This window comes from Salvelinus namaycush, chromosome 20 (genome assembly GCF_016432855.1).
Source record: "Salvelinus namaycush isolate Seneca chromosome 20, SaNama_1.0, whole genome shotgun sequence".
Taxonomy (NCBI): Eukaryota; Metazoa; Chordata; class Actinopteri; order Salmoniformes; family Salmonidae; genus Salvelinus; species Salvelinus namaycush.
The window spans coordinates 2,270,414-2,558,771 of record NC_052326.1 but is presented as its reverse complement, the minus strand read 5'-3'; the positions used below and the strand labels follow the sequence as shown (position 1 = coordinate 2,558,771).

Genomic DNA, 288,358 nt, shown 5'->3' with positions numbered 1-288,358 from the left:
CCACGTTTGAAAAGTGGCAAACGACTCCACCTTGTGGTTGGTTTTGTAGCAAAGTGTACTGTGTTGTTTACCCTCCACGTGCCACTGACACACTGTCAGTAGCCTAACGCGTTACAAAGATCACGTTGAACTGTTACAGTAGCAGCCACTTAAACGTTTCAAATACATTTCAAATGAATGATAAAATACGACTTTGAATTGTATATAGGTAAGTTTGTTTAAGACCGAGTAGCTTAGTTAGTTAGCTAACTACGTTTAATTCAATATACTGTTATAAATTAGCTAACTTAGCTAGCTAACGGCAGGCCGATTTAATGTCTGGCCAGATAAGATGTTAGCCTGTAGCTTTCTACAGTACTGAAGATAGCGATGTAGGCTGTTAACATGCATTAATAATTTACAGTCATTGAACTCAAATATTTAAAAGAAAATGAAATTACCTTATGAACTCGTCTCATTAGAAATCATCATGGCAAACTTGTGTGATGTGAACAGCTCCACGCACTTTAGCGTGGCATCATCATCAGCGTCTCGTCAGCAACACTAAAAATGTACTTCCGGGTCAAGGAATTTCGAAAACGTTCTAAATTAAAGTCCCCCACGTAAATGTAAAAACGTAATATATATATAAATAACCTGTATTTATTCGTGATATATGAAAGGTAATTGTCTAAACAATTACAATTATTCATATTATGTTCATATTCCATTGACAACCACAATGTGAATCACATAATTGGCTTGTAGAGCAAAAAATATTCTGGATGCTGCAGTAAAAGTACTGTAGGGAATACTCAGTAGGGTCTGTAGAATGTATATATATTGTGTCATTTCATGGGGGACTTAAGTCTATATGCCCAGCAGCAGCACTTTCTACTCCACCCACTCCATTGGTCCCAAGGGAAAATAAACTACAGGCCTATAAATTAAATATTGGCTTATAGAGAGAAAACTATTCTAGGTGCCGAAGTAAAATGTATGTATGCCAATGTATGTGCTGACCCACATCCCCTGTTTCTCTGCTGGGTGCGCAATATCAATTGGGCCTATATTTAGTGTGGTCTCAATCAAATGAGTGATGTGTGATGTGTGGTTGATCCGCCTAGCCATCTTAAGATGAATGCACTAACTAAGTCCCTCTGGATAAGAACATCTGCTAAATGACTCAAATATATGGCTGTGCTGTGTACTGTGGCACTTCAGGAGGCGAGTCAAAGGCTTCCGGAAATCATTATTGATTTGTCCCAAAAAATCTATATACTGTATCTGTGGAGGGACTGGTAAAGGGTGAACCTAGTGCAATAGTAGGATTTGACTGTACTGATAGTGACACTGTTGTCTGTGGTGATTGTTAGCTGTGGAGTTGACCATAGTGATAAATGCATCGATCAAAATAATTTGACACAGATGATAAATGAAAATAATGCTGTTGAACCACCAAATCTGAAACATACATTGTATGGCGGTGGCATGGATATTGGGGAAGATCAAAATGGAAAGAAATTATAATAAATGTTTGGATTACCATGCTATTTCAATGGCAATACATTCCGTTATGTAGCATAATGAAACGTTTTAGTTCCTATTTTGGGAGGAAGTTGCAAAAACTTTGCAATGGTCAATTGGAAAACCCATTGTCACTATATGTGGGACAAGAATAGAGGTAACATTTATACATATTCTATTGCTAGTGACAACAAGGTGAAATTAAGCAAAATGGTACAAACAGAGAATGTAAATGAGGCTCAGGTACAAAACCTATTGCCTGTGGAGTTTAAATGAGTGTGTGTCAACTTCTCAGAGAAGACCCTCAGACTGCCAACTTAATATGCAAAATGTACACACTTGAGGTTAAAGAACCTGCTTCTGATCTTCATCCTGATGTAGCCATGAGTTCAGATGATGGAGTGTCAGTGGTGCAGCCCAATCAAATCTCAGACACCCAAGATATTGGGAATGAATAGTACCACTTAAAGACAGAAAGTTGTGGTAGAGGTCTATCAGATGAGGAAATCGTAAGCTCTATGACAACTGAATCAGATGAGATGCATGTAACTGGAGAAGTTGACATTGAAATAAGCGAGGATACACAGTTATGAAAATAAATCTTATTTTACAATGACAGCCTACTGGGGAACAGGGGGTTCACTACCTCATTCAGGTAGAACGACATATTTTTACTTTGTCGGCACAGGGATTCGATCCAGCAATCTTTTGGTTACTGACCCAATGCTCTAACCACTAGGCTACTTGCCGCCACAATGGCATGCAAGACTATGTTTTACATGAGTTATTGATACGGAAATCACTTGAAAGAAGTTAAGACTTGAAGCTTGAATGATAGAGCAGACTGATGAAATGAAGCTATATGCTTGATAATGAAATATATTTAAATATAAATGTGTTATCTATTTCACATAGTGGTGGGGGCCAATATCAATCATTTGATATGATATGAGCAAGGCATATCATGATATTGGTTTATTCCTCCTGTTAACCTACACTATTCTGTAAAAAAGCATGCATGACTATCCCTGCATGCACAAAGCCCTCTCACAGACCTTCTTACAGGTAAAAAAAACAAAAAAAAAAAAACATCTGTTTAGCAAACTTATGTGCCTGCTGATGGGCCATCAATTGTGGATGGGCTTCAATTGTATTTATACGGGTTAGGTAGGTTTATACTGTACATACCGAAATACACCTGGCCCAATGGGCAATCCGCAAGCAGATGTCTGGACTTCACAGAAAATTGATAATTCACACAGTTCCAATGTATTTTCTACGAACCGATATACAGTAATATCAAATAAAAAAATGCAACTGATATCGATGTCCGTCACTAATTTAATGGGGGGGTTGCACAACTGAACGCATTCAATAGAAATGTGTCTTTCTCATTTAACAAACCCCAATGAATCAGAGAGGTGCGGGGGGCTGCCTTAATCAACATCACGTCATCAGTGCCCGGGGAGCAGTTGTGGTTGGGGGTTAACTGTCTTGCTCAAGAGCAGAACGACAGAGTTTTACCTGTCGTCCTCGTTGACTCCAAGATTCGATTCAGCAACCTTCCGGTTACTGGTCCAACGCTCCTACCAGCCAGGCTACCTGCCACCCTCTAGGTTTATTAGATACGGGATTGCATCAAATTAATGTATCATAAAGTGTGTTCGACCATTCATTTTTTTAAAGAAATATTTTATGAAATGGGGGACTGAAATAAATGAATGTATCCTAGGGTGTTTGCACATGCATTTTAACTGATACATTTTTCAAAAAATTGGTGACTGTAGTGACTGTGCAGGGTTGATATTATTTACGTTTAAATTGTAAATAAATACGATTTTTGTTTTGACTAGAAAGTTTGCCTTCTATGTTTGTTTTTTGAGTGTTGATAGTTTAGTGTGTATACAGTCATTGTCTTCAGTACCATGGATAGCACCTGGTCATTTGAAGTTAGCCAATACGTAATTTATAGGCCTATAGTTTATTGCATTGGGTCCTTTATTAAGGTGTTTTGTTGCGCTGCCATGGGCGAGCTTCTAGAGTCCTCCCAGACAGCTCTTGGAGCTTGCTCATGCGCAGAGTAATTTACGACCCTGTGGCGCCAGGGCAGATCTGATAAGGTCTCAGCCTGGCAGATTCTCTCTCACACAAGAATGGAGCGAGAGGGTGCCATAAATCTTGACCCTTTGTCAATACAAGTAATTAGTTTATCACTCTCTCCAAGAGGTGAATGTTTAAGTTTGTTTACATTGATGCTGTGCTTATAGACATGTTGTAAGTGTAATGCCATTTGTAATTTATTCATATACATTTACAGTACCAGTCAAAAGTTTGGACACACCTACTCATTCAAGGGTTTTCTTTATTTGTACTATATTCTAGAATAATAGTGAAGACATGAAAACTATGAAATAACACATGGAATTATATAGTAACCAAAAAAGTGTTAAACAAATCAACATATATTTTATATTTGAGATGCTTCGAAGTAGCCACTCTTTGCCTTGATGACAGCTTTGCAAACTCTTGACATTCTCTCAACAAGCTTCATGAGGTTTTCACCTGGAATGCATTTCAAATAACAGGTGTGCCTTGTTAAAATATAATTTGTGGAATTTCTTGCAGCACAAATAAATGCTTCGCAGAGTTCAAGTAACAGACACATCTCAACATCAACTGTTCAGAGAAGACTGCGTGAATCAGGCCTTCATGGTCGAATTGCTGCAAAGAAACCACTACTAAAGGACACCAATTAGAAGAAGAGACTTGCTTGGGCCACGGAACACGTGCAATGGACATTAGACCGGTGGAAATCTGTCCTTTGGTCTAATGAGTCCAAATGTGAGATTTATGGTTCCAACCACCGTGTTTGTGTGAGACGCAGAGTAGGTGAACGGATTATCTCTGCAATGTGTGGTTCCCACCGTGAGGCATGGAGGAGGAGGTGTGATGGTGCGGGGGTGCTTTGCTGGTGGCACTGTCAGTGATTTATTTAGAATTCAAGGCACACTTAACCAGCATGGCTACCGCAGAATTCTGCAGCGATACACCATCCCATCTGGTTTGCGCTTAGTGGGACTATCATTTGTTTTTCAACAGGACAATGACCCAACACATCCCCTTGCTGTAAGGGCTATTTGACCAAGAATGAGAGCGATGGAGTGCTGCATCCGATGACCTGGCCTCCACAATCACCCGACCTCAACCCAATTGAGATGGTTTGGGATGAGTTGGACCGCAGAGTGAAGAAAACCAGCCAACAAGTGCTCGGCATATGTGGGAACTCCTTCAAGACTGTTGGAAAAGCATTCCTCATGAAGCTGGTTGAGAGAATGCCAAGAGTGTGCAAAGCTGTCATCAAGGCATGGGGTGGCTACTTTGAAGAAGCTAAAATCTATTTTATTTTGTTTAACACTTTTTTGGTTACTACATGATTCCATGTGTTATTTCATAGTTTTGATGTCTTCACTATTATTCTACAATGTAGAACATAGTAAAAATGAAGAAAAAGTAGTATTCACAACCTCACTTTCACATCGGCAGACCCAACTGAGTATTCACAACCTCACACGGCACATAGAATAGTTTTTTCTCTATAAGCCAATATGTAATTTATAGGCCTACAGTGTATTGCATTGGGACCAATGGAATGGTTGGATTAGGCAATCATCTAAGAAATAACACCATAAAGACTATAGTAGTGCCTCATCTATAGGGTCTGTAGAATAGTATGTTCTTTACATTCATTTACTTAAAAGCTCCAACCATTTATCCTCCACCTTATAATATGATTTATCTTATATAACATAGTAATTCTCCTTAGTTGAGATTTTTTTGGTAACATTATTTGAACATTATGCACTATGCAAAGCGGCAAAATGATTTATTTCGTATCATACGCATAGCGTTTTACCAGACTTTAATTTTGAAGATCAAATCAGAAAACCGGAAGTCTTAATGTTGCTGCCTGGACACAAATGTTTGCTGCCATGACGCTGATCTTAGCGTGTCCATGTTATACCGTAATATGTGAAATATAATAACACTAGGGAAATATATTGTATTTCTTCTCACTAGTGACACCTGTTGAATCGGAGAGCATTTTAAAGAACCTGGGAACAATAGCGCACAACTGCAGCCCGAAATTCGGGGCCAATGTACCAATCGAAGTATAATAGTACCAGTAGAAGTATAAAGAGGGGTTCCTGAAGATGCAGGAATCCCCACATGCGGGAACTGCCCAAATTGCAGGTCACAACTGCACCCTTCTTGCTGGGAATCCAGATGTGACCCGTTAATTATATAAGCCTACCTCAGTGGCGATACTGTCCCGCTGTTAGTTGTTATAGTGGAGTGATCTTCCATCCTCAATGATGAAGATTGCACAACCTGGCTGGGCTAGCTAGCTACAGGCATAGATAGCTCGACTTCTCTTACTTGGATATAAACTGCAACACGCACTCAATGGAGATGTGGAAGACGCACAATAACAGGTTTAACTGTATGAATTCACGGTTTATTATCTCACTTGGGTAGATAGGCACACTCTAGCTCATAACACAACGGGAGGCGCTTGACCGTCATGTTAAAGCCATATGAGTGTTATATCCAGTGATATTTAGTAGAAAATGGTCTAAGACAGATATTTATAGAGCATCTTCACAGTTGACTGGAAGTAACACCAGTGGTGAATTTAGCATGTAAATCTTGCTGGGGCAAAAAATATATATATTTTAGATGCATTTAATCAACGCGTCTACACAAAACAATACATTAGTTGCACTATAACGGTGACAACCGGTTCCCACAAACTGTTAGGGCCTACATAAAGCTGTCCCAACAGCAGAATCCCAACAGCAGTCCCAACACCTTACCACCGCTACACCTGGCTTTCAGCGGAGCCTTGTCTGGCAGCGAAACAGTTCATTCAGCCTCATTTACTGCCTTTTTAAAAAACATAGCTGATATGGCTGACTTGCTTAAGCGCATGCGGTTTAAACTGACAATTGAGATGTACAAATTATGGCATAAGGGGACGACGAGCGGTTAAGAGGCAATCCGTAATTTATATTAAGACATTAATGACGGATGTGCTCAATATAACTATTTGTTCAGCACTTTTGAAATGTACAGTCACAGAATTCAGAACATGGGCCGTTGCTTGGTCCTTTGGTGGTGGGTAGTTCTGTCGCCAACGTCGTAGAGAGGAGACCAAGGCACAGCGTGATTAATATACATCTTCCCTTTAATAAATAAGAAGACTGAACAAACTATACAAAATAACCGTGACCGCTAAATGACACGAGTGCAGACATGCAACATCACATAGACAATAACCCACCAACCAAACTGGAAAATGGCAACCTAAATAGGATCCCCAATCAGAGACAACGATAAACAGCTGCCTCTGATTGGGAACCAATCTAGGCCACCATAGACCTACATATGCCTAGACTACACACACACACCTAGACATACAAAAACCCTAGACAATACAAAACAATCATATCCACCCTCGTCACACCCTGACCTGACCAAAATAATACAGAAAACATAGAATACTAAGGTCAGGGCGTGACAGCAGCATACAATACATTTTTTGACTCACCTTGTTGTGCTGCGCTCACTTGAACAGGAATGTGGCGCGGCGGTCCTTTTGTGTACACATTTTGTCATCAAACTTTGTCATCAAAGTCTGGCGTTCTCTGGATTTATGGTGCTTTCAAAACAACTGTAGCTTTCAAGACAATTTCCAACTTGTTGTGTAATGTTTATATCCAATGCCCGATGAGCACCGATACGTTTAATCTATAATTTCTCTTCATATGACAAGGATTTGCCAGTAGATTGTCAACTTGATTCATGATGATGACTTATAGCTCGCTAGCTAAGATTTTGAAAGTATGATACTGACATGATCAGTCCAATCAAAGCTACGGTAGATATAACGTGATTTGACGTCATTTTATCTGTGGCCAATGACCTTGAGCCTTCTTGGATGGGCACTTCTAATGTAACTCTACGGCAGCACTCAAGGGGCTTGAATTGTCAAGTTCTCCCAAAAGATTTTGCGGTGACGTAGTGTCCCCATGAGTGATAGAACACCTAGCCAATCACGGCAAAACTAGAGAAAATTACCAACTCCTACACTCCGTATTTTCCACTGGCTGCCCCACCACCACAGAAAGCACTGAGCTAGGCTGAAAGACCTGCATTTTGGAGCTGCCTTACTCAAGAAAGCAAAAAAGAGACCATGTTGGTATGCAGCACAATTTTTTGCTAAACCGGTGGGGCTCAAAACAGGTTGGGTTCTGCCCTACCTGCCCTGAATGACGGGTCGCCACTGAGTAGCACTGTAATTACAGTAACCAAACTCTCTACAGTGCCTTCAGAAAGTATTCATACCCCTTGACTTATTCCACATTTTGTTGTGTTACAGCCTGAATTCAAAATTGATTACATTGATTGTTTTCTCACCCATCTACACACAATACCCCATAATGACAAAGTGAAAACATGTTTTCACAAATGTATTGAAAATTAAATACAGAAATCTCATTTACATATATTCACAGCCTTGAGTCAACACCTTTGGCAGGGATTACAGCTGTGAGTCTTTCCGGGTAAGTCTCTAAGAGCTTTGCACACCTGGATTGTACAATATGTCCACATTATTCTTTAAAACATTCTTCAATGTTTTAACGTTGGTTGTTGATCATTGCTAGACAGCCATGTTCAAGTCTTGCCATAGATTTTCAAGCCGATTTAAGTCAAAACTGTACGTTCAATGTCGCCTTGGTAAGCAACTCCAGTGTATATTTGGCATACCTATAACACGATTCAGCCACTTCCATGCTTGAAAATATGAAGAGTGGTATTCAGTGATGTGTTGTGTTGGATTTGCCCGAAACATAACGCTTTGTATTCATGACCTGACCTGTTGCACCCTCTACAACCACTGTGATTATTATTATCTGACCCTGCTGGTCATCTATGGACGTTTGAACATCTTGGCCATGTTCTGTTATAATCTCCACCCGGCACAGCCAGAAGAGGACTGGCCTCCCCTGGTTCCTCTCTAGGTTTCTTCCTAGGTTCTGGCCTTTCTAGGGAGTTTTTCCTAGCCACCGTACTTCTACATCTGCATTGCTTGTTTCAGGCTGTGTTTCTGTACAGCACTTTGTGACATCGGCTGATGTAAAAAGGGCTTTTTTAATACATTTGATTGAAATTTGATCGATGACTGTAATGGCTTCCGTCGGTAGAAGGAGAGGAGGACCAAAGCGCAGCGTGGTATGTATCCATATTTATTAGAATACTTTTTCAATAATAAACAAAACAATAAACAGACGAAAACCCAACGAAGCTACAGTCCCGAACTAGAGAACACAAAAACAGATGAACGCAAGAACAGGAACAGTCACCCACAAACCAACAGTGAAAACAGGCTACCTTAATATGGTTCCCAATCAGAGACAACGTAAAACACCTGCCTCTGATTGAGAACCATATCAGGCCAATAAGACAAACCTAAACAAAGAAACACATAACATAGACTACACCCACCCAGCTCACGTCCTGACCAACTAAACAAAGACTAAACAAAGGAAATAAGGTCAGGAACGTGACAATGACATGAGTTAATTTCTATGCCACGTTTTTTTGTAGTTTTACTTTAGTGCCTTATTGCAAACAGGATGCATGTTTTGGAATATTTATATTCTGTACAGGCTTCCTTCTTTTCACTCTGTCATTTAGGTTAGTATTGTGAAGTAACGACAATGTCGTTGATCCATCCTCAATTTTCTCCTATCACAGCCATTAAACTCTGAAAGGGTTTTAAAGTCACCATTGGTCTCATGGTGAAATACCTGAGCGGTTTCCTTCTTTTCCGGCAACTGAGTTAGTAAGGACGCCTGTATCTTTGTAGTGACTGGGTGTGATACACCATATAAAGTGTAATTAATAACTTCACCATGCTCAACAGGATATTCAATGGCTGCTTTTAAAAAAATTTACCCATCTACCAACAGGTGCCATTCTTTGCGAGGCATTGGAAAACCTCCTTGGTCTTTATGGTTGAATCCGTGTTTGAAATTCACTGCTCGACTCAGGGACCTTAGAGATACTTTTATGTGTGGAGTACAGAGATGAGTAGTCATTCAAAAATCATGTTAAACACTATTATTTCACACAGAGTGAGTCCATGCAACTTCTTATGTGACTTGTTAAGCAAATTTGTACTAATTGACAGTGTGAAAATAATGAAGCCTGTACAGAATAAAAAAAATATTCCAAAACATACATAATGTTTGCAACAAGGCATTCCAATGTTTCTGCAACTACCCCCCCCCCCCCCCCCCCCTTACAAGCAATGTTTGAAATATGTTCTAACCATTTGTGGTTTTGAGTCACTGAGATTTTAAATCACAGCTAGAACTGCAAAAAATGTGGCAAAGAAATTAACTTTATTGTAACGGCAGTCTACTTCGTCCTCCTCCTCAGACGAGGAGAGGCGAGAAGGATCAGAGGACCAATGTGCAGCGTGGTAATTTGACATAATGAATTTAATGGACAAAACAAAAACACTATACAAAATAACAAAAGAACATACCGTCACAGTCCTAGCTGGTGCAGAACACAAACAGAGACAGGAAACAACCACCCACAATCCCCAACACAAAACAAGCCACCTATATATGATTCTCAATCAGGGACAACGATTGACAGCTGTCTCTGATTGAGAACCATATCAGGCTGAACATAGAAACAGACGAACTAGACACACAACATAGAATTCCCACCCAGCTCACGTCCTGACCAACACTAAACAAGCAAAACACATAAGAACTCTGGTCAGGACGTTACAGTACCCCCCCCCCCCTGAGGTGCGGACTCCGAACGCACCCCTAAAACTCAAGGGGAGGGTCTGGGTGGGCATCTGTCCGCGGTGGCGGCTCCGGCGGTGGACGAGGACACCACTCCACCACTGTCTTTGTCCCCCTCCTTAGCGTCCTTTGAGTGGCGACCCTCGCCCACGACCTTGGCCTAAGAATCCTCCCCAAGGCCCCCACATGATTTAGGAGGTAGCTCAGGACAGAGAGGTAGCTCAGGACAGAGAGGTAGCTCAGGACAGAGAGGTAGCTCAGGACAGAGAGGTAGCTCAGGACAGAGGGGCAACTCCGGACAGAGAGGCAACTCCGGACAGAGAGGCAGCTCCGGACTGAATGGCAGCTCCGGACTGAATGGCAGCTCCGGACTGAATGGCAGCTCCGGACTGAGTGGCAGCTCCGGACTGAGTGGCAGCTCCGGACTGGGTGGCAGCTCCGGACTGGGTGGCAGCTCCGGACTGGGTGGCAGCTCCGGACTGGGTGGCAGCTCCGGACTGGGTGGCAGCTCATGACTGGGTGGCAGCTCATGACTGTAGGGCAGCTCATGACTGTAGGGCAGCTCATGACTGGAGGGCAGCTCATGACTGGAGGGCAGCTCATGACTGGAGGGCAGCTCATGACTGTAGGGCAGCTCCTGACTGGCTGGCGGCTCTGGCAGCTCCTGACTGTCTGGCGGCTCTGGCAGCTCCTGACTGGCTGGCGTCTCTGGCAGCTCCTGACTGGCTGGCGTCTCTGGCAGCTCCTGACTGGCTGGCGTCTCTGGCAGCTCCTGACTGGCTGGCGGCTCTGGCAGCTCCTGACTGGCTGGCGGCTCTGGCAGCTCCTGACTGGCTGGCGGCTCTGGCAGCTCCTGACTGGCTGGCGGCTCTGGCAGCTCCTGACTGGCTGGCGGCTCTGGCAGCTCCTGACTGACGGACGGCTCTAGCGGCTCCTGACTGACGGACGGCTCTAATGGCTCGTGGCAGACGGATGGCTCAGATGGCGCTGGGCAGACAGATGGCTCAGATGGCGCTGGGCAGACAGATGGCTCAGATGGCGCTAGGCAGACAGATGGCTCAGACGGCGCTGGGCAGACGGATGGCTCAGATGGCGCTGGGCAGACGGATGACTCAGACGGCACTGGGCAGACGGATGGCTCAGACGGCGCTGGGCAGACGGATGGCTCAGACGGCGCTGGGCAGACGGATGGCTCAGACGGCGCTGGGCAGACGGATGGCTCAGATGGTGCTGGGCAGGCAGGCAGTGCAGGCAGCTCAGACGGCGCTGGGCAGACGAGCAGTGCAGGCGGCGTTGAGCAGACGAGCAGTGCAGGCAGTTCAGGCGGCGCTGGGCAGGCAGGCAGCTCAGACGGCGCTGGACAGACAAGCAGTGCAGGCGGCGTTGAGCAGACGAGCAGTGCAGGCAGTTCAGACGGCGCTGGGCAGGCAGGCAGCTCAGACGGCGCTGGACAGACGAGCAGTGCAGGCGGCGTTGGGCAGACGGCCGACTCTGACCTGCTGAGGCGCACAGTAGGCCTGGTGCGTGGTGCCGGAACTGATGGTACCGGACTGGAGACACGCACCTCAAGGCTAGTGCGGGGAGCAGGAACAGGGCACACTGGACTCTCGATGCGCACTATAGGCCTGGTGCGTGGTACCGGCACTGGTGGTACCGGGCTGAGGGCACGCACCTCAGGGCGAGTGCGGGGAGAAGGAACAGTGCGTACAGGGCTCTGGAGACGCACAGGAGGCTTGGTGCGTGGTGCCGGAACTGGAGGTACTGGGCTGGAGACACGCACCACAGGGAGAGTACGTGGAGGAGGAACAGGGCTCTGGAGACGCACTGGAAGCCTGGTGCGTGGTGTAGGCACTGGTGGTACTGGGCTGGAGCGGGAAGGTAGCGCCGGATATACCGGACCGTGCAGGCGTACTGGCTCCTTTGAGCACTGAGCCTGCCCAACCTTACCTGGTTGCATGCTCCCCGTAGCCCGTCCAGTGCGGGGAGGTGGAATAACCCGCACTGGGCTGTGTTGGCGAACCGGGGACACCATGCGTAAGGCTGGTGCCATGTACACCGGCCCGAGGAGACGTACTGGAGGCCAGATATGTAGAGCCGGCTTCATGGCACTTGGCTTAATGCTCACTCTAGCCCGCCCAGTGCGGGGAGGTGGAATAACCCGCACCGGGCTATGCACCCGTACAGGAAACACCGTGCGCTCTTCCGCATAACACGGTGTCTGCCCGTACTCCCGCTCTCCACGGTAAGCATGGGAAGTGGGCGCAGGTTTCCTACCTACCTTCGCCACACTACCCTTTAGCCCCCCCCCCCCAAGAAATTTTTGGGGTTTCTTCACGGGCTTCCAGCCACGCTTCCGTGCTGCCTCCTCATACCACCGCTCCTGGGCTTTAGCTGCCTCCATCTCTTCCCGAGAGCGGCGATATTCTCCAACCTTAGCCCAGGGTCCTTCTCCGTTCAATATTTGCTCCCATGACCATTCCTCCTGGTACCGCTGCTGCTGTCGCTGCTGCCCGTTCTCACGCTGCTTGATCCGGGTTTGGTGGGTGGTTCTGTAACGGCAGTCTACTTCGTCCTCCTCCTCAGACGAGGAGAGGCGAGAAGGATCAGAGGACCAATGTGCAGCGTGGTAATTTGACATAATGAATTTAATGGACAAAACAAAAACACTATACAAAATAACAAAAGAACATACCGTCACAGTCCTAGCTGGTGCAGAACACAAACACAGAGACAGGAAACAACCACCCACAATCCCCAACACAAAACAAGCCACCTATATATGATTCTCAATCAGGGACAACGATTGACAGCTGTCTCTGATTGAGAACCATATCAGGCTGAACATAGAAACAGACGAACTAGACACACAACATAGAATTCCCACCCAGCTCACGTCCTGACCAACACTAAACAAGCAAAACACATAAGAACTCTGGTCAGGACGTTACAGTACCCCCCCCCCCCCTGAGGTGCGGACTCCGAACGCACCCCTAAAACTCAAGGGGAGGGTCTGGGTGGGCATCTGTCCGCGGTGGCGGCTCCGGCGGTGGACGAGGACACCACTCCACCACTGTCTTTGTCCCCCTCCTTAGCGTCCTTTGAGTGGCGACCCTCGCCCACGACCTTGGCCTAAGAATCCTCCCCAAGGCCCCCACATGATTTAGGAGGTAGCTCAGGACAGAGAGGTAGCTCAGGACAGAGAGGTAGCTCAGGACAGAGAGGTAGCTCAGGACAGAGGGGCAACTCCGGACAGAGAGGCAACTCCGGACAGAGAGGCAGCTCCGGACTGAATGGCAGCTCCGGACTGAATGGCAGCTCCGGACTGAATGGCAGCTCCGGACTGAATGGCAGCTCCGGACTGAGTGGCAGCTCCGGACTGGGTGGCAGCTCCGGACTGGGTGGCAGCTCCGGACTGGGTGGCAGCTCATGACTGTAGGGCAGCTCATGACTGTAGGGCAGCTCATGACTGGAGGGCAGCTCATGACTGGAGGGCAGCTCATGACTGGAGGGCAGCTCATGACTGGAGGGCAGCTCATGACTGGAGGGCAGCTCATGACTGTAGGGCAGCTCCTGACTGGCTGGCGGCTCTGGCAGCTCCTGACTGTCTGGCGGCTCTGGCAGCTCCTGACTGGCTGGCGTCTCTGGCAGCTCCTGACTGGCTGGCGTCTCTGGCAGCTCCTGACTGGCTGGCGTCTCTGGCAGCTCCTGACTGGCTGGCGTCTCTGGCAGCTCCTGACTGGCTGGCGTCTCTGGCAGCTCCTGACTGGCTGGCGGCTCTGGCAGCTCCTGACTGGCTGGCGGCTCTGGCAGCTCCTGACTGGCTGGCGGCTCTGGCAGCTCCTGACTGGCTGGCGGCTCTGGCAGCTCCTGACTGGCTGGCGGCTCTGGCAGCTCCTGACTGACGGACGGCTCTAGCGGCTCCTGACTGACGGACGGCTCTAATGGCTCGTGGCAGACGGATGGCTCAGATGGCGCTGGGCAGACAGATGGCTCAGATGGCGCTGGGCAGACAGATGGCTCAGATGGCGCTAGGCAGACAGATGGCTCAGACGGCGCTGGGCAGACAGATGGCTCAGATGGCGCTGGGCAGACGGATGACTCAGACGGCACTGGGCAGACGGATGGCTCAGACGGCGCTGGGCAGACGGATGGCTCAGACGGCGCTGGGCAGACGGATGGCTCAGACGGCGCTGGGCAGACGGATGGCTCAGATGGTGCTGGGCAGGCAGGCAGTGCAGGCAGCTCAGACGGCGCTGGGCAGACGAGCAGTGCAGGCGGCGTTGAGCAGACGAGCAGTGCAGGCAGTTCAGACGGCGCTGGGCAGGCAGGCAGCTCAGACGGCGCTGGACAGACGAGCAGTGCAGGCGGCGTTGAGCAGACGAGCAGTGCAGGCAGTTCAGACGGCGCTGGGCAGGCAGGCAGCTCAGACGGCGCTGGACAGACGAGCAGTGCAGGCGGCGTTGGGCAGACGGCCGACTCTGACCTGCTGAGGCGCACAGTAGGCCTGGTGCGTGGTGCCGGAACTGATGGTACCGGACTGGAGACACGCACCTCAAGGCTAGTGCGGGGAGCAGGAACAGGGCACACTGGACTCTCGATGCGCACTATAGGCCTGGTGCGTGGTACCGGCACTGGTGGTACCGGGCTGAGGGCACGCACCTCAGGGCGAGTGCGGGGAGAAGGAACAGTGCGTACAGGGCTCTGGAGACGCACAGGAGGCTTGGTGCGTGGTGCCGGAACTGGAGGTACTGGGCTGGAGACACGCACCACAGGGAGAGTACGTGGAGGAGGAACAGGGCTCTGGAGACGCACTGGAAGCCTGGTGCGTGGTGTAGGCACTGGTGGTACTGGGCTGGAGCGGGAAGGTAGCGCCGGATATACCGGACCGTGCAGGCGTACTGGCTCCCTTGAGCACTGAGCCTGCCCAACCTTACCTGGTTGCATGCTCCCCGTAGCCCGTCCAGTGCGGGGAGGTGGAATAACCCGCACTGGGCTGTGTTGGCGAACCGGGGACACCATGCGTAAGGCTGGTGCCATGTACACCGGCCCGAGGAGACGTACTGGAGGCCAGATATGTAGAGCCGGCTTCATGGCACTTGGCTTAATGCTCACTCTAGCCCGCCCAGTGCGGGGAGGTGGAATAACCCGCACCGGGCTATGCACCCGTACAGGAGACACCGTGCGCTCTTCCGCATAACACGGTGTCTGCCCGTACTCCCGCTCTCCACGGTAAGCATGGGAAGTGGGCGCAGGTTTCCTACCTACCTTCGCCACACTACCCTTTAGCCCCCCCCCCAAGAAATTTTTGTGGTTTCTTCACGGGCTTCCAGCCACGCTTCCGTGCTGCCTCCTCATACCACCGCTCCTGGGCTTTAGCTGCCTCCATCTCTTCCCGAGAGCGGCGATATTCTCCAACCTTAGCCCAGGGTCCTTCTCCGTTCAATATTTGCTCCCATGACCATTCCTCCTGGTACCGCTGCTGCTGTCGCTGCTGCCCGTTCTCACGCTGCTTGATCCGGGTTTGGTGGGTGGTTCTGTAACGGCAGTCTACTTCGTCCTCCTCCTCAGACGAGGAGAGGCGAGAAGGATCAGAGGACCAATGTGCAGCGTGGTAATTTGACATAATGAATTTAATGGACAAAACAAAAACACTATACAAAATAACAAAAGAACATACCGTCACAGTCCTAGCTGGTGCAGAACACAAACACAGAGACAGGAAACAACCACCCACAATCCCCAACACAAAACAAGCCACCTATATATGATTCTCAATCAGGGACAACGATTGACAGCTGTCTCTGATTGAGAACCATATCAGGCTGAACATAGAAACAGACGAACTAGACACACAACATAGAATTCCCACCCAGCTCACGTCCTGACCAACACTAAACAAGCAAAACACATAAGAACTCTGGTCAGGACGTTACATTTATGTCCTGAATAAAAAAGCACTTTGTTTGGGGCAAATCCAACACAACACATCACTGAGTACCACACTGTCACGCCCTGACCGTAGAGAGCTTTTTATGTCTCTATTTTGGTTTGGTCAGGGTGTGATTTGGGTGGGCATTCTATGTTAATTTTCTATGTTTTGTATTTCTTTGTGTTTGGCCGGGTGTGGTTCTCAATCAGAGGCAGCTGTCTATCGTTGTCTCTGATTGAGAACCATACTTAGGTAGCTTTTCCCCACCGATGCTTTGTGGGTAGTTATTTTTCTGTTTAGTGTTTTCTGCACCTGACAGGACTGTTTTGGTTTCGTTTATTCTCTTTGTTATTTTGTTCCAGTGTTCAGTTCAATAAAAGTCATGAACACTTGCTGCGCTTTGGTCCACTTCTTCATGCAACGATGACCGTTACACACACCTCATATTTTCAAGCATAGTGGTTGCTGCATCATGTTATAGGTATTCTTGTCATCTGCAAGGACTATGGAGTTATTTTTCAGGATAAAAAATAACGGAATAGAGCTAAGCACAGGATAAATCCTAGAGGAAAACCTGGTTCAGTCTGCTTTCCAACAGACACTGGGAGACAATTTCAATAACCTAAAACACAAGGCCAAATATACACTGGAGCTGAATTCTTTAAATAATATTGTTCAAATATTGTACAATCCAGGTGTGCAAAGCTCTTATAGACTTACCCAGAAAAACTCAAAGCTGTAATCTCTGCCAAATGTGATTCTAGCATGTATTGACTCAGGGGTGTGAATACTTATGTAAATTAGATATTTCTGTATTTCATTTTCAATTAATTAGCAAAAATGTCTAAAAACATGTTTTTACTTTGTCATTATGGGGTATTGTGTGTAGAAGGGTGAAAAGAAAGATCTATTTAATCCATTTGGAATTCTTTCTGACAGCACTGTACAAATAAACACTATATAAAGCCCTGACAGGGACTGACAAGGAACCCTAGTTGCTAGGGGAGGGGTTGGGAAGGGGTGGAAAACATGGTTTCCAGGTTGGGGTGCGTGTAACGGGTGTCGTCGTCGGATGAGGAGGAATCGGACCAAAGCGCAGCGTGGTGAGTGTTCATGACTTTTATTGAAACTGAACACTTAAAGAAAAATAACAAAGAGAATACACAAAACCAAAACAGTCCTGTCAGGTGAAGAACACAAAACAGAAAACAACTACCCACAAAACATAGGAGGGAAAACGCTACCTAAGTATGGTTCCCAATCAGAGACAACAATAGTCAGCTGTCCCTGATTGAGAACCATACCCGGCCAAAACAAAGAAATACAAAACATAGAAAAAGGAACATAGAATGCCCAACCAAATCACACCCTGACCAAACCAAAATAGAGACATAAAAAGCTCTCTAAGGTCAGGGCGTGACAGTGCGGGAGGTGGGTGGTTGTAGGGAAACATGTTGGAGGGTCTGGGTAGGGGGAATGGGATGGGATGTTTGTTTTTTCTCTCTCTTTTTTCCATCTTTAGATAATACATGTATTGTTACTTTTTTGCTCTGTGATGCGAGCTAACTATTCAATTATATGAATTTGTGTATTGTGTATGTAGCCCAACAAGAAAAAAAAATAATAATAAAGATTTGGTCACAAAAAATATATAAAGAACATTTGGAGTTTGTGGTCAATATCTTTTTATGTAAGTCATAGAATATATTGTTAGGGGTGTTAGTTAGCAACTGAGAGGGTGCAGCCAGATCTGGGCTTGAACCATCAACGGTGTGGTTATGTGGTAAGTACAATAATTATTATAGAAATTAGAATACTAGAATGGACCAGTGGAATGGATATGAAAGGTTTTATGACAGTATAAAAGGTCAGCCATTTTGGTCAGGGAGTTTGGTCAACCATTGTCAGCCAGTGCTGTGATAAGATATTGTGTAAAACAATGAATTTGAAGATTGCCTGCACAGTATATTTATTAGCTATCCAGCCAGTTTAAGTGTAATGATTCCCCTCAAAAATGTTTTGTCAACTGCCAATATGCAAACATTCCATACAAACAATGCAGTCAATCCACAGCCATACACTGGCTTAAATCAGTTGATGATAGGTCTTAGACAAGTTGCAAATGCAACAAGTAATGATAGTGTATCATATTAATAAACTCACAGCTTTCCAAGAAAACAAACATTGAGACATTTATGGTATGTTTACATATATTTTAGAGGCTATTTATACAGCCATTTTGTATAAACTTGTATAAACTGTATTTGTATATGACAATATTTTAATCTTAAAGTCATTATCCGGAACATTGGAGACTACTAAGTCTTTTTTAAACCTCCCACTTTGGGCTGGATGTGTCAATGTGTAGTTCATACAAGCATAATCTATGAGCAGAATTACTGTTTTACCTCAATTAGCCATTAAATCCCTAGTTTGAAAGCGACTGTTTTTCTGGAAGCTGTTTTCCGCCACGTGGGCCAGCTAGCAAGATGCACACACAGCAGAGCAAGAGAGAGAGTAATGACATGCTGCAGATATCAGCACATATGTAGTACTCAATTTTCGGGCACCACTTTTGGCTCGTGAGCCCTACTTTCAGGATTACTGGCTAAAAAGTATAGAAAAGTACCGGAGAATCTCTTTAAGACAGCCAGCACACTAAATCTGGCACTAGATTTACTGGTAATGACTGATAACATGTTTACATGACTTATTTTATACATTTTACACCATTATTTGCCATAAAACTTCAATTAAACTCAGACTCTCAAATAGCCTCCTGTCCCTTTTAATAGCCGGGCAACGGCACACATTTCAGCAAACAAATGCCTGTTTTAAATAAACGGCGGGTCTAAATTAATTGTTTGAGGTTACCATGAATTGTTTGAGGTTTAATGTTTGATTTGTTACATTAAATAATTCAGTAATGACTCAAAAAAATTATGGAAATCATCCATTTTTATTGCCAGAAAGAAACCGCTAGACATTGGCTGCTAACAGCTGAGAACTGCTAGCTAACTGGCAAGCACAAAAACAGTCAACAACTTCAGGAGTGAAGACCACTTAGTGGCGAAAGTAAGAACTGACAAAAATGCACAATCAAAGAGAATAATTATTCTGACAAGGAAAATATTTTTGTATATTTTTATAGAGGCATACTAAAGCAAAATAAACATGACACAGTGTGTAAATGATAGAACATTAGTGCAGGTAATTAAGAAATTGATAAAAATGCTGGAAGTGAATGCTGGAATTAAACAATTAACTGTGCAAATGGCCAAAGCTGTGTGGATTAATTAACAAAATAGATGCCTGGCTCAAGTAGAAGCCTGTCTCTAAAAGCGCCTGTTATGTTTAGTGATTTAACAAATAAACACCCAGGCTATTGATTGAAGTTTTATGCTAAGTCAGAACACAATACCCCAGACAGTTATATGACACTCATAAGCTTCTCTATCAAATAAATGTCTCTTTGGCTTCATTAAGTGGTCGGCTGTGTCATTACACTCCATGTTTATATCTAAACATTTCGAGATAATCTCAAAATGTTTAGATAGTAAGTCAAAATTTCGAGATACTAAGTAAACATTTTGAGATACTAACTCTAAATTTCGAGATACTAAGTAAACATTTTGAGATACCAACTCCACATTTTTTGATAGTAGAGTATGGACACTTATAGGATATGTTTCTTCATATCCAGGCTGTATCACAACAGGTCGTGATTGGGAGTACCATAGGGCGCCGCACAATTTGCCCAGCGTCATCCAGGTTTGGCCGGCGTAGGTCGTCATTGTAAAAAATAATTTGTTCTTAACTGACTTGCCTAGTTAAATAAAGGTTAAATAAATAAAAAAGAATTTGTAACATTGTATGGTAGCACCACAAGTCCAAGATGTGGTGGGGAGGGGGGTATTTCAATAAACAGTAATGGATACAGTGGCTTGCGAAAGTATTCACCCCCCTTCACATTTTTCCTATTTTGTTGCCTTACAACCTGGAATTAAAATTTATTTTTGGGGAGTTTGTATCATTTGCTTTACACAACATGCCTACCACTTTGAAGATGCATGAAACAAGAAATAGGACAAAAGAAACTGAAAACTTGAGCGTGCATAATTAGCGCCATCCATCATTCCTTCAATTCTGACCAGTTTTCCAGACCCTGCCGATGAAAAACATCCCCACAGCAAGATGCTGCCACCACCATGCTTCACTGTGGGGATGGTGTTCTCGGGGTGATGAGAGGTGTTGGGTTTGCGCCAGACATAGCGTTTTCCTTGATGGCCAAAAAGCTACATTTTTGTTTTATCTGACCCAGAGTACCTTCTTCCATATGTTTGGGGAGTCTCCCACATGCCTTTTGGTGAACACCGAACGTGTTTGCTTATTTTTTTTTTTTAAGCAATGGCTTCTTTCTGGCCACTCTTCCGTAAAGCCCAGCTCTGTGGAGTGTACAGCTTAGTGGTCCTATGGACAGATACTCCAATCTCCGCTGTGGAGCTTTGCAGCTCCTTCGGGGTTATCTTTGGTCTCTTTGTTGCCTCTCTGATTAATGCCCTCCTTGCCTGGTCTGTGATGTTTGGTGGGCGGCCCTCTCTTGGCAGGTTTGTTGTGGTGCCATATTCTTCAATTTTTTTAATAATGGATTTAATGGTGCTCTGTGGGATGTTAAAAGTTTCAGTTTTTTTTATAACCCAACCCTGATCTGTACTTCTCCACAACTTTGTCCCTGACCTGTGTGGAGAGCTCCTTGGTGCCGCTTGCTTGGTGGTGCCCCTTGCTTAGTGGTGTTGCAGACTCTGGGGCCTTTCAGAACGGGTGTATATATACTGAGATCATGTAACAGATCATGTGACACTTAGATTGCACACAGGTGGACCTTATTTAACTAATTATGTGACTTCTGAAGGTAATGGGTTGCACCAGATCATATTTAGGGGCTTCATAGCAAAGGGGGTGAATACATATGCACACACCACTTTTCCGTTTTGTATTTTTAAGATTTTCTTTTAAACAAGCTATTTTTTTTAATTTCACTTCACCAATTTGGACTATTTTGTGTATTTCCATTACATGAAATGCAAATAAAAATCGATTTAAATTACAAGTTGTAATGCAACAAAATAGGAAAATGCCAAGAGAGATGAATACTTTGGCAAGGCACTGTACATCGTCTCACATTTCATAGTTCCCTGCAATATGTGTTGTAAAGATGAAGGGGCATGGGGTCTTAGGGCCCAGAGTTTTTCCTGATCTGGTAGGCTAACCCAGTGGTTCTCAAACCTCTCCTCGTGGACCCCCAGCCTGTTCATGTATTTGATCTGTTCCAGGACTAGCACACCTGATTCAACTAGTCAGCTAACCCTTGCTTAGGTGATTCAGGTGAACTAGTTCAGGGCTAAAACACCATTTTGAAATGTCTGGGGTCCCCGAAGAGAGGTTTCAGAACCACAAGCTAACCTAACCAGGTAAAACTCCACACCCTAGTTGGAAGGTATGACATAGAAATAAATCAGATGTAAAATAGTTTGACGGTATATAGGCTATGATGGGACCAGATTATTTCTAATCAGATCATATGGTAAAAAAAGAGACAACTGTGATTGGACAATAGAATTAACAGGGCTGAGTTTGCTTTATGCAGGGTTGCATTGTGTAGGCCTTTGCATCTGTAATTAAAAAGTTACTCACACAGTATGCCATCAGCATTGTCTTGATTGATTATGTCCAGTCAAACAATTTGCATTGATAAGGTCTAGTTTGCCTCGCCACCCAAAGTTTGAATATTTGATTTCATTCACATTTTCTCTTAACACAAATATAAAGGCCTATTTAAGGCTATAAATACATAGCTTAGGCTGGCCAGAGGGGATCCGAGCACATAGACTTCTCCAGGCTAGATGCAGCTGTGGTTGTTATCAGTAGGCTACAGTTGATCAGACTTAATCACAGATTAATTGTGCACAAGTTGACTAACCTTGAGGCAAATCAGTCTAAACCACAGTACTTTGTCCTTCTTTTCAACACTTTGTGTCAAAAGTGTTGGTCAAATGCCAGCTCGCCACACGTTTGTCAGAGGCCCTGCTGCGCTGATCTCTGCAACACATATGCTACAAATTAAGAAACATATCCTATATGTACAGTACCAGTCAAAAGTTTGGACACACCTACTCATTAAACGTTTTCTTTATTTTTACTGTTTTCTACGTTGTAGAATAATAGTGAAGACATCAAAACTATGAAATAACACAAAAGTGTTTAACAAATAAAAATATCTTATATTTGAGATTCTTCAAAGTAGCCACCCTTTGCCTTGATGACAGCTTTGCGCACTCTTGGAATTCTCTCAACCAGTTTCACCTGGAATGTTTTTCCAATAGTTTTGAAGGAGTACCCACATATGCTGAGCACTTGTTAGCTGCTTTTCAATCTGCGGGCCAACTCATCCCAAACCATCTCAATTGGGTTGAGGTCGGGTGATTGTGGAGGCCAGGTCATCTGATGCAGCCCTTCATCACTCTCTTTCTTGGTCAAATAGCCCTTACACAGCCTGGGGGTGTGTTGGCTCAATGTCCTGATGAAAAACAAATGATTGTCCCATTAAGCGCAAACCAGATGGGATGGCATATTAGGACCATGCAGACACCTCCAAGCGGTCAGGTAGGCTGTTTGGAGTGTTCAGATGGCTGGATTTAGGACCACGTGAACACCACACAGTGGGCTGACAAGCTGTGTGAAGACAAAGCTTCTGGAAGTCTGGCTGGACCAGCATGGGAGAGTTGAACAAAGTTCAGTGTTGCATTCTTTCCCCAAGTTGTAAAAGCAAGCAGAGCAGAAACTGGCTATTCTTTAGTTGACTGATGTAGCTGGCGTAAACCTCTACTGATGTAAACCTCTACAGGATCAGTGTCCCGAAATCGGGACAGTTGCTGCTCAGTATGCGATATGTGACTAGAATGGCATTGTAAACAACAGCCAACTTTCCGGGACATAGACATTACTTATATCGTCAGAAAGCTTAAATGATTCTTAATCTAACTGCAGTGTCCAATTTACAGTAGCTATTACAGCGAAAAAATACCATGCTATTGTTTGAGGATAGTGCACAACAACAAAACACTTTTATCAAGGCAACTGGTTTTATACATTCAACTCTGACGGTAAATAAATGTGCTTACATTCAGTAATCTTGCTCTGATTTGTCATCCTAAGGGTCCCAGAGATAAAATGTAGCATAGTTTTGTTTGCTAAAATCCATTTTAATATCCAAGTTGTATACAGCGTTTTGCATGAATTCCGACTCTTTCAACTTGCAACAAAACTATTTATGAACTCTAATCTTCAAAACCTTGTTTAACGCGGTCAATTTCGTTTTTTGTGCAATCCTTAGACACTCTAGAAGGCAACCAAAATGTTTCATCCTTCTACATTACGTATTGGCTACACAGCACTTCAATTAGTCCATTAAGGTCAGCCATCATTACGCACCAATGAGATGAGCAGTGTTCACTTAATTGACATTGTCTTGGTCCAATGACCACCTATCGTTTTGAAACATAGCTAGCTAGATAGCCAATGAGCTGGGTTTTCCCACAGTATGTGAGCACCCTTTGTATGACAAACAACCGTCATGCTTTAGCTGTGCGCAAAAGTGTTCCTTTTCAAGGGGAAGCAAACAGGACGCACAGTAGTTTACATTACGCAGCAGTTTGTTCCTTTTTACATATTTCTTTTTACAAAACTGGATGAGATTATTGCAGAAATTGACAAGGAGAGTGACACAGGACGAATGGATGAGAACTCTGTGAGGGAACACAGTTTTGATTTCAACGCGGAATACATTTTTGGGGAAACAAAATATCCACTTTTAGATAAGTAAAATACGTTTTTGCTTCTCATGCGAAAGCAGATGTTTAAATGGTTGCATATTAATTTGAGATATTTCTTTGATTTCTATATATATATATATATATATATATATATATATATATATATATATATATATATATATATATATATATATTCCTGAGGAATACAATGTATTAGCATAGCCTATGTGTATGTTATGTTGGCTATGACATTTTTGAGTGTTTTATTGCCAATTGGTCCACATATTTAATTATAGTGATTGTGTTCCCCATACTCTATATAATATACAGTTGAAGTCGGAAGTTTACATACAACTTAGCCAAATACAGTTAAACTCAGTTTTTCACAATTCCTGACATTTAATCCTAGTAAAAATTCCCTGTCTTAGGTCAGTTAGGATCACCACTTTATTTTAAGAATGTGAAATGTCAGAATAATAATAGAGATTTATTTCAGCTTTTATTTCTTTCATCACATTCCCAGTGGGTCAGAAGTTTACATACACTCAGTTCGTATTTGGTAGCATTGCCTTTAAATTGTTTAACTTGGGTCAAACGTTTTGGGTAGCCTTCCACAAGCTTCCCACAATAAGTTGGGTGAATTTTGGCCCATTCCTCCTGACGGAGCTGATGTAACTGAGTCAGGTTTGTAGGCCTCCTTGCTCGCACACGCTTTTTCAGTTCTGCCCACAAATTTTCTATAGGATTGAGGTCAGGGCTTTGTGATGGCCACTCCAATACCTTGACTTTGTTGTCCTTAAGCCATTTTGCCACAACTTTGGAAGTATGCTTGGGGTCTCTGTCTATTTGGAAGACCCATTTGCGACCAAGCTTTAACTTTCTGACTAATGTCTTGAGATGTTGCTTCAAAATATCCACATAATTTTCCCTCCTCATGAAGCCATCTATTTTGTGAAGTGCACCAGTCCCTCCTGCAGCAAAGCACCCCCACAACATGATGCTGCCACCCCCGTGCTTCACGGTTGGGATGGTGATCTTTGGCTTGCAAGCCTCCCCCTTTTTTCCTCCAAACATAACGATGGTCATTATGGCCAAACAGTTCTATTTTTGTTTCATCAGACCAGAGGACATTTCTCCAAAAATGACAATTTTTGTCCCCTTGTGCAGTTGCAAACCGTAGTCTGGCTTTTTTATGCCATTTTTGGAGCAGTGGCTTCTTCCTTGCTGGGAGGCTGTTCGGGTTATGTCGATATAGGACTCGTTTTACTGTGTATATAGATACTTTTGTACCTGTTTCTTCCAGCATCTTCACAAGGTCCTTTGATGTTGTTCTGGGGTTGATTTGCACTTTTTGCACCAAAGTACGTTCATCTATAGGAGACAGAACGTGTCTCCTTCCTGAGTGGTATGACGGCTGCGTGATCCCAAGGTGTTTATACTTGCTTGCCATTGTTTGTACAGATGAACGTAGTATCTTCAGGCATTTGGAAATTACTCCCAAGGATGAACCAGACTTGTGGAGGTCTACATTTTTTTTTCTGAGGTCTTGGCTGATTTCTTTTGATTTTCCCATGATGTCAAGGAAAGAGGCACCGAGTTTGAAGGTAGCCCTTGAAATAAATCCACAGGTACACCTCCAACTGATTCAAATTGTCAGTTAGCCTATCAGAAGCTTCTAAATCCATGACATCATTTTCTGGAATTTTCCAAGCTGTTTAAAGGCCCCAGTCAACTTAGTGCATGTAAACTTCTGAACCACTGGAATTGTGATAGTGAAATAATCTGTCTGTGTAAACAATTGTTGGAAAAATTACTTGTGTCATGCACAAAGTAGATGTCGAAACCGACTACCCAAAATTATAGTTTGCTAACAAAAAATGTGTGGAGTGGTTGAGAAACGAGTTTTAATGACTCCAACCTAAGTGTATGTAAACTTCCGACTTCAACTGTATATGTTTATAGATATGTGTTGTGTATTTGATGTTTTGATGCAGGGCTCACCCCCTGCTAAAATTAAGGTTTAATAAAATAAGTAATAGTAAACTTGAGTTTTAACAGAATTCTTTTGTGATAGAAATGACTTCTGGGAGCCAACTCATTCAAATGTAGGAACTGGTTCCTCTAGTCCAGGGGTGTCAAACTCATTCCACGGAGGGCCTAGTGTCTGCAGGTTTTTGGTTTTTCCTTTCAATAAAGCCCTAGACAACCAGGTGTGGGGAGTTCCTAACTAATTAGTGATGTTAATTCATCAATCAAGTACAAGGGAGGAGCGAAAACCCGCAGACACTCGGCCCCCCGTGGAATGAGTTTGACACCTGTGCTCTAGTCTGATCCCTGCTGCTGTCTCTGGCTCCACACCCACCCCCGCCTGGCCATCTAGAGGTGTGAAGCGGAGGAGGGCCAGTGCACCAGCGGCAACTACCACTGAGGGACCGGACCGTTTACACACTGATCTAGAAGATGATGTGGAGCCACTTCCACCAACATTTCGAACTAAAAGGCAGCTAAGACCTCAGCTGGACATGACTGGAAAGTACAGCCCTCTTTATCTCTGTGTGTAAACTTACATTTTTTATTACCATAGCATTTTTTATATGTTCTCTATAGTTATGTACTTGAAAATGTATGGATCCTGGACTTCTTGACGGGCCACCCCCAGGTGGTGAGGGTAGGTAGCAACACATCTGCCACGCTGATCCTCAACACTGGAGCCCCCCAGGGGTGCGTGCTCAGTCCCCTCCTGTACTCCCTGTTCACCCACGACTGCATGGCCAGGCATGACTCCAACACTATCATTAAGTTTGCAGACGATACAACAGTGGTAGGCATGATCACCGACAATGACGAGACAGCCTACAGGGAGGAGGTCAGAGACCTGGGCGGGTGGTACCAGAATAACAACCTATCCCTCAACGTAACCAAGACTGGAGGAGATGATTATGGACTACAGGAAAAGGAGGACCGAGCACGCCCCCATTCTCATCGATGGGGCTGTAGTGGAGCAGGTTGAGAGCTTCAAGTTCCTTGGTGTCCACATCAACAACAAACTAGAATGGTCCAAACACACCAAGACAGTCGTGAAGAGGGCACGACAAAGCCTATTTCCCCTCAGGAAACTAAAAATATTTGACATGGGTCCTGAGATCCTCAAAAGGTTCTACAGCTGCAACATCGAGAGCGTCCTGACTGGTTGCATCACTGCCTGGTACGGCAATTGCTCGGCCTCCGACCGCAAGGCACTACAGAGGGTAGTGCGTACGGTCCAGTAGAACACTGGTCTTGGATGGCAGACATCTTAGCCCCTCTACATCGGACGGTGTCAGAGGAAGGCCCTAAAAATTGTCAAAGACCCCATCCACCCCAGTCATAGACTGTTCTCTCTACTACCGCATGGCAAGCGGTACCGGAGTGCCAAGTCTAGGACAAAAAGGCTTCTCCACAGTTTTTACCCCCAAGCCATAAGATTCCTGAACAGGTAATCAAATGACTACCCGGACTATTTGCATTGTGTGCCCCCCAACCCCTCTTTTACGCTGCTGCTACTCTCTGTTTATTATATGCATAGTCACTTTAACTATACATTCATGTACATACTACCTCAATTGGCTCGACCAACCAGTGCCCCTGCACATTGGCTAACCGGGCTATCTGCATTGTGTCCCGCCACCCACCACCCCCTCTTTTACGCTACTTCTACTCTCTGTTTATCATATATGCATAGTCACTTTAACCAGATCTACATGTACATAATACCTCAATCAGCCCGACTAACCGGTGCCTGTATGTAGCCTCGCTACTGTTATTTTTCTCTGTCTTTTTACTGTTTTATTTCTTTACCTACATATTGTTCACCTAACACATTTTTTGCACTGTTGGTTAGAGCCTGTAAGTTGGCATTTCACTGTAAGGTCTACACCTGTTCTATTCGGCGCACGTGACAAATAAACTTTGATTTGATTTTGACAGACTCAATGCTGTTGAGATCAGGGCGCTGTGGGGGCCATACCATCACTTCCAGGACTCCTTGTTCTTCTTTACACTGAAGATAGTTCTTCATGACTTTCGCTGTATGTTTGTGGTCGTTGTCATGCTGCAGAATACATTTGGATGCCATCAGATGCCTCCCTGATGGTATTGCATGATGGATAAGTAATCTGCCTGTACTTCTCAGCATTGAGGAGACTATTAATTCTGACCAAATCCCCAACTCCATTTGCAGAAATGCAGCCCCAAACTTGCAAGGAACCTCCACTATGCTTCACTGTTGCCTGCAGACACTCATTCTTGTACCGCTCTCTTGCACTTGGGCCTTCTGCTACAGCCAGATATTTCAAATTTTGACTCATTAGCCCAGAGCACCTGCTGCCATTTTTCTGCACCCCAGTTCCTGTGTTTTCTTGCATAGTTGAGTTGCTTGGCCTTGTTTTCACGTCGGAGGTATGTTTTTTTTTTACCGTAAGTCTTCCATGAAGGCCACTTCTGACCAGACTTATCCGGACATTAGATGAGTGTACCACTGTCCCACTGTTTTCTGCCAATTCTGAGCTTATGGCACTGCTGCACATCTTCTGATTGAGAAGGGAAGTAAGCATGATATGTCTTTCATCTGCTGCAGTAAGTTTCCTTGGCCAACCACTGCGTCTACAGTCCTCAACGTTCCCTGTTTCTTTGTGCTTCTTCAAAAGAGCTTGGACAGCACATCTGGAAACCCCTGTCTGCCTTGATATTTCTGCCTAGGAGAGACCTTGTTGATGCAGTATAACTACCTTGTGTTGTTGCTGTACTCAGTCTTGCCATGGTGTATGACTTTTGACAGTAAACTGTCTTCAGCAACCTCACCTTGTGAGCGGAGTTTGGCTGTTCCTCACCCAGTTTTTTATTCTTCCTATACAGCTGTTTCTGTCTCAGTTAATGATTGTGTTTCAACCTATATATTTAATCGATGATCATTAGCACCTGTTTGGTATAATTGTTTGATCATACACCTGACTATATGCCTACAAAATCCCTGACTTTGTGCAAGTGTACCTACAAGAATTGATGCTGTTTTGAAGGCAAAGGGTGGTCACACCAAAAATGGATTTGATTTAGATTTGTGTGTTCACTCACTTTGCATTTAGTTAATTGATAAATATAAACTATTAACATGTCTATTTTTGAAAGCATTCTTACTTTACAGCATTTTTTTCACACCTGCCTAAAACTTTTGCAAAGTACTTTACTCCACAAAAAAAACATCTATGAGAGATACTTGTTTAGCCAAGGTGAACAAGCACAGGGGGTATCAGTGGACACGTTTGTGAGCAGGCAAACAGTTGGCTGCTACATGTGATTATGGAGATTTAAAAGACGATTTCATAAGGGACCAAGTGATTGACAAGTGTCACTCAAATGTGTTGCGCAAGCGGATTCTGCGCAAGAGTGACCTCACGCTCACCGCTGTAATGGATATAGCAAGAGCAATGGAGGCTGTTGACCAGCAATCAGACAGAATGAAAAGACTGAATGTCAATGCAATTCAACATGGAAAACATGAACAAAAACAAAACAGACAAAATGGGAAAAAAATGAAACAAGATTTTCTTCATCCAACATGGGCAAGCCATCTAATGATGACCAAGCTGTCAAATGCTTCAGATGTGATCAGGAGGGCCATACTAGACGGGCATGTTCCATCACACAAGGTAAACAATGCAACAAATGTGGCAAAGATGAACGTTTCTCCAAAATGTGCAGGACAAAGACAAAACTCAATGTAAATCAAGTCACAAACACATCTGCTGTACCAAATGATGAAACAGACAATGACGATGATGAACATGTGTTCACACTTACCAGCAGTACTGATGACGCTGAAACACAGTTATTAATCAATGGCCAGCCAGTTAACATGTTCATTGACTCTAGGGCTAGCTGTAATATTGTGGGCACAGCAACATTCAATCGTTTGCACACCAAATGTAATGTGCAATTGAAACCAACATCCAAGAGAATTCACCCATACAGTTCAACATAACCATTAGCAGTTGAGGGCCTGTTCACTGCCAACATTACAGCAGTTGTTAGTTCTGAGTCAGTCACTGCAGACATTCTAGTCGTGAAAGATGCATAGTCATCTGTACTGGGAAAGAAATCAGCAGTTGCTCTTGGCATTTTGCAGAAAGGGCCAAAGGCACACAAACTCAGTCCAAGATGATAACACAAAGACATTCAAAGCTACACTGCAGGAGGAATACAAAGACTGTTTCACAGGGCTGGGAAAACTGAAAGACATCCAGTTAGGAGTTCATGTAGATGAGACTGTCACACCTGTTGCACAGCCAGTACGTTGAATACAATTCAGTGTCAGGAAGCTAGTTGAAGAGAAGACGAACAAGCTAGAGGACATGGATGTTATTGAGAAAGTGAACGAACCTACACCATGGCCGTCACCACTAGTTGTAGTACACAATAAAACCGGCGACATCAGACTATGTGTTGACATGCGAAGAGCAAATGAAGCTGTTGTGCGGGAGCGACACCCCATCCCCACCATCAACGAGATCCTGGAGAACAGGAGCCGGGATCTTCTCAAAACTGGACCTAAAGTGGGGGGATATCATCAGATCGAACTGAAACCCGAGTCTTGTTCCCTGACCACATTTGTGACACACACAGGTTTGTGGCGCTACAAGAGACTAATGTTCGGTGTCTCTGCTCCAGAGACATATCAGCACACCATCCGCCACCGCCAGGTCCTACAAGGTATCGAGGGGGTACACAACATCTCAGATGGTATCATTGTGTTTGGGAAGAACACACAAGAACACAACAAACAAAATATGCAAAATTCTTTAACAAAATGTCTGATATATTACATGACGTAACTGCTTTAATTTCCAATTAGACTGCTTTGGATTTCTTCCTGACCACAATGGCTGCCAATTTAATACCATTCTGAAACAATGAACATTTATGACATAGCATAGCCCCTCTAGTAATTTCAATGGTAAGTACATTATTACTGGTGTGCCATAAGGTCCAAACCATTTTGCAGTGGTATTTTGACCAATCACACTATGCAGACTACAGTCACAGTAGTCCCCTGGAATTGCACTGTCCCATGAAACACAGTGATGTGTGAACATCTGAACTGTTATTGATCTTCAGCACTGATATTTTAAGATATCACAAGATAGGTGTCTCATTACTGAAAAAAACATGGCATGCTCTCCACAAGCCCCTCATTAATTCACAAAAATATATGCTCTCCCAGATCAAAGCACAATACGTTTGTTTATCTGGTGTGGGTAGATTTTTCATCAATACAATTTTGAAAACCTAAATCCAGTTACTTGATGCATTGCGATGGATGAGTTCAATTTGAGACCTCAAACATCTCTTCTAGAGATTACGGTAAAAGAATATTAGACCCTCCTCCACTGAGTTCATGAATGTGCAAAGCTCCTCTTCGCTCTCTATCATCTGCAGCATAATGCAACAGAGCAGTAACGACAAAATGTAAACTCTAGGCGTTATTGCCAATTCACAGACATGAAAGAGGAATCTTGTGCTCCTCCAAATCATTAGAACAATTTCCCACGATGAGAATTCACTGCAAAGTGGTTGTGATCGCTGTCTGTTTAGGAGTCTTTCTACTTTTGTACTTTTTGGGGGGGAATGCTGCAGACGATCCGCCTTTGAAAGAAGTTGCGGAGGATTACTATTTTCCAACGTCCTCTGGGCTTGGACACATTGTTGCATCGAAGTTAACAAAAAAGCCTCTCGATGAACTTCACATTCTACAGAAACAACCACTCACGGACCGAAAAGAAGCGAAAGTAGTCAGAGGAGGCAATGCGATCGCAAAGCGGTAAGAAATTCTCGGACCATTGCTTGTTGATGTGATTTATTATTGGCTTTTTCTCCACGCCTAATTTTTTCCTTCAACCTTTTGGCACGCATTTAAAGACGTAAGATGTCTCAAAAGTCATGTGGTGATTTTCTGCACTTTTAATCTACCGATTGCATTACTATCTGCTTACCGATATGGTTTATTTTCTATTGTTCCTTTTGGAAGTTATGGAATGAGTCCACACGTATCCTTTCCCTCTTCATTCAGGAGACGTGCTCCCCCATCAAAAACATACATGGGCTCAAATCTCAATTCAAGGACGTTGCCAACAAGCAATGACTTTATCTGTCACGAGAGGACCAAACATGCAATTGTCATTCAAATCATATTTTTATTATCACATGTATTTCTCTTAATGACCGATCAATGTATTGATTGGATTTATTGCAGAGGTATTTGCACGTAATCTCTCACCTATTCGGTGAGTTGTGTGCATATTTGATCGCATGATGAGCTCAAATAATTGTTTGTACACCAGTTTAAGAAAAAGGCTCGAGTGTAAAAATAATTGGGTAGATTTGTGGGGTTTATCCCTTTTTAAGTCCTGTGGTTAACGGGTTTAAAGGTCACCTTGAGAGGTCTTCAATATGGAGTATAAATGAGTCCAAGGAGACCCACTGATTACACCGCTGGGGACTGACGAGCATATATTTACATATCTTATAGAATTACTTGCATCCAGGACCTATGCCTTCACTGCCTTCATTGGGCAGCAGGTAGCCTAGTGGTTAGAGCTGCAAGATCGAATCCCCGAGCTGACAAGGTAAAAATCTGTCATTCTGCCCCTGAACAAGACAGTTAACCCACTGTTCCTAGGCCGTCATTGAAAATAAGATTTGTTCTTGCCTAGTTAAATAAAGGTTAAAAAAATTATGTATTTGTCCCTTCAAAGTAAACAAGCCCTTCTAGATATATAATGAACAAAAATATAAACGCAACATGTTGGTCCCATGTTTCATCAGTTGAAATAAAGGATCCCAGAAATGTTCCATAAGTACAAAAAATGTATTTCTCTCAAATTTTGGGCACAAATTTGTTTAAATCCCTATTAGTGAGCATTTCTCCTTTGCCAAGATAATTCATCCACCTGACGGGTGTGACATCTGATGAAACAGCATGATAATTACACAGATGCTCCTTGTGCTGGGGACAATAAAAGGTCATTCTTAAATGTGCAGTTTTGTCACACAACGCCACAGATAAAGTTTTGAGGGCGTGTGCAATTAGCATGCTCACTGCAGGAATGTCCAGCAGAGCTGTTGCCAGAGTTTAATGTTAATTGATCTACCATAAGCCACCTCCAACGTCGTTTTAGAGCATCTGGCAGTACGTCCAACCGGCCTCACAACCGCAGACCACGTGTAACCACGCCAGCCCAAGACATCCACATCCGGCTTCTTCACCTGCGAGATTGTCTGAGATCAGCCACCTGGGCAGCTGATGAAACTGGGTTTGCACAACCAAAAATTTCTGCACAAACTCTCATTGAACTTAATTTGCGTCCTCGTCTTGACCTGACTGCAGTTTGGAGTTGTAACCTACTTCAGTGGGTGAATTCTCACCTCCGATGACCACTGGCACGCTGGAGAAGTGTGCTCTTCACAGATGAATCCCTGGTTTCATCTGTACCGGACAGATGGCAGACAGCATGTTTTACATCGAGAGCGGTTTGCTGACGTCAACGTTGTGAACAGAGTGCCCCATGGTTGCGTTGGGGTTATGGTATGGGCAGGCATAAGCTACGGACAACGAACACAATTGTATTTTATCGATGAGAATTTGAATGCATAGCGATAACGTGACGAGATCCTGAGGCATTTTGCCGTGCCGTTCATCCACCGCCATCACCTCATGTTTAAGCATGATAATGCACGTCCCCATGTCGCAAGGATCTGTACACAATTCCTGGAAGCTGAAAATGTCCCAGTTCTTCCATGGCCTGCATACTCACCAGACATGTCACCCATTGAGCATGTTTGGGATGCTCTGGATTGACATGTACGCAGCATGTTCCAGTTCCCGCCAATATCCAGCAACTAAGCACAGCATTAGAGGAGTGGGACAACATTCCACAGGCCACAATCAACAGCCTGATCAACTCTGTGAAGGAGATGTGTCGCGCTGCATGAGGTAAATAGTGACCACACAAGATACTGACTGGTTTTCTGATCCACTCCCCTACCTTATGCATCTGTTGGTCACAGATACCTTATCTCTATTCCCATTGAAATGTGAAATCCATAGATTAGGGCCCAATAAATGTATTTCAATTGACAGATTTTTCTTATGAACTGCAACTCAGTAAAATCTTTGAAATTGTTGCGTTTTATATTTTTGTTCAGTGTAGATGACCTCAACTACTGGTCAAAACAATATGTCATCCCATGCTCTCATCCCCTCTTTCCTGTGCCTTCCCGGATAATAACTAGGCAATGGTTTGTCGTCTTCCACCATTTCTGTCCAGGGGTTGAAACATTTTGTCTCCTATTATATTTTTCCTCTGTCAGGCTATGATAATATAATCCAGATTTGATAGTCTAAAGGCAATACTTTCTGTTGTAAAGCTTGCTTTCACCACACCAGCGTTTCCCAAACTCAGTGCATGTTTTGGTTTTTGCCTTAACACTACACAGCTGATTCAAATGATCAAAGCTTGATGATTAGTTCATTATTTTAAATCAGCTGCGTAGTGTTAGGGCAAAAACCAAAACGTGCACCCCTTGGGGTCCCGAGGACCGAGTTCGGTACATACTGCCCTGCACTGTCCAGTTTGATCAGTGAACTGGTTGGAAGCGTTTATAAAGCATTCAGACTGGACCATAGTGTCCTAGCAGTGACCACACCCACACGTGTGTGCTCTCTATTGATAAGAGAAATGGGGTGATGGAGGAAATTGACTAAAGCAGGTTTCACAAACCATAACATTGCAGTGACATTATGTAAAGCTAAATGTCATCATGGATGACTAAAGACTGCTCTCTCTGTCTGCAGGTCTTGAAACCTTCCTGCTTACCAAATCACCCTGGCAAGGTTTTAAGGGACATCTTATGTGGGCCTTATCAAAGGGAAAAAGCTCATTTTTTTGCAGGAGAATGAGCCAATGAAGGAGAGAAACAGGGAGAAAGTACCTCCTGGGAGACATGGGCAGAGGCTGGCGTTGAGTAACTTGGAAAATCTGTTTATCAGAATACACGTGGCAAGGGCTGATGATTCACTTAAAGAGAATGTAACTTTATTCAAATCCGTTATGCACGGGGAGGACTTTCATATTCAGAAAGGAAAGCAAGCACATTTTTGTTATTTTCTCCAAAACCTCTGAAATTCCCTTCTCGCAGTCTTCATCCAAGCAAGCCTTCAGCTCATTGTAGTAGTGGGGCGTGTCTGATTCTGAATAGTGTAAGTCATTTTTGATAGATTTGTTGAACAAGGTAAGCTGTATTGTCACTGCTTTTTTTTCAAGGTTTGAAAGATTGTTGCAATGCAAGCCCAAGGCCTCATAGGCACAGTACTCTCTGTTGTCAACAATTAGTTCAGTTTTTGTTGTATCCCCTCAGAGCTAGTCCGAGTCTGTCCAAATGTTTCCAGATCGGTGGAATATACAGTACCAGTCCAAAGTTTGGACACACCTACTCATTCCAGGGTTCTTCTTTATTTTGACTATTTTCTTCATTGTAGAATATTAGTGAAGATAGCAAAACTCTGAAATAACACATGGAATCATGTAGTAACCAAAAGTGTTTCTTCAAAGTAGCCACCCTTTGCTTTGATGACAGCTTTGCACACTATTGGCATTCTCTCAACCAGCTTCATGAGGTAGTCACCTGGAATGCATTTCAATTAACAGGGGTGCCTTGTTAATTTGTGGAATTTCTTTCCTTAATGCATTTGAGCCAATCAGTTGTTGTGAAAAGATTAGGGGTGGTATACGAAAGATGGCTCTATTTGGTAAAAGACCATGTCCATATTATGGCAAGAACAGCACAAATAAGTGAAACGACAGTCCATCATTACTTTAAGACATGAAGGTCAGTCAATCTAGAAAATGTCATGATCATTGACAGTTTCTTCAAGTATAGTTGCAAAAACCATCAAGCGCTATGATGAAACTGGCTCTCATGAGCACCACCACAGAAAAGGAAGACCCAGAGTTACCTCTGCTGCTGAGGATAAGTTATTTCAAGTTAACTGCAGCTCAGATTGCAGCCCAAATAAAATGCTTCAGAGTTCAAGTAACAGACACATCTCAACAACATCTGTTCAGAGGAGACTGCGTGAATCAGGCCTTCATGGTCGATTTGCTGCAAAGAAACCATTACTAAAGGACACCCATTAGAAGAAGAGACTTGCTTGGGCCAAGGAACACGAGCAATGGGCATTAGACTGGTGGAAATTTGTCCTTTGGTCTGAGGAGTCCAAATTTAAGGTTTTAGGTTCCAAACGCCATGTCTTTATGAGACGCAGAGTAGGTGAATGGATGATCTCTGCATGTGTGGTTCCTACCGTGAAACATGGAGGAGGATGTGTGATGGTGTGGGAGTGCTTTGCTGATGACAGTCAGTGATTTATTTCGAATTCAAGGCACACTTAGTCATGCTGGTTACCACAGCACTCTGCAGCGATACGCCATCCCACCTGGTTTGTGCTTAGTGGGACTTTGGACAATGACCCAAAACACACCTCCAGGCTGTGTAAGGGCTATTTGACCAAGAAAGAGAGTGGTGGAGTGCTGCATCAGAGGACCTGGCCTCCATAATCACCCGACCTCAACCCAATTGAGATGAGTTGGACCGCAGAGTGAAGGAAAATCAGCCAACAAGTGCTCAGTATGTGGGAACTCCTTCAAGACTGTTGTAAAAGCATTCCAGGTGCTGGTTGAGAGAATGCCAAGAGTGTGCAAAGCTGTCAAGGCAAAGGGTGGCTACTTTTTAAGAATCTAAAATATATAGTTTGATTTGTTTAACACTTCTTTTGGTTATTACATGATTCCATATGTGTTATTTCAAAGTTTTGATGTCTTCGCTATTATTCTACATTGTAATAAATAGAACAAATAAAATAAAACCCTTGAACTTTTGACTGGTACTGTCGTTCTAACACTCAGACTACCTCACATAAGCAGCATGTGCTTCTTAATGGGGCTTTGCTGAGTCTGTGTTCACAACATTAATTTTACTGGTCCAGGCCAGATATAAACTCAGCAAAAAAAGAAGCATACCTTTTTCAGGACCCTGTCTTTCAAAGATCATTTGTAAAAATCCAAATAACTTCACAGATCTTCATTGTAAAGGGTTTAAACACTGTTTCCCATGCTTGTTCAATGAACCATAAATAATTAATGAACACGCACCTGTGGAACGGTCGGTAAGACACTAACAGCTTACAGACGGTAGGCAATTAAGGTCACAATTATGAAAACTTAGGACACTAAAGAGGCCTTTCTACTGACTCTGAAAAACAGCCAAAGAAAGATGCCCAGGGTCCCTGCTCATCTGCGTGAACATGCCTTATGCCTCCTTGCAGCACGCCTGAGGACTCCAGATGTGGCCAGGGCAATAAATTGCAATGTCTGTACTGTGAGACGCCTAAGACAGGACGGACAGTTGATCGTCCTCTCAGTGGCAGACTACGTGTAACAACACCTGCACAGGATTGGTACTTCTGAACATCACACCTGTGGGACAGGTACAGGATGGCAACAACAACTGCCCAAGTTTTTCCTAGCCACAGTGCTTCTACACCTGCATTGGTTGCTGTTTGGGATTTTAGGCTGGGTTTATGAACAGCACTTTAATATATCAGCTGATGTAAAAAGGGCTATATAAATACATTTGATTTGAGTTACACCAGGAACACACAATCCCTCCATCAGTGCTCAGACTGTCCGCAATAGGCTGAGAGAGGCTGGACTAAGGGCTTGTAGGCCTGTTGTAAGGCAGGTCCTCACCAGACATCACCGGCAACAACGTCGCCTATGGGCACAAACCCACCGTCGCTGGACCAGACAGGACTGGCAAAAGGTGCTCTTTTTTATTTTACCTTTACTTAACTAGGCAAGTAAGTTAAGAACAAATTCTTATTTTCAATGACGGCCAAGGAACAGTGGGTTAACTGCCTTCAGGGGCAGAACGACAGATTTTTACCTTGTCAGCTCAGGGATTCGATCTTGCAACTTTTTGGTTACTAGTCCAACGCTCTAACCACACCTCTTCACTGACGAGTCGCAGTTTTGTCTCACCGTGGGTGATGGTCGGATTCGCGTTTATCGTCGAAGGAATGTGTTACACCGAGGCCTGTACTCTGGAGAGGGATCGATTTGGAGGTGGAGGGTCCGTCATGGTCTGGGACTGTGTGTCACAGCATCATCGGACTGAGCTTGCTTCATTGCAGGCAATCTCAACACTGTGCGTTACAGGGAAGACATCCTCCTCCCTCATGTGGTAGCCTTCCTGCAGGCTCATCCTGACATGACCCTCCAGCATGACAATGCCACCAGCCATACTGCTTGTTCTGTGAGGGATTTCCTGCAAGACAGGAATGTCAATGTTCTGCCATGGCCAGCAAAGAGTCCGGATCTCAATCCCATTGAGAACGTCTGGAACCTGTTGGATCGGAGGGTGAGGGCTAGGGGCATTCCCCCCAGAAACGTCCGGGAACTTGCAGGTGCCTTGGTGGAAGAGTGGGTTAACATCTCACAGCAAGAACTGGCAAATCTGGTGCAGTCCATGAGGAGGAGATGCACTGCAGTACTTAATGCAGCTGTTGGCCACACCAGATCCAGAGGTGGGACCAAGTCATTGTTTTACAAGTCACAAGTAAGTCGCAAGTCTGACTCATATCTCAAGTCAAGACCGACAAGTATCAAGTCAAGTTTCGAGTCCTAAACAAGTCATAATGTGCTCTTCACCAAATGTAATACCATTTCATATTTTTAACAAGAGTAATAGTTAGTATATTACATTTACGCAAATCATGAATGCTTTTAAAAATATCTATATATTTATTACTTTCCAAATAAACGTTATATTTCCATGGGTAGCCATGAGAAAGACCCCCCCAATAGTGATCGACTATCAAGGATCGCTATGGGGCGCAATCGGGCGATGTAGGCTTGTACACAATCGCCCAACCTTAACACACAGACACACACACACACTTTGTGTGTGGTTACAGTAGGCTAACGTATGTCAATAGTTTTAGGAACAGCAGTAACGTCAGGCAGGATTTAGGCTACCAACTGCCTAGTCAGTTGTAGCTCAATCTTGGGTGCAATGATGACGTTCCCGCACTGACTGACTGTGTGGAGGCTCATTTATTTAGCCTACATGCTACACTAGCCAAGTTATAAATTATATAGCTGTCGGCTATATTAGCCACGACTTACCGTTCTTTGTGCAGCTTCAAATGTCGAACAAAGTTGGAAATTGTTGCGCCTCAGTCTAATTTTCTTCCCGCATGTTTTGCAAGTTGCAATCTGTTTTTTTTTTATACAGCGTCGTCTTTATATCTGAAAATAATAATATTGGGTATCATCTTTCCAAGGGCTCCATCTGAATTCACCCGCCGACGTTCCTCTGCACTGCACTGCAACGCACAACTTTTTCTCAGCTGGCACAATTTGATTGGCTGCTGTCCGATTCAAACTCTAATCCGTTAAATGAAGAGTTGATGCGCTGCACACTTTTTTTTAATAGTGTAATTTTTAATATTTGGGCTTGGGGAGGGTATCAAGTCAGCTTGGGGAGGGTATCAAGTCAGGTCGAGTCAAAAGGCTCAAGTCCAAGTTAAGTCATTGGTGTTAAAGTCGAGTTGCAAGTCATCATATTTGTGACTCGAGTCCAAGTCATGTGACTCGAGTCCACACCTCTGCCAGATACTGACTGTTACTTTTGATTTTGACCCCCCCCCCTTTGTTCAGGGACACATTATTGAATTTCTGTTAGTCACATGTCTGTGGAACTTTTTCAGTTTGTGTCTTAGTTGATTCTTATGTTCATACAAATATTTACACATGTTAAGTTTGCTGAAAACAAACGCAGTTGACAGTGAGAGGACGTTTATTTTTTTGCTGAGTTTAGTATGCATCATAGAACAACACATTTTAGGGTTAGGTTGCAGGTTAAAAGAGAGAATTCCTCTCCCTCAGTTACATGCCCCCTACTAATATTGTACACAGTACATGCTCATAAATGAATTGTTCTTGAAAGAGCCATCAAAGCCTAGACTAGAGGACAGGTTTCTCTTGAGCCCTGCCATCAATCATAATCTGTGTTGCATGATTGTCCCTCAGCCATGCAGAAAACGAAGTGTCACGCTTGGAGACTGTCCTGCAACCCACCTTTCCAAAATCCTTTCACAACTGGTAGACAAAGGATGCTTTGTTCTAAAGGAGGATTTTTGTGGCCATGAGTTTGCATTCTTCCTTTGCTCATGCTAATGCCTACATTTACAGGTGTTATATAAAAAAAACACAGCCCAAGTGCAGCTCTGAGTATCTAGGTCTAGTTCTACATTGAGCTATAAACATATATATTTTTCAGACTGATATTCAACTCTGGCTGAATCCATTTGTATTTAATGGCAGTCTCTGCCGCTGTGCAGAGAGAATTTATAAAATCAGATATAAAAACTTGAGCATTAGAACAAAGCCCAGTGGATATATACAGACCTACAGTACAGGGGGAGGGACTTCTGCTTACTCTGAAGAGTCTTCAGGGATGTCTTAACGAAGGCCTTGAATATGGACGTGTTGGTTAGCTGTCTGTCAGTAGAAACAGTGTGATGACGTGCTGTCTGGAATGTATGTGTCTCAGGCATATCCTGTCATGTTCCTGCCGTGCCTCTTAACAAAGCTGTAGATGTGTTCTCATGGCGTTGCCGTTGATATGTCCTTGATGAAGTAGCAGCCTTGCTTTGGAGCGACATGGCTCTGGTGTTCGGATGTTATTTGATGAGGCTTCTGTTAACTGAGAGTCTTTAGTCTTGTTGCCCCTGTGTGTTCCCTTGTATCAGACAGAGGGGTGACATGGGACTGGGCAGGCTCTCATCGAAGCGTGCCCGAGCTGAAGAAGTCATGCACCTGGCCGTGGTGGCCTGCGGGAACCGCCTGGACGAGACGCTTACCATGGTCAAGTCGGCCCTCCTCTTCAGCATCAAGAGGATCAAGTTCCACATCTTTGCAGAGGACCCTTTGTCCTCTCAGTTTGAAAAGAAGGTAAGTACCCTCAGGCAGGTACTAGAGTGCATGATTTAGGCTTTAGGTACGGTATGTTTCTGGAAAAGGAACACACTAATTCTCAAAATATAGGCCTTATTGAATATTTTCAGAGACTCATGCTTCTCATGCATATCTTGGTTGCTGCTCAGTAATATATTACATTTACTGCCAGATCTGAGCTTGTTTAAAAAAAAAAAGTCAGCTTTTTGAACTCCCTCTTGCTTCAACATCTTACAGGCTTCAGACCCTTTTATCTCAAGGCCGATCATGTGACTCAGACATTTCTCACTGCATTACCCATGCAACATTTCAGTCATCTTTAGTTTGTTTATTCACGATCCAAGCTTTACAAAGTCAATGTGTTGGGCTACTGTGTAGCTGTAAATCTAAAGGTATACATACTGGTAAATGAAAACAGCATACATGCGTGAGGCTACATGCCCTTTGAGTGTGTATGGGGTATGGTCTGTGTAGCATGTGAACCTCCCCTTTATAATTGGCTTCATGCTAGCCAGGAAGTTGAGTTAGTTAAACCCTAAAATCAGTAGCATATGTGCAGGAGATGGAACATTCCATGTCTGGCCTGCCTGCGCTGGTCAAAAAGGAGGTAGAAGAGAAGGGGTGAAAAGGGGTTCTGGCCTCGATCTATGCACTTAGTCAACAGAAACCCGGCCAGCTCCGCCCACTGATCTTTGTTTTGGGGCCAAATGATTTAATAATGCTGATGAATATGGAGGGCTTCAGAATCTAACGGAGCAGAAATCGTAGGCCTCTGTGTGACAGTGTTTACTTTGAGGGGCTAACCCTCAGGCTTGGACAGAATGGGCTTCAAATCGGCTACCTCTTGTTTAGGTTAGTTTCACTGGGTTAGGCGTAGTTCTAGCAACAGCTGGCAGCATTATGGTCAATGTACAACACCACTGCACTTACTGTAAAGACATGACTTCATTGGTTTACTAAAACTTCCTTAGATGTGTACAGTGCCTTTGGAAAGTATTCAGACCCTTTGACTTTTTCCACATTTTGTTAGGTTACAGGCTTATTCTAAAAGTGATTTAAATAGTCCCCCCCCCCCTCCCCCCCTAATCAATCTAAACAGAATACCCCATAATGACAAAGCAAAAGCAGGTATAGACATTTTTGCTAATTTATCATTTTTATTATTACATTTCCATATGTATTCAGATGCTTTACTCAGTACTTTGTTGAAACACCTTTGGCAGCGATTACAGTCTCCAGACTTCTTGGGTATGACGCTACAAGCTTGGCACACCTGTATTTGGGGAGTTTCTCCCATTCTTCTCTGCAGTGAGCTTGTGGGTTTTACTGACTGATCAGAGGCTACCAAGTAGCCAATGGCGACTTTGAAGGAGCTTCAGGCCTTTATGGCAAAGACTGCCCAATGTGTGCATGTGACCACAAGTGCTCCACAAATCTGGCGTCTATGGGAGGGTGGCAAGAAAAAAAAACACTCCTCAAAAAAAGCCACATTAAGTCTTATGTAAGCTTAGCCAAAAAGCACATTGGAGATTGAGTCCAAGTGGCAAAAAGTGCTGTGGTCAGATGAGACCAAAATGGAACTTTTTGGCCTTAACGCAAAACGATATGTCCGGCGAAAACCCAATACATCTTTCCACCCAAAGAACACCATGCCTACAGTAAAGCACGGTGGTGGCAGCATCCTGTTGTGGGGGTGTTTCTCTTCAGCAGGGACTGGATCACTTGTCAGGATAGAAGGGAAAATGGAAAGTGCAAAATACCGACAGATTCTTGAGAACCTGCAGCCCTCTGCCAGGAAGTTTAAAATGGGAAGATGGTTCACGTTTCAACATGCCAATGACCCAAAGAACACTGCCAAAGCAACCGTACAGTGGCTGAAGGACAAGAAGGTGAATGTCCTTGAGTGGCCTAGTCAGAGCCCCGACCTAAATCCAGTTGAGAATCTGTGGAATGACTTGAGTGCAGTCCATGAGCGTCACCATGCAATTTGACTGATTTTAAACAATTCTGCAAGGAAGAATGGGCAAATATTGCACAGTCTAGGTGAGCAAAGTTCGAGACGTATTCAAAGAGACTCATGGCTATAATTCAAGCAAAAGGTGGTTCCACCAAGTATTAACTCAGGGGTGTTCACTTATCCAAATAGGGTATTTTACTGTTTTTAATTTTAATTTTCAGATTTTTTTTTCTCCCACTTGCATATTGTGGGTTACTGTAAGGCTGTAGGCAACAAAAGGTGAACATTTTGAAAGTGGGTGGTGACTTTCTATACCCACTGTAAATAAGGTATGTTTTTTATTTGTAATAAATTTGCTAAAATATCTGAACCTGTTTTCGCTTTGTCATTTATGGGGTATTGTGTGCAGATTGCTGAGGATTATGATAATTTTTTATCCATTTTAGAATAAGGCTGTAACATAACAATGTGGAAAAAGTCAAGAGGTCTGAATACTTTCTGAAGGCACTGTATGTAGACTTGAACTCTCAGGAGTGTATGGTGTCCGAATAAGGAATATTTCCATTTGCTCTTTCAGTGATCCCTCTCCCATACACCTTGACTCAACCTTTCGAGTTGCAGTTTTGTTACTTTGGATGTTAGATATGCGACGATAAAGGAGACACCTTGTGATGGCATCTTAAAATAGCTGTGCTGCCTTCCGGGTGGCGCAGTGGTCTAGGGCACTGCATCGCAGCGCTAGCTGTGCCACCAGAGTCTCTGGGTTCGCGCCCAGGCTCTGTCGCAGCCGGCCGCGACCGGGAGGTCCGTGGGGCGACGCACAATTGGCCTAGCGTCGTCCGGGTTAGGGAGGGTTTGGCCGGTAGGGATATCCTTGTCTCATCGCGCTCCAGCGACTCCCGCGGCGGGCCGGGCGCAGTGCGCGCTAACCAAGGGGGGCGGGTGCACGGTGTTTCCTCCGACACATTGGTGCGGCTGGCTTCCGGGTTGGAGGCGCGCTGTGTTAAGAAGCAGTGCGGCTTGGTTGGGTTGTGCTTCGGAGGACGCATGGCTTTCGACCTTCGTCTCTCCCGAGCCCGTACGGGAGTTGTAGCGATGAGACAAGATAGTAATTACTAGCGATTGGATACCATGAAAATTGGGGAGAAAGGGGGGTAAAAAAAAAACTGGCTGTGCTACCTCTAACAGATGATGGTGTCTAGTAACTTTGTAGTTTCTCTTTCAGCTGAGCCAGTGGGCCCGTGCTGTCTCCAACAAGTTCCAGTACAGTATCTACCCAATCACGTTCTCTGTGGGGAATGCAGAGGAATGGAAAAAGCTGTTCAAGCCCTGCGCTGCCCAGAGGCTGTTTCTCCCTGTAAGGCTGCAGCACATTTTCTCTCACCTCTCTGTGTACTATATCATATTTATCAAACATATACACTGATTTAAACTGATAGAGATATATATTAATCAGCAAATGTGTTTAGATAATTGTCCATGCCATCTGTTTCCTATTTCTGTTCCACTCTGGGCTGCATTCTGACCCCAATGCATTTTCTATTAGATAGATAGGTTTAGCTTAGTTTACGCAAGCATACGAGTGATATACCCAGAGAATAATAGTGTATCCTTTTATTATGGATTTTACTTGTTGTATTACATTTGTATATAATCAATTACCTTAGCATGGTAATATATATGGATTTATTCATACCCATTGACCTTTACTTAACAAACCAGCAATCCCCAGAGATTGAATTCAATGGACATGCATATGTCTTTTTTTTAATGGACTATCTTTGAATCAGTGTGCACACACACATTGCTTTCTCCTCGTACACATTGCATCACACTGTTGTAAAAAGTGGTAAGCAATCCATGACTGCCATTTGATTGATTGGCAGATGATTCTCCACAAACCATATACTTTGCAGGTGCCAAGTGATATTTGATTCTCATCAGGAACAGATTGCTTTGTGGTTGTTCTCTTCCCTCAAGCCATTGTAGGTTTTGAGATGGCACATACTGTATGCATAAAGGTCTGTCACTGGAATAGGAAAAAATTTGATATTCTGATTGTAACTTACACATGATTGTCGTGACAATAGGTGATCCTGAAGGACGTGGACTCTCTACTCTACGTGGATACAGATGTGCTGTTCCTCAGGCCCATGGATGATATGTGGAGTTTCCTCAAGGCCTTCAACACCACCCAGCTTGCTGCTATGGCCCCAGAGCATGAGATCCCCAAGATTGGCTGGTACAGCCGCTTCGCACGCCACCCCTTCTACGGGGTCACCGGGGTCAACTCTGGAGTCATGCTGATGAACCTCACAAGGATCCGAAGAACTTTGTTCAAAGTAAGGATCATCAATCAATCAACATTTTGGTCATATTCCCTGTCCCATGTCACTCACTACTGAGAATTTCTGCCCTGTTGTCCACCTCTGAGTTAAATCTCTAAGGAGAGTAGTTGTATCATTCAATCAAATGTCTGAAGCCAGCCAGCTTAAGATATGGCACTTATTGGCACTCCGTCTCAACAGTTGGAGTGCTCAATGTAGCGTAGGCCATGATTTAAGGCTCTGTGATTGTCACACTCACATTAGAGCAGTGCTTCAGCACACTCGAGCTCAACTTGGCATTTCCCTGCATCCAAGAAAGAGCATTACAAATTGTAACTTGGGGAATACTTGGCTAAAACTCTGTAAATTTGCTCCTTTCAAATTGGGCAATTCTGTAGTGTAAGATGTGTAGCTGCTACTTGGGTTGTGGAGTACACCAGTCCTTGTTCCTACTCCAGAACAGCATGATACCCAGTGGCCTGTCATGGGAGGACCTCCTCCACCCACTCTACCAGAAGTACAAGAACCACATCACTTGGGGTGACCAAGACCTCCTCAACATTATCTTCCACTACAACCCAGGTACACTCTACCACACCACAAATACGAAAATAAAATGGTATATCATTTCACCGCCATTCATGTTGACAGCAAGAGCTGTACTTAGGCTTGCATCAATTTACAATGTTTCCCCAAAACATGATTCCAAGGGTGGTTGCATAAATGTCATCTTGTATGGAATTCAATACAATTCCTTCAGGCAGGTGTCGTTATTGGTTTTCCTGCTCTAATACAACCACAAGAAAGAACTCTCCTGAATGAGGTCAATGCTGTGGAACTAAACAAGCCTGCGGCTGCAGCAGATTCAGTCACAAGTACTAAGTGTTCCAAGCCTTAAGTAGACTTGGCAGGAGCATTGTTTGCCTGACAACATGAATGGAACCTGCCTGCTAAACAAGCATATCCCTAGCAGCATCCCCAAATACATATATTTTTTTGAAGGGCCATGTGGAGGGAGCAGCCAGTCACTGTGAACGATCTGCATCCAACATGGAAAGACTTTAGTCTCTGGCATGTGTCTGATCCTTCTCCTTTTATGTCTGCCCGTAACCCGGTCTCAGAGCATTTAGTATTATTCTGTACGTAAATCCGAGACACTCCATTTAGTGTATGTTACATTTCATATGGTTCTATCAGACAGATGGTTACTTAAGGCAAAAACGAAAGTGGATGGGTGAGTTCGAATCTCATCACGGACAACTTTAGCATTTTAGCTAATTATCAACTACTTTTGAGCAACTTTGAAAATACTTAGCTAACCCTTCCCCTAACTTTAACCATTTTAGCTAACTCTTCACATAGGTTAAAGGGAAAGGGTTAAGGCTAACTCCTAAACTTAACCCTAACCCCTAAACCATCTAGCAACACAATGGTTGCGAGTTCAAATCTCATCACGGACAACTTTAGCATTTTGGCAACTAACTACTTTTTAGCTACTTTGCAACTACTTTGCTAACCCTAACTTTAACCCTAAACGTAACCTTAACCCCGCAGCTTAACTAACGTTGGCGAGCTAGTTAACGTTAGCCACCTAGCTAGAATTAGTAACATATCATATGTTTGGCAAATTCAACATATTGTACATTTAGCAAATCTTTTACATAATACGAAATGTAATTCGTAACATATCATATGAAATAGGTGATGGACATCCACAAAATAATACATACTATACATCATACGAAATGGAGTGTCTGGATTTACTTACAGAATAATACGAAATGCTCTGAGACTAGGTTGCTGCCCTTGTTTCTGGTTGAAGGGGATTCTCCATTGGTGTTTTTCCTCTCTTCCCAAGCCAAGATTTAATGCATTTTTAAAAGGACTAGAATCATTTTAGTTGTGAAGCAAGCCATTTGATAATTTACATGTTTTGGGATCAGCAAAACATGAGTTCTGAACGATTATCATTGTAGGTTGAAGTCATTCGTTTTTTCCCCTAAATGCTGTCTTTGGTACTAATCAGTTTTTTTCCCCCAATACTGGTGTCACAGTATACACTATGGTAAGCTTTGAGACATTGTGCAGAAATCTGACAGACATGTAATGGTGTGTTCCTGTGTTTGCAGAGTCTCTGTACACCTTCCCATGCCAGTGGAACTACAGGCCTGATCACTGCATGTATGGGAGCAACTGTAAAGGAGCGGAACAGGAAGGCGTGTCCATTCTCCACGGGAACCGAGGAGTGTATCATGATGACAAGCAGCCAGCCTTTAAAGTAGTGTATGATGCAATACATGAGGTAAGAACAATCTATTCATTTGAGTGGATTGTTTCACTAAAAATTGCACGTTTCTTTACTAGATTGCCGGTTCCATCCTTTGGGACAAAGGCAACAAAATATGAAGGGGGAGGATCTCAGAAAATTATCAATCTTGGTATTAAATCCTTCTGTCCTTTTCTCTCCTTGGAAATGCTGTGGAAATGTTAACGTAAGGAAATCCTTGTCTCACCGCAACATCAGCCCCCTCTGCTGTCCATAGATAAGCCTTTTATTAACCACACAATTTGATTCATATCCATCCCCTTCTACTGTACCTACAGTAAGCCAATGGCACAGTTGATTTATAAGAGGTTTGATAAGTTACCACTACTGGTGTCTAACCCTGAGGCCTGCAATGATTCTGTTTTACAGTACCCCTTTGAGGACAACTTGTTCCAGTCGCTGTTCTATCCCCTCCAGACCAAGTTTCTGGACACTGTCAACACCCTGTGTGGTCGGATTCCCCAGGTGTTTCTCAAACAGGTAGAGAAAACCATGAGGACCGTGTACGAGAAGAAAGTGGTCCGTCATGTGAAGCCTCCACCTAAATAACTACAGGAAACTGGATAGAGGAAGTTGTTTCTGACATCACTATGGGAATCTTTCTGTGGAAGATGTGCAATGTCAGGAGTCCCCAGACCAGACTGCCATATTATGACTGACTGAACTAGTATGGAAACTGATTGATGGAATCAGAATGCGTTGCACAGCACAGCGGATCACAAATGACATTCCATTTGATTGGAATGGTGGAATGGATCATGATGATCATGTAGGACAGGCATTCAGTGCTGGTCAATGATGCCGTGTGTGGGGTAAGCTTGCCTTATCACCCACTTAATTGTTTTTACAGAAACTGATTTACAGGTAAAAATGTGATTGGCTTCATAATTTGTTTAATACCTTTTTTAAGTACAATGCTTTCTTCAGGTCAGGATTAAGTCCTGGTGGAGAGAATTAAGTGGGAATTAAAAAATGGCAGAGATAATTTTGTTTCTCTTAAAATGTGCATGAAAGTGTCTGCCGTAACACCTTTATACCTGAGGCTTCTGGAAATGGTTTGAAATGTTCCTACTCTGCATGGAGGTCAGCGCCTAACTGATCCTTTTATGTCAAACAAAGCTAATGGGTCTTTGCTTAACCAGAGCTTTCTGTCAAAGACAAAATCACTTGCATATCTGTACATGTGGATGTGATTCAACTTGTCCAGTTCTCCAAATGCCAACGACAGTATTAAACACAGTATCATGAACATATCATACACTAGAAATTACCATTCATATTTTGTATAGATGTATAGGTAAAGGCCCTATTGCAGGGGTAGGCAACCCTGTTCCTGGAGTGCTGCAGGCACTTCATGTTTTTGCTTTAGCTGACCTGGAAGACAAGGTGTGTTGAATTTATGCAATCACTGAAGTGATCAATTAGGTCAGGTGTGGTGCCTTAGTTGGAACAAAAATCCTACAGTACTCCAGGAACAGGGTTGCCTGCCCTATTGCATTGCGGTAATAGTTTGACTTGTGCAAATAGAACAGGGCATGCATACCATTAGTCCTCTATTCAATTGTCAAAGCATTGCAAATCCCTATATGAAGAAGCAGTGTAGTTGTCACCGATCAAAACTACCAAAGTGCTAGTGCTTATAGTCGGACAGTATTTTCAAAACTATGTGCCATGTGTATTAATAAATGCTCTTAAAATGTTTATTTTGTTTGTGCAAGAAAAGGACAGTAAACTTAATGAAAGTGTCTTGCTATAAAGTCATACTATCAGTGAGTGATACAGTATGTGTACTCTGGGATTTATAATGTGACGTTCGTGTAGCCTACTCCATCGGTTGTCATGTGTGTTTACCGGTAATCATTTAAACTGGAAACTCAAGATGGTTGTATTTATACATGCTTATGTTTACTCTTTTTTCAGAATAAAGAAAATGCCAACAGTTCTGTGTCTATATTAGTGGAACATAAGATATGCACAGCCTTGCAGCTATAGATTCAAGACATTTTAAATATAACATGCAGGGGACACTCAGTGGTTTGTCAGATGCCCATCCTGAAGTACATAACGTGAAGAAAGCAAGGCAATGATTTTTAGAGGATAGGTATCTTTTATAGAAGAAACCCTTCAGCTTGAAGGTGCTGGCATGAATGTACAGTGCGTTCGGAAAGTATTCATACCCCTTGACTTTTTCCACATTTTGTTACATTACAGCCTTATTCTAAAATTGATTAAATTAATGTTTTCCCTCAATCTACACACAATACCTCATAATGACAAAGTTAAAAGTTATTTTTGCACTTTTTTTTTTTTTTTTTAAACATCTGATTTACTTAAGTATTCAGACCCTTTGCGATGAGACTCAATTGAGCTCATGTGCATCCTGTTTTCATTGATCATCCTTGATGTTTCTACAACTTGATTGGAGTCCACCTGTGGTATATTCAATTGATTTGACATTATTTGGAAAGGCACATCTACCTACAGTGCATTCGGAAAGTTTTCAGACCCCTTGACTTATTCCACATTTTGTTACGTTACAGCCTAATACCCCATAATGACAGCAAAAACATGCTTTTAGACATTTTTGCAAATGTATAAAAAATATGAAATCATATTTACATACGTATTCAGACCCTTTACTCAGTACTTTGTTGAAGCACCTTTGGCAGCTATTGATTAGAGCCTCGTGTTCTTGGGTATGACGCTACAAGCTTGGCACCTGTATTTGGGGAGTTTGTCCCATTCTTCTCTGCAGATCCTCACAAGCTCTGTCAGGTTGGATGGGGAGCGTTGGATGTTCGATTGGATTCAAGTCCGGGCTCTGGCAGGGACACAAGGACATTCAGAGACTTGTCCCGAAGCCACTCCTGCGTTGTCTTGGCTGTGTGCGTAGGGTTGTTTTCCTGTTGGAAGGTGCGAAGGACCTCTCTGTACTTTGTTCCGTTCATCTTTCCCTCGATCCTGACTAGTCTCCCAGTCCCTGCCGCTGAAGAACATCCCCACAGCATGATGCTGCCACCATGCTTTACCGTGGGGATGGTGCCAGGTTTCCTCTAGACGTGAAGCTTGGCATTCAGGCCAAAGAGTTCAATATTGGTTTCATCAGACCAGAGAATCTTGTTTCTCATAGTTGGAGTCCTTTAGGTGTCTTTTGGCAAACTCCAACCGGGCTGTCATGTACCTTTTACTGAGGAGTGGCTTCCGACTGGCCACTCTACCATAAAGGCCTGATTGGTGGAGTGCAGCAGAGATACTTGTCCTTCTGGAATGTAGAGACAAAGATTTGTATAACTAAACCAAGATAGACCACAACTTATCGTTTACAATGGGAACAAATGAGTCATAGTGGGCAGAGCCAAACACGGACTAGCGATATCCTATTGGCGCGTTCTAGTAAACATCTCCATATGTCTGTTAGGGAACGCCTAATCTAAAGTGCGCGTGTGCAGTAACTATATTCGTCTTTGCACTCTTAAACGGCGCGATTTTTAAAAACCTTTGCAAAGGGTAAAGTCTACAAAACTTAGTCCACTGTTCATAAAATATTCTAGTTTTGGGAACAGACGACTGTATTGAGATCAAATGTTTAATCGATGAGAAAATTTGCAGAATGTTGGCCAAAATCAATCTCGTTCCATCTTCTTCCACTGCCCGCCATATTTGGTAGTGAGTGGAAACGCCAACCGGATGCTTCACATTTATACTTCCAGTGAAATATCTGTCTCATTATTCTAGCTGTGGTAGAGAGGTCAATAACGGTATAATGCATTGAGCCTATTGAACTCGATCCGAAACAATATAATTGCCATGGAAACGCGTGGGGGAAAGGACCGTGGGTCGAGATCCTGGGTCGCCTCATTTCCCCCAGCAAAATTAGCCTACATTTAGGCTCTTGTTTATGTGTATTTCACACTATGTTGAGGTCAAAATCGGAGTATGACGCTTGTATGGATGTCAAGTCAACCCTGATGTCGTTAACAATCGACTGCATTACAGTTAAAAACAGTATTGACTAGCACCACCGATTTCTGTATGTCAGTTAATACGAACGGAAGTTAGCCTTTATCAGTCACTTCTTCTAAACCTGAAAATGGATCACTTGTATATGTTATACAGCCAAAAACAGTAAATCCAAATCGGACTTTAGTAACCACATTGTGAGCTATGTTATAATATAATCACAACAGATTTGAAGAATATTCACTTTGTTAGATGATATTTGTTGAATGTACCCCCATCTGGTCTGCGTTCCAATGATCCTTTACTTAATCTATTTTGCAACTTGTTGAACAGCAGCGTACTCCTTGTACTTTCTGCGTTCTGAATCTGATCCGCAATGACCTCACGAGCGCCATATTAAAACGCTTCTTCTTCCCCTTACATGTTATGGGGCAGCGCTATCCGGGATGCTTTGGACGTCCATACCCTAACCAAAAATGTGTATAACTAAACCTACATCTCATTGTTATATCTCTTTGTTAGAACCTTAATCCATACCCTAACCATAACCCTTACACACTAACCTTAAAACCTATCCTTACCATTTTACATTTCAACTTCAATGTGGGCTATGGACGTCCCAAGGATCCCAGGTAGAATGGACACACTACTTTTTTGTGTTGAACGCAGCCACCACTAGTCTGCCTCTTGCTCCAAGAGATTGACAGAGGACAACAACATGATGGAAATTGACTCACTCCAAGAGGCGTTTAAAGGTTTTTGGGTTTCTTATGAATAGCGTAATACTTAAAGAAAGTCAGACTTTTTGTTCGACTTTTTTCTATACTACAGTGGTTATATTGCCATAAGGTGTTGAATGTAGCTAACGTTAGCTAGCTATAAGCGTATGTTAGCTAGTCAGCTAATGCTAACATTCGGAAGAATAAGCAATGTTGCTAACTAACGTTAGCGTTTCCCCTTTAGCTTAAAGGTAGCTAGCTATCAATTCTCAAACCACCAGAGGTTTATATATTTATTTCTGGATTCAACAATTTAACTAGCTAGTTAGCCATGGTGCTGTTGACAACTCCATCGCACAGCTAACGTTAGCTTAGCTAGCTAACGTTAGCAAACTAATGAACTGATTAAGTTAGCTACCGGTAGTTAGCAATGATGTATACACCATTGGTAGTTAGCTACCATTTCCAGTTAGTTGGATTGTGAACTTTTCTATTGACTACGTTAGTTAGCTAACTAGCCAGTAAGACAATACTATGAAGGTAATTGTTGATGTTATGTAGCTAACTGGCAAGTTGTCCAGCGAGCTAGCTAACATGCTAGCTTGCAAGTTTGAGTTCACTTAACCTGGCCAATGCCAATGGCCACAATTAGCTAGCTCGCTGGGTAGGTCGCTATAAAGGTTTATGAGAACACAATTACATTTTCAGTTGGTGTCAGTGTTAGTTAGCAAGCTAGCTAAGTCGATCGGCTCCATTTGACATTTTCCTTTCTTGAGCTGGTGAGCTAAATGGCTGAACAAATCAAATGTATTTATATAGCCCTTTTTACATCAGCTGATATATCAAAGTGCTGTACAGAAACCCAGCCTAAAACCCCAAACAGCAAGCAATGCAGGTGTAGAAGCACGGTGGCTAGGAAAAACTCCCTAGAAAGGCCAAAACCTAGGAAGAAACCTAGAGAGCAACCAGGCTATTAGGGGTGGCCAGTCCTCTTCTGGCTGTGCCGGGTGGAGATTATAACAGAACATGACCAAGATGTTCATAAATGACCAGCATGGTCAAATAATAGTAATCACAGTGAACAGGTCAGGGTTCCATAGCCGCAGGTAGAACAGTTGAAACTGGAGCAGCAGCACGGCCAGGTGGACTGGGGACAACAAGGAGTCATCATGCCAGGTAGTCCTGAGGCATGGTCCTAGGGCTCAGGTCCTCTGAGAGAGAGAATGAGAGAGAGCATACTTAAATTCACACAGGACACCGGATAAGACAGGAGAAATACTCCAGATATAACAGACTGACCCTAGCCCCCCGACACAAACTACTGCAGCATAAATAGCATGAACACACTGACAGTGTTGTAGTCACAAGTCATCATTAACATTAGCTAGTTAACGTCAATGGCTTCATAAGCAAGCCAATCTATCCAAAGTTCCCTGCTCTGTTGTGTTGTGCTAACTGACTTGATATTACTGTTCTCTTTAGACTTTGACAACAAAGGGAAGAAAGAAGTGGCACCGCTGCTCGACCAGTTTCTGTGTCATGTTGCGAAGACTGGAGAAACCATGTAAGGAATGTTCATATTGTCAAGCTTGTAGCTACAGATATCATGCATATGAGAGGATGAAGCATGCTCAGTGGGATAACTTAAACATCACTGGTTGAAATTATGTAAAAGGCATAGTCCTAGATCATGCCTAGTCTTCTCTTCTGCATGTGCTGTATTACTTTTGCTAAGAGATCTGTGCTCTGTCTTTCCAGTGTTCAGTGGTCTCAGTTTAAAAGCTATTTCCTCTTCAAACTGGAGAAGGTGATGGACGACTTCAATGCCTCAGCACCCGATCAAAGGGGGGTAGCCAATCCCAATGTGGACTCCATTCCATTTGAGGACATGAAGGAGAGGATACTGAAGATTGTGAATGGATACAATGGGTAGGTACCAGTATAACCTTTTAGAATCAACTGTTTTCTTGCGATCATGTCATGCCATCTAAAGAGTTAACGTTGCTGACTTTGTGGTGGTTGTACAAGGGCGCCATCTACTGGAGAGGCTTTCTAGATGTCACACGTACTGTAGTGCTCAAATTTATTTTTTCTTTTATTTTTACCTTTATTTAACTAGGCAAGTCAGTTAAGAACAAATTCTTATTTACCGTACAATGACGTCCTAGGAACAGTGGGTTAACTACCTTGTTCAGGGGCAGAAAGACAGATTTGTACCTTGTCAGCTCGGTGATTCGATCTGGCAACCTTTCTGTTACTGGCCCAACGCGCTAACCCCTGGCCCGGCGCGCTAACCCCTGGCCCGGCGCTCTAACCCCTGGCCCGGCGCTCTAACCCCTGGCCCGGCGCTCTAACCCCTGGCCCGGCGCTCTAACCCCTGGCCCGGCGCTCTAACCCCTGGCCCGGCGCTCTAACCACTAGGCTACCTGCCGCCCCAATGGCAACCATATTGTAAACACGCATGTCATTATAGTTTATTTTATACCTATCTAATTTCACTTTTTTCTTGAGCTAGCCCTACCTCAGGTTTATTTGAGTAACCTCCTCACTTACTTCCCTCAGAATTCCGTTTACGATTCAGCGTTTGTGTGAGCTGCTTACAGAACCCAAGAGGAATTACACAGGGACAGAGAAATTCCTCAGAGGTGTTGAGAAGGTGAGTGGAGTGCCATGTCTGTTTAGGAGCAGTTGTGCAGTGTTATACTAGATTAGATGTGTGTAGTCTCTATATGTTGTATAGTATTTATATTTTGAAGTGTTTGTGTTGAAGGGTTTTTCTTCTTCCAGAATGTGATGGTGGTCAGCTGTGTGCATCCTACTTCAGAGTAAGTGTTGTTTTTGTCCTTATTGTTATACATTATATCAAGGAAACATTTTTACAAAGAGGTGATTCGTTGTATTTATACTGAACAAAAATATGAATGCAACATGCAACAATTTCAACGATTTTACTGAGTTACAGTTCATATAAGGAAATCAGTCAATTTAAATAAATTCATTAGTCCTTAATCTATGGATTTCACAACTGGAAGGGCCTGGGAGGGCATAGGAGGGCATAGGCCCACCCACCGGGGAGCTGGCCCAGCCAATCAGACTGAGTTTCCCCACACAAAATGGCTTTATTACGGACAGAAATACTCTTCGGTTTCATCAGCTGTCCGGGTGGCTGGTCTCAGATGATCCCGCAGGTGAAGAAGCCGGATGTGGAGGTCCTGGGCTGGCGTGGTTACACGTGGTCTGCGGTTGTGAGGCCAGTTGGAAGTACTGCCAAATTCTCGAAAATGACATTGGAGGCAGCTTATGGTAGAGAAATGAACGTTAAATTACCTGGCAACAGCTCTGGTGGATATCCTGAAGTCAGCATGCCAGTTGCATGCGCCCCCAATTTAAGACATCTGTGACATTGTGTTGTGTGACAAAACTGCACATTTTAGTGGCCTTTTATTTTACCCAGCACAAGGTGCACCTGTGTAATGATCATGCTTTTTAATACGCTTCTTGATATGCCACACCTTTTAGGTGGATGGATTATCTTGGCAAAGGAGAAATGCTCACTTACAGGGATGTAAACATTTGAGAGAAATAAGCTTTTTGTGTGTATGGAACATTTCTGGGATCTTTTATTTCAGCTCATGAAATGTGGGATCAACACTTTACATGTTGCGTTTATATTTTTGTTCAGTATAGGTTATATGAAGTAAAATATTTTTTGAATTACTTTGTTTCTCTCTGTCATGAAGGAAAAACGGATGCAGTGGTGTGAATAGAATGAATGGTGTCATGTTGCCTGGGAACGCATCTGCTTTTACGGAGAGGTAAAGCTCAAATGACAGGTTCCTATTTTCTCACCCTAGTTTCCTCAGTGATAATTGCCTAAAGGTAAACCACTCACATTTCTGACACTTTTCTTACACTACATTTCTTTCACTCTTCCTCTATTTTCTTGCAGGAAAGTGAATGGCCCAGGGACCCCCAGGCCGCTGAACAGACCAAAGCTCTCTCTAGCGACAAACGGCCTACCGGACAGTACAGAAAACAAAGACCCTACCACAGAGCAGGGACATGACAAACCCTCCAGGTACTTCAGTTGCTACCCAACAGACCGTGTGATACTCACTTCCTACTTTTTTCTTTTGATGAATTGAATGTGTGATGAATCTTCGCTCTCTCAGTGAGGTGTCGGCATCAGGTACCCAGGGGAGCTCTGTGAAGAACAAGCACCATGCCGACGAGGAAGAAGAGGATATGGAGGCTGAGCAACACGAGGTGAAGAGGCTCAAGTTCAGCAAAGAGGATGAGCAGGAGGGGGACACCCTCAGACACGGCCACAATGACAGTTTGTCGGAAGAGGCAGAGTCCATGGTCCAGGAGGAGGAGGACGAGAAGAGAAGTGAGGCTCCCAGTACTGCTGGGACTTGTGAAGACCAAGGTAGGACTGGTTTTTCACTCTTTATTTTCGCCCATCATGCCGACATGCATTGCTGGTACAATCCTTTGTGGATATTAGCACGTGTATGAGCAGAACCAGGAGTTGCCTGAATTGGCAGAATTCTGAGGTGTTCATCGCAGGTTCAGCTTATCTGCTTGCCAGATCTACATCAACCCTTATGCAGTTAACATTAGTAACTCTATTTTTGTGTCCTTGCCTGTCCCACAGAGCCATCGAGCACACAGTTGGAGCCATCAGCAGGGCCCGGGGAGGACGAGCAGGCAGAGAGGGAGGTTCCTTGTGGCTCCCAAGAGGAATGTAATGACATGGACCAGTCAGAACAGCAGGCCCCTGCTGGCGTCCTGGAGAGCTCTGAGACGCGGGACAGCGATGAGGGCAGTGACCCAGTCAGCAGCAGCAGTAGTGTCAGCAGCAGTTGCAGTGAGGAGAGTGGAGCCAGGGAAGAGAGAGCCTCTGCTCCCTCTAGCAGTACTTCTGAGCCACCTGCAGAGGGCGCCATGGAGAGCGGTAGCCTGGACACTGGGACCAGTGAGGAGCCCATGGAGCAGGACTAGGACCTCAGCATCCATCTGTTGACTATTTAGAACATCTGTCCTCAAGTCCAGCTTGAGTGTCACCGGTGAAGGGGATGCGCCATCCTGGTCCCCTAGATACTTTACGCCTTGTCTACATTTTGGGCACTCCTCAAAATGACCACCTGATGTGGGCATAAACATTTTTATTTTGAATCAAATATAAACTGGATTTTGTTTCTACATTATTTAGAGTTTTCATTTTAAGGCTTGTGGTCTCTAGAGGTCTTTGTTTCAGCCTTGATCAGTCTTTGGGGTTGCAGATGATGTTTGTTGTAGCTGTGCTGATAGGTCGGGGTGTTCGCTGGCTTTTTCCCCTCATCAGTTTAAGCATTTGTCAGGAAAAGTAAACCAGGCAGTTTTTTCCCTGTAGCCAGTTTCTCTCTGTGGATTATCACCTCTGCCACACCAGAGTCGAGACAAAGCTATCGCCGCTAATTAACTTCCTCATTATTTATGCTGTCAGTTACTCATTCCGGCGATGAACTAGCTATAATCATTTCTGTTTCTGACTGAAGCACAAGCCTTAGCATCCAGCTCATACCACTGTTTTTACTCGTGCCGCCATCTTGGTTGTTGAAAAAATTTATATTTCCTTGTTTGTTTCCCCCCCATCTATTTTCCTCGTGAGTTGGGAGTATTGAAATAGATTTTCCATATGTGTCCTTATTCTCCTTTTTAAATGCATCTATTTTCTTTGCGATGATACACTACCGACCCAGCTCAGAGTAATATAACATGCTACCTTTTACCTTAAAATGTAACATATCATTTTGGGTGCATTGAACCATCATTTATATGAACATTTCATCTGAATTACTTATTTTGGAAAATATGTTTTTTGACAGCCAGTTATTTCATTTCCAAAACCAGCTGTAAGTACAAAGATGACTTCTGCTTTGTATTGTGATGTCACCAAGTTGTTTGACTGACAGATATCCAGAGCATTTACTGGTTACCAGCTTTACACCTGTTTCTGCAGCTGTACTTTTTGATATGTAGAATTTTAAATTTCTGTAAAGTAGATTTTTGTAGATTGTGATACAGTATATGTTCACTGCCTTTGTGAAACCATATATAATTGTATAGTTTGTGTATGCTCTGAATGATTGGGCTTTCAATGCGGTATTCAGATAAAGCAATAAATGTAAAAAAAAAAAAAAAAAAAAATTGTGGTCATGTGTTCTTTCTTGAGGCCTTCCATCTATTCCACTGAGCTGCTCTTAAAGGCTTTCGCATGTTCACCTTCCTGATGATCAGATCACCTCTTATGTAATGACGTCTTAACATCTCTGCGGACTTATTCTAATAAATGTGTTGTTGAAGACGTGAGCTTCTTAAGCTGGGTTTGCTATTATGTGGTCAAATGCTCAGTTCAGGGCGATCAGTAATCAACTGATTACCCTGTCAGATTTCTATGTCATGTTTGAACATGTAGTTCTGGTTGTACTACGAGTCCATATTGAGCTTATATGAAATCCCGCTACGCCCTCCCACGAATCATCAAAACAGGCGACGAGTCAATACAGGATCGAATCCTACTACACCTATTCTGATGCAGGGCTTGCAAACATATTACAAAGGGAAACCCAGTGCCGCAAGCTTACCAGTCAAGATAAATGTCTTCTACGCTCGCTTCGAGGCCAGCAACACTGCACCATGAATGAGAGCACCAGCTGTTCCTGTGGTCACACTCTAGCCGATGTAAGACCTTTAAACATGTTAACATTAAGACAGATTACCAGGACACGAACTCAGAGCATGTGCTGACCAGCTGGTAGGTGTCTTCATTGACATTTTCAACCACTCCCTGACCCAATCTGTAATACCTACATGTTTCAAGCAGACCACCATAGTCTGCCCAAGAACGCCAAGGTATCCCGTCTACATGACTATTGCCCTGTAGCATTCACATCTGTAGCCATGAAATGCTTTGAAAGGCTGGTCATGGCTCACATAAACAGCATCATTCCAGACACCCTGGACCCACTCCAATTTGAATACCACCCCAATAGATCAAAAAATGTCTCAATCTCTTGCACTGCCCTTTCCCACCTGGACAAGAGGACAATCTATGTGAGAATGCTATTCATTGACAACAGCTCAGTGTTCAACACCGTAGTGCACTCCAAGCTCACCTCTTCAACTGGATCCTGGACTTTCTGATGGGGCGTCCCCAGCTGGTGAGGGTAGGCAACAAAACATGCACCACACTGACCCTCAAAACGGGGGCTCCCTCAGGTGCATGCTTAGTCCCCTCTGTACTCCCTGTTCACCCACGACTCCAACACCATCATTAAGTTTGCCAACAACACGACGTGGTAGGCCTGATCACCGACGACGATGAGACAGCCTTTAGGGAGAAGGTCAGAGACCTTGCAGTGTGGTGGAAGGACAACAACCTCTCCCTCAACGTCACCAACACAAATGAGCTGATCGTGGACTACAGGAAACGGAGGGCCGAGCAGGCCCCCATTCACATCAACAGAGCTGTACTGGAGCCGGTCAAGAGCTTCAAGTTCGTTGGTGTCCACATCACTAAGGATCTATCATGGTCCAAACACTCCAACACAGTCGTGAAGAAGGCATGTAAATGCCTCTTCCCATTCAGGAGGCTGAAAAGATTTGTCATGGTCCCTCAGATCCTCAAAAAGTTCTACAGCTGCACCATTGAGAGCACCTTAACTGGGTGCATCACCGCTTGGTATGGCAGCTGCTTGGCATCCAACCGCAAGGCACTACAGAGGGTAGTGCGTATGGAGCCGAGCTCCCTGACATCCAGGACCTCTATACCAGGCGGTGTCAGAGGAAGGCCCCAAAAAATGTCATAGACTCCAGTCACTTAAGTCATAGACTGTTCTCTCTGCTATTGCACGGCAAACGATACCGATGCACCAAGTCTGGAACAGACAGGCCCCTGAACCGCTTCTATCCCAAGCCATAAGACTGCTAAATAGTTAGTTAAATAACCAAATAGCTACCCGGACTATCTGCATTGACCCTTTTTGCACCAACATTTTTGACTCATCACATACACAGCTCCTACTGTTTATTATTTGTCACTTTATTCCTAGTTATATGTACATCGCTACCTCAATTACCTCGTACCCCTGCACATCGACTCCGTACCCTGTGTATTTAGCCAAGTTATCATTTGTCATTGTGTATTTATTATTACGTGTTTTACTTTTCTATTATTTATCTTATTTTCTTTCTCTCTGCAAGTAAGCATTTCACTGTTAGTCTACGCCTGTTGTTTATGAAACATTTGACAAATACTATTTTATTTGAATTGGCCTGAGCTCTTAAGATCTGAAGACTAATGTCTAGGCTTAGGCTCAAAGGGCTACTGCAGTCATACATAGACAACCTGATACTTGCTCAGTTACTGTACATGATTTATGCTTTAAATCCGCAGTCAGTCTTTGAGACCATGCACAAAATGGATGAGAATTGTTAGTAGGTTATATTTGTGATGGTTCACTGGTGCCTTGAGTTTGTAGACCTTGACCAAACAGTAATCCAATCTGAACATAGAAAAAAAGACATAGTCTTTCTCCCATGAGAATTAAAGTAAACCAGGGGATCATAGTCTGGGGTTGACAGAGCCTTTGTTAAAACCCTGAGGCCCTCGTTTTTATACTTTAATAATGACTGATTCTCGCATGTCGTGTTTTTACAAAGGGGCAGCAACGGTGTTTTTGTTGTTCGTCTTACAGCGTTCGATATGTCTGTCTCTTGGCTGCTGAAATTTACCCAAACTCTCTGAGGAAATAAAGAGTGGATTGTGTAAATCTGAGCAGCAGTGCTGTTCTGTGGGATGGGAAGCAGTGTTAAACTGTAGCCTTTGAAGAGGCATCTCCAGGGAAATAAATGCCAGGCCACCCGGGGAATAAAGAGGTTCTCGCAATCAAATGAGCTATCATTTGATACCTCTCCAGAAATTGTAGAGTTTATAATAGAGTGACACAACACTGGTGACTCATTTGGGCTTCTTCTTTTAAAAGTTTATTCTCTTTGTTCTAAAAGGAAGTTCATGCTCAGGATCTTGCACTGAAGCTGTTACTTGCAGTAGGCCTTCACCCCCGTCATTCGGGGGTACTATGCGAAACTTAATTAAGTGCTGTGTTTTCTGTCTCAGTTAGGTTTACACACGTATGTTGCTGAGGGAGCCTCTCATTATTTCTCAGCTGTGTTTGAAAGCCTATCTGTAATATCAAGTGAGTATTGTTTGATCCCAGGGGACCTGGCTTAATTTCTTGGGGATAGAAGAAGGCTAAAGTAGGTAAATATCCAGGCTGCCCATTGTCAGATCTGTATGTAGAGAAGCTTCATTATACCCCTGACCCTCTGCCTCTCATAACATCACAAAGGCAACACATGGCACCAAGCCCAACAGCAAGCATTTCTTTAGGCTTGCCAAATTCAAGAAGTGTCGTAAACATTTTTATCATGGTTTCCTAAGAGGAACCTTGCACATGGTTTGTTTTGCGTTTTATGCATTTATAATTTTCCTTGTAAATTGGAGTTGATTATTATTGGCACTTCTGTAGTCTAACTCAAACTGGGATGAAATGGAAATTGAGTAGCTCAATATTTGCTTTAATTAATTCATCACTAGCCAAGCGATGGTGCCAACTTTTACTCCTTTTCACTGGGCTCCAGCAAAACCCAAAGGAGTTCTGTGTGTCCTTTGAATCTGAAGCAAGCTTATGGTAGATGTGTGTGTGTGTGTGTGGGGGGGGGGTTATACAAATGTTTTAGATCTTTTTTTATGAATGCGACTCTAATGTAAGTGATCTTTGTTTTCCTATTTCCTGAAAATGAAAGAAAAAAGTTAGGCTCCCTCAAGGACATCAGATAACCTGCTTTAAGACCTCAATTCACATGAACAAAGCCTTACTGTAGCCTTGCTGTTCCAGTCTAGAACAGCCCTGCATAATATTTCACACTACAGTATCTATAGTTGAAGTCGGAAGTTTACATACACTTAGGTTGGAGCCATTAAAACTCATTTTTCAACCACTCCACAAATTTCTTGTTAACAAACTGTAGTTTTTGCAAGTTGGTTAGGACATCTACTTTGTGCGTGACACAAGTAATTTTTCCAACAATTGTTTACAGACAGATTATTTCACTTAGAATTCACTGTATCACAATTCCAGTGGGTCAGAAGTTTACATACACTAAGTTGACTGTGCCTTTAAACAGCTTGGAAAATTCCAGAAAATTATGTCATGGCTTTAGACGCTTCTGATCATTTGAGTCAATTGGAGGTGTACCTGTGGATGTATTTCAAGGCCTGCATTCAAGCTCAGTGCCTCTTTGCTTGACATCATGGGAAAATCTAAAGAAATCAGCCAAGACCTCAGAAAAAAATGGTAGACCTCCACAAGTCTGGTTCATCCTTGGCAGCAATTTCCAAACTCCTGAAGGTACCACGTTCATATGTACAAACAATAGTACGCAAGTATAAACACTATGGAACCACGCAGCCGTCATACCGCTCAGGAAGGAGACGCGTTCTGTCTCCTAGAGATTAACGTACTTTGGTGCGAAAAGTGCAAATCAATCCCAGAACAACAGCAAAGGACCTTGTGAAGATGCTGGAGGAAACAGGTACAAAGGTATCTATATCCACAGTAAAACGAGTCCTATATCGACATAACCTGAAAGGCCGCTCAGCAAGGAAAATGCCACTGCTCCAAAACTGCCATAAAAAAGCCAGACTACAGTTTGCAACTGCACATGGGAACAAAGATCGTACTTTTTGGAGAAATGTCCTCTGGTCTGATGAAACAAAAATGGCCATAATGGCCATAAAGACCATCGTTATGTTTGGAGGATAAAGGGGGAGGCTTGCAAGCCGAAGAACACCATCCCAACCGTGAAGCACGGGGGTGGCAGCATCATGTTGTGGGGGTGCTTTGCTGCAGGAGGGACTGGTGCACTTCACAAAATAGATGGCGTCATGAGGCAGGAAAATTATGTGGATGCATTGAAGCAACATATCAAGACATCAGTCAGGAAGTTAGAGCTTGGTCGCAAATGGGTCTTCCAAATGGACAATGACCCCAAGCATACTTCCAAAGTTGTGGCAAAATGGCTTAAGGACAAAAAAGTCAAGGTATTGGAGTGGCCATCACAAAGCCCTGACCTCAATCCTATAGAAAATGTATGGGCAGAACTGAAAAAGCATGTACGAGCAAGGAGGCCTACAAACCTGACTCAGGAACACCAGCTCTGTCAGGAGGAATGGGCAAAAATTCACCCAACTTACTGTGGGAAGCTTGTGGAAGGCTACCCGAAACGTTTGACCCAAGTTAAACAATTTAAAGGCAATGCTACCAAATACTAATTGAGTGTATGTAAACGTCTGACCCACTGGGAATGTGATGAAATAAATAAAAGCTGAAAAAATCAATCTCTCTACTATTATTCTGACATTTCACATTCTTAAAATAAAGTGGTGATCCTAACTGACCTAAGGCAGGGAATTTTTACGAGGATTAAATGTCAGGATTTGTGAAAAACTGAGTTTAAATGTATATAGCTAAGGTGTATGTAAACTTCTGACTTCAACTGTATGTCACAGTTTGTGATGTATTGGATACATTTTAAAAAGTCCCCAAATGTTCTAGAAGTCTCACAATGTCAGATCTGGATGTCTACTACAGTAGCCGACTTTCAAATGTCCTGACTCCTCTGTCCCATGACACCAAACCTTGATTTGAAGTACAGTAGAACTTTGACTTGCTCCAGTACATAACCAATCAAGACAATTGCTTTTGACTTCTTCTGACCGTTTAATTATGACGAGATCCTTGATCAGGAGCCATGCCTAATTTCCACATGGCTTCTAACAGATTACAGATCATGGTACAACAAGTGATGCTTATTGAAATGTATAGTGTAAGACAGTGTTCATAATCTTGAACCAAATGCCAGCTTATGGTATATAACCAGTATATTTATCTATTGGTTGCTTGTACAGTACCATGAATCCCAGATTTACCTTGGTTGGTGTCTTTATAATGTGTCTTTAAAATAAAGTCACTTTTTGACAGTTCCCTATATCCTATAATGTATTCTTTACACTTTAAGTTACATTATACTGTGCATTAGTCACGTCAAGCGCTGGGAGGGGATTATAAGTTCAGAGGCGGAGCACGGAGTTTGGACTTTAAAGGCAGCAGCATTGAGCAGCAGCAGTTCAAAGGCAGCAGCATTGAGCCATCGGTAGGATGTTCCCCTGGCGGGGTCAGGCATCCCGTTGCGCAATCTCTGTGTCGTCCAATAGAGAGTACTATTTTGTTTCCCAGGCAGATTTAACATGATTACCCTGGCCTGAAAGGAAGATGCAGACCCAGTACTGCCTGCAGCTGTTGATAGGAGCTGTGACACATTTCTCCCCACCATGTTGTCACACTCCCCCACATCATAGGGACCGCTCCACTTCCTGGGGCTGCTGGATCCAATGCAGTGAAGTCCTCCACATGAACTTGTGCTGAATGTGCATCACTTTAATTTCACGTAGGCAAAGGCTAGAACCTATAATAGAATGGTTTTGAATATGCTCTAGATGTTTGTGAATTGATCTGATCCATAGGTGACTTATTTGCTAGTAATTTATGTAAATTCTGTACACCATTGTACTTATTTGATTAGAAAGAGGATAGGATTACAACAACAAAAAATCCCAACAAGAAACAAACAAAAACAAATCTAGGTCTTTGTTAAAAGTGTCAATTTGTCTGGTATGGTTGTACATCCCAAAGGCCCAGGATACGCTTGTTATTTGTTGATCAATGTCAAGTTCCATTGTCTGGCATGCAGGGTCAAAGGTTCTACACTGCTCTGACAAATGGCAAGCATTACTAGTGGACGGTTGCCGGGTGCTGTCCACTGTAGACAGACAGAACGAGAGTAAGAAAATAGCTTGTTTTTCTCCCACTCCGCGGCTGGGATACTGCACCTGAATGCACAGGGACAACAGAGGAAGAAGCTCGAGACAAGTTCAACTTTACGACTTCACTAGAGCCGCCAAGTGGAGAGGAGACTAAAAAGGAACACTGTGTAATGTTCTAGAATATTTGGAGGAAAATGGACTGGAAGTCATCGTAGGCTGAGGCCCTGAGGTTTTGAGCCTGAGGTTTGGGTTGTGCTGCTTAATGCGTGGGTGTGAGTCCAAGCGGGCGCCATTCTCAGGTAACTGTTATTTGAACTGCCACTTACCTGTCAGACTGGCATCATCTGAGAGAGAAGTAGAACATGGAGTTTTTCCATCTCTGTTTACTCTGTTGAAAAGAGAGAAACCAGCAAAAGAGGGGGAAATGCTAAATGTATGTAAAAAGACACAGCTATAAAGGACTCTTGACTAAATGTCAGGAAAGCCTATATATCATTAGTCTATGTGACACCTGCTCCTTGCCATCTGCTCTCCCATATGGACAGACAGGTGAGAGAGCATATTGGAGCATCGCTCTTAAAGGCCCAGTGCAGTCAAAAATGTGATTTGCCTGTGTTTTATATAAAGTATGAGGTTGGATTTATACCGTGAAATTGGGAAAATTATGGCTTTTTTAGTGTAAGACTTGTTTGAAAAGACTGCCTAAAATTTCTGCCAGTTTTGGTGTGATGGAGGTTTTGCCTGCCTGGTGACAACACCAGGTGATAAATTAGTTAATAGACCAATAAGAAAGAGAGTTTCAAACCTGTTTTCCCCTCCCCACTCAGACCACTCCTAGACAGTCCTAGCTAAATTCTTGCTGGAGAAATTGCTATTTGCTTTTTGACCATTTTAATTATTGTTACCCAGAAATTATTATGATTTTGAGATAAAAAGGGCTGCATTGGACCTTTAAACCCCAGATTCCTGGCCTTCTTCTCTATAGTCATCACAGGAGGTTGGTAGCACCTTTAATTGGGAAGGATGGGCTCGTGGTAATGACTGGGGAGGAATGAGTGGAATGGTAACAAATACATCAAACACATAGTTTCCATATGTTTGATGTCATTCCATTCACTCCCTTCCAGGCATTATTATGAGCCGTCCTCCCCTCAGCAGCCTCCTGTGATAGTCATGTTACTACACCTGAATGCTTACAACGGTTTCAGAGCAATGCCTGCATTCTTGGTCTCTGCTTTTAGACACTCCAGGGTCATACAATTGGTTATTGTTTATCACTGGAATAATCAGGTTTGCATGACAAAAAAACCTCATGACCAACAAAAGCAATAAAATAATCACTATTTGTGCGATTAAAGATAAGCCTACGCACAGAGCCCCAGGGTTTTGTCTCAAAAGACTCCATATGAGTCTGGTGTGTGTGTTTGTGCGTGCACATGCAGGTGTCTGCATGTGCACTACTGTCTACTGTCCATTCATGTTCCAGGTCATCTTTTTTTCTATTATCTGTTCATCCCACCAATTCAACTTAAAACACCTGGTTCCTTGTTGTGGTTGATGCCTGGTGGTAGGAGGTGATGTTACAGAATCATGAAATTATAGTACTTCCTGCCCCAACCCCTGGCCCATTATAAGGCTACTGATGAGTGTAAAACACATAGGTACAGTGAACGATGCAAATTGAGACGTTAAAGTATCTCTCGTTGCTATTTGATTAAAGCCCCTAATAAACCGTTGCCAGGATTCACTTGAAAAGAAAGGTGTCCAAAAGGGGAGTCAGTTTTAACTTTACATAAACCGTGTTGCAGCTGTTTGCAAATTAGCACATTTCCTTGTTTAAAAAAAATAAACTATCTGTGAGTTTGTCTAATCGAAAATGTTTTTCAACACCAAAATCTTAGACCATTTTGAGCGGATATGAATTGCTAGTATTACCAGGGTCGCCACCAGGTTGTGGCCTGCTGCATAGGAATACTACAGTCTAATGAAGAGCACTAATCGTCTGCACATTGGTCCCTATCCGCATCTCCTCCAGGCACTCCAGCTAATGGCACTGAAGGGTTTTGTTTATTATACAGACGGTGCTTTTAGGGACCATTTTGTAAGAGGCGTGCTGCTCTTCGCATTGGGTTGTAAAAAGTGTAAATGGGAGACTAATTAAATAAAGGCCAAACTTGTCCCTGACACGGGTGGTAAGAGAGAGAGAGAGAGAGAGAGAGAGAGAGAGAGAGTGTGTGTGTGTGTGTGTGTGTGTGTGTGTGTGTGTGTGTGTGTGTGTGTGTGTGTGTGTGTGTGTGTGTGTGTGTGTGTGTGTGTGTGTATCCTGTTAGAATTAGCCTGGCTGGCCGTTAGAATTAGCCTTGGCTGAAGCCTGGCTGGCTGGTTGTTATAATTAGCTTGACTGTAGCCTGGCTGGCCATTAGAATTAGCTTGACTGTAGCCTGGCTGGCCGTTAGAATTAGCTTGGCTGTAGCCTGGCTGGCCGTTAGAATTAGCTTGGCTGTAGCCTGGCTGGCCGTTAGAATTAGCTTGGCTGTAGCCTGGCTGGCCGTTAGAATTAGCTTGGTTGTAGCCTGGCTGGCTGGTCGTTAGAATTAGCTTGGTTGTAGCCTGGCTGGCCATTAGAATTAGCTTGGCTGTAGCCTGGCTGGCCATTAGAATTAGCTTGGTTGTAGCCTGGCTGGCTGGCCGTTAGAATTAGCTTGGCTGTAGCCTGAATGGCTGGCCGTTAGAATTAGCTTGGCTGTAGCCTGGCTGGCTGGCCGTTAGAATTAGCTTGGCTGTAGCCTGGCTGGCTGGCCGGCCGTTAGAATTAGCTTGGCTGTAGCTTGGCTGGCCGTTAGAATTAGCTTGGCTGTAGCTTGGCTGGCCGTTAGAATTAGCTTGGCTGTAGCTTGGCTGGCCGTTAGAATTAGCTTGGCTGTAGCCTGGCTGGCTGGCCGGCCGTTAGAATTAGCTTGGCTGTAGCTTGGCTGGCCGTTAGAATTAGCTTGGCTGTAGCTTGGCTGGCCGTTAGAATTAGCTTGGCTGTAGCCTGGCTGTCTGGCCGGCCGTTAGAATTAGCTTGGCTGTAGCCTGGCTGGCCGTTAGAATTAGCTTGGCTGTAGCCTGGCCGGCCGTTAGAATTAGCTTGGCTGTAGCCTGGCTGGCCGTTAGAATTAGCTTGGCTGTAGCCTGGCTGGCTGGCCGTTGCATAACTATGAAGAGCACATTAGGCCACATAGACAAACGAGGCAGGGATGAGAGAATTCAAAAGGAAAGCATAATTTCAACAGGAGTGTATTCCCTCTTTGGTTCTAGAAGTCTGCCTGTAATATAATAGACTAGACACTCCACACTGTTACAGGGGTACTGTATGAAACATAACATAACTAAGTGAACAGATTGTACACCACACCGTTTCCTTTATTGAAGTGCCACAACGATTCATGAGTGCCATGATCATTTGGATTCAAGAACACAACATTACAAAGAAAAGTATTTCTGCTTTACATTTATTGAACATTTTTTTTTATCTTCAACAAAAAGGGTCAGATGACAATTAGGGGAAAGCAAAATTTAAATCTATTGAAGCTCCATCTGAGGAGATCTGTGGTGCTCTCCATCCTGATTGCTTCAGGAAATTCTGTAGTAAGAGGGAGAGTGGCCTCTTATGACCGAAAAAGAGCTTCTGGATATCAGAACAGCGATTACTCACCTCGATCTGGATGAATATTATTATGTATTGTAAATGTTTATCAGCACAGCATTATGACAGCATTTTCTAAACTGCAGAGGGGGTTCTTGCTATTATTTTGTAGGTTTCCTATACCATTATCTTCTGTAGAATGCATTTATTAAACCCCTCTTGTACAGTATATTCAAATCTAGATGTGCAGTACTTGAACAAGGATGGCTTCAAATTTACAGAAAGTAGTTAGGGGTGCGTCTAGTCACACAAAAAAAAAAAGGCATAGGTTAAGTCCTGAGATTACAGACTAGTACTAAAACACTTGAAGTAGGCAATCTATAGTTAAGTCAACAACAGATTACAGACTAATCTGTTCAAATAATGTTTTTAATTTAATGTAACCTTTATTTAACTAGGCAAGTCAGTTATTAAGAACAAATTTTGAATTAATAGTATTAGTAATTCAATTAGTTGAATTAGATAAAACTTGGTTGATAAAGTCCACAGAGCCATACTGTTTTAATTTGTAGTTGTACCCTAGGCCTTTACCACATAGAAAGTAGTTTGATAAACAAATATATCTTGTATACGCAGACTGACAAATGAAATGGAGTCTTTTAAGCTTGCCATTTAAGTTGTATTGATTGGACTGTTGCTTGTGAGAACATGCCACGGGTGGATGGAGATTATAGCTTCAAGTGCTCCAGAGTTCCAAGAAGAATGTGCACAATGAGCAGTGATAATTTACTGCGACAATAGACCTTGAGTCACATTTAGGGTTGCTGGAAGTATCCTAAATCAATGGCAGGAAATAACAATGTTTCTCCTGACTGCACACTTAGCACATCACACCCCGCAGTTATGGGGATCAGCATATTTTGAGACTGCCACCTATAATTACTGACAATACGTAATGGCAGATATATCACAACTGTGCAGCCGGGGCATTTAAGATAGTAGCTGGTTAAATGTTAAATCAATGACATCGAAATATACCATGGAATGAATGTGCCAAACACTGTGGATTTAGGAGTGTTTGCGCTGTTAAAGCTGTGTCTGAGGTCTCTCCCCCGTCTCTGTGTTCCTCTGGTCAGCCTTACCTCATCCCCAGGAGGAACATTAGGACTTCTAATAGTCCATAAACTAGCCTGGGCCAGACACGCAAACCTCCGAGTCCTCCGAGTTTAACAGTCAGAAATGGCAGTGACATATAAATGGTAGACCAGTATATAGGGCCATGAGCAGGTTCTGACACAGTTTGGGATGTAATGAAGGGCTAAGTATTTGTATGTGTTATGATTCACACTATACCCGTGTTAAACCATTTGAATATTTTCTTTTACTATTGAAAGCAGTGTTTGGGTGAAGTCTTGTCACACGCTGAGATTTTAATGATTTGCTCCTTCAAGTTGATCAGAGGAAATTCCTCGCGTTTCACTGCCCCCGGCAGGGATATTCTAAAGGAAACAAATTTGTCTCTATTTTCATGGGTATTTCCGTGTCTCTGAGGAATTTGAGGTTACTGACATGCCGCATTACGACCTGTCTCTCTGGACAAATATGTCCTTTGTAGCGTGGACATGGCAAGGAGCGCGAAATGATCAAGTATGAAGACAGGGAAACACCATCTAGTAGCGTATCACCTCATGGCTGAACTCTTGGATGAACCTTTAATCAATGGAAGGCTGGCTGTCTACCAGGCTCTGCAATGGTTGCAATAAATGTAATGAGATGTTTGCAACGGGCGGTGTAGAGTTGTTGAAAGAGTATACCATTCAAGGCCTTGTCATTGGGAAGTGCCAAAAGTGTCATTTTTGGGGAGGTGGATGTACCATTTGAAACATAAACATATGCTATAACTGCATTCCCCGCCACGATACCTTTTAAGCTATTTTCAAGCCATTTACTGTGGGCTTAATAGGCAGACTGTAGTCATGGTAAGCTAATCACGAGTAGTCATGGTAAGCTAATCAGTGTTGTTCCATAACAGCAATCCCTTTTATTTCCTTCTTTCTTCTCTCTTTCTCTCTCAAACACACCAACACGAACAAAAGCGAGCACGCACGCACGCACGCACGCACGCACGCACGCACGCACGCACGCACGCACGCACGCACGCACGCACGCACACACACACACACACACAGAGTCCTATTACAGCGTCCCTGTTAGTCTCTCTCTGGCTGGCTGTGAAGAGGCAGCTCAGCTTCTCAGGTCTCAGGGTAAGAAAAAGCAGAGGCAGTCTGATGACACCGCTCTGATGATATTGTCCTAGAAGATACTGCCAGGAGAGCCAGAGGAAACTACACTGGCCCTCTCACCTACCTGACAGTTCCGTCACAACACTGCCTCTCGCCAGGGGACTTGGATTGGCTCTGGGTCCTGGGCAGTGGACTTGGATTGGCTCTGGGTCTGAGCAGTGGACTTGGATTGGCTCTGGGTCTGGGCAATGGGCGGGGCTGGCCGGAGACGGCTCATTTGGGCTGCGTTTACACAGGCAGCCCAATTCTGATCTTGCTTCCACTAAATGGTCTTTCGACCAATGACATCAGATCTTTTCACATCAGATCTTTTTCAGATCTTATTTGATTGGTCAAAAGACTAACTAGTGAACAAAATATATAAAAATTGAGCTGCCTGTGTAAACGCAGCCTTGGTCTCGCTCTGTGTCCTGTCTGTGTGGGCTGTGGGAATATTTCTCGCTGCACACACTAGCTATATTGTTGATATAAGGTCATGATGACATTGTATAACTACACAATTAGTAGGCATAATGCTGCTTCATGAGCAGCGCATAAACGTCTCTCCTATCTTGGTGCGTGTGTGTGTGTTTGCTTGTTTGTTTGTTATGTTGTTTGTCAGTTGTGTTTGTTCATTTCATCAAATCACATTTCACTCTCAGGGATGATGTGGAGAGGGTATTTGAACATCAAATATTGTGAATGTTGTTGATGTTGTCAGACAAACATACCGACAGAGTGCAGATATCACAGCATTCGGCAGACTATTCTTTTGGGACAGATTCAGACTTCGGAAATGTACGCCTTTTCTATGCACGCCTTTCCTACACACTTTTCAGTAGTTTGTATTCAGACATACCTTATGCATGTGCGTAACGGGCTTTGCAGGCATGGTGTCTTTGTGCACGCTGAATGCATTAAATTCAACCACTGAAAAACCCTCCCAATTGCTGGCCAAAAGCTTTCCTCTTGGAGTTTTCATTCAATAGGGTTTTCAGTACATTTATCTACATTAGAATTGTCTCGACAGACTCACTAGAATATATGAAGAAAACGTCTCAGAATATTAGGCATCAATGAAAGAAAGCACACACACATTCGTAGTTTTCCGCATCAATTGGTAGATTTAAAAAATACATGCATACTATTTAAATACTTGCATATTATTTAGGGTTAGGAAAGTATTCATGATTAATACAAAAACAGGTTTGGAGAGACCTTTAGGCACTGTGGTTTGATTTATCCCGAGTTGCCATATTCAAATGTTCAATCCATGAAATATCGGAAGGTGAGAAAAGTGTACAATAGGGGTTGAACTGTAGTCCTATAAATACACTGTAATAATCCTCACTGTGATGACAATGGTCCAGTTGTAGTGAACCGTGTGCCAGGCTCCAGGTTTAAACTGCTACATATGGTCTGCGTTCCGTAATGGCTCAAATCAGCTACATGTTCCAAATGACTGCACAACTTGTAATACATTAGCCTGATATGATCTATTACTAGAAATCATAAATCACTTGGTAGGTTTGGCTCTATACTGTCATTTGCAGATGATTACAGAAGCCTATAGCTTGGGTCTCCACATTTCATCCTAAATTATAAGGCCAGCGTTTCATAAACTTCACTGTGGAAAAGGAGATATGTTGATATGCATCAGTTTGCTGCCATATGACTGGTTTCACCTTTGTCTCCAGCCATCATCAGGTAAAATAGTTCTAAAACAATTGTCATTTATATTTACAATCCCCTTATCCAAACCTCTTACTCATGATGAATAACAAATACGGTGGCTTTGATTAATCCTGAAAGTTGTCATATTCGAGTTCAACACACAAAATATTGGAAGGTGAAAGAAAGTGTACAATAGGGGTTGAACAATAATCCTATAAATGTACCTTAATCCTCACTAATCACGGAACTGTATCATAACGGTCCAGCAGTCGTGAACTGTGTGCCAGGCTCCAGGTTTGACCTGCTACGTGTGGTCCAGTGGTCTGAGTTCCATAATAATTCAAATAGGCTACAGGTCCCAAATGATTGCACAACGTTAGTCTAATATGATCCACTAATGCTAGCGACCCTCAGGAACAACGACACAGACGTGACAGAGGAGAGAAAGTTAAATGGAATGGAATGCTGAAAAAAAAAATACATGTGGTTATTACTGACGGTGGCTCCCGATAGTGGCTAATATTTAACATGATACAAATTGTCAAATAAAATGGAGAAAAGCCCAGAAATATAAACAAAACATTCTAAAGCACATACATCAACTCGGCAGGTTCAGCCCTACAGAAAAGGTTCCTTTTGGGTCTCCAAATTTCACCCATGCAAATTATGAGGGCACACAATTAAAATTCGTGAATAATGGCACAGCTACAGTGCCTTCGGGAAAGTATTCAAACCCCGTGACTTTTTCCACATTTTGTAACGTTACTGCTTATTCTAAAATTGATTAAATCTACACACAATACCCCATAATGACAAAGCAAAAACAGTTTTTTAGACATTTTTGGTAATTCAAAATAAAATTAAAATATTACATTTACATAAGTATTCAGACCCTTTACTCAGTACTTTGTTGAAGCACCTTTGGCACCGATTACAGCATCGAGTCTTCTTGGGTATGGCCCTTCTCCCATGATTGCTCAGTTTGGCCGGTCAGCCAGCTCTAGGAAGAGTCTTGGTGGTTACAAACTTCTTCCATTTAAGAATGATATAGGACACTGCGTTCTTGGGGGACCTTCAATGCTGCAGAAATGTTTTGGTACCCTTTCCAAGGACTGTGCCTCGACACAATCCTGTCTGAAGAGCTCTACAGACAATTCCTTTAACCTCATGGCTTGGTTTTTGCTCTGACATTCACTGTCAACGGTGGGACCTTATATAGACAGGTGTGTGCCTTTCCAAATCATGTCCAATCAATTGAATTTACTACAGGTGGACTCCAATCAAGTTGTAGAAAGATCTCAAGGATGATCAATGGAAACAGGATGCACCTGAGCTCAATTCCGAGTCTCATTGCAAAGGGTATGAATACTTATGTAAATAAGGTATTTCTGTTTACATTTTTTTATGAATTTGCAAAAAAACTAAGATTTTTTTCTTTTTTCGCTTTGTCATTCAATGGGTATTGTGTGTAGATTTAAAAAAATCGATTTTAGAATATGGCTGTAACGTAACAAAATGTGGAAAAAGTCAAGGGGTCTGAATACTTTCCGAAGGTACTGTATTTATAGCCTACTTCACTGTGGAATTGTATTTATTTAATTTAACCTTTATTTAACTAGGCAAGTCAGTTAAGAACTTATTCTTATTTACAATGACGGCCTACACCTGCCAAACCCGGACGACGCTGGGACAATTGTGCGCCGCCCTACGGGACTCCCAATCACGGCCGGTTGTGATTCAGCCTGGATTCAAACCAGGGTGTCTGTAGTGACGTTTCTAGCACTGAGATGCAGTGCCTTAGACCACTGTGCCACTCAGGAGTCCCAAGGAAAAGGGCCCGAATTACATGTCATGTTGATATGATTTTCAGTTTGCTTCCATATGGCTGGATTCTTATTTGTCTCCAGGGATCATCAGGAAAAATCATCTAAAACAATTGCTATGTGTATTTACAATCGACTTCTACAAACGGATTCCTCATTTACCTAGCTTTTATCAATAGATCATCAATTTATAAATTACGGCGCATGGAGAACGCTGTTATTTCTATCAAAAAGTTCCACCTGGAACTGGCAAATTTGCTTGACCTTATTCATGGTTTTCTCACGCCTAAAGGTGGTGGAATCATGAGGGAATTAAGGTCAGAATACGGCATATCTGTAGACACACCTCCGCCTCACCTTAATTTATTGAAGTTCCACCTCGAACAAATAGTGGGTAAATAGCATGCTATTATCATGCTTTAATTCAAAGGTCAGAATAAGCGTAGAGAAAATAAACAGGGAATTATGTTCCATTTACGCTCACTTAACTTGATCAGAATTCATCCTTCATTTTTTGAAAATTCTAATTTCCACAGAAATTTGACAAAGAAATCCAAGCCGAAGTCACATCAACTGTGAATATACACTGATTTGGTGCACACAGATGACACGGGTTAAGTTCTAATAGCTCAGACCATAGGAAGATTACATCTGTGGAATGACAGGCACTACCTCTGCTCTCCATGCTCTGCTGCTTTCATCCAGTTTTCCCGAGCCTGGACGAATGGACGAATTAGCTGTAGCCCAATAAATCCATTCAGCAGGCCCACCGAGAGCAGTCAGAGGTCCCAGAGTAGGGGTATGTTCTAAACTGATCCACCCCTGAAATCTCCAATGTGGGAATTGGGAAGTGCTGAAGTACCAGTCTTAGACCACTGAGTTATGGCTCTGTGGCAATAAACAAAGAGACCCCTGAACTTAACAAGTCCATGGTAAGTTCAAGGGTCAAATAGGTAGTAAGAGATTTATGTCCCCCTGCCATTTTTTCCAGTATTTTCAGAGCCCTTTTTCCCAGTATTTATCTGTTTATGCGCTTACGCGAAAGTGTCATTTATGACTGTAATTTAACATGCTAAGGATAAAAATAACAAATATGCTCGCAAATGTAATTTTAGTAATCTGTGGTTTAATTGAGCTGGAGCTACCAGAGGTTTACACAAAGAGCATAGGGAGCTTTGAATAACTCAGAATAGGCCACAGTTTTTTTTTGGGGGGGGGGGGGGTTGAGTGAAAGAACTTGGGAGGTTTAGAAGCAAACTTAATTTATTTTTTAATCCCAATCTCACAGTTCAAACCACAAAAGTCAGACAGTCTCTCCCTCCCTCTCTCTCTCTCCCCTCCCACATCCCCTCCTTGGCTATTTAGGGGAGAATCTCAATTGCATACTCCTCGCGTCCAGGTGAAGGTAAAACATAGCCTCCTGGACTAGCTGGCCCTCAGGTCACTCCTCATCCCTGTTGTGGAGGTGTAAAGGACCAGGGGCCATGTGCCTCAGCAGCTTTTTCAAGATGGTCTCACAAATTTTTGCCGACATTCACATAATGGTTGTTTTGGTGGTGTTGGAGGTGGAACTGCGTTAGAGTTGTCAAATCCACAAGCGGCTCCTTACGTTATACCTAAAGCTGCACGGAGTCGTTTTAAGACAAATCCCATACAGCCTTGTTTACAAGTTTGAGCACTGGAATGTGAGATGTAATCCACACCAATTATTTCCTTCAATTTGAGCGTCATTATTTCTCGTGCTGAACTTCGAATGTGAGTGGGACTGGTCTGGCTTCGTGACATCGATCAAGAGCAGCTGCTCACTGATTTGACAGCTCCAACGCAGTTACACTTCAAACACTGCCAAAACATCAGCTCTGCGGTTGTCGGCTATCGCTGGTTAACGTTTGATCTGATTGAATCTAGGCCCTAAATAATATGGTGCTCTTCATCATGTATTTCTTTTGCTTAAGCTCTACTCCATTACATGAGACACATCATAGATGAACGCTCTCTGGGCTACAACAATGAGTGATTGAAAACGTACATTTTGATATTGGCATGAAATGCCAGCATACAATAACTCATTGATATAATATGATGGACAGTGGACAGTGGTCTGTGCTGTTTGAGAATGAATTAGAGAACGTTTCAACAACCAACCACTCACTTATACATGGTTGAGGCTTGTACATATTTTTGATCTAATCTTGTGGATGTACAAGGCCCTTCATCATATTATATAAGGTCATTCATCTTGGTCATGTCTCCTGTCGCACCACCTCTTGTTTGTGATAAAGCGGAATACGGTTCAGGTTTTATTATTCATTTTATGTATGTGATGCATTCAGATATTGAATGTCCTCATCTATCCTCGTTGTATTGATTTGGTAAATTCATAGCAATGTTAAAAGAAACTACACATTAACAATCCCTGGGATAAAGCTCCCTATAATTTGAAGGTTCTTTCGAGTGGGGGCTTTAATTTTTGGCAGACATTGTCTAGGGACAAATAAACTCATGTCTGATTCACATGGAAATAGGATATGAAAAGTGTTAGAATTGAAAATATGCAGCACATGTACCTCTGCATCTCCCTACTGACTTGTACTCTTCAGTGTGCACAAGCCTTCTCGAATATTACTCAGGATTTGATATCATATACTGTAGCCAGGGTAAATGAAAGGGCTCTTGAAGGCATTGTAAATCCTTACCTGTCAACACCACTGACAGGCAGACAATTCCACTAATAACAGGGATTGTTTTCACTGTTTAGTAACACGTGATTAACTCAAGATCAAAATAGTCCAGCTGAATGTTCATCGATAATAAATATATAATGTCAAAGAAATTGAAATGGCAATACTGCTAAAGATTGTTCACTACCTATGTTTCTCCACTGATCAAAAATCTAAACACAACATGTAAAGTATTGGTCCCATGTTTCATGAGCAGAAATAAAAAATCCCCTCATTTTTCCATACACACAAAAAGCTTATTTCTCTCAAATTTTGTGCACAAATTTGATTATATCCTTATTGGTGAGCATTTCTCCTTTGCCAAGATAATCCATCCACCTGGCAGGTGTGACATATCAAGTAGCTGATTAAACAGCATGATCATTACACAGGTGCACCTTGTGCTGGTGACAATAAAAGGCCACTTTAAAATATGTGGTTTTGTCACACAACGGCACAAGTTGAGGGAGTGTGCAATTGGCATGCTGACTGCAGGAATGTCCACAAGAGCTGTTTCCAGAAAATTCCATGGTAATTTCTTTACCATAAGCTACCAATCCCTGTGCTAACCCCGAAGGCCATCACCAACTGCAAAATATGCAAATCGTCTAGCTCACACTGTTTCAGCAACAGAACTCAACTACGATAAAGATGGTGGAAAAAACAGCTCCTACCTACCATGAACATTATAATTAAATTGGAATTGACCAATTACATCTATATTTTAAGATTTTCCAATTCACTATTGTTTAGACTGTTAAGATAAGTCAAGTTTTTACTACTCAATAGAAAACCACATAACAAAACACACACATCATTTAATAGCCGTCCTTTTACATATTGAGGTCTCACCCAGTCAAATGCCCACCTGGGAAGGAATGAAATCCATATCCATAGCATTATTGCCAGACATTATTCATAGTCTTATATCCACCTGCAGTAAGTATAAAGTCAGACAGAAAAGGCCACCACACACTCCAGTATGTATTCCTCTGGTCCAGTCGCCGTTCACTAGTAAGACGTGTTCTTCTCAGCCTGAAGAATGTAAACAGCAGCAGCCTCAGCAGCAACACCATCCAGCTAGGCAATAGAGCGCCAGCCTTATCAGTTACACTGGTATTACACTGGAATGTCAGCCTTTCTCTGCGCTGCCATTTAAACCAATAAGAACCACTCTCCAGCCCAAACGGAGGACAGCCAGCAAATTAAGAACGGACCACTTGAATTTATTCAAAGATGTAATAAATAAATAAATAAATAAATAATACTAAACACAGGAGCGACACTTGGTGTGACGGCCTAATCTCTCTACATCAAGGTGGGGACAGTCTAGAATTAATCGGGAGAGCTTTTTGTTTGCCTTGCGTGCCATATCGTTACCTCCCATTAAAAGAGTACGTACACAGCCTTGTACCCAGACATAAATCATAGACCTTGGGCTCGCTGAGGCTTAAGAAGGAGCAATCAATTACACACCAGCAGACGTAGAGGAAGTGCCTGAGCCCACTCCCTTAGCTACTCTTATTACCATAATCATCCCCCTGAAGTGATGCAGTCTGGGACACAGACACCACTGTGTGCCGCACTCACAAACATCCAAGGCAGTGTGACAATAAGGCTCATGGCAACATGGAACGACAAGAACAGAGTCAGATCAGTGTCTACAGGCTTGACTTCAGGGTCTGTACCAACATAGATACTGAACAAATATTCTATCACTGTGCTGTGATGGTCAGGAGTATCTTACACACCAAATCATCTTGGACAAATCCGTGTAAAGTTGTATATCATCCACGCACTGATCAAGTTTGATAAGCCTCTGTCCTGTTTTCTTGTTTTCTTGTCTGAGAGTTAGGCTCTTTCTGTGAGGGGGGGGGGGGGGGCAGGGTGAGTCAGTGGCCCCTGGGTGGAGTGGTCAGTCAAGTGTGGACACCACTCAGCCATGATTCCACTGACTTTACGGCCCCTTAGACAGGGGTGATTCAACGACATGGACAAATCCTCTTGCCAATAATGGTTAATGACATTTCAAGAAGGGACTAAATGTAGTAGCATCACCCTAAGCACATAAGCACTGCAATTCTTTCATTTCAAAACGCATCTCTTCCACTGAGACAAAATGAACATCCAGCCTTTGTGTTCCTTTGAATCTGCTCAGCAGTCTGTGGAGAAGGGCAGGGCATCCCCGACAGAAGATTCAATCCACATCATGCCTATTATTAGTCATAGGGTGTTGTTAGACTAGGGGCATAACTGCGGTGCAGTGGGAGGACAACATTGCCTTTTGGCCAATAGTTTAGCTGTATTTAAACTGAAGACAAGGATGAAAGCGGGAGCCAAACATGCAGTCCTTAAAGTTCCTTACACTTCTCACTCATTATTCTACAAAGAGAGTACGGCAAAAGTAGGCCATGCAAACTGATAAAAGTGTGAGAGACCTACATGATTTACTGGGTGTATTGACTCAGTGAAAAGAGATCCCCAGAGCACATACTCAATATCCTTCCTCTGTTCAAATGAATGGAGCGCCTCTTTCCATGATTATGAGTGAGTTAGGAATTCTTTTGGACCTCAGCTGAGATTACACAGTCAGTAGCTGAAAAAGCAAGCCATGAATTGTCAGGCTATTGTACGTTTGCTAGCTAATACTCTTTCTAATTTTGTATTGAATTCCTGAATTTTGAATGTGGGTTAATATCCCATATCACACTGGTCCTTTACTAAGGCATCTTCAAAACATTATGTGGATGCTGTATACAAGTTGTGCTCTCCTTCACTCACCTGCCACCTACCTACACTGACTCAGTAGGTCTATCAAAAACCTCTTGCTAATAAAAAATCCCACACCAGCATTTTAAAGCTCATCAATATAAAACAATAATTTATTATTTCTCTCATTTTACAAGACATCAAATTGGGTACCTAATTAAGGATTTGTTAAGCTGTGTTATTTGGAGGCTTACAAAGGTAAGGCGACTACAATGTGCTTGAAAAAAAAAATAACACGGAAAGATTCTGATTTTCAACAAATGATCTGCTCTATCCTGATACATACACGGCATCACTTGTTGAAGGTGGAATATGTAACAGACGATACACACTGGATGTATAACTTTTGAAAAACAGCACCCTTTCACATCGTCAATAACTGAAGTGTTTTGTTTGCAAAGAACAAGGAGGTTTAGTTACATTTACAAAAGTCCTCTCAGGATTATGTGTTGACCTTCAAGCTAAATATTTCTTTCAATAAGCAAAAGGTATGCATAACAGTAAAATACTGATCAGAGATACTTATTAAAAATGAAATAAAACCAAAATAATATGTAAATGTTGGCTGCTGTTTACTTATGGCACAGTCTTTACACACTTTCAAAACCTTCCAAAGCCAAAATATTGTTGTGAAACACTATCAATATTATTCAAAAGAGTTTACAGTTGAGCAGACACTCTTATCCAGAGCGACTTACAGGAGAAATTAGGGTTAAGTGTCTTGCTCAAGGGCACGTCGGCAGACTTTTCACCTAGTTGGCTCTGGAATTCGAACCAGCAACCTTTAGGTTACTGGCCCAACGCTCTTAACCACTAGGCTACCTGCTGCCCCAAGAGCAAGCACAAAGGTAGAAAGCATTTGAAAACAGTCTCATAATCATCCTTATCATGTCAATCATCTTCAAAGTCGATCCGTGGAACACCTCCCAACCGCCTGCAGGGGTCAAAAGTTAATTTAGAAAAGGCTTTTCCTGTTTCATATTAACAAAATGTTGCCACATTGAACGAGGCAGGAAACTGTACCCCAATCCGTAGTGTCCTATTATTTACAGTACATTACACCGCAGGCCTGTACTGTCTGCCTACTACACTGTGGTGACGGACAGGAGGGAGTTGTACACTCGCGTGCCGTCAGGCGACTTAGCACCGTGGGTCAAAAGTTCCTGGATAGTCATCCAATTGTCAAAGATTTTCTTGTTCCTCTTTTTCATCATCTTTTTGTGGCTCAGTTCGATGATGTTGGGCTCCTTCTTGTCGTCGTCCAGGCTGGCCTGTTCCTTCAGGCAGTCAGCGCGGCTCTGCTTCATGAACTCGCGCCGCTGCCTCTGCTCCTTGGCGCGCACCGCGTGCTGCTTCCTCTCCCCCTTGCTCCAGTACCGCCCCATCTTCAGCTCGCTGATGGCGTCGTCGTCCGTGGTCATGCCGCTGCGCTCCTCGTGGATACGCAGGGCGCGCTCCTTCAGCAGCTTGTCCCTGACGGGCCTCTTGGTGATGTAGCGCGTGCCGTCGCTGCGGATCTTCACCTTCCACTCCATCTTGGGATCCAGCATGTCTCCGGGGTTCACGGGGTCACCGCGGCTGACCAGACTGACCAGGCTCATCTGGCTCTGGGCGTACTCCACGGCAGACTTCTGCTGGATCAGCTGCATGTAGCTTTGGTAGTGCTGGGCGTGGGCCGGGATGTGGGCGTGTTTGTACAGGGAGCGGGGCTGGGCCAGCTTGTGAGTAGACTCTCCCAGCTTACGCTCCTTCCCCTCCGCCTGCGGGCCACACTCAGACTCCTTAGAGGAGGAGGGCCTGATTCTGCTGGGGCCACCGGCCTCCTGGACAGGAGACAGCAGAGGCTTGAGGATCCTGCTGTTGGGCCCTGCGCTGCTGGAGGCCCCAGACTCGCCCTGGTTCTCTGCCCCCCTGCGGAGGGAGTTGTCTGGGGACAGCTCTAGGGTGAGGGGGGTGCTGCGGCAGCTCTCACCGGTGTTGTAGGCGCTGGAGCTGTCCTTGTCTGACTTCTCCGGCAGCTCTGTGATGTCGGAGAGCTCATGGCGGCGCGCGTCAATGCTGGTGTTGTAGTTGTGGAAGCCGCTGTTGTGCAGCATCCAGGACTCGCGGTACTGCTCCCTCAGCTGCTGCATCTTGTGGGCACGGACGATGTTGAGGCACTCCAGCTCAATGCTGCGCAGCTCCTCGTTCAGCAGCTCCAGCTCCTTGTCCACCCCCTCTTCGGCCCCTCCAGCCCCTGCACTCTGGCAGTACAGCTCCTGGGAGCCCCCCGCGCTCCTCACCTGGCACTTCAGCTCCAGGAGCTCTCGGAAGCGCTCACACTCGTCGGCGGGGATACCCAGGAAGTCAGCGTGGTCGTAATCTGCAGAGATGAAGGACTCACCACTGAAGGGCAGGTCAACGCTTCCCAGGGTGTCCTGGCTGTAGGCCAGCTTCCTGCGGCTGCAGCTGCCCAGCGTGTTGGAGGCCGCGGTCTGGTCGTCCCCCAGGTTCTCCTGCTCAGAGCTCTCGTCGTTGCGCGTGCTCTCGTCGGTGCGGCCCACCCCGCTGTCTTTCTCGTGGTGGTTGGACAACAGGGTGGCTGTGTCAGTCGTTCCACCATCCTCCTCACGCTTCTTCTGCAACACCAGACAATAGGATGAATAATTGAATCACCTAACATTATTAGATGTGTTTTCTCTGTACTTGGCTACAGTATGTGAACCTACCCGCTTCAGTACTACGGGATGTAGAGATGTAGAGTACAATGGGCCATTATGGCAACTGAGAATATTCTACTCTGTTTGGGAATTGGCTCACTGTCAGTAACATGCAGGTGAGCATATGTGACTCTGTGATTGATTGTTGACTCATGCTGTGTGTATGCATGTGTCTACAGTTCTGAGTGGCTCTATGCCGGCTGCTGTACACTACCTGCTGCAGCATGCTGGCGGTGAACTGCATGGCCTGGTGGTGCTGCTGCTCCAGCATGTCCATGTGGAGGTCATCCAGGAAGTCATTCCTGTCATCATCCATCCAGCCCTCATCCAGCTGGGACACAGGGGTAGGAGAGAGGAAGAGGGAGGATGACTTCAGTCGCTGCCAATTAAGGCTACAGTACAACTTAGGAAACAGACAACTATACACAGTCTATGCATGCCTAGTACTATAAAGGATTCTAGGAGGTGGATGGTGAGTTTACCTGGATCTCTGGTCTGGCCACCAGTAGACACACATTCTGATTCTCCTCACTGGTCAACAGAGCCACAGCATCCTCCCGGTTCTGGATCTCAATCCCGTTGATCTGCAGCGAGCAGAAGGAATGGAATTAGAGACGGGCTTGGAACCGGTAATGCATTCATTGGAAGCATTGTGAGTGTTCTGTATCCTTACCTGGATAATTCTATCTCCCTCTCTGATCCTGCCATCCTTTGCAGCGATGCTGTTTGGGTCAATCTAAAGAGAGAACAGGAGAGGATTTTTCATTTCAAGCAGACCTTTGGTCGGAGACGAAAGACACAGAAAAAAGAAAGCGGGAAAAACATCTCTGCATAGAAGTAAATGCAATTCTTATCCGCAGGTTTTGATATTCCTAATTCAGAGGTGTGCCGTCTGTTACCATAAGATGATGAGTTCTAGGCATCCATTATCCCCCTCTTTACACCCTAACAACATCTGGCCGTTGTTTAAGGTGTGCCACATACCTCACTGACGTAGATCCCAGTCTCGTCCTCATCATCAGTCCTGTAGCAGACGGTCAACCCAAGCTTGTCCTGGATGTTGGCTCTGTACAAATCCACTTCCTGCAACAAGGCAAAAACAGCAAATTAAACATCACAGATGTACTCTCTCACAATGTGTGGAGTGGAGTTCCATGGTTGCTGTTGTTCTCTTAAAGACACACCCAGCAGTATATTGAGTTCAACCTAGGTCCACACACACACACACACACACACACACACACACACACACACACACACACACACACACACACACACACACACACACACACACACATCAATCGTAATAATGACTCCTTTAATTGCGTGCAGCCTATGCCCTGTAACTTTTCTAGGGGACAGTGACAGGATGAGGGATGATCCACTGGCTTGCAGCTAAGCAGTGTCCCGTTTGTCACTAGTCAACATCTGTAATCTGTAAGATACCGACCCTGATAGTATACCTCGGGGCCAGGGGTGGAGAGACGGTTAACCCCCCCAACGCAACTGTTCTCTACCACAGCAGCTGACTACTGAAATCTCCAAAACAGAACACGCAGAACACTCTGGGGTTTCAGACAGGGTTCAAAAAAGGAGATTTTCATAAACACGTAAACAAAGAGTAAAGTGTACACAACATGAGACCTAATTTTCACGAGACGGCACATGTAATCGACTAGAGTGACTTTCGCTTTACCATGTCGTTACAGTGCAATACCCCTTTAAAAAGCCCCCAACCCTTCGTCTGAATTGATAGTCAGACTAATTCAGGATTTTATTGTGGACCTACATCATAAGCCGTCTAAATGTTGCATAAAATCATTATGCAAATGTTTTAACACAAGCATTCCAGTGTAAGTGTCTATGAACACTGGGGCAGGGAGGACTGAGACAGGACCCCTTCAAAGGATGAACGGAAGAACATCAGTGGGATGGTGTTGGTGAGCTGAGATCATCACAGGGAGGCCACTGGCTCCTTTGTCATTGTCCACAGTATTAAGATGCGTGGCTCTGAGCTAGAGGGCTTCATCAGATCCACCTTGGGTCTAGGACAAGGTCAGGGCAGGGAGTCTGCGCTTTTGGCTTGGACAGCTTGAACTCCCTGGCTTCATGTTTGGCGATTGGTTATTAATGCACTGCAGTAGTTGGGAGGGGAGGAGGGAAAGAGGGGGGAGCACCCTGAGACCTTGGAGTCTCTATCTCCCGGCTACATCCTTCCTCATCAGGGCCCCATCACGCCATTGTTAATGTGCATCATCAGATCCATCACTCTGGTTCCTATTATCGGTGCCATCTAATTATCCTCAGTGCATAAGCCTCTTGCAGCGCCCCCCTCTAAAGCAAAGACGCATTAGGCGTTGTCACAAAATAAGTAATGATGTCACCATTTAGCATCTGCTCCTGGGTACTATGGAGCAAACAAGCCACTCGATTTCCGTCTGGCCTACATACTCAGTGTCGTTACGGGGATAGAGTGGGCTCAGCTCATCGATAACGGTGATATATTGGGAGAATGGGCCTTGTGGTGACTAACGGAGCTATTGGGACGGAGACACAGTGGCTCAGTGATGGGACGGCCAGAGGAATACGGCGTCGCATGTCTGAATGTTTATCTTCATTGAGAAGGGGAGAAAGGCGGTGAGGTCGAGAGAGTGGGAGAAGAAGAGAGAGGTAGAGCGTGAGAGTAGGTGAAGGAGAGAGGGGGGATGGGTAGAGGAGGATGGGGGGGAGATGGGGGGAGGGAGAAGACAAGAGGGAGTCTGTATTTTACCTCATATTCCAGCTCCTCTCGCTCCATCTCCTGCTGCATGCCCTCCAGGAAATCATTGGGGTCAAAGTACTCGTGCCCGGGGGAATGCCTATGAACGCAATTCAACACAATAAAGATAGTTCCTACAGGCCTTGTCATGATTAATCTGTTATTACACAGAAATACAATCACAATACATGACAGTACGTCAGTGTTAAGTGTGTCACTGGATTGAAATGAAATTATCCCAATGTCCCTAACGTAAATCTTATCAAGTGACATCTCACGCAACCAGAACTTTCAGTAAATTGTGAATTACTTGAGAATGGAAAACAAGTGCCCACATTCTTTTGTGAAAGTCTAAGTTTTAAATCAAGTTAAGAATTGTTTTTGGCCTGAGGTTAATCAGAAATGGAAATGCCATGTTTTTAATTTGACTCTGAAATATTTGTATATATTTTTTAAACACGATTGACCTATTAAACTGCTCCTGACAATAATGTTTTTGAGTACCCAGACTGTGAGCTCCTGGCCACACATAGACACAGCTAGCGGACGACAGACAGGAAGTCATTTAATATGCAAACACAAATTAACAAGGCCATCTTCATTTGGCCGTGTGCCCCAGGACTTGACATCTCGCTTAGTAACAGGTGTAACATTCACATCTAACTTCAGTTAGAAGGCATGAATACCAATTTGTTCGTGTGAAAACACACCAGGTTCCATTGTAATGAACTGGCAAAGTGACATTTTACGAAAATCTGTATCAAAATACTCTCTTTACTTGAGCCCTTTCTATACTGACCAGTGACATGGTCAAAGGACTGAGTAAGTTTTCAACAAACTAGTTTTGCCTATCAAGTCCTTAACCAATCAGTGACCATGAGGGAAAGGAAATAAGAAACAGAAGGATCTAGTCTTTTAACCCCGTCCCTCCCCTTAACTCTAACCCAGCCGATAGGACAGTGTACTGTAACTCACTCCTCAGGCATGAGGTATTGCTCCAACACAGCCACGGTGGGGGCGGCGGCAGGCAGCTTGGTGAGGGCCATGATGTGTTGGAAGGTGATGTCTGTTTGGGTGCTGATGTCCACCACCTGGGTGTCTGAGGCAGGGCTGGAGGGTTTGGGGCGGGGGGCCCGGCGAAGCACCTGGACCATGATGGGCTCCTTGGCTGTGCGGAAGGCCTCCACTGCCTGGTCATGGGTGGCCTTGGACAGGTCCTTCCCATTCACCTACACACACAGACAGAGACAGAATATGGTTACTTTGGGATTATACCTATAGACTTCCAGCCATTGTGCTAACGCTAGTTAGTATTGGCTCGTGAAACTACCTCTCCCTTCCTTCGTACTGGACACAGAGACATAAAGATGGTATCCATGAGTTCATCGGACTCTGCTGGAAGTAGATAAAGGGCCTCATTGCCAAAATCCCCAAGTATCCCTTCAACTATAGAAGAACAGCATTAGGGCTCCCGAGTGACGCAGCGGTCTAAGGCACTGCATCTCAGTGCTTGAGGCGTCACTACAGACAACATGGTTCGATTCCAGGCTGTATCACAACCGGCCGTGATTGGGAGTCCCATAGGGCGGCACACAATTGGCCCAGCGTCGTCCGGGTTTGGCCGGTGTAAGCCGTCATTGTAAATAAGAATTTGTTCTTAACTGACTTGCCTAGTTAAATACAGGTTAAATAAAAATAAAAAGCGTCTGGATTTGACTTTGAAAAGTCTCTTTAGTTTCTGAGAATAGTGGCTATATGACAGTTTTCTTGTACACACTGTTGTAACAACGTGAACACAAACAGTACATGGCGTGATGAAACCGATTTAAATGACGCAGTTTATCTCTCTCTCAATTGCTTCCCCATCTCTCTCTCTCCTTAACAGGCTGGGGTTTATTGTAAGTAGATGGATATCACTCCCTCATGCTACACGAGCCCTGATACCATCATAGCATAGATGATTAAACCCTCAGATCACTGGATGAGTGTGACTGTGGATTTCCACAAAACCAGGCGGAGAGTCTTCCAGCCTGACAGTGGTGTGTGATAACTTTCTACTGCTTCAGTCTGTTTTACAGGGTCACAACCCGACGAAGCAGAATAGGACTTTAATTAAGACTGAGGCCCTCTTTAATTAATCAAGGTCGTTAGACAGGCTGCGTCGAGGAGCCCTTATTTAGCTAAGTCATTTCTGGGAAGTGAAGAATCTACCCTCCCGTCAGAGATTAGCTGCTATGCAGGCTGCTGCAGTTTGTTAACCAGGGGAGATTAATTTGAGCAGTGGGCCGGGCTGCAGTGTCACACAGAAGAGGCTAATGAAGTTGGGATGAGCCACTAAAGCCAATCACCTCTCCTTATCAATCCGTATAATGAAGAGGATGTGTCATTGGATCTCATGAGAGATTTACAGTTTGTTACACATGCATTGTTTTGCTCATACACAATAGTCAAAATACTATAGGACACTAAATATAATTTCATTAAAACGTGTAGCTATCCATGGTGTTTTTACGTGACAAAACATGACAAAGAAAACCCCAGCAGAACTGTGTAGCGTGCTGTGCATGTTCCCCAGAGCTAAAATCATAGCCCAAAAAACTAAGCAGGAAAGTCATTACGATGCCAAGAAGACAGCACCGCAGGAGAAGGCGGCACCCTGGGTCAGCAGACTGCCTGCCTCTACTCCCGGCTTATCAGGTCTCTCCCAGAGCCTCCGCCAGTTCCGCCCTCCATCGGCGCAGCATTTGGAATTTGTTCGTTTGTGATTCCTGGACGTGTGAGAGCTTTGATAGGATCTGAGCCCGGGGGCTCTTCTCATTTCAGAGGCTGGCCACGCTCTCCTCTCCCCCTGCCTGCTTCTCCACACACACGGTAGCCAGGCCAGGGCCAAGAGTGCACACTGTGAGCTCCCTGAGAAGACTGATAAAACCCTGGCTCAATTTATAAAGACTCAAGTGATGAAGCTGGATGTCTAGGTTTATACCTCTGGAGGTCATTAGACATGTTATTCATTGTTTGAAACCTTTCTGTGTCTCTCTCACACACACACACAAACACAGGATTAAAGTGTGTAATTGGTTGATACTGTTTCCTCCGGCCATATTTTGTCTCATTCTAATTCACAGCTTAACTGGGATACTGTAGAACAGGGACAGCAGCAATGTCAAGGTGACTAAATTATTGCATGTGTGCCGCCCTGGATTCTGGTTCCAGTCTGGTTGTGCTATCTAATGCCCACTATAATATCCACCCCTCCCAAGTATTTGAGAGAACTTGCCAAATGTTTGTGGTAAATTGCCAAGTGCTCTATTGTAATGTCTTAGAATGTGCTCCATTCTAAGACATTACCACAGAGCACTGAGTGTGTGTGTGTGTGTGTGTGGAGGGAGGATGAGGGGACATTGTGCACTTCAACTTTGAAGAGGTTATGTGCTCACTAATAACCAGAGAGGATTAATGCTAATCCCAGCCTGCAGGATAATTGGATCATCTCAAATGGGTTCAACTTCCACATCACAACTTGGCCAAAAGTAAGAGCTTCCATTTACAATTTGTATTGAATAATTGAGAGGAAATGGAATGAGAAGAAATGTGCTGAATCATTACGAAATTGAAATAAAAACTTTTAAAAAGTAATGTGAGGACGAGTGTTGAGAAGGAGGCTTTGAACACAGACTACACACAAAGAAGGTAAAAATTAAGTTCCGCTCTCCCCTTTTCTGTCTCTCTTTGTCCATTTCTCTGGGTTAGCAGTGTTTGTTCAGATCAGCTGTGAGGAACAATCTTGTTTGTGTGTCCATCCCTCTCATAGACAGGCCTGGTTGCCCTGGAATCCCACTGCTCCTTGAAGGCAGCGACCCGGAGACAATGCCAGGCCCCTCCCGGAGAGCCCAGAGAATTCCGCCTCAGCGCCCTCAATGGGGAGTCCCCTCCAAGGCAGGAAGGGGGTCCCACGGCCCTCATTCACCACCACACTCACCTCTGACATGGCACTGCCCAGTGCACTAAGTAAGACACGTAGTATTCACAAACACAATATGCACAGCTCGCTATATCGCTGTCCAAGCATAACCATGTGCCGTTATAACCCTTTATCTTCACAGAGCCTAAGCATTCACATTCGGTTGTTGAAATTGAATCACTGAATACTGTCAAACAGTAATGAACAGCAGTTCAAGACTTTTTATCAGTTAAAATCAACATACTTCTAAAATGTTATTAGCTGTAACGTTTGCATAAGCATTATGCCAAGCTCTAGAAAGCAGCAGTGAGTGACATGTAGAAATGACTATGTAGACCTTTCATACAGCCCTCCCTCAGTGAAAGGTCTCGTAAATCCAATTTACTGACAAGAGGGCAGCGAGATCAGCTCTGGAATAGTAATGAGGTCTGAATCAGATGCCTGGTGTATTTGTGACTGTCCAGACAGATGGATTTACTTTGTCATGCCTTTCCTTCCATTAAGACATCACATCAGATCGCTGGCTCAGACTCTATATGAGTTTTGGAAGAAGTAGGACTTGGTATGCTATATAGAAGACAAAATGTTCTGCATTTTAACATTGGTCATAAAATGAGCTATATCTTTTAATGTTGGACCTCAGACATGTTATGTGTCACATCCTGGAGGTAATGAGGAACACAAATGGAAAGCCCAGACTTCCCTTATCCTCACTCAACCTCCCTCCATCGCCACACACCGCTAGAATGCAAATCAGTCCAGATTAAGACTTTGGCATGAAGGCAGCAGGTAGGTGTGTGTGTGTATCAGCCTCTCCCTGATTGCTGACCTGCTGCCAAATAGGCTTATCTGTCTGTTTGCGAGAACAGTCACTTTCATTCTGGCACAAGGCTGTAGCTGGGGGCTGCCTCAAGAGAACTCAAGTCATGTGGAAAAAAACATCAACAGTGCCAATTTGGAGGTGTATTATTTTCTATGTATCTTCAAAGGCCTACACATTTGAGCCAAGTCATACAATGCAACATGTTACATTTGTCTATGCTATAGGGCCTCTCCTCACTACGAGAGATTGCCTAGAGATTGAGAAAATTCCCCTCGGCTAGACCTTTTACCCGGAATGTAAACTTGCGAACTTGTCACGTCTCGACATCTACCTCCGGAGGTCCTACACGACACTCGCCCGACAGTTGCCCTCCTCCAAGCAGGGCAGTGTAAAAAGAAGTCTTGTTAAGCCCAACACTTCTACAGAAAAAAAAGCGTAATAGCAGAGCATTGTTTTTGAAACAGCGGAAATGTATAGGCATATTTCTTATATTAGACTTGTTTAATTGAGTTTTTACCTGAAATTGCAGTAAAGCCGGTTACTCTGAAATTGACGCTGCAACTTTAAAGGAATATCAGAACAACAATAATTGTTTTCAATGCAAAACCAAGCAGGAACGCAAGCAGCCACTACACCGTGAATTAACAACTTTTTCAGACGCAATTTTTTTTTCATGTAATGATTTGCATGATATTGATGAAATGAAGCATGGTTTGTTCTAAGCAATCTAGAAATGGTTCCGCTATCGTTGGCTGAAGTTAGTCAGTTAGCTGTGAGGAGGATGCAGACATTGTGTTTAGCTTGCTATCTACAGGTAACTGCCAAAATAAAGGAAACACGTGAGTAAATGAGGAACACAAAGTGTAATTTTTTACATTTTTACATTTTAGTCATTTAGCAGACGCTCTTATCCAGAGCGACTTACAGTAGAGTGCATACATTTTATTACATTTTTTACATACTGAGACAAGGATATCCCTACCAGCCAAACCCTCCCTAACCCGGACGACGCTATGCCAATTGTGCGTCGCCCCACGGACCTCCCGGTTGCGGCCGGCTGCGACAGAGCCTGGGCGCGAACCCAGAGACTCTGGTGGCGCAGCTAGCACTGCGATGCAGTGCCCTAGACCACTGCGCCACCCGGGAGTATAATGAAAGCAGGTTGTTTCCACACAGGTGTGGTTCCCAAGTTAATGAAGCAATTCACATCCCATCATGCTTTAGGGATAAGGTATAAAAATGCCCAAATGCTTGAAGCTGTTCTGGTGGCCCAACACCCTATTAAGAGACGTTGTGTATTTTCCTGTATTTTGGCAGTTTCCTGTAGTTATGTATAATATGAACAACACTGTATGATAACGTTACTGTACATTTATATTCATATGAGGGGGTAAGCCTTCATTTTCTCTATGATGACGTTACCTGATGAAGCAAATGTTGTTAGCTAACATTAGCTTGCTAGCTAGCAGCTGTACAACTTTGGCTCTTAATGTCTTGCAGCTAAATTAATGAGTGTATGGAGGAGAAAATAAACCATTTAAATGTCTGCACCTGCTTGTGAATTGTTGCATTATTCAAGAGTGTAATATGGTTTTGTTGCATTAATCAAGATTGTAATATGGTAGATGCATGGAAAGTTTCTCGCATAGCTAGTTGAATAGTTTGCATGCTTACTGGCTAGTGGATAGTGTGATATTTACGGTACATTTGACCTGCGAAGCAAGAATGTCACCTGTACCCTCTCTCGGCACGGAACATTCAATTGCTAATGTAAATTGAAAAGTTTATGTACATGTTATGTGCATTTTGTCCCAATGCCTCTCTTCCAACTTTTGTCAATCTGAATAAGCTTATAGTTGTTCAAACTCCAACGACTCCTTTTTTAAAGAAGAGTACATCATTAAAGACAGACGGTTTCTTGTCATTTTGATGATGAAGCAGACAGTGAGGTGAATGGAGTGGAAACTGCCAGGCAAAAGAAGTTGCCTTTCAACAGTGGGAAGGCAGGAAAGCCCTGGGAACCTCAGTCTATAGACACTTGTTCATAAGGGTTCATAAGGGACCATGAGTGGCGATTGCTTCGCTCACTCTCTAAAGTCTCTCTTTATGGTCCGATACACTTCTTAAGCAAATTCTTCAAAGTCTGCATTTTTCTGAACAGACAGAGAGGAGGGCTGACGTGATAGAGAGAGTGAATGGAGGCTTGAGAGCTTAGTTTCAGGGGGCCTATAGCTGCTTGAGTGGAAGCGGGAGCGTTCCCAGTGTGGGTCAACCACAGTTAATACCTCTTTTATTTAACTTTGAACCATTTTCAACAAAAAAGCAGTACAAATTGAAGAGCTTGGTAATGGTCTCTCTCAGAGTGTGCGCGGTTTGTGTGTGTTTAATTCTTTTGACTGACTGTGGGGAAAGTCTTACCACACTCCGACAGTTAAAAACACAGCAGTCTTTATTTACTGCAGCAGGCAGGCTTACGGAGGATTACAGAACAAATAGCGAGAAACTAATGCCGCTAATAAGCACGGCGGCCTGAAAAAGACACTACTGTTACTTTCTCCTAATCTGATTTAAGCATGGGACATTCTGTTATCCACAGTAGATCAGTAAAATACTCAGAATCACTTCCTTTAGGCATTCTGCTGCCTTCCTCTGTCTTAATGAGCTCAGCGTCAGGTGCTAATCAAGAAAAAGGGTTTTCCTAGTTTCTCACACTAATGGAACCAGCATTATATTTACATTTGACCTTTGTCATTTAGCAGACACTCTTATCCAGAGCGACTTAGTTAGTGCATTTATCTTAAGATACTCTAGCTAGGTGAGACAGCCACATTTCACAGTCTTAGAAAGTACATTTTTCCTTAATAAAGTAGTCAGTGCTAGTAGAAAAAGACAAGTGGGAGCGTTAGTGGGGTTTTTTTGGGGGGGGGGGGGGGGGGACTCAGCTGTCCTGACGTTTATGGGGAAGCTTGTTCCACCATTTGGCTGCCAGGGAAGTGAAGAGCTTTGACTGGGATGAGTGGGGGGTCCAAAAGACCAGAGGTGAAAGAACGGAGTGCTCGGGTTGGGGCACATTTTACTTGCAATTTGAACAATAGTATTTAACTGAGAAGATGACTGAGAACTGCTATGAACCAGGCTGTGCTGTCTGGCATTCACTTACAGTGGTCAGGATTGTTAAGAGAATACTGGTTGGAATATGTTCAAAGATTCATTCACCAACACTGGGGAATATATTCACTACTGGTCAAAAGTTTGGGGTCACTTAGAAATGTCCTTGTTTTTTAAAGAAAAGCTAATTTTTTGTCCATTAAAATAACATCAAATTGATCAGAAATACAGTGTAGACATTGTTAATGTTGTAAATGACTATTGTAGCTGGAAACGGCTGATTATTTAATGGAATATCTACATAGGCGTACAGAGGCCCATTATTAGCATTAGCATTCTATGCTCGCTTCGAGGTAGACAATACCGAGCCATCCACGAAGACTCTCGCCGCTCCAACCAGGTGATTTCACTCTCCGAGGCGGACGTGAGGAAAACTCCAGATGGCATCCCTTGTCATGCGTCCGCAGAGTGTGTGCTGACCAGCTGGCGGTGTGCTCAACCTGTCCCAGGCTGTAGTACCCCACCTGCTTTAAGGATACCACCATCGTCCCAGTCACCAAGAAAAACAAGGTGACATGCCCAAATGACTCGCCCTGTCACGCTCACCTTAGAGTGTCGGAGTGCTTCGAGAGGTTGGTCATGGCCCACATCAAGGCCATCATGCCAGGCACACTGGCACCACTCCTAAACATTAGGAACATCTGCTCGTTCCATGGCATAGACTGACCAAGGTGAATCCAGGTCAATCCCTTATTGATGTCACTTGTTAAATCCACTTCAAATCACTGGAGATCATTTTTAAGCTTTGAGACATGGATTGTGTATGTGTACCATTCAGAGGGTTAATGGACAAGACAAAAGATTGAAGTGCCTTTGAACGGGGAATGGAAGTCGCACCGGTTTGTGTCAAGAATTGCAACGCTGCTGTTTTTTTTCCACACTCAACAGTGTCCCGTGTGTATCAAGAATGGTCCACCACCCAAAGCACATCCAGCCAACTTGACACAACTGTGGGAGGCATTGGAGTTAACATGGGCCAACATCCCTGTGGAACGCTTTCGACACCTTGTAGGGTCCATGCCCAGACCAATTGAGGCTGTTCTGAGGGAAAATGTTGTACTATAAATTGTGCCTTCCTGTATTATACTTATGCCAAAATGTATTATTCTATTCTACTGCCATTTACTTTATATTCATATGTTTTCTTATTTCTTATTGTTGTTGCATTGTCGAGAAGGAACCCGCAAGAAAGCATTTAGTTGGATGATGTTTACCATGCGTATCCCGTACATACGACTAATAAAAACTTGAAACTTGATAGAACATCTGAACGTGAGGTAGAGTCTGCGCGTTATCTTCACGGTTGCCTCTATCTGGTTCTCCACAGTGAGGGCAGGGGATGGAGACAAAAGGGGAGCAAGGGCTCGATCCGGTGGGGTATCACCAGCAGTGGGGCTGAGACCCAGGGCTCTGTCACCCTTCATTATAGCGCTCTTATCTCACTCCGCTGGCCCACAATCACCCAGTCCCAGAGCTGCAGCCAGCCAGACAGCGCAGCAGCACACAAGCTCATTTCTCCACACACCCTCTGTGAGGACTGACAGCCGATCCTATTTTATTCCAGCAGGCAGCAGCTCCATGTCTGTTAGCGCTACCATCATTTACTCAGGACGGCACCATCACAGATATAGTAGTCTCACTAATATGTAGAGCCAGAGAAACAGCTGCTGTGTGTGTAACCTACGGCTTCCTCTCTCAATCATCTCAGAAAGCTCCCCCCATCCACAATCAAGCACACATACTGTAGTAGAGACAGACACACGTTACAAACACAGCCAATCAAAATAGATGTTTAAGTGACAGTGACTGGTGGCACCAAGCGGACTCCTGCAGGGATCGCAGCAGGGCTACAGGAGCTGCCCGGAGCATTCTCAGCTCCTCATCTCCACACAGGGATCATAGCTCTGGGTCTCAGGTGGCCCCACAAGTCACAGTAAAACACACCCTGGTCACCACATTAAATGTAGCATGGGACAGTGATGGGCTCACGGGAATAGCAGCTCAGGGAGGGCCCTTTCTGCCGCCACATCATAATGAGCCTCCATCATCTGCATTAAAATGTCCCCCGCCACTTAAAACCCTTTTCTCTGTCGGTTCAGATGACTTATTCATGATGGTATATTGCAGACAGACACAGGGGACAGATTGGTGCATTCACATGGTAGGCCTACATGCACACAGATGACTTGTTTGGTTCTCTCTTAATCATGTCCTATCAGTATCAAATACATGACCGGTCTCTGGCTTCGTGCATAAGGCCCCAATGAAGGAGCTGTGTAACTGTAAATGAATAGTAACCATCCACACATAGCACAGGAATGGGTTTCGTTTGGATAAATGAATGCAAATCAAAGTACACTAGAACATTTCCCTGATAGCAAGAGGTGAAGCTACCAAATACATTATCATGAGTCTGAATAGTCTATAGGTCTACAGTTGTGGCAAAACGTTTTGAGAATGACACAAATATTAATTTCCACAAAGTTTGCTTCAGTGTCTTTAGATATTTTTGTCAGATGTTACTATGGAATACTGAAGTATAATTACAAGCATTTCATAAGTGTCAAAGGCTTTTATTGACAATTACATGAAGTTGATGCAAAGAAAAATATTTGCAGCGTTGACCCTTCTTTTTCAAGACCTCTGCAATCCGCCCTGGCATGCTGTCAATTAACTTCTGGGCCACATCCTGACTGATGGCAGCCCATTCTTGAATAATCAATGCTTGGAGTTTGTCAGAATTTGCGGGTTTTTGTTTGTCCACCCGCCTCTTTAGGATTGACTACAAGTTCTCAATGGGATTAAGGTCTAGAGAGTTTCCTAGCCATGGACCCAAAATATTGATGTTTTGTTCCCCGAGCCACTTAGTTATCACTTTTGCCTTATGGCAAGGTGCTCCATCATTCTGGAAAAGGCATTGTTCGTCACCAAACTGTTCCTGGATGGTTGGGAGAAGTTGTTCTCGGAGGATGTGTTGGTACCATTCTTTATTCTTAGGCAAAATTGTGAGTGAGCCCACTCCCTTGGTTGAGAAGCAACCCCACACATGAATGGTCTCAGGATGCTTTACTGTTGGCATGACACAGGACTGGTAGCGCTCACCTTGTCTTCTACGGACAAGCTTTTTTCCGGATGCCCCAAACAATCGGAAAGGGGATTCATCAGAGAAAATGACTTTACCCCAGTCCTCAGTAGTCCAATCCCTGTACCTTTCGCAAAATATCAGTCTGTACTTGATGTTTTTCCTGGAGAGAAATGGCTTCTTTGCTGCCCTTCTTGACACCAGGCTATCCTCCAAAAGTCTTCGCCTCACTGTGCGTGCAGATGCACTCACACCTGCCTGCTGCCATTTCTGAGCAAGCTCTGTACTGGTGGTGCCCCGATCCCGCAGCTGAATCAACTTTAGGAGATGGTCCTGGCGCTTGCTGGACTTTCTTGGGCGCCCTGAAGCCTTCTTCACAACAATTGAACCGCTCTCCTTGAAGTTCTTGATGATCCGATAAATGGTTGATTTAGGTGCAATCTTACTGGCAGCAATATCCTTGCCTGTGAAGCCCCTTTTTGTGCAAAGCAATGGTGATGGCACGTGTTTCCTTGCAGGTAACCATGTTTGACAGAGGAAGAACAATGATTCCAAGCACCACCCTCCTTTTTAAGCTTCCAGTCTGTTATTCGAACTCAATCAGCATGACAGAGTGATCTCCAGCCTTGTCAACACTCACACCTGTGTTAACGAGAGAATCACTGACATGATGTCAGCTGGTCCTTTTGTGGCAGGGCTGAAATGCAGTGGAAATGTTTTTGGGGGATTCAGTTCATTTGCGTGGCAAAGAGGAACTTTGCAATTAATTGCAATTCATCTGATCACTCTTCATAACAGTCTGGAGTATATGCAAATTGCCATCATACAAACTGAGGCAGCAGACTTTGTGAAAATTAATATTTGTGTCATTCTCAAAACTTTTGGTAACGATTGTACTGTGGGTTATTGTTTTAAACAAGACAATATAGATTTCTGAGCGAAAGAAGGTGGCTTATTCATGTTTATCGTCGAAGGAATGAGCGTTACACCGAGGCCTGTACTCTGGAGCGGGATCGATTTGAAGGTGTATGGTCCGTCATGGTCTGGGGCTGTGTGTCACAGCATCATCGGACTGAGCTTGTTGTCATTGCAGGAAATCTCAACGCTGTGCGTTACAGGGAAGACATCTTCCTCCCTCATGTGGTACCCTGCCTGCAGACTCATCCTGACATGACCCTCCAGCATGACAATGCCACCAGCCATACTGCTTGTTCTGTGCGTTATTTCCTGCAAGACAGGAATGTCAGTGTTCTGCCATGGACAGCGAAGAGCCCGGATCTCAATCCCATTGAGCACGTCAGGGACCTGTTGGATCGGAGGGTGAGGGCTAGGGCCTTTCCCCCCAGAAATGTCTGGGAACTTGCAGGTGCCTTGGTGGAAGAGTGGGGTAACATCTCACAGCAAGAACTGGCAAATCTGGTGCAGTCCATGAGGAGATGCACTGCAGTACTTAATGCAGCTGGTGGCCACACCAGATACTGACTGTTATTTTTGATTTCGACCACCCCTTTGTTCAGGGACACATTAGTCCATTTCTGTTAGTCACATGCCTGTGGAACTTGTTCAGTTTATGTCTCAGTTGTTGAATCTTGTTATGTTCATACAAACATTTACACATGTTAAGTTCGCTGAAAACAAATGCAGTTGACAGTGAGAGGACGTTTCTTTTTTTGCTGAGTTTATATCCGAAAATAGCATGTACACCTGATCTCTCTGGGTGTTTCTGTCGACATACAGGATCACACATGATAGAGGAAATATCATGTCCTCATAAAAGGAACCGTCCCACCTGTCTGTCCGCCCGTTCTCCCACACAGTAACATCTGACCCCCATATCCATATGGGTCCAAATGATGATGTCTTTCTATTTCAGGAATCTGACGGACTTTTGTGGCAAATGTAATAATCTTTGTGTCATTGGTATAACCTTCAGTGTTGTATTTCCATCTGCCTGGTAGAATGGGGCCAGAGACCAACCCATGTCATTCCAGACTAAATGAAGAATAATGCTTCACAATAACACTCAAAAAGCAGCCAGCTACTGTACAAGTACACCATAGTGGGATTTCTGTGATACTGGCCATATCCAAATACCCATACTAGCGTACTAAATAGTTTGCGAAAAAAATGTAGTTTTATAGTATGCGAAATTTCGAAAAAAACAACATTATATATATACACACAAAAGTACGTGGACACCCCTTCAAAATGAGTGTATTTGGCTATTTCAGCCAAACCCATTGCTGACATGTGTATAAAATCAGGCACACAGCCATGCAATCTCCATAGACAAACATTGGCAGTAGAATGGCTTTACTGAAGAGCTCAATGACCTTCGATGTGACGCAGTCATAGGATGCCACCATGCTAACCCTAACCCTAACCTTTCTAACAACTCACTTCGTCAAATGTCTGCCCTGCTAAAGCTGCCCTGGTCAACTGTAAGTGCTGTTATTGTTAAGTAGATATGTCTAGGAGCCACAACGTCTCAGCCGCGAAGTGGTACGCCACACAAGTTCACAGAATGGGACCGCAGGGTGCTGAAGCACGTAGCGTTCAAAAATCGTCTGTCCTCAGCTGCAACATTCCCTACTGAGTTCCAAACTGCCTCTGGAAGCAACGTCAGCACAATAACTGTTTTTTGGGAGCTGAAATGGGTTTCCATGGCCGAGCAACCGCACACAAGCCTAAGATCACAATGCGCAATGCCAAGCGTTGACTAGAGTGGTGTAAAGCTCGCCGCAATTGGACTCTGAAGCAGTGGAAACGCGTTCTCTGGAGTGATGAATCACGCTTCACCATCTTGCATTCCGACGGACAAATCTGGGTTTGGCGGATGCCAGGAGAACGCTACCTGCCCCAATGCATAGTGCCAACTGTAAAGTTTGGTGGAGGAAGAATAATGGTCTGGGGATGTTTTTCATGGTTCGGGCTAGGCCCCTTAATTCCAGTGAAGGGAAATCTTAACGCTACAGCATATAATGACATTCTAGATGATTCTGTACTTCCAACTTTGTGGTAACAGTTTTTGGAAGGCCCTTTCTTGTTTCATTATGGCAATGTCCTCGTGCACAAAGCGAGGTCCATACAGAAATGGTTTGTCGAGATCGGTGTGGAATAACTTGACTGGCCTGCACAGAGCCCTGACCTCAACCCCATCAAACATTTTTGGGATAAATTGGAATGCCGACTGCAAGCCAGGCCTAATCGCCCAACATCAGTGCCCGACCTCACTAATGCTCTTGTGGATGAATGGAAGCATGTCCCCGCAGCAATGTTCCAACATCTGGTGGAAAGACTTCCCAGAAGAGTGGAGGCTGTTTAGGCAAAAGGGGGACAAACAATAATTTTCGAATGAGATGTTCGACGAGCAGGTGTCCAGTAATCCGAATGCGGCATCTAATGCTCGATTGTGTTGACCCCCGTCACATGTTCATTTGGGCACATCACGGCAATTTATCTGATTATCAGCTGCTGTCAAACACGGAAATGACGAGTGAATTCTACTAGATCGAATGCCGAAATGCCGAGTATGTAGTTTAAGTACAGCATGTAGTACACTAGTACGGGTATTCGGACACGGCCACTGTGTATCAGAACAATGGGTGCACTTCCATGTACTTTTCTCGTCTCCTTCTTCTGTGGAGTGTTAGTGATTCTCCCTTTGTGTTTTGTGCATTGCATAACTTCTTTCAGAATGTGTTTGTTGCGTCTGTGTTGCTGTGTCTACATATGGCGTCTGTGTTGCTGTGTCTACATATGGCGTCTGTGTTGCTGTGTCTACATATGGCGTCTGTGTTGCTGTGCCTACATATGGCGTCTGTGTTGCTGTGTCTACATATGGCATCTGTGTTGCTGTGTCTACATATGGCGTCTGTGTTGCTGTGTCTGTGTTGCTGTGTCTACATATGGTGTTTGTGCTCCTCAGTGCCGTCCTCAGCCTTGGACTGAGGAAGGAGGGACGGGGGACAGGGGAATGGAGGATAGGAGGGACGGGGGCTGGTGCGAGGAGGAGCACTCCCCTCAGTGGCTGCTAGCCACCTGCTCCAGTGTTGAACAGATGTGGAGGCGCACCAGGGTGAACCTGCCTTTTATTGAACAGTGTAGTGGGCTCCTCAGCACAGCCTGCTTTGTCTCCCCACCCCGCCTCTGTCAAGCCTCATTACCAGGAGGGGGAGAGCCGTCCAGGAGCTCCACATGTCATGATGCTTTAATGACAGGGGTCCTGATAGGGGGGGTTGGAGCCACGGTGGACACATATTTTCATCTCATTCTCTTCCGTCAGGCTGAAGGAAGACGCCATGCTTAAATGTCTTTGGCCAGTTTCATATACATTTGATGAATATCAGAATACATTGAAGTGAAAAATCTTGCTAGCAAATAACGGGTCCAATGGTATCTCCAACAGTTAGCTCCGATCACAAATGTATCAATCTCTTTCTTTACCCCCAAACTGTCCCTCTATAACGAGCACTGTAAACGACGGCACAGTAAAGAAGCAGTGACAACGTTGTTGAGGCCAACTCCAGTCTGGATCAGAGCTTAAATGGGGGGCTTGTGTTGAAGCTCTCATTAAGCCCTGGGTCTTATACAAGACACAGACCGGCGCCACGGCTATTACAGGCCACTTGTGGAGAGATTAGGAGCCGTGGGTCAGACAGGACTGTCACACAGAGTTTCCAGCGACCCAACCATCAGTGCCCTGACAAAAGCAGCTGAGCTTGCATCTCTGCATGGTGCTTACCTTTCCAGCTTTGAAGAGTGAGCTTGGGGTTCAGGCCTGTTCCAGGGGTCAAGTTTCTGTAGAGGGGACTGAGACAGTCCCTCCTCCCTCCCTATTGCACCAAACCTGCCCTACTCAAAGCTCTAATTATCTGGACTTCTTCTGCCTCCAGGATGCCTTTCATGCTGCTTACTAATATTCAATCCTTAACAGTGGCTTTTCAAAGGGTATCTTGATTGAAATCTTTGCCATAACCGATTTTCAATTTTGGCATATTACAGAGGCAGGCAAACAATAGACTGACTCGGCAACCAACGATCACTATCACGGCAACCAACAATGACCGTCACGGCAACCAGCTATTGCTGATTCAGCAGGGATTCCTGTTGAAATGTAATTCTTATTAGAGATAACACTCACTAGATAGGAGACTCGTATCCATAACAGCAATGTTTTCCCTGTCTGTGTAAACAGTGAGATATACAGAGAGCAGCATTGAGTGTTGTTCATCATTAAACCCCTAGGGAGCTGTGTGTGTGAGGGTAGAGTGGTGTGGGCATTGTGCCAGGCCGCTTGATCAAGAGGATCTGTGTGTATCCCATCTCAGGGCTCACTGACAGACAGACCTCCTTGATCTACCCTAATTTCTGTATACAACCATAGTCCCAGCCTCATTGGATTCATTTAACACGCGTGCGGGCAAACACAAACCCACCCTTTTGAACTCTCCCATGAGGTGGCCACATGGCACAGGGCACTGTCGGCACACGCCTGCGTGAACTTGGGAAAGCGTGCAGAGCGCAGACAGACAGATGCACGCATGCATGCACTCACACAAACAAAGGCTAAAAGAGGTCTAATCCACGCATGAGGATGGTGGAGAAACTGGCAGTGAGAATGTTCACCCACACCCAACTTAACACAGGAGCGTGACAATAAAACAACTACAACAGGATGTTGTGATATTGTATTCTTTTTTTCTCCTAAAGACATGCTGGCAGATTCACTTTTATTTCGACATTTTGTTCACCCTGTTCATTGGAAGCCTGGGCCACCCTCCCTGTCACAGTACAAGTCCTGTCCTGACAGGAAGTGACCTCACCTCAACCCTGGCCAAAGGCACACTCTTCAGGACAGTGAGTGAGTGACCAAAATAAATCTGCACAACAACACTTCCATGGTTTATGAGCCACCGTTCCTGCGGCCACGGATGCAAAAAAAACCCAGACGTCACAAAGATCTTCATTATGTTCCCAATTAGAGCTGGTGGAGTGGCTGACGGCATGGCTAACAGGCTCTGGACCCTTAATGAGAACAGCTCTGCTCTCTCACCATCCAGTGGCGGTTCTGGGGGGGCAGGGGGGGCCAGTGCCCCTGTGACAACAATTTTGGACCCCCTTGTGGCCCCCCTAAATGTGGAGTATGAAATCATTTTTACATAACTAATTATTGCCATCGTTCTTATTTTACATCCGTTATTAGACAGTGGCAGCGATGATGATTATGAACATGGTCTTTTGCCTGCTAATGCCTGCAATGCAGTGAAGAAAACAATGTGACAACAATAACGTCTAAAGTAACTGGCCCCTCTAACAGTACAACTGGCCCCTCTAACAGTACAACTGGCCCCTCTAACAGTACAACTGGCCCCTCTAACAGTACAACTGGCCCCAGCTTGGCCCCCCCAGTTGAAATGGTCTGGAACCACCACTGTCACCATCAGCTGATGGCTGCCAGAAATAGAGCCACACAAACTGGACGGGAGCAATGTCCTCTCTTCTACTGCCCGCAGACAGAGAAAAACGGTTTTAATGTGCAAGGTTAATCAAATTGCTAAGCTTTTTCCTTTCTGGCAATGTCACATTGAGATAATGCTTCATCTTTCAGCCAACAAGTGGCTCGGAGAAACCAAGGCAGATAACATCGTTCTTTATTGTTTTATCATTCAAAGTCAAGGTGCATCAATACAAAAAGATGTATCAAGTTGAATCGCATGATCTATGTGATCGGGGAAGGAGGAAGGGTTGCTGAATGGGCTTGTCCGAGGTTAGATACCAGTGATGAATAGGATTTGATGTGAAACACGGAGCAGCCGTGTCTACTCTGCCTGGCTCAGTCTGTTCAGGTGGCTCGCCCTCCTGGTAGGAATAATGGGCAAGGCGGAGGGAGGGTGCCATAAGAGAAACAGTAGGATTCCGCCAGCTAACAGCCTGCCAATCACCAGTAATTGACAGGCAAAATGACAGCCTGGCTGTGGCTTAATAGGGAGAGGAACAAAGGGACATTGCCCTTCTATAGTACCATGTTCTTTTTTAGGGGGGGGGGGGGGGGGGGGTTAAATAGAGAAGGAGAGGGGGCTTTCACATCAGCTGTTTGATTTACCAAAACCCAGAATCCACTTAGCATCACAAAAACATACCCCTTTCCTACCTTTTAGTCATTCTGAAGCAGACCTGGAATGATCAAAGCAGGGTGATTTGCAGACCAAATACTGTCATCTCTCGCTAATGGGACGGAACAGAACATCTTTTTGGGGAATAATGAGGAAGATGCATACAGCGCTTGTTCATACAGTAGCTTAATCTAATCCAGCCAACACGCAGCCTGCTACACTGCAGCACCTTTCTCACTAAACGGGCTTGTCATTGACTGCAATACGCTAACACTCTTCAGAAAAGAACACGGAGAAAAACGAAAAGCTGGAAAACATTCCTTTGTTTCTGCTCACAAGACTAAAACCCAGTCTGTCAGAGTGAGACACTTGGAGCTTAAGCTTTGTCTGCTGACACACTGTCTAGCTTTGTTCTTATTAGTACAGTATGTTCAGTGGTAGTGCACACCTGCTTTAAGATGAATATAGTAGGCCTACTGTCCGTGAAGAAAGACCGTGAAAAAGCATGCGTTGACTACAGGGTATGGTCATGTGTTTGATCTGAAGCACCCCCTTCTGGACAGAAAGCAAACTACATGCTGAATGTCTGTCAAATCAAATTGTATTTGTCACATGCGCTGAATACAACAGGGGTAGTAGACCTTACAGTGAAACACTTACTCGGAAGCCCTTAACCAACAACGCAGTTTTAAGAAAAATACCCCCCAAAAATAAGAAATAAAGTAACAAATAATTAAAGAGCAGTAGTAAAATAACATTAGTGAGGCTATATACAGGGGGTATCAGTACAGAGTCAATGAACGGGTGCACCGGTTAGTCGAGGTAATTGAGGTAATATATACATTTGGGTAGAGCTTTTAAAGTGACTTATGCATAGATAATAACAGAGAGTTGCAGCAGCGTAAAGGGGGGGGGGGGGGGGGGGGGGGCAATGCAAACAGTCCAGGTAGCCATTTGATTAGATGTTCAGTAGTCTTATGGCTTGGGGGTAGAAGCTGTTTAGAAGCCTCTTGGACCTAGACTTGGCACTCCGGTACCGCTTGCAGTGCGGTAGCAGAGAGAACAGACTATGACTAGGGCTGTCATCCCCATTCATTCTCTTTCCCATCATAACAAACATTTTAAAATGATGATAGTCAACTATAGTCCCTCACTGCTGGCTCGATCAACGTGTAATAAATTAAGCTCTTCTCTCCCTTCCAGACAGAGTAACTACTGTTAATTAGCATAGTAGGTTAATCTGAGGACAGAAGGGATGTAGTAGACTGACTGGACTTGACGAGCCATTTGGTTCCCCACTCTACCAATCCCCTTTATTCCTGGTTTTATCCCAGGCTGTACAATGTCCAAGTGATCTTTTTCAATGTTGGTAATATATACACTGAATCAGAAGTGCCTTTCATCCTACAACAGGAAATCCCTGTGTGCTTGATGGGTACTAATACATTTATTTTCTGTAGGCTTGAACTTTTTCATTCAAATTAAGGCTGCTAAATATATAAACATTGGGACATGGGATGATACATTCCTCATTGTTAAATAAACTTGGTTGAAAACAACTAACTCTTGTCTATTATCTCAGGAAAAAAATGTGCAGACTACGCATTATAGTGTTAAACATAAACCGAAAGTAAGAGTCAACCAGGGGTTAAAGTCAGAAGTGGCTGAGTCAGCAGTCTGTTGACAATGAGGAGGTGGGTTGTGATCAGCACACACTAACAGACACATTCAGAGAGCTGTCAACTTCATCATCAGCCCTCCTTTAACTACACCTCCTCATCACCGCTCCCTGACCCCACACCCAGAGTTCACACTACTGCAGCACCAGAGGAGATCCCACTATCCAGCCAGGCAGCAACAACACTCTACTCCCACCCTGTTCGTCAATCTGCCCGAGCCACACTGGGATGAAACCAGCAGAGAAGCCAATGCAAAGAACAGAAACACTATAACACAAAGAAACCAAAATCTACAACACCAGAGAAACACTACAACCACAAACGGAAATATCCCAGCTAGTGAAGAAATCAGTTCTTACACAGATGTAATGCATTTACATAGCAGTAGACAACGAAACGTCTGCATCCTACGTCCCTTTGCAGAACCTCTACACTTTCTGAGTTGACTTCTCGTATCAAATCAAATTGTATTTGTCACATACACGCGTTTAGCAGATATTGCAGTGATTTAACAGCCCTGAAAGTTCAGCCGTTCAGGAGAAGGCAGAAGTGGTTACAGTACCTGGCAGACCTCATAGAGTAGTTTGTATTGCTCCTCAGGCTTCTGCAGGGTACAGAGGCTGCATCCCATGGTGGAGGAATCTCACCATCCAGTCTTCCCCTCCAGTCAGCCAGGCAGGTTGTCTCTCTCTGGGCTACTGGCTCACATGGAGCTGATGAGCCTCTGACCAGTCTGCTCTGTCTCCCACTCTCCAAGGAAATAGGTTTAGCTGGCAGGATTTATATGAAGGCAGCGCAGCCAGCCGTGCGCGTGTGTCTGAGTAGGAGTAAGCAAGCTCTGCTCTCAGTCGGTCTCTCACTAACTCGCACGCACACTCCCTCACTCTCTGAGTCTCTTCCGCTCTGTTCTCAGCCTATATATACCCCCTCATGCAAATTAAGCAGCCACTCACTGAATATTCATGAGGTACTGCCCCAATACGACCGGGGGGGGGGTTAAAAGGGGGAGGAGTGGGGGTAACCACAGACTATGCCAGCTGAAGTTTCATTAATTAACAATCATTACGTCTATTGTGTTGAGGACAAAGTGAGTGACATGGAGGCTTTTTGTAGTCGCTGCAAACAAACATGACTTCCTCTCCTGGGGCCAGGAGAGCTCGTCAGTCTTAACCCTTCCAGACATTACATCTGAATCATTCAGTGGGGTGACAATGACCCGGGTCCCATGTGCACAGAGCCACAAAGAGGCAACCATCTCCAATGTTGGATTAGACACAAAGTCCACAGAAACGCTCTATAAAAGAGGTTGAGATAAAACAAAGGAGACAGAGGGAATTTTTCATGTCCACGGTTCAATCATTTTTTCCCACCTTTGTCATATGCTTTCTCAGGATAAAGCCGAATTATTCTTTCCCATTTAATTATCTTAATGGGTGGGCCGACGGCCAAACAAACAGTCCAACAAAAAGAGATGGTATGTTTACCCTAGCTTCCTAAAACTTAGAGGGAAGCTTCAGCCAATGGAGCAACTGATGGCAAGTGACATGCCATTCTCTGGGTCCTCGGTGGCGTCCCCATCCTAAGTCACAGGCTACCCTTTCCATCGCCTGAGCTGACAAAGGCTACGTCTCCAGTGTGGCAGACCTGGCATGGGCTCTGGTGCCCGCTCTGGTGCCACGCAGCCAACCAAACCGTAATGCCAATTAGAGTTAGATAGTGGGGCGCCGGGTGGCCTTTTTTATTTCGACAATGAGGGGTGGCACGGACCTCCCAGAAACAGAATGCCCCTGTCTGAGCGGGGCTGCCGTAGCCCCTCCTCCTCTCCTCCCCTGCTCTGCTCATGCAATTAGTGACACATTGGCCCATCCAGCCTGATGTCACTTGGCAGTCAGCGATCATCCAGGCCTTTGCTGGGGAGTGCTGGGAAAATGGCACCGCTATGCTCACGTCAGTACACTGGCAAAGGTTAATAACACATCAAGGCAAATGATGTGATGACGTGACAGATGATGTGATATGTGAACCATAACATCAGACATCTACTTATTCTTGATATTTACCCATGCTCCTACTTACACAGGGCCGTCATTCCTGCGTCTGTCAGACGTGGGGGTTATCGCGAAAGGAAATATTATTTCAGACACTGGTCAACGGGGCCCCGTCCCATAACCCATGTCTGCTCTGCTCTCATTCATAGAACATTTTTGGCTAGATTCATACCTGTCTACATTACATGGCTGGTTGGGTCCCTGGGTGGTGGCTGGTGTTGATAGTGGTACATGAGCCCAGCGTTTCCTCAGGCCAGACGTTTCCACTGATCCCTATCTGTCTGTCGACGCTGCTTCCCTATCCCTATCCCCATCTGCTTCCCTCACCACTGCCTCCCAGGCCTGCTCCACCATGGGCCATGACACTGCTCCAATGGGATCCTCCTTCAGAGAAAGACAAACCCCTGCAGTTCTCATTCTATAGGATCCAGCCAGGCTCCTTATCCATCTGCAGAGATTTAACCATTGGGGGACTGGCTATGGATAATCTCTTAATAATAAATCCCACCACTTTGGGCTGCACACATTAACAACAGAAACTATATGATAATATTACAGAGCTGATTATAGAGTCTTATTATAAGGAGAACCTGCCACAGGCAAACTGAAAGCTCCTTTTGCAGGAGCTGTTATTATAATCAGTCTTATTGTGTGGAGTCCAACAGCTTGTATCGTCCCAGTGGTCAGTGTGCTGATAAACAGGCTCTACTAGGGTGGATGCTCAGTGTAGGCAATAATAATACATGGGATTCAAAGCGCCTGTCAAGAAACCCGAGGACACTGTACAGCAAGAGAGTAAAAAACTAAACAAGGATAAGACAAAGGAAAAATAGCAATAAAAGCTACTTAGCTTAAGCTGTGGACCCCAGGAAGAGTAGCTGCTGCATGTGCAGTAGCTAATGGGGATCCTAATAAACTAAACTAAGCTAGCGATTAAGAGCTAACCTAAACTGAGGGGAAAGCCAGACTGAACAAGTTGTTTTTTTGTCTGTTTTTGAAGGTGATGATTAGAGTCAGAGTTGCGAGCGTCTGGGGGGGGGGGTTCCAGAGTTTGATGGGCAGAGGCACTGAAAGCCCAGTCCCCTATCCAGGGCTATTCAATAGAATGAACCACATAGACTGACATAGAAACAATATGGATGGAACAAAGGAACATGTAGACTTGATTTTATGTTATTCATATTTTTTTCACAAGGGATTGTGACAATGGAAATAATAGCCATGTCAGAGCACTGCATTAATCAAATGACCAATTCATTTATAGTTGCTGTGACAACAGTATGCCCCCCACTGTGCATGGTGACGCTAAACATGAGCCCTTTTTGGGAGTTAAACAGGCTTCAAACAGCGTCTTGATATGTAGGCTCTGGAGAGGAGTCCAAAAGGGGGGGGGGGGGGTTGGATAGAGGAAGGGGGCAGAGGTAACCCATGTCCCCTCCCTCACTAGCTATGGGGTCTTCAAAAGTGTGGGTCCCTTGTGCTGTGTAGCTCCATGCTTGACTGGGTCATTCATATTCATGGTGTCTCTGTAGCAAGGCTCTGTAGCGCTCCGCTCTGCTGGGGTCCCACTGGGGCCAGTTTAACAGTTGTGTTTTTACGGAAAAAGAGGGATCCGCAGAGGAGCACTGCTGCTTGCCTGCGACGCTCACTGACTGGGTCCGGTTCGGTGTCCCTCGGTCTTCCACACATTCCCTCATTATCTGTCTATCTCTTACTTGTTCCCTGCAAGGCTCTCTCTCAAGATACATTTGGATTGAAGAGGCCAGAGATCACATAATATGTATGTACAGTATCTCCTGCAGTTCTTTCACGTGTGAGGCTTACCCTGATTGGGTGTGTCCCTCCTCAGCCTATGTGCTGTAGGCGAAAGTTATCTCCATGCTACTATGAGCCACACGGATACAGGTGGCATGTATTTACAAGCGCCAGGCTGACAGCCGCTTAAACACCCACTCAGCTCACACTAATTGAAGGTTTACTACAGGTGCACCAGGGTTAACAGTGTACGGCTGACCCCCTCTACAGTCTAAGTGCTGATCTGTTGTGGAGCTTTAACAGTGTTTCTGCTGCAGGGCACAGCAGCATCCCTGTAGATCTACCAGGGTCTCTTCACCATGCCACTGGGTTCATGGGAGATGACCTCTGCATTTTAGCACGCAGCGCTGGAAAACGTCAAGCTATCAGTCTCTTTATCTGACAAATCGACTGGTCTTGGTCTTTTTATGACCTGAGGAGATCAGAGAGAAACAGGGGGTTTAGCAGAATGTTGAGACTGGTTCTGTGGAAGTGATGATGTGGCAACACGTGAAGGAAACAGGAGACGATGGCAGATGATGATAAGAGTCCAGTCCTTCTCACACTCCATAATGCTCTGTCCAGATGCCAGCAGAGGTGCTAGGAGGAGGGGGGGTTTGGCAATAGTGAAGAAGAGACATCTAAATGAATAAATGGCTGATGTATTCAGTGTCACCTCCGTGCAGACAAGGCATGCCTGACCAGGCTGAGACTAGTCTGTGGCAGTCGAAAGGAGAGAGGGATCGTCATAATCCCACAGGTTCCCACAGCGGTGTGGCCCATGATGGAGAGAGATTAGTGGCGTCACCCCTGAGTTGACTTTGGCCATGGGGTCTGGGCTCTACACATCATCCCCTTAATCTGTAGAGGATATGTGAGAAGGAGGAACTACGCCGCTCGGCTCTGGCTTTATGAATCATGGGGACACCAGGTGAACAGGTGTGAGAGGAGAAGAAGAAAGAAGAAGTACAAGGAAAGTGAGGAAGAGTGAGAAGAGGGGGTACTTTAATAAGTTTCCCTCCTCAAAAGGAAAATCAGCAGTTGAAACAATAACAAAGCTGCCCCCCGTGTCAGTATAAAGCTGAGGGATAGGGCTGGAGAAATGTAGCCACTCTCAAATTCATAGACAGAGCTATGGAGGCAAGGACTTCCACGATTTGAAAAGTATAGTTTAAACCATGTTTTGAGGCTATATAGTCACTTTTACAGTGTTGGTTTACATTTACTTTGTTTGCAAACATTGGAGTAAAAGAAGCTTATATTCTGGTACGACAGTTGAACTAAGCTCACAAGGCATTTCTAAGTTATATTCTTCAAGAATCAACGGGTACAAATAATACATCTATACATCTAAAAATGGCTACACTAAAAGCCAGGCTGTTAAGGCCTATGAGTGTGTGTGTGTGTGTGTGTGTGTGTGTGTGTGTGTGTGTGTGTGTGTGTGTGTGTGTGTGTGTGTGTGTGTGTGTCCACCCCTGGAACCCTAGTCTGTGCATAATTCATCAGACAGCTGTCAGCTCCACGTTGCTGGTGACTGTGATCCACAGATCCCCCACCGACAGAGGCCAGCACCAGGAATCACAGTCACCACAACTGTCTAATTAGAGGGGAGATTAACTAATGATGCCATCTTTCTGTCATTTGAGTGGAGTCATTCTGTGTGTGGAGTAGAGGTCTTCACGGGTCCACCCTGGGTCGGGTCCAAAATTCTTTAATTGACCCTTGGATCTGGGTCGGGTCCCGTTTGGTGGCCACGGACCTCGGGTCTGTGTGAAAATACGTGAAATACCGACCGAACCCTGAAATGAGAAGGGTTTAGTTCCTGAACAACATAAGCTAAAATTTCACATATTTTGAGTTTAATTATGTTACTGTGCATTTGAGTGTCGAGTGCCCATGTGTGGAAAGCATGGAATTGCGGCCATTCTGTAAAAAAGTTTGATTATAGAACAGAGCTCATCCACTCATTTAAGAGTTGTTTGGCAAACCTCAGAATCTGCTCCTTCCGATAGTATACAGAGATCAAAACGTCTTACCTGAATGTGACTCTGTATATTTATTAGGCTATTATAACGTGTTAGACCTGAGTTATTGAAATAGCCTACCAAAATCTATTTAAATATCTGTGTACAACACACATACAGCAATCATCGTTGGCCATCGCGGACTGTATTTACCGTCCTAAAATCACCACATAAAAATCCTCTAATCTCAAGAATTTGGTCAACAGACAAGTTAAGAAACCGATAAAATAAACAGACTTACACAGCTTAGGTCTAGACCTAATACCAGTTGTTGAGAATGACATGGGAATACCGATGGGAGACTCCATCTTTCCGTAGCCTATTCGGAATAGATTTTGAATTGGAAGCTTGCTGCTGTTTAAACAGGCTACACTGCCTTCAGAAAGTATTCATACTTCATACTTACTCCACATTTTGTTGTGTTACAACCAGAATTCAAAATTGATTAAATGTATTGAAAATGAAATGCATAATTGTCTCATTTCCATAAGTATTCACATCCCTGAGTCAATACATGTTAGAATCACCTTTGGCAGCAATTACAGCTGTGAGTCGTTCTGGGTAAGTCTAAGAGCTCTAAGACCAGGATTGTACAATGTTTGCACATAATTATTTTTAAATTCTTCAAGGTCTGTCAAGTTGGTTGTTGATTATTGCTAGACAGACATTTTTACTATATTGAAAACATGTAGGGATATGATCACACTGGTAATTGATCATTTGTTTTACTACTCGTGAGGCACAGCTTCGTTTTTTAAACTGGACTGATGGCCTACATCTGACGGTCAGTCTGAGGGAAGGAGCAGCAGTGAGACTCACTCCTCCCTCCCACCACTAAGAAACGGGGGCATCATCTTCCAGCTGATGGCAAAAAACGTACAGTTGAAGTCAGAAGTTTCCATACACCTTAGCCAAATACATTTAAACTCAGTTTTTCACAATTCCTGACATTTAATCCTTGTAACAATTCCCTGTTTTAGGTCAGTTAGGATCACCACTTTGCTTTAAGAATGTGAAATGTCAGAATAATAGTAGAGATAATTATTTATTTCAGCTTTTATTTCTTTCATCACATTCCCAGTGGGTCAGAAGTTTACATACACTCAATTAGTATTTGGTAGCATTGCCTTTAAATTGTTTAACTTGGGTCAAATGTTTCGGGTAGTCTTCCACATGCTTCCCACAATACGTTGGGTGAATTTTGGCCCATTCCTCCTGACAGAGCTGGTGTAACTGAGTCAGGTTTGTAGGCCTTCTTGCTCGCACATGCTTTTTCAGTTCTACCCACACATTTTCTATAGGATTGAGGTCAGGGCTTTGTGATGGCCACTCCAATACCTTGACTTTGTTGTCCTTAAGCCATTTTGCCACAACTTTGGAAGTATGCTTGGGGTCATTGTACATTTGGAAGACCCATTTGCGACCAAGCTAACTTCCTGGCTGATGTCTTGAGATGGTGCTTCAATATATCCACATAATTTTCCTGCCTCATGATGCCATCTATTTTGTGAAGTGCACCAGTCCCTCCTGCAGCAAAGCACCCCCACAACATGATGCTGCCACCCTCATGCTTCACGGTTGGGATGGTGTTCTTCGGTTTGCAAGCCTCCCCCTTTTTCCTCCAAACATAACGATGGTCATTATGGCTAAACAGTTCTATTTTGTTTCATCAGACCAGAGGACATTTCTCCAAAAAGTACGATCTTTGTCCCCATGTGCAGTTGCAAACCGTAGTCTGGCTTTTTTTAATGGTGGTTTTGGAGCAGTGGCTTCTTCCTTGATGAGCGGCCGTTCAGGTTATATCAATATAGGACTCGTTTTACTGTGTATATAGATACTTTTGTACCTGTTTCCTCCAGCATCTTCACAAGGTCCTTTGCTGTTGTTCTGGGATTAATTTGCACTTTTTGCACCAAAGTACATTCATCTCTAGGAGACAGAACGTGTCTCCTTCCTGAGCGGTACGACAGCTGCGTGGTCCCATGGTGTTTATACTTGCGTACTATTGTTTGTACATATGAACGTGGTACCTTCAGGAGTTTGGAAATTTCTCCCAAGGATGAACCAGACTTGTGGAGGTCTACAATTTTTTTCTGAGGTCTTGGCTGATTTCTTTTGATTTTCCCATGATGTCAAGCAAAGAGGCACTGAGTTTGAAGGTAGGCCTTGGAATACATCCACAGGTATACCTCCAATTGACTCAAATGATGTCAATTAGCCTATCAGAAGCGTCTAAAGGCATGACATCACTTTCTGGAATTTTCCAAGCGGTTTAAAGGCACAGTCAACTTAGTGTATGTAAACTTCTGACCCACTGGAATTGTGATACAGTGAATTCTAAGTGAAATAATCTGTCTGTAAACAATTGTTGGAAAAATTACTTGTGTCATGCACAAAGTAGATGTCCTAAACGACATGCCAAAACTATAGTTTGTTAACAAGAAATGTGTGGAGTGGTTGAAAAACGAGTTTTAATGACTCCAACCTAAGTGTTTGTAAACTTCCGACTTCAACTGTAAGTCGCACTGCATTATTTCTGCCTCATGCACCAATTAATGTGGTTACTCCTATGACCAGAGAAGTTAAATATTCCTCCATATTAAAAAAGACAAGCCGCTAATAATAACAACACAAGCTTATGGAAACACTTTGCTATACTCCTTCATTGCAGCTGCAGTGCTGGTTGTAGCGTGAGTGGAAGTAGGGAGAACACACATTTTATAGCTTTGACAGTGCTGAATAACAACTTAGACATGAACTTACTCATAAAAACAGCAGCTTTTCGCTGTATTGGTTGAGTCTCTCTCTAGCCATGGTTTTAAAAGTTTGGAAATCTCACAGTATCAACTTCGCTGTGCCTTCGAGAGCTATCTGATTGGCCAGCGGTTTGCCTATAGGTGCACTTGATTTGCTCTCTGGGCCTGCCGGGTAGGCGGAGTTCTGCCTTCAGACACATGAAATGGTTCAAAATGGGAACACTTTGCTTTCTCAGTGCTAGGGCTGCTGAATCAAGTGCACCTACTGCCAACAGCGTGAAATGGCTACAGAAAATAGGAACGCAAGAATGACTAGATCAATGTTTTTTTGTTTTACAGAAAGGTTTGGTATTCGACTGGGAATGCCTTGGAGATCGACCGGTTGGTGACCACCGCTGTACAGTATGGTAGTTTATTTAGTTGGCTTGGGAGAAAACCATGCATATGATAACTGTATCAATAACCAGATATGCCTAAACAAATATAACGTATAAATAGGTTCCATTCATGGAGTACACAAACTAAGCAGCTTAGCAACTGTAATGTGAAAAAGCCAAAGACATGTTTCTGAGATACCTTCCCACTCCCAGAGGAGTTAGAAAACCAAACAGCAACAGATAGCGTTTAAGTCTCAGCTCCTCTCCATATCACTGTTTGTCTTCCATTATGTATTCAGCAGGGTCTACCTCTATATCTGCCATCTTGTGGGATATGGGAAAATGAAACAAAGTCGCTCTACAAAAAGCACAAAACCACCAAATGCCATATTTGATACGAAAATATCACATTCACTGCCAGACAGGAAAACAACAAATCCAACAGACCCCTCTCCCTGTTAGTCCCTCAGCCAGCAGACGGACAGTGACCTCTGTGTGGCCTAGCTAGCAGTAGAGGGGATTTCCCATCCTCCCTGTTGAGTCACTAAGCAGTTTCAAAGTGAGGTAGATGTCCCTTCTCTTTAGAATGTTTTAATGTCTTTTTATTTAACCTTTATTTATTCAGGTGAGTCTGTTAAGACAAATATATGATTGACAATAATGTCCTGAAATGAGTCATACCTGACCTATAGACACATTTGAACATCACCATGAATGATACCTGTCCTGTACACAGGCTGAACACGCCACCAAACATACACCAACTTACAGACAGTTTCTGCTTGGTCTCTCCAAAGACAATACTAGTTTCTATATTGTTTTGAAGAATGGAAAAACATCTGGGACCAGATAGAACATTGGAAGGCAGAGAAGTTCATCCTTAACCTTGTCATCTCCAGGGCAGTCACACATGTAGAGAAAAGTCATTGTTTTATTCTCCATAGCTTTCCCTGAGGCTGGGAAATCATCACAATTGCATTGAATAAAGTATATCCAGTGAGCCCGGAGCTTTCTGAAGATTACCCATGGCAATCTGGTTTTGCGACGAGACTGATTACTCCCATAATGCATTGGATTAAACTACTGTACAGTAACGGAACCCAAACCTTCTACCGTAACACATACTGTCACTGGCTAGACTTCATAGGGTTATTAGTAAACCTTTTGCATAATTACTTGTTATAATAAGTATGATACTTTACGTGTTATCCTTTCCCAGTGATAGTCACATAGTGTAAGAACGGAGCTCTGGGACAAACAGTAACAGACTGGTCTATCTAATCCAGTCCCTCCACTTCTCCTCCCCATCCCGGACCCTCTATCTAAGCCTAGACCTGCCCTGACACATCTGTTCAGCACAATGCTAACATCGTTTGGCAGATAAGTGAATTCAATAAGCAACTCCCAGAGTATCAAAGTCCAATTTATCATGACTCTACTTCCTCCCTCTCCCCTGATCCCCAGATAACAGAAAGGTTACTGCATTTAGAGGGAATCGACTAATCTTTTTAGTGGAAATGGGAAATGAATTTGCAACAGACGTCATTACTGAATACATTGACAACTCTTTTCACTTACAGTGAAGGCTAATGCACTTAGTTTGTCAATGTGTAACGCCTCAACTGTTAATGCCCTGGTGACCTGTTAAACAATAATGTTTGCATTCAATCGTTAATGTATGCAAATACTGTGTGGGGGGTTTATAATCCATAACAAAAATGCAAATAGGAAACAGGTGAATGCTTGCAATGTCCTTGTTAATTTCCCACATACACTTATGAAACATAATGCTTTTACAACACAGCTAATTTTGCTATTCAGTCTTTCACAGGAAGTAATTTTGCCATGTGTCTTTCAGTCTTTCGCATAATGAGTGACCATTAGCTGGTTATGTTCCAGAGATTGGACAAAAAAAGAGATGGTATTTAAATCAATACAAGATGCTGGATGAAGCCAATCCATTTCCAAGCCCCTGTATCTCAGAGAGCATTTCACTTCAGGTTGGGGATGGTAAAATTGCCATAAAGTGCTGTTTTCCCCATTGAGGTGCGGTACACTTTCATGAGCCCCATGTCATTAGTAAAACTGTCATTCCCTGAGTGCTATTTCCACCACAGACCCTTAGAGAGAAGTGTTTGATTGAAAATAATAAGCCCACACATTTAGCCTATGCTTTCCCCTGTTCTCTCCAAATGGATAGGAGAAAAATATGTCTGGTTTTAAAGAGCCTGGCCCTACCGTTTTCATCCAATTCCGACTTCATTTTGCACTGAAGTGCTCCGCAAATGCTGTCATTACAGAACACAATGCTATGGCACAGCGAAGAGGACTTGTTGGCTCCATTAAAGGGAGAGATGAGGGACTGGTCTTGTATATATTTTTAATTTACAAAGATGAGAGAGAAAGAGAGATAGAGGGGGGAGAGAGACAGTGAAAGGGGGGCGTAGGAGGGGGAAGGGGGAGAATGAGAGAAGGAGAGGGGGTAGAGAGAGAGCCCTGTTGTATAATGAGGAGTCAGTGATTTTGGAAGAGAGCAGAGAGCGATCACGGGGACGGTTTGACCTATGACCCTCAGATCCCTTGGTGCATATGACAGAGGCAGGATTAAGGTAATCAAGGGAGTAATGTGAAAAGGGCACGTTGATGTGTTCGTGTACCCACAGAGAGCAAACCATTATGCACCCCACTCTCTTTCCCCTGAGTGCATGTGTGTGTGCTTATTTGTCCGGCTCCATGTTATGGTCATGTAATCACACGCTTTCCCTTTCCTGCGGCAGTGGGTCATTTTCTGTGGGGCTTTGTGGTTCATTCCCCGGTGCTCTACACACCTCATGTGTAATAGGGTCATCATGACAGAAGTGGGGCATTACAGACTGATAGGGGCGGGTAGAATACTGCCCTAAAATAGATCCAATGTGTTTTACTAGGGAAAAAGCTTTTCAATAGGTTTGGGTTGGAGTTCTATCATATAATATGGCTGAAATGAGACATTTGAGACAAAAAAAAAATGCACTATGAAAGAAATCGCTCCGACCATTTCCTGGTTTCTAAAATTCTAATGGTTTATGAGACAAAATAAAATCAAGTATAGTGAAGCAAATCATTGAACCATCTAAACCACTGTGAAATATATTTTCCATAACAAAAAATATTGTATTTTCAGCAGTTTGAAGCTGGTATACAAAACTGAGATGTAAGACGCAAGAATGAAACTTAAAAAAATGGGAAGCATAGGTTCACACATAGAACAGATCTACCTCTTCTTCGAAAAATTAGAATGAAAGAATTAGAATTAAAGATTTATAACTCTCATTTCTATGCGAATTTTGTCGGGGTCGCCCAAAAAGTTACTGCATCATTCAGATAGGAAATCTGTGATGGACAGAGGAATTCTATGGTGCATGTGTTTGCCGAGGATTACTTGGAGCTGACGCTCAACGCACAAGACTGTGTGTTTATGTGAGAGCATTGTAAATGCTTTCCCCAAGTGATCGCTGACTGTCCACTCACCACAAGCAGTGAGGAGAGGGGGTGGGCCTAAGTATCCTCCTATATCCCAACTGACCACTGGGAGACTTTATATTCCAGGTCCACAATGAGGTTAAGTTCTGCCTGCAGCGAACTGCCCTGAACATGACTTCACTTCTCTAGAGAATGGCACAATTCCTCCAATCACCTAACAGCCCGCTTCCATCCAGACTTTACACCTACAAAAAGGATCACTTGAGCCCTGCGTTCAGCACCGAATGCCATGCCCTGATATTCACTTTCATTGGCTCCTTTCACTGACTGACTGTGTGCACTGGAGCACATCCTCCATTTTCCACCCTCCTTTTTTGTCACGTTTTCAATTACTCTCTGAGTACACAAAGACAACCTGTGCTGTAATTCAATAAGGAGACAAAGGAGGCAAGGGTATCGCCTTTCCCGCCCACATCATTGTCCCGGGACGGGTGAGTGACAGGGGCGGCGTCTCCGCCTCTCCCCGGGACCCCACAGCAGAGAATGGTTACTTTGTACCTGTCACTCAAGCTGTGGCCCCTGACACAGAGGTCCCGTGGGCTCGTGGTGGGGTCCGGTAAGGTGAGGGGTCCCAGGCCACAGCCCTGTCAGCAGGTTACCCCAACCGTCCCTTTAAAACAATGAGAGACCTCCAGCAGCTGGCTCCTTGGGACAAGCACCATGGACTTACAGAGATGGCTTGAGATGAGATGCTACTCATACAAGTCACACAGACTCTGCTATCGACGGGCTACACCACAACGGGAAGCCACACTCTAGGCGGGCAAAGCACCATTTGCAAGACTACATCCTCAATAAAGAACTGAATCAAAATGAAACCCGTATCTCCACAAGCGGATAGTTAGAACGTATTTCTGAACACAGGAGGTTGAAAGGTTGAATAAACAACAGAAGCTTGGCTTGGTGTTCTGTGAGGGGTCATACAGGCGATTCCACCGCCATCTGTCAACCTCATAGCAGGAGCAGCACACTACCAAGTCTTCTTCATCAGTCCACTCACACTCAAGAGTGGCTCTTTATCTTTCACTGTCAGCTACCGCTAAACCATTCACACGGACTCTAACTCACCTGAAAAGCCAATGGACCGAAAAATATCAATGTTAGAAGGGAGGCTCTATTATGTGCCAATCACAGCTCAGTGTGGTGGCTGGTGAGTGAACGGCTGTAGACAGCAAGGTCAGTGGGGCCACGGAGCCTGACCGGCCACAGCCATCACTAGCCAAGATAACAGTAATGAAAGTGAACAGTTTAACTATAGGATCGCCTAGGAATACGCAAACCACCGATGAGAGGTGTAATCTCTGACTGACTATCGAAGAGATCCTAAGGGATAACATGAATTATAGATACTCAAGCATGAGAACCAGTGCCATGTCTGTAAAGATCCCACTGTGTTGTAGGGCCTTGCATTTTCCAATGTGTGGATATGGTGCTCTGTGTTATGTACTGAGGTTAGTTACTTCAGAAGTCCAGAGTGAAGACGGAACTATTTGGTACCTGTCACCACCCCCCCACCACTGCCTCCCTAAACCCACACCCTCTTTCTCCCTACGGGGGTCTGTGGTCCCAGTGGGGTGTCATTAGTCTTCCTGAGGGACTGGCCAGTCTGGGCTAATTGAGTTGCACAGGATGACAAGGCCTCTCATTACTGCCAGGCCACTCTGCTTTGATGCTGCTCCTTCATGCGCCATCAGACACTGGGCCCTAATGAGGCAAACAGGTGAGCACAGAAAGCCACGACTAAACCTCACCAAGACGACTCCGCTGCCAAATGGACATGGACAAAGTGAATGGATTTGAATCTTCCTTCTGGAAGAAGTGTAGTCTCAGAGAGAGTTGCCAGAACTGTGTGCGCTTTGGCCAACTCCGCAGACTTTCATTGTCAGGCCACACAAACACGACAGAGTATGGAGACGGATCTGGCTACAAGGCTAGGGCTTAGATGGGACTCCAACACTGATGGCTGGAAAGGGCCAGTATGATAAGATGCTCATGGTAGCTCCAAACAACCACAATCGCTGACCTCCTGTTCACACTCGAATGAAGAGCTTTCCTCTCAGACAGCTTCCTGTGTGTGTGTGTCTCTGGGCTTCTGAGTGGGTAGACCGAGTCTGAGAAGACCGAACAATAATACTAATGTACCCTGCATGGCAGAACCAGGGAAAGTTGCCTAGGAAACATGCACTGTTACTGTCCGTCACTATGGCAACCTGGATCCGAAAAGTGCTCCGGGCCTCTTGTGAAGGGGAAGACGGTCCATTGAAGATGTTCCTCTTAAGACCATGCTGTCTTCGTGGGGTTTTTGTGGTCTTTTATTCTCAGAGATAAAGGCATACAGAGATGGAGGGAGGGCAGACACTCAGAGGAATGAACAATATTTCATCAAAATACTCTCAGCTCAAGCTTTTCAGCCCAATATTCAATATAAGCTCCAAATGTCTAGAATTCACCTCACCATTCGTCAGTTCACATCATCCATTTATTTGCTTCTAGAAATCGTACCTTTTCTGAATGAAAACCAAAGAAATCTGGGTTGCTGGAGTGATAAAAAAAAACATAAAAATACTTGTTGTTTGGAACCATACAACTCTAAAAAATATTGTGGATTATCAATGCCTGAGTCAGCTGAATGATAATAAGAAATGAGTGAGCCATGGCCAGTCTGTTCACCTCTGTGTGCAGCCCCAGCACAGTAGTGGTTCCTGCTCAACCAGCCCAGCCGCTCTACTGCTCTGCTGGGCTCAGTTATGCAATGTGATTACTCCAGCCATCCACCCATTCATCCAGTGGGGTCAAATGAAGCTCTTGATGTGCACTGAGTGTGAGGGCTCAGGTGAAGTAGAGCTTTTGTTCTCTCAGTGCCCTCACTCTCCTGATGAGATTATCAGTTCAAATGGGCTCTGAGGGCTGAGGGCGAGGGTTGTGGATAGGGCTAGGTCAACTCCTGCAGAAAAGGGGTTGTGCTGTGGCCCCTGTGGCACTGGAGCCGCTCAGCAAGCATCAGGGAACAGATTAACTCCTGATTACATCACAAATCTGCCTGGTGAGCCTTTCTCCCTCATGCCAAAACACACGTACTGTACATACACTCCTACTGTCACACAAACCAATACACACTCTTGAACTTTAGCCCACACTTAAACACATCTGCATCCACCCACCCATGTACACTAACACATATGTACATTGGCACACCCTATGTGTTCCCGCGCTACAGACGGCTATATCGGTCTGTTAATACAGGACTAGTAAAGGCCCAGTGCACTAATTTTGTTAAAAAAAACACTTGTTTTATTATTCATATTTTATTTTAATTCTGATTTTGTAGCACCCCTTAGCACCCCTGCTTCCAGCGGCTATGCACACTTAGACAGGCAAAGACAAATATAAATATATATATATATATATATATATATATATATATATATATATATATATATATATAAACAAATGTACATTCAAACAAACCTTGACGGTGAGAAAGGCGATTGAGAGCTCATATGCCTTTCTGCCATTACAAAATCTCAGACTCTGCCTTCCGCTCTGACTATGCTACATTTGCTCTGAGCTACCCTCAGAGATGACTGTATCCACTTTCCATCATAGAAGGCCTTGTCATGTGAGGGGGGATAGATGCCTGGCCTTCCAGGATTCCACCTACCAGGTCAGCCCATTTAGAGGGTCCAGTTGAGAAACACTAGGACGAACGTTGAGGCGTCACCATCCACACGAAGAGGATTCATTTGGGGTTAAAAGTGCCTTGTGGATGCTGCTCACGTTCTGGAACAGAGGAGAACTGGAATAGAGGAGAACTAGAACAGAGGAGAACTGGAACAGAGGAGAACTGGAACAGAGCTGCTGTTCTGACACTGCCTCAACACCACACTATAGACACAGTTCCACAAACGTACTGGATTACATCTACAGCATGTGCAACAGTGCTACACGGGCTATCAGTTCGTCTGGAGGTCTTTGTTTACACGTTGATTGTGTTCTACCCCCCGTTAGAGGAATTCACTTTCCGCCGTCTGAGCAAATGATGACCCACACGCAAACAGGCTATCAGATAATCATATGACAGCCAGCGCCTGTGACCAATGGACACCTGTTTTGAATCAATAAGGGCGTGTTCAGCCAGACTATTATGCTCACCTAGGCGTATTTATTATGCTCCAGACGTCCTGGACACAAATGATCTAAAGCACCGAAACATTGCATTCTACCAGTAAATAAATACTAATGTCTTTTAGACAGCAGAGGGAGAAAACAACTGTCTGGCAAATGCTTTACAGCACCCAATGGTGTATTTAAATGTGCACTGCACTAACGAGATACCTTTTGGCTGAGGGAGTCAGATCAAATGAGGGCAAGGTGAAAATATTCTCTCTGGAAACTAATAGACGAAGCTCAGATTCTATAGGGTCATACCGCCACCTATTGGCCACACGTGTTAGTGTGCTCACGCAGTCAAAGGCTGAATGGTAATAAACAGGTAATAGAAAGCAAAATAGAGTTCAACACAATTCTTTAAGCATAATGTGTTCAAAGCATTCGGTCATTTGCCTCGCTCTTTGACATTTCAAATGACACTGTGATATCAAGAGATCAAAAGAGGGACAGGGACAGGAAAACCAGACAGACAGGCAGACTGAAAAGAAGTGAGAGTGGAAGTGGGAGTGGTGGAGAGACAGGTCCTGCCCTGCAGGATTTTGTACCGAACTGAGAATCTGTGCAAACAGCTTCAACAAGTGGCCTAATCCCAGAGCCTTCTCCTCCGGGGGAGGTGGGAGGGAGGAGGGCCTCCCTGGTATTTACCTGCTAGATTCAACAGCAAGCCATAAATCTACCCAGGGCCTCGCACGCTCCCCTCTTCCTCCTCCCCTTCTTCCTCCTCCTCCCTTTTCATCCTCCGCATTGCACTCCTCTCTCCATCCTCCCATCGAGTAAATCTATGTCTCTCTGTGTTTGTGTATCTCCGTAGCCCAGCTGGTTGTGTAAGCAGTGGGAGGAGAGGGAGAGAGAGACACGATGCAATGGCTCCAGTCTAGTATGACTCAGGCAGTGTGCATCCCCGCCCCTGGGGGTAAGAACACAAAACACACAGCCAGTCCCACACACATCCCCTCCTCTTGTAATTAGAGCATTCAGATGCTCACTTTCCCCCCTAACAGGCGCTCCCAGGTCCCCAGTCCCAGCACAGCCCAGCTGCACACAGCAGTAATAACCCCAATGACAGGGGGGACTGGAAACGCATTAGGAGACGCGTCTGGTTGGGCTTTTTCTTCTGGAGCCTGCCATGTGGGACGGGCTGGGACGGGAGTGGGCTGGGAGCGTGACGCCTCTCAATCACGAGAGGACTTGCAGAGCAGAAGGGGGAAGAGTGGGCCCCTGTGCTGCTCTGCTCTGTGCAGGGCCTACTCTGCTTTGCTCGTCTGTGCTGCTGGCTGGGAAATGCGATGCTGAAGAGAGGAGTCCAAAACTGGACGACATGAGTGGAGCCGGTGTCCCAGGAGGATTCCTCCACCACCTGTTCAAACAGCCGACGCTATATCCTGAGGAAATGAAAACTTCCATCTCCACAGAGCTGCGTGGATCCAGCACGCCAGATCCCCCTCGCTAGTCGCTACAGCTCACTGTGTGCTGTTTCCACAGCTGTTCCTGGGCCTGGCCTTGCCGCGGGACAGCTATCTGGAGATCTGGAGCCAACACAGAGCCGAATTGAAAAGGCGAAGACGGTGAAATTGTAAACGTGTAAAATAAATGTATAAAATGTCCCCAAATATTTATTTGATTAAACACGTCTTTCGAATGCTGTGGGTAAACTAGAACAGCATGAGAATGGGAGAAAGACGCCAGTTCCAATGCAATTCTATATTTGTCCACCACCACACGGCCAGAGGTGATAGAGAGACCATTCAGCAGAAACTGAATTGACGCTTTCATGAACCCGTTCAGCCTGTCTATGTATGTTCTTACGGTCATAGTCTGAAACGAGCAGTCTGGAGTGGTGACAATCGGTTTAAGGTCACCCCAGAGGACAGTGACAGCACGTGAACTGTAGTTGACCTCTGGTCTTTTATTTTTCACTCTTTCACAGAGAGGAGAGCAGGAGGTTAAGTAGAGCCACTGTACTTAACTGGAAGAGTGCAATCAAACAAGCAAGGTCCATCTACGGGCTTCAATCTTCAATTCTCCTTCTCAAAGCAGGTCAACAGATTGGTGGGAAAAATGCTCGAGGGAACTGGCCTGAATTGAGTAGTTCAGTTGTCCTTTCAGGTTATTTATTATACTCTTTAGACGGTACAGCCTGGTTGGAGCAAACAGCCCTCTCTGTCTAACTGAGACAGACCCTGGCCTAACCCAACCTTTAGGAGTTCAACAGTCACCGTGCAGCGGTGGCATGCAGTCTCTTATCAGCAGCACACGCAGACGCAGCTCTGGCTGGCGTCAGGCTAGGCAGACTAGTTGGGTATGCTGCAGACTGAAGTAAACACCACCACCTTAACTGCCCCCATCACCATGGAAATACCCCGTCAGGACCAATCAAAACGCGAGACAACTGGGGCCAGGCTGTGAATGAGTGACATCAGCTATTTTATGAGCAGTTAATGTACCGACGCTTCTGTCTAGCCTGCCCCGGCTAGCTAGTCCTCTACACAGCGCCAGGCCTCCTGGATGACACCAGCCCTGAAACAAACAAGTCCTGCCTGCTGTCTGTCAGACAAGTAATGCTATTCTATGTTCTGCCCCCTTCTTTAAAACCAGAACCAGCCAAGGTGAAAGAGTCCTTCTGGAGAGGCAAGGAGCTGGCTGAAGGGAGGATCCCAAAACCAAAAGCCTGCTGTTGTTTCCACCATGATTTGACAGCTGAGCGGCTCACTTATTCTCAAGCTTCTACTGGAGACCGAAAATAATACCTTTCATGGTGGTCATAAATCATACCTTGTTATGTTAAACGCTCATGTGTCAAGAGATAAAAATATAAGCGAGTTAAATTAACTGTGTACGTACGGGGAGAGTTAGTCAGCTGTTGTCTCATAAATCTCAGACAACACAAAAATGTATGTAAAACAGGTACAAAAATCATCAAGACTAAGACAACCATCCAAAAGCTTGGCTGTAATTGATTTACACTTTTTTTTTTTTTTTAGAGTTGATATAGAAGTAGTACTTTTAGAACCAGAGCTGAGTTTGAGGCTGTGAGTGCAGACTGTGGCCACTAGGAGGCTCTCTACCCCTCTGCCACTGATGTTGCTCCAGACTAGCTGGACTGATGTCAAGAATGATCCTCAAACATAGAGCTCAGTCTCCCATCTTCTCCCTTTGGATAAGAATCATTCCTGTGAAAAACGCACGGCTCTAACAGGTCGACTGAGGCTCCGTTTAACAGGCGACAGCTTCAGTTACACATAAAATGCATTTTTCAGGGAGCATATAAATGTTTTACGGTACTGCCACAGCTGGCACAAAACCGCGTAAATCCCCTCTCACTTGTGAAAATATTTGCTCGAATATTCTACGCCTCGAACGTGCACTCTAGACACAACTTCTACATTATGCATGTACGCTGTGTGCACATGCATGGAAGAACCTGAGAGCTCCTTTCCAAAACAAGAACAGCACAGGGAGCAGAAAGGCACAGGGAACAGCCACAGAACAACACACAGACAGCACAGCCCAAGATAGGATTCATGGGTAAAATCAGCATGTCTTACCAGCATCACAAGCAACACCTCAGCAGTAGGAAACAGCCAAACAAATAGACGGAGAGGAGCTACAAGGATCTCCACTTAACGTTTCAGCTCACTCCCTGCACCGACGTTAGTGACAAATGTATCTGCCATCACTGATTACAAGTGAGAAAAAGAGGTGGAAAGACAGAAAGGGAGGGAGAGAGAGAGAGAAAATAGAGTTGGATATTTAAAGCCTTATTGCCGATCCCATGGGGCTTGGAGCAGGGAGGGCGTAATGCTCATGGTTGACTTGGCCCATCATGAGCTCACTCACGCTTTTCCAAATTGTAGACAGGAAGCACCTGGGCCCAGGGGCCTGAGATTGGCTGGCTGGCAGGCAGGCAGGGGCCCTGCAACCAACCAACACTACACATGATCAGCCCAACTGGAAGGAATATATTATGTGTCTTTGTGGCCCAACAGCCAGCCTGCCTGGGCTGTTGGTAAACAAATACCACTCCCCTTCCTTGCACAAGGCAGTGGCAGATGATTATTTTGCTGAGTTCGCAATGAGGATTTATCCCAGTGTTTTACCCAAAAGACTCAGACTTTTTCTTCTACGCCGACCGGCACCCCCTGTCTCACTGGGACATGGCTATGGCGGACTTGCCCTGACATTGGGCCAAGCCCAGGTCCAGGGTATTTTTCAGCTGCATTTACATAACAATGGCTAACTGTGAACTTTATAACACCTTCACAAAGCAACTGTCTTGAAGGATGCAGAGGTTGTTGATTCTGCTCCCTCCAAGTCTTAGTGTCACTGAAGGAAACACAATTACACTAGAGCTTGCTAAAAGGCATTTCACTGTACTTGTGCACGTGACATTAAAACTGAAAACAGTAGAGCTTGTTTTGACATAATACACTGTATACCCACTAGTGTGGGGGAAAGTCTCAATGAAAAAACGCCACTTCATTCCTCCTCAGCCTTTGGGCAAAGGGAAAACAAAATGTGGTAGCTATGCCCATCCAGAGCCAGCTTAATGCCTCCTCATACATCCAAACCCATTACTAAAATGAATTATGATTATTATGATTTTCCTCAACAAGAGTTGATGTCTTACTGTTCTAGCTACCACTACTAACGAGAGAAAGCATGGGTAGGCTGGTCATATGGACGACGCGGTTATGGCGGTCGCGCGTTGGAAGAAGCGCGGCGGCCGTGTGGCAGCTGGGTGGGAGCCTGGATGAGCAGGGCTGGCGGGCGCGCGCCTGGTTGAGTTTGGTGACTGTGTGGCTGCCCCCGCTGAGTACTATGGGGATCAGCGCTCAGCCACAGTAGCCAGAGGCAAGCGGCCCAAAGTAAACAGCTCATTCTGGGGACGGTTCAGTTGAGGAGCTAGCTGCTGTAATTATACTGGTGGTCATGAGAAGATGAATAAGACCAAGACGAGGGAAGGAGGGGAAGAGGGAGGAAAAGACTCCGACCGACAATGACATCAATCTTTATCTGCTACAGATTCCCAAAAGAGCAGTTTACTTGGGGGACCAAAGGGCCGGGATAGGGACTGGGAGGGGAAGTCGGGTAGAGGGTGGAGAGAGTTCAGTTCACACTACTCTGTCTGCACTCTCAAGCCAAAAGTTTTTGGAACATTTTTGGGTTGACTTCCAGAGGCCCCTCGGAAATCATCTCAACACTAGTGAGAGTAGGGTGCTGAAATGTGAAAGTTGGAGCAGAAAAAGAGCCAACAAATACACCTTCTCTTGCTTTAAATCAGAGCTTTGTCTCCTCCACTGCTTTCTAAAAATGTGACCTTGTATGGGTCGTGCGACAAACTAGGGCACCAGTGAGGATTTCCTACACTTGTTACAGCTGTTGATAAGTCTTTGATAATAATCTGCCAAAAAAATGTATAGGTCATTGCATTAAGATATACTATAAGGTGAAACAAAGCTACAGTGCATTCGGAAAGTATTCAGACGCCTTGAATTTTTCCACATTAAAATTGATTAAGTGGTATTTTGCCCTCAATCTACACACAATACCCCATAACGACAAAGCAAAAACAGTTGACATTTTTGCTAATTTATAAAAAATAAAAAACTGAAATATTACATTAGGGTTAGGGTTTAGGGTTAGGGTATGACGCTACAAGCTTGGCACACCTGTATTTGGGGAGTTTCTCCCATTCTTCTCTGCAGATCCTCTCAAGCTCTGTCAGGTTGGATGGGGAGCGATGCTGCACAGCTATTTTCAGGTCTCTCCAGAGATGTTCGATCGGGTTCAAGTCCGGGCTCTGGCTGGGCCACTCAAGGACATTCAGAGACTTGTTCCGAAGGCACTCCTGCATTGTCTTGGCTGTGTACTTGGGGTCGTTGTCCTATTGGAAGTTGAACCTTCGCCCCCAGTCTGAGGTCCTAAGAGCTCTGGAGCAGGTTTTCAACAAGGATCTCTGTACTTTGCTCCGTTCATCTTTGCCTCAATCCTGACTAGTCTCACAGTCCCTGCCGCTGAAAAACATCCCCACAGCATGACTCTGCCAACACCATGGTTCACCATAGGGATGTTGCCAGGTTTCCGTCAGACGTGACGCCTGGCATTCAGGCCAAACAGTTCAATCTTGTTTTCATCAGACCAGAGAATCTTGTTTCTCATGGTCTGAGTCTTTAGGTTCCTTTTGGCAAACTCCAAGCGGGCTGTCATGTGCCTTTTACTGAGGAGTGCCTTCTGTCTGGCCAATCTGCCATAAAGTCCCCCCTTATCTCAGCTCACTGGTCACCATAGCAGCACCCACCTGTAGCACGCGCTCCAGCAGGTATATCTCTCTGGTCACCCCCAAAACCAATTCTTCCTTTGGCCGCGTCTCCTTCCAGTTCTCTGCTGCCAATGACTGGAATGAACTACAAAAATCTCAGAGACTGGAAACACTTATCTCCCTCACTAGCTTTAAGCACCAGCTGTCAGAGCAGCTCACAGATTACTGCACCTGTACATAGCCCATCTATAATTTAGCCCAAACAACTACCTCACCCCCTACTGTATTTATTTATTTATTTTGCTCCTTTGCACCCCATTATTTCTATCTCTACTTTGCACATTCTTCCACTGCAAATCTACCATTCCAGTGTTTTACTTGCTATATTGTATTTACTTCGCCGTGGCCTTATCTCACCTCATTTGCTCACATTGTATATACTTATTTTTCTACTGTATTATTGACTGTATGTTTGTTTTACTCCATGTGTAACTCTGTGTTGTTGTATGTGTCGAACTGTTTTGCTTTATCTTGGCCAGGTCGCAATTGTAAATGAGAATTTGTTCTCAACTTGCCTACCTGGTTAAATAAAGGTGAAATAAAAAATAAATAAATAAATAAAAAAGGCCTGTTTGGTGGAGTGCTGGAGTGATGGTTGTCCCTCTGAAAGGTTCTCCCATCTCCACAGAGGAACTCTAGAGCTGTCAGAGTGAACATCTGGTTCTTGGTCACCTCCCTGACCGATGCCCTTCTCTCCCGATTGCTCAGTTTGGCCGGGCGGCCAGCTCTAGGAAGAGTCTTGGTGGTTCCATACCTCCTCCATTTAAGAATGATAGAGGCCACTGTGTTTTGGGGGAACTTCAATGCTGCAGACATTTTTTGGTACCCTTCCCCAAATCTGTGCCTCGACACAATCCTGTCTCAGCGCTCTACGGACAATTCCTCGACTTTATGGCTTGGTTTTTGCTCTGACATGCACTGTCAACTCTGGGAGCCTATATAGACAGGTGTGTGCCTTTCCAAATCATGTCCAGTCAATTGAATTTACTACAGGAGGACTCCAAAGAAGTTGTAGAAACATCTCAAGGATGATAAATGGAAACAGGATGCACCTGAGCTCAATTTCGAGTCTCATAGCAAAGGGTCTGAATATTTAAATAAAATAAGGTATTTCGGTTTTTAATATTGAATAAATTAGCAAACATTTCTAAAAAAAAAACTGTTTTTGCTTTGTCATTATGTGGTATTGTGTGTAGATTACTGAGGATATATATTTTTTTATCCATTTTAGAACAAGGCTGTAACAAAATGTGTAAAATGTCAAGCATCATCAATGATGTCGCTCTGGCTGCTGGTGATTCTCTGATCCACCTCTACGCAGACGACACCATTCTGTATACTTTTGGCCCTTCTTTGGACACTGTGTTAACAACCTCCAGACGAGCTTCAATGCCATACAACACTCCTTCCGTGGCCTCCAACTGCTCTAAAATGCAAGTAAAACTAAATGCATGCTCTTCAATCGATCGCTGCCCGCACCTACCCGCCTGTCCAGCATCACTGCTCTGGACGGTTCTGACTTAGAATATGTGGACAACTACAAATACCTAGGTGTCTGGTTAGACTGTAAACTCTCCTTCCAGACTCACATTAAACATCTCCAATGCAAAATTAAATCTAGAATCGGCTTCCTATTTCGCAACAAAGCATCCTTCTGTCATGCTGCCAAACATACCCTCGTAAAACTGACCATCCTACCGATCCTCGACTTCGGCGATGTCATTTACAAAATAGCCTCCAACACTCTACTCAACAAATTGGATGCAGTCTATCACAGTGCCATCCGTTTTGTCACCAAAGCCCTATATACTACCCATCACTGCGACTTGTACGCTCTCGTTGGCTGGCCCTCGCTTCATACTCTCTTCGCCAAACCCACTGGCTCCAGGTCATCTACAAGTCTCTGCTAGGTAAAGCCCCGCCTTATCTCAGCTCACTGGTCATCATAGCAGCACCCACCCGTAGCACGCGCTCCATCAGGTATATCTCACTGGTCATTGCAAAATTCAATTGCAAAATTGAATGCTTCTAACCGAAAGAGTTACCTTGATACTTAAAACCCAAATCGATACTGTCATTAACGTGGTTCTTCAATAATTTTACATAACTCTTGTTGGATGCACATTTGGTTTTCCAGCTGATTAGTTACACCATGATATTTTCACACATCATCATCTGATCCGGAGAGGAATCTTTCAAATGACAGTCAAGGTACGAACAGCTGTTGTGATATTTTTCAAATGACAGTCAAGGTACGAACAGCTGTTGTGATAGCGCATGCGATGCAACAACAACCCAAGTGCTGGGAGAAATGTGGTCGCAAGGAACGTCCACAATATTTCTGTCTTATTCGTTGCACCGGTGAAGATAGTTGTGCCTGGATCCACGTTGGATCTAATATCCCATCAAATGTAAGTTGATCATCTGTTGCGGTCTGCTTGATTAAGGGTCTTGTTAGATTTAACAGAGAAAGAGTCAAAGTAATGAGTTCATGCTGCTGTGCCTCGGATTGGACACGGAGTAGCCAATTTATACATTCTCATGCTCCCTTTAATTATCCGTGATTTCATTTTTGATCCGTTTTTGTGAGAGATGTGGCCAATTTCGTTTGTTTCCCGCCGCTTCAATTGAAGGGTGTTACGTTACTCTGTTGCGGTTAAACCACGTGCGGTTATTACGAGGACGACAACATCTATTGTTGGCTTCAACTTGGCTTTCCATACAAATCCTTACATTGAAAAAGGAACCTGGTTTTTGGTCACTTTCTCATTATAAAAACAGCGATGGTGAGATTAATGCTACCGCTATTCGTGACTTTATTATGTGTGCCTGCGTCGGCCACATAGGCTACAGAAAATCGCCATGCATGCATCCAATCTATTTAGTCAGGCAATGTCCACATTATTCTCACATATTTTATAATGTAATAATACTTTGAATATCAATGCATTGGCAAGGCCTAACAAATTCATTATCTTAAAGTGACACTTTTTGCATGCTTTTTTTGGGGGGGGGGGGGGGGGGGGGGGGTTCTATATTACAACCTATATGTACAATTATATAAATTATAAAATTGTATAACATTTAGGTCCTTGAAAATTACAATTCAGTAATTAAAACAATCCCTGAAAGTCCTTCATTTTAACTTGCCAGTGTCTGTATGAACCCTGCTTAAAGGATGTATAGTCCTAGACCTATGTTGTTGAATAGCTGGAGTTATGGGCCAATTTGCATATCTATTGCTCTAAGTACACATGTGGAAATGCATGAAAATCCTTTTTAGTTTGGGATCAACATTTCAAAATGGTTTGAAACCAATGTCACAGATTTGCCCCATTATTTATAGAAAGACCCATATGCCTTAAAGATAGTTCCATGTGGGTTCAGGGAAAAGGCTTATGACAAACTGTATCTCCAAACTAAACTGGAAGTAAACCTTCAAGGAAATGGGAATTTTAAAAGTAGCTGCAGACCTGCAAGCCAGAACACTAAAGCATGTCTGCTTTTGTACATGTGTGCTTTTCTGCTTGTCTATCTTCTTATTTTGCCAGAGAAACCCTCAAGGAACCTGCGATGCTGGCCAATTAGCAATACAACTTTATGCTGTTTTTTTACTAGCGCAGAACACATACTGTATACCTTTGTTCACTCTATAGCAGCTAGACTGAAGGCACTGTATCTTTTAAAGGGCTTATACTTGTGTCCTATAATCATTATTATTTAACTTCCAAGATTCTTCTTCTTTAACTTTAACTTGAAGTTTAGACTAAAATGAACTCCTAGAGTCATGACATTGTAATAACCATAGAATATGTAGTAGAACTTCCATGTTCTCCATCATACAGTGCCTTCGGAAAGTATTCAGACCCCTTCTCCACATTTTGTTATGTTACAGCCTTATTCTAAAATGTATTAAATTATTTGTTTTCCCTCATCAATCTACACACAATACACCATACTGACAAAGAGAAAACAGGTTTTTAGAAATGCAGGAACTTGGCCTGTGTGTCACCTCATATTTATACCCCAGCGAAACAGGAAGTTATGGCTTACCACTTAAGTGTTCCTAATCACTTAGTTGAACTTAACGTGAAATATGAATGGGAATTACTTCAATTAGATTTTACTCATAAGAATTTCTAGGGGTACCAATATTTGTGGAACACATTTCAGAGAAAAATATTTATTTCACATTCACATTTTTTTCAATCATTTTACAATTAAAGGTTCAATTTTTGTGAATATTTTGAATGAAAGACCAAGAGGATAAACAGCAAAGATTTTTTTTTCACAGCCCATTTTTCTCATATTTACCAAGGGTGCTAATATTAGTGGAGGGCACTGTATGTAAATGTGATATAAAATTATTTTTTTCACAAAAAAAAGAAGTTTTTTTCTTTGTTATTATGGGGTATTTTGTGTAGATTGATGAGGGGGAAAAAACATTAAATCAATTTTAGAATAAGGCTGTAACGTAACAAAATGTGGAAAAAGTCTAGGGATCTGAATACTTTCCGAATGCACTGTATGTTGAGGAAGGGGACGAGATGATTCTGTTCTGAATCCCCATCTCTGGAGGCATGCTGTTTGGCTGCTGTTATTTGCGTCATTAGCCACCCAATGAGCATGCCAGGAGTTGAGCTACAGTAGGAAGTAGGGATCAATGTTTAGGCTGTAGGAGCTCCACCGTGAATAAATAATTCACAATGGTAGCTACAGCTCTGCTAAATACTTTATTTCTGTTCCACATGGCTTTGTAGTAACATCATTGTCTTCATAGAGCTATGGACATGGACTTGACTTTCAACAGTCTTAGCAAACTCCCAAACTGGCTTTTACTTTTTTCCCTCTCGCTCTCATCCAACACTTCCCACTCTGCCCCTACTCGGATGGTATCGCGTCGTCCCAACCTTCGCTCTCTCTCCCCCGCTACTCTCTCCTCTTCCATCCTATCATCTCTTCCCTCTGCTCAAACCTTCTCCAACCTATCTCCTGATTCTGCCTCCTCAACCCTCCTCTCCTCCCTTTCTGCATCCTTTGACTCTCTATGTCCCCTATCCTCCAGGCCGGCTCGGTCCTCCCCTCCTGCTCCGTGGCTCGACGACTCATTGCGAGCTCACAGAACAGGGCTCCGGGCGGAAATGGAGGAGAACTCGCCTCCCTGCGGACCTGGCATCCTTTCACTCCCTCCTCTCTACATTTTCCTCTTCTGTCTCTGCTGCTAAAGCCACTTTCTACCACTCTAAATTCCAAGCATCTGCCTCTAACCCTAGGAAGCTCTTTGCCACCTTCTCCTCCCTCCTGAATCCTCCTCCCCCCCCCCCCCTCCCCCCCCCCCCCCCCCCCTCCTCCCTCTCTGCGGATGACTTCGTCAACCATTTTGAAAAGAAGGTTGACGACATCCGATCCTCGTTTGCTAAGTCAAACGACACCGCTGGTTCTGCTCACACTGCCCTACCCTGTGCTTTGACCTCTTTCTCCCCTCTCTCCCCAGATGAAATCTCGCGTCTTGTGACGGCCGGCCGCCCAACAACCTGCCCGCTTGACCCTATCCCCTCCTCTCTTCTCCAGACCATTTCCGGAGACCTTCTCCCTTACCTCACCTCGCTCATCAACTCATCCTTGACCGCTGGCTACGTCCCTTCCGTCTTCAAGAGAGCGAGAGTTGCACCCCTTCTGAAAAAACCTACACTCGATCCCTCCGATGTCAACAACTACAGACCAGTATCCCTTCTTTCTTTTCTCTCCAAAACTCTTGAACGTGCCGTCCTTGGCCAGCTCTCCTGCTATCTCTCTCAGAATGACCTTCTTGATCCAAATCAGTCAGGTTTCAAGACTAGTCATTCAACTGAGACTGCTCTTCTCTGTGTCACGGAGGCGCTCCGCACTGCTAAAGCTAACTCTCTCTCCTCTGCTCTCATCCTTCTAGACCTATCGGCTGCCTTTGATACTGTGAACCATCAGATCCTCCTCTCCACCCTCTCCGAGTTGGGCATCTCCGGCGCGGCCCACGCTTGGATTGCGTCCTACCTGACAGGTCGCTCCTACCAGGTGGCGTGGCGAGAATCTATCTCCTCACCACGTGCTCTCACCACTGGTGTCCCCCAGGGCTCTGTTCTAGGCCCTCTCCTATTCTCGCTATACACCAAGTCACTTGGCTCTGTCATAACCTCACATGGTCTCTCCTATCATTGCTATGCAGACGACACACAATTAATCTTCTCCTTTCCCCCTTCTGATAACCAGGTGGCGAATCGCATCTCTGCATGTCTGGCAGACATATCAGTGTGGATGACGGATCACCACCTCAAGCTGAACCTCGGCAAGACGGAGCTGCTCTTCCTCCCGGGGAAGGACTGGCCGTTCCATGATCTCGCCATCACGGTTGACAACTCCATTGTGTCCTCCTCCCAGAGCGCTAAGAACCTTGGCGTGATCCTGGACAACACCCTGTCGTTCTCAACTAACATCAAGGCGGTGGCCCGTTCCTGTAGGTTCATGCTCTACAACATTCGCAGAGTACGACCCTGCCTCACACAGGAAGCGGCGCAGGTCCTAATCCAGGCACTTGTCATCTCCCGTCTGGATTACTGCAACTCGCTGTTGGCTGGGCTCCCTGCCTGTGCCATTAAACCCCTACAACTCATCCAGAACGCCGCAGCCCGTCTGGTGTTCAACCTTCCCAAGTTCTCTCACGTCACCCCGCTCCTCCGCTCTCTCCACTGGCTTCCAGTTGAAGCTCGCATCCGCTACAAGACCATGGTGCTTGCCTACGGAGCTGTGAGGGGAACGGCACCTCCATACCTTCAGGCTCTGATCAGGCCCTACACCCAAACAAGGGCACTGCGTTCATCCACCTCTGGCCTGCTCGCCTCCCTACCTCTGAGGAAGTACAGTTCCCGCTCAGCCCAGTCAAAACTGTTCGCTGCTCTGGCACCCCAATGGTGGAACAAACTCCCTCACGACGCCAGGTCAGCGGAGTCAATCACCACCTTCCGGAGACACCTGAAACCCCACCTCTTTAAGGAATACCTAGGATAGGATAAAGTAATCCTTCTAACCCCCCCCCCCTTAAAAGATTTAGATGCACTATTGTAAAGTGGCTGTTCCACTGGATATCATAAGGTGAATGCACCAATTTGTAAGTCGCTCTGGATAAGAGCGTCTGCTAAATGACTTAAATGTAAATGTACTATGCATTACCCTCTGGAAGTCAAAGGGGAGGGTAAACTATTGTGTTGGGGAAGCTACTCTGAAAAGATAGTTTACCAAGTTACCAAAGAAGTTCAGCTACACCAAATCTACCCCGAAGAAAAATATTGTTTACTTAACTAAAGTTATTTTGAAAAGGTAGTTTACTAAATCCAAACTACATTGTGAAAAATGATTTGATCTAAATCTGAAATGTCATAGACTACAAACTGCAAGACAGAGCACTCTGGAGTCAGATGTTAGCAGAATGTGTACCACCAAGCTACTGCAAAATGTTGTTCAATTACTAGTTGAACCACATGTAGTTCACTACTCCCCAACACTGGCCAACTGCTTCTTCAATGCTCGCCTTACATGGCCTCCATGTCCCTTGGTGTTAGTTAAGATGCCAGTCCCTGACCCCGCTCTTCCTGTGATCCACACATGGCCCTGACTGCAACCCGGCTCTGATTAACAAATTAACAAGCTCCTTGAGCTGATCCTGGATCAGGTAGAGGTGCAGGAGTATGTGACCCTGACGCAGGGATTAAGTCTCCTTTATGTCCAGATTACACAGCACTTACTCCCTGAGCTGAGGGGACGTCAGGTGTGTCCCTGCAGATTAGCACAAAGCTCCTGGTAATGAAAGAAAGGATACCCGGTGCTGCCTCTGGCGCCTTTGAAGTCAGACCAGTCAGGCTGAATAAAAGGCATTCCCCTCCCTCCCTCCCTTTCCCTCTCCTACCCAAGATGGGAGGAGCCCCAGAGGAGCTGGAGCCAGACTCCCAGAGTCCAGTAGATAGGGCTGAGATTAGCCCAACCTGGCCCGCACCCCTCTCCCTCGCTCTCCTCCTCTTGACTCTCCCTCTACCTTTTCTTTCTCCCTCTCTCTTCAAGGGCTTTATTGGCATGGGAAACATATGTTTACATTGACAAAGCAAGTGAAATGAATCATAAACAAAAGTGAAGTAAACAAATCAGAAATGAATAAACATTACACTCACAAAAGTTGAAAAGAAAGAGAGACATTTCAGATGTCATATTATGGCTATATAGAGTGTTGTAACGAGGTGCAAATACACGTTTACCCAACATTCTCTCGCACCTTTTAATTGAAAGGTAGAAAGGAGTACCAACCTCCCTGACAGACAGAGGTGAGGTGAGGAGGAGGACAGAGCCAGAGGTGTCCCTAATCTAACGGAACGCCCTCCTCTGGAAGTAGTCCAGTGATTTTTAGAAGGTCAGACTTGGAGGCTGGGCCCTGGTTGAGAAAGGTGGAGGCGCATACAGGGGGAGGGAGGCTGGGCCCTGGTTGAGAAAGGTGGAGGCGCATACAGGGGGAAGGAGGCTGGGCCCTGGTTGAGAAAGGTGGAGGCGCATACAGGGGGAGGGAGGCTGGGCCCTGGTTGAGAAAGGTGGAGGCGCATACAGGGGGAAGGAGGCTGGGCCCTGGTTGAGAAAGGTGGAGGCGCATACAGGGGGAGGGAGGCTGGGCCCTGGTTGAGAAAGGTGGAGGCGCATACAGGGAGGGAGGCTGGGCCCTGGTTGAGAAAGGTGGAGGCGCATACAGGGGGAAGGAGGCTGGGCCCTGGTTGAGAAAGGTGGAGGCGCATACAGGGGGAGGGAGGCTGGGCCCTGGTTGAGAAAGGTGGAGGCGCATACAGGGGGAGGGAGGCTGGGCCCTGGTTGAGAAAGGTGGAGGCGCATACAGGGGGAGGGCGACAGGGTTCTGGATGTATTATACAGACACGCGGGAGAGCAGAGCTTTTCTTCCACTGAGAGGGATAACCTGGCATGGAGAAAGGGTCAGAAATAGTTCTCCCTGGAACGCTCACAGACATTAAATACGGATTTAAATGAAACAGTGTTGAAAACCATAATACGCCCCCCACAGAGGTTCTGGTTTTACGTGTGGCTGTTGAAAGAACAAGCTAAGGACAAGCGAGGTAAAAAATGTGAACTCAGAAGTGATGAAACTATAATGTAATTAGAAAGTCTGAAGCAGCACAAACAGAGAGAGCTAAAACTAGCAGCAGTAACAACCAGAGATAGCTAGTTATAGTCCACTCGATGTCAGAGCCGAGGTTGGAGGCTTGTCACTGATGGACACATCTGACGTCGCAATAATAAGAAGGATTGAGACATTGCGCATGCATGTGCACACACACACAACGCAAACTAAAGATAGGCTGTCTTGGTTCAAAACATGTAGGAGTCTCACCTACCAACCAACCAACCCCCACTTTCCTCTCCCCTACCCTCATCTCTAATGCCTTTCTCTTCTATCCTCTCAAATCAAATGTTATTCGTCACATACACATTTTTAGCAGATGTTATTGCGGGTGTAGTGAAATGATTGTGTTCCTAGCTCCAACAGTGCAGTAGAATCTAACAATTCACAAGAATACACACAAATCAGTAAAAGAATGGATTTAAGAAATATATAAATATTAGGACGAGCAATGTCGGAGTGGCATTGATTCAAATACAGTAGAATAGAATACAGTATATACATATGAGATGAGTAAAGCAGTATGTAAACATTATTAAAGTGACTAGTGTTCCATTATTAAAGTGGCCAGTCATTCCATGTCTATGTATATAGGGCAGCAGCCTCTAAGGTGCAGGGTTCAGTAACCGGGAGGTAGCCGGCTAGTGATGGCTATTTAACAGTCTGATGGCCTTGAGATAGAAGCTGTTTTTCAGTCTCTTGGTCCCAGCTTTGATGCACCTGTTTGGACCTCGCCTTCTGGATGATGCGGGGTGAACAGGCCATGGCTCAGGTGTTTGATGCCCTTGATGATCTTTTTGGCCTTCCTGTGGCATCGGGTGCTGTACGTGTCCTGGAGGACAGGCCGTGTGCCCGTGGTGATGCGTTGGACATACCACATGCGGGCTGTGCAGTTGCCGTACCAGGCGGTGATTACAGCCCGACAGGATGATCTCAATTGTGATTCTGTAAAAGTTTGTGAGGGTCTTAGGGGCCAAGCCAAATTTCTTCAGCCTCCTGAGGTTGCGCCTTCTTCATCACACTGTCTGTGTGGGTGGACCATTTCAGTTTTTCAGTGATGTGTACGCTGAGGAACTTGAAGCTTTCCACCTTCTCTGCAGCTGTCCCGTCCATGTGGATAGGGGCATGCTCCCTCTGCGGTTTCCTGAAGTCCACGATCAGCTCCTTCATTTTGTTGAAATTGAGGGGGAGGTTATTTTCCTGGCACCGCCAGTGCCGTCACCTCCTCCCTGTAGGCTGTCTCGTCATTGTTGGTAATCAGGCCTACAACTGTTGTGTCGTCTGCAAACATGATGATTGAGTTGGAGGAGTGCGTGGCCACGCAGTCATAGGTGAACAGCGAGTACAGGAGGGGGCTGAGCACGCACCCTTGTGGGGCCCCAGTGTTGAGGATCAGCAAAGTGGAGGTGTTGTTTCCTACTTTCACTACCCGTCAATAAGTCTAGGACCCAGTTGCACAAGGGTTCAGACCCAGGTCCTCGAGCTTAATGATGAGCTTGGAGGGTACTATGGTGTTGAATGCTGAGATAGAGTCAAGAAACAGCATTCATACATAGGTATTCCTCTTGTCCAGATCGGATGGGGCAGTGTGCAGTGCGATGGCATCGTCTGTGGATCTATTGGGGCGGTAAGCAAATTGAAGTGGGTCTAGGGTGACAGGTAAGGTAGAGGTGATATGATCCTTAACTAGCCTCTCAAAGCACTTCATGGTGACAGAAGTGAGTGCTACGGGGTGATAGTAATTTAGTTAAGTTACCTTTGCTTTCTTGGGTACAGGAACAATGGTGTACATCTCGAAGCAAGTTGGGACACTGGGATAGGGAGAGATTGAATAGGTCTGTAAATATGTCCACTCTGAGGACGCAGCTAGGGATGCCGTCTGGGCTGGGAGCCTTGCGAGGTTTAACACGCTTGAATGTCTTATTCACGTCGGCCATGGAGAACGAGAGCCCACAGTCCTTGGGAGCGGGCCGCGTCGGTGACACTGTGTTATCCTCAAAGTGGGCGAACAAGGTGTTTGTCCGGGAGCAAGACGTCGGTGTCTGTGATTTGGCTGGTTTTCCATTTGTAATCCGGGATTGTCTGTAGACCCTGCCACTCCTGTCACCCTTCCATCACCTTCCCGATTCCTTCCTCTTTTAACATAATTCCCACCTGATTTCAAGCATTTGTCCACAGTTACAATTAATGACTATGTTTTGGGCAAAACAAGCTTTTTTAATCCCAACACTCATTAAAACTAATCCTCACTGGTATCGGAGTCACAGTGTAATCTCTAGGGGGACAGAGAATGTTCTGGGGAGGATTCATTTCTTCCTAGCAGCTGTCAGTGATTCTTAAAATACTTATTGTCCATCACTTCCTATCCCATCCAGAATCTAGTGCTTGGACAGCCAGAGCTCAACTCCCTGTATTCCCTCCATCAATGGGGCGTTACTCATCAACAGTGGGAGCTGCTGAAATCTGTGTTGCCCTGACTAACCCTAACCCTTCATCAACTCTGCACTTTTCCCTCCCTACCTGGCTGTCTGTGCTGCTGCTGGAGGGACTCGGAGAGAGTGAGCGAGCGAGAGAGAGAGAGAGGGGATGGGAGAGGGTGGGAGTGCAAGAGAGTCAGAGAGGGAGGATTGCTCAGGATAAACTGTGTCCATGAGGGCAGCAGATGGCATTGACTGGGTGAGGGGTGGGGGCTTATTATCTTCACTATCTGCATTGCTTGGCACATTATTCACCTCCTCTACTCTGCTCCTGTTAACAGACCACTGCTCCTCCTCACTGGTCTCCAGTACAGTAGGCTGACACTGAAGACAGCATGAGACTTCTCTCCCTCTGATCTACTGTTTGAAGAGGTAGGGTTTCAGATGTTTTCTGAAGATGGACAGGGACTCTGCTGTCCTAGCTTCAAGGGGAAGCTGGTTCCACCATTGGGCTGCCAGGACAGAGAAGAATTTGGACTGGGCTGAGCGGGTGAGAGGGCCAAGAGACCAGAAGTGGCGTACTCGGGTTGAGGTGTAGGGTTTGAGCAGAGCCTGAAGGTAGGGCGGGGCAGTTCCTTTTGCTGCGCCGTAGGCAAGAACCATGGTCTTGTAGTGGATGCGAGCTTCGACTGGAGGCCAGTAGAGTGTGTGGAGGAGTGGGATGATGTGGGAGAATTTGTGAAGGTTGAACACTAAGCGGACTGCAGCGTCCTGGATAAGTTCCAGGGGTTTGATGGCACAAGAGGGGGACCCAGCCAACAGCGAGTTGCAGTAGTCCAGACAGGAGATGACAAGTGCCTGGATTAGGACCTGCGCCGCTTCCTGTGTGCGGTGATGTCATACTCTACGGATGTTGTAGAGCATGAACCAGCAGGAGCGAGTCATTGTTTTGATGTTTGCAGAAAACGACAGGGAGTTGTACAGGGTCACACCGAGGTTCTTTGTACTCTGGGAGGGGCGACACCGTGGCATTGTCAACCGTGATGGACAGCAGCTCTGTCTTGTCGAGGTTGAGCTTGAGGTGGTGCGACGAACATCCAAGCTGAGATATCTGCCAGGCACGCAGGGATGTGTGTCGCCACCTGGGTGTCAGAAGGGGGAAAGAGAAAAATTGTTGAATGTCATCCGCATAGCAATGATAGGAGAGACCATATAAGGATATGACGGAGCCAAGTGATTTGGTGTAAAGAGAGAAGAGGAGAGGGCCTTGAATCGAGCCCTGTGGGACACCAGTAGTGAGAGTATGTGGTAAAGACACAGACTCTCCACGTCACCTTGTAGGAGCAGCCTGACAGGTAGGATGCAATTCAAGAGTGTGTAGAGCCTGAAACGCCCAGCCCTGAGAGGATGGAGAGGAGTAACTGATGGTTCACAGTGTCAAAGACAGCAGATAGATCTAGGAGGATGAGAACAGAAGAGCAAGAGTCACCTTTGGCAGGAGAGCCTCCGTGACACAGAGAAGAGCAGTCTCGGCTGAGTGACCTGTATTGAAGCCTGTCTGGTTAGGGTCAAGAAAGTCGTACAGAGAGAGATAGCGAGAGATTTGGTCAGAGACAGCACGTACAAGTGTTTTGGAAAGAAAAGAAAAAAGGGACACCGGTCTGTAGTTTTTGACATCAGAGGGCTCAGGTGTTGGAATTCCATGGATAGAGAACATACAATTATAGGTTCAAATCTCACTGATGCCTTGTCACAATTATTTTTTAAATGTTTGCATTATTAATGCCTAAGGAAATGAATTTTCATGTATCCCATACATGAAGTAAAAAAGTGGAGTAAAAAAAAAGAAGTTTGCACAAAATAAGCTAGAAGTGTCATTAAAAGTGTTATTGAAACATTCAGTGAACATTTTCAGGACGTTATTAAAAAACCGACAAATAAACCTTTAATATCCGTTCTCTGAGCATTAATAAAACCTCCCAGGAAAACTTTCAAGGAACCAGAGTAAAACGTTCTCAGAACCTCCTTGCAACCTAAAAATAAACGTTCCCAGGACAGGCAAAATATTCACTTCTGTTCTCAGAACGTTTAAAAAACGTTTTACCAGTCAGGAAACCAATGTGCAACCAAAAACACGAGTTCTCACAATTTCCAAGCCACTAAATGTGCTAGCAGCGCATTGACTGAAGTGGATACAGATACATGTTTCCTGAACATTACTAAAGCCCCAATACGAGGTCCAGACGACACAATGAGCTTCAACACTATGGAGTTGCCTCTCTTCTGTTCTGACTGTGCTAAATATGACCTCACCCATCACCCCCAGAACAAACAAGCACAGACAGGCCCTATATTTACAAGAGCTGTCCCAGTCCCAGCCAGGCTACAGCCACACTACCACAGTTTGTTTTAACATGGCAGCCAGCGGGCTCCTTAGCATTACGCCCTCCTCCTACCCAGCAGCCCCTGCAATGGCTCCCTAACCAGGTCCGCATAAACAAAATTAGGTTTGGAGACTTTCTGCAAATTTTGTTTGCCTGACAAGTATGTTTATGTCGACCTTGTAAAAATATACACATTACAGAACATTTAGTTAAACAAATATGATCAGAGATCAGCTGCAGTATTCTGCTCTGCTGTACATTGATGAAAGTGAGTGTTCAGTTAACAGGCTAGTGAACATGAATATGATCTCTCTCTCTGGTTGTGCATGAAGTGAGAGAAAGTGAGCAAGAGCGAGCGAGCCGAGAGAGAAAAGAGCGAGTGAGCCGAGAGAGAAAAGAGCGCAAATGTATAAGCAAACCAACTTCAGAAATATTGGCCCTAAAGGATGTGTGGTCTGGGCAAAGTGGATGAAGGTTTGGAGCAGAAACTACGTTGAAAGTGAAGCTCTATACTTCACAATGTGTGCTACTCCCCAGAACTGCTGGATGTCTGGCCGGCCCCTATAAAGAACCCAGATCAGATGCACTGTTTAATACTACGGCCTAAATCAACCCTCCAAACATGGTCTCTCTCCCAGTCTCTGAGCGATGTAGCTCTTTCTTCTTAGGACATTCAGTAAGAGCAAATCTAATATGCGGTTCAACACTGTCGACGTCGAGCAAAACAACCAGAGCAAAGATAGAAAGGCCTGACTCAGTTCAGACTTCCTGGCCTTTATTTCCTGGAGTGGTAATTCAGAGGTGCACTCTGGGAATCTTAGACCTGTACATCAGGCCCTTCAGCCCGTCTGAGTTCTCCTCATGATGGAGGTCATATTTTCTTCCTCTGCCAGACCTGGAACACGAGTGCTCCTATCACCAGCTCCCCAACCTCCTGCTGCTTCTCTACATGCCCAGAGGCTGGGTTACATAAGCAGGCAGGGGGGGGGGGGCAGAGGAGATTGGTGTGGGGTGGGGATGGGGGGCGTCTGGTGGAGGAGTGTCGCCCGTCTGCATGTTTTTGAGTGGCCTGTCTGTCCAAACCCACTCCTCCCAGTGACCTGGTGGCCCCGGGCCCCTCTGATCGACATGGCTACTGCTTTCACACCAAACACTGCCGTCATGGCCCAGCCTCACTCCTCTCTTTTGAAGTCCTCTCGGAGGTTTACCTCCCTTCCTCTTGAAGCCCAAAGTATCCGCCACAGCAGGATTAGAGCAGCCAGCCAGTTTCCCAGGTGCTATTACCCTTGTAGTAATCACAGACACACTGGAAGTTGCTCTTTAGCCAGGATTATGCAAAGGAGTAAGTCAATACAGGTTAAGTCTCTATTATCACTAAGCCAATACTGCGAGCGCTAAATTGTCGGCAGAAAATGGCTCCTTTTTCCACGGCAGCAGAATAGAGAGGAGATAGCATCACATGGCACCAGTAATCAGTGGCATGGTTTGACTGACACACTGGATTACTTCATGATAGACAGGTTGGGGAATGCGAGCTCACCGCTAACAATTTTTCAAAAGCAGCCCAACTCAACGGGCTGTCAAAACAACAAGTATCCAAAAAGGATATCACACACATACCTGCACAGGGGGAGAGAGAGAGGATGGGGGAATCCGCACTGTGACACTCTACTTACATGGCAGATCAAAAAGGCTTTAAGGGAGGGCAGTCTTTCTTACCTGCGGAGAAAGAAAGAAAAGAGAGCGAGAGGTAGGAATATGTTAATACTTTTGCACGTTATTTGATAGGGAGGCATGTATAGTAATTGGAGTGTGTCAGGGACAGGCTGTAGGTTATGCTCATCATTTAGAGTGGTGAGGCCTGAGGCAAGAGGGTGAGCTGTTGGCCTTATTTGGTGCGGAGTGTGGGTTCTCTCCGAGTCCGTCTCTGTTTAATAACACAGTGCCTGGGCTGGTCTCAGCTGGTCAGGCAGCCTGACAGGCAGCAGAGTCTCCCCCAGAATTCACTCTTATCTACAGGCTACTCATCATCCCACACACAGATATACATTCTAACAACAGACAACCTACACTTTATTGTCATAGACGTATGCACAAAAGTATGTGGGCACCTGCTCGTCGAACATCTCATTCCAAAATCATGGGAATTAATATGGAGTTGGTCTCCCCCTTTGCTGCTATAACAGCCTCTGCTCTTCTGGGAAGGCTTCTCACTAGATGTTGGAACATTGCTGCGGGGACTTGCTTCCATTCAGCCACAAGAGCATTAGTGAGGTCGGGAACTGATATTGGGGCGATTTGGCCTGGCTCACAGTCGGCGTTCTAATTCATCCCAAAAGGTGTTTGATGGAGTTGAGGTCAGGGCTCTGTGTAGGCTAGTCAAGTTCTTCCATTCTTCCATCTCAACAAACCATTTCTGTATGGACCTCGATTTGTGTATGGGAGCATTTATATGTTGAAACAGATAAGGGTCTTCCCCAAACTCTTGCCACAAAGTTGGAAGCACAGAATCGTCTAGAATGTTAATCTTAACGCTGTAGCATTAACATTTCCCTTCACTGGAACTAAGGGGCCTAGCCCGAACCATGAAAAACAGCCCCAGACCATTATTTCTACTCCACCAAACTTTACAGTTGGCACTATGCATTCGTGCAGGCAGCATTCTCCCGGCATCCGCCAAAGCCAGATTTGTCCGTCGGGCTGCCAGATGGTGAAGCGTAATTCATCACTCCAGAGAATGTGTTTCCACTGCTCCAGAGTCCATCGGTGGCGAGCTTTACAACACTCCAGCCGACGCATGGCATTGCGCATTGTGATCTTAGGCTTGTGTGCGGCTCCTCGCCATGGAAACCCATTTCATGAAGCTCCCGATGAACAGTTATTGTGCTGACGTTGCTTCCAGAGGCAGTTTAGAACTCGGTAGTGAATGTTGCAACTGAGGACAGACAATTTTTATGCACTCGTCGGTCCCGTTCTGTGAGCTTGTGTGGCCTACCACTTCATGGCTGAGCCATTGTTGCTCCTAGACGTTTCCACTTCACAATAACAGCACTTACAGTTGACCGGGGCAGCTCTAGCAGGGCAGACATTTTACCAACTGACTTGTTGGAAAGGTGGCATCCTATGACGGTGCCACGTTGAAAGTCACTGAGCTCTTCAGTAAGGCCATTCTACTGCCAATGTTTGTTTATGGAGATTGCATGGCTGTGTGCTTGATTTTATACACTTGTCAGGTGTGGCTGAAATAGCCAAATCCACTAATTTGAAGGGGTGTCCACATACTTTTGTAAATATATAGTAACATTTTCATATGACTAATGTATGCAATTATACCAGTATCGCAAAACTCGTTTGTATCATGGCAAGGAAACAAAATACGGTGTTGGAAACAAACATTATATTGTCATCCAGCTATAGCACACAATATTTTACATACAGTACTATTTTACATACAGTTTTTAAAGGACCAGAGAGTTCAGTCTGCTTCGTGTTTTCACTTTTGCCATGGAAAAAATATTGCAATAATGGTATCGTCACAGTCCTACTAAATACCATTTAATGACAGGTGAAAATCCAACACCTGATTTACATAGGGTGAACAGTGCATATGTCAGATAAGGATAAAGTAAAGTCCATCAGGTACAGAGAGCCAACTACATGTAGAATGAGATTACTTGAGGTGTAAATCAACAAGCTATTTGATTAAAACTCTGTTGTAGGAGTTATAGGAGGGAGGTAGGATGAGAGGGAAGGAAAGAGAGACATGAGTGGACAGCCTGGACTGCCACTGATGATCAGTGGCTGGGATGTATGCACTCGCTACTGGTCGCTCTGGATAAGAGCGTCTGCTAAACAACAAAAAAAATGTCAAAAAATTAATAATTGAATGAGGCAGAGGCCACAGGCTCACGATACTCATCTGTCCACAGGTTTACATTTAGACTGGATCCCAGCCCCCAGTCCTCCTCTCACGGCCGGCAAGGCAGAGCGGCCATCAGGGACTACATTATCATTCCAACAATCTCACTGCTACTATACAGGACATATACTGGAGCAGAGCTGAAGCCTACAAGCGTTGTGCTCTTTTGCCCTGTGATTTAAAGACTGTGGGTCAAGGAGTGTTTCAACTATTTACAGGATGTATGCATGTATCCACCCTGAACAGACTTAGACCCTACATCATATATCATATAGTAAACTCAGCAGCCAGGAACAAAACATATCTCCATCCAAAGTTCATATTCTGACACATTTGACTGCATTCAGGCATTACATGTAAGTGCAACAATGTTTCCAATGTGGAAATTTTAACAAGCCTCAAATAAACTCAAATAAATACCACATGATTACAGATCAGTACGTACGGGTTCATTCTTGGAGATACTCGGTCTTCTGCATCAAAGAATAGGGGATAACATATGTTTACAAGCCATTACTCACTTCCTTTCTTACAAGCCTGTTGTCCATGTTGTCTTATCTATTCTATAATTGTGCCTTATTATACAGGCCAGATAAGGATGAGTGAAGTCGGGACGTCGCTTCTCATGTAAACATTTCCATGTGATTTGGCTTTTATCTAACTTTGCTGCTTCTCAGTGTGTGTGTGTGTGTGTGTGTGAGTGAGCAGAGGAGCCCTGGTCTCGTCTTAGAGCGAGACACAACACCACAGACAGTGAGCAGGCGATGCAGCTGTTTCTCTGCGGCCACAGAGGGGAGCTTTTAATTGAATGTGAATGCAGAGGCTTTTAATTTGGCCCTGGCTACAGAGACACGCACTGGGCCCTAAGTGGTGGAGGAGGGGCAGCTCCGGTCTCATCCAAAAACCCCTTGCCACACCTCCTCACACGCCTCTAATTACTATCCATGGGAATGCTGGGAAAACAACAACAACAACAAATCATTGTCATGTTCAAAGATCTCTGCTAGTTTTGAACGACTGCCATCACATTAAGGGGATAGAGGAGGGAGTAGAGCACAGGGAAATGTAATGGATGTGTGTGTGTAGTGTACACAGTTGTCCTCTGGTGTGATGAGCGATGGCACGCCCTGTTGCTGGTTGGAGCAGGATAGGATGGGAGGCACTGTCGTTGATCTATGCTGGGTGTTTTAGAAGGCCTGTCTATTTATTTAAACAGCAGTAATTATGTGATAACTCAATGAGGGGGCTGTGTCGACAACGTGACGTAACAGTGGGACTCAGCCTCTCTGTTACCTCCCTCTCTCCCTCTGGGTCTGGCCTACAGTTCAATGGAAAACATTGCATGAGGAGGAGACGCAAAGCCAAGAGTAGGGTTATTTTTCGATTGAGTAAAGTCTGGTAGATAGCCATATGGGTTTGATTTGAGCTCTGCTGTAGGTAAGAGGCGGGGGAAAGGAGGTACATAATAACCAGCCTTAAATAACCAGCCTTAAAATCATGACTTAGAGCCCTGATTTAATGTCTTTGCTGTGTGGGGATAAGGTACTCTCTTAAAGTGGTCGACAGTCTGTTGCCTGCATACACACTCTCTTACTGGGTAAAATGCTGAGCAACAGGCGTGTTTTCTTTCTTTCTGAAATGTGGGACTGTTTAAAGTCGCTGATGAGCTCAGTCTGTTCGAACACTCAGCCCCCCCTCACCCACATGCTCACACACACCCACACCCCCACACCCCCACACACGAGAATGCAGGGACTGTGTGCTCATCCAAGAAAAGCCCACATCTCCAGTGTTCCTCGTCACTGATAGCCCTTGAGACAGAGCACCTTTTTACGGCACTAACTCAGACTAGCAGTTTAACTGCTCTGGGCCATGGCGATGGTGTGAGGGCCAGAGGCATGTAAACACTAGACTACAATGCACAGACTGACCAGAGTGCACACTTCTGTCATTCAAAGCTCTTTATAACCCTGTTCCCACAAGCCACAGAGCAGTGCTGGGAAACAATATGCTGGCATCACTCACATTCAGTCAACCTCCGCTCAGTATAGCCAGGCGGATAGTATAGGGCCCTACAGCACAATAAATACATGAAATCAAAAGAATACTGTCTCGTTCACTCATATAATATTGTCATGCACTTTCTTATGATACAATTGATCACATTGAATGAGAAGGAATCACGAAAAAGCACACCTCAAATCTGTAAACATTCGGAGTGATTTTCCAGCCTGTAGTGTAACACGGCAAAAAGTCTAGCAAAAAGCCTTAATCAGTGCAACTTTGCTAGGCCGTTTTTGTGTTCTTTCAAATTACATCTGGAGATGTTTAAATGTCATTAAAATATGCGCTGGGTGAATATGCGGGGCTCAAATTACTGCCAAAAATGGCCGGAGAACCATGGATCCATTATGAGCTATTGGGCTTCACTGCACAGAGCCTCTTACGGAGACACCTCCTCACACATCTTTATCAGTCCCCATTTACTCACCTATAGTGTTTTTGAGGAGTGATATGACAAGGACTTTTATTCATAAATGCATGTGACAGTCAAGAGTGAAGAGAGAGGAGGTGGAAAGAGGAGAAAAAGAGGGGGAGGCAAAAAACACGGAAGCTTCAGAGAACTCTTGCGAGTGTCTGTGTGCGGCCCATGCCAAGAAAAACAAGGCCTGAGCAAGAGGCATGGCAGGAAACAGCCTCCACTGGGGGAGGGGTGGGGGTCCACAGGCACGCAGAGAGAGAGAGAGAGCGAGAGAAAGAGAGAGAGAGAGAGAGAGAAGAAAGAGAGAAAGAAAGAAAGAGAGAAAGAAAAACAAAAAGAGAAACATGAGAGAAACAGTGAGAGATGAAACCCCACATCTCTACTAAACTCTCTCCAATCCTCACATGACACTCTTCACCATAGTCTTAATTTGCAGATGATGCCACACACTTTGCACCACCAACACAGATTTGGGCGCCAAGCAGAGTGCCCAAGCAGACCTCTGTGCCATCAGAAGGTCAGCTCAGGAAAAGGATTTTACACTTGCTGACAGACAAATAAATTGGGAGACAGAATGGAAAAATATATTTGGATCTTCTAGAAACCCCAACGTACCATAGAACGCCTCAAAAAAAGACATGACATAGGTATTAGTCCATCACCATTATGTGAGTTCTGCACCACAGGGGGACCTTGGTACTTTTCAGCATGTGCTGTGGAACTGTCCGGGGGTGGTTGAATTCTGGGGGAAAGTCAACGATGTCACCTCTGTACTTAGATAAAATACTGTCATTAGATCCAATAGCGATGTTGCTTTGTGATGACTCTGATTGGCACTTGTCAGAACGCCAACGGAGACTATGGTTGGCAGGAACCACACCTGCTAAGAAAATGACTGTACAGAGTTGGATTCCTACTCATCAGTTAGCATTGCAACAATGGCTGCTCGCCTTTAAGGAAATGGTAGTTATGGAGCTCTCCACGGCCAGAATCCACAGGGCCAAGGTGTCCACATGGAAAAAAGCAGCAGAGGACATTTCTGAACTCTTAACCAACGGGTCTTTACATCCATGAACGTGTACAGTGTCAATAATGTGTCACTATTTCTGACACTATATGATGTATTGTTCAGTAGACTTATCATGTAATATTAATTTATATGTCTTTATCTCATGATTTATTTGACAAGCTATCAGATTGCCTGTGGGGGGTTAAAAATATATCTATAAATAGATTGTATGAATCCTACGAATTGAAATAATAAAAACTTGATGTAAAAAAAGACGAAAAGGTCAGCTCAGTTCAGGCTGCCTCTCTCTCCACTAGCAAGGCCAATATCTGCATCTGGATCACAACTCCTCCACAACAGAGCCAGAGGAACATTACTCACCACATACGCTGGTAATTAGTGCTGGATAGGCTGTTTTGAGGCTTACACGTACTTTCTTTAACTTACCATATGCCGCACGGTAGTATTGGTATGTAAAGTACTTAGCATCCTATGTGTTATTGGTGTGATTTTAATACAGTGGAGTAGTACAATTGTAATGACAGCAGCTGCTAGTTTGCTCTCTGGACTGGGGGATAATAAACACAATCTGTTGACGCTTTTGTCTCCAGCCAATCTCTGATGTAGCAAACGGGAAATGGAGAGACTGGACACCTGAGGAGGAAAACAACTCTGATTAAAAGGGACCATGTTGTACTCCAGACTCAGTGTTTGTAAAGGTGTTCGCCTCACCAACATATCATAAAAAGACAGCAGCAGAGCCTGGCCACTTGGCCAGTGAACGTAAACACGGCCATGTTTCCAGGTCTTACCCACCGCCCAGCCCCCTCTGACCACCCCAGCCCCCTCTGTCCCCCCTCCACGTTGGATGACTCAAAGGTGGAAGTAATGATGCCAGATGGAACCAAATCAGGCTGATAAAGAGAGGGTCTGCTGTGACCCAACACGCGGCTGTGGTTGCAGCTGTGCACTCCTTCAACCCTGCCTGCCTGGGCTCAGTCCTCCCTCCCTCCCTTCCAGCATAACCTTGGCCAGTATGCTTCTCCACTGCTCTCTCCTTCTCTCTCTATGCCTCCTCTCTCTCTCCATCATTCTCCTTCCCCTGAGCGCAACGCAAGTCTGCTCAACACATTAGCAAAATATCACATTCTGACAGCAGGTTTAGCCCAAATCCAGCCATCACCATGAGTTATGCCGTTCAGGCCAGTTGAGGATTTGTGAGAATAATACAAAATCATATCGAGAAGGGACCTGGGATTGTGAGGAACTGTGATGGAGGCCTGGAGTAGAACCTGCTGGTGGGATCTGAATCTGTCTTTAATGCATCACTTTAGGTGCTCTATTCCCATCAGAATCAGACAGCGATGAGGTGAAGGGGACACTAGTCCTGAGGGGGTCTTGGTGGGTGAGACTGTTAATATGCTCCATTGGAGGAGAGAGAGGTTTGGGCTTTAAGACATGGAGATATCTCCTCTATGACCTATGACCTGCCCCAGGTTGATGGAGGAGATGTGGGAGGGGGGGGGCGGGGGGTCACAGACTCCACCCCTGGGCCTGTGAGTAATGGTGTCTGGTCAGCCTGAAGGTGTTCTTCATAAGGAGAGGACAGACAGGGGGAAGATACAGTGTGCCTCAGCGCTGCTTTTACAAACCCTTTTCCAGTTCAGAGAGATTGGAGCCACAGATAATATTCAGCCCCTAATCTTGCCGCCATTCAGATTCCCCCGATTGTTTTTTACACAGTCGGAATCCAGGCTTTCTCCTCGCATAATGTCCTTTACAGAAACGTCCTTAGCAGATTCTCTGAAGGCATTTCTCACAGAGGAGCTGACGCAGTTCCAGTCGAGCCGCACAACAGCCGCTCTGTTGCAGGGAGCTGGGCTTGCTGGAATCTGCTAGGGAACGCTGAGCCCCCACTGGATGAATGAATGTGGACCTTTAAGAGTGCTTATGCACGCATACACACAAATTCAAACCCCATGTCACATGCAGGGTGTTTGGACTCCAGCAGCACGCCACTCATGAGTAACACACGCTGTAAACAAACGTACCCTGAACCAAACCCAGGGAACACAACCACACACACTGTCCATCACACGTTCATCTCGCTCAGCTCACCTGGCCTCGAACATGAACCTACCTCAATAGGTGTCAGGAAATGATCTGAGCCAAGTTAAACATAGGACTGTGCTGCTTGCAGTGGCCCAGGTCTCAATGTCTGGGATATGAAAATCACAGTCATGTGTTGGCAGCCTGGCTATAGCCACCCAGGGGCCTTCCCGCTGGCTGACTGGCTCACATGCAAACAGAATTCCAACACCTGAGCACCACTATTAATAAAGTCTCTTGATGAGTAGTCATCGTGCTTCTTGGATGTATTCGTGATTTCTATGCACTCAACACCGCTGTATGTTGTTGGTTATCCACTCGGAGGTATGACATCGGCCCAGATTGAATTACGCACCGGTGTGCACTCTTCAATGCTATTAGTTTCCAGCTCTGCTGATTGCTGTTACACTTCCAACCATCCAGGCACGCTGGTAAAACAGATCCGCTTCCCACGCCAAATCAAAGGCTGATATATTACCCAACGTTGGACTTAGAAATGTTGAAGCGATGAGTACAGCGCACAGAACAAGCCGCAGAATTGGGATTTCGAGAGCCAATAGGATCTACTCACAAGGGAGAACTACCAAAAGCACAGAAGGAGCGGATCGTGTGTTATGCCTAACTATGTACAAGGCCCATCAAGATGGAAGAGTAGGCCACATAGTGAGAATACAGGTGACACCTGTTAGTGGACACACACACAGTGAAAAAAGGATGAAGGTTAGAGGTCAAGCATACAGAAAATAAAGATGTAATATAATGAAGGTATGCTAAAGTGTAGACAATGTCCTTAACCTCCTTATACACTACTGCTTATCCAATAAACAACACACTGTACATACACACATAAATCTGCATATAGGACCAAACTACAGTCAATGTCACTATGATCAGGGCCTAAAATGTACTTTTTGGTCCACCAGCCACTGTGGCAGGTAGATTTAAAAAATCATTCTGACTTTTTACAAGACTAAATCTTTTGTTGTTGCTAAAATTACAGTCAACAAAACACAAACAGACTTTGTAACGTTTCTAAAACAAATGTATTACTAGTAAGAAGTCATGTGTTATATTGCTTAATTTCATTTAATTGTTTGTATTTTTTTTACAATTATATACATTATTATTACATGAGTCTTTTACCAAAATATCACAGATGAGACAAAAAAATTTTTACCTGCCCCTTTAAGGGCAGGAGGTTACAGTGGTAACGCGACTCCAGTCATGTTTGTGCCTGTGAGAGTCTGACTAGTGTCCGCGTTGCTTTCTTCCCTAGCAGTTGAAACTGCAACATTGAAAAACAACCTAGCTTGTGAACAAAACAACGTAAATAGCCAAGAAACACAACGACAAAGTCTCACTTCAGTAGACTTTAATTTCAAGTAAATTAGATCAACTTTTATACCTGTGCGCAGCGCTTCTAAAAATGTATCGGTCACTCAGCTCTTCACGTGCGCACAGCCCCCAGCCATGCAGTGTGAGGCAAAAATACGTTGAAAACATCTACTGCAGAATACATTTTTCTATAAATGTGATCATACTTTACTTTTTATTCACAATGCGAGTGAAATGCTTGCACTGTGGAGCCCTGACCACCCGTCAACGTGGCTGTTGAAATAGACATTTTACCCGCCAATGACAAAATCTACCCGCGGGTGTTAATGTTAGGTCCTGACTCAGATCAAGGAGAATACCTACCTAAGTAAGACTTTAGGTCAGAAGATGGTATGATAGAGAGATATGTAAACAACAAGCTAAGAGAGGATTTCACAGATAACCTCCAAAAACTGAAAGTGCATGTTGACCTCAAATCTCATCGATGCAGAGGGGCTAAGCTACACGTTTCTGTGTTTGATAAACACCTAGCTAGCTAGAGATTTAGGTCAAAACCGTAGACTTCACTAAGCCCCTCCAGCGCTGCCTCCCTGATCGGAGCTCTGATGTCTCACTCTGACAACGTGACCACCCAGGTCACACAGAGAAATAAATTATATGTCTGTTAATGTGCCTCTCCCTAACTCCTCAAAGACAATCTGCTTCTCCCATTACAGTGAGTCACTTTGTCTGAGTCAGTCGGTCCAGAGAGACAGAGGTCAACTCCAGCTGGACATGGAGCCAGACCCCAGGCTGTAACTCAGTCAGCCAGCCAGTCAGTCAGTCTCCCTGCAGCCCAGCCCACAGCTTAGCCTGGCTACATCAGGACACAAATCAGCAAATCACTAAATAAGCCACTCAGAAGAAATACAATATTTCATTTCGGGTGTCACGTTTCCATCCAAGTCGGCGGAGCCGCAGAGACAGCGATTAGCCTAGCTGGTCTGCTAATGAAATTAGAATGGGTCATCTGTGTGCACGTAAACACGGGTACTGTATAGTACAGCACATGCCTGGCCTGCTGCGGTTCATGCCTTGGCTGCCCTACAGGAGATTTATGGACTCCAGTACATAGGGGGATTTGTGTTTGGACCTAAATCATGACTGTTACTAGGAAGGACTAATTAGGAGAGCAGAGTTGGGAGGAGAGGTACAGAGCAGCAGCCTGCCTGGGGAGCGTGTGGTGTGGTAAATGGTTTTCAGGAGGTCTCTAGGCCATGTTCTCCAGGGCCTCACTAATGTACTACCAAACATGGTAGCTAGCTACAGCATGTATGCATGCATGCACAGACTCCTACTGAGTCCTGAATGGCACAGTAGAGCCTCAGTCACCAGACAGGGATAAAGGTGGAGGGAGGAGACTTACTGTAGCTACAGTACAGTGGCCATCTAGGCAAAGAGCCATTAAGAATTTTGCCTGAGAGCTGATGGGAAGTGAAGTTCAGAAGTTGGTGGTTTTGGGGTGTGTTTAATGTGTTCTCTGGGACTTAAAGAGCACACGCTGGGCTGCATAATGGTAGGAGGCTCTGCGCCTCCCTTGGCTATGTTCTCTACAGCAGAGACTTGTATTAGGTATTGATGTGCAATGCGGTGAATCAATCCAAAAACTCTAAAAGGTTCAAGTTCAGGGCTATCAAAGTCTTTGAAATTGTCTTTTTTTGTACAGTAAATGGTGAGAATTAGGCAACGCAAGGCATGTTGCTGTAACTTCTAAACAAGTGTATAAAACTGGAACGTTTGTAAAAAGAAGCTAAAAACACTTCAGCCAACATCATGTTAGCTTAAAACGAGCAGGTTGTATTTTACAAGGCATGAGTCATGCCACCGAAATAACTACGTAAGTGATCATTTCATTCCAGGCCAAACGCTCCCACCCTGAAACCGACTCTTGTAGTTCTCTGCCATCGGTGAGCAGCATTGCGTTAGCATATCGTTTCTCCATAAGCGCCGAGTGTTTCTGCTGAGGCCTTCTGCTCTAACGAGGCAGCATGTGTTGGTAATTTGCAGGCAGTTGATGTTGATTAGACAGGGCATGACACCCCTGGACCTCAGCTGTCTCAGCACATGGACACACATCCACCAATTAGGCTTGGCCTGTTAGACTATCAGATACATTTAGGCTGCGTTTACGCAGGCAGTGTGAGAAATCTAAATTATTATATGGCTGAGGTGCTGACCGGATGACCTGACCAGGAATAACTCTAGGTTATAGCCTATGACTAGGGCCCAGAGTTTATCCTGGTCAAGTTAAGCCTTACTTATGGTTAGTTATTGACTACATACATCTATCCTTCTGTGACCCTAACAGATAACTCTCTTCTCTCACAGTCAGACGCTGTTAAATGATAGCCAGACCAGGACATTGCAGATCCAGGCCACATCTGAATGATGCTAGGTTACAGTTAGCAGAGAGACGGCTAATCAGATCTGAGGAGTGACTCACAAAGCTCCGGTGTGCAGTCTCTCTGCCTTAACTCACTCCCACAGCATGATTGCATTATGGTGACGTTGGGCATTATGCTTGCAGAAATGCTCGATACTTTTTGGCCGACATTGGAGAGAGTGACAGATTTAGTGCTCTCTTTGGATGCTATGGGCCTAAAATGACTTAATAAACTGGAACTGACATTTTGAGTGCTAAGGTGAAAGCTTAACTTTTGGAGAGCTTGGCACGTTACTAACAGAGAATCCAGTTTCCTATCCATCTTTACTGTACTGTATTGTGTGCACGTTAGCAGCTGGGACCATGAGAACCTGTGTTATGTCAGCACATCAAACTGCTTGTCTCGCGTTAGTGTGTCCGTGGAGACAACCTCGGTGACCCCGCCCCAGTGGGCCGTCCCATCTGTCTCCTCGCCCTGGGCTTGGTCCACTTCCTCTCTGGCCTGGCCTGTCTGGAGCACACTGTTCCCAAGGGAACCATGGGAAGGGTTCACACAACATAGCAGTATTAGCCTGGGGCCTCATATCAAATGTGCGCATGCCAGTTTACTTCCAAAAGTTGGTATTTATCCACTTTGAACTTGACGGAAAAGTGTGCGTACGCACAACTTCTAGTAGTTGATCAATTGTATTGCAAGGAAATATGAAAAGGAATTAGGAAGGCATAATAATAAAACAGATGCATTTGCCTTTGGTGAGGAGATCGCATAGCAGCATGTAGTCTAATACACTATATATACAAAAGTATGTGGACACCCCTTAAAATTAGTGGATTCAGCTATTTTAGCCACACCCGTTGCTGACAGGTGTATAAAATCGAGCACACAGCCATGCAATCTCCATAGACAAACATTGGCAGTAGAATGTCCTTGAAGAGCTCAGTGACTTTCAACGTGGCACCGTCAAATGTCTGCCCTGCTAGAGCTGCCGCGGTCAACTGTATGTGCTGTTATTACAAAGTGTAAACATCTAGGAGCGACAACAGCTCAGCCGCGAAGTGGTAGGCCACACAAGCTCACAGAACGGGACTGCCGAGTGCTGAAGCGAGTCAAAAACGTCTGTCCTCGTTTGCAACACTCACTACCGAGTTCCAAACTGCCTCTGGAAGCAACGTCAGCACAAGAACTGTTCGTCGGGAGCTTCATGAAATGGGTTTCCATGGCCGTGCAGCTGCACACAAGCCTAAGATCAACATGCGCAATACCAAGTGTCGGCTAGAGTGGTGTAAAGCTCACCGTCATTGGACTCTGGAGCAGTGGAAACACATTCTCTGGAGTGATGAATCACACTTCACCATCTAGAAGTCCGACGTACCAATCTGGGTTTGGCGGATGCCAGGAGAAGTTTGCCAACTGTAAAGTTTAGTGGAGGAGGGAATAATGGTCTGGGGCTGTTTTTCATGGTTCGGGCTAGGCCCCTTAGTTTCAGTGAAGGGAAATCTTAACGCTACAGCATACAATGACATTCTAGACGATTCTTTGTTTCCAATTTTGTGGCAAGATTTTGGGGAAGGCCCTTTCCTGTTTCAGCATGCAATGCCCCCGTGCACAAAGCGAGGTCCATACAGAAATAGTTTGTCGAGATCGGTGTGAAAGAACTTGACTGGCCTCCACAGAGTCCTTACCTCAACCCCATCAAACACCTTTGGGATGAATTGGAATGCCAACTGCGAGCCAGGCCTAATCGCACAACATCAGTTCCCGACTTCACTAACGCTCTTGTGGCTGAACGGAAGTCCCGGTAGCAATGTTCCAGCATCTAGCGGAAAGCCTTCCCAGAAGAGTGGAGGACGGTGAGCAGCAAAGGGGGGTCCAACTCCATATTAACGCCCATGATTTTGGAATGAGATGTTTGACAAGTAGGTGTCCACATACTTTTGGTCATGTAGTGTATGTTTCTTTTACTTGTATTATATAGGCCTAAATCATAATCATATTGCAGGATGTGTCTCCTTTTTTGACATGACTGGGTTATTCCCGCTACACAACAAATATTAGGTTACCATTTATCCATCGCTCATTTCAACTAAGCTAGCTTCTTACTTTGGATCCCTCGATGCAGTTGGCTTCAGTTACTGGGACTGCTTGTCTCTTTCCAGTGTTCCTGCCGACTAAGGACGGGTCTGAGGAGCTATTTGGGAACAGACCCGCGCTCAGGTCTGTTCAACGCTGGTCCGACCAATCTGATTCCACTCTTCAAGACTGCTTCGATCACGTGGATTGGGATATGTTCCGCAATGCGTCAAACAACAACATTGACGAATATGCTGATTCGGTGAGCGAGTTCATTAGAAAGTGCATTGACGATGTCGTACCCACAGCAACGATTAAAACATTCCCAAACCAGAAACCGTGGATTGATGGCAGCATTCGCGTGAAACTGAAAGCGCGAACCACTGCTTTTAACCAGGGCAAGGTGACCGGAAACATGACCGAATACAAACAGTGTAGCTATTCCCTCCACAAGGCAATCAAACAAGCTAAGTGCCAGTATAGAGACAAAGTAGAGTCACAATTCAACAGCTCAGACACAAGAGGTATGTGGCAGGGTCTACAGTCAATCACCGATTACAAAAAGAAAACCAGCCCCGTCGCGGACCAGGATGTCTTGCTCCCAGACAGACTAAATAACTTTTTTGCTCGCTTTGAGGACAATACAGTGCCACTGACACGGCCCGCTACCAAAACCTGCGGGCTCTCCTTCACTGCAGCCGAGGTGAGTAAAACATTTAAACGTGTTAACCCTCGCAAGGCTGCAGGCCCAGACGGCATTCCCAGCCGCGTCCTCAGAGCATGCGCAGACCAGCTGGCTGGTGTGTTTAAGGACATATTCAATCAATCCTTATCCCAGTCTGCTGTTCCCACATGCTTCAAGAGGGCCACCATTGTTCCTGTTCCCAAGAAAGCTAAGGTAACTGAGCTAAACGACTACCGCCCCGTAGCACTCACTTCCGTCATCATGATTTGCTTTGAGAGACTAGTCAAGGACCATATCACCTCCACCCTACCTGACACCCTAGACCCTTTCTAATTTGCTTACCGACCCAATAGGTCCACAGACGACGCAATCGCAACCACACTGCACACTGCCCTAACCCATCTGGACAAGAGGAATACCTATGTGAGAATGCTGATCATCGACTACAGCTCAGCACTTAACACCATAGTACCCTCCAAACTCGTCATCAAGCTCGAGACCCTGGGTCTCGACCCCGCCCTGTGCAACTGGGTCCTGGACTTCCTGACGGGCCGCCCCCAGGTGGTGAGGGTAGGTAACAACATCTCCACCCCGCTGATCCTCAACACTGGGGCCCCACAAGGGTGCGTTCTGAGCCCTCTCCTGTACTCCCTGTTCACCCACGACTGCGTGGCCATGCACGCCTCCAACTCAATCATCAAGTTTGCGGACGACACTACAGTGGTAGGCCTGATTACCAACAACGACGAGACGGCCTACAGGGAGGAGGTGAGGGCACTCGGAGTGTGGTGTCAGGAAAATAACCTCACACTCAACGTCAACAAAACAAAGGAGATGATTGTGGACTTCAGGAAACAGCAGAGGGAGCACCCCCCTATCCACATCGACGGGACAGTAGTGGAGAAGGTGGAAAGTTTTAAGTTCCTCGGTGTACACATCACGGACAAACTGAATTGTTCCACCCACACAGACAGCGTTGTGAAGAAGGCGCAGCAGCGCCTCTTCAACCTCAGGAGGCTGAAGAAATTCGGCTTGTCACCAAAAGCACTCACAAACTTCTACAGATGCACAATCGAGAGCATCCTGTCGGGCTGTATCACCGCCTGGTACGGCAACTGCTCTGCCCACAACCGTAAGGCTCTCCAGAGGGTAGTGAGGTCTACACAATGCATCACCGGGGGCAAACTACCTGCCCTCCAGGACACCTACACCACCCGATGTCACAGGAAGGCCATAAAGATCATCAAGGACAACAACCACCCGAGCCACTGCCTGTTCACCACGCTATCATCCAGAAGGCGAGGTCAGTACAGGTGCATCAAAGCAGGGACCGAGAGACTGAAAAACAGCTTCTATCTCAAGGCCATCAGACTGTTAAACAGCCACCACTAACATTTAGTGGCCGCTGCCAACATACTGACTCAACTCCAGCCACTTTAATAATGGGAATTGATGGAAATTATGTAAAAATGTATCACTAGCCACTTCAAACAATGCCACTTAATATAATGTTTACATACCCTACATTACTCATCTCATATGTATATACTGTACTCTATATCATCTACTGCATCTTGCCATCTTTATGTAATACATGTATCACTAGCCACTTTAAACTATGCCACTTTATGTTTATATACCCTACATTACTCATCTCATATGTATATACTGTACTCTATACCATCTACTGCATCTTGCCTATGCCGTTCTGTACCATCACTCATTCATATATCTTTATGTACATATTCTTTATCCCTTTACACTTGTGTGTATAAAGGTAGTAGTTGTGGAATTGTTAGGTTAGATTACTTGTTGGTTATTACTGCATTGTCGGAACTAGAAGCACAAGCATTTCGCTACACTCGCATTAACATCTGCTAACAATGTGTATGTGACAAATAACATTTTATTTTATTTTATTTGACCTACAAGCAGTTGTTACAACAACAAGAAAATGGCTTCAAGTGTTGTGTCCAAATACTGGTGGAGTCAACTAATAAAAGAATGAACGACCTGACCAGAGAGGTCCAGGACCAGAAAACAGTTTGCAGTTCTCCCAGGGTCAGCTTGAAGAGTTGAAACAGGAGAACAGCAACATGTCAGCAATCTGTAAGCCTTTGAGCGAGGATATCAGTTCTGTGTGTGAATCCATGATAACATTGACAGATAAATCAGATTATCTTGAGGGACAATCAAGGCGGAACAACATGGTTGTGGACGGAATTGCAGAATCTCCACATGAGACCTGGACGGAGTCTGAGGACAAAGTGAAAATTATCTCTGAGAAATTGAAGATGGACCACAGGAAGATTGAGGTGGAGCGTGCCCACAGGACTGGAAAACCCACCACCAGCCGAGGTGATAGGCCCTGGCCAATAGTGGTCAAGTTCCTGAGGTTCAAGGACAAGGTAGCGGTTCTGGAAAGAGCCAAGAACTTGAGAGGAACTTATGTCTTCCTCAATGAGGACTATCCTGAAGCTGTGCGCCAGAAGAGGAAAGAACTGATCCCAGCCATGAAAGCTGCCAGAGAGCGTGAGGACATTTCTTACATCCATTATGACAGGCTCATTGTCCACCGTCCCTCCCAGAAACCTAGAAGGGATGAGAGAGCTAAGCCTTTGGGTTCGTAGCTTCAACCACACACACACACCAATTGATTGACTGCTGAATGTATATTTTTTTCTCTTACTTTGTTTGCTCTTTTCAGTATTATGTCTATCTCTGATAAGCTACCCAGGAAATGGCTGAAAATAGCACATATTAATATATGTAGCATTAGAAATAAGGTTAATGAAATCAATAACTTGCTAACATCAGATAACATTCATATATTAGCCATTTCTGAGACACACTGAGATAATTCATTTGATGATCCAGCAGTAGCAATACAAGGATATAACATCTATAGAAGAGACAGAAATGCTTATGGGGGTGGTGTTGCTGTATATATTCAGAGCCATATCCCTGTAATGCTTAGAGACGATCTTATGTCAAGTGTTATTGAAGTGTGGTTGCAGGTTCACTTGGCACATCTAAAGCCTTTTCTTTTGGGGTGTTGCTATAGGCCACAAAGTACTAACAGTCAGTATCTAAATAATATGTGTAAAATGCTTGATGGTGTATGTGATGTAAACCGAGAGGTCTACTTTCTGGGGACCTGAATATTGACTGGTTTTCATCAAGCTGTCCTCTCAGGAGGAAGCTTCTTACTGTAACCAGTGCCTGTAATCTGGTTCAGGTTATTAAAAAACCTACCAGGGTGTTTACAAACACTAGGAACAAGATCATCCACATGTATTGATCACATTTTTACTAATACTGTAGAACTTTGTTCTAAAGCTGTATCCGTACCCATTGGATGCAGTGATCACAATATAGTGGCTATATCCAGGAAAGCAAAAGTTCCAACAGCTGGGCCTAAAATAGTGTATAAGAGATCATACAAAAGATTGCTGTGACTCTTATGTGGATGATGATAAAAATATTTGTTGGTCTGATGTGATTAATGAGGAGCATCCAGACGCTGCACTTGATGAATTTATGAAATTGCTTCTTCCAATTATTGATAAACATGCACCTGTTAAGAAACTGACTGTTAGAACTGTTAAGGCTCCATGGATTGATGAGGAATTGAAAAACTGTATGGTTGAAAGAGATGGGGCAAAAGGAGTTTAAGGCTCCATCGATTGATGAGGAATTGAAAAACTGTATGGTTGAAAGAGATGGGGCAAAAGGAGTGGCTAATAAATCTGGCTGCACATCTGACTGGCTTACTTACTGCAAATGTGACTAAACTCAACAAAAAGAAGATGAAACTGCATTATGAAGCCAAGATCAATGATTTAAAGAATGATGGAAAAAAACTTGAGTACTTTAAATGAAATTATGGGCAGAAAGACAAATTCAAACTCCATCTTTAATCGAATCAGATGGCTTATTCATCACGAAACCATTTGATATTGCCAATTATTTTAATGATTATTTCATTGGCAAAGTAGGCAAACTTGGCAAATATGCCAACAACAAACAGTGAGCAATTGTATTCATGCATAAAAAAACAAATAATGAAAGAAAAGTATTGCAAGTTTGACTTTTGTAAAGTTAGTGTGGGAGAGGTGGACAAATTATTGTTTTCAATCAATAATGACAAAGCTCCTGGCATTGACAACTTAGATAGAAAGCTACTGAGGATGGTAGCTGACTCTATAGCCACTCCTATCTGTCATATTTTTAATCTGAGCCTAGAAGAAAGTCTTCATCCTCAGGCCTGGGGGGAAGCCAAAGTAATTCCATTACCCAAGTGCGGTAAAACGTACTTTACTGGTTCTAACAGCAGACCTAGAAGCTTGCTGCCAGCTCTTAGCAAACTGTTGGGAAAAAATGTGTTTGACCAAATACAATGCTATTTCTTGGTAAACAAATTAACAACAGACTTTCAGCATGCTTATAGAGTAGGGCACTCAACATGTACTGCACAGACACAAATGACTGATGATTGGTTTAAAGAAATTGATAATAAGATTGTGGGATCTGTACTGTTAGATTTCAGTGCCGTCTTTGATATTATTGACCTTAACCTGTTGTTGAAAAAAACTTGTGTTGTGGCTTTTCAACCTCTGCCATATTGTGGATTCCGAGATATCTATCTAATAGAACTCAAAGGGGTTTTCTTTAATGGAAGCTAATCTAATGTCAAACATGTAAAGTGTGGTGTACCGCAGGGCAGCTCTCTAGGCCCTCTACTCTTTTCTATTTTTACCAATGACATGCTACTGGCATTAAACAAAGCATGCGTGTCCATGTACGCTGATGATTCAACCATATACGCATCAGCAACCACAGCTAATGAAGTCAATGAAACTCTTAACAAAGAGTTGCAGTCTGTTTTGGAATGGGTGGACAGTAATAAACTGGTCCTGAACATCTCTAAAACTAAGAGCATTGTATTTGGTACAAATCAATCATCAGCACAAGTTGAGGAGACTTGGCGTTAGTTAAATTACTTGGCGTTACTTTAGATTGTAAACTGTCATGGTCAAAACAAATAGATTCAATTAGGATGCACAATATATCGGTGAACATATCGGAATCGGAATATTTTCATGAAGTGAAGTTCAATTTCAATAGGCGAACAACAAGTGGCAACCTAGCTAATACTTACTCACAAGGATTCCTAAATCATTGCTAAGAATAATGAAAATGACTGCAGGTTCTAATAGTCATTGTTTTCAGGCTGGTTGTATTGGTGCTAGCTAGGTACCAAGATAAAGCTAGCTACCCTAGAAGTTGCGGTCGAACAAATTATGCCTTATTACGAACGCGGTATTGTAAACACATTGTTCGTGGCTGGTGTTTGCTTGTTTGCAGACTTTTTTGCACAGCTTTGACAGTGCTACTGTATCTTTTTTGACAGGCAAAGACCCAAACGGCATTCCATAGTATGTATGTTGTGAAGCTAATATGTTTGATGCTATTACTGTGTAACTCCGGAAGGGCAACATCTGAAAAATAGCGCACTTGGTAGTGTGTACTAGTGCTCGACCAGTCGTCGAAAGCCAACATCACCCACGAGAGAGAACAGTTGATTGTCAAGGGCAATGAATTCCATTATCTTGGCTTTAATGGATTTCACCTTTGAGTTGTCTCGCTGAAATGTTCTTACTCTTTCAAATGACTGCTCGACTTGTTGACTGCTCGATCTACTGTACACAGCAGACATTGTGGGCTAGGTTAGGAATGCTGTGTTGCACGTGTAGAGCAACATTTTACATGGCATCATTACATCATGTACCTACGTTATATAGCTATGCAAGTCAGCTTTGACATCGGTTTTGCACATCGGCATTAAACTAGACATCGGGCCAATTCCGATGTTGGCATTTTTGAGCAAATATCGGCCAATTCCAATATGTTCACCGATATATCGTGCATCCTTACCCAGGAGTCTGCCTCCTTGTTTACTACTACCCAGTACACACCTAGGAGCCCTGCCCGACTGCCAGGGCACTGCTGAGGATGCACACTACTCGAGAACGCCACACCAGATTTGTGTTTGTAACAAGCTACTCCAATCTACTACTGGTCTCCCCCCCACCCTACCCCTTCCTTCTTCTTTCCCTCAGACATGCACTGATGAAGAGATAACTTGAAGGTCACCCTGAGAGACCCGAGGATCTGGGTTAGAATGTGAAGAATTACATTCTCTTCTTCTTCGGACAAGGTGCATATCAGAGCACTGCTGAAACGAGCATGTCATATGGGATTGTGTCATCTCATCAGAGCCGTCTGTCTGTCAACTGTGAGACCTGATAATGTGATGTAGGATGGGCACATGATGTGGCCCCAGTTTGCCAACACCGCAATGCATAATCAACTAGCCCTGTACTGCAATCACTGCAAAATGCTGGGTCTTTTTTTGTGTGAGCTGTTTATGCAGGCAAATTATTGTGATTATTATTACACCATGCCAAAAGGAAACACATTTACTCAATGAGAGGCAGACTGGTGTATAAAATTGTGGTGAGAAAAGGGACACACTTCTAACGGTAGTTCTCCACAACAAACCTTTTAAATCCCCATTAAAACACACAATGCTTTTTAGCAAAAGCCAAGGTCTAATTTTTCCTGACTAATTCCAAAACCAATTTCAGGTGAATCGAGCTTCAACATCAAAAAACACTCCCTGAAATACGGAGAGCATTCTCGACATGATTATTTATATAGGAAAAGCCAATGTTCAAATAGTCCAGATGGAACTTAGTTTTCCCTCAGACTCAGTATCAATTCCTTCCAAGCTCATTATTCAAAGTGCAAAACAGATCAAACAGTGATATGAGATCCAGCGGTAAGTCAGTTCTCCATTGGCAGTGCCTTGCAAAAACACATTAGTAAAGAGTGTATGTTATGCGAGACCCACATCTGCTCTGGCTGAGGAGTGTAGAGTGGGCTCTATGGGCTCTGCTCTGAATCAGCTATCTCACTAATGAAGAAGGCTGCTCACTGCTCAGTGGCTTCTACAGCTCGGGTCCGTCATACAGCATGATGAACTAGGTCAGCTCATTACACTAGCCTACTACCAACTGTAAAATGTGTAGGGATCGTACAGTGTATCATCCCAGATATGCTACTGAGAGAAATAGGCTAGAGAGAACCACATTCCAACATGGCCGCCTGTATTTCTACCAGTCGTGGTTAAAGACATGTAAGGCATAGTTACTGTTACAGTAAAATAAATAACTGGACACACTTTTTGTTGTCATTAAGGGCCCTTTAGGATTATTAGGTGTGAGGCCTCTGTTGACTTTAGTGGAGAATAGAAAGGTTCTAGTATAATGTGCTGTTTTGTTTCTGTCCCTGAGTGGCCTAGCCGTCTGCCTGCCTTCCCCGGTTCCCTGTAGCTGTTCCCACTATGGTTTCTCTATTCACCTTGGTGGTCCGTATGCTGTTCGCCTGTCGCCACACTCACAATAGACCACACATTCTGCTCAATGGGGGAACTAGGCCTTACGCTCAGCTGAAAGTGAGCAGTGGGTCAAAACTGGACCAGACTAGATGTGCTTAGATAAGCAGAACCAGGCAGGGGGATCGCCCTCTAGAACAACACACCAGACCCAGGCCAGTAGACAGCAGGCAGGCAGGCGAAGAGAAAAAAGGACGTTACTAAACCTACGGTCAAAAAAGATTGAGTCCCCTCCTCTACATATTGAAACAACCAACACATAACCCATGTGCCCATTCCACATCTGACTCTCTCCTGAACATTCCCTCTGACCAAATGTAGGATATGCCTCCAATAAGCAATGTAGATCTATATATTTGTCTGTGCCTAGTAAAATGGGGATTCTGCAAAATAAGTGAGGAAAATTGGACTGTTTTTATTTATCTTTAAACTATTCTGCAGTGTCCATAACGTATACATGGTAGAGTACAGTACAATGCACTTTTCAGTGTCCATAATGTATACATGGTAGAGTACAGTACAATGCACTTTTCAGTGTCCATAATGTATACATGGTAGAGTACAGTACAATGCACTTTTCAGTGTCCATAATGTATACATGGTAGAGTACAGTACAATGCACTTTTCAGTGTCCATAATGTATACATGGTAGAGTACAGTACAATGCACTTTTCAGTGTCCATAATGTATACATGGTAGAGTACAGTACAATGCACTTTTCAGTGTCCATAATGTATACATGGTAGAGTACAGTACAATGCACTTTTCTTTGTGCATCTCCCCATTTACTTTCTTTTTCTATCTTCTAACACAATGCATTTTTTCAGGACGGCCACACAACCTTTGTATAGACTTGACAGGCTGGTGATCTCACACTTGCTAATCAGCCTGTCTCTGTGCTTTGTCAGGCGGAGACGTGGACATTCAGGGTGGCACCTGCCCATGCAGCACCATTGCTCACTGAAAAAATGCTGCATCTCAAACAGTTGATTGTGTTGATGACTATAGCCCAAGGTCCCAGGTCAACCCATTGGTATTCAAGAGCAGAAGGACGTGAACAAAAGTGCCAGAGGTTTGAATATCCAAATCGTTTTTTTTTTTTACCCTCGTCTAGTGCACGAGTTTGACTATACAAATCTTGTTTCACCCCCCATCGAGATTTTTGGGATGTTTTGACACAGTAAAGTTTAAAAATGCTTTTATTTCAAATACATGTAGGCTAATGTTGTCTCTCCAAGGCCATCTTCACAATCCAACTGTTAAAATGAAAACCAAATGTCAGGCCTTTGAACATTCAGTACAGTGGGCATTCTGTGACTAGATGAACCAAGTAGGTCACTGACATTATGGAAACACATTTGATACAGGACTTAAAGAGATCATTTGTCTTCCAGCCAGCAGCTCTTCACTCTTCAGCAATGCACATCTCAATCTATCCCAGCACTGTGTACCACGTTCCCTCAAAACTGACAAATCCTGTTGGACTAGCTGATAGACATTTCCTTGTTATTATTTTCATACAGACATAGGTTCAAATGATGTGTCTCTTTGAGCCTCGTTACACATGATTTCCATGCAGAACTGCCTAAGGAAAGATCTAGACAAATTAATGATTACGTTTGATGTACTCAGCAACCACACATTACATATTTAAAGCTCAGAGTAGATTTCATACTCCTCACCATCAAAGCACATTGCATCATTAAATGCAGTGCCTCGGAGCAACTTTAAACGAGTGGGTTTCAGTGTGTGTGTCAGAATGAGTGTGTCAATGCACACTACTTTAAAAGTGTATTGTTTATTAAGTCCCTGAGGAGGGTTCTGTAGTTGTGATATAGTTGCTGGTAAATCGCAGCTTCTACACCCTTAGAAAAAAAGTTGCTATCTAGAACTTGAAAGGGTTCTTTGGCTTTCTACAGAGGGATCTACATTTGGGCTGTCCCCAAAAACAACAAAAATATTGGTCGACAGAGTAGTCCTATTCTTTCAACTGTTCAAACGTATTTTTCCATATATATATATATATATATATATATATATATATATATATATATATATATATATATATATATACACATATATACACACACATGTTTGAATAAAATCTAACTGCATATGCACTGAGCTTGTCTGATGCTTTAAGCACACTGTTTGATTAAATAACTAATTCACAAACAAATGACTCAAGAAAGACTGTTAAAAAAATGCCAGCGAGTGCCTGTGTGACTCACTCTCCTCCCTACTGCAGCGAAAAGACACCACAGCATAGGAAGTGTTTATTGCGCAATCCGTTCTGAAGGTGCAACATCGTGTCAGCCATTTAGTTTCTTACTGAAGAAACTTTCTGAAGAAACGTTCTGCTATCGAAATCCCACATTTTCTACGAAAAACATTCCCTACTATTCCCTCAATCCTTGCTCTCTTTACGTGAAACATGTAAGCATCACATGCATGTGACCAATAGGGCCAGACCTATAGCTTATCATAATCACATCAATAAATCGGTTATAACAAACTCCGAACACAGTATTGTCGACAGCAAAATGGATGTGGAGGACGTAAAAGATCAACTTGAAACTGGTATAGGGGAAGTGAAGACATTTGACTTAGTTGTGGAAACTACTGGAGATTCAGAAAAAGGTGGGCAGGCGCTGCGTGAGTATCAGGGGTGCCAAACAGTTACTGTTAGATTACAATATGATTTTAGTTTTTTACCATTTGGAACAGTGTAAACAACTAAATAAATAAGTGCACCAGATAGTCTGTTCTAAAGGAAAAAAATCATATAAAGCGCTTATTACAGCAGACTAAAGACATTTGCATACATTCACGAATTGCAGTTTATTTATTGTTTAGGCTAATTATTCAAAGCTCCCTTTATTTAATTTTAAAACGCTTGATTGCATTTCAAAGCATGAATGTCTCGTATGCTGTGTGATGGCATGAACATTTAGTTACGTTACAGCCTTATTCTAAAATATATATTTTTTAAACTCATCATTCTACACACAATACCCCATAATGACAAAGCAAAAACAGGCTTTTAGAATTTTTGCAAAAACAAAAACAGAAATACCTTATTTACATAAGTATTCAGACCCTTTGCTATGAGACTCGAAATTGAGCACAAGTGCATCCTGTTTCCATTGATCATCCTTGAGATTTTTCTACAACTGGAGTCCACCTGTTGTAAATTCAATTGAATAGACATGATTTGGAAAGGCACACACCTGTCTATATAAGGTCCCACAGTTGACAGTGCATGTCAGAGCAAAAGCCAAGCCATGAGGTCGAAGGAATCGTCCGTAGAGATCCGACACAGCATTGTGTCGAGGTACAGATTTGGGGAAGGGTACCAAAACATTTCTGCAGCATTGAAGGTCCCTAAGAACACAATGGCCTCCATCATTCTGAAAATGGAAGAAGTTTGGAACCACCAAGACTCTTCCTAGAACTGACCACCCGGCCAAACTGAGCAATTGGGGAGACGGGACTTGGTCAAGGAGGTGACCGAGAACCCGATGGTCACTCTGACAGAGCTCTGGAGTTCCTCTGTGGAGATGGAAGAACCTTCCAGAAGGACAACCATCTCTGCAGCACTCCGCCAATCAGGCCTTTATGGTAGAGTGGCCAGACAGAAGCCACTCCTCAGTAAAAGGCACATGACAGCCCGGCTTGGTGTTTGCCAAAAGGCACCTGAAGGACTCTCAGACCATGAGAAACAAGATTCTCTGGTCTGATGAAACCAAGATTGAACTCTTTGGCCAGAATGCCAAGTGTCACATCTGGAGGAAACCTGGTACCATTTCTACGGTGAAGAATGGTGGTGGCAGCATCATGCTGCGGGGATGTTTTTCAGCGGCAGGGACTGAGAGACTAGTCAGGATCGAGGGAAAGATGAAGGGAGCAAAGTACAGAGAGATCCTTGATGAAAACCTGCTCCAGAGAGCTCAGGACCTCAGACTGGGGCGAAGGTTCATCTTCCAACAGGAAAACGACACTAAGCACATAACCAAGACAACGCAGGAGAGGCTTCGGGACAAGTCTCAATGTCCTTGAGTGGCCCAGCCAGAGCCCGTACTTAAACCCAATCTAACATTTCTGGAGAGACCTGAAAATAGCTGTGCATCGAAGCTCCCCATCCAACCTGACAAACCTTGAGAGGATCTGCAGAGAAGAACGGGATAAACTCCCCAAATACAGGTGTACCAAGCTTGTAGCATCATACCCAAGAAGACTCAAGGCTGTAGTCGCTGCCAAAGGTGCTTCAACAAGGTATTGAGTAAAGGGTCTGAATACTCATGTAAACGTGATCTGTTTAATACATTTGCAAACATTTCTAAAAACCTGTTTTTCCTTTGTCATTATGGGGTATTGTGTGGAGATTGATGAGGAAAAATACTATTTCATTTTAGAATATGGATGTAATGTAACAAAATGTGAAAAAAGTCAAGGGATCTGAATACTTTCCGAATGCACTGTAGATCTGAGTAAGTCATGGTATTAAGACTAAACAGGACGCACTCTTAGGCCTTCAGCTCGATGGTGGTTGTACAAGGATACTATACAAAGCCTACTAATGATAACGACATTACTTATTATTATAATGATTATCATAATAATTGTAATAACAATAAGGAGATCAAGAAAAAAATTGTATAGGAGCTAAAGCTGCGTGCATATTATGAATGACAAACAGGTGCTGTTAGATTACAATATCATTTTTCTGCCTGTTTGGAACAGTGTAAACACTAAATAAATTATAAAAGTAATACCAATCTTAAATAAAAAAAACTAAAGCCTTTATTACAGCATAGCAAAGATTAAAAACAGCCGAATCTGTGAAATTTCTTTATCCAACATTTTGCCGTTGCATGATGCTTGGTGTTCACAGAATCAGTAGGCTATTAAACAAACACTCAAACGGGCAACATAAGCAAGATCTGTCTTATGTCTGTAGATATATATGGATGATTTATTAAGCCAGGCACATTTAACAGTTAGGCTATTGATTATAGACATAAATATAAATTGGGGTTTCATCCCTCCTCAATTTTCTTAGACAATTAGGCTAAGGCAAGGGTTGTTTCCACGTCTCTGCTGCTGCCTCCGCCGCATTGTTCTCAATCCCAATATGCTGGTTAACTTTGCTATTATGCACATAGCAACATAAAGGAAAGGCGCCAATTCTATGGACAACTGAAGATGATGTTTTAGGGTTCTACCTGAAACAAAAATGGTTCTCCTATGGGGAAGAAGCCTATTTTCAAAGGGTGTAGCGTCGTCCCAGAGCACCAGAGTTCGAGCCTACTCTAATGCTGCTTTTCGATTGCAACACCAGTGTTACACTAGTGTATACAGCATTATGTTAAACTAGGGAAATCGTGTTTCCATAGCTAGGGTGTCATGACTGTCCTTTGAGGATCCAAATAGGTGAAATCAGCTTTGCAATTAATAACTTCAACCAGACCCCCTCTCACCGCAGAGGGGGGGAGGAGGGAACTGGTGGGGGTTAAAACCTCACACCCTGTTGTAAATCAACGATAGAACACTCAGACATCCCTCTCCAAATTCACCCAAGGACTGTTCTTTGTTTTTTTCCCCACCGAAACTCTAACATGTTCAAAAGTAACTACTGGAACAATATTTCTAACATAGAACGTGGGGAATGGCCAGAGGCAACCTAAAAAGAACACCAATGTCGTTTTGGGTGTTATTTGTGATGTCATTAAAAATGTTATAAAGGAAATACTGTAACTTGTAAAGTATACACACTACATGTACAAAGTTTCCATCCTCTGCATGAAAAATGATGAACGTATTTTGTTAAGAGAGGGATGTGATTTTAGAAACTATAAGAGGAAATTGTTTCTATAACTGTGCACAGTAAGTAGTCACCGCTGCCTTGAGTGAGGTCAGAGAGCGTGCCAGCCTGACGGAACAGACCCTTTTGAATGAACTGTATAAAATGATGGGTTAAGAATTAACATATTAGACCAGAGAGACGTGGAGCTGCAGCTCATGTTTAAAGTGGTTTGAACTCTGAATCTCAACACGAGGTAGAGACGATAAAGTCACCTCCCGCACAATCACTGGCATGGCTGATTAGCTGTCCGAAGTAAAGTATTTAGAAAAGGGAACTTAAGTGGGACCATTCTATTACTCTTTTTAAACCATCGTAGTACACTACTCTCATCACCCCACTGGGAGCCATCGACACGGCTGGCTAGCCTCTCTTCTAAGAAGCATCTTCCAGAGCGAATGGAGGGAGAATAAAATTGTAGTTCTGTTCAGGACTACACGACAAGTCACCGGATGAATGCAGAGGAGAACAGAAAAAACCCTTTTGGACAATCAAAGCCTTACAAGCATGCCACAAAAAGGTCCAACCTCCTTTTCAAGGAGGCCCAGTTAGCAGAGATACACGGCAAACTAAGGCATTTTCATGTAAATACATTCATGATTTCTTACTCCAAGCGGGCGGCGGTTCGTGTGCAAAGTATAAGTGAGAGTAGTTTCTAAACGTACCAACGTTAAGTGTCTGTCCCTCTCTCTCTTTCTCGCACTCTCAATGTCTTTTGTAACAAGCAGCCATATTGTTGTCCATCCACTAGGGAGCTGTTTCTAATGTATTAAGTATGTATGTTTATCCTGTCTTACCATTTAGTTAGCTAGTAAATAAATAATTAAACCAATTTGTGTAGTACTGAATCATAAGGCTCTGGTTTTTGCAGATGCAAGGTTACGACTGTTCAGAATGATGATAGGCACCTAACGAGGTTATAATTTATAAATTGACTGTTTACAGATGTAATAAGTAAAGACCTTGAGTTTAATTTGGGAGATGGTAACTCTTTAAAGAACCGCTCTCGTGGTGCCCCAAATCCTAATGAGCTAATTGTTACATGATGAATTTAAATCGGGTAACAATTAAACATGGTTAGTTTATTAGATAAATAACAGTCATCAGATTAATGTCAAAGTAAAGTCACAACAAGGGCTAACAGTGAGGACTTGTGAAGAGCAGAATCAACAACCTCTGCATAATCATAAAAGTTGCTTTGTGAGGTGTTAAAGTTCACAGTTAGCCATTATGTAACTCTGTGCTAACTACTCCACTCTCTCTCTCACCTCTATGGCTTGGAATGGCAGGGGCTTCAAGACCTGCTTGTTTACCGATCAAGTCTCTGGAATGAATGGCACACAAAAGCTAAGGCATCTTTGAGGAGATATACAAATAATCTTTGAATGAAGAGGCTAATTAGCTAAGAGAATCATGTGTCTGCAGGCGAGGGTTTCTCCTCAGTTCTAGTTGAATAATTTCTGCTCTTGTGATGAGGAGAGAAGTGGAGGGGAGAAGAGAGGGAGGTGAGGTGGAGGGAGGGAGAAAATTACTATTTTGGGGGGCGGTGGGGGTATTACTCAGTCAGCTGTGAAAGCCAATGCAACCTGTTTTTCACAGAGACTGCAACAATAAGGGAAGTGGAACAGAGAAAGGCGGAGCGAGCGGAGCGAGGCTAATCTGAGAATGGTCTCTGTCCAAGCTGACAGAACTGACCTGCAGCAGGGTCTGTTTCAGCCATATGGAGCCAGAGGCCAGTTAGCTGTCTCCGCTCCAACCATCACAACTTTTCCAACAATACAAAAAACAAATGGGCCTGTACTGAATGTCTGCACTGAACACTACCTCAACTCCCACTTGTGCTGGATCAGAGCCATCATCAAACATGTATTAGCATATGCAATATGAATCATAGTATGCCTCAATCGGTTAGCATAAACAATATGTATTTATGCAAGCTGTGTCATGTTCCATGTCCTGACTATGGTCCATCGTAACACAGATTGTGCAGTTTGCCTGCAATTTTAGTGGCCTGGAAACATCATCTTGATTCATTTGGGACCATGGTATGAAAGGTTATTCATTTTCAAGAATGGCCCTAGGAATGATTTAAATGAGAGGACTACAAAGTAGCAGGCAATTTATCTACAGATGGTACTTGTAATGGGGTGATTGCCAGACCGTCCAACTTCCAGACTTAATATTAAGCTAAAAAATAACATTTTTGGACACAGCAACCAGGAATGAAGCACTGGAGGGCCACAGAATTACATTTTTCCTTGGAGAGTCATACCTCATTAAATCAGATGCAGAGAAGAAAGAGAGAGTCAGTGGGAGAAAGGGAGAGAGACAAAGAGAAAGGCAGAGAGTTTGAAAGAAAAGCAAAAATGAGACCTTTCAGACAGAAAGTAAGAGTGGCAGTCTCAAAGTCAAAAGCTGCTACTTGTCATTTCAGCTTGATAGCACAAAAGCCTCTTGAAAAGGAAACTAGGAATTATTTCACTGCCGCTCACCACTTGGAGATTGGAGTCTCGAGTCTGCCCCCCTAGAGCTTCTGCATCATGTATTTTTATTCATAAGCCACGAAACACAGCTAGTGTCCACCTACCGAGCTCGCTGACAGACCTTGGCTCAGAAGTAGCTAAAAAGAACCAACAGACACATAACCAATGCTCCCATTGCTGGATGACAGGATGACAGTGGTGGTTACTTACCATGCCAGACAAATTACTTCCACAAACCTCTGAGAAAACATTTCCAGTAATTGTAATCGCAAAGTTAGCTCTTTTAGATGCCAAACACCTCTCGGGTCATGAATGGTCCTAACTCTTTGTTTACTGTGTAAATACATGGCCTTGTGGATTACCCATTTAGATAACCACTTACTGTATGTCCTAGTGTCAGTCTTCACCACACCGGGAACAGGGCTTTGACCTCATACTAACTTTATGTTCTTTAGGACTTGAGAATTTGCAACGTTGCTTTTTAATCTGGCAAAATCTTAATATGGGTATGCACATTTATTATGACATACTGCATAACAACATAAGAGACGCGCTATACATAGCAAACCATGAACACATTTCCTAAATGCTCAAATCAATGTCTACAGTACACCATGTTGTCTTAAGGCGTCAGCATGCTTATGTAAGGCTAGGCAAACCGAACGAGTGTGCTCGCATACTCCCTTAAAAGACCTTCGCTTGAAAAATGAGAAAAAGCATCAATAGTACTGTTTGTCCATTTACAGATGCCGTAGCCAGTATACACTTCCTCAAAATAATCAAAATGAATGTAAGATAAGTCAAGAAATTTGTCATCAATTTTGAAGTTTTTGCCAAGGAGATCTTAGTCGCACAATTTTACATCTTATAAAGATATTTGGGGGAGTATTTCTCAATGACAAACTTTGCATTAAAATGAGTCGTCTCTCGTTGAATGACAACAAAGACTTTATTGAATAATTGCTACTGTTGACCAATCACAGACGAAGGGGCGTAGACTTTTGCTACTGACTTCAGCTTGCCTGGAGAAATATTTGTGTGTGCACGAACAGCCGAAAAAAGCCTTACGGAAGTCCGTAAGAAAGTCGGAAGTCCGTAAAAAACGTCACAAAATGTCATAATATATACACACAACTCTTCCGAACTGTTTCGGCTGGGAAACATGCGGACGCCTTTACAGTGCCTTCAGAAAGTATTCACACCCCTTGACCTTTTCCACATTTTGTTGTGCTGTAAGTTTGGATTAAAATATATTTAATTGTAATTTTTGGTCAATGATCTACACAAAATACTCTGTAATGTCAAAGTGGAAGGAAAAGTCTAACATTTATGAAAACTTGCAAAAGAAACGTATTTCTCTCAAATCTTGTGCATAAATTTGTTTACATCCCTGTTATTGAGCATTTCTCCTTTGCCAAGATCCAACTAACAGGTGTGGCATGTCAAGAAGCTGATTAAACAGCATGATCATTATACAGGTGCACCTTGTAGTGGGGAAAACAAAAGGCCACTCTAAAATGTGCAGTTTTGCCACACAACACAATGCCACAGATGTCTCAAGTTGAGGGAGCATGCAATTGGCATGCTGACTGCAGGAACGTCCACCAGAGCTGTTGCCAGACAATTTAATGTTAATTTCTCTACCATATGCTGCCTCCAACGTTGTTTTAGAGAATTTGGCAATACATCCAACCGGCCTCAAAACCGCAGACCACGTATAACCACGCCAGCCCAGGACCTCCACATCCGGCTTCTTCACCTGCGGGATCGTCTGAGACCAGCCACACGGACAGCTGATGAAACTGTGGGATTGGACAACTGAAGAATTTCTGTCCAAACTGTCAGAAACCGTCTCAGGGAAGCTCATCTGCAGGCTCGTCGTCCTCACCTGAGTCTTGACCTGACTGCAGTTTGGCATTGTAACCGACATAAGTGGGCAATTTGCTCACCTTCGATGGCCACTGGCACAATGGAGAAGCGTGCTCTTCACGGATGAATCCCAGTTTCAACTGTACCGGGCAGATGTGAGCGGTTTGTTGATGTCAACGTTGTCAACAGAGTGCCCCATGGTGGAGGTGGGGTTATGGTATTGGCAGGCATAAGCTACGGACAACGAACACAATTGCATTTGATCTATGGCAATTTGAACACACAAAGATACAGTGATGAGATCCTGAGGCCCATTGTTGTGCCAGGAATCTGCCACCATCACCTCATGTTTCAGCATCATAACGCACGGCCCCATATCGCAAGGATCTGTACACAATTCCTAGAAACCGAAAATATCCCTGTTCTTCCAGACATGTCACCCATTGAGCATGTTTGGGATGCTCTGGACCGACGTGCACGACAGAGTGTTCCAGTTCCCGCCAATATCCAGCAACTTCGGACAGCCATTGAAGAGGAGTGGGACAACATTCTACAGGCCAATAACCAAACGGATCAACTCTACGCAAAGGAGATGTGTCGCGCTGCATGAGGCAAATGGTGGTCACACCAGATACTGATTCACGGCCCTACTTTTTTTTTAAGGTATCTGTGATCAACAGATTCATATCTGTATACCCAGTCATGTGAAATCCATAGAGGGCTTAATTTATTTATTTCAATTGACTGATTTCCTTATGTGAACTGTAACTCAATAAAATCTTAGAAAAATGTTTGCATTTTGCATTTATATTTTTGTTCAGTGTATCATGATTTGATAAGTATTCACCCCCCTGAGTCAATACATGTTAGAAACACCATTGGCAGCGATTACAGCTGTGAGTCTTTTGGGGTAAGTCTAAGAACTTTACACACCTGGATTGTAAGATATTTGCCAATGATTCTTTTTTTAATTATTCAAGCTCTGTCAAATTGGTTGTTGATCATTGCTAGAAAGCCATTTTCAAGTTTTCCCATAGATTTTCAAGACAATCAAAACTGTAACTAGGCCACTCAGGAACATTCAATGTCGTCTTGGTAATCAACTTCAACGTATAGTTGAAGTCGGAAGTTTACATACACCTTAGCCAAATACATTTAAACTCAGTTTTTCACAATTCCTGAAATTTCATCCAAGTAAAAATTCCCTGTCTTAGGTCAGTTAGGATCACCACTTTATTTTAAGAATGTGAAATGTCAGAATAATATTAGAGAGAATGATTTATTTATTTCATCACATTCCCAGTGGGTCAGAAGTTTACATACACTCAATTAGTATTTGGTAGCATTGCCTTTAAATTGTTTAACTTGGGTCAAATGTTACGGGTAGCCTTCCACAAGCTTCCCACAATAAGTTGGGTGAATTTTGGCCCATTCCTCCTGACAGAGCTGGTGTAAGCGAGTCAGGTTTGTAGACCTCCTTGCTCGCACACACTTTTTCAGTTCTGCCCACACATTTTCTATAGGATTGAGGTCAGGGCTTTGTGATGGCCACTCCAATACCTTGACTTTGTTGTCTTTATGCAATTTTGCCACAACTTTGAAAGTATGCTTGGGGTCATTGTACATTTGGAAGACCCATTTGCAACCAAGCTTTAACTTCCTGGCTGATGTCTTGAGATGTTGCGTCAATATATCCACATAATTTCCCTGCCTCATGATGCCATCTATTTTGTGAAGTGCACCAGTCCCTCCTGCAGCAAATCACTCCCACAACATGATGCTGCCACCCCCGTGCTTCACGGTTGGGATGGTGTTCTTCGGCTTGCAAGCCTCCCCTTTGTCCTCCAAACATAACAATGGTCATGATGGGCAAACAGTTGTATTTTTATTTCATCAGACCAGAGGACATTTCTCCAAAAAGTACAATCTTTGTCCCCTTGTGCTGTTGCAAACTGTAGTCTGGCTTTTTGATGGTGGTTTTGGAGCAGTGGCTTCTTCCTTGCTGAGCGGCCTTTTAGGTTATGTTGATATAGGACTCGTTTTACTGTGGATATAGATACCTTTGTACCCGTTTCCTCCAGTATCTTCACAAGGTCCTTTGTTGTTGTTCTGGGATTAATTTGCACTTTTCGCACCAAAGTACGTTCATCTATAGGAGACAGAAGGCATCTCCTTCCTGAGCGGTATGACGGCTGCGTGGTCCCATGTTGTTTATACTTGCGTACTATTGTTTGTACAGATGAACGTGGTACCTTCCGGCGTTTGGAAATTGCTCCCAAGGACTTGTGGAGGTCTACAATTTTTTTCTGAGGTCTTGGCTGATTTCTTTTGATTTTCAAATGATGTCAAGCAAAGGGGCACTGAGTTTGAAGGTAGGCCTTGAAATAAATCCACAGGTACACCTCCAATTGATTCAAATTATGTCAATTAGCCTATCAGAAGCTTCTAAAACCATGACATCATTTTCTGGAATTTTCCAAGCTGTTTAAAGGCCCCAGTCAATTTAGTGTATGTAAACTTATGACCCACTAGAATTGTGATACAGTGAATTATAAGTGAAATAATCTGTCTGTAAACAATTGCTGGGAAAATTACTTGTGTCATACAAAAAGTAGAAGTCCTAACCGACTTGCCAAAACTATAGTTTGTTAACAAGACATTTGTGGAGTTTTAATGACTCCAACCTAAGTGTATGTAAACTTTAGACTTCAACTGTATATTAGGTCTCGTGTTTTAGGTTATTGTCCTGCTGAAAGGTGAATTTGTCTCCAAGTGTCCAATGAACAGAAGACTGAGCCAGGTTCTTCTCTAGGATTTTGCCTGTGCTTAGCTGTATTCCGTTTATTTTTATCCCCCCCCCCAAAAACGATACCTGTATCTTTGTAGTGACTGGGTGTACTGATACACCATCCAAAGCCCAATTAATAACTTTATCGTGCTCAACGGGATATTCAGTGTCATTTAAAAAAAAAAACGAATCTACCAATTGGTGCCCTTCTTTACAAGGCATTGTAAAACCTACCTGGTCTCTGTTGTTGAATCTGTGCTTAAAAATCACATTTAGGGACCTTACAGATTTTGGGAGGTATTGAGATGGGGTAGTCATTCAACAATAATAGTGGTTAACTATGATTTAACACAGTATGAGTCCATGCAACTTACGTGATTTGTTAAGCAAATGTATACTCCTGAACTTATTTAGGCTTGGTATAACAAAGAGGTTGAATACTTATTGACTCAAGACATTTCAGCTTTTCCACTTTGACATGATGGGGTATTGTGTGTAGATCAGTGACACAAAATCTTAATTTAATAAATGTTAAATTCAGGCTGTAACACAACAAAATGTAGAAAAAGTAAAGGGGTGTGAATATTTCTGAAAGCACTGTATACAATGTTACGATCTGATAACTGACAATCAAATGTTCCTGTAGTTCTTAGCAGATTATAACTGCTGCCCATGAACATGCGCTGTATATAACCTTCACTGCACTGCTGGGACTTGTCTGGGTGAACAGAACAGAAAAGGTAGAGAGAGTCTGTCAGACAGCAGCTTGTGTGTGTGTGTGTGTGTGTGTGTGTGTGAGTGAGAGAGGTGATGTCTGTGAAAATCCCTGGCGAACACCCAGCCTGACATCTGATTACCCCCAGCTTCGTTAGGGGCTTCTGGGAGCCGAGTCGGAGGAAGTTCACACCACAGATGAAAGGGCTGTTTGATCAGGGCCCCAGGCCTTGGCCGTCAGCTTTCCCTAATGTACACACTTACATAAATATTGACCAGCTTTTGAGAACCATGTAAGTTGTTCTGGGGGAGAAAAAGGAGAGTGATAGACGAAACATGCTCCATGGACTACCCTTAGTCTTTGAACATGTTTGAAAGTGTTGACAATCGCCATTTGATGAATGGCCCAATCTTCAAAGAGATCTGTCCATGATGAAAATGTTTGTCCAGTTCTGTTGATCTGTCGCAAACTGTCGTGTTTTCAGTAGTTTTAGTGTAGCAATGGAAGTAACAACTAACTAATTAGCCTTATGAAATAAAGTCGCTGATGAGTTTATGAACAAGAAAAGCAATGCATTAATTTTAAACATATTTTAAAGTTGTTTTGTTTTCAAAAGCTGGGTTCACGAAAACATGTGTACAGTGCATTCGGAAAGTATTCAGACCCCTTTACTTTTTCTACAATTTGTTACATTACAGCCTTCTAAAATGGATTAAATATGATTTTTTTTCTAAAATTGATTAAATAATGATGAATGTGTCATGACGTTGACAAATGTATTAAAAATTAAGCAAATAAATATCACCTTCACATAAGTATTCAGACACTTTACTCAGAACCTTTTTGAAGCACCTTTGGCAGCAATTACAGCATCAAGTTCTTGGGTATGACGCTACAAGCTTGGCACACCTGTATTTGGGGAGTTTCTCCCATTCTTCTCTGCAGATCCTCTCAAGCTCTGTCAGGTTGGATGAGTGTCGCTGCACAGCTATGTTCAGGTCTCTCCAGAGATGTTCGATCGGGTTCAAGTTCGGGCTCTGGCTGGGCCACTCAAGGACATTCAGAGATTTGTCCCGAAGCCAATCCTGCATTGTCTTGGCTGTGTGCTTAGGGTCGTTGTCCTGTTGGAAGGGGAAACCTTGCCCCAGTCTGAAGTCCTGAGCACTCTGGAGCAGGTTTTCATCAAAGATCGCTCTGTACTTTGCTCCGTTCATCTTTCCCTCAACCCTGACTAGTCTCTCAGTCCCTGCCGCTGAAAAACATCCCCACAGCATGATGCTGCCACCACCATGCTTCACAGTAGGGATGGTGTCAGGTTTCCTCCAGACGTGACGCTTGGCATTCAGGCCAAAGAGTTCAATCTTTGTTTCATCAGACCAGCGGGCTGTCATGTGCCTTTTACTGAGGAGTGGCTTCCGTCTGGCTACTCTACCATAAAGGCCTGATTGGTGGCGTGCTGCAGAGATGGTTGTCCTTCTGGAAGGTTCTCCCATCTCCACAAAGGAACTCTGGAGCTTTTTCAGAGTGACCATCGGGTTCTTGGTCACCTCCCTGACCAAGGCCCTTCTTCCCCGATTGCTCAGTTTGGCCAAACTGAGCAAAACTTCTTCCATTCAAGAATGATGGAGGCCACTGTGTTCTTGGGGACCTTCAATGCTGCAGACATTTTTTGGTACCCTTCCCCAGATCTGTACCTCGACACAATCCTGTCTCTGAGCTTTGCGGACAAATCCTTCGACCTCATGGCTTGGTTTTTGCTCTGACATGCACTGTCAACTGTGGGACCTTATAGACAGGTGTGTGCCTTTCCAAATCATGTCCAATCAATTGAATTTACCACAGGTTGACTCCAATCAAGTTGTAGAAACTTCTCAAGTATGATCAATGGATGCAGGATGCACCTGAGCTCAATTTCGAATCTCATAGCAAAGGGTCTGAATACTTATGTTTTTCATTTTTAAATACATTTGCAAAAATGTTAAAAAAAAGAAAAAGTTTTTGCTTTGTCATTATGGGGTATTGTGTGTAGATTGATGAGAAATGTATTTTTGTAATCCATTTCAGAATAAGGCTGTAACGTAACAAAATGTGGAAAAAGGGAAGTGTTCTGAACACTTCCCGAATGCACTGTATATTTGTCTAAAACCTGCCTGCTGACTACCTGACAAATGAAGTTGTGTCAATAAACACACAGTGTGGATAAAGCAAGCCCTGTTACATGCAGAGTGATGTTCTTACCCAGGGAATGTTTTATAGTAACATTCGCTGAGGAAGAGCTTAGGGAAGGAAGGCAAATGTGGAAAAAGGTAAACTTGGTAATGCTTTCAACAAAGATCGGAAAGCACGGCACATTTGGTTCAGATCAGTGGGGTCAAGACCCATACAAGGTTTATTTGGACTTTTACACCAAAATAATCAGGGGACTCCGTTTCTCCTGTGATAGACATTAACAGTCTGGAACCACTTCTCTGCCGACTAAATTAAGTGAAAATAACATTGACTTCCATAATGCCTGAATTGTGAAATTCTGGGTAGCCGGTGATGTGAACATTTCCTATTTACTGTTTGAGTTTGTTGGGTTTTCTAAGGCGGAAATGTTCCTTATTGAAGGATGATGAAATGCATTCTGGAGCACCAGGGAATTTCTGTCCTGTGATTGTGGCTGGCTTTGTATGCTGCTTGTAGGTAAGGGACTGGTAAGAGGTCCAGGAGAAAACAGAGAAAAGCTGACATTTTTTCTTTAAAACATACCTTTATGTACAAAATGTGGCCAAACATGTGGTTCTAATTTTCATAGCTAGCTTTAGCACAAGGTGTTCTTGTTTATTTAAAAAAAAATTGATTCCAAGATTTTTTATAAAATGTCAAGTTATAAAAAAAACATAATTCAAGAAAGGCAGAGCGAGAGAGAAGCTCTGATTCCCTCTGGCTTGTGCTGCGACTGCTTGAGCTTGTTGAGCATGCAGGGTAGGTTGGCTTGGCTGGAGTCACTAGCTAGCAAACACATGGCTGTTACATTGTGTTTGCCTGTGTTGTTTGAGGAGAGCAGAGCTCCCCAGGCTCTAGTGTGACGGCTGAATAAGTTGCCGGCCACAGAGGTACTGTTCACTGTTCATGCTGCACACACTCAAACTCTCCCAAATCAGATAAAGGCCATGCCTGGATGTGCCAAGGGACAGCTGGGAGAGGGCTTATATTTCTTTGGATCAGTGTCAAGGAATTTGAGTGTAGAACACAAAAGTACGCCGACTGGTCTGCCTATTCTGTAACGTTCACCTGAGACACCTTCCTTCTCAAAACCCACATCTCCCGAGTCACTTTGGCTAACTATTCCACATCTATTTAGACACCCATGGACTCTCATGACAGACACAAATAAATGTTGTCATATTTCCCAGCTAATAAACATTGAGCCAGGTCTGGTTGTTATTGTAGGAGGGTCATAAGCCCCAAAATAAAGGGCCTTGTGTAAGATCCGGTGTAGTGTGCGTGAAAGCCTAGCCCAGCCCAGGCAGGCATGCAGCATGCCTTAGCAGAGAGACAGCAGCTGCTGGCCTGATATAGCACGGCTGGAGAGGAGCACAGAGTAGAGGGGGCAGGCAGACGGTTAAAATATGTTGTGTTCCTTCAGCCTCTCTTTTTCTCTCAACCCACTCTGACCCAACCTACAGTGCCTTCGGAATGTATTCAGACCCCTTGACTTTTTTAAAAACATTTTGTTATGTTACGGCCTTATTCTAAAATTGATTATATAGTTTTTTTCCTACACACAATACCCCATAATGACAAAGTATTATTTTATTTTTTTAGCAAATTTACTCAGTACTTTGGGAATTTCTCCCATTCTTCTCTGCAGATCCTCTCAAGCTCTGTCAGTTTGGATGGGGAGCGTTACTGCACAACTATTTTCAGGTCTCTGAAAATACACCTGTTCGATCGGGTTCAAGTCCGGGCTCTGGCTGGGCCACTCAAGGACATTCAGTGACTTGTCCCGAAGCCACTCCTGCATTGTCTTAGTGTCGTGGTCCTGTTGGAAGGTGAACCTTCGCCCCAGTCTGAGAACCTGCTCCAGAGCGCTCAGGACTTCATCAAGGATCTCTCTGTACTTTGCTTCGTTCATCTTTCCCTCGACCCTGACTAGTCTCCCAGTCCCTGCCGCTAAAAATCATCTCCACAAGATGATGCTGCCACTACCATGCTTCACCGTAGGAATGGTACCAGGTTTCTTCCAGATGTGACGCTTGCCATTCAGGCCAAAGTGTTCAGTCTTGGTTTCATCAGACCAGATAGAAGGTTCTCCCATCGCCACAGAGGAAATATTAGTGTGACCATCAGGTTCTTGGTCACCTTCCTTTGCTCTGACATGCACAGTCAACTGTGGGACCTTATATAAACAGGCGTGTGCCTTTCCAAATCATGTCCAATCAATTGAATTTACCACAGGTGGACTCCAAGCAAGTTGTAGAAACATCTCAAGCATGATCAATGGAAACAAGACACACCTGAGCTCAATTTCGAGTCCCATAACATAGGATCTAAATGCTTTGTCAATTTGGGGTGTTGTGTGTAGATTGAGGAGGAACATTTGTTATTTTAAATCAATTTGATTAAAAAAAGCCAAGGGGTCTGAATACTTTCCAAAAGCACTGTATGTCACTAAGGCCAGAGGAACAGGGAGGATTTAAACGTTTCTACTCATCTCTACTTGACAGTTATGACAGCAGAAAACAGAGTGACATTAGACATGGACACAGAGGTGCAAATTCTCTACTTACCCTGTTTATTAGCTTTTCTTCTAACATACAGTAAATGTCTGCTTTCTCAATCCTTGAATTCAACTGCTGGAATACAAACAGAAGTACCTAGTATACGTAACACTACTCATGCCCTAAATTCATCTTCCTATTTAAAAAAGTGAGGATTTTGAATCCTGTCAAGGTGATGACATGTACACCTCGCACGGCCTAGTTCCACTTTATCTACATCACAACCTCGGCTGGGCATGAGCTCCTCCCAAATCATATTTTCCTTGTTGTTTCTTCCCGCTTCTAATCTTTCTTAACCCTGAGAGTACGTGTCCTGACAGAATAAGGCTAGATGATGGCATCAGATACAAAAACAAGATATCTGGCATCAACCTAGATGACGTTGGCAAGACTCTGACCTTGTGCTTAGCTATGCTAGTTAGTCAGGGAGGAGAGGAATAGCAAGATAAAGAGAAATATAGACAGAAAGAGAAAAGAAACGAGAGTGAGACGCACACACACACACACACACACACACACACACACACACACACACACACACACACACACACACACACACACACACACACACACACACACACACACACACACACACACACACACACACACACACACACACACACAAACTGACTCCTTCAGTAGTCCAGAAAGGAGCACTTTGTTGTCAGACTGCCAGAGGAGCTGTCAGTAACTGAAGTCCCTCTGCAGATGTGGGGAGGTTTATTCAACATAACTTGCCTTGTCCAACAGGACACTCCCTAAATCTGTCCCTCTGTTGGCTGTCGCCCCCTCCACATGCACACCCTACTCTCTGCTCTCCCGGGGAGATAAACAACGCCCCTTTGCCTGAGGTCTGTTTCATCTCTGACCCTGGCTCTCTGTGTCTGCTCAGAGTTAGACTCCAGCTCTGAAACGTCCTGCAGTGAGTGCAGGGCATGGGGTCTGAGTGTATTAGACACCACCGTCTTGAGACTCAGTGGGAACCCAGACAGATAGGTTCAGGTTGCACTCGGACTCCCACCAAAGCCCATGTAATCTGTGTCTACTCACCGCAGGAGAATAACAGTGTAAACCTTTTTTTGAGGTAGAAAAGTATTTCAACGTAAGAGTCCTTTCTCTAGTGTTTCCACTGCTTCGTTCTCCTCAGAAAATAGCAGAGCAGATTGTAAATGGAGAATGGATTAATGAACATGTCAGTAAAAGAAAAAGACGTCTTTAAAAGTAAACCTGAGCAGGCTTTGCTTGCAGTGTCTTGGCTGATGGACAGAAGGTGCAAAACGTAGCAGTTTAGTTCACAATGGCTCATTGTCCAGCTAGAGCAGCCATGGCGTTAAACAATGTGCTTCAATTACACCGCCTTTTTTCTCCTTCTTCATTTCCTGAACTATCCTGCCTCTCAGCTCTACACTACTGTTTTCATAGGATGGCAATGGGGGGAAAAATAATCATTTTCAAGTTCGGAGGGAGCACTTTACTCATGGGGATATCCGGAAACCACCTGCACATATCAATCACATATCTGGCCTCGTGCTCTGTCTCTTTCAAACATAGCAGGGAAAATCAGTTTTTATGGAAAATTGTGATGGGAACTAAAGGAATGCACAGTTTATGGCTACGTCTGCAACCCACGCTTTTTTGATTGGTCCTATGTGTCCCGATATGAGGGCTAATGAAAGCTTCCCAGTTGGCTGAGGAGGGGCGGTAAAGGCAACTTTATTGACACCCTGACATTGACCTTGACACGCCGCTCTGCTCTCCACTCGGTGGTCTCCTGCGTCTCGCCATCTGGCCCAGGAGTTATTTTCTCTGCCTTAGCGCTATCATGTGTTGCAATCTAAAGGAATTTAGAACTTTTTCAACTGCAGAGCAGGAGTGTGAAATAGATGGGTAGGGAGAGAGAAAGTGAGATGGGACCGACTTTATAGATTCTATGAGAGAGATGTCATATTGTTACACACACTAAATCAAGTTAAGAAAGGAACGTATAGAGCCGAGTAGTTTTGTGCCGAGCACAGATTCAGTAAATGGGTCGCTTCACCATGTCGGTGCCTTTTGAGAAGTTTGAAAACTTCTGATTTCACCTCATTTTAAGATTCTATCATAAAGAGCACATGTTCAACTTCAGAATAAAACACGTTTTCCCATCTCAAGAGGTTAAATAACAAAACGACAGTAGTAAGTTCCTATTAAGTGCCAAATAAAGTAACAGGGTTGACGGTTTTATCTTAAACCAGCCATAAATCCCCTTCTGACAGGGAGAATGGAAGCTTGTTGTGTGCAATAGGGAGGGGAAATTCTGGCTAACAATTAAGTGCCTTACGGTGATTGTTTTCAATAAAAATGGTCTAAAAGAAAACAAAAAATTGCTTTTCAGCAAGGGCAACTTCTCAAGCAAGAATTTAGCTAGGACTGTCTGGGAGTTGTCCGAGTTGGGAGGGGAACATTTAAAATTAGCTGTTATTGGCAGTGAGGTTTGGATCTCTTTCTTATTGGTCTATTAACTAATTTACCGCCTGGTGAGGCAGGCCAAAACTCCACCCCAAAAATACAAGCTGAAATTTCAGGCAGTCGTTTCAAACAGCTCTTACACTAAAAGGGTATTATCATGTTCATAATTACACAGTATTATTCCAACCTTAGAGTGTGGAAATATATATAAAACACAGGAAATCATGTTATTGAGTGCACTGGACCTTAAAAATGTCTAGACTATCTATCTATGGATAACAGGGTTAATGTGTTATGCTCGACCCACTCAGTTGTCCACCACAAAACACCAGAAAATGGCTGAAAAGAGTAGAACCTGCTCACCTGTTTTTACACTCTGATTTGACTATTAGATGTTCAATGTTTTTTTATAAAATATATTTTTAAACTAATATTTTTACCTTATTAAAACGAGATGACTAATCTTTTGGCACTTTAGCAAGTCCTTATTCATATTGAAAATATGATTTATTGAATTCTCCATGTGGTCTACATTAAAAGGGCACTTAGTTTTAATATAACACCCTTTTAAAATTCTATATTCGTGCACGATTTCTACTTAAAATATCAAAGGGACGCAAAAGGCACTCATTTTGTAAAACAACCCAAATAATGAGCCAAGTGAGATTGAACATCCTTTGTGCTGTACATACATTTGAAACAGCAGATGACGCATCAAGAAATACTTTTCTGTGACACTCTTGCAGCTTTAACCAACACTGCAGCTATGATAGTTAGTAGTTGGTGTAACACAACTCAGCAACACAGACCATTTAAACACATACCATACTGGTGTATGTGGTAACATTGGCAATGACAGTGGTTTTGCTTAAATGATGTTCCCCCACATCTTGTAATGACTAACAGATAGGTTTCTTGATTAAAGGTGTAATCTGCAGTTCAAACAATAACAAAGTGTAGGCACCCCACCACTGTTTTGGTAAAAAGCTAAGGGATGGGGCTAGAGAAATGTAACCACTTCCAAATTCATCTATAGAGCTATGAATACAAAGACTGACCATCCGTGATGTCAAAATTATAGTTTTAATCATGTTTTGAGGCTATATATAGTGTTAGTTTACAATTACAGTGGCAAGAAAAAGTATGTGAACCCTTTGGAAATACCTCGATTTCTGCATAAATTGGTCATACAATTTGATCTGATCATCTAGGTCACAACAGACAAACACAGTCTGCTTAAACTAATAACACACAAACAATTATACGTTTTCATCTTTAAATATTCACAGTGCAGGGTGGAAAAGTATGTGAACCCTTGGATGTAATAACTGGTTGAGCCTCCTTTGGCTGCAATAACCTCAACCAAACATTTTATGTAGTTGCAGATCAGACCTGCATAATGGTCAGGAGGAATTTTGGACCATTCCTCTTTACAAAACTGTTTCAGTTCAGCAATATTCTTGGGATGTCTGGTGTGAACCGCTCTCTCGAGGTCAGGCCACAGCATCCCAAATCGGGTTGAGGTCAGGACTGGGCCACTCCAGAAGGCACATTTTCTTCTGTTGAAGCCATTCTGTTGTTGATTTACTTATGTGTTTTGGGTCGTTGTCCTGTTGCATCACCCAACTTCTGTTGAGCTTCAATGGGCGGACAGATAGCTTAACATTCTCCTGCAAAATATCTCATTAAACTTGGGAATTCATTTCAATATATGAAGTGACTTCAACTGTACTTTTGTAACCCTTTCCAGCTTTATGCAAGTCAACAATTCTTAATCTTAGGTCTTCTGAGATCTCTTTTGTTCGAGGCATGGTTCACATCAGGCAATGCTTCTTGCGAATAGAAAACTCAAATTTTGTGAGTGTTTTTTATAGGACAAGGCAGCTCTAACCAACATATCCAATCTCGTCTCATTGATTAGACTCCAGGTTAGCTGACTCCTGACTCCAATTAGTTTTTGGAGAAGCCATTAGCCTAGAGGTTCACATACTTTTCCCAACCTACACTGTGAATGTTTAAATGAGGTATTCAATATAGTTTAAGCAGACTGTGTTTGTCTATTGTTGTGCCTTAGATGAAGATCAGATCCAATTTGATGACCAATTTATGCAGAAATCCAGGTCATTCTGAAGGTTTCACATTCTTTCTAGCCACTGTACATTGTTTACAAAGAATTTTGTAAAATAAGCTTATATTTTGAGTTCTGATGGAGTGCGACAGTTGAACTAAGCTCATGAGGCATTTATAAGTTATATTCTTTAAGAATCAACGGGTATATATCATTAATTTAAACATGTAACGCACTTTGTCGAATCCTTCTCTAGTGAGAGAGAGAGAGAGAGAGAGAGAGAGAGAGAGAGAGAGAGAAGCTGAAAAGTTCTACTCTTCATTGATTGTGAAGGCATACAGAAGAGACATGAGTGGAGGAAGTAGGTATTTTGAGGGAGATGCCCCCAGCCTAGCCCAACTCCCACTCCACGTGTGTGTGTGTGTGTGTGTGTGTGTGTGTGTGTGTGTGTGTGTGTGTGTGTGTGTGTGTGTGTGTGTGTGTGTGTGTGTGTTCCTCAACTGCTTCCTAGTTGTGGAAGTTCTGGCAATTTTTCTCTGTCTTTCTTTTTAAAGAAAAAGGTTTAATTCAGACAAGGTACCACTTGAACGCGAAACATCCCTCTCAAGGGAGAGAAAGGAAAGACCAGCGTAATGCGTAATGAACCAAGCTGACGAACATGGTTTTTCTATTCGCACATTTGCATCAGAAAGGCCACCAGTTACACTTTTCTTGCCAAGTTAAAGGGCGTCTATCTAAAACCCTCTTGAAAAAACGGCTCACGAGGATGGGAGCATTAGAATTCTAAAGCTGTCCATGTTGTCAGGATTAGCGAATGGAAGAAGGTGTTGTACAATGGAGGCCAGGCTGCCACCACGAAGCCTTGAATTTGTGCTACATCAAAGCATCCTGGGATACCGTTCCAGCATCCAATGACACGTTGTGACCCGTCCACTGTCCAGACTGGCAACAGCCTATTGAGATGTTGGAGCAGGTGTCTCTGTGACGTACTGCAAATGGAAGAGCATTTTCTCTGCATGACTTGTACAGTACTTTATTTCTCTAAAGAAACATGCAAGGTGCTGTTTTCTAATTAGCTCAGATATCACCCATCATCTGCAAGTCAGAAGAGGGAGAATTACCTGTAGTACAATGATATCAACACTTTGTGTTCTTCTCCCTGAATAAAATCCAAAGTCCCTTACAAAGTAAAACACTGTACAGTTACACCCACTGGCACCTGGGAGAGCTTAGACTGTATTCCAATGGAAAAGTGAGTTTGAGTTACCGAGCAGTTTAGACAGAGGTCTGGCTGCAGTGCAGGTAGACAAAGACCTTTTATGGGGTGTTTGTTATATGTCACTCTGCAAGAAGAGTTTCCTGCCATGAATTTCAGCATATACAGTATAGCTCAACATAACGTATGTACCCGATTAAAGCACTGATGAAGAATGGAAAACTAATTCACTCACAGGAGCTCGTAGTTTCCATTTGAAGAGAACACATTAAATCCACTCTTATGCTTTATGATAGGAAATGAGACATCTGTAGAGCTGGAAATCTATACAGCCAGCTGAAGGGACTGATGTTGGAACACGAAGTGACCGTTGAAATATTGAACAAACTTTGTTCAAATTAAAGTATGGTTATTTCGATAGGAACAGCCACACACACAGTCTGAAGCCAACTTTAGAAGAAAAAATATATATCCAGGAAGTAAACCAGGAAAGTACTTCCATGTATCACTACAATGCTGGACGGTGTCATAAAAACCTCCCAGTCCTAAGTATCTTAAGGAAAATATACTTCTCTTCTTCCATCTGTTAAACTCCATATTAGGAAAGCTCCATTCCCATAAAATTATGATTATTTATAAAATAAAACCCTACACCCAAACTTTCCACCCCAAACCACATGCATGTCAGCATTATGTGTGATTAATCCTAAAGTGTACAGCTGTGGGTTATGACTAGCAGCCTCTGTCCCATCATTGATTTTACTGCATGGAGCATTTCTTAAATCGCTAGTCCTCCCTGACTTTTGTAGTTCACATAATACACAGTTGAAATCATAGAAACAACTGTGGTTCAGACTCTGGCCTTTTTTTTGTAAGGATATCAATCACAGTGAAACAAGCTGGAGGACAGTGGAGCGTGAAGCTGGCCAAACCGGTCCCTGCCGAGCCCAGAGAGATCACTCAAGAGTGGGCAGTGATTAACGTGCTGCAGTCTTTACACATTTCAGAGGGCCACCAGGAGGAAATGCCGGGCCAATACAGCACAACAAAGGTCTGTTAATCAGCCTATTAGCATTTAATTGGGGGTAGTTAATTAGGGAGACAGTGGGCAGTCCACAGGGGGAGTCAGGGGCCGACAGGGAGAGCAGCTGGTAACCTGAGCTTATTGTTACTGAGCCACTTACACAATACCAATGATTAATTGGCAGGAAAATCATCCTTAATTACACCTGTCTATTTTTGCCCCCTAAACCTTTCAGGGGCCATAAATTAAAGGGAGTGGGTCCTATGAATAAAGAGAGAGCCGAGCCACCCTTTAACTAGACTGGTGTCGGAGCAAAGCAAACACATTTACAGTAGGCCAGACAGAGTGTCTCCATGAAAATCATCAACCGTCGGCTCTCCTTTGAGGAAGGACGCCGTTTAAACACAGTGGAAAATGCTATATTTTTTTGTGTGTGGCATTGGCGTACAGTGGCGGTGCAGAAAAAGAGGAGCTGGCCGGCACCGGCGAGGAGCGAGTTCACCTCACACCCTCTCAGGGTTGTATATGTGATCACTCCACAGCTTCATAAACCTCGCTCTCTTTTCCCTATGGAGAAGAGAAAACAAAGATGTGCCTTGTGACTGTTCCAGTCGGTGGCACTTACTGCTTAAACCACAAAGGCGGCCATTCTGTCCATGTGTGCGCCCGGCACAGTGCAGCGGCCACCACCAGAAGCTGATTATGGCCTCTTTAAAAGTTGCATTTGATTTAATGTCCCTGCCTTAGCTGAGCCAGAGAGCCTCGGAATGTGCCTTCCTGTGCTGCTGAAACTGGCCTGCCTGCCGGGCCTGTAGACTAGAGCTCTTTAGTAGGGAAGGCCACAGAGACTGAGTACTGAGCAGGGAGCAAGGGCAAGAGAGAGCAATAGAGAAACAGAGAAAAACACAGACAACGAGAGAGAGAGAGGCCAATTGCACGGGGGCCTAAATTCAATAAAGGCCCTGACAAAGGCCTACTTCTTGCCTCGAGATGCCAAACAACATGTGATCCCCTTAGGGAAATAACTGCCATTTCTTTTCCTCATAGCCTCCGGGTCAGAAATAACACATGGGAACTTGTGACTCAGCCTGTCCAAGATGCCATGTGCTGTGACAACTTATTAGTGACAGTGGGTACGGACCGCCCACACCATACTGGCATTCTGTCCCTCTGAGGGGAATGGAAGGAGAGGGGCCCTGGTTGGGAAAGGTCTAAATCTATCACAGACTCATGTACTGGAAGTACATCAAATTCTAGTCAATTCGTTCACATTGAATACTGAATTAAAACAGTTAAGCTGTAATACAAAGTGACGAATATCCCTAGATCCTTTTAACCCAAGTTCTAGAGGTTCACTTGTGATTGAAATACAATTTTAGGTAACATACAAAAAAAAAATACTTTGAGAGATTGACATTTATTTCAAAAGGTGGTGCAAGTTTAAAAATAACATTCGCAAACTACTCTCTTTGAGCAAAACTTTAAGCAAAAAGCTTAGAATCTGTTTTTTGCAGAAACTTGGGAGGGGAATCACCATGTTTCCCTATAGGGTAGGGACAGGGCCACTTTGCAGCAAGTGGGAACACAGCAGAGCAGAGCTGATTTCGCCTCAGACTTTTCTCTCAAACTGTCTAAACATCTCCGTCCCCCTAGCCTGGCCTGCCTGGGAAGTGGGAGGAATGCTAACACCAAGACTTCAAACAGAATTAGGCCTCATCAACATGCATGCTTTGGTCGCCCCTCCACTCGACTCACATTTCTAATCAGCCATCTTCCACAGATGGCTGCCATTTAGCACTGGGAGGGTCTGGCTGGTGAGTCGTCACTAAAATAACTAGGGGGAGGTATGGGGTGTTAAGTGGTGCACTGTGGGTAACCTCACAGCTCAGCGGTCACAGGAAGATAAGGAGAGACTGCTCTGGTGTGGCCCGCAGAATTCCAGACCTTGGACGAGGATGTCACCTCCTCCCTTCTCTACGGACCAGGTCACAGAATTGACATGATGAATAGTATCCAATCCTTCAACCAATCCTAATATAGGAATTTGTGGGGGTGCAAAACGGAAGTCAGTAGTTATCCAAAGCAAAATGTTACATTATCTTTTTTGCAATAGTCAGTCATAGCAGTTAATAACCTTTCAGTGATACCCATCCCGGATCCGGGAGCATCCTCATCAAAAAAGCTGACTAGCATAGCCTAGCCTAACGGGACAGGGTTTTAACAAACATATTTACATGAACTTATGATACACATTTCAAAGTCAATAAAAATAAGGGGAAGGGTGAGGGTAAGTCAAATGCAAATGAGGTTGATTGAGTCAAGAGGTAAATATAATATTATCATTGTCAAAATAGTGTTACTGCAGTACTGATGTGGTTGTAAACAGCCATTTTTCCACCACAGTCTTCCCCATGCACTTCCAAGAAGATTAGAAAAACCACAAGTCATTGCCGGTGAATTAATATTGTCATATGTTACGCTCGGTGTGTTTGTGTTGTGTGGAAACAAATTGCATGCTATTTCGGTTCTATTCAGGGTGGCTAGTCAATGCACGTCTGTGGAACCAAACTGTGAAGTCGCTCTTCTAACAACAATAAACTACCTAATGCCTGAAGAAGAAAAATCACATTAATTTCTAAAGAAAAAAATGACTTACGCACTTTCATTAAATCAGTACCATATGACAGTGAGCTAAATAAAAACGCAGCTGATGACACCATAGAATGGACATTTACAAGAGATGCGGCCCAAAGTTGTTGTGTTATTCCTGCTAAGCGCTATCTATCAGAACCTTGGCTTGAGCCTTCACTTCAAATGCTACAGAAGAAACAGGGAGAGAGTCACCAAGCAAGTAAAAACAACACCGACACTAAACTGGACTCTTACTTTGACAGACTTGAGACAGGCTTTGACAGGCATGACACCATCAGCCCAGGGGGAATTCTTGACTAAAGCTTACATTGCTGCCACAATTAAAAGAAGACTCAGCGATGTGACGTAGATGCAGAAAGTAAACAGCATAGTGGGTCAACTTCCGCAACAACAGAGCGTTGAAGCGCGAGGCTCAACTTCTCAGCTGTTTTGGTGCCCTGGCTACCACGCTGTAACGGCGTGAAGCGAACCCGTGCACATGAGCAGATACTGTGTGAGAGCGAAGTGTTGCATCTCGCTCATATCAATATCTCCGGTGCTGCTCGTGGTAACGTCATATCGCAGAGTTTAACTTTAAAGTTGGACACATTTCTGCTGGCAATAACATGTCCTCCAAGACTAGAACTGGCATCTCCTCAATGTCCGTTTATTTTAAAGTAGTTGTTGTTGTTCGCCCTCCATGACCTGAGTGTTTGCAGAGGATTTACAAGGTGACATTTACAACTGTAGTCTCAGGCTCAGCGTCCTCGTTCTCTTCCCGTTCTTGCACTTGGATGCCTACAAAAACAACAACACGATCCTGAGAGATCAGGCAGTCATTTTAGGATTGTGACATTGGTTTAGTCATTCAAACAAAGATGCTACGATTCAGCATAACATGTGAGACATGAGTAAATATCCTGCGCCATGTCCTGGAGACAAAAACAGCAAAGCACACATTTTCGTTCCATTTTTATTGGCACTAACAATGTTTGCGTCAGTGTGGTGTCATACACACACAGCACATGTGTGGTTTGTCAATGTGAAGAACTTATCAATGTCTGAGAGACTGGCGCTAGATGAAATGTGCAGGCAGATAGATAATATCCTTTTTACAGTTGCCTAGCTATCCCAACAAAAACAAGGAAAACATGCTTGAATGCCATTTCTTACTTCAACACAGCCCTCTCATTTCAAAGCGAAAACATTAGCTAAACTAAGTCCCTTTTCGAGTAGGTACATTACACTCTTCGGCCTATACCCAGCCCCATGAGTTTAATTGAATCAAACCTATGTATTACAATTTCAGCTCGCGGAGACTGAGCAAAAGCAAACACTGCTCCAAGTTATAAGAAAATGTCTGTGCTGAACAAGGAGGCATTCATGAGCAGATTCATCCCAGGCCGAAGTGTTAGCAGTGGTGCAGACGAGGGACATCTGCCATGATCACACTCCTCCACTAAGAGTCTGTTAAGGAGGAACAATCCTGGATCATCATGGACATGTTACATCCATGTATACTTATTGGAACTAACACCTTCACAAGAGGAAGAGAGAACACCACGCTATGTGTGTTTGTAGTAGGGCTGGGAATGGCCAGGGACCTCACCATACGGTATTATCATGATACTTCCCGTGCCGATACGATATGTATTGCGATTCTATACGGATTGTGATTCGATACTGTGATTTCTTTGCGATTCGACGTTCCAAACGTGTTCGCTCACCATATGTCTGCTGCAGAGGGACAAGAGAGCCATGAGAACTAGTTTTGATCAGTCATGGAAATAAAAAGTGCGGAAAATAAATTGGCTCAGTGTTTGAAAAGAAGACGGAGAACAAACAGGCACAGCCAACTATCGCAAAAACAACATTGTGATTTTGTCAAAAAAGATACATCAAAAATAATATCCCGATAATTAACTGTATCGACCCCCCCCCCCATCACTAGTTAGTATGTATGAAAGAAGTGACCCCAGTGCTTTTTCCTCCTCAGTTGAACTTGTTATTACGTCTTAGTTCCACATGTTATGTAAATGGCTCCATTTACGCCAGCTGATCACCGCAGCTGGGCAAGGCACTGAAGGTTTTTGTGGCGCATGAAATGAGTGGTGATCCACACGATGGGATTTTACTTTCATATGGTGTTCATTTAAAAAAAATACAAAAAATAAAAAGAGCTTTGATTTTCAAAGGCAATAGAAATGGGTTTGGGGTGATGATTAAACACTGAAGTTGTTGCATCTCACACACCTGTCAAGGGGATAGGGACAATGAAATCAGAATATTAAAGCATGATGTGTGACACCCATGTCCTGTTTGCTGTCAGGTCACGCAGTCCTTTATTGAGAATCTGAGCAAAAAAGGGGCATAATACAAGCATTAGGCTACGCACCATGACTGTGATCCACAAAAATATAAATGATGTGGATTTGAACGAATACAGTCCTCAACTTTCACATAGCCTACATAACAATACGCCAGGAACTTAATAAAAATGTGCAACATCCACAAACAACCATTTAAACTGCATCATGGTGCGTCCAACCTCAAAGTAGAGAAAAGCAGGAGTCATTTGAGCTGCACTTAAGAAAGAAACAGAAGATATGTGGGAGAGACGAGGCAGTACTGGAAGGGTTCCGGTGGTGCAGGTTTAAAAATGCACGCTCCAGCTGTGCACGGCGCCCCACATAGCAGGATGAGGCTACTGTTGGTTTTGCCACACAGGGTTGGGAGTACAGTACACGGAACTGCCGGTGGGTTCTTGGTATTCATTTCCCCCTTCAATGAATCACTAGATCCCACTGAGACCTCCATCACCCCAGGTAGGAAACACAACTGAACTGACTCAATTACACATCTCTCTTCAACCAGGGAACAATCCGTATATGACAAGGTAATTTTTACGGCTTAGCTGTAACAAAGATGGCTGCTGAGAAACTTAACCCACCTCTGATATTAGATCCCCTATCAAATGAAAAGCACCACAGGGATTCAGCAACTATGTTTTCTATTTGGTTCTGTTTTGTTTAGTCACCCCACTCATCTTGAGAGAGCGTCACTGAATAGGGTCCCTAGTTCCATCCTCAATGTCCTCATTCTCTTAACGTTCTCCACCGTCCTCTCTGTGACTTCTCCCCCACTAAGTCAAAGACAATACAGAGACAAAAACACCAATGTGGGTCCAATGTCATCTTTAAAGCTGCAGTATTACACTTTTTGGATGACCTGACCATATTAACATTGAAAGCAAGTCTAATAAACGGTACATTTGTTCTATGTGCGCCATTTCTTTGCTTCCCGTTCTTAAGTTACATTTTTGCATCTTTTCCTTTCGGTTTTGTTCACCAGCTTAAACAGCTGAAAATACAATATTTTTGGCTATTGAAAATATATTTCACAGTGGTTTAGATGGTACAATGATTCTACACACATGGGACCCATTTGCTTGTTTTGTCACATAAACTGAAATTACTATTTGAATTTTAGCAACCAGGAAAATGGCGGAGCGATTTCTGCATATTGCACCTTTAAGCTAAATTTGCTTTCTTTTAACTTGATTCAAGATGAATGGCTATTAACTGAGCATAACAGGATCCTATACAGAGGCGTCCTCTCCTATAACCCAGTACACCGATTCCCCCTGGTATCCCCCTCACACAGCCCTTCTCCCAGTAAGTCACACTGACACACATTCACACGGCACATGAACTAATCTCTCCTTACAGACCAGGCGACTAGGCCACTTGGAGGCCCCAGCGGTCTTAAGTCACTAGGCGCCAAGTATATTGCTGTCGGTTTTGGTGGCTCAATCTGTCTATTGTCAAGGGAGCTTATGATGAATCTGAATGAACAGCAGGATTCCAGCCACTTGTTACTGCTGCTTGAAGTGGTTACTGTTGTGGGCGAGGGTGTTGTAGAATATCTGGTTCTCTGGTGCTAACATTACAACGTATGCATGTGAATACCAAGGCTCCAGATATGGTTAAAGGGCTGCATACTGAATTGGCCTTCACATGAAACGGTACAGGTCACATACCTCCATTATTCTGTCGTGGATCTGAAGGCCTCCCTCCTTGTCTGCTGGTCCGTTCTCAACAATCTTAGATACAAAGATCCCTTCATTCGAAGGGCCATCATGGTCGTCCTGTGGGGAGAAACTATCTCAGATTACACATTGATCAAATTGGATAAGAAATAATTGTAACCATTGAAGATGATTACATTAAAAAAATATGAAACTAAAATACACGATAATTGACTTCAAATTCTTCAGAAAAATTAAGATCTTTAAAATAATAAAACAAGTCTCTTGCTAAAACTGCCTAACCTACTTCCAAAAGACCTGAGGTTATTATGCAGACAATTCTAAATGGTTTTCCCATTACCCATTCTCACTAATCAGGGTCAGAGACACCCTGCAGTCACATGTGAACACAACTGCAGTCATCAACGCAGCCTGGATTAACCCAGCGATTAACCGCATGGATCAACAGCCCGCAGTGACTCACTAGTGGGTTGCAGGTGCACATTACACAGGGCTTAATATTGTGCTCCACACAGCCCCAGTGCCAAAATGGCCTGCCAGTTGACATGTTTCCCAGGGCGGGAGAGTGCGACTGCGACCCATCCCCTTAGAGGGGCTAAATGTTGAATGGATGTGTTGGATGGGTACACTCTGCGTCCATCGGTGAGGCTGTGACCCCTGAGTTGCAAAAGCTATGATTGGCTTAACAAAACCACTGCCAACATCCATCTCAGCTCCTCTTAAAACCACATCAATCCAACCCGCACCTCTGCCAAGTCGTGCGATACTGTGCTACATTTTTATGGAATACTTAAAGAAACCTCAGAAATCAAGCTGTGAATGCTGTAATTAATTATTTCAGGTCTGCTTCCTCTTTTATCCGAGCTCATCACAGCACAGTGTTTACTGTGAAACCAACACGATGCACCCAAAAAAAGGCCCGGAGTGCCAAGGGAATGTCACAACAGGGCAGTGCGAGAGGCCTGATGCTTTGCCATGAATCCCCAGCATTTAGACCCTCTGTTTTCTACAAAGGCCAGCCCTTAATCATAGTTATCCTGGCGCCCAACCCATCATGGCCTCCCCATCGTATCAACCCCAGTCAAGGATGAAAATGCCATGTGTCAAAAGCTGCAAAGCCTCTATGTTATTTCCGTTCAAATCAATCGTTTCTTGTGGAGGATTTGGTGACCTCTTTATGAATACATCCGGAGCCTTAAAAACACTGCGAGCAAGTTGACTGTATCCTCTGGACTCTAGTTGAGTTGAGCTTGATGTATGGTTCTGTCAAGGGAACGAGAAAGGTTACAAATCAACAAGACCATGGAATTAAGAAAATAAAAATCTGCTTCGGATGTTTGGTCCCTTTTTATAGTTTCCTCCTGTAAAATAGTATTTCTGTAATAATCCAAGTCGCTACAGCAAAGTGTGTCACTACAGCTTTTGTAATGAAACCCAGAAAAACAGCCCTGAGTGGAACCCTTTGGCACACATTCTTCCCAGTGAAACAGATACTGCGAACACCATTTCAACGGGACCAGTTTTACACACACACACACACACACACACACACACACACACACACACACACACACACACACACACACACACAGAGAGAGACAGAGGCTCCATGTATGGGAGACCCAGTTCCTGAATTTTCAAAGTATCTCAGAGTAGGAGTGCCGATCTTGGATCAGGTCCCTCCTGTCTATATTATTCTATTCATTATCATCTAGAAAAGGGCAAAACTGATCCTATATCAGCACTCCTACTCTAAGAATCTTTGTGAATATGCGCTCGGATCCCAAGTCAGCAGTGATATTTTCAACACTGACACTCTTAGCATGGAATCATTTATGCTTGTCTGTGAGACAGCAAATACAGAAGTCATAAAGGGTTATCAGCCCAGGGCAGAGGACCCATTTCACAGCTGGTCTCTGTTTACCATGTCATCACAGTCCCCTCAATTAAAGACAAAAAAAAACTGGAGGCACAGTCATAATCCTTCATTTAACACTCATATAAAGTAATTATAGTTTTTATCTGAAAAACCAAATCCGCTAAACCCAACCAATATACTAACACAATAAAAACTTGATTGATGCGGTCCATCCACATAGGCTCAAGAGAGAAACGTGCACTGTGTATTACTGTCTAAGCTATGTCTATGTCAGTAAAGGGGTAAAACACTAAATTATAATTCATTGTGGTTCAAGTATGTGCCTCCATCCCGGACTTCCCATACGACATTTGGCAGACCATCAACGAGATAAAAACAGTAACCGCAGAGAATCCACTTGTAACTTACCGCACATGGTCTTCCTCCCACGATGTTGAAGCCCAGAGAACCGCCCTCCCGATGAAGGATGGCTGTGACGTTTTTGGTCTCCCCACCCTGTGGACAGACACAGGCAGGAGACAGGTAGTCATTAGCAACCCACAAATGTCACTGAATAACATAAATGATTGAACAAAATCAATGACACCCCCTCCCTGAGCGATGGAGAACTGGAGCTTATTTCCACTTCAAAACGACACAAAAATAACTGAACGACACAGTAGAAAGGACTGAAAAAAATCTAGGAAATTGACTTCGAAGTCAATGGAGTATTTTAGGTATAGAAAAGGCCTGAGGTAAAATCCCAGACTACTCAATACACAGTAAATTGATATGTAAAAAAGTATCACAATAACCAACATGGCTGGTAGCAGAGGGTAAAGATTCACCTGTTCTCACATTTTAGTACATCACTGGTGTGGATCTACACCGTGATTCTCTGTGGATCTACAACAGCTCTGAGAAAGAGCTGCTAAGTGACTGAGGGTTCATGCCATTTTCCTTCTCTCGCTCCAGAAGACATTCGCTCTTTATATTTATACAGCAGTAGACTTCTCGGTCAATGAAGGGATGACAAGTGGAACGCTTGGAAACCAATGCAGTCAGCTCTCCACCTTTTTAAGAGGACAGTCGGGGGGGGGGGGGGGGGGGGGGGACTGGGAACATCATGTCAGCTGTCATCCCAGTATGGAGTATGCCATAGCATACAGGGACTAAATATAAAAGCAAATATTAACAGTATTTACAGTGTCATGACTGAGTCTGGCTACCATATACGCTACAGGATAGGGTACAGAGTACTAGCTTATATGTCCGCCATGGAAGAATGTGCACTGCTGCTGGACCAAGTTGTGTAGACGCATGTGAACAGAGTTCCACATTTAAAAGACAACTATTGGCCATTTACTAAATGGATAATGGCATATGGGCAATTCCACAGTAACAGAGTGACACTGAGACTCAACATTTTCTAAAAACACATTTACTTCAAGAACAGCGCAGATGCAAAGTTTGGTAACAGAATGACGTCTCAAACAGCACAGGCCGTCATTCTGTTACCAAACTTTGCATCTGCACTGTTCTTGAAGTAAATGTGTTTTTGGAAATTGTTAAAAGTAGTTGGTTAGTGTTTTTTTCCCCCCACCTTTATTTAACCAGGTAGGCCAGTTGAGAACAAGTTCTACAACTGCGACCTGGCCAAGATAAAGCAAAGCAGTGAGACAAAAACAACAACACAGAGTTACACATGGGATAGACAAACGTACAGTCAATAACACAATAGAGTTGTATGGTTTGATTAACTTTGCAATCAAGGGTTTTTGTTTGACATATTTTTTAAGTGAAAATTCTGATTCGGTGTCAGTCAACGTGGAATTGAACACATCTAATATCTGGGAATATGAACTATATGAATAGGGAAAAAAGAATAGGTTAGGAAGTTAGTCTTATGTACACAGCCTTGTCCCTACCTTTTAGATGTTGTAAGGACAGCCTAGATCTGTCAGAACTGAGTAACCAAGACAATGTGTAAGGAGGACTGAGGTCTTCTAAAACCAGTTGGGTAAGCATGTCATGCCAGAAAGGTACTAAATCCCACAGACACACAGCAATCATCACAGACAGTGTTGATCTTGCTTCTCAGTCATCTATATGTAGCCTTATTTACAACAGGACCAAGGTGAAAGACAACATTCCCATATCCAGCCCAGTCATTCTTATTCTGTTAAATTCTGTACATCAGAAGCCAAGCGTATAGCAATACTAGAAAGCTGGGCTATGCCATTTTTCACTGTACTTAAAAAAGAGAGTCTCTGAGATTCCGTGCCCCAAACCCAGCAGTCAAAGGAGGCTACCAGTCACTGTCTCCACTGATATTTGGCAGTGGCTTGTGGACCAAATATGTCACCCTGAATCAGAAATAAGTCCTACATTTCACAGGATCTGATAACACGTGACCTGAACTAGCCCAAGAAGAAACAGAGACGCTGGCTCTCTTAAGATTTGCAATGCAGCGACAGTCACCAAATTGCCCGCCTCCAACAGTTAATTCCACTTGTGTCTTTCCGTTTGATACTGCCACATGTGCACTGAAGTTCTCCGCCAAACAACCCTGTTCATAGTGCTTGACTGAATCTGAAGGAAAAATCTGAAGAGAAAAATCCTTTAAAACTGACCACATCATCCTCATTCTGATTTTTGTTTCTGGCTTCCCTCTTTTTCTTTCATGGATCATATGAGAAACGACACCTTTGGAGATGTTTCCAGGGATTAGAGCTTCAAGGAGGAGCACAACTTTCTTCGTGCATCCCCTTTCACTGAGTTTGTACAGCGCAGTCCTTTCAGAGGGTTGAATACATAGTACTAAATAAGTAACCTGAATCTCCGTTGAAAGGGTTTCCTCTTACCAGGCTGAAAAGATGATGTTAGTTATAATAACTGATCATTGGTATCTTGTAAATGTGTGGTTGTGCGGTGCAGCACACATTGTCAGTTCAAAAACAAGGGGAGAAAACACAACAACACTAGGTAAGGGTCAAAAGATGTCACACTACTGACACGTCTCTCTGTTAACTTACATTCAGAATGCGTGTAGCCTTGTACCTCGCCTGCTCTTCCACTATGGGTTAATGTGGACTTACACAACATCATAAACACTTCAACCACTCCCTAGCTGACCAGAAGAGAGGCCTATATCCATTTCTATCCAGTGTGTTGAGTTGGCTATAGAACATGGCAAAAACGAGGCACATTTTTATTATGTTGTTATTACAATAGCACAGTCTCTTCCAACATCTTCAGACAGACAGTCCCTAACAACCCTGAAGAGGTTGGCGGATCCTTGAGGAGGTAATTGTGACCTGAGTCATGTGTACAGAACAATAGTAAATATTTGCCCCTCCCCCAGACTGCCAGCTGGCTGTAAGTGCAGCTGACAGGCATACACGTATGGCAAGCTGAGGAGAAGAAACACTTCTGACCATTAGTTGGCCCCTACAATTACTTCGTCGTTGGAAATCACATTAAACGCAATTTAAGTAGTAGACTAATAAAAGCGTGTTTGACCACAGGAGACTCAAAGTCTGTCTGGTCAAGGGCTTGCAGACATCGGACCTCTAAAGTTTTCCATTGGTTAATAATACAAACATCTGATAAGTAACGGAACATGCAACAAAGTAGCGCCCGAAGACCAGATGTGAAAAGAATGACAGTACGCGCGCAGAAGAGACAAAGTAACACACAATAGAACCCTCGACAATCACAAAGTAACTACCAGCATTACAAATTCCATAGCCACAAATGATGTAATTTGAAACGAATTTACCTTGCACGGGGGAGCAAGGGTCTTAGTCAGCGAGTCGATCCTTGCACTGTATTCAGTGAATTTCTTCTGATACTTCAGCGCTGTCATTTGTAGCTCATTGTGCACAGCAGAGAGTTGAGCAAGAAGAGATTTCTCTCTTTTGCTCGATTTCAAAGATTGCTTCTTGAACTCTTTGTCCAAGCTGACCACCTTCACGTGCAATGCACTATTATGTGCTTTCAGGGCTTTCAAACAGCAATGGGTGTCTAGTTTTTGCTCTTTGTGGGTGAGCATCAATCCACATCCATTTTCGCATATCCCAACCGGTCTGCAATCACACGATTCGCGCATATGTGCATCCATGTCCTTCAGGTTGAGTACCTCGTTGCATCCTTTATTCCTGCATTTTGCCGGCGAGTAATCGCACATCTCGGCGTGCTCTGCCAGATGTTGCAGCTTTACCACTTTTTCACAGCCTCTGGCATGATTGTCACACTTTATGTCCAGCTTCATAATCAGGCTTTTCAGAGGGAGAACGTGGTTCAGCTCTTTCGTGGAGATCCTTTGACATTTGACGGGGCAGCTGCTTTGCTGGACAACCCACGGCAGCACACAGCCAGCGCAGAAGACGTGACCACACGGAGTAGTGAGCGGGTCTTCTAGAACTTTATTACACAAATTGCATTTAAAATCTGGGTCCACAGCCCCTTTAAACCGATCCAACTCAAATCCCATGTTTTTAAATAAATCCAAAATTCCGCCGGGATTCCCACAAATCGAAGCAAGAGTAGTGGGTGTTTTAGCTTCTCATTGGAGGAGTACTGACTTCAAGCTCTCCTTACTGTCTAACTAATTGACCGAGACTTCCACGGGAAAAAAAATGTGGAGGAATTCTCTACCGTAACTGCCATAAGAGCCGCGCACCTGAGTGCAAGGCAATCATCAGACGATTGCTATGATAATTCATCAATCGAAGAGGGCATTCTTAACGCTTTTTGAATGTGATTTACAAGTTACAAAGACAGGTAGGCTGGCTACAAGTGTAGGCAGATTGTAGATAGTAGTAGTTCTACTTACGAAGTGAAAATGTTACGCAACAGACTACAATTAATTGTGGATCCTATAATCATTGTTTTAGATGATGAATTTATCTATATTGTATTTGCAAATGCCATAAACAGATATTGCACTTTGTAACAATGTATGTAGGAGGAAGGGATGGTGCTCTGAGGATGACTTCTCATTTTGTAAAACCATGTTAGTGTCTGTGTGACATTGTTAGAAAGAGCTATGGCTATATGTGTTACCTGACTACAGTAGTTGTGACTGACAGTGTATGAGCTATAAAACAAAGGCTGTGTGATCACTAGCTGAGGAACGTTCAACTCAGTTCTCTTATATCGAGGCAGAGTAGAGCCCCACGGTGGAGGTGTCATAATACCCATAAAACCTAGCGGTCAAACAGGGAAATGGTTCCAATCATTTTTACACCATTAATTTTTCCCATAGGGGATTTTTAGAAACACTTGAAATAAGGGCTGTGTTTCGTGTAGGCTTACCCTGGCATGACATTTTGATAACCATGTAAATATCCCTCGGACAAGGTGACTTTTATCAATATATTCGGCTCTATTTAATCTCAGATTTGAAAATGCCAATTAGCATCAAAGTAGACATCATGCAAAACTACAAATCCCTGCAAGCTCCTGCATGTCATCTCAAGCTGACACCTTTGCTAACAGGTATTGTGTAAATGTAAAACTTGCGCAAGTCAGTTGACATTAGATAGTTCATCCAGAGAATCTTACCTTTGCCTTGATTCATCAGTCACATCTAGATCATCATGGCATCTGTAGTTCTTTATTATAGCTACATGAGCAGCTAATTAGCATTCCACTTTTTGGGGGGTAAATACAGGCGAATATAATGTTAAAAGTCACCTTGTCCTAGAGAGATTTACATGGTTATCAAAATGTCATCAAGGCAAAGGGTGGCTACTTTGAAGAATCTCAAATATATTTTAATTTGTTTAACACTTATTTTGGTTACTACATGATTCCATGTGCTATTTCATAGTTCTGATGTCTTCACTATTATTCTACAATGTAGAAAATACTAGAAATAAAGAAAAACCCTCGAATAAGTAGTTGTGTCCAAATTTTGGACTGGTACTGTATGTGAAGCATGAAAAATATGTAAAACATATTCCTTCAGCCAGGCCTTTGGCCAATTATTGTAATAGAATCAGAGAGGCAGTCTACACTTGAACTCTATTAGCCAAAACCTATAAGTGTGTGTGTGTGTGTGTGTGTGTGTGTGTGTGTGTGTGTGTGTGTGTGTGTGTGTGTGTGTGTGTGTGTGTGTGTGTGTGTGTGTGTGTGTGTGTGTGTGTGTGCACGCGCGCGCATGTGAGATTGTTTGTGCATGTCTGTGGCTGTTTCTCTGTCAATCTCGGCAGGACGTATTACAGTCATAAAAGCTTTTGAATTGTCAATGATGGAAGGGCGACTCACAGGGAACGACAGTTGTGTTCAGTAACAGGACAAGAATGGCCAGCACGCTGGCAGCTTAACTGTCTTTTGTGAGCAGAGTCCATCTTTGTTCGTCAGACTCCGTAATATTGCTGATGGGAAACACATTTCTATTGGCTGCCTACTCTCTGGGAAACCCAATTACATGTGATGTTGTGCTTTATAACCCCATTCCACATGTATTCCTATCAAAGACTTAAACCAAAGGCTCATCAATGACTCTTGGAGGCAGAGTGACAGAAAGAAAAAGCACACTAGCAGTCAATTATAGACGGAGGTAACGCGTCAACTCTTCCACCATGGTCTTCCGTCAGATGGCTTCGTTCTAACTTGACACGCAAGTTGCCATCAGTGCAGACTGCTGTCATGTATAAGACCATGCTCTTCCACATGATAAATAGGTGTCTCATGAGTAAAATGTGATGTAATTTGACACCTTTATGGTATTTATTGGCTATGTTGGAAGTAATGCAACTGTTATCTTTCAAATGTGCAAAATCATAAATGTTGTACAATATCTACAGAGGCATGTTAGACACATAGTAGATAAGGTCATAACATCTGGGAACATTGGACTGTGATATATATTATTGTTCTATTAAACCCCTTTTGCCTACTGAGGTTCTCCAATTTCCAGTAGTGTGTTGCTGAGAATAATGAGATTTTCTACAGTACTGTTTGTTTGTGTTTCCTGCCCATTTTTCTCATAATTATGTATTATTGTTTACCACAGAATAACAGGCTCCCTCTAGCTGTTTATTCTGGGGCTGATCTGTGGAGTCTCCCTCTTAGCGTCAAACTAAATTAAATATTTGTTTTCCCGGAATGTATAAAAACATGAGAACAAACATCAACAATAACCAGCAATACCCAAATGTTCATTTGACCATCAGCCATTTTGAGAATATCGCCCACCCATTCAGAGTTAGGAATGGTATCTACATTTTACAAGGACAGGCTATTCACTAGGCTATTCACTCTGCTATGGAATTCTCTGCAGATGACATCTAAGACTGTTTTCCATGAACTGGGATGAGGTGGCAACATCGAGCGCAGACAACTCTATGTTGGGTCCAGCACAAAGACAGACTGGGTCCTAGTGGAGACAACAGTTGATCCCAACTCTCCAGCCCCAGACTGCTATCGAAGGATTCAAACAGACTGATAAACGACAAAGAAAAACATAGTGAACTTCAATTTGGGCCCCATTCCATGGCAAAGGCAAGACACACTGGATGGGTCATAGTAGGGTAAATTGTGTGAATCGGGTTTTTATCCTGGCTCATCAAAATGCACAGATGTAAAAAAAATTATAATAATGTTTAAACATACAACTGAGTGCTTTTCATTTGATTACAAAGTGCATATTTCATTGTATATAGGGAGCGATATCGATAGAAGGCTGTAGGACTTCGTCAATGAACCCTCTCGCTCTGTTTTCTCGACGAAAAGCTACAGAGAGCTCTAGGTTTCAGCAGCGTGATGAGGGTGTTCTGGGAGGTTTTGGAGCAAGGCCATATAGTAATCATCACCAGGCTTCTTTAGATATGTCAGAAACATAAGGGTCATGTGGGAGACTGTGAAGATGAGTTATTGCTTTTTGGGGATGTGTTTTCATGTGGCTTTGTAACATGGTGTACTTACAAAAGCAGTACTTTCATCTATCTCAACGCTTCAGTTCCCTTTGTTCATACTGCTTTTTTTTCATGGTGAACTAGTGTGCGTCATGCTAACCCTGCAAACTTTGCAGAAATGGCATGCTGTACTGTACATTAGTTTTGTTAGTTACATTCCTATATAATGCTGTTCATGTTAAGCTTGACAGTTCCCTCTTGGGTTAGTAAAAAACCCCCACTGTGTCTATGGTTGAACTGAATGTTCCTGGGGTTCCCTGTTAGGGAACCGTGGGTAAAACATGTTAGTACTGGTCTCAGGGTGACTTGTGATCATGCTCTTTGGAGCTGCATGGGAAGGGAGGCGTCCAAACTGGGAACTGGCAAGGCAAGGCCACACTCGTCTTCCAGAGGATGCTGATGACAGATGGTGTGAGAACTAAATAACCAGCCAGTCCCTCTCTGTGTGTTATGACAGTGAACAGCAGCTCAACCGTCACAATATAATCTGAGGCATAAACATGTGAGAATGGGATTGGTAATGTTCTAACGTCACCAGTCTGGGCCTCTCATTAGTGTGATAAAATGTGTTTGCCATGGTATGGGATTCTTGATTGCCTCAAACAAAGAGCGGTCTATACATTTAGAACTACTGTGAAAGCAATTACTATATGAGCGTTGCAATATTTCTGTCTTTTCACAGAGATGTTGCTCACATAACAGACTTAAGAATGGAGTGAAAACACTTTGGGAGGCGGAGAGAAAGGATATGGGTCAGAGAGAAACCAGGAAGGACAAGCACCAAATCACAACTACACAAGAAGGTCAATCTCCATTTCAAATGAACCAAATCTAACCTTAATCTGTTTGCCGCACACACAGTAGCTAATTTAATATGTATATAGGCGTTTTATTGTGGGCCTGGAAGTAGGAAATAGACTATGTATAAACATTATGTCTTGGGGAGCAAGATTCAGGAAAGGCAGGATGTCAGGTTTTGACAACTGTTGATTTAAGGTTCTTTAAGTCAGTACAGCTGGGGGAAAAAGATAGAAATTCCAAAAATATGAGGTGGTATTCGCTGAGTGTCTTTCAAGTGTTTCTATGGTGTTGGCATGCGATTTTAACTCAAGGGATGAATGGCATTGGTTAATTGGAACACAAAGCTGGTCTCTATGAAGTGAGGGGATAAATCTACCTGAAAAAAATAAGTATTCTCTTCAGAATGTAATCTGCTGTAGATCTTATGTAAATCTCTCAGCCTTCTTGCAAATGGACGAACAAATGCATTAGTTACGTGGAAACAACGCGGAAACAACGTTGATTCAACCAGTGTGTGCCCAGGGACAGCCCACTGGGCACACACACACTGGTTGAATCAACGTTTTTTCCATGTCGTTTCATTTCCGTGGAATAGACGTTGAATTGATGTCTGTGACTAGTGAGAAGTGTGTAATATTAGAAACAGATGATTCATTTTGCAAAGGGACACCCGAGACTGTTAAAAACAGGATGGAGAGCGAACCAATCAGAAGTTCCATGTTGAAGCCTCAGTGTCACCACACATTGTCTGGAAGCTCTCTACACGTGAGATACTAAGTCTACTTGGCACTTCTTATCCTTATCACTTCTTTTAAAAAACGTAGTAGAATTTTTTTTTATGTCGACCCACAGAAATGATGCCAGACCATTTAAAACCACAGGTTTGTTTTTTATGACTTCAACATTTCAATTCAGTAATTGATCACAAATGAAGAACACAGGCACTTTAATGTAAAGTGTTTCCCAACCAAACCGTTGCGTGGTTGTATTCATCAATGTGATCATTGTGATTCATGTCACCCCTCAACCCCTTAACACTGCAGTCCTATCCCTCTGCACACCGGTCGACTACATGATCTGGAGGATTAGAGGGACTTGCTGAAGTGTGTGAAAGGCATGTACAGTCTTGTTGAAGGAACAGTTCTTGGGAAATGGGTGACACCTGAGGTGACAACAAGGCTGGACACCTGAGGTGACGCACACACGCACACGCACACACACACACACACACACACACACACACACACACACACACACACACACACACACACACACACACACACACACACACACACACACACACACACACACACACACACACACACACACACACACACACCCACCACCACCACCACCACGCTGAGAGGTGTCTGATAAGGACAGTAGTAACAGTGAATGGCCAAGGTGTGGCTGCAATGATGACGGCCAATCAAACAGAATAACAGCTCTCAGTATTTGTTGCAGCGAGCACACTAGTCTGTCTGCTTCACTATCTGAGCGAGTCATTATTGGAGTCATTATGGCTTACATAAGGTTTAGTATTTATTGTAATGAGTCAAATCAAATGTTATTTGTCGCATGCGCCGAATACTACAGGTGTGGACTTTACCGTGAAATGCTTACTTACAGTACGAGCCCATTCCCAACAATGCAGAGTTAAAAAGTAAGAACAATTAGCAAAATGAACAAGTATTCCAGTATACATTATACAGGAGTACTGGTACAGAGTCAGTGTGCGGGTGTACGAGGTAGTTGAGGCGATTGAGGGTAGCATGTACAGCACAGGAGTCTGTTTTGTGTGTGTGAGCATATGTGGTGTGTGTGTGTTGGAGTGTGTGTTGGAGTGTCAGTGTAGTATGTGTGAGTGTGTGGGTAGAGTACAGTGAGTGTGCATAGAGCAGGTGCAAGAGTGTCAGTACAACAACAAAAAAACGGGTAAATGCCAGTAATCTGGGTAGCCACTTGATTAACTGTTCAGCAGTCATGGCTTGGGGGTAGAAGCTATTCAGGAACCTTTTGGTCTCAGACTTGGCGCTCCGGTACCGCTTGCCGTGCGGTAGCAGAGAGAACAGTCTATGACTTGGGTGGCTGATATAGAGGTACTGGATGTCATGGAAGTGATGTGATGGAAGTGGAAGTGATACGGCCCAGTGATGTACTGGGCCGTACGCACTATCCTCAGTAGTGCCTTGCGGTCGGATGCCGAGCAGTTGCCATACAAGCGGTGACACAGCCAGTCAAGATGCTCTCAATGGTGCAGCTGAGTGTAATGTATGCAGAGAGGATGGGAAGAAGTGTGCTGTAAACATGGAAGCACACCAGTGGGTTTAGTGAGAAAGGGGTTGAGTGTTGTATGTATGTCTCTAAGCAGGTGTGTAGTGGCTACATTCCTTGGACCTGTCCTTGTGTAAAGCCAAGGAACAAATGCTTTAAACACCTCTCAATCCATTCATGCAGAGCTGAACTGTCACTCGTTTTCTGTGGTTTTTACTCCAACGAAAAACCTGCAGCATGAATGATCAGATGTTTTGGGGGCACGGGGGTTCAAACAAATCCACACAAATATTATCTTCTGGCACAGACTGGGCCAGCAGAACCGGGTTGACTTCGGGTTGAACCAGTTTTCTTAGGTGTTCATTGGGCCTTTGCCGGAAGGGAGTCTGTGTTACAGTCAATGCAATAAGCTGTGTTCACAATTGAAACACAGACTGCCGTTAGCTACCCTCCGCTGTCCCTGATTTGACCTTCGGTGGAATAAGATGTCAAAGTTAATTTGGCACTGTTGGTGAGCCAAAACTGGAACGTTGTGTCTGTCAGGAGGTCTATGTGTAGCTACATAGAAACAATCACTCACAAACAAACATGGGGGAACAGAGGGTTAAATAATGAACAGGTAATTGGGGGATTGAAACCAGGTGTGTAAGACAAAGACAAAACAAATGGAAAATGAAAAGTGGATCAGCGATGGCTAGAAGGCCGGTGATGTCGACCGCCGAACGCCGCCCGAACAAGGAGAGGGAACGACTTCGGCGGAAGTCGTGACAGTGTCATGATACACAATGTCTTAAAAGGTTTACAAGGTTTAGGCTTGTAGCTGTTGTCTGTCCATCATACATCAACATACACTCTTAGAAAAAAGGGTTCCAAAAGGGTTCTTCAGCTGTCCCCATAGGAGAACCATTGTTGGTTCTAGGTAGAACCCTCTGTGGAAAGAGTTCTACCTGGAACCAAAAAGGGTTCTTCAAAGGGATCTCCTATGGGGACAGCCGATGAGCCTTATTAGGTTCTAGATAGCACCTTTTTTTCTAAGAGTATCAGAAGTTAAATGTCGATGCGCCGTTATGTCTCCGTCTGTGAACCAGGGGTGGTAAACATCGGACACCTGAGAGACATCAGTGTTATGTCTCCGTCTGTGAACCAGGGGTGGTAAACATCGGACACCTGAGAGACATCAGTGTTATGTCTCCGTCTGTGAACCAGGGGTGGTAAACATCGGACACCTGAGAGACATCAGTGTTATGTCTCCGTCTGTGAACCAGGGGTGGTAAACATCGGACACCTGAGAGACATCAGTGTTATGTCTCCGTCTGTGAACCAGGGGTGGTAAACATCGGACACCTGAGAGACATCAGTGTTATGTCTCCGTCTGTGAACCAGGGGTGGTAAACATCGGACACCTGAGAGACATCAGTGTTATGTCTCCGTCTGTGAACCAGGGGTGGTAAACATCGGACACCTGAGAGACATCAGTGTTATGTCTCCGTCTGTGAACCAGGGGTGGTAAACATCGGACACCTGAGAGACATCAGTGTTATGTCTCCGTCTGTGAACCAGGGGTGGTAAACATCGGACACCTGAGAGACATCAGTGTTATGTCTCCGTCTGTGAACCAGGGGTGGTAAACATCGGACACCTGAGAGACATCAGTGTTATGTCTCCGTCTGTGAACCAGGGGTGGTAAACATCGGACACCTGAGAGACATCAGTGTTATGTCTCCGTCTGTGAACCAGGGGTGGTAAACATCGGACACCTGAGAGACATCAGTGTTATGTCTCCGTCTGTGAACCAGGGGTGGTAAACATCGGACACCTGAGAGACATCAGTGTTGTGGCAAAGTCTGACCTGAATAATCAAAACACACAGACAATGTTCCTATAACCAAAGCCACTGTGTGCCAGAATTCCAGCAATTCTGTTTGTATGATGCAATACAACATTCTCAAATTCATATCTCTATCTGCAAAACAGTACTGAGTGCAGTACAGTACTGATTGATCACAGTCAATTAACAATAACAAAATATTACATTTTTGAAAACCTTATGCATGTTACAATAGGAAATAGTCTACTGTACCTCACTTTGTAATCACATATTGTACTGGTAGACTATACTGGGGTTTATCCACATTTTTTCCACCCCAGAAGGTGTATAATTTAGTGTTCTTAAAAATAGGTCAAGGCTGGAGGAATATTTGGAAACAGGATAGTGTGCACAGCAGTTTTCCGCTGGGATGAGAAGGCATACATAAACTGTTGGTTTTATATGGATGGTTCAGTGCAGTCGTTCAGATGAATAAATTTCAGTCTAATCCTGGATGTTTGGGCACACTCCTTCACAGAGTAATTCCAATTTAAACAAAGCAGTGTGAAGTAACCGCTGGCAACCTTAGTGCTACGCTGTGGGTATTTAGGAGACTGGTGCGGCACAATCAACCATGATAAAACCATACTTACAGGATAGGGATGATTGAACTACAGTTTCTTGATGAATTTATACACAACATGCACTAAAACACAGCAGGCCACAAATACATTTCATGTGCAAAAAGGAAGGCGGAGCTCTAGTAAAACAATGGAAACCTTTTGAAATGAAGAGACAGGGATATCCCTCCATTTTGCTCACAGACATTCAACCAATAGCTTAGCTGGGTTTAGACTTTCCCATCCAGACGTGGCTGCATAACCTATTTATGGGCCTTCCTTTTTTTAACACTTAACGTAATGCAACAGGAATTCTACTCTTTAGGACGAGGCTGTTTGTCCTAATGAGAAGCTTTTGTTAAATTCTTCCTGAATTGTTACCCCACCAAATCAAATCAAAGTCTATTTGTCACGTGCGCCGAATACAACAGGTGTAGACCTTACAGTGAAATGCTTACTTACAGGCTCTAACCAATAGTGCGAAAAAAAAGGTGTGTGTGTGTGTGTGTGTGTGTGAGTAAAGAAATAAAACAACAGTAAAAATAAATTTGAAAATAACAGTAGCAAGGCTATATACAGACACTGGTTGGTCAGGCTGATTGAGGTAGTATGTACATGTAGGTATGGTTAAAGTGGCTATGCATATATGATGAACAGAGAGTAGCAGTAGTGTAAAAAGAGGGGTTGGCGGGTGGTGGGACACAATGCAGATAGCCCGGTTAGCCATTTGGCTACCTGTTCAGGAGTCTTATGGCTTGGGGCTAAAAACTGTTGAGAAGCCTTTTTGTCCTAGACTTGGCACTCCGGTACCGCTTGCCATGTGGTAGTAGAGAGAACAGTCTATGACTGGGGTGGCTGGGGTCTTTGACAATTTTTAGGGCCTTCCTCTGACACCGCTTGGTGTAGAGGTCCTGGATGGCAGGTAGCTTTGCCCCAATGATGTACTGGGCCATACGCACTACCCTCTGAAGTGCCTTGCAGTCGGAGGCCGAGCAATTGCCGTACCAGGCAGTGATGCAACCGGTCAGGATGCTCTCGATGTTGCAGCTGTAGAACCTTTTGAGGATCTCAGGACCCATGCCAAATCTTTTTAGTTTCCTGAGGGGGAATAGGCTTTGTCGTGCCCTCTTCACGATTGTCTTGGTGTGTTTGGACCATTCTAGTTTGTTGTTGATGTGGACACCAAGGAACTTGAAGTTCTCAAAAACAACAGCTGGCTGGGTTTGGGATCACAACATTCCAAGAAGTAATGAACCAGACACGTGGCATAGATGTTTGAGTGATCCGGGACAAAAAACAAACAACCACATTGAATCTCAGCTGAAATACGCAGTAGTACCAGGTAAAATGTCCAGCAGTGCACCATTGAGAGTGGTTCATTGCAGGATAATTGAATATACACGGAAACAAGGCAATGGCCTGTGTAAGCAACATTAAGAGCTAATCGGAAACAATCCCCCTCTAATTATCCATTAGGAAAATAGCAGACTGAGATTATAGTTATTTATATTCCTTGTGGAGAGCTAGAGAGTACCAGTCTGGGCGATGCTATATTTAAGCTACACCTCAAATGATATATTTAGACTCTGATTTCAAAGTGCACTCATTATCTGTGTCATCTTGCCAATATGTGTAATGAAATAATTGTCTAAATGTTTTCTTTGAACAGAACATACAATATATTGTAATCTGGAAAGATAGACTGCCTGTAACAGCTGAGAACAAACTGTCTCTAGGTTCCCTACCATTTTTGGTATTTTTGGTATTTGGTATTACCATGAGCTTCTATAAACAATGGACTCCAAATGCAATCAAATCAAATCAAATTTATTTATAAAGCCCTTCTGACATCAGCTGATATCTCAAAGTGCTGTACAGAAACCCTGCTAAAACCCTAAACAGCAAGCATGCAGGTGTAGAAGCACGCTGGCTAGGAAAACTCCCTAGAAAGGCCAGAACCTAGGAAGAAACCTAGAGAGGAACCAGTGAGGCCTGGGTAATATTTTTACTCGGACTTCTAAGCTGTATGAATGGGTTGTCCATTCTTTCCACAGCAAACCTGAGGTTTGGGGAGCTGCTTACTGAATCATATCATCCAAGGCAGCATTTTCTTTCAGTAGCGTGACGCTTCGTAGGCAAGTACCTGTCCTGAGTCCCTGACACTGAGTCTTCTCCTGCCAAAGCTTTGCAGGACCAGATGAGAGTGGAGATAGTGCCTTTGTTCATACACTCAGGACGGGTGTGAAACCAAACCAAATTCCACAGCGCAGAACTCATGCTGTCCTTGTCCCGAAAAGGCTTTCCTTTCCCTGCTAGGGATTTCAACCACTTACAACACAACAAAAAAACAAATGCAAGTTTTGAATGATGATGAAAGTGATGATGAGGAGAAAGAGGAAGAAGAGGAGGCAGAAGAGGCAGAGGATAATGAACCTAGAAAGAACGTTAAACACGCTTCAACATGATGAGCTTTGACAAAAGTGTGAGGTCTAGGGTGGAAATCAACATAGTGTTTCAGTCTTTGAAAAAAACATTAGAAATTGTGTCTCTCACAGATTGAAGCGAAAATATTCGCCTTGACCCAGAAAATTATTATATGTGACTCTACTGCAACTACTTCTTGCCACTCTCTTGGCTGCAGTCCTAATGGCATAAACTAAATACAGCTGTGACTCAATCGTAAACATACACACGTCTCTCACAGCCCTCATTCCAGAAATGAGAGTAGGCAAGAGAAGAAGTGTATGTATGGTCTTGCCATCTTTTTCAAACCACAAGCATTAACAACACTTTACTTTGTGCTTTTACATCCTGTCACATCAGCATGGGGTGTCAACCCCTGGGTCTCGGCGAACTCTCCACCTGCCCACGAGTCTGTGTGCTGCAGTACCACATGGCTTCTCTTCAGTAGGCCATGATCAGAGTGGGCTTGCATGGGAGTGGTGACAGAAATGGGAGGTTTGGCCAGCTAGTCTTCTCAGACCAGCCATGTCATTGTCCTGGTGTGTTATATTACACACAGAAGGCTTTTATGGTCAAATAATGTACTCTTCTGCACAGACAATTGAGGCCAGACTCCAGTGAATCACATATTCTCCCATTTACATATCTGGATAGTTTCCAGCACGGAACTAAGTAACAATCATATCATGCTTTGATATGACAACACAGAAAGCAGTACAGAGGGTTTTTTACAGAGGGCCTTGTTGCAAGGAGAATATGCATCAGGATTTTTTGTCTCTGAAATAGACCCAAACCACAAGAAAGATACGGCTTTTACATCACACAAGGTTTTACAATGTAGTGCTGTTCCTTACTCCCATTTAATCTGCTCTGTACAAATCTGCATCAATTCGTTGCCATTGCCATGCCTAGTATTTTATGTGTAACAGTACAGAACCATATGGCTTGCTCACCGAACCATGGCATCTGTGGTGGATTCAAACTGTTCAGACTTCAGATGTTAAATTGTGAGCAGATGCAAATGGTTAGATAAGGCTAATTAAGAGATTAGAGGTTTTATTTCCACTGATCAAGTCTTTAGGTGTGATATTACCTTCACACAGTAGAGAGAGAGAGGGGGGGGGGCATGGTACATTGTCTCCATGGTAAGCAGAGAGGGGGCATGGTACACTACATCTGTGTTATTCTGAAGCAAAGGGAAGAGGTGTGGTTGTAATTAGCCATGATAAAGTATAAAGTACATGGTCCTACCACTATAAAATGTGGCCAAATACATCATACACCATCACCAAGGTAGGGGTCAATTCCAATTTAATTTGAAATTCCATTTCAATTATTGAATTCACTCATGAAGTGGAGAATTTATGTTGAATTAAATTCGAATTTTACAAATCTTCAAATCGGGTGTTTGGACTTTTGAATTGGAATTTAATTGGAATTGTAAAAACATTTAATCTTTGGAATTTAATTGACTTATATTATATTTTTTTATTTCCAAGTTAATGGAATTAATGCACATAGTATAAAACATTGACTGTAGGATTTGTTTTTAATAATTGAATTGCTGTATTTCCAGTATAGCTATAGGCTGTCTGAACAGTGACATGATCAGCCTGAAAGCCTGGGCGAATTGAATTCGAATTGGAATTCATGGAATTGTTGGAGATAATATTTACCTAACATGGGAATTCAGAGGAATTAAATTCTCTGAATTCAAAGACTGACCTGGAATTTGAATTGAATTAAAAGGCATTCACAGGGAAAGAGAATTTAATTACAATTATATTTGTGTAATTGACCCCAACCCTGATCTCCAATATCTCAACAACACATAAATGTAGCCTAATTGAAACTGCTCAATTGGTATCATTTTGATCCAGCACTTTTGGCTTGTGGAGAACACAACTGCCCCCTTTCATACGAAAACACACAAAAAGTAAATAATCCGACAATTTCTTAAGAGATATGTATCCATAATGATACAGTAGCTGACCAAGACCAAAAATCGAAAACAAACAAGAACCATCTGTATTCTCGATGGATTGCACATTCGGTAAGGAAACATTTCGGTAAAATGATATGATAAAATGATCGATGCAAGAACCCTTCGATTATCATTTTCCAATTATGGGTTCAGGCTTGTAGCCTCGCTCTCAGGCGAATTGAGTACTGCTGTAATTCTGGACACTCACATTACTCCTGGGCATAAAAGGCTAAATTCACAGTAAGCTCCTTTTAGCAAGCTGCTTATATAGTGATATTTATTCATTTGAGCTTGACTTAAAAACTTGTTCCACATTCCACCCCAGTGTAGGATAATACACCTACTGTACCACAGCACAGTCATATGAAACAAAGCAGTGTATGTTGAAAAGAATCTGAAAGATTTAGCTCTATGAACTAGGTCATTAGTGTTCTTTCAAAAGTGCATCTGGGAAAAATGTTGCTTTTTGGCATAATGTTGAAAGTATGGTGAAGGGTGAAAAGGCTCTTGACGGAAATTAAACAAAACAACTGTTAAAAGTTTGAAGCATCACCAAAATGCTATAGAATCCACTACAACAAAATTTGTATTCTTAAAAAAGATCTCTTCAGCCCAATCCTTTTATCTCTAAACCTAGGATCTCAAGAGACATCAATGAAGCATAATTCAGTCACACTCCAGAATCCAAGAGACAGAGGAGAAATAAGATGGCTTCAAAACATAATGCTCTTCAATGCAGACTGCCAACTGCAATATGTTTTTTAAGTTTGGCAATTGTACGGTTGTAGACCTATATATTTCCCCTCCTGCTTTAATCTGCTTGTGCTTAAACCACTTTAGCATTAAACCATGGAGGACAAGCAGGAACGACTGGGAGTCCCAGTGGTCAAAGCCTCATCATCAACCTTCTGGATCTGTTCCAGCACAAACTGAACAAGGCCACTGTTGCTTAGCAACGGACAATCAACTAGACAAAACAGACATGCAAATTATTGGAAGACGTTTGAGACATACACATGCCTATCAGCCATTTCTTGTAGGATGAGAACTTCTTTGGGGTAGGGGGCAGTATTTTCACGTCCGGATGAAAAGCGTGCCCAGAGTAAACTGCCTGCTACTCAGCCATAAAAGCTAGAATATGCATATTATTAGTAGATTTGGATAGAAAACACTGATGTTTCTAAAACTGTTTGAATGATGTCTGTATAACAGAACTCATATGGCAGGCCAAAACCTGAGAAAAAATCCAACCAGGAAGTGGGAAATCTGAGGTTGGTCGTTTTTCAACTCATTCCCTATTGAAGATACAGTGGGTTATTGGTCATGTTGCACTTCCTAAGGCTTCCACTAGATGTGGAACAGTCTTTAGAGCCTTGTCTGATGCCTCTACTGTGAAGTGGGACCGAATGAGAGGGGATTGAGTAAGGTCTACCATGAGCTGAACATGCTCTGACCATGCACGTTCATGTGAGAGCGAGCTCTGTTCCATCGCACTTCTGAAGACAAAGGAATTCTCCGGTTGGAACATTATTGAAGAATTATGTTAAAAACATCTTAAAGATTGATTCAATACTTCGTTTGTCATGTTTCTACGGACTGTAATATAACTTTTAAAACTTTTCGTCCGTACTTTCCGCTGGACTTGCACGCGCGTCGTGAGTTTGGAAAGTGTACTGAACGCTAGAACAACAAGTAGGAATTTGGACATAAATGATGGACATTATCGAACAAAACAAACATTTATTGTGGAACTGGGATTCCTGGGAGTGCATTCTGATGAAGATCATCAAAGGTAAGTGAATGTTTATAATGTTATTTCTGACTTCTGTTGACTGCACAATATGGCGGATATCTTTTTGTCTTGATTGGGCTCTGAGCGCCGACCTCAGATTATTGCATGGTTTGCTTTTTCCGTAAAGCTTTTTTGAAATCTGACACAGCGGTTGCATTAAGGAGAAGTGCATCTCAAGTTCCATGCATAACACTTGTATTTTCATCAACATTTATAATGAGTATTTCTGTAAATTGATGTGGCTCACTGCAAAATCAAAGGATGTTTTGGAACTACTGAACGTAACGCGCCAATGTACACTCAGATTTTTGGATATAAATATGAACTTTACCGAACAAAACATACAATTATTGTGTAACATGAAGTCCTATGAGTGTCATCTGATGAAGATCATCAAAGGTTAGGGATTAATTTTATCTATATTTCTGCTTTTTGTGAATCCTCTCTTTGGCTGGAAAAATGGCTGTGTTATTCTGTGAATAGGCACTCACCTAACATAATTGTTTGGTTTGCTTTCGTCGTAAAGCCTTTTTGAAATCGTACACTCTGGCTGGATTTACAACAAGTGTATCTTTAAAATGGTGTAAAATACATGTATGTTTGAGGAATTTTAATTATGGGATTTCTGTTGTTTTGAATTTGGCGCCCTGCAGTTTCACTGGCTGTTGACGAGGTGGGACGCTACCCTCCCACGCACCCTAGAGAGGTTTTAACAAAGAAAGTGCATTATAATCACTACATTGTCAATGTTCGCACAATATTGGAACTTCCATCTTCCAGGAGTTTTTGTGGGGTGGACAAAGCAAAAGCAGCAACTTGTCCTTCAGTCTATATGACACTCAAACTTGAATATAGTGAATCAACTGTATATGCTACAGTACTGCTCTGAGCCCATGGCATGCCTTCAGTCCTTATTACAGGAAATGCAAACTTCTAGAGTATTCAAGGCTTAAAAAGGTTTCTAAAGCTTGACATGTCCACTTTAAAAAGCCAGACTTGATTTTCCCTAACGAAAAACGTATCAACCCCTACAAAAAAATGTCCATTAATGATAATTATAATCCACATAATAATTCACATTTCCTGTTGCTGCAGGATTATTTTCCTGCTGTAGCAAACTAGCTCAAATTAAGATCCTACATATGTAATAATAGCATTCTATCAAGAGAAGGAGAGCCACTTGAGTGTCTGCCAGACCCGCCCAAGATTTTCCAAGCTAACCAGGCTGGTGAGAGGACTAAACCTCTGACCCAACAGTTTGTAAATTATCCCAACCACACGTGTGGAGCTCAACGGCGGGTGCAGAAATGGTGGCTATGTCATGTGCAAACCCTAAACCCAGGGGTGATAGGATAATGAAAAGGCTTCATCTGAAGGTCTGCCATACAGACTAGAAGACAACCATCCCTCACAAGTCTGCTCTGGGAAAATAGACAAACAGTCAATGGATGAAGTACAGGGCTTTTCTTCCTCCGTCAGTTCCCTGACTTCAGTTCCTTACTTTTCCACCATCTTGCAGAGAGCAATATGGGATATCGCTGGGCTCCCAGAGGCCTTAGTAGCATGACATATGTGTTCCATTACGGCCCGTTTCAACCATTTCTCCAGGACTTGTGGTTTCACAGTCTGCTTCAGAGGAGGATTACTGTAGATCCTCTTGAACTTGATTTATTTCTGCACAATAACTGTTTATTAAATATAATTGACCATCAAAGTTGTCAGAGAAAGAAAAAAATAGAACCGTAGACATTAACCACAAAAAGGAGAGTTTTGTGAAAAAAGCAATTTATAAAGAAATCATGACTCAGTAGGAGGTACTGAGGAAAATAAAAAAGTATCACATTTCAACCACAAATGCCACCACCGTTGGTCTCTGTTTGATTAATTAGAGCCAAAGAAATTATAACTTTAGATAATTTCCTAATGCCAAATCTTTGAGATTTACAGTTGGCAGAATGTTAATACAGATTTATTGTATAACATATTCAAATAATAATTTCATAAGAGCACCACTAAGTGTTACAAAATGCATTTATCTCCTAACTTATTTGAGATATGTTTCAATGTGTGGGATATGTTCCAAACTTCAGTCTCTAGTCAAAGCTAGCTGCCCTTGCAAACTTACCCCATGTTTTTCTCCCTCTGCCAGCACTATCAGTAGTCAGTTAATGGGAAAAACCTTTCAACGGACAAGCAAATCAGCAGAAAGCATTTACTGGCCTGTTCGATATCAGAGGTATCCCAAACCAGAGTGTGTCAACCCCAGGGTGGTCTGATTATCACTATTTGTGTGTCTAACAGACATGTGCCTGGAATCTTTTAAACACCAAGCACATGCCAGGCACACTAGATAGGGCATAGTTTTTTTTCTTCAGTTTGTGCCGTCAGCTCGCATAGTTTCGAGACAGCTACTCCATTTCTGCAACACAGGCGTGATTTATTGCCATGAAGATTTTTTTGTTTCTAATACTCATAGTAAGTCCATTAAAGAGAAAAAAAAATCAAAGTGACAGAGGATACCCAAAATTACTGTGATGACTTTGTTGTGGTAACAATTCGCTCCTTTGAACATGTACCAGCATGTTGTACTTCACCAAATTCATGTATATGTACATTGCAAGGCTGAGAAATATGTGCAATGAAGTATTAAAATGGAATATCCATATCCATTATTATTATCTGCCAAAACATTTTCAGTTTTTGGTACACAGTATCCCGCTGCTGGTGTTGACACAGTAGCCGAGTAAAACTGTAAGGATCTGTGTCATTGATGAAGGCTTCCCACACGACTGTTAGTGCAAGCGATTTCTCATATCACTCACTCCAAATCATCAACAACATCTGGAACAACTATGAAATACATAAACAAGAGGAGGTGGAAGAATTTCTAACACGACTCAGGATAAGACCCAGATGCAGACACAGGAGGCAGACAGTTAGAATCTTTAGATTTTTATTACAAAACAGGGCAGGCAAACGGCAGGTCCAGGACAGGCAGATGTCGGTAATCCAAGACAACGTCAATAAGGGACAGAACGGCAGGCAGGCCCAGGGTCAGGGCAGGCAGAGGTCGGTAATCCAAGACAGCTCCAAACAGGGACAGAATAGCAGGCAGGCTCAGGGTCAGAGCAGGCAGAATAGTCAGAACCGGGAGGACTAGAAAACAGAAACTAGAGATACTGGAAAACAGGAGAACACGCCGGTAAGACTTGACAAGACAAGACGAGAGATGGCGCCAGAGGAGATGGCTGCCGTTTAACAGGCTCCTAACCAATTGTGATATTGTGTGTGTTTTTACACGTTATTTGTAACTTATTTTGTATATAATGTTTCTGCCACCGTCTCTTATGACTGAAACGAGCTACTGGATATCAGGACAGCAATTACTCACCTTGTACTGGACAAAGATCTTTTCTTTAACGAGTTGGACGCAAAGGATTTACTTCAGACACTCGACAAGGCCCAAATCTCCATCATTCGCATGAAGAAGAGACAGATATCGGAGACGTAGGTCGGGGTGCTTTGTAAGGATCTGACGGCGAGTGAGTAATCCCCCTCTACCATCAGTCCTATTAGCCAACGTGCAATCATTGGATAACAAAATGGATGAACTCCGATCAAGACTATCTTACCAACGGGACATTTATAACTGTAATATCTTGTGTTTCACCGAGTCGTGGCTGAACTACAACATGGATAGCATACAGCTGGCTGGGTTTTCAGTCCATCGGCAAGATAGAACAGCTGCCTCTGATAAGACAAGAGGTGGCGGTCTGTGTCTATTTGTAAAAACAGCTGGTGCATGAAATATAATATTGAGGAAGTCTCAAGGTTTTGCTCGACTGAGGTAGAGTATCTCATGATAAGCTGTAGACCACACTATTTACCAAGAGAGTTTTCATCTATATTTTTTGTAGCTGTCTATTTATCAACACAAACCAATGCTGGCACTAAGACGACACTCAATGAGCTGTATAAGGCCATAAGCAAACAAGAAAATGCTCATCCAGAGGCGGCCCATCTTAGTGGCTGGGGACTTTGATGCAGGGAAACTTAAATCCGTTTTACCTAATTTCTACCAGCATGTTAAATGTGACCACACACAGAGACGCGTACAAAGCTCGCCCTCCATTTGGCAAATCTGACCATAACTCTATCCTCCTGATTCCTGCTTACAGGCAAAAACTTAACCAGAAAGTACCAGTGACTCACTCAATAAGGAAGTAGTCAGATGATGCAGATGCTAAGCTATAGGACTGTTTTGCTAGAACAGACTGGAATATGTTCTGGGATTCTTCCGATGGCATTGAGGGGTACACCACATCAGCCACTGGCTTCATCAGTAAGTGCATTGATGATGTCGTCCCCACAGTGACCATATGTACGTACATACCCCAACCAGAAGCCATTGATTACAGGCAACATTCGCACTGAGCTAAAGGGTAGAGCTGCTGCTTTTAAGGAGCGGGACTCTAACCCGGACGCTGATAAGAAATCCCGCTACGCCCTCTGATGAACCATCAAACAAGCAAAGCGTCAATACAGGACTAAGATTGAATCGTACTATACCGCCTTCGACGCCCTGTGGCAGGGCTAGTAACCTATTACAGACTACAAAGGGAAGCAGAGCCGCGAGCCTACCAGACGAGCTAAACAACTTCTATGCTCGCTTTGAGGCAAGTAACACTGAAGAATGCATGAGAGCATCAGCTGTTCCGGAAGACTGTGTGATTGCGCTCTCCGTAGCTGATGTGAGTAAGACCTTTAAACAGGTCAACATTCACAAGGCCGCAGGCCCAGACTGATTACCAGGACTTGTACTCTGAGCATGTGGTGACCAACTGGCAAGTGTCTTCACTGACATTTTCAACCTGCCTCTGACTGAGTCTGTAATACCAACATGTTTCAAGCAGACCACCATTGTCCCTGTGCCCAAGCACACCAAGGCAACCTGCCTAAATAACTACCGATCCGTAGCACTCACGTCTGTAGCCATGAAGTGCTTTGAAAGGCTGGTCATGGCTCACATCACACCATTATCCCAGAAACCCTAGACCCACTCCAATCTGCATGCCTCCCCAACAGATTCACAGATGATGCAATCTCTATTGCACTCCACACTGCCCTTTCCAACCTGGACAAAAGGAACACCTATTTGAGAATGCTATTCATTGACTACAGCTCAGCGTTCAACACCATAGTGCTCTCAAAGCTCATCACTAAGCTAAGGACCCTGGGACTAAACACCTCCCTCTCTGTAACTGGATCCTGGACTTCCTGACGGGCTGCCCCCAGGTGGTAAAGGTAGGTAACACATTTGCCACGCTGATCCTCAACATGGGGGCCCCTCAGGGGTGCGTGCTCAGTCCCCTCCTGTACTCCCTGTTCACCCATGACCGCATGGCCAAGCAGGACTCCAACACCATCATTAAGTTTGCAGATGACACAACAGTGGTTGACTGAAAAGATTTGTCATTGGTCCTCAGATCTTCAAAAAGATCTACAGCTGCACCATAGAGAGCATCCTGCATTCTCGTCTGGTATGGCAACTGCTCGGCCTCCGACCGCAAGGCACTACAGAGGGTAATGCGTACGGCCCAGTACGTCACTGGGGCCAAGCTTCCTGCCATCCAGGACCTCTATACCAGGAGATGTCAGAGGAAGGCCCTAAAAATTGCCAAAGACTCCAAACACCCTAGTTATAGACTGTTCTCTCTGCTACTGCATGGCAAGCGGTACTGGAGCACCAAGTCTAGGTCCAAAAGGCTTCTTAACAGCTTCTACCCCCCAAGCCATAAGACTCCTGAACACCTAATCAAATGGGTACCCAGACTATTTGCATTGTCCCTCCCACCCTCATTTTTACACTGCTGCTATTCTCTGTTTATTATCCATGTATAGTCACTTTACCTCTACCTACATGTATATACAGTATTACCTCAATTACCTTGACTAACCGGTGCCCACGCACATTGACTCTGTACCGGTACCCAGTGTATATTCTATTTTTCAGTTTTTTAAATTTTATTTATTTATGTTTTACTTCCGTTTATTTTAGTAAATACTTTCTTAAAACTGTTTTTCTTAAAACAGCATTGTTGGTTAAGGGCTTGTTAGCAAGCATTTCACTTTAAGGTCTACATCTGTTGTATTCGGCGCATGTGACACAGAATTTGATTTGATTTGAACTGGCAACAGGAGACAGAGGGCTGTGAGACAGAGGTTTGATTCTAGACACATGAAAAGTAAAATGTATAGAGGGTGCGGGGCAATAGAAGACGAACAGCAGAGGGGCTAAGATTCTTAGAGATGGGGAAAGGGACGATAAAACGCAGGGAAAGTGTACTGGACTCTGCCCGGAGGGGCAGATCCCGAGTGGACAGCCATACCTTCTTTCCGAGATGATAGCGGGGAGAAGGGGTCCAGCGGCAGTCCGCCTGTCGCCGATACCTGGAGGTGGTCTTGAGAAGAGCGGACCGGGCGGATGAACATCTGGGCTGAGGGTATGCTGACCTCTTGCTCAGGGAAGAACGGGGGCTGATATCCCATGGAACACTTGAAAGGCGAGAGACCAGTTACCGATCAGGGAAGGGTGTTGCAGGCGTATTCCACCTACACGAGTTGCTGGCTCCAGGTGGTGGGGTTGGTGGAGACGAGGCAACGAAGAGCCGTCTCCAGGTCCTGATTGGCTCGCTCCAACTGGCTGTTGGACCTGGGATGAAAACCAGAGGACAGGCTGGCCAACGACCCAATGAAGGTGCAGAACGCCTTCCAGAACCGAGAAGAGTACTGAGGACCGCGATCAGAGACCATGTCCACCGGAAGTCCATGGATCTGGAAGACGTGCTGCACCATGAGCTGGGCCATCTCCTTGGCTGAGGGTAATTTGGGCAGAGGAATGAAATGGGCGGCTTTGGAAAACCTATTCACCACCGTAAGGATAGTGGTGTTGCCATCTGATGGAGGGAGACCAGTGACGAAGTCCAGGGATTTATGGGACCAGGGGCGGTGAGGAACAGGGAGTGGTTGAAGGAGGCCAGCCGGAGCTTGCTGTGGGGTCTTATTCTGAGCACACACAGTGCAGGTGGCAACGAACGGGGAGACGTCAGGAACCATAGTGGGCCACCAAAAATGTTGTCGTACAACGGCCAGGGTCCAACGGGAGCCAAGATGGCAGGAAAGTCTGGAGAAATGAGCCCATACCAAGACCGGGGAATAGGCAGAGTCTGGGACAAACATTTGGAACGCTGCGCCTCACGGACCGGGTTCTCTATACCTCAGATGAGTGCAGCCACTAGACAAGAGGTAGGGAGAATGGTCTCAGGGTCCAACAGTGTAGCAGCGGGGCTATAGAGGCGTGAGAGCGCATCAGGCTTCACATTCTTGGACCCCGGGCGGTAGGAGATGGCAAAGTTGAACCAAGTGAATAGCAGGGCCCATCGAGCTTGCCTAGAGTTGAGGCGCTTGGCGGTGCGGAGATTCCAGGTTTTTGTGATCAGTCCACACTATTAATGGATGTTTTGCCCCCTCTAACCAGTGCCTCTACTCCTTCAACGCCATTTTCACCATGAGTAGTTCTCGATTTCCCACACCATAATTCCTTTCAGTGGTGATAAGATGATGGGAAAGGAAAGCACAGGGATGCAGCTTTAGGTCCTGGGCAGAACGCTGGGACAGGACAGCCCCCACTCCGATGTCCGAGGCGTCGACCTCCACCATGAACTGACGGGATGGATCCAGATGGATTGAGATGGGAGTTGTAGTGAACCAATGCTTGAGGTTTCGGAACGCCTGGTCAGCAGCTGGGGACCACGTGAACGGGACCTTGGGAGAGGTGAGTGCTGAAAGGATGGAAGCCAGGATGTTGTAACCCCGGATGAAACGGTGGTAGAAATGAGCAAACCCCAGGAAGCGTTGCAGCTGCACTCTGGATGTGGGTTGAGGCCAATCCACCACCGCTCTCACCTTGCCAGGATCCATCTGCATATTTCCGGCAGCAATAATGTATCCTAGGAAGGAGATGGTGGAGCAATTTAATTTTGATTTCTCAGATTTAACAAAAAGGTGGTTCTCCAGGAGATGCTGGAGGGCCTGTCGGATGTGGAGGACATGTTTTTGAGCTGAACTGGAAAAGACGAGGATGTCATCAAGGTAGACGAACACGAACCGGTTCAACATGTCACAGAGAACATTGTTAACTGGGGCCTGGAACACTGCAGGAGTGTTGGTCAGTCCGAATGGCATCACCAAGTATTTGTAGTGCCCGCTAGCCGTGTTAAAGGCTGTCTTCCGCTCGGCTCCTTCCCGTATCCGCACCAGATATTAGGCGTTCTGAAGGTCCAACTTTCTCCTCCCCCTGGAGAGGCTCAAAAGCCGAGGTGATGAGTGGTAGTGGGTAACGGTTCTTAACCGGGATGTCATTAAGGCCCCGGTAGTCAATACACGGGCGCAGGGTTTTGTCGTCCCTGCACCGGCGGGGGAGGCAGAAGGACGGATACACCCTGCAGCCAGGGAGTCTTCAATGTACCTTTCCATTGCCTTGGTCTCCGGAACTGACAGGGAATAAAGCCACCCCCGAGGTGGTGTAGTGCCCGGAAGAAGGTTGATAACGCAGTCGTAGGGCCGATGTGGAGGGAGCAATGTGGCACCTGCCTTGTTGAAAACCTCCCGGAGGTCCTGGTACTCCGCGGGAATGGCGGAGGGGTCCGAGGCTTTTCTCAAGCCTGCAGGAAGATGACCCAGGGCAGGCTGCTTCGACTTCAGACAATGAGCGTGGCAGAACTTGCTCCAACCCTTGATAGAACCAGCAGTCCAGACGATAAGGGGATTATGCCTCTGGAGTAATGAAAACCCCAAAACCACGGGTACCTGAGGAAATTTGATGAGCAGAAATTGAACTGTTACCTGACACTCACAGGTTGATAGGAACCGTATTGTGGGTGACTCTGCCAATAGAGCGCCCATCCAGCGCTCTGACGTCCATGGGTATGGAGAGGGGTTGAGTGGGGATTTCCAGCTCTGACACCAGGGTAATGTTCATAAAACTCTTGTCGGCCCCAGAGTCAATGTGTACCCGGAGAGATTTTGACCGGTCACCCCACAACAGGATGGCATGGAGAGGGGTACGAGTACTGGAAGATTGGAAATTCTCCGTATGGCCCACCAGCATACTCGTATCTACTGATGAGCCTGGTGTTTTAATGGTCTTTCTGTTTAGTCTGTGTAAACGTTTAGCAGGAGACAATCTAGCTCTGCCAAGTTGCATAGGCTCCGGAGGAGGCGAGTCGGCAGACCTCAGTGATTCCAGGGGGAACTCGGGTAACCTTGCCTAATAGACAATCCATAGAATTGCTCCAGCAATGTATTGAAAGTGCGGTCATGGCATTCCGCCAAGGTCTGGAATCCTTCCATAAGATTTTGAAGTAACTCCTCGTGTCTTCCAATGGTGGCTCCTTGGGAGGAGACTGCATTGCGGAGCTGGTCCGAGTCTGCTGGGTCAGTCATGGCCAGTTCGTACTATCACGACTCAGGATAAGACTCAGATGCAGACACAGGACGCAGACAGTTTGAATCTCAGATGTTTATTACAAAACAAGGGGCAGGCAAACGGCAGGTCCAGGACAGTCAGATGTCAGTAATCCAAGACAACATCAATAAGGGACAGAACGGCAGGCAGGCTCAGGGTCAGAGCAGGCAGAATTGTCAGAACTGGGAGGACTAGAAAACCGAAACTAGAGATACTGGAAAACTGGAGAACACGCTGGTAAGACTTGACAAGACAAAACAAACTGGCAAAAGACCAACAGAAAAGGCAGGTATAAGTACACAGGGGATAATGGGGGAAAATGGGAGACACCTGGTGGGGGGTGGAGACAAGACCAAGACAGGTGAAACAGATCAAGGTGTGACAATTTCATCATTCAACGAAGGGACAAGAAGGGAAAAAAGGGGAAGGGGGGGGGGGCTACAGAGAGAGGGAGAGTATGAGCTGGAATGTAAACAGTCCAGAGAGATGTGTCAATAAAGCAGTGGGTTGTCCTGTGAAGATCTGGTCAAGAGGTCCAGACCCCCACTACGGGGGGGGGGGGGGGGGGGGGGGCTGTATTATGTGGAAACGGAAGCAGTCCTCTGGAGGGCACATTCTTGTTACCCTGTTGCGTGCTTACAGTGTATCAAAGTGACATGTGAGGCTTCCCCTGATGGTTCTCTCTCTTACGCCGTGACCTATTGCCTTCCATGCTTCTGGGTTTGTAGATTATGTACTGTATAAACTGTGTTTAAACAGAGCATTCCTCTTTGTAAAGCCCTCACAGCCGGCCTACAGTTCTGAGACACTAAAATGGACTGCCAACAGAAAACTTTGATACAATTGAAAGGATACAATAAATGGTAGATGTATTTAGATGTGATGTTTTCATATTTCATAATTTAAATTACAAGATAATGTAGCTGTTGATTGAATCGATATAATTTGATTTATAAAGTAACTACATATAGCCAAAATATGTCATTTCTAATCTGTGATTTGCCTTGATAATTGGTTAGATTTTTTATTATCATTAATGTGTTCTTCTTTTTGTATCATTAGTTCATTAGTTTAGCTAATGGCCTCACTTGATAATGTGAGCTATATATTTGATCAGTAGTGAGGTCCCTGAAGAAGTGAGACATACCCAGAATCATGATTTTTTTGTTGTTGATAATTCCGTGTTTCTGGACATACATAATGAACATACACAATGCTTAGAGAAGAAATTCCAACCTGTAACAGCAATCACCCGTCTTAAATGAATCATGGCAGCAAAAATGTTAGACAGGCTTCCTTATGGAGTATGGACACTGTACATCTTTATACTGAGCTGTTTATGTGAGGTTGAATACAACATCCATGAGAAACATTACACTTTCTCGCAGATCCATTTGCAGTACATGTGTCCATGTGTACGTGTCCTGTGGGATACAGGGATAGTCCTGGTATATATTCCACTGATGAGAGGAACGCTTTTAGCATCTAGCCCAGGAAGAGGAACACAAGCTGGGTGGAGGAATCCATGGTCGCTCTTGAATTGTGGGTGCACCAGGAATGCGGCGGCAACATTATCACGAGGCCTTATCAAGCCAGGGGTTTGAGCAACATCAGCACTTGCTTGTTCTAAGCCCTGAAAATCAAACAGCTTATCTCACCTGACGGCACGGTATCCTCCTCACAAATGCAGCAAGAGATGGATGCATGCGGGACAATTGGGGCACGTCTGCTCATGCAGTCTGAAGGCTGCTCGTCATGTTGGGAGATGGAACAGACAAGGAACCGTCAGTCAGGTCCTAACCTGTCTAATGGGATTTTTTTCTGGTGTCAATGATCATATGCTAAATGAGGAGGAAAGTTCAATGAACTTCACCTATAACCCTTGGCCTAAACTTTGTCCTGAAAGTGGACCTGAGGAAGTTTTACTGTTGAGACCTCCCGATTTCACGCTATATTTTGGTCATAACACTTGCTAAAGAATACCAGTAATGTCTTCCTATTCAATGGCTTATATATTTTGTCACTTATGGAATGGAGTTTTTAACCTACAGTCTTCAAACAGAAGTTATTGTCCCACATTATTATTGACTGTGATTAAAGAGCAGTTTCACAAGGACAAATGAATATGGACTTTTATTTAATTGATCATAAACAAAGACTAGTCATTCTGCCTCGGAACAACCATTATTCAACAAGTAGAAACTTGTGATGCTGAGGGATGGTGATTTATACTTGCTTTTATGATCTACATCTTTTTAATCGCGTGGGGTTAACTGCACACGAGACAGGTCTTTGTTTTGTAAATAATGAAAACATCCCTTGCCACACGAACAAGGTTCTACACATTATGTTATCGTTAACAAAACATAAATCAATGTAATTGCCAGAATTTATCATAGATGAATGGAAGCACTTTGAACCTCTATAAATAAATTCTCAAAAGTAAAAAAAATGAATCCTGCCACACTGAAAAGCCATGAAGCTACATCATCCATGTTGTCTTTTCATGTATGGCTGACAGCTTAGTTTGATAACCATTTCAAACTATTTTCCACTAGTTTCCATTTCAGATCTTCTCAAACTGGTCCCACTCTCCGAATACATAAATACAAACACAGCTTTACAACATTAAGGCAAAAAGAGAGCAAGTGATAAAGATTGACAAGAAACAGCTGGATAGCTTGTAAGAGAGTAAGAGGCCATGCTTTCAACTAGGTGGACAATGTATGTTAAATATAAACACATGTGCTTCCCCATGGCTTTTGATCATGAACTCAATTTGAAAAGTGACATTTATAATCAACAACCTAGCAATGTAATCTCTTGCAGATGTCCTCTAATACCTTGTCACATCTCACAGCGAGAAGACATTCCCTCTTTGCACAGTCTGTTGACACTTTGACAAGTGAAAATTGAATATTCTCTCAAACTGAGGGGCATTCCACCTCTCCTCCCAAACCAGCCAGCAAAAAAAGCCCAGTTGCTGGATCTGTATGATAATGCTCAGGTGGGTTGAACAGAGTGCATCTGCTTCCTGTGTCAAATCCTCCAGCCTCACAGAGCAACAGCTGCTCTTGCTCAGTGTTAGCTGTATACAATACTCTGTCTGTCTGTCTGTCTGTCTGTCTGTCTCTGTCTGTCTGTCTGTCTGTCTGTCTGTCTGTCTGTCTGTCTGTCTGTCTGTCTGTCTGTCTGTCTGTCTGTCTGTCTGTCTGTCTGTCTGTCTGTCTGTCTGTCTGTCTGTCTGTCTGTCTGTCTGTCTGTCTGCCTGCCTGCCTGCCTGCCTGCCTGCCTGCCTGCCTGCCTGCCTGCCTGCCTGCCTGCCTGCCTGCCTGCCTGCATACAGTTGAAGTCGGAAGTTTACATACACTTAGGTTGGAGTCATTAAAACTCATTTTCATCCACTCCACAAATTTCTTGTTAACAAACTATAGTTTTGGCAAGTCGGTTAGGACATCTACTTTGTGCATGACACAAGTAATTTTTCCAGCAATTGTTTACAGACAGATTATTTCACTTAGAATTCACTGTATCACAATTCCAGTGGGTCAGAAGTTTACATACACTAAGTTGACTGTGCCTTTAAACAGCTTGGAAAATTCCATAAAGTTATGTCATGGCTTTAGAAGATTCTGATAGGCTAATTGACATAATTTGAGTCAATTGGAGGTGTACATGTGGATGTATTTCAAGGCCTACCTTCAAACTCAGTGCCTCTTTGCTTGACATCATGGGAAAATCAAAATAAATCAGCCAAGACCTCAGAAAAAAATTGTAGACCTCCACAAGTCTGGTTCATCCTTGGGAGCAATTTCCAAACGCCTGAAGGTACCACGTTTATCTGTACAAACAATAGTACGCAAGTATCAACACCATAGGATCACACAGCCGTTATACCGCTCAGGAAGGAGACGCGTTCTGTCTCCTAGAGATGAACGTACTTTGATGTGAAAAGTGCAAATCAATCCCAGAACAACAGCAAGGGATCTTGTGAAGATGCTGGAGGAAACAGGTACAAAAGTATCTATATCCACAGTAAAACGAGTCCTATATCGTCATAACCTGAAAGGCCGCTCAGCAAGGAAGAAGCCACTGCTCCAAAATCACCATAAAAAAGCCAGACTACGGTTTGCAACTGCATATGGGGACAAAGATTGTACTTTTTGGAGAAATGTCCTCTGGTCTCATGAAACAAAAGTAGAACTGTTTGGCCATAATGACCATCGTTATGTTTGGAGGAAAAGGGGGGAGGCTTGCAAGCCGGAGAACAGCATCCCAACCGTGAAGCACGGGGGTGGCAGCATCATGTTGTGGGGTGCTTTGCTGCAGGAGGGACTGGTGCACTTCACAAAATAGATGGCTTCATGAGGAGGGAAAATTATGTGGATATATTGACGCAACATCTCAAGACATCAGTCAGGAAGTTAAAGCTTGGTCGCAAATGGGTCTTCCAAATGGACAATGACCCCAAGCATACTTCCAAAGTTGTGGCTTAAGGACAACAAAATCAAGGTATTGGAGTAGCCATCACAAAGCCCTGACCTCAATCCTATAGAACATTTGTGTGCAGAACTGAAAAAGTGTGTGCGAGCAAGGAGGCCTACAAACCTGACTCAGTTATACCAGCTCTGTCAGGAGGAATGGGCCAAAATTCACCCAACTTATTGTGGAAAGCTTGTGGAAGGCTACCCGAAATGTTTGACCCAAGTTAAACAATTTAAAGGCAATGCTACCAAATACTAATTGAGTGTATGTAAACTTCTGACCCACTGGGAATGTGATGAAAGAAATAAAAGCTGAAATAGATCGTTCTCTCTAATATCATTCTGACATTTCACATTTCTTAAAATAAAGTGGTGATCCTAACTGACCTAAGACAGGAAATTGTTACTTGGATTAAATGTCAGGGATTGTGAAAACTGAGTTTAAATGTATTTAGATAAGGTGTATGTAAACTTCCGACTTCAACTGTACATACCTATCCTTCCATCCGTGTCTCTCAACAGACCCACCAGCCAGCCAGCTACATTCTGCAGGGGGAAGAATAGAGTAGCAAGGAGGCACTTCTTGAAATTCAAAGGTCTGCCAAACAAACAAGGGTGGCACAGGGAACACATTTCTGTATGACATTTACATTTACATTTAAGTCATTTAGCAGACGCTCTTATCCAGAGCGACTTACAAGTTGGTGCATTCACCTTATGATATCCAGTGGAACAACCACTTTACAATAGTGCATCTAACTCTTTTAAGGGGGGGGGGGTTAGAAGGATTACTTTATCCTATCCTAGGTATTCCTTAAAGAGGTGGTGTTTCAGGTGTTTCCGGAAGGTGGTGATTGACTCCGCTGACCTGGCGTCATGGGGGAGTTTGTTCCACCATTGGGGTGCCAGAGCAGCGAACAGTTTTGACTGGGCTGAGCGGGAGCTGTACTTCCTCAGAGGTAGGGAGGCGAGCAGGCCAGAGGTGGATGAACGCAGTGCCCTTGTTTGGGTGTAGGGCCTGATCAGAGCCTGAAGGTACGGAGGTGCCGTTCCCCTCACAGCTCCGTAGGCAAGCACCATGGTCTTGACATGTTGGTATAACTGCTTCAATACAGCCGTTTTAAAAAAGGTACAGGCCTTTTCCAAAAATAGGTACATTTTAAGGTTAATCTGTCCTAACACAACACGCCACAGGCCAGACCACACGAGTCATACTCTGAAAGGCAAAGAATAGAGTCATGAAAAAACCTGAGGGAAATGTTCCAAAATCTTATGGACTTGATTTGAGGGTTTATTTTCTTGTTGATTCACTCTGTCATGCTAAGAAGTCTCAGGAGGTAAGGCTCGATGCATTGACTACTCTGCTGTTCTCCCAGACCACCTGGCCAATGACCTCACTGACACTCTGGCCTCTGGCTATAACACAGACATAGACACAGCAAGGCCAGGGATGAAGAGCCTGCCTTGCTAGCGTCATGCTTATCTACCTACAAATAAGCTGCTGCATTATGAGATTGAACCTATAGATGTAGGATCTTCATTTGATCCAGTTTGCTACAGAAGGAAAAAAATCCTGCAGCAACAGGAAATGTGAATTATTATGTGGATAATAATTAATGGACATTTTGGAAGCGGTTGATACATTTTTTTGTAAGGGAAAATCAAGTCTGAAATTTCGAGGTGTGAATTACAAACTTCAGAAGCCCTTTTAAACCTCAAATACACTACAATTTTTTATGTTTTGCATTGCAGGACAGTTCTCCTGCAATAAGGTTCAAATTAAGATCCTACATCTATAATCTGTACTCACTGACATGTAGCCTATTTAATATGTCTGGAGTCTGTGAACTTACAGGGATCTGGTTGAAAATAGCAACATTCGTCACATGCTGAACAAACCGGTCAAGAAAGTCTTTGTAGCGGTCTTATAAAGCCGAGAGAAGCTTATTCAAAGAAGCTTTGGTGTTCCTCTACGGAAGCCTGTATGTACTTGGATATCCAGGTCAAGTCAGTTTTAACATCAACCCAGCCACCCCCTCTGTGCGACTAGTATGCTAGCGAACAGAGATTGGACGGACAACAGACAGCTTAATTAGATGCTGTAGATAGCGTAAAAGGGACTTTCCCTGGGAATCAGCAGCAGGGAAACGAGAGAATCAGTCAGAGAATCAGATGGAGTAAATTAGTGGTACAGTAGCCAGCATGGCCAGTGAAGAATGTTCCTCTGATGATAATGAGTCTAGCAGGGCGTCCTACTGCACCCTCTCCATTATCCTAACCATTCATAATGTTACACTCAAGGTATTGACTTAGGCACATGGTGACCAAAACCATATCCTTCAGGAGTCACGATGTCTCTCCTTCCTCTCCGTGTCGCAAATATTTCTGTCCTCAGTTGGAGCCAGTGAGTGAGTGAACAGGCAGGAAGGCAGACAACCGACCAAGCTGAAAGATAACTTTGTTTTTTCAGTGTGCTGCTGTTTAAGCTCGACAGCGAAGTGACTGAAAACATCAGTGCAAGTCTGAGAGAGCCAAGATTCAGATGATTGTGCATCTCAAAAAAAAGAGTTGAATAGAGAACTACTACTAATGTAGTACATAGAGTTTATCATCATCTAGTACAGAGTTTATCATAATCTAGCACAGAGAGTTTATCATCTTCTAGTACAGAGAGTTTATCATCATCTAGTACAGAGTTTATCATCATCTAGCACAGAGAGTTTATCATAATCTAGTACAGAGAGTTTATCATCATCTAGCACAGAGAGTTTATCATAATCTAGCACAGAGAGTTTATCATAATCTAGTACAGACAGTTTATCATCATCTAGCACAGACAGTTTATCATCATCCAGTACAGAGAGTTTATCATCATCTAGTACAGAGTTTATCATAATCTAGTACAGAGTTTATCATAATCTAGTACAGAGAGTTTATCATCATATAGTAAAGAGAGTTTATCATCTTCTAGTACAGAGTTTATCATCATCTAGTACAGAGTTTATCATAATCTATTACAGAGAGTTTATCATCATCTAGTACAGAGTTTATCATCATCTAGTACAGAGTTTATCATAATCTATTACAGAGAGTTTATCATCATCTAGTACAGAGAGTTTATCATCATCTAGTACAGAGTTTATCATCATCTAGTACAGAGTTTATCATAATCTATTACAGAGAGTTTATCATCATCTAGTACAGAGAGTTTATCATCATCTAGTACAGAGAGTTTATCATCATCTAGTACAGAGAGTTTATCATCATCTAGTACAGACAGTTTATCATCATCTAGTACAGAGAGTTTATCATCTTCTAGTACAGAGAGTTTATCATCTTCTAGTACAGAGAGTTTAGCATCATCTAGTACAGAGAGTTTATCATCATCTAGTACAGAGAGTTTATCATCATATAGTACAGAGAGTTTATCATCATCTAGTACAGAGAGTTTATCATCATCTAGTACAGAGAGTTTATCATCATCTAGTACAGACAGTTTATCATCATCTAGTACAGAGAGTTTATCATCTTCTAGTACAGACAGTTTATCATCTTCTAGTACAGAGAGTTTAGCATCATCTAGTACAGACAGTTTATCATCATCTAGTACAGAGAGTTTATCATCTTCTAGTACAGACAGTTTATCATCATCTAGTACAGAGAGTTTAGCATCATCTAGTACAGAGAGTTTATCATCATATAGTACAGAGAGTTTATCATCATCTAGTACAGAGAGTTTATCATCTTCTAGTACAGAGAGTTTATCATCATATAGTACAGAGAGTTTATCATCATCTAGTACAGAGAGTTTATCATCTTCTAGTACAGAGAGTTTATCATCATCTAGTACAGAGAGTTTAGCATCATCTAGTACAGAGAGTTTATCATCATATAGTACAGAGAGTTTATCATCATCTAGTACAGAGAGTTTATCATCTTCTAGTACAGAGAGTTTATCATCATATAGTACAGAGAGTTTATCATCTTCTAGTACAGAGAGTTTATCATCTTCTAGTACAGAGAGTTTATCATCATCTAGTACAGAGAGTTTATCATCTTCTAGTACAGAGAGTTTATCATCTTCTAGTACAGAGAGTTTATCATCATCTAGTACAGAGAGTTTATCATAATCTAGTACAGAGAGTTTATCATCATATAGTACAGAGAGTTTATCATAATCTAGTACAGAGAGTTTATCATCATATAGTACAGAGAGTTTATCATAATCTAGTACAGAGAGTTTATCATCTTCTAGTACAGAGAGTTTATCATCTTCTAGTACAGAGAGTTTATCATAATCTAGTACAGAGAGTTTATCATCATATAGTAAAGAGAGTTTATCATCTTCTAGTACAGAGAGTTTATCATCTTCTAGTACAGAGAGTTTATCATCATATAGTACAGAGAGTTTATCATCTTCTAGTACAGAGAGTTTATCATCTTCTAGTACAGAGAGTTTATCATCATCTAGTACAGAGAGTTTATCATCTTCTAGTACAGACAGTTTATCATCTTCTAGTACAGAGAGTTTATCATCATATAGTAAAGAGAGTTTATCATCATCCAGTACAGAGAGTTTATCATCATATAGTAAAGAGAGTTTAGCATCTTCCCCTGCTCAGATGTCCTCTGATTCGGACAGAAACCATTCTCTGTCCTGCTGGATCTGTCTCAAAATAAACATTTATTGACCTGAAAACTTCACCCTCCCCCCTAGATATCAGATAGCACGATCCATCAGTCCACAGACCACAAAATGACATAGCTAATATTCCCTCTGACCGCTAGGCTGTTCTATGGGAATGTGTTGTAAGTAAGTCTGAGACATACAGGCACCAGATAATTGAATGTTAACATTCAAATGAATGTCCAAGACTTGTCAGTGGAGTTCAGTATCGAGTGAAATGACAATAAAGTTTAATAGAGAAATTATAGACATCTGGAATAACTATCTCTCCTGATTTACATACTTTTCTGTTTGTAGCTTTTGAGCTACTCAGATACACGTACATTATATACAGTGGATAAAGTGTATCAGTATTGCCCTTTTTTTAACCTCGTATTGTTGTTTACAAGCCTGTGCCAAAGTAACAATGGTGTATTGTGCAAGCCAGCATGAGTGTGTAAGCCCCATTGCCAAATGACTGAAAGAGGAAATGTAATCATATACAGAATACAAATGATGTCCGAATTAAGATTAGGTAAAAGCATGAAGAAATTAAAGCGCTGTGAAAACGGAAGGATTGCTGCAATTACACTCATTACACAACATCCATCTTTCTGACCTGACTGACTAGTCTGGAAAACACTCCAAACAAGAGGGTCGGTGGGCTTGTAAAGACCAAGAGGGAAAGGGAGGATTGTGGATTGTGAGGAATGCTGGAATCCCATACTTTTTGGAGTTCGAGGAATGTGGTTAATGCATAGATTCACATCTAAGGCAGAAATTACAAACATGTCTGAACAACAGGGAGAGGAAGCCCGTGTACAGTACACAGAACCTGTAAACACACAGTTCAGGTATCACTCCTCTTTTGGCTGCAGGGCTGGCATAGAGTGATATAATTGATATGCAGAACATTACAGACGTTATGAGGACATGTTAGGCCACAGGGTGATGTTTTGCATGATAAATTGCTAAAGGAAACAGCTGGTTTATGACTGGTTTATGAAACATAGTTAACCAAAAAAGTTTGATCCAATGCTGTATACCAGCTAGTTTCATTCACACAAATCCATATTTCTGACCACACAAAAACCATCAGTTCCAGCCTCCCGAGTGGCGCATCGGTCTAAGGCGCTGTATTGTAGTGCTTGGGGCGTCACTACAGGCCCGGGTTCGATCCCAGCCGGCCGTGACAGGGAGACCCATGAGGTGGCGCACAATTTGCCCAGCGTCAGGGTTAGGGGAGGGTTTGGCTGGCTGGGATTTCCTTGTCCCGTCGCGCTCTAGCGACTCCTTGTGGTGGGCCGGGCGCTTGCAAGCTGACCTCGGTTGCCAGCTGGACGGTGTTTCCTCCTACACATTGGTGCGGCTGGCTTCCGTGTGAAGCGAGCAGTGTGTCAAGAAGCCGTGCGGTTTGGCAGGGTCGTGTTTCAGAGGACGGATTGCTCTCGACCTTTGCCTCTCCTGAGTCCACAGGGGAGTTGCAGCGGTGGGAAAAGACTGTAACTACCAAATGAGGAGAAAAAGGGATAAAAGTAAAAGAGGGATGCTTCCCATGGCTCCATATGTTTGGATCATAATACAGCAGGCAGGCGTCTTACTGGTCAGTTCCCATTAGACTCTCTACATTAAGCATCTCGTAGTTGTTCCGCCCAGCCCTGTGCCCACTGGAAACTCAGAAGGCTGATAAAAGTCCACTCGAATGCTCTATTTGTGTGTTGACTAATCCCACGTTGTGTGGGTGGGTGAGGGGACAAAAGAAGACATCCAGGCCGCTGTCTTGAACTAAAGTCTCAGTCTGGGACTATGGGAGATCTGATTTGTGGGGGTAGAGCCACAGAATACCCTATTCAATGGCCATTTTGCGGTCAAGGGTTTTCTTGTTTCTCTGAATTCTGATGCATTATGTTCAGTGAAATCACTCCAGACAAAAACATGTAGAATAACATCATGGGTGTCCATCTTGGTCTGATTTGGTTGACACATTTCATTGATGCTCTTTGTAATTGTACATGATGGTGAAAACACAGCAGTACATAAAATGTCACGTTCAAAGCAGCATTCTCCATCAACTACAGTGGTAAAGTGAAGATGTAGGTGTTTTTAGACCACATTGAAAAAGCCATCAAGGTAAGTTATTGCTGTGTGTAAAACTGCCATATATGCCATGGGAGGAGTCTCCATTGAAAACCAGTCTAGGCGTGTAGGGGTTAATGTTCCATTAAAAGACCACAGATCTAGAGCTATCATTTCTGGTGACACAATCATTACGCCTAATGGATAAGAAATCAACGGAATATCAGCAGAAGACAGGGTTAATTTGATTGGATCGTGAGCTGCTACCACCCTGTTCAGCACTATGCCTAGGATCTATTAGCCATCGCTGAGTAAACACGCAACACATGTCAGTGAATGGCAAGAGTCCAGTCCATGTGTGGCTGCCACACTGAGTGCACTTCCTCAGCCATACTCCAACATGTCCGGGTCATTCCTTCTGAACATCTGTCGAGTCCCAGCACATTCTGTAGGTATTTCATAATTGAAAACAAGTGTTTTTTCCCCCGTTGTTTTATGTTATGATAATGTCATATGAGCTTACTATGATCTGGAGGGAGGTGTCTCTCTCATGTCTTTGTGTGGGTATTTTATTTGATCAGGGAATGCAGGTGATGTTCACTTGCATCAGAGTCAGATCAGCCCCTGATAAAATAGAAGCCGGTACAGCAGGTTATGCACCAACACACTCATTAATGAACTGACAGTCTCCAGACACAGGGACTGCTGGGGAAATTATTTGACTCGACTACTAGTGGTATTATTATTATTATTATTAGTAGCAGTAGCAGTAGCAGTAGCAGTAGCAGTAGTAGTAGTAGTAGTAGTATTAGCAGTAGCAGTAGCAGTAGTACTGTAGTAGCAGTAGTAGTAGTACTGTAGTAGCAGTAGTAGTAGTAGTATTATTAGCAGTAGCAGTAGCAGTAGTAATAGTAGTAGTAGCAGTAGTAGTAGTAGTAGTAGCAGTAGCAGTAGTACTGTAGTAGCAGTAGTAGTAGTACTGTAGTAGCAGTAGTAGTAGTACTGTAGTAGCAGTAGTAGTAGTAGTCCTACAAGATTCCAACCTGCAGGTTTCAGGGTGCCTGGTGATATCTCAACCTGGACTCAGAGGTAGAAATGTAGGTAAAAGGTAAATGTAAATCTGGGACTCTCAAAATAGTATGATATGTTAAGAATTGCAATTAGTACAATATGTTACGAATTGCATTTGGTACAATATGTTATGAATTTGCAAAACATATGAGATGTTACGAATTCCAATTTGTTGTGGCTAACATTAGTTAGGTGTCTAGGTGGCTAACGCTAATGTTATCTAGGCTAGGGTTAGAGGTTAAGGCTAGTGTTACGTTTATGGTTAAGTTTAAGGTTAGGAGTTAGGTTAAAGGGTTCATGTTAAGATTAGGGTTAGGGGAAGGGTTAGCCAACATGCTAAGTATTTACAAAGAAGCTAGTTTGTCTTATTAAGTAACCTTCTGTCTTATGTAACCGTACCAAACTTAACATATCATACTAATTTGAGTGTCTCAGATTTACATTTGCTATGTTACATCTAATCTATGAGACCAGGCTGGATATCTCCTTTTATCTGGAGCTCAGAGAGAGGCTGAAATCCTGGTCCCTTTTCAGGTTGACTTGGCAGTACTCAGATCGAGAGGTGCAGAAATGTGGTGTCAAGAGTTGTGTTGAGTACAGGCGACAGCAGGGGGAGATGAGTGTGTTCTCTCTCTCTCTCCCCCAACACATTTTCAATTAACTGGGAGCCAGTTCTTTCTCTCTCTCCCTTCCTCTCTCTGGCTCACAAGATGACAAACCTGTCATGGATAATGTTTAAATTGCCCTGCGATCGGCCCCATGCCTAAAGGACTGCATTGTCAGACAGATGGTTTTTTTAAGTCCCTTTTTTTGCAAATGCTGTGCTGTCATGCTGCTGCTGCTTTGAGTCACATAAAACAGACAGATACTCTAACTGCTTTTCATGTAGTGACCCTCTCAAGAGCCTTATCAGAGCCTCTGACACACATCTCAAAGTTCATGGTAGGAAAAGTGAAAGGAAATCTGAAAACATGACCCTCTAAAAGGATACGCGTCAACTGCCCTTTAGTGTTGGCTTCGCTTGACAGAGACCAGGTGCAGCAGAAATTCTGGAAGATCATTCTGGAAGACCAACATCATTTAGATTGCAAAAGCTCCTCGATGGGAGAATGGTTTCAGTTTGAAGCCAGCACTGCATTATGTAAGCAACACACGCATTTTGGTATAGATGATCAAAACACTGCACCACACCAGAAAATGTATTAACTGTTCACTAAAAGAGCAAGACTGGAAAGTTGAGATAGAGTTGAACGTTAAATGTTAATTTACTTTGAAAGCAGTCTGAGAAAATACACAAAATACTGCTCAAATGAATTGATAGGTTTAATATCAAAATATTTTCACACATGGGTGTACAGTAGGGTCCCATACGCACGCACACATGCACCTCTGTGCACGCACACGCACACACACATACACGCACACACGCACACGCACACGCACACGTATAAAGAGGGACTTGGTCAATGGAACACCCGGTGAATCTTAAGATCAGTGGAGAGAGAGAAGGGGAGAAGGATAGAAGGAGAGGGGGATGAGATTCTCCATTCCTGCACCAGAGACGATGGCTGCAGTAATAGAGCTAACTCACTTATGATTGGAAAGGACTCGTTCCAAGATAGAACTTAGAATAATATAGTGCCTTCATAAAGTATTCAGACCGCTTGACTTTTTCCACATTGTTACGTTACAGCCTTATTCTAAAATGGATTACATTGTTTTATTTCATCATCAATCTACACACAATACCCCAAAATGACAAAGCAAAAACAGGTTTATAGATTTTTTAGCAAATTTATAAAAAATCTAAAACAGAAATATTACATTTACATAAGTATTCAGACCCTTTATTCCGCACTTTGTTGAAGCACCTTTGGCAGCGATTACAGCCTTGAGTCTTCTTGGGTATGACGCTACAAGCTTGGCACACCTGTATTTGGGGAGTTTCTCCCATTCTTCTCTGCAGATCCTCTCAAGCTCTGTCAGTTTGGATGGGGAGCATTGCTGCACAGCTATTTTCAGGTCTCTCCAGAGATGTTCAATCGGGTCCAAGTCTGGGCTCTGGCTAGGTAACTCAAGGACATTCAGAGACTTGTCCCAAAGCCACTCCTGCATTGTCTTGGCTGTGTGCTTGGGGTCGTTGTCCTGTTGGAAGGAGAACCTTCGCCCCAGTCTGAGGTCCTGAGCGCTCTGGTGCAGGTTTTCATCAAGGATCTCTGTGTACTTTGCTCCGTTCATCTTTACCCTGATCCTGACTAGTTTCCCAGTCCCTGCCGCTGAAAAACATCCCCACAGTATGATGCTGCCACCACCATTCTTCACCGAAGAGATGGTGCCAGGTTTCCTCCAGATGCATTCAGGCCAAAGAGTTCAATCTTGCTTTCATCAGACCAGAGAATCTTGATTCTATGGTCTGAGAGTCTTTAGGTGCATTTTGGCAAACTCCAAGCGAGCTGTCATGTGCCTTTTATTGAGGAGTGGCTTCCGTCTGGCCAATCTATCATAAAGGCCGGAATGTTGGAGTGCTGCAGAGATGGTTGAACTTCTGAAAGGTTCTCCCATCTCCACAGAGGAACTCTAGAGCTCTGTCATAGTGACCGTCGGGTTCTTGGTCACCTCCCTGACCAAGGCCCTTCTCCCCCAATTGCTCAGTTTGGCCGGGTGGCCAGTTCTAGGAAGAGTGGTTCTTGGTGGTTCCAAACTTCTTCCATTTAAGAATGATGGAGGCCACTGTGTTCTTGGGGACCTTCTATGCTGCAGAAATGTTTTGGTACAATTCCTTCAACCTCATGGCTTGCTTTTTGCTCTGACATGCACTGTCAACTTTGGGACCTTATATAGACAGGTGTGTGCCTTTCCAAATCATGTACAATCAACTGAATTCACCACAGGTGGACTCCAATCAAGTTGTAGAAACATCTCAAGGATGATCAATGGAAACAGAATACACCTGAGTTCAATTTCGAGTCTCATAGCAAAGGGTATGAATACTTATGTAAATAAGGTATTTCTGTTTTTTATTTATAATACAGTTGCAAACATTTCTAAAAACCTGTTTTTGCTTTGTCATTATGGGGTATAGTGTGTAGATTGCTCAGGAATTTTTGCAATTGAATCCATTTTAGAATGAGGCTGTAACGTAACAAAATGTGGAAAATGTCAAGGGGTCTGAATACTTTCCGAAGGCACTGTATGTGTCACAAGTCGGATTCAATACTTTGTAGTATTTTAAGGATAACATTATTGCTGGGAAAATAGATTAAGAAAGAACAAGTAATCTTATCAAATGTTTAGATAAATAAATTAGCTGGAATTGATTGGTGATATGAATAATCAGTTGATACATGAAAGTTAATTGCATGTTTTCTCTAGTGGGAAGGACTCTTTTGGATATTTTGAATTAATCTATTAATCATTGGGTTGGTCTATTCAAAGTCTAACCAGATAAATAGTTTTGGCAAAGACAGCAACATGTCTAACCTCAGTTGCATTTATAGGTTGGCTCTGTGTGTATATTGCATGTAGGCCTACGTGTGCGTGCATATTAGTGTGTGTGTCAGCAACCACAGTCATGAAATGAAATGGCATATATAATAAATGTTCAATATTATTTTGCTATATTTGGAAGTGCAGATGATATGGTTAAACTGACCAAAATTGCTTTCTCCTCAAGTTTCTCTGTTCTGTGTCCAGAGTCAGCTAATTTATTTAAAATTCCATGTGCCTAAATATCATTTGAAACTTGAAAGGGCCAGTGTAATTTGGATGCGAAATTAGAACAAACAAACTTCAGAGGAAATAAAGTAGTCCTCTCCGATAATAAATCTCAGTGTTATTTTGAGTCTTAGGCTCAATCTGATTGGGTGTGGTACAGGAGCAGCCAGTCAGAGGCAAGTGATGAGATTGCAGACTGGTGTTCTGTTCTGGCTGTGTGTCTGGAGAGTCAACATCACCCCCTGCTGACTGCAATAGCCACAGCTCCTCTTTCTCGCAGACACCCCCTCCCTGGCCCCCTCAGTCGCTCTGCGCTGCAGGCTGCAGCAGGGATGGTGTGTGACCCCAAGACTCATTCACTCTTCATGTAGACAGTCAGCATAATGAACCCCTCAACTGCACGACCCTCTCTTCCTCACCACACGTACTGTCACTCAGAGGCAGCCAGTCAGAGTCATACATTCCTCAAGGTTTGGTTTGGAAAGGCAGAAGAAATCACATCTGGTTTTGCTTTGCAACAATCTTTCCCCACTTTCAATTGCATCTTACACATTTCAGATACAAGTTTCAGATAATAAAAGGATCATATTCTGCTTATTTGTGTTGGATATTCTTAAATGACATGGATTGGTAATTGGTTACTTCCTTAAAACCTTGAATGTAATTTCTTGAGCGCTGTAGGGACACCAAATGAAATAAACATATAATGATGATAGCGTCGGAGAGTAAACATGTTTGGATCTTCTCTATCCTGTCAGCTAAGTTCAAAACTGTGTCAGCAGCTTCCAGAGAATTTTAAGCTGGTACAGCAGTGCTGGTAGTATCACAACGATCCACCACACACCCATATTAATTTTATTAGCCACTGGAGGGCAGTGAAAGAACTCCTTATAGCTCAATGGGTAATTACTGTTCATGTACATGTGTAGACCCAGTCAACAATCAGCAGGGTATGAAAGAGGGGTCATGCATCACTGACCTAGAAACTCAAACAACTGCCCTCTTTGTCCTTGTCTCCTTCCCGCGGATTTTTCGTCTACCCACATTCCTACAAGCAACTATCTCTGGGTGATTTAGTAACCTGGAGGGACCTCAGTGGGGGCCTATGGTATCTGAACACTAAAAGCCCCCAGAGAGTAGACACACATGCCTACAGACCAGGCCACGTTATAGCAGAAATTCACAGAGCCTATGCTTATTACACCACTTAGTACTTTAACTTCACTGCAAATTCACACATAATAATAGAACCTAGCATAACCACCTATTCGTTCCAATGATAAAGAGAGGGAGTGTCTGTGACGTGTTTGTCCAACTGTTCCAGAAAAAAACAAGTGAAATGCTGTGTGGTCTGTGTTACAGTGGCTGTGTTCAGAGGCAGCCCAATTCTGATGTTTTTTTTTCCCAGGAATTGGTCTTTTGACCAATCACATCAGATCTTTTCACATCAGATCTTTTTCAGAGCTGATCTGATTGGTCAAAAGACCAATTCATGGAAAAACGATCAGAATTGGGCTGCCTGTCTAAACAGAGTTATAGTGTGGTTCAGGCAATTGTTTAAGCTAAAGACCCTTGTTGTTCTTGGCGATTCAGTCTTTTTTTATTTATTTAAGTGAAACAAGACAACAGTGAAATGTAATTAAACCTTGATGGGTTATATATATGGTAATAACAGAGTAATGGAAATATGGCAGATGGATTGGCACATGCACGACCATCTTGTTGATTATTTCTATTATCAAGTCAGTATTCCTTTCTGTCCAAACTCCATCTCCTCAGCATAATTGCTATTACATACATCTTGCTGATTGGCAGTCAGACAAAACAGACATTGGTAATTGCGTTATTACCATTGCCCTCTCTAAGAGTATGGATAAAGATATTGAAATACAAAATCAGCTGCACAGGCTGGCAAACCTCACAATAATTATGTTCTAAAGATCAAAGAAATGGCAGTGTCATGCTGTTAAAATGTCCATGAATGAAGAAAAAAAGAAGCCTGGAAATTGCTATAGAAATGGTGTTTGAGTGTTCATAGTAAAGTACATGTTTGCAAGAATTTCTCAATTACAAAAATAGACTGTCTTTTTAGTCTCAAACAATGCCCTTTGAAAATGAGGACGAAAGGGGGTTTGAGTTAGTGGCAAATTGCATTCCACACAGTTCATTACATTGCACTTATTGAGAGGACAAAGGTATCCCTTTATATTAAACATTCAAGGCTGCCGAGATGAAATTCAATTTAGAGTCATGGCATGAAGCTCACAAGCGACGGGCTACTGGGGAGGCAGACTGGAGTGATGTTTGAACCTTCAGAGCTTTCAGGAGGTGTAGATTAGCGTTGTTACCTCGCTCTTCAAAAGGAAAAGCAGCTTTTTAGTGCAAATCATGGTACCTGACACATTTCTTCTTTTCAGGTCACGTGTTAGCAGGGCTCAAAGGTCATGTTCTGAAACAAGCTCAACTTCCAGAGGTAAAACTTTCACTACAAAAGGACTGGGTATATCTGGGGGATTTGGATAAAAATAACTTCATGTTTGTCCTTTCATCATTCGTCCAATAGCAGCATCGATTTGCCAGCATTCTGCATCCAAAAAGAGCAACTTCCCTTCAGTGTTAAATCACAAGCGTAACAGGTAAAATTTCCCTTGAGTGGTTGTGCACTGCTGCCCTTCAACTCTGTTTGCATTGATCGTCTCTTACAGGATATCTATTCAATTGTTTATTGTATCAAAGCCCAGATGTACTTCAAAACACCTGTTTCCAGTCTTTTCAGTGTTCAACTGTACTGGGCACAGTTCAGATTGGTACTGTGATTACAGGGGATCCGGTGGAGATGGTTACACATACACCTAGCTCTAAACCAGCATGAGGTATCGCTAAGCAACCGTTACACTGTCCATTTCCAGAGATTAAATCAGAGGTGCAGGATTTTACCCCTTCGATGCTGTATACAACATCAGCAGCAGCAAAGTAATTTAAAATGATTTAGCTAGCTGTGTGACTTACGCAACATTCTAATCATCATAACAACTGTAGCAGCAGCAATATCATTTCTCAATTTTCTAATGTACATCATTACAGCATCAAAATGGCATTGGCGAGAAATGTGAAATATCAGATGTATCAGGTAGAGTGGATGGGATTATTGATGCCATGGCAATGAAACTCCCATTCAGGTAATGTGAGCCTAAAGCCTCTTCTGTCCCCATCCCATCCCATCAACCTCTGATGACCCTGGCAGGGAGAAGCAAACTCTTTCAAGAACTCAGACTTTCAGTCAAAGATTGTCTTTCTTCATTGCTTCTAGCAGATCTAAAAAAGCAGAAATGGGGCTCTTTATTGAATGTGAGATAATGGGAGTAATGGTGTTATTTCCCTTTCCTAAAACACAAAGAATATCACACTGTGGTGTGCAATGTGTATCACATGGAGCCCACCCAGCTACCACATTTGGTTCCTTGGAAGTGGTGTTTTTGGTTTCACATTGGTTGTGGGAACGAAACCATACAATTCCTGACCGATAAAACGGAATGTTTTTTTAATCCTTCTGAGAACAAAAGTACAAATTTCACCTGTTCTGGGAACATTTATTTTTAGGTTGCAGAGAGGTTCTGATAACGGTTTACACTGGCACCTTGAAAGAGATTTTACTGGGAGGGTTTATTAAGATTTTTAAATAACTTCCTGTCACTGCCGATGCTGGAAGAAGACCAAAGTGCAGCGTAGTCAGCGTACATTTTCCTTTTTATTTAAAATGTCGCCAACAAAACAACAAACGAAAGCAACAACCGTGAAGCTTACAGGGCTATAGTGCCACAAACAAAGTTAACTACCCACACTGAAAAGATGGAAAAAGGGCTACCTATGTATGATTCCCAATCAGAGACAACGATAGACAGCTGTCCCTGATTGAGAACCATACCCGGCCAAAACATAGAAATAAAGAAACATAGAAAACAAAACATAGAATGCCCACCCCAAAGCACACCCTGACCAAACCAACTAGAGACATAAAAAGGCTCTCTAAGGTCAGGGCGTGACACTTCCTTAAAACTTTCACTGAATGTTTCAATAAGACTTTTAATAGCTTATTTTGGGTTAACTTTTTTTGAACTCCCTATAATCTTCTGTTCTCTATCCATGGAACTAGTCCACCGCGCCAGCATGGCATGTTGTTTTACGCATACAAAGCTGTTTATTTTACTTTATTCAAACAGACCCTATTTCAAAGGAAACAAGCACTCATTAAGAGTTAGTGGGCGTGTCCAACACACCTGAGCACAATTAACAAGATAGAGGATAGAGAGAGTTTTATTGATGCTGAGAACAGAATGTACTGTATAAGTTTTTTAATAACATTATTAGAACGTTCTCTGAATGTTACTGTAGTTTTTTTGTGGTTTTTATGGAAAGTTTTCTTAACATTCTGAGAACGGAATGTATATTTTTAAATAACATTCTTAGAATGTTCTATAAATGTTACTAAAGTTCTCTTGTAATTTTTATGCAGAGTTTTCTTAACTCTCGCTGAACAATTTGAGAAAATGACTTTAAATAGAACCATGAGGAAACCTGTAGGAAATGTCATGCCTGTAACGGTTTTCCTCCTCCTCTTCATCCGAAGAGGAGGAGCAGGGATTAAACCAAAATGCAGCGTCTTGAGTTGACATAATTTATTTAAAGAAAAGACGAAAACACGAACTTCACTATAAACTAACAAAACAACAAACGGAGTAGACAGACCTGGACGACGAACTTACATTAAACACGAAGAACGCATGAACAGGAAAACTGACTACATAAAAGAACGAACGTACAAACAAACCTAGACAGTCCCGTATGGTGCAACACACACTGACACAGGAAACAACCACCCACAAACAAACAGTGAGAACAACCTACCTTAATATGACTCTCAATCAGAGGAAACGTCAAACACCTGCCTCTGATTGAGAGCCATACCAGGCAACCCAAAACCAACATAGAAACAGAAAACATAGACTGCCCACCCAAACTCACGTCCTGACCAGCTAACACATACAAAACTAACAGAAAACAGGTCAGGAACGTGACAATGCCAAAGTACTGCAATTCCAACAGAAGAACATTGTTTCTTAATGTTCTTGGAACAATTTGAGAACATTACTTGAAATAGAACCATGAGGAAACCTGCAGGAAACGTTATGCTGAAGTACTAAAATTCCCACAGAAGAACGTTGTTTCTTAACGTTCTCTGAACTATTAGAAAACAATCCCAATGTCAAACCAGCTGGAGTCAGTTCCTAGAACATAACCAACATTGAAATGAAATGCAACCAAGTTTAAACTTTTAGGAAAGATTCTGTTAAAGTAATGAAATAACGTTTTTTTGTCAAGTTCCTTAAATGTGGTGCAAATGTTCCAAAGCCAAACATCTATCCTGCACCGTTCCCAGAAAGTTGTGGGAAGGTTGTATGCAAAATAGCCATACAACAACCATGCTCTCACCAAGCTCTAAGAAACATATTGTTCTCAGAACGTTATGTGCTAGCTGGGTGAGGAGATAAAAAAAAAAGATTGACAATGGGGCCAGGAGGATGTCTGAGGGCCAATTTACTGAAGAAAGATACAGACTGTGAGCAGCTGATCTGTTCAGATAGATAGGAGCAGAAAATTCCCTCTCAGGTCCTTACATGATATTCCTCTCGCCCCAAGCCTTGTATTTTTTACATTACCACTCAGGGGTTAGTAATGTGACAGTCTTTTGTTCAACTTGTCACTACAAGCTTTAGAGGCAAAGACCATCCAAAATCCATTGTTAGTGATGGTGGAGAAAACATGGATTGGATCCAACATGAAAGTTTGTTCTCAAGGAACACTGACTACATTACTAAAGCACTAACTAGAGTGCCATATGTGAAATGCAAACTATACAACAAACTGTAAAAGTTGTTTGGAAGATGCTTCATTCCCTTCATCAATCCATGCTTATCCCTGGGAACATAAATAAGTAAACATAAACATCCACTAACATTCCAGGGCTAATAAACAGCACATCATTGATACTGAGATGATCTAGTTTTCCTTTAGTGTGCCGCCATCTTTGAAATCACTCACTACTTCACCCCCCAACATCCCCTTGAGACTATTTGGATAGGACACTGATGAAAAAGAAAAACAAACAGAATTCCTCTCTTCTGAGCCTGTGCATACAGATGAGAGAGAGAGATAGAGAGGGAGCGAGAGGGAGAGAAATGGAGAAATGGAGAGAGAGAGAGAGAGAGAGAGGGAGAGAAAGGGAGAGAGAGGGAGAGAGAGAAAGGGAGAGAGAGGGAGAGAGAGAGAGAGAGAGAGAGAGAGAGAGAGAGAGAGAGAGAGAGAGAGAGAGAGAGAGAGAGAGAGAGGGACAGAGAGATAGAGGAGAGACAGAGAGTTTGAGTTTTAAATAATCTTTATTGGGTCTGGAAGCCCACCACACAATAAATACTCATACAAAACCACAGTTACACATCAATTAAAAACACAACTCCAACTCCTCCTCCACAGTAACTAAACACAACAGCCTCTGAATACCCCATATACTCAAAAACAGATCAATATTGTTGACAAGTTTATAATAGGCAAACTCAACCCTTAGTCTCGCTGCCACCATTCCCTCCAGCATTCCCACCACATCCACAGACCCTTGTCCCCGAATACTGTTCTTTCGGGTCTTCCATGTCGCTAATTTTGCTGCCCCTAACACAAAATTAAGCAACACAACGACACCTTTTTGACTGAACCTGTACTTTGGCCCAAATATATACAGTTGGGAAGAGAAAACCACTCCCAACGTTGAGAACCAGTCAGTGATTAGGTCAATCATCCCGACCAACCTGGGACACAGTAAAAACAGGTGTGCCAGAGTTTCAGACTCTGCACAGAATGGACACCCCTCCCCAACAGTAGGGTCCAGGTGTACCAGATGCATGTTGGTGGCTATAGCTCCATGTATTATCCTCCATTGGAGGTCAGCTGTCCTCTTATCAATCGGCAGTTTGTATAAGGATCGCCAACAGCCTTTTGGGGAAGCACCTGGACCAAGCACACCCGCCCACCTCGTCGATTTTACCCCTTCCAGGGAAGAGGCATGGGACACCTTTACACATATTCTGTACATGGCCTTCTTTCCCACCTCCTTGAACTCCCCCAGCTCCGGGGTATCGAAGGAAAGCAGCATCCCCACATCCTCCTCAAATGCCCCCACCGCAGCACTAACAATCAGTGCAGGGAACATATAATCCAGACCCTCCTTCCACCGATCAGAATTGGAAATTTCAGTCACATACTGACGATGAAGAACTGGCAAGGAGTCACAGACCTCAGCGACGACCTTCCTCAGTAGGCGAGATGATCGGATCCCCGCTCTTTCTCCCAGCTCCTCCAACGATCTGCTCCTGCTCTGCATCAGATGACCCAGCTTGGTGCACCCCACACCTAACAGGCATGAACGCAGGCTGGCTGAACCCAGAGCACTGGACTGGATGGCAGTGTTATAAAAAAGAGGCTCTTCAAAAAGCCACATCCCTGGTAGCGTGCCGGCCTTACGGGACTTGTCAAGAACCCTCCAAGCCTGCATAACAGACTCATAAAATGGAGTCAGGCCATTCAACTCACCCCCCTCCAGCTTTAAGAGGAAAAGGTGCTTGTCTAAGCCCAAACAGCCCGCTCTCCTCATCAATGCGTAGGCTGTGTCGACCCAGCTAGAACCGTCACTGTATAACAGTCTCTGGGCTGCTTGAAGCCGGAAAGCCATGATCCTAGAGGAAATGTCCACCAGGCCTTGTCCCCCCTCGTGCAGTGGCAGGTACAGGGCTGCAGCTTTGATCCAGTGTTGTCCAGACCAGAAGAAGTTGACAAGGGTCCTCTGAAGCTCTTGTATCAGACCCTTTGGTGGCTGCAAAATCATTAGTCTGTGCCACAGGGTAGAGGCAGCAAGATTATTAATTACCAGTACCCTTCCCCTATAAGACAACTGGGGTAGCACCCATTTCCATCTTGACAGTCTGGCACACACTTTCTCCACTACACCCTCCCAGTTCTTTTTCTGAAAGACATCAGAGCCTAGAAAAACACCCAATGTCTTCATCCCATCTCTGCCCCACTGAAGCCCCCCTGGTAACCGTGGAGCGGACCCTATCTGAAGCTGACCTGCCCACAGCGCTTCACTCTTTCCCCAATTGACTCTAGCTGAGGAGGCACCCTCATACACCATTAAAGCGTCTGAGAGAACCTTAACATCCTCAGCCCCTGTAATAAAAACTGTCACATCATCTGCATACGCAGACAGTGCTATCGTGGGTCCCTTCATTACACCTGGCACAGAGAAACCAGTAAGCTTCGCTCTTAAAAAACAAAGCATTGGTTCAATCGCCAGACTATATAACTGCCCTGAAATTGGGCATCCCTGCCTGATGCCCCTTTGGACAGGGATGGGGCAACTCAAACCACCCCCCACCTTCACCATACACGAGGCCCCAGCATACAGTAAATTCATCCAAGACAAAAAAACATCCCCAAACCCAAAGGCTTTCATCGTTTTAAACAAATACTGGTGGTCCACTCGGTCAAAAGCCTTCTCCTGATCCAAAGAAAGTAAACCCACATTTACATCAGACAGTTTACAAATGTCTAAAACATCTCTTATCAGAAACAAATTGTCAACAATTGAGCGATCAGGTACACAGTAGGACTGGTCCTTGTGGACCAACAATCCCAGATACTCTTTCAACCTGTTTGAGAGACATTTAGAAACTATTTTGTATTCTGCACACAGCAAAGCAACAGGTCTCCAATTTTTTATGAGAGCCAAATCCCCCTTTTTTGGCAACAGTGAAAGCACAGCACGTTGACAGGATACAGGAAGAGAACCCTCATGAAAAGATTCACACACCACTTTATAAAAATCCTCCCCAATAGACCCCCAAAAATGCTTATAGAACTCAGATGGTAAACCATCAATGCCAGGGGCTCGGCCTGTTGAGAGCTGCATAACTGCTGTGGACAGCTCTTGCAGTGTAATGTCAGAGTCCAATGCGACTCTCTGTTCAGTTCCCAATTGAGGAAGACCGTGTAACAACTGGTCAGTACACAGAGAGTCACAATCCTCCGCCTTATACAGGGCAGAGTAGAAATCCACGGCATGTTGACGCATTTCACTGTCATCCGTGGTCACCTTCCCATCAGGGAGACGAAGGCAGACCATCTGTTTACGTTGTAATTTCGACTGTCCAAGGTTAAAGAAAAAAGCACTAGGAGCATCCATGTCCTTGAGGGAAGCGAAACGAGACCTAATCAAGGCACCTTTCACTCTTTCATGCAGAAACGACCTCAGTTCATGTCTCTTGTCCTGTAAGTTCATGACTAGTCCAGGGTCATTCTGAGTGAGCAGCTTCAATTCAATTGATTTGATGTCCTGTTCAAGGGCCTTGATAGTGTCTTTAACTTCAATTTGAGACAAAGCAGTATACTGTTGACAAAATACTCGTATTTGGGCCTTCCCAACATCCCACCATTGTCTCAAGGACTCAAAATTCCCTTTTGTAATCCTCCATTTTTCCCAAAACAACAAAAACCTTTCACAAAACTTGACATCATGTAACAATTTAACATTAAAATACCAGTAAGGTGATGACCTTCGTGGACAGGACAAGTGAATATCAGCAGTAATAATATGATGATCAGAGAAACCCACAGGAGTAATGGCACACCTTCCAACCCTACTACAGTATTGATCAGATACGTACAACCTATCTAACCTTGCTGCACTGACACGACCTTCATTCACTTTCAACCATGTGTACTGCCTAACTTTTGCATTCCTTACTCTCCACACATCAGAAAGCTCTAACTCAGTTAATAGGCCAGACAGGAAAGTGGCTGACCGCAGGTGAGGTTCTTCAGCGTTGCGATCAACAGTAAAATCCACAGTACAGTTCCAGTCCCCCCCTACAACCATACACCCCTCTTGGTCACACTGTCTTAAGGTTTCTTTTATTTTATCAAACACAACAAGACGCTCGGTACCCTCATTAGGAGCATAAACATTCAAAAAAACAAACAAAAACCCCATAACATCCACCTTGACCAATAAAACCCGACCCTTGACAATCTCTGTTGTAGATACCACAGTCACCCCTAAGCCTGAGGAAAACAAGATGGCCACCCCAGCACTGAAATTAGTACCATGACTGAGTATATGCTGCCCCTCCCACCACATTCCCCAGTCAACCTCATTATCCTCATCACTATGTGTCTCCTGTAGGAAAACTACATTAAGCCTTTTCTGTTTTATTTCTTCTAATACCCAAGCCCTCTTATTTCTGTCCCTTCCCCCATTAATATTGAGAGAGCCTACCCTTAGTACCTCCATGTAGAAAAGAGAAAGGAAAAGCAGAAGATACCACAGAGAAACCAAAGAGAAAAAAGACACCCTATGGAGCATGATCATCATCATTATTTAAATCTTTTCTTATTAACCTGACCACGTTTCCCACCACCTTTTGCTGCTGTAACAGCAGTAACAAATTTCCTCAAGCGAAACCGCTTCTTCTCACTCAACTCGTCCAACCCCACCGTCTTCTGTAACATCACAGCTGACCTCACAAACTTATCAACATCAAAATATTCTGCCAATTTGACAGATTTCCCAAAAGTCTGATCCAGAAAACCATTTACCTCCTCTAGATCATAAATTGAGTCCTCACCAGCTGCTGTCATATCAGAAGAGATATCCATATCCTTCTCCTGATCCTCCTCAGCTGAGGCCACAGACCACTGACTCCCTTCTACCACATCCCTTTCAACACTCCCCACTTGCACCTCATCACTCGTACCAGGCATCTCCTCCACTACCTGGGAGACTAGCCCCACCTGAACCCCATTACTCGTGGTGGGCATCTCCTCCACTACCTGAGAGCCTAGCTCCACATGAACCCCCTCCTGTACTCCATTACTCGTAGTGGGCATCTCCTCCACTACCTGGGAGATTAGCTCCACATGAACCCCCTCCTGTACTCCATTACTCGTAGTGGGCATCTCCTCCACTACCTGGGAGATTAGCACCACATGAACCCCCTCCTGTACTCCATTACTCGTAGTGGGCATCTCCTCCACTACCTGTGAGATTAACTCCATATGAACCCCCTCCTGTACCCCAGTACTCGTACTGGGCACCTCCTCACCAGTCTGAGGAACTGGCTCTTCAGATCCATCCTTACCTTCTACAACAATATTTTTCTGCTGCATAACATCTCCCTCTAATACAAGTTGCAAACTCGTGGCCTCAACACGGATAACTTGTTCCTCGGCAACAGGTGCTTGTGGCTGCTCAACCACTGTCAGCCCACCTCTCCCTACATTGGTGGGCCCAGGCGTTACGGTGACCACCTGCGCCCCTCCCTCTGCCTTCTCCCTTTTCGGGCAAGCATGTCGCTTATGGCCAACATCCCCACACTCAAAACACCGTTGACTACCCGTACTAGCATACGCCATATACATTCTATTGTCATACTTGACTTTAAACGATATCTCTAAAGTCTGCTCCGGTGAGTCCAAAAACATAAACACCTGTCGCCGAAACGACATAACCTGTTTCAACGCCGGGTGTTTGCAACCCAACGGAACAACCTTAATTGAGCTTGCAAACTTCCCAAAGCGCAATAACTCGCGCTCCAATAGCTCATTTGGAATAAACGGTGGTACATTTGAAATCGTTACCCTTGTTGACGGAGAAAAAAGCGGGGTAACTTGAATAAACATTCCCTTAAGAAGTACGCCCTGCTCAACCATACGATCAACAAGGCGCTCTTCCTTAAGAAATACCACCACCGCTTTGTTCATCCGTGACGCATAAGCAACATTATCGTATCCTACCTTCTCTCCTACGGCGACCAGAAACTCCTCCACCGTGACAGTAGCTTCAGTAACACACCTAAAGCCGTGCCGAAGTGACAGGGACGGCATTCCAATTCTGGAAGCCATCCCCGCCAAAATCAAGGTAATTTCGATACGAAAAAACCCAAATACTTAATTCTACCACACAAAAAAAATATATAATAATCTTAATCATGCACAGAAGAAACCAAAGAATGCCACCAAGAAAGAAAAAAACGAAAGAAAGTTCTGAATATCCAACTCTACACAACACACGCACTCCCTCGATCACACACTTCCCAGCATGCACCAAACACTCCCAGCATGCAGAGAGAGAGAGAGAGAGAAAGAGCACAGTGCATAGTGAGGAAGAGGCACTCAGGCCTGGACCACATAGCCACCACGCTGTTTGCTGAGGCCTGAGGATGTTAGTTTATCAATTCTCTTTGAACAGCTGAGACATGAGCGAGCACAGGAAGCACACAGATATATTCTCTCTCTCTCTCTCTCTCTCTCTCTCTCTCTCTCTCTCTCTCTCTCTCTCTCTCTCTCTCTCTCTCTCTCTCTCTCCCCCCCCCCCCCCCCCCAACACACTCAATCCTCTCCAATTCGCCTACCTCCCGACAGATCGACGGACGACGCAATCACCAGCACACTTCCCTCATCCACCTGGATAAAAGGAATGCATATGTGAGGAAGCTGTTCATCGACTATAGCTCGGCTTTCAATACCACAGTGCCCTCTAAACTCACCACAAATCTCATGGCCCTCGGATTGAAATCCTCCCTATGCAACTGGGTCTTGGACTTCCTGATGGGCCATCCCCAGGTGGTGAAGGAAAACAAAAGAGCTGATTGTGGAGGAACCCGGCTGGGCACGGCCCCATCCTCATCAACAGGGCCGCTGTGGAGATGGTCAAAAATGTAAAGTTCCTCAGCTTACACATCTCTGAGGAGCTGAATAGGTCAAGAAGGCATGACAGAGACTCTTCAATCTCAGGAGGGTGAAGAAATTCTGCCTGTCCCGGAGGGCCCTCACAGTGTTCTACAGGAGCACCATCGAGAGCATACTGTCGGGCTGCATCTCAGCCTGGAAAGACAATTTCCACCGCCGAAGCCTGCAAGGCTCTAAAGAAGGTGGTACGCTCTGCCAAACGCACCATTGGGTGCACACTGACTGCCCTCCAGGACACTTACAATACCAGGTGCCGCATGAAGGCCAAGAAGATCATCAGGGACCTCAGCCACCTGAGCCACAACCTTTTCCCCCCGCTTCCATCACTCAGACCCTGGCAGTATAGGAGCAACATAGCAAAAACTGACAGACTGGCCAATAGCTTCTACCCCCAGACCATCAGGTTGCTCAATAGCCACCACTAGGCAGCTACCTGCACCCCAGACAGTGAGTCACGTGTCCATGGCTTGTTATATAAAGCAGGCAGATAGACATCGATGCGTTCAGTTACTGTTGGATTGAACGTCATAATGGGCAAAACGAGTGACCTAAGAGACTTTGAGCGTGGTATGATCGTCAGTGCCAGGCGCGCCGGATCCAGTATCTCAGAAACGTCCGCCCTCCTGGGCTTTTCACGCATGACAGTCTAGGGTTTACAGAGATTGGTGCTACAAACAAAAAACATCCAGTCAGCGGCAGTCCTGTGGGAGAAAACAGCTCATTGATGAGAAAGGTAGAAGGAGAATGGCAGGAATCGTGCAAGCTAATAGGCGGGCCACAAACAGACAAATAACAGCGCAGTACAACAGTGGTGTGCAGAACGACATCTCGGAACGCACCACTCGTCGATCCTTGTCCACACCTTTCAGCTAAAAACAAGAAGAAGCTGCTCCAGTGGGCATGTGATCACCAACACTGGACAATAGAGGAGTGGAAAACATCGCCTGGAACACGAAAGTGACTTCAGTTAACTTGAGTGGCCTGCTCAGTCCCCAGACCTCAACCCAATAGAGCATATTTGGGGTGAGATGGAACGGGCTGTTCACAGCATGAATGTACCTCTGCCAAATCTGCAGCAACTGCATGATGCCACCACATCAGCGCCAACATCTCTGTGGAACATTTCCAACACCTTGTAGATTGTCCCAAATAATTTGTGCTGTTCTGGTGGAAAAGGGGGTCCGACCTGTTACTAGATAGGTGTACCTAATAATCTGGCTGGTGAGTATACATCTACGACCCTGTGCATGTGACTAATAAATGAATCTCTTTCTCTTCCTATCTCCCTCCCTCCCTAGATGGGATTTTGACAGAGCCTCTCCTGGGTTTAGCCATGTTGCTGGAACATTACCACTCTCTCCCCTCTCAATCATCTGTGCAGTCTCAGGGACTGTCTGGGAGATGAGCACACCCGACTCAACGGAATGAGAAAGTGTGAGAGAGAGAGAGAGAGAGAGAGAGAGAGAGAGAGAGAGAGAGAGAGAGAGAGAGAGAGAGAGAGAGAGAGAGAGTAAGGCTGTGTGTGTGAGAGCGAGTGTGTTCCTGTTTCTATGTGTATGACTGTGTGTATTGTACACAAATCTCAATAATGTAATGTGACTGCCTCTGCATTTGCAGTCCAATGAGATTCAAGGGTAGAAATGTAGGGCACAGGCACAGCACACTTCCCCCGCAGTTAGAGGTTTAATTTTTGGACTGAGCAGGAACGCAACTGCTCTGTTGTTCAGCAGGACGGCTACAGTATCTACTTTCGATACAATCTATTTCTTTATTAGGAGCACCACCATATCTCTTACGTATGGCATCGCCCTTATTGTTATTTCTCAGACTCTTGACATACTTTAAAAGGGGAAAATACAGCACTGTGGTCTGCCCTTCAAAAATACATGTTTAAGTCTTTTAAGGGAAGCTATAAAGGATTCTGTGTAGAAGTGACCGATGGAATGTTGAGCACTCAAGTCACTGGCTGGATGCCTCAGAATACAGGTCACACAACCTCTACTGCCCAATGACCCCTTATCATCATAAAATGTCATGACGGTGGCAGTGGTGACTGCGACAGCTGGTCCTGATTCCCCCATCCTTCCACTCACTGTCCCAGAGCTCCTATATACGGTGGCATCTCGTCAAGCCCTGCAAGTCAATCCTATCCCAGGCTTTCATCTCCAGACAGCTGACAGCCCATATTCCTCCGCAGACGCTAGTTTTCACCAACCATTAAATCATTCATAAAGGCTACATCCAGTCATCATTTAAGATATTAGCGTGCTTTCAAACAACGTTAAGGAGTCTTTTTCTTACTCTCCCCTCTCACCACCAGTAGGACGGAATGGTTGTAGCTTCCGCCTCACCTCGTTCATTAGTCACACAGAGGTTATTTCCATGGAATCGCTACTAGTTCCATCAGCTGTAATGCAGATATGACACAGTGCGTATAAGCCTGATGAAGCCTGGCTCACAGCGATAGGCTCAGGGGCTCAGTGAGATTGCCTGCTGCAGAGTCAGAGGGCTTTGGTGGTTTCCACTTGATGAAGCCAGGCTCAACGCACTCAATGCTTTCATTTAAAACTGGAAGGGAAAAAAATTGTAATGAGAAAATAAAATTCATAGATACGATGTAATTGACTTTGCCGATCGTTGAGGAATCGGACAAAGTTTGATTAGTGGAACCTAATCAAAGTTTAATTAGAACATTTAGACCAGACATTCCTTCCACTGAGGAATCTATGGGGATGTTTTAACCAGAATAGGGCAATAGAGAGGCAATGATATATGATATTATGTCTACCTAACTAAATAATGGAGCTAGGCTACATTTTGTCAGCCATATAGAAACATGAGCTTATGCAAATGTGCTCAATTAGTAGATAAGCCTTGCACATGGTTCAGATGCATGCATCTAGTATCCTGTAATATCAGATAGCTTACTGTACTCTACTCATTAGTTTACCATCCAGATGACCTTGTTACATTCCACATGGAGAGAGCTAGTGGGAGCCATTTCTGTTTGCAGGTCTTAATAATCGTATAGCCATATGAAGCCGTCATCAAAGCACAACTGAGGCACTATGCAATTGCTAAGATGAGCTGCAGGTCCAAACACCAGATATATATCTTTATACAACTTGATATATCATAAATGTTGGGTTTAACACAGTGTGTGTACCTTACATTACATACAGACTATTGGTAATTGTAGTGTAATTGTAATTGTAATGAATGATAGTTATTGAATATTCCCAAGGGGGGATTTGGGGGAGAAGGGAGGGGGGGGGGGGTTGTGCCAGTCATTCATAAAAACAACATTTCAAGGCATCTATGATACAGTACTTGTAATGAGCAGTGGTGGGGAAAGTATCCAATAGTCATACTTGAGTCAAAGTAAAGATACCTTAATACAAAATGACTCAAGAAAAAGTGTGTCACCCAGTAAAATTCTACTTGACTAAAAGTCTAAAAGTATTTGGTTTTAAATATACAGTGCCTTCGGAAAGTATTCAGGCCCCTTTACTTTTTCCACATTTTGTTACGTTGCAGACTTATTCTAAAATTAAATAAAAACATGTTCTCATCAATCTACACATAATACCTCATAATTACAAAGCGAAAACTGTTTTCAGACCTTTTGCTATGAGACTCGAAATTGAGCTCAGGTGCATTCTGTTTCCATTGATCATCCTTTAGATGTTGCTACAACTTGATTGGAGTCCACCTGTGGTAAATTCAATTGATTGGACATGATTTGGAAAAGCACACACCTGTCTATATAAGGTCCCACAGTTGACAGAGCATGTCAGAGCAAAAACCAAGCCATGAGGTTAAAGGAGCTCAGAGACAGGATTGTGTCAAGGCACAGATCTTGGGAATGGTACCGAAACATTTCTGCAGCATTGAAGGTCCCCAAGAACACAGTGGCTTCCATCATTCTTAAATGGAAGATGTTTGTAATCACCAATACTCTTCCTAGAACTGGCCAAACTGAGCAATCGGGGGAGAAGGGCCTTGGTCAGGGAGGTGACCAAGAACCCGATGGTCACTCTGACAGAGCTCTAGAGTTCCTCTGTGGAGATGGGAGTCCCTTCCAGAAGGACAACCATCTCTGCAACACTCCACCAATCAGGCCTTTATGGTTTAGTGACCAGACGGAAGCCACTTCTCAATAAAAGGCACATAACAGCCTGCTTGGAGTTTGCCAAAAGGCACCTAAAGACTCTCAGACCATAGAATCAAGATTCTCTGGTCTGATGAAAGCAAGATTGAACCTGAATCCCAAGCGTCACGTCTGGAGGAAACCTGGCACCATCCCTACGGTGAAGCATGGTGATGGCAGCATCATGCTGATATTATTCAGCGGCACGGACTGGGAGAATAGTCAGGATCAAGGCAAAGATGAACGGAGCAAAGTACAGAGAGATCCTTGATGAAAACCTGCTCCAGAGTGCTCAAGACCTCAGATTGTGGCGAAGGTTCACCTTCAAACAGGACAATGACCCTAAGCACACAGCCAAAACAATGCAGGAGTGGCTTCGGGACAAGTCTCTGAATGTCCTTGAGTGGCCCAGCCAGAGCCCGGAATTAAACCCAATCGAACATCTCTGGAGAGACCTGAAAATAGCTGTGCAGCAACGCTCCCCATCCAAACTGACAGAGCTTGAGAGGATCTGCAGAGAAGAATGGGAGAAACTCCCCAAATACACGCATGTAGCATCGTACCCAAGAAGACTCGAGGCCGTAATCGCTGCCGAAGGTGCCTCAACAAAGTACTGAGTAAAGGCTATGAATACTTATGTAAATGTGATATTTCAGTTTTTTATTTTTTATAAATTTGCTACAATTTCTAAAAACCTGTTTTTGCTTTGTCATTATGGGGTATTGTGTGTAGATTGATGAGGGAAAAAACAATGTAATCAATTTTAGAAAAAGGCTGTAATGTAACAAAATGTGGAAAAAGTCAACGGGTCTGAATACTGTCCAAAGGCACTTGTCTTCTTTTTAAGTATCAAAAGTAAATGTAAATGCTAAAATAAACTTAAGTTTCAAAATTAAAAGTATAAATAATTTCACATTCCTTATATTAAGAAAACCAGATTGCACGATTATTCTAATATATATTTTTTCATTAATGGATAGCCAAGGGCACACTCCATCACTCAGATATCATTTACAAACGAAGCATTTGTGGTTAGTGAGTCAGCCAGATCAGAGGCCGTAGGGATGATCAAGGATGTTCTCTTGATAAGTACGCAAATTGGGGCTTCCCGAGTGGCACAGTAGTCTAAGGCACTGCATCACAGTGCTAGTGGCGTCACTACAGATCCGGGTTCGATCCTGGGCTGTGTCCGGGAGACCCATGAGACGGCGCACAATTGGCCCAGCGTCATCCGGTTTAGGGGAAGGCTCTAGCGACTCCTGTGGCGTGCCGGGCGCATGCACACTGACACGGTCGACAGTTGGACGATGTTTCCTCTGACACATTGGTGAAGCGAGCAGTGCGGCTTGGCAGGGTCGTGTTTCGGAGGACGCATGGCTCTTGACCTTCGCCTCACCCGCGTCCGTACGGGAGTTGCAGCGATGGGACAAGACTGTAACTGCCAATTGGGGAGAAAAAAGGGTTAAGAACTATTGAAATTGAGGGCCTCCCGGGTGGCACAGTGGTCTAGGGCACTGCATTGCAGCACTAGCTGCGCCACCAGAGACTCTGGGTTCGTGCCCAGGCTCTGTTGCAGCCGGCCGCGACCGGGAGGTCCATGGGGCGACGCACAATTGGCCTAGCGTCGTCCGGGTTAGGGAGGGTTTGGCCGGTAGGGATATCCTTGTCTCATCGCGCACCGGCGACTCCTGTGGCGGGCCGGGCGCAGTGAGCGCTAACCAAGGTAGCCAGGTGCACGGTGTTTCCTCTGACACATTGGTGCGGCTGGCTTCCGGGTTGGAGGCGCGCTGTGTTAAGAAGCAGTGCGGCTTGGTTGGGTTGTGTTTCGGAGGACACATGGCTTTCGACCTTCGTCTCTCCCAAGCCCGTACGGGAGTTGTAGCGATGAGACAAGATAGTTGGACTAATTACTAACAATTGGATACCACGAAAATGGGGAGAAAAGGGGGTAAAAAAATAAAAATAAAAGAACTATTGAAATTGGACGGTTTTCCTGTCCTGCTAAGCATTCGAAATGTAACGAGTACTTTTGGGCGTCAGGGAAAATGAATGGAGGAAAAGTAAAAAGTACATCATTTTTTTTAGGAATGTAGTGAAGTAGAAGTAAAAGTTGTCAAAAAGATAAATAGTAAAGATACCCCCAAAAAACGACTTAAGTTGTACTTTAAAGTATTTTTACTTCAGTATTTTACACAACTGGTGATGACACTTGTTAACTTGTAGTAAAGTCCTATTTAGATGGATTGTTGGAGGATAGCAAGGGCAGTAAGAGAACCCGCATCTGGATAGCTACTATAAAAGAACAACCCCACAGGTTAGAAGATGAATCTCCTCCGCGACAGGAGAACACCTCTGTTTCTCTTGTTTTCCCTGACACATTTGAGCTGAACAACTATCTCCCACATACAGGGGCCAACTATCATTTATCTATGTGCTTCTAACAACCCATCATAAATCTCTAGCCGCTGGCACTGTTGCAACACCAAACCCAATAAAGTGGCATCTTCTTCTCCTCCCCCTCCACATCTCTAGTTGGACTATTAATCTACCTGTGGGCCCTGGGTCATCCATTAACTGTCCTGCTTTCTGTGTCTGCTCTCAGAAATCATACAGGCATAGGTCTTAGCTTCAGCAGCAGCAGACACACTTTTAATACAGAGAGAGAAAGAGGATGGTTCAGGGCTTTATCAGTGGGACAAAGGGCCACAGAGAGGCCGGTTTACCTCCCACCTGTTCAGAAGGTTACAGCGAATGGAAGGTAGGGACGACTCCTCAGGTGATTAATCCATAGTCCCCTGCTTCTCTCCAGATGGCATTTCACCAGGGGACATCCATTAAACTCTATGGAGCTTGTTCTTATTGCAGATAGACTAGCGCAGCAGCACACAGTGTGGGTCTGAGGAGATTCTTCTTCCCTTATGCCCCCCATGGCGTGATTACTGGTCACTCCACCCTACCAGGTTTATGCCTGTGCATATACTGTATAAAGGAGGAATTGACATTTACTTCAAACTGAGACGGATTAGACTTTATGGGGACAGTAGCCAGCTGCTGCTGTATAATAGACACTTACATCCATAACAATTTGACATGCATTATAGACCCTCATCAGTTACATTTTTCACATAAAAAATAGACCATCTTTCTTTATTTGTTCATGGACTCCTGGTGTGTGACATCACTTCCACAGGAAGTCATTTTCTTATTGTTGCTACTGATACCTTCAACCTGAATGCAGCAAAGGGATGCCATACCCAGGTTGGAAATGGGAGTAACCCATTTATGGATTGTTTATTTCTGTCTGTATGAAGAATCATTCCCCTGCTGAAACCCATGCCTCTCAGGCTGCCAGCAGGCACATTGACATTTGCCATGAGTGCAAAGTCCATATTTGAAAACTGATCATTGGCATTCTGGTATGTTCTTATTAAATTGCTTTCCCATCCAGTGTGAGTAACTGCCGTCTTATCAGGTGGATGCTATAAGCTGTATAACGTGGGACTGACTGGGCTAGATAACCCTCTAAATCACCAGTGACATGGAGTCTAGCTGCACAGCCGCTCCGTCATTTGTCTCAGTGACAAAGTGAGATTTCAGTTTGAAGGCAAACCATCTGGACATCCAGACAACCAGTCCAAACAGTCATGTCCTCTCTCTTGGAATCCATGGTACTGCAGAGTGCCATCCAATATACTGTATCAATATGCAAATATGTGACATTAAGAAAAACTATTTTACTGTGGGTTACTGTTGGTATTTTAACATAGCCACATACCACCCAATTCTCTCAATAAAACAGTGAGCCAGGCGTTCAGTCCACGCTCTTTTGATACCATTATCGAGATGTCAACAATTCAAGCGTTGAAGATGCTCCAGCATTTAGAAGGGCACATCCAACAGTCTTGTTTGTTGTTGTTATTGTGTGGCTTAAGGGAAAACACAGGTGTGACTGAGCAGTATAATAACACCATGGGAGAGAAAAGCAGCACATCTGTTTTAGGTCACAGTTCTGTCAAACAGACACACCATATGGGCTGTTCACATACAGCACCAGCATTATCTCAGCATGACTAATCTGACAGGAACCACCTCCAGAGATGCTGTGAGCTACTTTTTAATGAATACTGTACGTCATTAAAATCACCCCGTCTGCTAAATCTCGAAGCCTCAATCAGTTCTTCTCAACATATGTAGTGAGATTTTTGTCTTCTTTTTATGATAAAAATGCTGTATTTAGGAAGAGATCTTCCTAAACGGAAGAAACCACATTGAAAATGTTGTTAGCAAGTTAGGTCCCCCCCAAAAAATATTTTCACCGAGTCAAATTAATTTATTGTGTTAGAGGTTTCATGATGCTTGTATCTACACCAAAGTAGATACTTTTTGTATTATTCCATAGATCAGTTGGGGTCTCTATAAGTTTCGATGTGAGGTCCTAAACCTAGCATGAAAGTGTATCCTTGTAGCTGTGTGGGATAATATACAGTAGTCAAAATGTTTGGCTTCGGGTAAGTTGAGGCAAGGGCAAGTTGAGCAAATTGAAGTGTTCTCTTCCAAGGCGTAATGCTTGGCATTATCACTGGGATTTGAGGTAACAACAGGGCAAGGCCTATGTTAAAAAGTACAACGTATTTGTTAGGTGTTAAGCCTGTGTTAAAAGTCGCAAAATGATTAAAAGACAAAAAATTAATTGTGATTATGTTGGATTGTGTTTGGTAAGTAAGGATAGACATTGTTTAAAAAAAGTTACTGGTAATATTTCATTCAGTACATACATTTGTAGGTGGCTTAACTTACGCCATACCCGGGGTAAATTGTGCCAAGAGACCACTTTAGGTTTTCAAAACAGTAATGTTTACATGAATTCTGATTATTTCCAAGGATACACAACATCCTGAAGTATATGTACATATATTTGTTAGAACGAATACGGTATTTCCCTTGATGGAGTGATGCTGAATATAAAACATGTCTCAACTTACGCCACTCCCCACTATTTGCCAAACACTCAGTGGAGGGTTGATTAAAACTAAACACATCCATATTCAGGACTAACTGCATGTTAATGCATATTTTTTGTCCTATTTGATGTGTGTGAAACACCCTGCTTAATGTCCTATACTTACATTATTCATCTGATCATTTTCATCACCCTTTTGTGAGCTGGCCTTGCATCCCTGCAACCCTATCTATGAGTCAAATAATTACCTCTGTGCATTACCAAGCCTTGATTTGTCCATCTCAGCAGTGCTGACATATAGATTTTCTCCCATAAGTGGAGCCCTGTTCTAATTATCTTAGCAAAGAATATTAGCAGGCAACGTGGTGGTTGTGCTAGGGCATATAACTTCATTAGCCTAAAAGAGGGAGCCAGATCTTGCTCTATACCATCAATATACAATAGTATTATACTGTAAACAACACAATATTTATGTATAACTCATTAAGCATACAGTACCAACACATTTATTAGCATTCGGTTCGCTTCAGTCCTCCTAAAAGGAGGTTGATTAACTCACCTCTACATAAACGGAGGGCTTTGCATTTGTAAAATAAAGCTTTTAAATGTGTTGTTTACATAACTCTCAATTACCGTTCTCTGGCATTTTACAATGTTTAAGAAAATGAAACAGAGGCAACGTTAAATAATCATCCCTGGCACCTCCAGTTGGATTAACACTGAAGACTGCACCACGTTATACACTGAAGACTGCACCACGTTATACACTGAAGACTGCACCACGTTATACACTGAAGACTGCACCACGTTATACACTGAAGACTGCACCACGTTATACACTGAAGACTGCACCACGTTATACACTGAAGACTGCACCACGTTATACACTGAAGACTGCACCACGTTATACACTGAAGACTGCACCACGTTATACACTGAAGACTGCACCACGTTATACACTGAAGACTGCACCACGTTGTACACTGAAGACTGCACCACGTTATACACTGAAGACTGCACCACGTTGTACACTGAAGACTGCACCACGTTATACACTGAAGACTGCACCACGTTATACACTGAAGACTGCACCACGTTATACACTGAAGGTTGCACCACGTTATACACTGAAGACTGCACCACGTTGTACACTGAAGACTGCATCACGTTATACACTGAAGACTGCACCACGTTATACACTGAAGGTTGCACCACGTTATACACTGAAGGTTGCACCACGTTATACACTGAAGACTGCACCACGTTATACACTGAAGACTGCACCACGTTATACACTGAAGACTGCACCACGTTATACACTGAAGACTGCACCACGTTATACACTGAAGGTTGCTGTATAATCAAAGTCTGCTTTAGTGTTTAATGTGTTGCATTACTGTAGGCCTGCAACAACATTAACATTGTCTTAGTGTATTATCCATTGTCCTAAGCAGGGCCTTTTTGGCATTTTCACAGATAGAGTTTGGCATCCCCGTAAAGCAAGAGGTAGTTGGTCTCGTCTGAAAAGTTGTACTGCTCCTGTGTGGGCTGAAGAGCTGCCTGCCTGGGGTGAAGGAGAGAAAGAAGAAGGAGGAAGGGAGTGGAGGGGGCATGGAGGTGAAGAGGCTGTCTCCTCAGATGGACGGTGGAGACGTGCCGAGGAGAGGAGCAGTGAAGGAGGACCATGCTGCAGAGCCCTTGGGCGCCATGCTGCTGTAAAAGACAGCCTAATGGAGGGCCTCTCTGAAGAATAGAGGCAGTTGATTTGCATGGACCTGGTCAGGACCTCTCCATAGGATAATTAAGTGCAGGTGCACTGTCAAATCAGAACAAATGGGATTTTGTACCTGCAAATTGATATATACTAATTAACGGAAAATACATATTTAATGAGCTTGAAGTGGTATCCTTTCCCACAGCTCCTGTGAGGATGTCTGTGTGTTGTCCCTGCAGCAATAATTATTGACAGAGAGAGAGAGAGAGAGAGAGAGAGAGAGAGAGAGAGAGAGAGAGAGAGAGAGAGAGAGAGAGAGAGAGAGAGAGAGAGAGAGAGAGAGAGAGAGAGAGAGAGAGAGAGAGAGAGAGAGAGAGAGAGAGAGAGAGAGAGAGAGAGAGAGAGAGAGAGAGAGAGAGAACGAGAGAGAGAGCGAGAGAGAGAGCGAGAGAGAGAGCGAGAGCGAGAGCGAGAGCGAGAGCGAGAGAGAGAGCGAGAGAGAGAGCGAGAGAGAGAGCGAGAGAGAGAGCGAGAGAGAGCGAGAGAGAGAGCGAACGAGAGAGCGAACGAGAGAGCGAGAGAGAGCGAACGAGAGAGCGAGAGAGAGCGAAGCGAGAGAGCGAGAGAGAGCGAGAGAGCGAGCGAACGAGAGAGCGAGCGAACGAGAGAGCGAGAGAGAGCGAGAGAGCGAGCGAACGAGAGAGCGAGCGAACGAGAGCGAGCGAACGAGAGAGAGAGAACGAGAGCGAGAGAGCGAACGAGAGCGAGAACGAACGAGAGAGAGAGAGAGAGAGAGAGAGAGAGACAACGAGAGAGAGACAACGAGAGAGAGAACGAGAGAGAGAGCGAGAGAGAGAACGAGCGAGAGAGCGAGAGAGCGAGAGAGAGAGCGAGAGAGCGAGAGAGCGAACGAGAGAGAGCGAACGAGAGAGCGAGAGAGAGCGAGAGAGCGAGAGAGAGCGAGAGAGAGCGAGAGAGAGCGAACGAGAGAGCGAGAGAGAGCGAACGAGAGAGCGAGCGAACGAGAGAGCGAGCGAACGAGAGAGAGAGCGAACGAGAGCGAGAGAGCGAACGAGAGCGAGAGAGCGAACGAGAGAGAGAACGAACGAGAGCGAGAACGAACGAGAGAGAGAGAGCGAGAAAGAGAGTTGTCTGTCCGTAACGAACGAGAGAGAGAGAGAGAGAAAGAGAGTTGTCTGTCCGTAACGAACGAGAGAGAGAGAGAGAGAGAGAGAACGAACGAGAGCGAGAGAGCGAGAGAGAGAACGAACGAGAGCGAGAGAGCGAGAGAGAGAACGAACGAGAGCGAGAGAGCGAGAGAGAGAACGAACGAGAGCGAGAGAGAGAGAGAGAGAACGAACGAGAGCGAGAGAGAGAGAGAGAGAACGAACGAGAGCGAGAGAGAGAGAGAATGAACGAGAGAGAGAGAGAGAGAGAGAGAATGAACGAGAGAGAGAGAGAACGAACGAGAGAGAGAGAGAACGAACGAGAGAGAGAGAGAGAGAGAGAGTTGTCTGTCCGTAACGAGAGAGAGAGAGAGAGAGAGAGAGAGAGAGAGAGAGAGAGAGAGAGAGAGAGAGAGATGCCAGAACAGTGATAGTTTTAGACTTTTTCGCCGCAAAGCCCGGTGGAATTGACCCAAGCTTCGACACAAGCCAATATTTTGTGAGGTGCTTAGATTGTAGTGCACATACCAGAGCATTAACCTTGGAATTTCGGGAGAAAATAAAAGGACCTTTGATAATGAATTCAAAACATGACCACTGCATAAACAGAGCATTCAACTCACAGAAACACACACATCCATAATGCATGTAAAATGAAAAGTGGAAGTTTAAGAATAGTGTGGGAAGGTATTTCAATAGTAGCAAAACTAATATTCTTCCAAATATTGTATAGTGAAATATCCTTGGTCAAACCTCAATCATTTCTTTATGACAGTTTCCTGACCACATGGCAACAGAAGCAAACGCAGCTCCTAATGAAGCTCTAAGATAGGAGAAAACAACACTTCAGAGAGGAGGTTTTGTATAGAGAGTAAGGCAGTGATAACTTTCAACATTTATGCATTTTATCAGGACATGTACCCGGGCGGCAGTTACAGTTTGTCTCTCAGATAGCACACGTTGCTACAGTAAACGACAAACATAACGGCGTGTAGTAGTGAAAGGTAATATTTCACTACTTCTCAATATGCGATGTGCCGTTAGCCATGTACAGTAGTGCTGTGTGACTGTCTCTCCAGAGGTAGTGAAGGTCAGGCTCTATTTTCCTTACATGGCTGCATGGGGCTCATTAGCAGTAAACTGAACTACTTCTACTAAAAGAAAACGTCTTTAACTTTAAACCCATGGAGTGCTGCTTCAACTGGCTTCATGAGGAGTGGAGGACTGGAGCCCTACTGCTTACTGGGAGCTCTGGCAATGGGGTACATTCCACCAAACCCACACTCCAAAATGGCTAATACTGTATGTATGACTATGCTGGAGGGGTTGAGTGTCCTTCGTTCTTAACGGCTTGTTAACACCAATCGAACATCCAGTGCTATTTTCAAATCACTCTTCAAATAGACACTATAATACAAAGTATACTTTTCATCGAACAAATCGGACTCTCAATCTACGTCACTGTTTAGTGCACACGCTGCTAAGTGCAATATGTTCACAGTTTAGTTGAACATTTTCCATGAAAACAGAGGTCAATACATTATGTGTTTGACATTAAAGAGGTGCTTGGGGAGAATAAATCCAATCAATCCAAGAAAGGGAACGAGAGAGAAGCCAATTGCTTAAGTGCTCAGCTATTCTGACTTTACTCCCAGGTGAATAGAACTGTTAGTAATGAGATATAACATCTAGTGCCCTGGGAGAGTCCTATTCATATAATGCCTGTGGAGACCCAGTTTCTGTGGCATTTCAAATCTAATTGGAAACACTTTCATAGTGCATAAGGGGGACATTTGGAACTCTCCTTGTGAGGAGCCAGGAGAAACAATGAAGCATAACAAAACTATAAACGGGTTCCAAATATTCCACACCACAGGTATAATTCATTACACAACCAAAACAAAGCCAGCTGTTGAAATGTATAAAGGAGTCTGCCCATTCATTAGTGGGGTAAGTGTTCTCTGTCAGCAGATTTCAATGGCACCTCATGTATCATCGTTAATTATAACCTAATATTAAATCATAGGTTAAATTGCGAGTTCCACCACCTTAGGGTGGGAGACAGCATACAGTGTGAGTTTAATAGTTTTCTGTTAAAAATTATCATAGGAAGACAATCCATTTTGGCAGTGCCACCACCTACAAGATAACAATTCAACCTCTGATTAATATCGATAATTAATTGGTGTGCATATTTTATATTTCTCAAGAGACTGACTTTGTCCAAAGACGTACATCTTAAAGGCTAATTTCACATGCTATTAATATTTTATACAATGGGTGGGTCTAATCCTGAATGCTGATTGGTAAAAACCACATTCCAGCCGGTGTCTATTCCACAAGTTACCACCGTCTAAATCTGTGATGTTAAAATGCTTATTTACTCTGTTCCATCTGACTGCGCAATCAACTTTCTTATCAGCCCAGTTATAGAAGTTATAAACTTGATCTCCACTATAAAAAGCATGTTGACATTATCTCACTTTTAGACTAACATTACGTTTTCAACAGTGGAAATGTGCATAAACCTTGCTTATCTGTCTCTCTGACCTTTTCAATATAGTATCAATATTGAGTTGTGATCTCCAACTGTCCCATAGTAATGAATGTGTAGGGGTCGGGAGGTGGGACGAGACAGAGAGGCAGGCAACGTTTCTCAGCCAGTCGAAATCATGAATCAGCTGGCCTCATTTTTATGGATTCATACAAAGAAATGTAATTTGAAAAATGAAACAAACTGCATCTAGTTTGCAGTCTTTCCAGCTTCAGTTTGAAGTTATTGTGTTAGCTGTGTTGTTGGCTAGCTCCTCAGAACAACAGTGTCCTAACAAGAGAGTACATTTTCTATGCCAGGCAAAATCGTGCCTCATTAGCTAATTGTTATGGATGTATCCAAATAAATGTCCCTAGAAAACAGCTTAAGTTAGCCATACTTGGCTAGCTAGCAAGCAAAGGATAAGAACGACTGGGTCGCATCCATAGATATAGAACAAAAAGACTGAACGATTGGGTCATGTCTATGGCAGCCAAACCAATAGAACAAACGACCAGCCAGCTTGGGTAGCAACCCTAGATTTGTTTCGGGACTATATCTTGTGGAAGGATGAAATAGTATGAATAAATTCATCCAAATAACGTTTTTAATGAAAATATGTCAATCAATATTTGAATATGTTGGTAACCCGTTGTATAAAGTGATAATGCCCTCGACTTCGTCTCGGGCTCAACAACACCCGTGCCAATATATCCTCCAAACACCGGCTTCTTGGGCATTATCACTTAAATATTGAATGAGTTTTATGAGTTGAATAGGGAATATGCTTCATTATGTTGTTGGTGCTCAAATTTGATTTCAATCGAGAACTCCTTACCAAAACAGACTATTGATCATTGAGATTAAAGATTTTTGTTGTTGCAATTAGCAGTTGTAGACAACGACAAACAAAAGAGGAATTTCAGGAGAAAGACTAACATACATAACACATATCTTTAAGTTATTTTAAAAGTAACCCCCAAACAAACAGAGACAGTTGCCCTTCCATATAGCCATGTCCTTTGAGACAGCCCTATAAGGAAAAATGGCTAATTCTTGAGGAACTATGTTACTCTAGTAATTAAGTCTCCGAGTGCAGAGAGAGACCTTGCTGTTTTTTTGCACTTCACTTTGCATCTCTTCCCCACTATAAACAGCATAGCACATCACAGGCACCATGGGGATTTATGGTCCAATCAATTTATATATATCTGCTACTGTCGAGCCACTGGCAACACGCTACAGACATCTCTCAGAAGTTGAGTCTCACACTGCATCTCCAAAACCAGCACCCATCTATATTCTGTATCTCTATGTGTGGCTCTACATTTCATCTGCCTTTCTCCAGTCTCACTGTCTATGTTCACATCATATATTTCTCTCTTTTCTTGTATAACTGTCACTGCACTATATGCAGCTCAGTAGGAATAAAGACTAAAACTCTGTCTGTTGTGTGTTGGAGAACATGATGGCTGAGTGGACTCTGCTGTTGTCTGCTGGACTCTGCATGCCTGTCTCATGGCTCTTCAGAGGTTGAGGTGCGTACTGACTGAGCGGAATGTGGGGGTGGATGGGAGGATGCTGCAATGGGACTGACCTAAGCCGTGTCACCATTGAGGCTGCAATATATGGAGAACAGGAGTCATGCTCCAGGCTAAGCGTCTGCCTGGGTGAGCATGCACTAGCTATGCTACAGTAAGTCCCAGCAGAGTACTGAGGGAGTGGTGCACTAGGACTAGATACAATGCCTGGTGGAAGGTCATCCTGGTAAACAACAGCAGTTTTAGCCCTGGTCACAGTGCAGAGGAAAACATCTGATGAACATCCTATTTGCATGTGTTTTTTATTTAACCCTTGTTTTACCAGGTAAATTGACTGAGAACACATTCTCATTTACAGCAACGACCTGGGGAATAGTTACAAAATCAAATCATATTGGTCACATACACATATTTAGCAGATGTGGCGAAATGCTTGTGGAGAGGAGGGGGGATCAATGAGCTAATAGGAAGCTGGGGATGATTAGGTGGCCATGATGGTATGGGCCAGATTGGGAAATTAGCCAGGACACCGGGGTTAACAACCCTACTCTTATGATAAGTGCCATGAGATCTTTGGTGACCACAGAGAGTCAGGACACTTATTTAACATCCCATCTGAAAGACGGCACCCTACACAGGGCAATGTCCCCAATCACTGCCCTGGGATATTTTTTTACCAGAGGGAAGAGTGCCTCCTACTGGCTTTCCAACACCACTTCCAGTAGCATTGGGTTTCCCATCCAGAGACCAACCATGCTTAGCTTCAGAGGCAAGCCAGCAGTGGGATGCAGGGTGCTATGGTGTTAAGCCATGGCAGGTCAAGATAGCTGGCTTTGTTGTTATAGTCAGTAATACTTTTCTGTCTTGCACTTTGGACATGGACTGTATGGTATTGCATTGAATACTGTAACGGCTTTCTTCCTGGGGTGAAGGAGAAGACCAAAATGCAGCGCGGCTAGTGTTCAATATGATTTAATAAAGAATATGTGAACACTACAAACAACATACAAAATAACAAATGTGAAAACCGAGACAGTTCTATCTGGTGCAGAACACAAAGACAGAAGACAACCACCCACAATCCCCAACACAAAACAAGCCACCTATATATGATTCTCAATCAGGGACAACGATTGACAGCTGCCTCTGATTGAGAACCATATCAGGCTGAACACAGAAACAGACAAACTAGACACACAACATATAATTCCCACCCAGCTCACGTCCTGACCAACACTAAACAAGCAAAACACATAAGAACTATGGTCAGGACGTAACAAATACAATGTTATTTACATTTTCAATTAAATCTATGCTTCTCACTGGAGTAGCTTTTTCAGTCATGCACTTGCCACTTATAACCTCAACCTTAACCTTAATCCTAACCCTAACCTTTGCCCCTAACCCTAACCTTAGCCCTGACCATAACCTTAAAACATTGTTTGACTGACAAATAAATGATCATGTACAATATTATACAATATATATATTATTGTTTTTACATTTTGTGTATTTAAAAAAACATTTGGTGTATTATCTTACGTTACAATAAGATAAGGCTTCTGGAGTTCTCTGCAGTACGTGCGATAAATTGATTGAATCTTTGACTAGCAAATATGACAGAGTCTTTCGTTAAGTCTTAACTCTCAGCATGACACAGTTGTCATTAATTCGTAAACCTTTAAAAGTGTGAAAAACATTCAACACAATTTTTTTATATACTGAACAGCCGTCCTCTGCATTAAATCCAAGGCACACAGATGCAGAGGTTGCAATGCCACTTAAGAGATGATAATTGGTGAAATCCAGGGCTCAGGAAGCGTAAGAGACCGCTTGGCTTGTTTGATAAATGGATGTTCTGGTTGAACTTTATATATGTTGAGTGGGCTGAGGTCAAAGCAATATTTCCCAAGCTTGCATGAAAATCAGCCTTGACAAGACATTTTGAGAGGGGTGCACTTTGCATGGAGGCTGTGCCATTTAATATAGTTTAAGATGCACACTGAATGTAAATGTGTGAGTGTGATTGCAGGTTTGAGAAACCTTGAGAGCAAAACCCACCAGAGTGCTCTCTAGCTGGAAGATATCTTTGTTCTGGAATACAAGTTCTCAGTGATTGCAAAAGAATAATGCTTGAAATCAACACAAATTTGCAGCCTTACAATTTTCATCACACGCATATCTCAGCAACATATTTTCGTTCACCAAATCAGATGGTCAAATGAATCATTGTATTCTGTGTCATCTTTCTCTGACCTACAACAGCACATTTCAATCCATTCATTTGACCCTTCCTTTCATGTCTTTGTCGCACAACTCCTATGGTCATTTCATCCACTGTCATTTTGATGGCCTGCAGAATGTCCCTGTGGATACAGAATGTTGCCTGTCCATAGCCGCTGGAAATGACAATGAGGCCACCGTCGAGTGGACAACAAGAGTTGCTAGTGTGGAAACGCTTGTTGCCGTCTCGTAGATGAGATATGAGTGGACATGTTCTGTCAAAGCCTGAACTTTGGACGCGAACAAAATGTGAGTGTCTGACTCAAACAACCAACACACAGTCACACGTGTACACAATCACCCCCCCCCCCCCCCCCCCCACACACACACACACATGCACACCACAGGAGGTTGATGGCACCTTAATTGGGGAGGACGGGCTTGTGGTAATGGCTGGAGCGGAATAAGTGGTATGGTTTCAAATGTGTTTGAGGCCGTTCCATTTTCTTCGTTCCATACATTATTATGAGTTCTCCTCCCCTCAGCAGCCTCCACTGACACACACACACTTACAAAGACAATTACACCTCAAAAGGAGTACCATGGATAGGTAAAAAAAAGCACATAGTTGTTATCACATGGACATGAATTCAGCCCTCTTCAAGTTCAGACCCATAGACAGCAGCATGTGTCAAAGTGAAATATGTATATTTAACAGAGGGAGGAAGTTCCTAGTGTGGAAAAGGTCAGACAGCAGAGAGACTGGAGGCCAACACAATGATATCTGACAGGATTCTAATACTGCTACTAACACTGCTACTGGAACACTGTTTATATAGCAGGGGGAACATCACTGCATTCACATAAAAAGAATTGAAGCACTGCCCTAAATGGTGTCCAGGTCATATACAGTTGTCATATCTATTGCAACGACAACAAGAGGATAAATCTTTCTTTTTAACAATGCAAAGTGCAACAACAGAGATCAAGACAAAGGATTGTGATGGCAGTGAGACAACTTTCTCTCTCTCTCTCACACACACACACACACACACACACACACACACACACACACACACACACACACACACACACACACACACACACACACACACACACACACACACACACACACACACACACACACACACACAGAAGGATAACATACTGTGTTGCCTGTTCATTTCCCTGCTGGTTGGTGCCTTGGGGGCGCAGCAGCAGCATTTGTGCAGCCTGCTCTAAAGTCATGACCTGGGCCCCAGCTGAGCACTTGGCCAGAGCAGGATTGGGCAGGCTAAACAGCCTCTGCATGCCAAGACAGATACAGTACATCACCATTCTGACTACAGCAGGGAGCCTCATAATAGCAGGTCTGCTGGTCCCCCCCCCCCCACCCCCTGCTCCTCTGTTTACTTTTTCCTGAGCACCTGCTGTCTCTCAGGCTGTAAATTAGGTGGCAAGGCCGCCGAGGTGCCACACCGGAGGAGCCGGGATTATGTGGGAGCGCGGCACGCAAGGATTCTTGGTCAGGATTGTGATAACCGGATCCAACTCTCTCTTTATCCTTTCTGCATTCCGTACCAGCAACACTTCACACGTCCCTCCCCCTGTTCCTGTCCACTCACCATGTGAAAGCAGGCCCTTAAAATAGCTGAGCAGGCACGTGCGACGGCGGTACCAAAGCTCAGGTCTTCATTCTGTCTTCTTCATTTAGTTATTTATCTATCAATTGGACATCTGCTCACTAATTTCACACAAAGAGAAAAAGGCTGATGAACTGAGGATGGCATGGCTACAGGGGGATGGAGGAAAGAGAGATGGATAAACACATGGATATCTCCTTTGTGAAGACTTGTCATCATCCACTCCTAGGGGGATTGAACAGTCAAGCCTTTGTTTGCTTTAGTTCATCACTCACCAAACCACCAAAACATCAAAATGGTGATTCCTCAGATGCACACACGTTATGAATAATTGGGATATCATTACTGAGGAAAACAAAGAAGAGCAATCTGTAGCTCTGATGTTTCAAGTCGAACAATAGGGTATTCCTATTCAGTCATATTTCTCAGACTGAACTCAAAATAACCCCCTAGCCAATCTGTCTTTGTATTTCATTAGACAATCATTTGGTGAAGGGATATTACAATCTTTCAGAGAATTGTCAGTCAAAAGCCTCCCTCTACTCTCCTCCCTCGAGCAGGGCCGTGCATCCCTTCTGTTTGTTGCCACTTAATATGAATGGAGTCACTCAGCCTGAAAATGTGTACCAGGACTAATATTTACGAAACACCAGTTATCTGTAACGCATACTGCAGCTAGCAACATAATGCATGAACATTTGGGCTTATGACTTTCTCTGCATTACAAATACTGTATGCCTCTGTGTTTCACATGCGTTTTAGCAGTCTTAATGGAGATACAATGTTTGGGAATGTGCACTCAAGCATGTCTGACAGTAATCAAATAAAGCTGTAATAATTGTGTAATCGAAGCCATTCTTTCTACCTATGGGATCCATTCCAATATAATGTCAAATATACCTAACAGGTCATGACCACCCAATACTAATACTCTGGTGGAATTATTATTTGGCTACAGTATGCATCAATGTGGTTATGAGCCAGCAATGAATGCACATACATACGTGATCGACCGGCTCAAATCGGTCTTTTGTAGCAAAATTTGCAATTGTGTTTTTTACATTGGATAAAAGTAGAGACTTAGAGCTAGAAAATGGTATATCATACACTACAGTTGAGGAACAATGGGAAAGTAATTCTGCTTTAAAAGTTGATAAACTTCTAACCTCACTTTTGAGAAAATGGCCTTTTGAATGTTTTGGTACTACTACTGGAGAGCCCTTCTTTGTCTACACCCATTTAGCATCGTTCACCCCCTCTTAAGCTTTAGCCCCACCCATCTCTTTAAGGGTTGATCACAGTGTTCTGTACTAACAACAACAGTCAAACACCCAAGCTAACTGGCTAACGCTGGCTAGCTTGCTAGCTACTTCCACACACAAATGAGAGATCAGCTCACTGACCATTTTACTCGGCCTAGCAGAGCTGGTTAGGCTGTTTTTACGTTATCCAGAACGTTTGTGATGGCAACTGTGCTGTAGGCAACAATTGATGCTTTTCTGCCAACGTTTGTAAATTCGTCAGTTAATCGTCAAAGTGAATTTACCAGCTACGTCTATCAACAGTTTTCGCAATGACATCATTAATATTCTGTTGAAATGGTTTCTTGCATAGTGGAGTCTTTTGTTAAGACATGTAGCTAGCTACCTAGCTAGCTAAACAATGAACCATAATCCCAACTCATGATGTTACAGTACTACCCTGCATGAATCTGCAGGTAGCTAATCAACCAGGTTAAATGTTAGCTAGTTAACATTAGGCTATAACTAGCAAAGCATATGGCTCTGAGATATGAATAATATTACTACACAGATCATACACGTCACGTTAGCTAGCGAGCCAGCCAGCTAACGTTAGCTAGCAACTAGCTAACAGTACACTTTAACTTGAAAGGAAAACAACTTTCTGACAAAATTAGAAACGTGTAATATATGAAAATGTAGCTAGCTCGACTATCTTATCCGGACGGACGCTTCTTACTCTCTGTCACGGATGCCATGGTTGCCCTTAGTTTGAAGATGTAATCCGGGGACAGGTGTTTTCTCCATCTCCTTAGCTATCATATTCTAATTCCACTGATTTCAAAACTCAGTCCTCCAGAAAGTGGAGAGCAACACTTATGCAGTTATACTACATGATATATATATACAAAAGCAGCGTTAGACAGGATTACCTACACATACTGACCAACTCATACAGACAGAAGCGTGCAACATGGCAGACCAATCCAAACTCATCTCTCGTCATGTCCAGCCCACTCATTATCTCAGCCAATCATGGCTAGCGAGAAGGTTGCCTCCTTTTTCTGTGGCTAAACCAACTAGGCTCGTATTTACAGATGGCATACAAGTTTGTTATTAAGTCACATGAAAGTTCACATGTTCCAGAAGGCATTTCTGCCAAAAAAACACATTTTGATTTAAAAAAGGTTTACGTTCAAATGCCTCTCCTGTGAAGTAGTGACGTGCGACATATGCCTAGTTTCCTAAAATGAGTCACATATTATGTTGTTGCACATCATGTCAAGCACAAGACTGATGTTACTATATCATGTATTTCCAAATAATAAGCAGTAGCAGTTCTTCTGCCATGCAGAAAATGGTCAGGCATTTTTGAGTTCATTGCAACTGAACAAGGACGATAACAAATAATCAGATAATTCAACTTTGCATTTTTCTTTATTATCGTTGCACTTTAATCTGTTGGTGTCCAGAGGACCTTAGTTCCTATACTGTTCAGTAGTACAGTAGCAGTGATTTCTCTGGTGGTAAAGATAGAGACCTGATAGTGACCTGATGCTTATACCATGATGAATTATTTAAAGCCAAAAGCAATCAGGTTTCAAAGGCAGTGGGTGAAATCTATTATCGTTGTCTGCTTTGCTCTTCCAAAAAGTACACTGTCTCCTAATGTTTGTTCATTGTGCTGTGGGAGCCTTTTCAAAGTCATAAATATAAAGGTAGCGATTTGGTGTAGGCTTGTTGACGTGTTCATAGAGATAGATGGCTAGGAACAGAGAGAGGGGTCATGTCTGCGGTGCTTAATTAGAGAGATTTGTCTCCAAACTCCTAACTTTAATTAACCATGAAGAGCAAACGGCTCGGCAACTTGAATGATAACTTATCAGCAAACAGATTTCAGTAGCTAATATCATCAAACTCTCAAGGTGCAATACATAGCCCCAAAAAATCCTTGCGACATGTGTAAAGGAAACCGGCTGACGCCAATTTATTAATGCGTACTTTGCCTAAACAGGTCACGGAAACACTTCAACTACTACATTTTTACTCAACACTGTAGGTTTTTGAGAAAAAAGTTTGGTGTGACGTCATTATGTACAGCTGTTTTGAACAACAGACAATAGTTAAATTGTCCAAAGATTATTGATATACTGACAAGATACTTGTCTCTCTGCCCTAACAATGGGAGTCATTGTCCACAAAGTGGCACAGCGGGCTGTCTAGTTCCTGCCTATCCTTTCATTAGATTGGTGGATACATCTAATTATTTTAATACTTTTTTGAATATTTGATGAGGGATGTTGACGTCAACCTCCTGTATTCAATGGAGAGATGCTATTACATGAATATGCATAGCCATCTTGAGACAACTCCGATATAAAGTGTTTTTTTCTCAATGTTTCGTGTGTCCTACTTGTATCACTACACTCGTAACAACCTAAGTATTACGAAAGTTCTATTCGATAAAATATACCTCACGTAGAAAATAAGCCATGCATTTCTATGGCGACCAAATTTAACACTCTTATTGACCATACAAAAACTCCTTGATTGTTGGGCGAAGTTGGGCCTCTCTCTTTATCTCTTCCTCTCTTTGGAAATGCACCCTAGCAGGAAATTGTTGCATCTATTTTCTATGCGAACGTTGTAAACATCAACAAAAAAATCACTGCACAAGTTAATGGAAACATAGCTACTGTGTCTTGTCTTTATAATAATACTTTTTCTCTGTAACGTTGGCACATTTTCAATGAGTTGTTCTAAACAAATATCCTCAGTTATAAATGTAGATGAACATGTCATTGATTGTGTCTGCATGTGTGGAGGAGCCAGGCTCTAATTAATTAACCAAGCTAGTCTCTTAACTCAATGCTTTAATTAGCAGTGAATTACACACTGCAGCCCAATGTGAGTTACATCTAATCAGTGGAATAGATTTCAGCAATTAAAGCGCCCTCCAATCAGGAGGTGAGAGTAAAAGCATGCTTCACATGCCATTATAAATCCTGCTATTGATTTAGAAAGGAGAGCGTGGTGATTCAACAAGGCAGTCCTGGCTCACTCCATTGGCACTGCTCAAACTGAGGACATTTTCAGACTTGGGGGAATTGGGTGGGGGGGAGCATGCCGATTTGTTACTGTTATGTTAATGAACGTATAAGCCCACACAGAATTAAATGTGCCTAATCTAGCTTTTGTGCTGTATGAGTACAGGGCGATTCCACGCCAGTGTAGCCAGAAAATATTTTCAGTATCTCAGATTGTTCTGGCAATTCTTACATAGTAACTTCATTAGGAGGAAGGATGTTTGACACGCGTTTGACATTTGTTTCACAAACAGTTCTTTATCAAATCTGGATGAGGTGGCCATTCCAGAACCTTTTTAGACCTACAGTGCATTCCGAAGGCACCCTTTAACTTTTTCCACATTTTGTTGTGATACAGCCTGAATTTAAAATGGTTTACATTTAGTTTGTTTTATGTCACTGGCCTACACACAATGCCCCATAATGTCAAAGTGGAATTATGTCTTTCGATGACTTGTCTTTTTTGCTTTGTCTCGAGTCAATAAGTATTCAACCCCTTTGTTATGCCAAGCCTAAATAAGTTCAGGAGTAAAGATGTGCTTAATAAATCACATAATAAGTTGCATGGACTCACTCTGCGTGAAATAACAGTGTTTAACATGATTTTTGAATGACTCTGTACGCCACGCAAACAATTATCTGTAAGGTCCCTCAGTCGAGCACTGAATTTCAAACGCAGATTCAACCACAAAGAGCATGGAGGTTTTCCAATGCCTCGCAAAGAAGGGCACCTATTGGTAGATGGGAGGGGAAAAAAGAAACAGACATTGAATATCCCTTTGAGCATGGTAAAGTTATTAATTACGCTTTGGATGGTGTATCAATACACCTAGTCACTACAAAGATACAGGTGTCTCTGCTAACTCAGTTGCTGTAGAGGAAGGAAACCATTCAGATTTTCAACCAGAAGGCCCATGGTGACTTTAAAACAGTTACAGAGTTTAGTGGCTCAGAAAACTGAGGTTGGATCAACAACATTGTATTTGCTCCACAATACTAACCTAAATAAGAGTGAAAAGAAGGAAGCATGTACAGAATACAAATATTCCAAAACATTCATCCTGTTTGCAACAAGACAATAAAGTAATACTGCAAAAAATGTGGCAAAGCAATTAACTTTTTGTGCTGAATACAAAGTGTTATGTTTGGGGCAAATCCAATACAACACATTACTGAGTACCACTCTCCATATTTTCAAGCATAGTGGTGGATGCATCATGTAATGGGTATGCTTGTAATTGTTAAGGATTGGGGAGTTTTTCAGGATAAAAAATAAACTGATTAGAGCGAAGCACAGACAAAATCCTAGAGGAAAACCTGGTTCAATCAGCTTTCCACCAGACACTGAGAGATGAATTCAGCTTTCAGCAGGACAAAAAACCTAAAACACAAGGCCAAATCGACACTGGATTTGTTTACCAAGAAGACAGTGAATGTTCCTGAGTGGCCGAGTTACAGTTTTGACATAAATCTACTTGAAAATCTATGGCAAGACCTGAAAATGGTTGCATAGCAATGAACAACAACCAATAGAGCTTGAAGAATGTTGTAAAGAATAATGGGCAAATATTGCGCAATCCAGGTGTGGAAAGCTCTTAGAGACTTGCGCAGAAAGATTCACAACTGTAATCGCTTCCAAAGGTGATTCTGCAAAGTATTGACTCAGCGATGTGAATACTTATGTAAATTAGATATTTAATGTATTTCATTTTCAATACATTTACAAATATGTATAAAAACATGTTTTCACTTTGTCATTATGGGGTATTATGTGTAGATGGGTGAGAAGAATACAAAATTGATTAAATTGAAGCTTTCAGGCTGTAACACAATAAAATGTAGGATAAGTCAAGGGTCATGACTACTTTTTACTTTTTACTAAAGACCCTATGATCTGTGAACCGTATATGATAAAGACATAAAACATTTTGGTGCATTATACTCCTCATAGTGTTCTCTCTAATATGCATTATGCCTAGATTCTTTTTTTTTTTTTTCACATTCATGTATTAAACATAAAAAATATTCATATTAATATCTCAAAAGTACACTTTTTGGTTTAGCTTATTTTTAGATCTATTGTTTGTAACAAAATACTCTTCAAACACGTCACATTTCCAGCATCGGCTCTCTGGTACTTTAAATGATATGACCCATTTTATACATATAAATTTACATTATAGGTAAATAACCAATCACACCCCTCCCATTATAGATATTTTTTAAAGCTATGTTTCTTATGGAGTATTACATCTCTTTTTATAAAACAAAAAAAAACAAATTGTGGAACAATAGGTATTGGACATGGGAGAGGGTGTGGTTTAAAGTGATTCTCTGCTGTCCATTCAGCACCAGTGCTTCTAGGATATCAGGACCATGGACAGAGTCAATCCAGTCCATTGCGCCGTTAACACTGTGTTGTCGCTATCTGCAGTAACCCTTTTAGTGAACTGAGCTAAAATAAACCTAGCTCCTTTAAAACGGTGCCAGCTTGCCTGGCCAAATTCCAGACAGTGGGTTGTTAGGGGGTTGTTAGGGGGACTTTCCACCTGGAAAAGTTGCTGGCCACCTCTGTATCTCACCAGCCACATGCAATTTAATGCATAATTTGCAACATAATTTGACAACCTCCACTTCAGTCTGTTTTGCCTTCAGGGACCCAAACTGGGGAAAAGCGTTGGATGCATCCCATGCTGTTTTGATCAAAGTGCACATTTCCTGCTGATGGAGAATTTGTTTAATTCGAAGCCTTCCCCTGAAAGCTGACAGAGCCTATTGTTTTAGGCATTGCGTGGGCATGGTCCGATATTAAGATATACTGTATGTAGTATCGCTCTGTACATGTGATGCTTGCTGGTAATAGTCGGGTTTAAATTTGAGGTCATTATTGTGTTATTCTTTTAAAATATTGAGAATAGGGTCAAATACGATGGAGTGAAATGACTAAATGTAGGTTGTGCCACAGACTTATGGAGCTGTAGTTCACTCAAACATTCACTTACATAAAATGGGAAAATACTAGAATGTTCAGAGTAATCCTTTGTAAGCTGTTCTTACAAAAAAAGTCTGTCTTTTGAGAGTAACCTTCCTTGAAGGAAATACTCTTCTATCTTATTTGAAAAAGACTGGTAGTTCTGGCAAAATACTAAACCCTAGAATTAGCATCTAAAAAATGACTTTCTCTTTGCAGTCAACACAATGCTTTTATATCTGCTTCTAATAAAATGAAATTGACTGCCTCACAATATTCCTCCTGCTCTTCAGTCATACTGTAGCTAGCACTCAGGAGGTTGACTCTCTGTCCATACCCACCGTGGTGAGCCTTTTATCAGCAAACAATGATTCTGTGCTCTGTGGTCTACCACAAGCTGCCCTTCTAACATGTCAAGTGGAGTGATATTAGAGACTGGGGGGTTGGGGAGAGCTTGGGAGAGGGGGAATTGTGCTGACCGAGCCCTTTCGATAGACAGGCCCTGTCTCTGGTCAGACCTCAGGGAGGCTCAGGGACCCCATGTGACAGCAGTAGTGTTGGCCACAGCAAAACAAACACACTGCCTTAATGCCTGACTTACTCCCTTACTATAACAACCTGTGAACAATCCCTGCATGGAGACGACGTACCCTTGATCAATCTCACATTCTAAGCTCCGTCTGGTACAAGTGAGGTAAGATGAAATACGGCTTGGCTAAAGAAAATAAGAAAATGCATGGGCAATGGACCACACTGAAAAATTCTATGTTTCAGGACATTTTTCTCTTTTCCCCATTTGTACTTTCGTTTAATCTGTCTGGTAGGCTCACGCTGTATTATTGACACCAGCATTTAAGCATGAAATATGAAATAGATTGGAAACCTTTGAAGTCCCTTTCAGACAGACAGACACACATCACATTGCTTACAAAGAGTGCAGTGACATTTGACTTTGGGCATATAGACTCATCTCTGGTGAAAAGTGACATTTTGCCAGGAGACAAAAAAGCCCACTCTTCCTCTCTGGCCTATTTCCCGAGAATAACTTGTCAGTGACCTGTCTGACTTTCAATCAAAACCCTCAATACAGCATGTCATCGAACTAAATTTCACAATGCCATATTTCGCCTTTGAATGTGGAAAATAATGAAAATGAGTAGGCTTTCAAATCTCCACCCTCAGAAGACTCAAGTCAGTCTTGTAACATCCCTTACAGGAAGTACCCAGACAGCATTATGCACAACTATATATTGTCCATATGTATCTAATCTGCAGGTCACTTGCTGACTGCACTGTACTGCTCCAAAGGAGTGTTCACCAAACTTCCTAGATTTGGTCCACGTTTAGACCTACATCTCTTAGAGGACCGGGACAACAAACCGCTTGAACTTCAGAGCACCTCCCATAGTGTTTTATGTGTATTCATTAAAGATCTCTGTTGGGAGTGACAGCAGTGTAGCCTCATTGTGTCAGTGCACAGCAGCACACTGAACTGGGAAGTTGCTGAGTGAATCAGACAGTTTTCAGTCCTCATTAGAACAAAATGTTTACATTCCATACCTTTGTGCATTTAAGTGTCTCCGACAGAATTTAAAAAAAACGTTTTCAGAAGACTGTGGATGTGGGTCATCATATGATACAGTACCTGGTAGATTTAGACGCTTTGCAACACCAAGTCACTGCTCCCCTTGTAGCATTGTCTCAGTGATGGTTGGTATTACCTGGGGAAAGAGCATACCCTCTGGGTGAAACAGCACTTACCAACACCACTCACACTCTTAATAGACACTGCCATGGGGAATGTTTCCACTCCTAGGGTCAATAGCTATTGTATAGAGTCTGTTGAAACATAGTACACGGAAAATGAACAAATTGTTTTCATGCTTCAAGCATTCCTTGACTACCCAAGTGGAAATGCTTAGCATCTCTTTTTGCCCCTGGAGACCGTAGAGGATTTTGTTAGTTTCTCCACATTATTGTCTCACTAAGCATAATGCTTAGTCACTTACTAAACAACTTTCCAATAGTATGACCAAGTAGGCTACAACATTTATTATGTAATTGTAGGCTAACTAGGCTAGCTCATTCAAACTAGCATGGGTGATATACAGTAGATAGTGTTCATCACATTGTCGTGTATCAAAACAGATGTACAGTCGTGGCCAAAAGTTTTCACAAAGTCTGCTGTATCAGTGTCTTTAGATATTTTTGTCAGATGTTACTATGGAATACTGAAGTATAATTTCAAGCATTTCATAAGTGTCAAAGGCTTTTATTGACAATTACATGAAGTTGATGCAAAGAGTCAATATTTGCAGTATTGACCCTTCTTTTTCAAGACCTCTGCAATCCGCCCTGGCATGCTGTCATTTAACTTCTGGGCCACATCCTGACTGATGGCAGCCCATTCTTGCATAATCAATGCTTGGAGTTTGTCAGAATTTGTGGGTTTTTGTTTGTCCACCCGGCTCTTGAGGATTGACCATAAATTCTCAATGGGATTAAGGTCTGGGAGGTTCCTGGCCATGGACCCAAAATATTGATGTTTTGTTCCCCGAGCCACTTAGTTATCACTTTTGCCTTATGGCAAGATGCTCCATCATTCTGGAAAAGGCATTGTTCGTCACCAAACTGTTCCTGGATGGTTGGGAGAAGTTGCTCTCGGAGGATGTGTTGGTACCATTCTTTATTCTTAGGCAACATTGTGAGTGAGCCCACTCCCTTGGTTGAGAAGCAACCCCACACATGAATGGTCTCAGGATGCTTTACTGTTGGCATGACACAGGACTGATGGTATCGCTCACCTTGTTTTCTCCGGACAAGCTTTTTTCCGGATGCCCCAAACAATCGGAAAGGGGATTCATCAGAGAAAATGACTTTACCCCAGTCCCCAGCAGTCCAATCCCTGTACCTTTTGCAGAATATCAGTCTGTCCCTGATGTTTTTCCTGGAGAGAAGTGGCTTCTTTGCTGCCCTTCTTAACACCAGACCATCCTCCAAAAGTCTTCGCCTCACTGTGCGTGCAGATGCACTCACACCTGCCTGCTGCCATTCCTGAGCAAGCTCTGTACTGGTGGTGCACCAATCCCTTCATCACAACAATTGACCCGCTCTCCTTAAAGTTCTTGATGAT

The 288,358-nt window shown here is 43.7% G+C and overlaps 4 protein-coding genes across 7 annotated transcripts in view; 2 read left to right on the top strand and 2 right to left on the bottom strand.

The window, feature by feature from the left end:
* LOC120064962 (protein SHQ1 homolog) overlaps positions 1-530 on the bottom strand; it is a 56,366-nt gene extending 55,836 nt beyond the window's left edge. The window contains exon 1 of the mRNA XM_039015574.1: positions 441-530. The gene's annotated coding sequence lies outside the window, so the exon portion shown is untranslated. The remainder of the gene's footprint in view (positions 1-440) is intronic.
* Positions 531-31,627: 31,097 nt separating this feature from the next.
* On the top strand, positions 31,628-49,812 carry LOC120064961 (glucoside xylosyltransferase 2-like). Of its 3 annotated transcripts, none has more exons than XM_039015572.1 (7): positions 31,628-32,007; positions 41,059-41,260; positions 44,446-44,577; positions 45,311-45,562; positions 46,006-46,129; positions 47,677-47,849; positions 48,243-49,812. In XM_039015572.1, the coding sequence occupies exons 1-7, from the start codon at positions 31,739-31,741 to the stop codon at positions 48,420-48,422; spliced, it is 1,332 nt and encodes a 443-aa protein (XP_038871500.1). In that variant the 5' UTR covers positions 31,628-31,738; the 3' UTR covers positions 48,423-49,812. The 3 variants fall into 3 exon arrangements, with proteins under 3 accessions (XP_038871500.1, XP_038871499.1, XP_038871501.1); XM_039015571.1 differs by having other exon boundaries at positions 45,946-46,129; XM_039015573.1 differs by having other exon boundaries at positions 31,903-32,007; positions 41,063-41,260; positions 45,946-46,129.
* Positions 49,813-52,478: 2,666 nt separating this feature from the next.
* LOC120064960 (serine/threonine-protein phosphatase 4 regulatory subunit 2-B-like) lies at positions 52,479-58,720 on the top strand. The gene is made up of 9 exons (XM_039015570.1): positions 52,479-52,588; positions 54,035-54,116; positions 54,311-54,481; positions 55,115-55,208; positions 55,340-55,377; positions 56,293-56,367; positions 56,502-56,630; positions 56,725-56,981; positions 57,210-58,720. Exons 1-9 carry the CDS (start codon positions 52,552-52,554, stop codon positions 57,554-57,556), a joined length of 1,230 nt encoding a protein of 409 aa, XP_038871498.1. The 5' UTR covers positions 52,479-52,551; the 3' UTR covers positions 57,557-58,720.
* Positions 58,721-81,179: 22,459 nt separating this feature from the next.
* Positions 81,180-204,440, bottom strand: LOC120065639 (E3 ubiquitin-protein ligase PDZRN3-B-like). Of its 2 annotated transcripts, XM_039016701.1 has the most exons (10): positions 203,727-204,440; positions 200,375-200,461; positions 198,079-198,186; positions 86,812-87,065; positions 85,849-85,936; positions 84,063-84,161; positions 83,752-83,814; positions 83,561-83,662; positions 83,293-83,409; positions 81,180-82,997 (listed from the first exon to the last, which is right to left on the bottom strand). In XM_039016701.1, exons 1-10 carry the CDS (start codon positions 204,438-204,440, stop codon positions 81,465-81,467), a joined length of 3,165 nt encoding a protein of 1,054 aa, XP_038872629.1. In that variant the 3' UTR covers positions 81,180-81,464. The 2 variants fall into 2 exon arrangements, with proteins under 2 accessions (XP_038872629.1, XP_038872630.1); XM_039016702.1 differs by lacking the exons at positions 198,079-198,186; positions 200,375-200,461; positions 203,727-204,440 and adding an exon at positions 106,227-106,295.
* Between the last annotated feature and the right edge of the window lie 83,918 nt (positions 204,441-288,358).

Coding starts and splice junctions, on each gene's coding strand:
- LOC120064961 (XM_039015571.1), top strand. CDS start 31,739: ATGAGAATTCACTGCAAAGTGGTTGTGATCGCTGTCTGTTTAGGAGTC. Junction 45,563..45,945: donor TCCGAAGAACTTTGTTCAAA/GTAAGGATCATC, acceptor GCAATTCTGTAG/TGTAAGATGTGTAGCTGCTA. Junction 47,850..48,242: donor TGTATGATGCAATACATGAG/GTAAGAACAATC, acceptor TCTGTTTTACAG/TACCCCTTTGAGGACAACTT.
- LOC120064960 (XM_039015570.1), top strand. CDS start 52,552: ATGATGGAAATTGACTCACTCCAAGAGGCGTTTAAAG. Junction 56,368..56,501: donor GCATCTGCTTTTACGGAGAG/GTAAAGCTCAAA, acceptor ATTTTCTTGCAG/GAAAGTGAATGGCCCAGGGA. Junction 56,631..56,724: donor GGACATGACAAACCCTCCAG/GTACTTCAGTTG, acceptor TCGCTCTCTCAG/TGAGGTGTCGGCATCAGGTA.
- LOC120065639 (XM_039016701.1), bottom strand. CDS start 204,440: ATGGGATTTGAGTTGGATCGGTTTAAAGGGGCTGTGGACCCAGATTTT. Junction 83,815..84,062: donor CTGGGATCTACGTCAGTGAG/GTATGTGGCACA, acceptor TTCTCTCTTTAG/ATTGACCCAAACAGCATCGC. Junction 83,410..83,560: donor TGGCCAGACCAGAGATCCAG/GTAAACTCACCA, acceptor CCTGTGTCCCAG/CTGGATGAGGGCTGGATGGA.